Source organism: Ipomoea nil, unplaced genomic scaffold, assembly GCF_001879475.1.
Source record: "Ipomoea nil cultivar Tokyo-kokei standard unplaced genomic scaffold, Asagao_1.1 scaffold0943, whole genome shotgun sequence".
Taxonomy (NCBI): domain Eukaryota; kingdom Viridiplantae; phylum Streptophyta; class Magnoliopsida; order Solanales; family Convolvulaceae; genus Ipomoea; species Ipomoea nil.
In genome coordinates this window covers 69,629-338,909 of record NW_017617371.1, presented here as the reverse complement: position 1 = coordinate 338,909, position 269,281 = coordinate 69,629, and the positions used below count along the sequence as shown (strand labels likewise).

General features: G+C 35.8%; 27 protein-coding genes, 3 non-coding genes and 2 pseudogenes across 44 annotated transcripts; 20 read left to right on the top strand and 12 right to left on the bottom strand.

The window, feature by feature from the left end:
• The first annotated feature begins 45,944 nt into the window (after positions 1 to 45,944).
• Positions 45,945 to 47,890, top strand: LOC109179672 (gibberellin 3-beta-dioxygenase 1-like). Its single transcript, XM_019329159.1, has 2 exons — positions 45,945 to 46,527; positions 47,167 to 47,890. Exons 1-2 carry the CDS (start codon positions 46,046 to 46,048, stop codon positions 47,795 to 47,797), a joined length of 1,113 nt encoding a protein of 370 aa, XP_019184704.1. The 5' UTR covers positions 45,945 to 46,045; the 3' UTR covers positions 47,798 to 47,890.
• Positions 47,891 to 71,936: 24,046 nt separating this feature from the next.
• On the bottom strand, positions 71,937 to 74,637 carry LOC109179681 (probable 2-oxoglutarate-dependent dioxygenase AOP1). The gene is made up of 3 exons (XM_019329166.1): positions 74,233 to 74,637; positions 72,802 to 73,129; positions 71,937 to 72,501 (listed from the first exon to the last, which is right to left on the bottom strand). The coding sequence occupies exons 1-3, from the start codon at positions 74,604 to 74,606 to the stop codon at positions 72,256 to 72,258; spliced, it is 948 nt and encodes a 315-aa protein (XP_019184711.1). The 5' UTR covers positions 74,607 to 74,637; the 3' UTR covers positions 71,937 to 72,255.
• Positions 74,638 to 77,882: 3,245 nt separating this feature from the next.
• On the bottom strand, positions 77,883 to 81,698 carry LOC109179668 (pentatricopeptide repeat-containing protein At5g66631). 2 transcript variants are annotated; one of them, XM_019329154.1, is made up of 4 exons: positions 81,516 to 81,698; positions 80,302 to 80,360; positions 78,917 to 80,161; positions 77,883 to 78,883 (listed from the first exon to the last, which is right to left on the bottom strand). In XM_019329154.1, exons 3-4 carry the CDS (start codon positions 79,991 to 79,993, stop codon positions 77,993 to 77,995), a joined length of 1,968 nt encoding a protein of 655 aa, XP_019184699.1. In that variant the 5' UTR covers positions 79,994 to 80,161; positions 80,302 to 80,360; positions 81,516 to 81,698; the 3' UTR covers positions 77,883 to 77,992. The 2 variants fall into 2 exon arrangements, with proteins under 2 accessions (XP_019184699.1, XP_019184698.1); XM_019329153.1 differs by having other exon boundaries at positions 77,883 to 80,064; positions 80,101 to 80,161; positions 81,516 to 81,683.
• Positions 81,699 to 89,134: 7,436 nt separating this feature from the next.
• LOC109179682 (titin homolog) lies at positions 89,135 to 93,455 on the top strand. Of its 3 annotated transcripts, none has more exons than XM_019329168.1 (7): positions 89,135 to 89,405; positions 89,500 to 89,615; positions 89,925 to 90,043; positions 90,132 to 90,294; positions 90,381 to 90,601; positions 91,881 to 92,187; positions 92,286 to 93,455. In XM_019329168.1, exons 1-7 carry the CDS (start codon positions 89,244 to 89,246, stop codon positions 93,352 to 93,354), a joined length of 2,157 nt encoding a protein of 718 aa, XP_019184713.1. In that variant the 5' UTR covers positions 89,135 to 89,243; the 3' UTR covers positions 93,355 to 93,455. The 3 variants fall into 3 exon arrangements, with proteins under 3 accessions (XP_019184713.1, XP_019184712.1, XP_019184714.1); XM_019329167.1 differs by having other exon boundaries at positions 91,878 to 92,187; XM_019329169.1 differs by having other exon boundaries at positions 89,137 to 89,405; positions 89,508 to 89,615; positions 91,878 to 92,187.
• Positions 93,456 to 93,471: 16 nt separating this feature from the next.
• On the bottom strand, positions 93,472 to 96,504 carry LOC109179683 (plastidic ATP/ADP-transporter-like). The gene is made up of 5 exons (XM_019329170.1): positions 95,722 to 96,504; positions 94,840 to 95,094; positions 94,601 to 94,744; positions 94,141 to 94,488; positions 93,472 to 94,042 (listed from the first exon to the last, which is right to left on the bottom strand). The coding sequence occupies exons 1-5, from the start codon at positions 96,502 to 96,504 to the stop codon at positions 93,683 to 93,685; spliced, it is 1,890 nt and encodes a 629-aa protein (XP_019184715.1). The 3' UTR covers positions 93,472 to 93,682.
• An 8,722-nt stretch (positions 96,505 to 105,226) lies between these two features.
• LOC109179686 (V-type proton ATPase subunit c''1) lies at positions 105,227 to 107,739 on the top strand. The gene is made up of 4 exons (XM_019329173.1): positions 105,227 to 105,459; positions 105,557 to 105,634; positions 107,048 to 107,218; positions 107,401 to 107,739. The coding sequence occupies exons 1-4, from the start codon at positions 105,347 to 105,349 to the stop codon at positions 107,567 to 107,569; spliced, it is 531 nt and encodes a 176-aa protein (XP_019184718.1). The 5' UTR covers positions 105,227 to 105,346; the 3' UTR covers positions 107,570 to 107,739.
• LOC109179685 (caffeoylshikimate esterase-like) lies at positions 107,728 to 108,894 on the bottom strand. The gene has a single exon (XM_019329172.1). It carries the CDS (start codon positions 108,821 to 108,823, stop codon positions 107,834 to 107,836), a length of 990 nt encoding a protein of 329 aa, XP_019184717.1. The 5' UTR covers positions 108,824 to 108,894; the 3' UTR covers positions 107,728 to 107,833.
• Positions 108,895 to 113,458: 4,564 nt separating this feature from the next.
• Positions 113,459 to 115,313, top strand: LOC109179684 (U4/U6 small nuclear ribonucleoprotein Prp31 homolog). The gene has a single exon (XM_019329171.1). The coding sequence runs from the start codon at positions 113,726 to 113,728 to the stop codon at positions 115,196 to 115,198; it is 1,473 nt and encodes a 490-aa protein (XP_019184716.1). The 5' UTR covers positions 113,459 to 113,725; the 3' UTR covers positions 115,199 to 115,313.
• Positions 115,314 to 120,143: 4,830 nt separating this feature from the next.
• On the top strand, positions 120,144 to 125,472 carry LOC109179679. The gene is made up of 3 exons (XM_019329165.1): positions 120,144 to 121,074; positions 121,448 to 123,690; positions 123,820 to 125,472. The coding sequence occupies exons 1-3, from the start codon at positions 120,144 to 120,146 to the stop codon at positions 125,470 to 125,472; spliced, it is 4,827 nt and encodes a 1,608-aa protein (XP_019184710.1).
• A 4,448-nt stretch (positions 125,473 to 129,920) lies between these two features.
• On the top strand, positions 129,921 to 133,752 carry LOC109179671 (boron transporter 4). 2 transcript variants are annotated; one of them, XM_019329157.1, is made up of 13 exons: positions 129,921 to 129,966; positions 130,133 to 130,266; positions 130,421 to 130,503; positions 130,597 to 130,789; positions 130,928 to 131,066; positions 131,193 to 131,525; positions 131,621 to 131,794; positions 131,888 to 131,983; positions 132,119 to 132,235; positions 132,332 to 132,654; positions 132,770 to 133,049; positions 133,386 to 133,523; positions 133,644 to 133,752. In XM_019329157.1, exons 2-13 carry the CDS (start codon positions 130,163 to 130,165, stop codon positions 133,692 to 133,694), a joined length of 2,031 nt encoding a protein of 676 aa, XP_019184702.1. In that variant the 5' UTR covers positions 129,921 to 129,966; positions 130,133 to 130,162; the 3' UTR covers positions 133,695 to 133,752. The 2 variants fall into 2 exon arrangements, with proteins under 2 accessions (XP_019184702.1, XP_019184701.1); XM_019329156.1 differs by having other exon boundaries at positions 129,927 to 129,970; positions 130,152 to 130,266.
• Positions 133,753 to 138,444: 4,692 nt separating this feature from the next.
• Positions 138,445 to 143,665, bottom strand: LOC109179704 (cytochrome c1-2, heme protein, mitochondrial-like). 2 transcript variants are annotated; one of them, XM_019329203.1, is made up of 9 exons: positions 143,418 to 143,665; positions 143,277 to 143,309; positions 143,067 to 143,167; positions 141,819 to 142,000; positions 141,251 to 141,530; positions 141,085 to 141,156; positions 140,821 to 140,937; positions 140,667 to 140,732; positions 138,445 to 138,898 (listed from the first exon to the last, which is right to left on the bottom strand). In XM_019329203.1, the coding sequence occupies exons 1-9, from the start codon at positions 143,419 to 143,421 to the stop codon at positions 138,782 to 138,784; spliced, it is 972 nt and encodes a 323-aa protein (XP_019184748.1). In that variant the 5' UTR covers positions 143,422 to 143,665; the 3' UTR covers positions 138,445 to 138,781. The 2 variants fall into 2 exon arrangements, with proteins under 2 accessions (XP_019184748.1, XP_019184749.1); XM_019329204.1 differs by having other exon boundaries at positions 141,819 to 141,997; positions 143,418 to 143,524.
• Positions 143,666 to 146,688: 3,023 nt separating this feature from the next.
• On the top strand, positions 146,689 to 150,142 carry LOC109179702 (putative cytochrome c oxidase subunit 5b-like). Of its 2 annotated transcripts, none has more exons than XM_019329199.1 (6): positions 146,689 to 147,014; positions 147,120 to 147,205; positions 147,396 to 147,446; positions 149,110 to 149,176; positions 149,328 to 149,407; positions 149,742 to 150,142. In XM_019329199.1, exons 1-6 carry the CDS (start codon positions 146,876 to 146,878, stop codon positions 149,808 to 149,810), a joined length of 492 nt encoding a protein of 163 aa, XP_019184744.1. In that variant the 5' UTR covers positions 146,689 to 146,875; the 3' UTR covers positions 149,811 to 150,142. The 2 variants fall into 2 exon arrangements, with proteins under 2 accessions (XP_019184744.1, XP_019184745.1); XM_019329200.1 differs by having other exon boundaries at positions 146,733 to 147,014; positions 147,135 to 147,205.
• Positions 150,143 to 151,473: 1,331 nt separating this feature from the next.
• On the top strand, positions 151,474 to 155,526 carry LOC109179699 (periodic tryptophan protein 2 homolog). Its single transcript, XM_019329194.1, has 7 exons — positions 151,474 to 152,789; positions 153,226 to 153,477; positions 153,569 to 153,661; positions 153,839 to 154,210; positions 154,386 to 154,730; positions 154,836 to 155,063; positions 155,164 to 155,526. The coding sequence occupies exons 1-7, from the start codon at positions 151,569 to 151,571 to the stop codon at positions 155,332 to 155,334; spliced, it is 2,682 nt and encodes an 893-aa protein (XP_019184739.1). The 5' UTR covers positions 151,474 to 151,568; the 3' UTR covers positions 155,335 to 155,526.
• Positions 155,527 to 157,071: 1,545 nt separating this feature from the next.
• LOC109179700 (monothiol glutaredoxin-S15, mitochondrial-like) lies at positions 157,072 to 160,271 on the bottom strand. Of its 4 annotated transcripts, none has more exons than XM_019329196.1 (7): positions 160,128 to 160,271; positions 159,758 to 159,856; positions 159,371 to 159,505; positions 159,119 to 159,218; positions 158,004 to 158,070; positions 157,421 to 157,499; positions 157,072 to 157,352 (listed from the first exon to the last, which is right to left on the bottom strand). In XM_019329196.1, exons 2-7 carry the CDS (start codon positions 159,818 to 159,820, stop codon positions 157,293 to 157,295), a joined length of 504 nt encoding a protein of 167 aa, XP_019184741.1. In that variant the 5' UTR covers positions 159,821 to 159,856; positions 160,128 to 160,271; the 3' UTR covers positions 157,072 to 157,292. The 4 variants fall into 4 exon arrangements, with proteins under 4 accessions (XP_019184741.1, XP_019184742.1, XP_019184740.1 ...); XM_019329197.1 differs by having other exon boundaries at positions 159,758 to 159,864; positions 160,128 to 160,265; XM_019329195.1 differs by lacking the exon at positions 160,128 to 160,271 and adding an exon at positions 159,965 to 160,004 and having other exon boundaries at positions 159,758 to 159,864.
• Positions 160,272 to 161,906: 1,635 nt separating this feature from the next.
• Positions 161,907 to 164,360, bottom strand: LOC109179705. The gene is made up of 2 exons (XM_019329205.1): positions 164,279 to 164,360; positions 161,907 to 163,588 (listed from the first exon to the last, which is right to left on the bottom strand). Exon 2 carries the CDS (start codon positions 163,565 to 163,567, stop codon positions 162,140 to 162,142), a length of 1,428 nt encoding a protein of 475 aa, XP_019184750.1. The 5' UTR covers positions 163,568 to 163,588; positions 164,279 to 164,360; the 3' UTR covers positions 161,907 to 162,139.
• An 8,948-nt stretch (positions 164,361 to 173,308) lies between these two features.
• On the top strand, positions 173,309 to 179,498 carry LOC109179703 (lys-63-specific deubiquitinase BRCC36-like). The gene is made up of 10 exons (XM_019329201.1): positions 173,309 to 173,669; positions 174,596 to 174,721; positions 175,040 to 175,127; positions 176,682 to 176,767; positions 176,869 to 177,081; positions 177,667 to 177,833; positions 178,267 to 178,425; positions 178,520 to 178,600; positions 178,917 to 178,971; positions 179,059 to 179,498. Exons 1-10 carry the CDS (start codon positions 173,559 to 173,561, stop codon positions 179,248 to 179,250), a joined length of 1,278 nt encoding a protein of 425 aa, XP_019184746.1. The 5' UTR covers positions 173,309 to 173,558; the 3' UTR covers positions 179,251 to 179,498.
• A 1,525-nt stretch (positions 179,499 to 181,023) lies between these two features.
• LOC109179678 (biotin carboxyl carrier protein of acetyl-CoA carboxylase-like) lies at positions 181,024 to 182,864 on the top strand. Its single transcript, XM_019329164.1, has 8 exons — positions 181,024 to 181,046; positions 181,428 to 181,446; positions 181,650 to 181,709; positions 181,867 to 182,079; positions 182,174 to 182,236; positions 182,386 to 182,454; positions 182,570 to 182,615; positions 182,691 to 182,864. Exons 1-8 carry the CDS (start codon positions 181,024 to 181,026, stop codon positions 182,759 to 182,761), a joined length of 564 nt encoding a protein of 187 aa, XP_019184709.1. The 3' UTR covers positions 182,762 to 182,864.
• A 3,356-nt stretch (positions 182,865 to 186,220) lies between these two features.
• LOC109179697 (biotin carboxyl carrier protein of acetyl-CoA carboxylase-like) lies at positions 186,221 to 189,547 on the top strand. The gene is made up of 8 exons (XM_019329192.1): positions 186,221 to 186,231; positions 187,740 to 187,819; positions 188,229 to 188,288; positions 188,409 to 188,645; positions 188,764 to 188,826; positions 188,978 to 189,046; positions 189,163 to 189,208; positions 189,300 to 189,547. The coding sequence occupies exons 1-8, from the start codon at positions 186,222 to 186,224 to the stop codon at positions 189,368 to 189,370; spliced, it is 636 nt and encodes a 211-aa protein (XP_019184737.1). The 5' UTR covers position 186,221; the 3' UTR covers positions 189,371 to 189,547.
• A 1,943-nt stretch (positions 189,548 to 191,490) lies between these two features.
• On the top strand, positions 191,491 to 199,951 carry LOC109179695 (annotated as a pseudogene).
• On the top strand, positions 197,552 to 199,833 carry LOC109179696 (serpin-ZX-like). The gene is made up of 2 exons (XM_019329191.1): positions 197,552 to 198,049; positions 198,928 to 199,833. The coding sequence occupies exons 1-2, from the start codon at positions 197,657 to 197,659 to the stop codon at positions 199,702 to 199,704; spliced, it is 1,170 nt and encodes a 389-aa protein (XP_019184736.1). The 5' UTR covers positions 197,552 to 197,656; the 3' UTR covers positions 199,705 to 199,833.
• Positions 199,952 to 202,633: 2,682 nt separating the features above from the next.
• TRNAK-CUU lies at positions 202,634 to 202,706 on the bottom strand. Its single transcript has one exon. It is a non-coding gene; the product is annotated as a tRNA-Lys (tRNA).
• Positions 202,707 to 205,252: 2,546 nt separating this feature from the next.
• LOC109179698 (trafficking protein particle complex subunit 2-like) lies at positions 205,253 to 208,116 on the bottom strand. The gene is made up of 6 exons (XM_019329193.1): positions 208,006 to 208,116; positions 207,774 to 207,881; positions 206,999 to 207,084; positions 206,818 to 206,879; positions 206,268 to 206,353; positions 205,253 to 205,544 (listed from the first exon to the last, which is right to left on the bottom strand). Exons 2-6 carry the CDS (start codon positions 207,852 to 207,854, stop codon positions 205,452 to 205,454), a joined length of 408 nt encoding a protein of 135 aa, XP_019184738.1. The 5' UTR covers positions 207,855 to 207,881; positions 208,006 to 208,116; the 3' UTR covers positions 205,253 to 205,451.
• A 3,347-nt stretch (positions 208,117 to 211,463) lies between these two features.
• TRNAK-CUU lies at positions 211,464 to 211,536 on the bottom strand. The gene has a single exon. It is a non-coding gene; the product is annotated as a tRNA-Lys (tRNA).
• A 2,002-nt stretch (positions 211,537 to 213,538) lies between these two features.
• TRNAK-CUU lies at positions 213,539 to 213,611 on the bottom strand. The gene has a single exon. It is a non-coding gene; the product is annotated as a tRNA-Lys (tRNA).
• A 2,496-nt stretch (positions 213,612 to 216,107) lies between these two features.
• LOC109179677 lies at positions 216,108 to 216,895 on the top strand (annotated as a pseudogene).
• A 279-nt stretch (positions 216,896 to 217,174) lies between these two features.
• Positions 217,175 to 219,069, top strand: LOC109179694 (pentatricopeptide repeat-containing protein At1g52640, mitochondrial). The gene has a single exon (XM_019329190.1). The coding sequence runs from the start codon at positions 217,217 to 217,219 to the stop codon at positions 218,906 to 218,908; it is 1,692 nt and encodes a 563-aa protein (XP_019184735.1). The 5' UTR covers positions 217,175 to 217,216; the 3' UTR covers positions 218,909 to 219,069.
• A 706-nt stretch (positions 219,070 to 219,775) lies between these two features.
• LOC109179673 (phospholipase D alpha 1-like) lies at positions 219,776 to 223,514 on the top strand. The gene is made up of 3 exons (XM_019329160.1): positions 219,776 to 219,969; positions 220,154 to 222,050; positions 222,796 to 223,514. Exons 1-3 carry the CDS (start codon positions 219,871 to 219,873, stop codon positions 223,230 to 223,232), a joined length of 2,433 nt encoding a protein of 810 aa, XP_019184705.1. The 5' UTR covers positions 219,776 to 219,870; the 3' UTR covers positions 223,233 to 223,514.
• A 21,627-nt stretch (positions 223,515 to 245,141) lies between these two features.
• Positions 245,142 to 248,784, top strand: LOC109179693. Of its 4 annotated transcripts, none has more exons than XM_019329186.1 (7): positions 245,142 to 245,490; positions 245,597 to 245,708; positions 246,223 to 246,313; positions 247,032 to 247,290; positions 247,480 to 247,570; positions 248,300 to 248,366; positions 248,481 to 248,784. In XM_019329186.1, exons 2-7 carry the CDS (start codon positions 245,704 to 245,706, stop codon positions 248,532 to 248,534), a joined length of 567 nt encoding a protein of 188 aa, XP_019184731.1. In that variant the 5' UTR covers positions 245,142 to 245,490; positions 245,597 to 245,703; the 3' UTR covers positions 248,535 to 248,784. The 4 variants fall into 4 exon arrangements, with proteins under 4 accessions (XP_019184731.1, XP_019184732.1, XP_019184733.1 ...); XM_019329187.1 differs by having other exon boundaries at positions 245,144 to 245,490; positions 246,223 to 246,283; XM_019329188.1 differs by having other exon boundaries at positions 245,147 to 245,490; positions 246,213 to 246,313.
• Positions 248,785 to 251,514: 2,730 nt separating this feature from the next.
• On the bottom strand, positions 251,515 to 253,731 carry LOC109179676. The gene is made up of 2 exons (XM_019329163.1): positions 253,032 to 253,731; positions 251,515 to 252,941 (listed from the first exon to the last, which is right to left on the bottom strand). The coding sequence occupies exons 1-2, from the start codon at positions 253,729 to 253,731 to the stop codon at positions 251,515 to 251,517; spliced, it is 2,127 nt and encodes a 708-aa protein (XP_019184708.1).
• A 3,161-nt stretch (positions 253,732 to 256,892) lies between these two features.
• On the top strand, positions 256,893 to 259,109 carry LOC109179675. Its single transcript, XM_019329162.1, has 2 exons — positions 256,893 to 257,592; positions 257,683 to 259,109. Exons 1-2 carry the CDS (start codon positions 256,893 to 256,895, stop codon positions 259,107 to 259,109), a joined length of 2,127 nt encoding a protein of 708 aa, XP_019184707.1.
• A 2,630-nt stretch (positions 259,110 to 261,739) lies between these two features.
• LOC109179692 (methyl-CpG-binding domain-containing protein 11-like) lies at positions 261,740 to 264,032 on the top strand. Of its 3 annotated transcripts, none has more exons than XM_019329184.1 (3): positions 261,740 to 262,057; positions 263,005 to 263,329; positions 263,363 to 264,032. In XM_019329184.1, the coding sequence occupies exons 1-3, from the start codon at positions 261,959 to 261,961 to the stop codon at positions 263,725 to 263,727; spliced, it is 789 nt and encodes a 262-aa protein (XP_019184729.1). In that variant the 5' UTR covers positions 261,740 to 261,958; the 3' UTR covers positions 263,728 to 264,032. The 3 variants fall into 3 exon arrangements, with proteins under 3 accessions (XP_019184729.1, XP_019184730.1, XP_019184728.1); XM_019329185.1 differs by having other exon boundaries at positions 263,005 to 263,346; positions 263,380 to 264,032; XM_019329183.1 differs by having other exon boundaries at positions 263,005 to 264,032.
• Positions 264,033 to 264,722: 690 nt separating this feature from the next.
• LOC109179691 (glucan endo-1,3-beta-glucosidase 14-like) lies at positions 264,723 to 266,611 on the top strand. Its single transcript, XM_019329182.1, has 3 exons — positions 264,723 to 265,162; positions 265,283 to 266,322; positions 266,438 to 266,611. The coding sequence occupies exons 1-3, from the start codon at positions 264,877 to 264,879 to the stop codon at positions 266,483 to 266,485; spliced, it is 1,374 nt and encodes a 457-aa protein (XP_019184727.1). The 5' UTR covers positions 264,723 to 264,876; the 3' UTR covers positions 266,486 to 266,611.
• The last annotated feature ends 2,670 nt before the right edge of the window (positions 266,612 to 269,281 follow it).

Below are 269,281 nucleotides of genomic sequence, written 5' to 3'. Positions count from 1 at the left end.
AAGTAAAGGCGCAGGGCCCCAAATGTCTGTATAAATTAACTGAAGTACATGCGAACTAGATTGATGGACACGCGGTAAAGGAAAGCGAGAGGCCTTCCCAACCTGACAAGCAGAACATAAAGACGAACTAAGACTAGAACTAATAGACAAAGAATTCAAAATCTGACGAAGGACACGAGCATGAGGATGCCCCAGCCGATTGTGCCAGACAGTAGAGGTGACACGCGCAGCTAACGCAGCCGGTCCTGGACTCGGAACCGACCAGGAATATAGACCACTCGAGACACCACCCTTATGCAGGACCTCCTTGGTTAAAAGATCCTTCACAAAGAAACATTCGGGGTGAAACTCAAAATAGACACGGTTGTCTCTTGCGAAACGTTGAACCGACAAAAGGGAAGCAGATAAACCAGGAACGAATAAAATATCAGACAAATTTAAGACTCTAGAATTAACGGCTAACGAAGATGAACCGACATCAACAATAGGCATACCTGTGCCATCTCCAACGCGCAACTGATAAGACCCAGTATAGCTAGCAGCAGAAGACATCATAGAAGGGTCTGGAGTGGCGTGATTAGTAGCCCCCGTGTCGGGGAACCATTGTTGCGATGAAACCGAACTAACAGCATCTCCTGAGTAAGCAACATGGGCTTGCGGAGCCGGAGCTCCCGAATAACGCCGGAAGCAATTCAAGGCAGAGTGGCCAGACCCATCACAGATTTGACACCGCAATCCACCGCGGCCACCACGACCACGCCCTCGCTGCCGCCGACCACCACCACGTTGGTGCGACTGCCCGCGACCACGCTGAGCAGCCAGCGCGACATTCATCGCCGGACCAGCACCATCCTCGGCACAAATAAAATCTTGGGCGACGAGGAAGTCCGAAAGCTCGGTGAGAGTCACCGGGTCACCAGTCGTAAGGGTCGCCACCAACGGCCGATACTCTGGCCTTAATCCACGAAAAATGTATAAATTTTGATCATCTAAACTCACCGGACGCCCTGCCAATGCCAGGTCCTCAATGATGAACTGAGCACGTCCAAGATAATCCGGGATGGAAGCATCCCCCTGACGGAGAGCCTGTAGCTGACCGAGGAGACGCAACGCACGGGCACGCGTAGCCGACCCTAAGGACTGCTCCACCGAAAGCCATAATTGTCGCGACGTAGACTTCCCGACTGCCAAATGCATGACCTCCTCAGACAACGAGGAGATCAACATCGACAGTATAGCTTGATCTTGCTGAAGCCAGGCTGAACGCGCCGCCAACAATGAAGCAGAAACACCGCCATCGGAAGAGCCGGAAACAGAGACCGCCGGCAACTCAGGACACGCACACGAGCCATCAACATACCCCAAGAGCCCCTGACCACGCAGGAACGGGAGTAACGGGGTCCGTCAAAACAAAAAATTGCGAGTGGTGAGCTTGAGAGAGATAAAATGGTGCACAGACGAGAGAGAGCTAGCAACGACAGAAGCAGAAGCCGTAGCCTCAGACACCGTGCGCTCCGAAGAAACGCCAACTGAGCAGTCGTCTCTGATCGTCGCCATGGGAGAGAAAACGAAAGAGATGGATAGCACCCGGTAACTGATACCAGATGAGGAATATTGTCTGATAGATTCAATAGAACTGAAACACAAGAGATAAATAACAATAGTAGTAGAGTCCTAGTAGAGTACTACAATCACATTCCTAACACAAATTACACTAGATTAGTCGTACGCCTCAGAATCCTTGCCTAAAAGGTCCAAAATTAGGTGCGAAGAACTTTTTATGTGAAAAATACGCACAAATCTCAGCCATTAATTTCGTCCAAATCTATTGTTCTTTTTAAAAAAAAAAATTACACTTCAAATTAATAAAAACTGTGCACTTGAAAGCACCAAATTAAAACATGCACTTGAATGCCAAAATTCAGCACTCAAAGACACAAAAATGTGCATTCGAAGTAATTTATGATACCAAAAAGAGAAGTTATTTAACTTAAGTATTATTGAAGCAATTACCCTTACAAATAATTTATAAATTAAATCTCAAAAATTTCATTAGAAATCTAGTTATATGTTATTGAAAACAATGCAAAAGATGTAATAAACATTGGCCCATAATTATGCACTTGAAGACACAAAACTGTGCATTTGAAGACACATAAATTTCCACTCGAAGACCAAATTTTTGCACTAAAAAGAAAAACTATGTTCTGCGAAAAACACATGCATTCGAATAAGGAATATGTGCACTTGAAAGAAGGCATGCACTCAAAGACAAAGAATATCTAAAATTACTTACAAAAAATTACAAAAATGTCACCGCATGTTTTTTAATTCTTCTTCAATGTGAACTGTTGATTTAAACTAGATCTATGACTTAGATTTAATCATATATTTTACCTAAAACCTTACTCGCATTTCATCCGTGTGTGTGTGCGTTTATATATATATATATATATATATATATATATATATATATATATATATATATATATATATGTTGATGATACATTGCCCTATCGAATAAAGATTTTACTATATATACTCCTAAATCTTACTTTTTCAATTTTATTCAATGATGTGACAGATTTTAATAAATTATTTTTTGTATATGACTTTTAATACAAATATTTAGATTTTATGTATGAGAGTAAAAATTATGAATAAAATTAAGAGTACATGTAATATTTTCATCGAATAATAATGGTATGGGATAATGGTAGGGGAACATGATGTGAAGTGAGGAGGGAAATACGAGGTGAGTGATTTTACTGGTTTTAGACAAAAACAAATTAGCAAGAACCGTGTGGAATATATCTGACAACTTTATATTACACAACAAAATATACTTTAATTTACAACAGGAATTGATCATATAAAAGTGAGCTCAAATACTAACACCAGCTGGAAATTGCATTGTTTTCTTTCACAATTACAGAAACAGACACATTACCATAAATCAAAATATATGCCTATCACCTCTTCTATGTCTCCTATATTTTAAGTAAATTGATTGTAAGAATATATTTACTATTTAGGTTACATTTGGTTCAAGTCATTTCAAATCACTTAGCTAGGTTATATATATAACCTAAATAGTAAATATATTTGAAAGTGATGAACTATCTGATACACAATTAGGACCCCCTTGTTCCTGATGATGTGTTGCAACATTTGGGAGATGAGTGCAAGAAATTGGTTGGATTGCTAAGAAACTTGCCTCCTAATATAGACTACATAGAGTTGGACCTAGAGTACACAATCTTCCATCATTCTCCAGTAAAATCCATTTATGTGAATTGTGATGATGGATAATATTAAAGACTTGCTGATGATGGATTGACTCGATGTGTCCATAATACAAATGTTTATAATGTAAGTATTTAGTATCTTTTATAATGTCTCTATATTTATAAATGTTTGCTTATTCTTTCATTTTTATTTACTACGTTTTAGATGCATGTCTTAATTGGTTGTGCAACAAAATTGGAGTTACATCGATATGATTTGTGTGCCCAAGGCTAGCTAATTTCGAAGGATAGTGTTATTATGAATTCCAATGGATTCCAATGCAGTCAGATCATATCTTATCCATGCCATGATTCAGGAGAATGATCGAAGATTTGTTTTAGCTCCATACCATCGAGTAAGAAAAATTAAATGTATTTTTTCATTATTTATATCACTTAATTGAATTATTTATGAATAACATTTAATATTTTTATTTTTTAAATGTAAACATCATTGGATGCTGATAGTGATTTGCATTAGTTCAAAAAGGGTATATGTATAAGACCCCAAGGCATGTAACCGTGACATAGAAATTAGACCACATTGAATGTCTGTGTGTGTGTGTGCGTGCGCGCGCGTTTGTATTGAGAATTGTTAACCATTACGGAGTATTATTTATAAATTGTTTATCAACGTACATTATAAGACAGTTTTATCATCTACAAATCTACGATGGCAAAGCTAAGAGCTAGAAACACGATTAATTGAAAGAAAATTCGGGTATTGAAATTAGAGTATTAATAGTTTTAAAAAATTTTATTTGTAGTTTTTCTATTTTGTAACTTACTAATATATATACATAACAACTCATCGTCCACAACAACCTGGTGGTGTAGAGTACGAGTATTATGTTTTGAGATATAGGCAATTTATATCCTACACCACGGCGCACGTTGCACTATGCGCCCAGATGCAAAACGACGTCGTTTTAATTATTTTTTTTTTTGAAATTTCTCGCCCCAGTGAATGGCAGTAGTTTTTTCTTTTAAAAAAAAAACCCGCTGTTCAAGAATGTACATAATGTTATACTAGAATACACATAATGTTATACATGAATGTACGTAATTATATAACAAAATATACATACTCTTTTTAAAAGATAATACACATAATCTAACATAATACATAATAAACATAAACTTTTAACATAATACACATCAACTCTTAACATAATACACACAAATTTTCTGATTCGGATGTACATAATTGTATAAAAAGAATGTACATAATTGTATAAAAAAAATACGCATAACTGTATGAACCAATACACATAACGTTGTGAACAAATACACATAACGTTGTGAACAAATACACATAATCTCAACAACTTCCTACCGCGCCTCCCAACACTACCCCAAAACGACGTCGTTTTGGGAGGCGCGTGACGCACAGTGCTATGTGCGCCGTGGTGTAGGATATAACGATTGTGAGATATACAATATTATAAATATGATTCTTTAGTGGGCTACATAAACCTTAATAAAACTAAATACTTTTAAATTATATAGTTTATTAATGTTAAAACTAGTTACTTGATTATTTTAAATTTCGTAGACATCTGAGGCAAACCCATACCCAATCAACGAAGTTGATGAGATTTGTGAGCTTTGGGCAAAATGTTTTTACAAAGAGTGCGTATAATATTAATTATGTAGTTAAACATGCTAATTTAGATACTCTACAGTATTATTATATTGCGTGATGGCTAATTATGATAAAGTATTAAATGTTCATCAAATTCTTAATTAGTTAATTATAGTGATGTGTTGATACTTATATGTGTTGATAGTTATGCGTTGATTGATTAATTTAGGAAAGGTAGTTCAATTGGTTATAGAGGTGAAAATTAGAAAGAATGATTAGGGATTGAGTCTCACGAGCAGTAGTGAGGGGGGCTCCTTGTGCAGAGTGAGCAAAGGTCTAGCCTCTGTAGTTCATGTTCAGTTGAGTTACCATGATAGTAGTTTTGATACTTATATGTTTTGATATATAAAGTTTGGCGTAGCATGCATATAATGTTGAATTGATAAAGTTTGTAGTAAAGTGTCGATAGAATTGAAAGTGTTGATTATATTGGTTGGAATGTACTGGTAAATAAATTGTACTTTTATCGAATTAATAGAATTTTTTTTAAAAAAGTTAACAATAGACATCAGTTTCTTGAAAGCAACAAACGCTTTATGTGTATTAATTTTTTAAAATTACAATAGGCCTCTATTCTTACACTAGACCAAACGTTTTTGTCTATTAAAATATTTCAAAAAAATCTCTGGCATCTGTTAACAATAGACGCATAAAATACCACCCATCTGCGTCAATTATATATGTGTCTGTTGTACAACGCAAAAACTCTTTTATAATAGACGCAAGTGACTATTTTTTTTACTAGTGTTTACATCTCGTAAGTTAAGACCATAAGATTTTTTTAAAATTCTTTTGATCAGTAATGGGACATTGTAATATGTTCCCAAAAGTTGTAAATATTATGTTTATTAATATAATGAATTCTTGATAGTTACACAATAATTTAAAAATTAAATTTAAATTATTATAATCACAACTTACAAAAATTTCTAATAATAACTTTCTTCACTCATCTTGTTCCTATTAAGAGAATTGAAGAAGTTATGTATGATGATGGATATAAAACAGTCTTCCGTCAGTTGCCAAGATACACACACGGGTTGTGAATGTATTTTTTGCTCTTGACTAAGTAGATGCAGTACCTAAGAGATCAGAGAGTGGTTTCTAAGAAACAAATTTCAAGTTACTACCTTGATGAACTTTTTAGAAAAGCAATCTAAAAAGTTTGCCATTTTTCTTGTATGTCAAAAGTTCTAATTTATTTACTATTGTTGCTTGCTAAGGGAAATTAGAAACTGTTAGGATAGTGAGCCTTCTCACACCAGAAGTTTGTGATCAAGTATTGCCTATTGTCATCAAGTTCCTTTACAAGACCCATGTTCCTAACACACACGACTTTGATTTTCCCTCTTCTCCGTTTTTTTTTTTTTCTACCGTTTGGGTTTATAATCTCATATTTGAAAATCCTCTTTACGTTTTTTTTTTTTTTTTTTGTATAAATAAATTCGATCCTTTAATTTCATACCAATTTTGCAAATGAGATTATTTTTCTAAATTATAATTAAATTTCATTGTTTTCGAATTATACATACATACATGTATATGAGTGAGGAACTGTGGTATGTTTTGTCGTCATGAGCATGGTCCGGTTTCGGTTTTGAACCGGCAGTTCCCGATTCTGGAATCGGCCAAACCGGAACCTTGTATAATGGTTTTACATCCGGTTCTGGAACCGCCGTTTCGAACCTGAATTTTTTATTTTTATTTTTATTTTTTTTTTGTAATTTTAAAATTGTCCAAATTCAACAATTAATTTTTTAAAAAAAAATTTATATTCTAAATTATTTTTAAATACTTATATGAAATATTTAAACTTCAAAGTCAAATTGTATTTAAAAAAATTGTTATCATTGAACTTTAAAATGTTATTCAAAGATTAAACATTAATCAAATAATAATTACTTTAATTAAATAATAAATAATAATTACTTCTTTTAATTTATTTTTTTCCGGTTTGGAACCGCGGTTCAAAATATTGTAGAACTGGAACCAGAACCTTATGGGTTCCGGTTCTTAAGGCAAATTATATTATGCACCGCGGTGCATAATCGATTATGCACCGCGCGTCTTTTTTTTTTTTTTAAATGAAAATTAACAGTGTTTATTTTCGCCGTTTCGCACCCTTTTGCAAAAAGTAATTCTGTTATTCAGTGTCATTTTGTATACACTGCAGTTTCAGTTGAACACAACTACAGTTTCATTTTGATATAACTATAGTTTCATTCGATATTTATAGACTCAAATATGTGAAAATGTTATTTAATTTTATTTTATATACACTATAGTTTTATTAAAACACAACTACATGATCATTTTGATATAATTACAGTTTCATTGTACAATATACACTCAAATATGTGAAATGTTATTCAGTTTCAGTTTATATACACTGCAGTTTCATTTCACTATAACTACAGTATCATTTTGATATAACTGCAGTGTCGGTTTGAATATACTGTAGTGTCAGTTGGTGTTTAATACACCAAACAAACGGGCTCCGTTAACTCTAACGGCGGGCCATTTCTTTACTTAAAGAAACGGCGCCGTATATGGGCCGCGGTGCATAATCGATTATGCACCGCGGTCTATAATATAACAACTGGGTTCTTAACCAGACCGAAATGTACGGTTCCCATTTTGGTCCGGTTCCAACGTAGGTCGAGAGTACACTATCAATAATATGATTGCTTCTCCCCTAGCGCAATCCCTTAGCTTGTATCCATTTCTCATTTTTGTGGAGCACTCATGGTGAACTCAAAGTAGAATCTAGTTATTCTAAAAGTGTCGTTCTCACATATGACACTAACTAAATAATAATGTTAATTGTTATCTAGCTAGATGAAAGTGTGTACGATTCAAATATATTAAAACAAGTTAAAAGAAGCAAGCAATATTTTTTTTTGAGCATAGCAAGCAATATTATTAACCATAGATTCCTCATGTGATATGTGGAGTATCTCAACTCAGGAGTCTTCAACAATTTGGAAGCACTAGGATTACTTCAGGTTTTATGTGAAAAAATTCTCCCTCTTTAAGCGGTCTGTCTGGTTTTTATAGTGCTATACACGGATGCATGCCAAAAATCTCGCTAGTGAGGGGCATGTGGTGCTTATCTATTGGGGTATCAGATTGCTCGTGCCACGCGTCTACACTGATGTGTCTAAAGCAAATGAAATATATAGGTGAGAGGACATTTCACATGCTATTTGTCTGTTTAAGCGTATCCAGCCTCTCGACCTCACGGGTCAGAAAACACACTTTTAAGGTCAGAATAAGTAACAAATTATTATGTATGCCTCAAAGTCGACCACCATATGTATTATATATCTCTATCACCAAACAATATGCATTAAACAAGATACTGTTCAAGAGTAATAATTTGCTTGCCAGAGTTCCTTTTTCCATAATTGTTGAAGCATAAGATCTCTATGAGATTTTGCCTTCTTTCCATGTTGCTAATGCACACTGCTGCAACGGTCTTTTCAACACTAAAATAGAAATTTTCGTCCTTCCGTCTTGGAACTTCAATTGCACTACTTTCCTATTCTAAATGTTTTGTATTTTTTTTTTTTAAATCAATTTATTACGGTAAAAAAAAAAAAATACACTAACATCTTCAAAATTACGTTATGCATATTGGTTGCCATCACAAGTCAATTCTTTACAATTGGATATCCATGTCCATGATATCTTGAACGACTTCAGTCCTCTCTTGATAGCTGACTATGTTATTGTTGTGCAACTGTTTTCATATAAATTTTTTATTTTTTTCAATTAGTTTCGAAAAAATACACTAATATCTTTAAAATTATATTTGTGTGGATGACTAAATGTCATCACAAGTGAATTTTATACAACTAGGTATCTATGTCCTTGATACTCTCGAACAACTTCGATGTTGATCATTATTGATGTATCGCGACCTTAAATTCATGTTATTTTCTTGTTTTCATTCCCAAGTATATATGTTTTTTTTTTGTTTTTTTTTTTTTTTTAAGAAACTAACATGTATCTTCAAAATTCAAATGTATAAAATATAAATGTATAACAATTGGATTCATAATAATATTTTGGGCATTAATTTTTTAATTTTTACTGTCCAAGCATTTTAGGCATTAGTTAATTGGATGAAACTTAAAAAGATTCCTTGGCAGGTCTGGAAACGAGTCTGCTGTCGTTTTCTATTCTCCTTTGTTGTCCAAGCATGACACATAACTATTTATTACATAAAGAAACTACCAAATTAAAAAATATAAAATCAATAATTTTTAAAGATTTATAGAATAAAAAACTAATAAAATGAGAATACAAAAAAAATGGATTGCATGCTGGTTACAGCATTCCCATGTCAGTATGTGATCTTATGATTTCGGCTTTGAATTGAATGCCGAAATACTGGAGAATGGCTCTGCAACGCATTAAAGGGTAACAACAAATGGGCTGCATGATCAATTTAATTGGTCATATGACTGAAGTTTGAAAACAATGATCCGAGATCAAGTCTCACCAGATGTTCCGTTTGGTCGGAGCGTGAGGACCCTTGGGATTGGAGATTAACCTTTGGGAACAACAAATAGGCTTTTATGTATACACTTTTTGCTTTTAATTTTAGATCCAAAGACAGAATTTGGAACGGAAATAGCAATTCCATATGCATTTATAGATTTCATCATTACAAAACTAGTTAATAATTAAATAATTGATGCATAATGTTGTGTCGAGATTAGGAGGACAAATCCAGCATGCTATCATATGATCAAAACATGGTGCTGATGGCTAGATAAATATAATGAAATAAAGTTGAGTTTTCGGTAAACTAGTTAATAGTTGAATAATTATTGATGCATAATAGTTGAAGACATGCTATGTAGTTGAGACTGATAGTTGTTGGGAAAGAAATTGTTGGACGTACAACAAGTCCAACATCATCCACTTTTGGGGTTCTTTTTCTCGTGGAAAATATCTAGGGTGTGTTTGGTTGACAGGTTTAGAATTCAGGAATGGGTATGAAAGTTATTGTTATTGTTTGGTTGGCAGGTTTTTAGAACACTACTATGAGTTTGGAATACTCCATTAATGGAAAAAACCCATTCCCTTATTTTATAAGGGTTTCATTCCAGGTTTTTAGATCATACATAATCAAACAACAATATTGAAAATCATTCACATTCCACCCTACTACCAAATATGCAAAATATTTTCACTAAAACCCATTACCATAAATATTTGATAATCATTTCGATTATGATTCCCATGCGCGAACCAAAGACACCCCTAATATAATTGAGTTTTGAGAATTGTATGTTAGTCTTTTTTTCTTTTTTCTTTTTTTTTTTTTCTGAAATTAATTGACTGTAGTGAAAAAATCAATTTACTACGGTCATTTAAATTTATTACAAAACGTCAAAAATATTTGAAACGAAATTTAAAAATACCAAATATTCAATAGATATAAAATTACTTTGGTTAGAACTCAAACTTTTAGAAAAGCTCAAAATATCTATTCGGACAAGCCGTCATTATATTGGGACATTTAGTATATAAAATATGAAATTTAGTGCATGTGAACAATCATATATTATGAAACATATATAGATTAGTTGTACAAAGTGAAAGCTCCAAATATAGGCACCGCACGTGACAAGATTCACATTAGGACGTCGCTATGTGCTGTTGGTCATATTGTATTCTACCTGCCCTACACCAACAAAATAAGACTAAATCTACAACAAGATAAAAGTACACAATATTTGATATCTTCTTTGAGATACGCCCTTTGTATTTATTGTTATTTCAAGATAAATTTCATTTATATACAAAATTTGTGTAAAATTTTATATTCATTTTTCATTATTCATATTTTAATAGACTATTATCATCAAGTATAAATTATGACCAGCATCTCATATATAATTGACTTGATAAGATTTTTTTTAATTTATTTTTGGTGTATATATTTTACTAAAATATTTATGAAGATGATAATAAAGTTTTATATATATCAAACCATAAGGCTCAGTGTAGCTCATTATCAGTGGCATGGTGTAAGTTTGAACGTAACTTTACTAGGAACACATTGTTGAAAATCTGGTTTCGTTTAATGATAAGCGGATTTTTGTTTTTTTTTTTGTTTTTTTTTTTACAATTCTCAACTTACTGGAGCACAAAGAGGTAATAATGCCTCCACTTTAACTCGAACTCACAACTTTTCATAAAGGAGTCCAACCTGAACACCATCTGTGCACAAAATACTTGGCCATCATAACATATATAAATAATATAATAAATAAACAATTTAACAACCAGTTTAGATTTTTAGCGGAAATGTAATATATTATTATTCAAATTGATATTAGAGGTAGACACATTACACATGGCATCTCACATTTGATGGGGCGAGGTTGAACGTTGAAAAATATGTGAATTTTTCAATTCACATCCAAATTTACTCTTAAAGAGATTCTAACTTAAATATTAGATCAAAGTCTTGTTTTGATATAGTTTTTATATATTTATGTCGTAATCCATAACAGGGAAAATTTTTTGTTTTTGGTATTAGGTTATGCGCACTTCAATTTTTCAGTTTTTCTCTCTCATTGTTCTCTATGATACATATATTCTCTATTATATTCCTTTATAAAAAAATTTCATTTTCTAAAAAAAAGTTTAAAGAATTTTTTAATCAATTAGTAAATACATACGGGGTTGCTATCTTGGAAGGGGTCGAGGCTGTTACCCGTTGATGATGTACGGTATAAGAACTAATCTCAGTTTTATATTTAGAAAAATTGAACGAATTATGTATTTTTTTTTTTAAATGAAGGTATTTTTGTAATTAGCACTAATTTTACAATACAAATTTGGACACTAAAATATGTAATTCTCACACTATTCTAAGTTTGTACATTTACTATTAATATTTTACATATTTAGTATTAAAAGATTGTACTTGAAAAAATGCAAAAGTATCTGACTCATAACGATCTTCAATGGAGAAACTGTGTGCTCTAGATGAGACAACAATATTCACTAGAATAAGAAAAAATGTGGACTAGGAAGAAGGAAAAAATACACCGAAAGACAAAGAATAATAACTTACAAAAAAATTATCATAATGCCACATCATTTTTTTTTTTAAATAGCTTCATTTTGGACCTTGATCTGGATTGGATCAATGGATGAGATTAAACTCTATTCTTCACCTAGAAAGTTTTTCAGCTGATGCATGCATGTGTGTGTGTGCGTGTGTGTGTGTGGGCAAGCTCTAATGAGAACAAGCGCTTAGAAGAGAAATAAGAACCATTTACATATGTCCACGTGTTTAGATCAACGAATCAGATCTAATTTTAAAAATACGACGCAGTGGCATTTTCGTAAATAACTCAAACTTTGGTGCAACTAAATGTCTTATAAGTGCAAGTGGCTGGTGCACATTTGCAAGTAAAAAGTGCAAGTAAAATCACTTACAAGTGCACCTATTTTCACTTACAAGTGCACCTATTTTCACTTACAAGTGCAAGTAATTTACCTTGTTAACATTCATGCACCTAGGTGCAACTAATTATAACGTTAGGTACACCTAGTTATAACGTTAGGTGCACTTAGTATTGATACTCAATGTAAATTTTACTTGCAACTGTAATAGATTTTACATGCAAGTGTAATACATTTTATTGGCACTTAGGTCGGTGCACTATATGAAACTGCTACTTGCACTTATAATACATTTTACTTACACCTCGATGTTCAGTTATTTATGAAAATGTCACCATTAGATCTAGACACGTAAATGAATGTCATGCATTTTGAGTTTTCTCCCGAGCGCACCGTTCTCATTTGAACGAGATTACATATGTAATTGCATCCCAAAATAGAAAGAAGAAAAGGATGGGAGGAAGCAGACAAAAATATAATAATGTCTAAGCTAATTAATCAAATTAATGTGTTTTCTAAGGTTGCAAATGAATGTGACGGATGGTGCCCCATACCCATTCCCAAAGCGGACACGCCTCATGCATGGACTCATGAATCATTATATCATTGATCAACTCAAAGGTCTCATGAGGAACATTTATGTCTACCTAAGAGCCTACTCCCATTTTGTTCCCTTTGCCAAAAACAAAATTGTTTTAATGCCAATGTCTAATTGCATGTGTGTACATTATATTATATTATATTCTTCATCATCATCAATTCTTTCAATCTATCTATCTTTATTATTATTATTATTATTATTATTATTTGCTCTCAAATACTCTTTGCTTTTGAGTGTTGTGGTTGGATGTGGATGAAGTCAATTGACATATGCCATAGCTTATTAGCTTCTGTTACATATTGCTTGTATCCAAACCGAAGACAAACACAACATAAGTGAGAGTCCTGTAAGTTGGGAAGTAGCGCACATGACAAGACCCTCAATGTTATCAAATAATAATTTGTCCATCAGATCTTGTTCTTTATCATTTTAACAAATCAAATTTTTAATTTGTTTGGTGTAGAAGTGATATAGATGTCGGTATCTTTAATTGATTACTTCTCATGATATTATGTGGAAGAAAACTTAATGCATCCATTTATATATATGTGTGAGATTGAGATAGCGTTTATATTCTAAGGTTACGGTTATATGCTGTGTGGTATGTTAAGGCCAGGGCACACACTATATATGCAATGAAATTAGAATGAGATAAAGTTTTATAAAAAACAGATCCTTAGTACACTTGAGATTTACAAACATAGTTGGAGTAGCTCTAGTTAGGTCGAGAAGCATACTAAGGAAAAATGGTTCAAAAGTCCTCAAGGAGCTAGTGCATGATTTTTATAGTGTTGAGTTAGGGGAACACGCTGAAATTTCATTGACAAGACTTACGTGACAACTAGTTAATGGCATGCTAGGTCAATCACAAGCAATATGTGCCGACATCAATGTGACCTCTACACTGTGGAGATTTTTTAGTAGCAAGAAACTGATTAGAACGCTCATCTTCCTGTTTAGGTCAAGAGGTGACCAGAAAGGGATGGAATGGGTTGGTCACGAGTATAGTATATGCCCCATATATCCATATCAATGTGTTTATATTCTCGCTTAATTTAGACTTTTGAACTTCTTCTGAGTCATGTAATTTAAAATGTACCTCAAACATACTATTCACAATCTTATAGTCAGTTAGTCACTAAGTGTGGCAAACACTATAATGGCTATGTTCATCATGTTTCTTGTTGATGCTAAATAGAGGTGGCCACAGGCTAATTCAGGATCGAACGAGTCCCGAATCAACCTGAAAAAGAGGTGTCTATGCATTACCAGCCCATAACCGGGTCTAGGCATAGCGCCGGTTCAAGTTCTATTAAAAAAAAAAAAAATTGGGGCCTAGCTTGAAACCAACCCATGACCGAGTCTAGGCACGACCCAAACCCCTATCCGAGCCAAGTGCGGCTTAGGCCCGGATGAGTTTGAATTAATAAATAAAGTGTTTTATATTTCTTTAGATTATGCTTATCCCAATACTATATCTATAGATTTTTTACTTGCATTGTAATATCTATTACTATGTGGGTTTTGATTCTTTTAAATTATTGAGGATACACATGCATCTTAATGTTTCTAAATATTAAAAGCGCAGCAAGAGTTAATATCAATTGAGGTCTCCTCCGAGTATACTGGCATCGTCACGTTTAGTCCTACACTTTTAATTTAACCACTCGTGGTCCTTCAACTTTCAAATTTAACTAGCAATGGCCTTTCCGTTAGTTTAAGAAAGGGCAAAGTTAGGACGACCAGAGCCGGTTAAAATTTTGAAAGTTGAAGGATCATGAGTGATTAAATTGAAAGTTGAAGGGGACCATGGGTGGTGTAACTTGAAAGTGTAAGGGCCATGAGTACTAAATTGAAAGTTTAGGACTAAACGTGGTGATACCACTATACTTGGAGGACCTCAACTGGTGTTAACTCTTAAAAGTAAACTCAAATTAAAAGTCTTTTATAAATTTTTTAATTTATCAATCTAATATAATTTAGTGACTAAAAATGAAATAAACTTTTTAATACATTTTATAATGTTTATAAGTTATCAATTTTTATAATGGATTAATATATTTATAAATCTAACATAATTTAGTGATATAAAAAATCACGTTCAAATGATATTATAAATATTACAAGTATTTTATAAAAAAAAAATGGATGCTTTTGTATTTGATTTTTTTTTTTTTTGTGTGATTTTTTACATTACAAGTATTTTATAAATTGGACGCTTATAATTTTATAATAACAAAGACAACTATTACGGTCTTATATCACGTTCAAATGATATTATAAACATTACAATTATGAGTCAAGTATGATGTATTTATTGCTAAAGAGTAAATACAATATTGTGTTTACAAATTGAGGTTTAATTAAAACTCTATTTATAGACAAACAGTCAATTCCATGGGTTATTTATAGAAAATTGTAAGCGTCCAATTTTTGTCACTTGAAATTTTTTAACACCAAATACAAAAGCATTTAAATATCATTAATAACCAATCGTACCAAACCATACCTTCATGCACATTAAATTGATCTAAATGCTATGATCTATATATTCCGCAATCAATTGTTATTTCCAATTGAACTTAATTAACTGATGATCTAAGTAGGTTATTAACACCTTTGCTCCTTCCAACTTTCTCACTTAGATGTGAAATGCAATTAAGCTATTAAATTTAAAAAAGTGCAATTAGATCATTAAATATTTTAAAATCATGGAATCAGTCCCAAATAACACGTTACCACTTAAATTATAGGTAAACTCTATAGTTTGATTTTTTTTTTTTTAAAGTCATATGGATAGTCTCTAGTTGGAGACTGTCACCCTTCTGGAAGGTCGTCTTCTCCAAAGATGGAAATGAGGGCATCACCTCAATATGAGATGGAGACTATATATGGAGACAAAACCCTTTGTATCCACCTAGAGGCGAAGGGTGACAGTCTCCAATTGAGACCCCGGTCTCTGACAAGAGATTATTCATCTCCGGACGGTTGAAGGCATCCAACTAGCTGCCTTTGAGCTTTTCAATTAATTAATTTAAAAAAAATTCTAAATATAAAATTAATTTGTATTTTTAGGTGATAAGTCATTTTGGTTGATTGCATGACTTTTTAAATCTTCAATGATCTAATTACACTTTTTTTTTTTTTTTAGTTTAGTGATCTTATTACATTTTCTCGTCTAATTTGATGGCTAACTTAACCATTAATCTTGAATTTTCCAATCAATTTTTGTTTTAAGTTGAACTTAACTAACCCATGATTTGATTAATTAGGTTATGATAGAACGTGTTTTCAAAAAAAAAAAAAAAAGGTTATGATAGAACGCAAACTATTTCTCTTAGAATTCGATCATCGACATATATAATAATTAAATACATCTTATTACATATGATGATGACTCAATTAATTTTAAAATTTGCTAAATTTTACATTATCATTGGACCCTAATTATATACAATCAATATATGCAAGAATATATCCAAATAATGGCCCCCCCCCTCTAAATTCCTACCTCATCAACCACAAGTCATGCATGTACCAAACATATATACATATACATCAGATCAGAAGCTGGTTTAAAATTCAATTATTAAATATAATAGTGATATTTGATAAGCGTCAAGTCAAAGAAAAATGTGGAAGCAGCGCAATTGGATCAAATCAATCCCAAAAACCGAAAAAGAGAAGAGAAGATAAAAGAAGAAGAAAAAGGAAAAAGTGGGAAAAGAACACAACACATAATAGATTAGATCAAACCAAAACCTTATTTTAATTTGTTCAATTAATCAATGAATAAAGTTTGTCTTTCACTCTTCCCTTTTGGCGTCTCGTGGCGGTCCCCTAATTCGGTCACACGACTCTTTGGGTTTTACCGACATTTTTATTTTTTATTATTTTTAGATAATGGATGTGTAACTCCTTTTAAAAATTTAATATCAAATCATAGTGTAAATTAATTATAATACAATCTGTTAAACTATATGGTGAATATATTAGAAATGGGCTTGAGCTTAGGACAAATCGATCCGAAGAGGAGATATGATCTGGGAGGCTTGGGGCGACCTGGACCTGGGCGACCCCGACCGGGTCGACCTCGGTTGGGGTCGGCCTCAGCTCGGGGCAGCCACGACCTGGGGGGGGGGGGGGTCTATGATGAAGGGCGTCCTCGGCCTCGGGCATGTGCATGCGGACCTGGTCAAAGGAGATCCAACTGCCCACCCTATTCTCATGGGACGGTTGGATGAGGCTTTGTTATAAAAACATTCACTCTTGTCTAGTTTAGGACATTTGATTCACTTGTCCAAACATTACATCTACTTGTAATCTTCTTACAAACGCTATATTCATACAAGAATTATCTCTGCGACATATATTTCTTATCTTTTCCCAATTTACTATTTATTATTTATTATTGAGTTTAGTAATTCGTACTATTCCGGATTAATTAAATCCATCACTATAAATTTATAATAACCAATGAAAAGCTGAAATACTCGCTTTAACCTAAGTGAAACAAGCTAAGAAAAAATTGAGTTTCGATCTTTGACTTTGGGAATAAAGTAACTTTAAATTTTCATGTCAACTGACCCACTCAATAGAAGTGTCTACAATTCAACGAGAGGATTAGAGATTGTGTTCGACATTTGAAACTGTGAGTATATAGCCATTAACGTGCAATCCAACTATCAGCTTAGGCTTTTAATTGAGATGGAGCACATGCTTCAATTTGGTATCAGAGCCAGACCAAAGGTCATGGGTTCAAATCTTAAGCGACTACGGTTTACCGGTCCACGTGTTGCAACTATAAGCTTAGGCTTTTAGTTGAGATGGAGCACATGCTTCAATTGAAACCTCGACTAGACCCCAAAAAAAAAAAAAGCTAAGGAAAAATTTGAGTTAAAAAATAACATTTTCTTAAGAAAATTATATTACCTTCGTAATTTAAGGAAAAGAGAAAAGTTCATTAAGATTTACATAAACATAAGATAAGCGAAAATTGCATTTTTAGTTAATGTACTAATCATTTTAATCATTCAGTTTTTACTGTTGTAACATATCTAATCGATCTGTTATAGACTTATAGTTTGTCACGGCCTGGAGCAATAAAATATATATTTTAGTAATTTCTTCTCTTCTCCCTATATATTTTAGTAATTTCTTGTATTTACTCCTCATAGCTCTTTAATTTTAATATTTTATAGGCAAAACAGATATAGAAAATTGTCAACTTTATTTAGTTATTTATTTAAATTTCCCTCTTTAATTGTGATACATTAACCATGTTTTCTTTTATACTAACTTGTTGAAATAAAGTGTTCTATTTTACAAATAAAAAAGCGAGACTGAAAAGATTTATAATTAAAGAAGAAACATAAAACATTATTAAATTATCAATGCACTAAGTAAATACGCATAGTTTATTTATTTAAATTTTTACTTATTTACAAAAATATCATTTTTTTAAAAAATAAGTAACGACAGTAAAATAAGATTTTAAATTGACATTAATTTCATAAATATTATAAACTTTATAATATGAAATTATAAAAAGAGAGAAAAAATCTGATCCAACCATTTGATTAGATCAAAGGTTGATGGTCGATGAAAAAGGGTCTTTATATATATATATATATATATATATATATATATATATATATACGCACTTCTGTGTGAATAGGCACCCAGGAGAGAAATGCAAATGCATCCCATCCGTTAGGTGCGGCCGTGCCTACCTGTGCGGTCAGTGCGACCGCACCAATAGTTAAGCAAATATACACTATCAACGATAGGAAATGCACTAACGAAACACACACAAATTAGGTCCGCATCACCAAAAACACACAATTACGTATGACTAAAGGCTGATCACACAATGTTTGGAAATACACCATTAGTGGTAGGGAGTTATATGATGTTTTTTTTTGGATGTGTTGTGTATTTGTTTGGTGATTTTTGTATTTTATTGTTGTGTGTTACACTATTGATGTATTCTGAAAACTACTGCACAACCGCACGGGAGGGTGCCGTGGCATTTGAACTTTTTCTTTTATATATATATATATATATATATATATATATATATATATATATATATATATATATATATTCTCGTATTCACTACATTATCTTCGTAATAAACGAATTTTTTTAAACCCCATCTTTCGTTAGCATATCCTGAAGGTCCCACGTAGAATCCATTTGAGACCGAAAGAAGAAAATTATCGTCATCAATCAAAAAAGAGGTATATGCTTTTTCTGTATTGTTATATTACTGAGTTACTGTGCTGTTTTTGAGGGTATATTAAGACGCTGAACTGCTGAAGCACAAGCAGCACAGTACTGCAGTTTTCCTCGTTTTCACTCCATTATTTCCTAATTATTAACGTAACGGAAATGACACTCCTTTTGTTTATTAATATCCTCAAGGTCCCACGTTGCCCAAACAAGAAATAATGCTTATGTTTTATCCTGTCTAATTATGGAAACTTTGACGTATCGATCTTTTTTTTTTTTTTCGTGAAAGCAAAGCTGCAAATTTTCATTACTGTAAGTGTAGAATAATAGCATCAGGAGGGACATCGTCCCAATACATAGTAATATCCTGGTTAGAGACCAACGAAGCTAATGTATGAGCAATCATATTTAAACGTTTAGGAATAAAACGAAATTGACATGAATTAAACTGTGCCATAAACACTTGACACTCATGAACCACAATTCCAACATATGATCTGGGCTGCGAGCCAACTCTGGATAGATTGGATTGTAGGACCGAACAATTTGTGAATATGGTAATTTCTGTTACTTGCCGATCTTTCAACCAAGATAACGCCTCCTTACAAGCTAGAGCCTCCGCTGTGATAGCATTTTTACAAAACGGAAGCTGACCACTCGTTGCCGCCACAAAGCCTCTGCGCCCATCTAACATTACTGCCCCAAACGCTGCTGTCCATGAAAAGGGGCTCCATATATGCCGCATCTACATAGCAGACTGGTCCATTTGGCGTGACACCGTAATATTGCTGCTGAGCCGTTGGAGTTGTTCGTGACCGAGCTGCTGCCCAGGCAGTAAGGGCTGCTTTGGCGCTCAACCACAACTTCTTCGGCGTCCTCATGCTCCCCTCCCAAACTGCTGAGTTTCGCGCGATCCATAGATGATATAAGACTGCAACAATTTGAATAAGATTCTCCATTGTTAGCACAGTCATTGCATTCTGAAACCACTCAACAAAAGATCTCCCAAACATAGAAGTTATATCAAGGCAAGATTCATTCCAAACTCGACAAGCATATTGGCATTCTATTAAGCAATGCATAACATCCTCATTAAAATCAAGACACATAGGACAGGCTAGAGACACATCAACTCTTCTAATTACCAAGGCTATTGTAGTTGGCAAAATACCACTTATGGCTCTCCATAAGAAAGTTTTCCACCTTGGTGGCACATCCAATTTCCATAATGCATTCCATCTATCAAAACCAGTATTATTTTGTATTTCTCCCACAACCGACCGGTAAGCACTTTTGACAGAGTATGATCCATTCTGCTCCTTGTACCAATACCATGAATCCTCATAATCTGGACAAACAGGCACCCTGCGAATTCTATTTACATCAATGGGGTCAAAAATATCATTCAAAATATCCAGGTCCCAGGTACGAGTATCCTGATCAATCAAACCTGATACTCCCGCCTTATAGATATTATCTGGTAAATCAGTATGGATCTTATAATCCAAATCCAATAGCCAATGATCTTTACCTATCAATGTTGTTTCTCCATTTCCAATTCTCCTCCTTATCCCTCCACATACAAGGCCATGGGCAGCCATAATACTTCTCCAACAATAACTAGGGCTATTTCCCACAGTAGCATCTATAAAATTAGACTTACGGAAATACCTTGCTTTATATACTTTTGCAACCAAAGATCCTGGCTTTGTAAGGAAACTCCATGCCTGCTTCCCCAACATTGCAAGATTAAAGGCCTTTAGGTCCTTAAAACCCAGCCCTCAGCGACTTTGGGCTTACTAAGACGGTCCCAAGCTATCCAGTGAATACCTCCTCCACCTGCGCCCCCCTTCCCCCAATAGTACCTATTCATAGTCCTCTGAATCGCCACACAAAGTGAGTCCGTTAGCAAAAAGACACTCATTGAAAAGGTAGGCATAACCTGGGCTACCGTTTTCAATAGAATCTCCTTACCTGCTTGTGACAACAATTTCTTGTTCCAGGATCCCACCCTTTGCTGAATCTTTTCCTCAATATAAGCAAAAACCCGTTTCTTATTTCTACCAATAAACGACGGTAGCCCCAAATATTTCCCGAAGTCAATTGCCTGAGCACCCCCAAAACTGCGCCCGCCTTCCCCCTTATCTCTTCTGATGTATTTTTACTAAAGAAAATACTGGATTTATGATAATTTATAGACTGGCCAGACAGCTTTTCATAGAGCTCCAAACATTGCTTAATTGCACCCCCTTCCTGGGCATTTGCCTTAAAGAACAAGAGGCTATCATCTGCAAAAAAACAAATGAGAGATAGCCGGAGCCCCTCTTGCTACTCTACACCCATGGATAGCTCCTAAAGACTGTGCTTGCTGCAACATCAAGGACAATCCTTCTGCGCAAATAATAAACAGATAAGGAGACAAAGGGGACTCCTTGTCTGAGGCCCCGTGTTGGCACCACAACTCCTCCAACTGCACCATTTATAAGAATGTTGTACGAAACCGAAGTAACACACAACATAATCAAATTTACCCATCTTTCTGCAAAGCCCAGCGCTCTCATCATCTGTCTCAAAAAAGTCCACTCCATCTTATCATACGCTTTGGCCATATCCAGCTTTAGGGCCCCCCAACCAGCCTTTCCACATTGCTTCCTATTAAGATAATGTCCCACCTCAACAGCAATTAGGATATTATCTGTTATCAACCTGTCAGGAATGAAAGCACTCTGTGATTCCGAAATAATAGTATCCATAAACGGCTTCATCTGGTTCGCAATCATTTTAGCCATAATCTTATAGACCACATTGCTTAACGTAATTGGTCTCAAATCCGCAGGGCTCTCGGGGACCTTCTTTTTGGGGATTAGGACAACATTAGAATCATTTAATCCCTCCGAGAAAACACCTGTATTAAGATAATTGAGCACAAATTCTGTCACCTCAGCTCCCACAACACCCCAGAAGTGCTGATAAAAGCCTGGATTCATTCCATCCGGCCCAGGTACCTTATCCGGAAACATAGCAAATAAAGCCCCCTTCACCTCCTCCGCCACAAATGGTTTCAATAAAGACTCATTATGCAATTCAGACACACGAGGGGGCACCGTATAAAAAAAAGTACTATGGGACGGGGCATTAGATGACTTAAAAATATCAACAAAATAATCAATAACAACAGCATTCATAGCACCCTTAGTAACCCAGCTTCCATCCACCCCTTTTAATCTAGACAGAAAATTTTTCCGCTTACGAGATGAAGCATACCTATGATAGAATTTGGTGTTAGCATCTGCCCCACGTAGCCAATGCTGTTTCGCCCTTTGTCGCCAATAGATATCCTCCTGCGCCTCCAGACGGGACAATTGAGCACTGATTGTATTGTACTCAGCCAGCATTGCGGGGCCTCTGCCTCATCAGTTTGGCATGTAATAGTTTCAACTGCTTACCAAACATATGAAACCGGTTTCCACCCCAGGCCTGCAACCGGTCCTTACACAACTGTAGGTTATTCAGCAGCCCATTCCCCTGTCCATCAAGCCATGCCTGCTCCACCACTCCTCTACAACCTGAATCCAGAAGCCAAGCCATTTCAAAGCGAAATGCCCGGCGACCACCTCCACCAAATCCTATAGGATTAGAAATACTCATAAATATCGCCGAGTGATCTGATTTACGCGTGAGTATATTAACCGTCTTGGCTTCTACCAACAGCTCACGCCACTCCATAGTTGCTACTGCTCTATCAAGCTTTTCCTCAACCCAGTCCTCCGTACCCTCACCCCTTTCCCAAGTGTATGGGTATCCCTCCATAGGCAACTGTAACAAACCACATAAGTCTAGTGTCTCCCCAAAACCTCGTAGCAAATTTTTCGGGTGTGGATTATTTCCTCGCTTCTCAGACTGGAATAAAAGATCATTAAAGTCACCAATGACAACCGATGGTAGTGTGGATTGCGTTGATAATCTCTTCAATAAATCCCATGACTCCCGCCTCCTGGATCTTAGTGGAAACCCATAATAACACGTCATTCGCCACGGGGGGTGACTTTCTAACGTGACCTCCACATCCACATGGTTTTTAGAGTAACTAATCAACCTTGCAGTGTTATTATACCTCCATAATAATGCCAAACCACCACGCTGTCGTTCAGGATCCACATAAAAAACCCCTTCAAACCCTAGCTTTACACGTAATCTTTCTGCATGATCACTCTTCACCATTGTCTCAATCAGGAATACAAAATCCGGCTTCTTACTGGACACCATGTCCACCACCTCCCGAACTGTCTGTGGATTGCCCAAGCCACAATAGTTCCAACATAACGTACTCATAAACGGGCGGGACTGCGCAGCAGTACCCGCCATGAACAAGTTTTTTGACACATCGGCCATAACTATATCCTCCTCACCAGTCCGCCTTTCTCTCTCATACCCCTCCTCCCTTCTCCTCTTCGCCACCGCCTCCACCGCCGGCTCAACAACTATACCACCTCCCGAACCCACCCGCTCCCCCTCCACCCTCGACACACCCACCCGAACCCCCAACGCCGCACCCCCAACCACATCTCTCGGCCTACCACCTACAGGTACCAACCAGTTCTCCCCCACTTCCCTCGGTCCCCTACTACCCCCACCCTCATCTCCGGGCCATATGGATACTTCTGAACCGGGACCATAGAAACCCGAGCTTTCACGCAAAATTTGTAGGAATGCCCCATCAAACCACATAAAAAACAAAAAGAATGTAGTCTCTCGTACCTGAAGTTAACCCAACATATAATTTTATCACGCTTCAACAACTTCATGCACCTCCGCAACGGCTTATCAACTGGGATCGACACACGGATACGATAAAACGCTAACCATGGCGCCCCCACGAACCTCTCATCATGCTTAACAAAGGTTCCAATGAAATTACCCATTTGCTCAAGTATTGGCTGTGATGTATATCCCATTGGTACATCATGCAACTACACCCACATATCAACAGTGTTCAAGCCTACATTAACCGGCAGCACCCCATCATCTACAAGGCGACACACCAAGGTACTATTCTCAAACGCCCATGGCCCTCCATCAAGAACATAATCTACATCCGTTTTATGGAAAAAAAACAAATAGAAACAAACCCTTTTGTATCTCTGTCACCGTCACACCCATCACCGGTTGCCAAACCGAAGCCAAAACTTGTCTCATGTATTCTAGCTTAATCAATTTCGCTGTCAAGAATCTGCCTACAACACTCCATGTTTGTATCGGAGGTTCAGCACCTGCCTCCACCACTACATCGACCGGCGCAAAGCAATCTTCTTAATCTACAATAGCGATGTCCGCCCACCTCTCTGCCAAAGCCTCGACATGTTCCTCCCTGGCCTCCTTCGTATGCCATACCGAACGCTCACAGTATCCAGAAGAAATCAGCTGGTTACGTGTGCGAACCAACCAGCGCTCCTCCACGTCACAACACACAGAAACTTCGACGTATGCCAAACAGATTTACGGCGCAACACAATCAGCAAGTCTCAACGCAATCCAAAACAGAAGCTTCGACGTTAAAGAACGGATTAAAATCCGGGGAAAGTATTGAAATTGCAAAACCCTAGCCAAAACCTAGGAGAGAAAGCAAAACCCTAGCATTCTAGAGAGAGAATTTCACATAACGAAAAATATATAATATAATGCTCACTATCGATCTATTTACTTAAGTTCTAACTATTGGATCGGATGTAAATATCATTAATAATAATAAGTCAATGTAATTGTTGTCGAGGGGCACAAAGTGACTCTTTCAAATGAGAGATTATGGGTCGGTATTGACTCTTTGTGTTTCAGTAGGTTGAGAAAGTAGTTATACACTCATTAATAATATTGTTATTAGTGTAAATACCCAAAATGGTCCCTCAACTATAGCTAAATTCACAAATTGGTCCTCAACTTTCAATTTCTACCAATTAAGTCCTTAACTTTGCAATTTTAACACGATTTAGTCCTCCGTTTGTTTATCGTGATCTTTGAGGATATATATGTAATTTCATGGTCCATTGTCGCCCGGAAAATCTTCAATCCCAAATGGAAACCCTACATTCCAGACTTCAAACAAGCCTTCGAACACTTCGGCATCAACGCCGGTGGTCGCGTCGTCATCGACAATATCCAGAAGAACCTGCAACTCTCTTCGGAGCACGTGGACTTGGCAGATTGTGGTTCGAAAACACGTCGTCTTTTTCGATCTGGTACGAACTCAACTACATTGAATTCAAAGGGAGGATGAAGAAAGGCGACAGGATTTGGCATATTGCTTTCGGCAGTTGATTCAAATGTAACAGTGCGGTCTGAAAATGTAACCGGAACCTTAAAAAACTGACGATGGACCATGAAATTACATATATATCTTCAGAGATCACGGTCAACAAACGGTCAAATAGACGGAGGATCAAATCGTGTTAAAATTGCAAAATTAAAGACTTAATTGGTTGAAATTGAAAATTGATGATCAATTTGTGAATTTTGCTATTGTCGAGGGACCATTTTGAATATTTACTCTTGTTATTATGCCAAGTTTGACCCAAATCAGTAAAATATTATAAGGTGACAAACAAATCATTGGTAGCATTATTTTTATTTGTAGTTACAAGTCTTTAATTGCATCATTTTCCAATATCAGAGGTATCTAATTGCATTTTTCTGAATACTTCGTTCAATATATAATTATTTGGCCTTTTATCTTAAAATATTATATTTTCTCTCATTGCATATACTATTTGTTGTATGAATCATGCATCCTTTATCATTTACTCAATTACTTTATGGGTAAATACCTAAAATGGTCCATCGACTATAGCTAAATTCATAAATTAGTCTTTGACTTTCAATTTCAATCAATTAAGTCCTTAACTTTGTAATTTTAACACAATTTGGTCCTCTGTCTATTTGACAATTTGTTGACTGTGATTTTTGAGGATATATATGTAATTTCATGGTCCATCGTCGATTTTTTAAGGTTTTAGTTACATTTCCAAACCGCACTGTTACATTTTAATGCACTACCGAAAGCAATCTACCAAATTCGGTCGCCTTTCTTCATCCTCCCTTTGGATTCAATGTAGTTGAGTTTGTACCAGAGCGAAGAAGACGACGTGTTTCCGAACCAGTTCAACGTCATCCTGGAGTCCTCCACGTGCTCCGACGAGAGCTGAAGGTTCTTCTAGAGATCGTCGATCACAGTCAACAAACGGTCAAATAGATGAAGGACCAAATCGTGTCAAAATTACAAAGTTAAGGACTTAATTGGTTGAAATTGAAAGTCGAGGACCAATTTGTGAATTTAGCTATAGTCGAGGGACTATCAGTCAATTTTTGACTTATTTGATCACTATTAGTTGTTTGACTTGGTTAAACATGCAATCATTATGAGTGTTTGGTTAATTAGCTTTTTGTAACAATTTATTGCTCTAAAATGCTAAAATTCAAAAAGCTGCTCAAAGTAACTTTTTCGTTCAGTTTTTTAAGAAAGTCATTTTGTATGTAATCAACTAACAACTTACAACTAATTTACCAAACACTTTTCTACAATAAGCTAATGCTATCAACTAGTCAAACCCACTAACCCAATCGGCTAATAGCTATCAGCTAACATCTATGTACCAAACACACCCAAAATTTAAAAAGATGCTCAAAGTAGCTTTTTCGATCAACTTTTTGAGAAAGTCATTTTGTATGTAATCAACTAACAACTAATTTACCAAACACTTTTCTACAATAAGCTAATGTTATCAACTAGTCAAACCCAATAACTCAATCAGCTAACAGTCATTTACCAAACACCTCTTTTGAATTTTAGCATTTTAGAGCAATAAGTTGTTACAAAAAGTTAATTAATTAAATACTAATATTGATTATTTAACTAAGTTAAACAACTAATAGTGGTTAAATAAGCTAAAATTGACTGATAAACTAACTGTGGCGAAAATTATAATTTTGGTGTCATTAAAACAATAAATAAATAAATAAATAATTGATGACCACAAAATTTGCAGGGTAAAGGTAGGTAGCTGTTACGCATGCATGGGCAACACTGATGAATGTGCATTTTGGCAACACTGATGAATGTGTCAATATCATATATTATTTTCTTTACTGCCGCAAGTCTTATCAATTGGCTCCAAAAACTTTAATCTTAATCATTAGACTTAAATGGTGCTCTAAAACGTAATAAATTAAAGTATGGAATTGAAATTGATGCTAGCTCTAACCCCACCAATTCCACTTGCATATATGCATTGTAATATGGTCCAGTTAACATATGGCGTCACATTTTTATATCTAAATTTTAGTTACTTTTAATTTCTACCTTACACGTTAAGTATAAATGTGAATAGTATTTTAGGTGAATTTAATTGTGATATGATATGATAGAATCGTAATTTGATGGGACCAAAATTCTATAATAATCACTCATTGCTCATAACTATATTTACATATATACATACATGATGGGTATGCTCCCTTGGGTCCTAAATCTATGGGTCCACAGCCCCAAGGGGTAGAACTTAGCAGTTTATGGAATTGCACAAGGCTTGCCGGGAAGGGGAGGGGAGGGGTGTGTGGGTGGTGGGGAGGGGGGAGTGGGAATGATGGTAGTAGTTTCTCGATTTTGACCTTTTGCCAATGGACCCATTATTGGTCTTTGTCCAGGGTCCGACCTTAGAGCAAGCTCAATAATGATTTTTTTTTCCAGATCAAGTAGGAAGGAGAAAATATAGGAAAAGAAAAAAAGAAAATTAGTGTTTGAAAAAAAAAAAACTAAGTTTATGCGCTTAGCAGGCGCATGGAGCGCACGTGCTCAGTTGGGCGCATCTAGTGCGCACAACACACATAAGAATGCTTGTTTTTGTTTTTTTTTTTTTTTGTTTGTTGTTTTCTAGTAGACCCCACAAAAAACATTGCATTGCAGGAGTTTCTCACCATTCTATTTCCCCCACCTCCACCTTTACCTTAAAAAAATTCCAAAAAAAAAAAAAAAAAAACTTCTAATGGTGATTCTCTTAGTCTTTAATATTTGTCCATCGCCAATTGCATAAATGTCTTTAACTATTGCTAATAAGTTTAATTTTTTCACTGCTGTTTCTAAAAAGTTGAATTCTCAACTCCAAAGGTCCCGGTCCAACTTTTTCATGGCATCAATTGATATAGTCCTCAGTTAGCAACCATTACAAATTTATAGGGGTCATTATCAATATTTAATGAGGGATTTTCAACTATCCCTTAAAATAAATATCTTGTCGTTATATTAGTTATTATTCTACTATTTCGAAGGAAAGTCCTTAATATATCACCAACCATCTTTCTAAATCTCTTGAACTTTTTCATGGCAATACAAATATGCTTATTCTACATCTACGAGTTACATAATTTTACCGTTAGTTTGAGTACTATTGACTCTATATTCTATAATAAGATAATATTTGTTTTATACTTTTTATATCTGGAAAACAAAGAATCAATACCCCATCATTGGGATTCAATCGTGTAACCTTCTCTCAAGGAGAGTCACAAAGGTCCTAATTAATTTGGGGTGTGCAATATAATCTATATATGGGATATGCAATATAATCAATAGGAAATGTAATATCAGATCAATTCAAACTTTAAAAGTTGATGCATGTACAAAGTGATACGATTGTAATTGTTTCTTGTCTCCATCAACATTTTTTGCAAGACTAGCTATAAATTCCTTTTAAATCATATCGAAGAATTCTTAATCAAATCTACGGAAGATGTAATTCTGACATTCATCATCATCAACCTCCATTACATAACAAAAAAGGATATCACAGCATAGTTGACTAATTCACCCAATATTTATTTCCATCGAGCTTATGGAATAATAATGGTCCGACTGAATCCAACATATATATATATATATGTTAGGTAATCACATACTTCAAAGTTTTACCCTCCCCCCTCCCCCGCCACGAGTCGTTATGTTGTGCAACCGTGTGTACCGTTGCAAAAACGATATCGTTTTTACGTCTGACTTAAAAAAAAAAAAATCAGTTTCGATTACCGTTAATGGCGTTATGTTGTGCATAATTTGAACTATACATCCATAACTTCATAACTATACATTCAGAATTGCATAACTACAAATCCATATCTTCATAACTATACATTCAGAATTGCATAACTACACATCCATTAACTTCATAACTATACATTTAGAATTGCATATGTTGGTTTTCACAGCCTCGATGGCCGCTCGGCAGACCAACACTACCGAATAGTTGCTCTTGCGAGGTAATGAAAACGAGAGATAAAGTATTAAAGTGAGAGAGAATAATGCGATATTATTTCTCTAGGGTTTTGCCCTCAAATTGCCGATCTGATACATGGTGATCCCAGGGGGATATTTATACATGAGCTCGGGGCTCGTATATGGTAAGTAGGGTTGACGTAAGGTCAAGCCTAGAGATAGGTAGGGCTGACGTAAGGTTGACGCAGCTATCTACTCATTACCATAAACTGTCTAGACTAATTAAGGAAGCTACTTTTTTTTTGAAAACATTAAGGAAGATACTTAAATGAACAGAGACTGCTTCCGTATGATCCGCTGATGTCCGTTTCCGGGTATGCACCCAGTCAGGAATGCCTGGCTGCTATGAAGCCTCTTCGGGGGCCGTCGCCCCCAGGCGAGGATACTTCGTCTTCGTAGCCTGGTCTCAGCCGGGTTTGGGACGGCGCTTGGTCGGGGACACACCGCCCGCATAGCTTGGTCGTCCACCTAAATCCACTAGGGTATTCAGCCGGAGACACGCCGACTACTGAGGCTGGTCGCCCAACCGAGCCTCGCCCGGGAGCGCGCTGGCTGCTGAGATTTCGGTCGCTGAAGGATGAATAACTGTTGTCGTCAGACATCTTATAGGATGACCAAGAAGGATCTCGGGGATCCCCTTTACGCCAAGTATTGAGTCATGCTTCGACCCGACTGCCTTACCTGATCTTCCCGTCAAGGCGGCTAACCGGGGTATCTATTAGCATAACTACACATCTATAACTTCATAACTATACATTCAGAATTGCATAACTACACATCCATAACTTCATAACTATACATTCATAATTGCATGCATAACTACACATCCATAACTTCATAACTATACATTCAGAATTGCATAACTACACATCCATAACTTCATAACTATACATCCAGAATTGCATGCATAACTACACATCCATAACTTCATAACTATACATTTAGAATTGCATAACTACACATCCATAACTTTATAACTATACATTCAGAATGTGAAATTATAAAATTATGAACATATGTTTACGTAACTAATGGCAATCGAAAATGATTTTTTTTAAAAGTAAAACAACGTCGTTCATGGTGCACACGGTTGCACAACATAATTTGCCCCATGCCAACCACACCCACACACACATGTGTAATTTGGTTTAAATGCGACCTAGTATCCTAATGAAACGTGCAAACTAATATCATTTATCCATTTAAGACGATGACCAAGGGCTGCCTGGCTGAAAATTCGAAAAAAAAAAAACACGTGGTGGCAGTTATCAACGAATGCACTATCAAATGTCCTCAAATGTATCGTCTTAATTATGAAAATTTCACATTGTTTCTTCGTTAATTTCTACCTCTTGATTATTCTAGATGGACAAAAAAGATTAGTCTGTACATTCTAACAGGATTAGTAATTGCGTTTATATGAGAACCTTCAACCTTGCCTAAAGTGAGAACTGCATGAGTGTGCATAATCTACTACACAAATGCACCGCAACTATTTTGGGGTCTCCACCGTCATTTAGGCATGCCTGGGAATAGTAGTTTCGGTGCAATTCATGTAGTAGATTATGTGTACTCATATAATAGTTCGCAGGTTCTCACTTAAAGGGGATGCTCATTGAAGCGCATATATATATATATATATATATATATATATATATATATATATATATATATATATATATATATAGATTTTGGATCTGGTGCACACCCCCTTGGCAAATGAGCTCGTGAGCACCTTTTCTCACCCTTAATTAGTTTAGATGAATGGTCCAGATGATTTGAGCTTTTTTGCCACGTGCATCAGATTTAAGAGGACATTAGGGCTTGTTTTGTAATTTTCGCAATGGCTTTAATTATACCGTGTATTTAATTTCGCATGGGAAATCTGCGTCTCTTCTGACCCTTCTTTCAACACTTTGTCTTCTGCGTATTTCTCTTCTAGCCATAGTCCAACTCCCTCTCACTTTCTCCCTCTCCGTGAGTATTTTCGACCTCCATCACTTTCTCCCTCTCCATCACAACTCTCGCGTTCAACATGGTTGGGTCTACTGTCCGCCGATCGAAGAGGCAACGGAGGTCTAACGGTGGTTCCATTGAAGGTAATCTCAATCCCCCTAATTTATGTCAATTCGTTTTTTCTATATAGGGGGGTTTTTTTGCTACTGTTTTTTTTTTTTTCGTTTCGGGGGGTTTTGGGTGTGCGTTTTGTGGGATTTTGGTGTTTGTGGCGGTCGGTGCATGGGCGGTGTCTAGGCCGCCGGGTCTGGGAGGCGGGCTGGGAGGGGAACTGGGTAGTTAGGGTTTAGGGTTTGGGTTATGATTTAGGTTTTTTTTTTTTTTTTTTTTTTTTTTTTTTTTTTTTTTTTTTTTTTTTTTTGGGTTAATCATATGTTATTCTAACAATTGAGGGTTTTGGGGGTTTTTGTGGTTCTGTAGTCAAGTAATTCTAATGGGGATGTTAGGGGTGTGTTGAATGTGTGTGATGGTGGTGATTTACCATGGACATTTCATGGTAGTCCTAAGAAACATAAAAACATACAGACAAACAATGCAAATGATCAATAATACAAATTAAATTTCAGTCATTTTGGTTCAACATCAAATGAAATGAAATGCATATATGGGGGTGGTGGGCTACTGGTTTTGGGTGGGGTGCAGTGGTTGTTGCGTTGTAGTTGTTACTCTGTGCATGTTTGGGGTAAGGTGTGTCAGGTTTGTTACTGTTGGTTTTATTTCGGTTTTGTACGTATGTGTGTTCCACCACTTGTATTGGTTGTTTGTGTGTTTATTTTTTTGTTGTTTTTTGGGTTTTTGGGGCTTACGTAATCGGTGGCATAGGTTTGTGCGTAGCAGTATGTCCCTTTGTGCAGGTTAGAGTGTAATGTACAAGCTAATCGGCACTAGTTTTTTTAACGGGGGGTTTTCATTTTGGTTGGTGCGCGTTTGGTATTTGGTCGTTGTGTGCTTTGCAATTTATTTATTATTTCTTAGGGGTTCGGGGGGGTCGCGGCTATTGGTGGTGGTTTGTGCGTTTGTGCCTGTGACCGTGTGCAAGTTAGATTTAAAGTGTGGTTGGGGAATTGCTACTGCTTGTTTTATTGTTTTTTTTTTTCTTTTTTAGGCGGGTGCACCACTGTTTTTGGGTTGGTGCGTGTTTTTTGTTTATTGGTCGAGGTTTTTGGGGTTTGCCTTGTTAGTTGTGGTGGTTTGTGCGTAGCAGTGTCTTACCATTTGCAAGATAGGGTGTGGTTTAGTTGCTAATTGGCACTATTATTTATATTTTCCTGTCTTTTTCATTTAGGTTGGTGCGTTTCTGTTGTTGGGTCGGTGCGCCTTCATTTTACTTATTTTTTGGTGAGCCGGTAGGTGCTGCCAATGTGGTTGATCCTTTGCCTCAGGCTGAGGTTGCTGTTGTTTTTGATGAACCCGCACAACCAGCCCCGGATTTGGATGTTGTGCCGGATGAGGTTGATGAAGTTATGACATATCAGCATCATGTAGTTTTCCCCCATCCATATTGTAAAACACACATTATTTCTTTATGGCCTCACTGTGAGTCATGACTTGTTGTACAGCTTCTCTAAATTGCTTGGGTGTCAATTTCATTTTTACTTTTTAAAAAATTCAGTACGTGTTACGTGTATGATGTAAAAATGCATGTTACGAATGCTAATCACTACGCACATGTTGTATAAGCTTTCACGCATGGATGGGTCGCATGACGGTAAGCCTATATTAGTAACGGTCCTATTGGTAATATGCACATACCAATACACGACTACGCACCGTCATACACGCCCTAATAAACCCGGCAGGGTTGCACAAGCTTATATGCAATCACGCTACCGCATAAACGAAAAAATAAGCAACGGAAATGTTGGTATTACGCACATGCGAACACACGACTATGCACCGACATAGTGCCTAATCATCTATAATGCACTGACTATTGTTACTACACGCACCCGGCCCCTAAGCTCCCATTATATATACACGACGTAATATAGCCGGAAGGGTTGCAGAAGCTGGCCAAGTGGTGATACATCCATTGCACAGTATATCCCGTCACCATCTTCCTCTATTCTTGGCGCACCTTCAATATAACAACAATTTCATCACATTTACATTTGATCACAAAATACAGGCAGTTGATCAATACGAGTGGTAATATCCATTCATTTAATAATTAAAAACCAAACATTCACAACCAACTATATAGTGAACCAATGTCGAACTAGGGAACCAGTGATACGCTACCACGTACCAGTTGTTGGCTACTAACCATCCTCCTCAACTAACGCCTCGCATGGGGTGTTTTAAATCCACGTGTGTCACGCCCGTAAACTAACAAAACCAAAAAATAAACACAACCACTATCCCACCGCATAACATCAGTATAATGCACAGATGATTACTACTACACGCACCTGGCCCCTAAGCTCCCATCATATATACATGATGTCATAAACCCGGACGGGTTGCATATGCTTATATGCATCCACGCTACCACATACCAGCTGTTTCCTGAGGTTCATAGATAGCCCTAATTGATAGTCCGCTCTTCCCATCAACTAACAAATTAGTAACCGTCCTATTGGTAATATGCACATACCAATACACGACTACGCACCGTCAAGTGCATACTCAGCCATAATGAACGGACTTTTGTTACTACACGCACCCGACCCCTAAGCTCCCCCTATACATACACGCCCTAATAAACCCGACAGGGTTGCACAAGCTTATATGCAATCACGGTACCGCATAAACGAAAAAATAAGCAACGGAAATGTTGGTATTACGCACATGCGAACGCACGACTATGCACCGACATAGTGCCTAATCATCTATAATGCATTGACTATTGTTACTACACGCACCCGGCCCCTAAGCTCCCATTATATATACACGACGTAATATAGCTGGAAGGGTTGCAGAAGCTGGTATGCAGCCACGCTTCCACATAACTGCTGTTTCTAGAGGTTCACAAATACCCCTATTTCGTAGGTCCTTCGTCTCGTAAAAAAAAACAGTAAAAAACGCAAATACAGGTATTACGCACACGCCAATATGAAGTAATGCACCTACCGGTGCTTGGTCTAGCCATTACTGAAGTGCGTTTCTTGGTTCCCTGAAGATTTAACGATTCATCTCCTCAATTACCATAAATTATATTCCTAATTTAATGCTTAAGATTCCATTACTATTAATGCCATAAATAGTTCAATAACTACAATTACAATTTAATCCTTTTGATTAATATATATCCTTTCTTCTTTTAATAATCTCTAATTATCTGAACCATTGATGGAAAATTAATCAATGGATAGCATGAGGTCTCATGACCTCATTTATCAAAGGGGTGCACCGGATTCGAAGCATATATATATATATATATATATATATATATATATATATATATATATATATATAAGGGTTCCAATGAGAACACTTGTTTAGGCGAGAACGTGAGAACAAATCATGTGCATCCATCTAATTATCTAACGCGAATTAAATGTGTGCAAACACACTTAATCGCGTTTGCACACATTTAATTCACGTTTGCACACACTTAATCTAATCTAGACCATTAAAAAATATTAGATGAATGCACACGATTTGTTCTCACGTTCTCACCTAAAAAAGTATTTTCATATGATCCTAAATCTATATATATATATATATATATATATATATATATATATATATATATATATCCAATAACGTAGTCAACAGAAGAAACCCCAGGGGTAGCTACCTCACTCTCTGAATAGCAACACCCTGCTTATCAGCACAGGGAAAATTCAACATATTATCAGGCGTAGGGATGTTAACGAACCGAACAGAGGTTGTTCGTGTTCGTTTGTTAAGAATTTTGAAGTGTTCGTGTTTGTGTTCGCTTGTTAAGATTTTTGGAAATCATGTTTGTGTTCGTTTGTTAAGTGTTTGTAAATGTTCACAAACGTATTCGTTAACGTTCACAAACATGTTCGTTAACAAGCACGTTCACGAACATGTTCGTTTACATCCATTAACACGTTCGCTGACACTTAATAACCAAATGCCTGCACATGTTCGTGATCACAATTCGTTCGTGAACAAGAAATAATCTACGTTCACGAACAATAACTAAACAAACAACACAAACGGGCTTGTTCATGAACATTATTAAACGAACACTAAGCGAACTTGTTCATGAACATTATTAAACGAACTGTTCGGTCTCTGTTTGTTTATTAACTGTGCTCTTAAATTTGTTCGTTAATGTTCGTTTACCTTAATAAATGAACGATTACCAAACACGAACACGAGTAGTTTATCGAAAGCTTTGTTCGCTAACCCCTAAATTCAGGCGGTTGATCCAAAAGAAGAGTGTCCATCACTCATCTTCCCCCAAACTGGCCAAGAAGTACACATTTGTTGCAATTAATTCAAACATAGAACCTAACAAATACCCCATAGTTGAGCCTAGTAACTTTTGTTAATTCATATTAAAGCTACATGGACCTAAATCTTTTATCATGCATGGCAATAAAACTCTTTTATTCATTGGTTACGTCAAATAAAAATAATATTTTTAGTAAAAATAAGCATTGAAATTTACGTAAATAAAATAATAAATTTTCTTTCATCATTTATAAAATGTTATAATTTTTTATTTATAATAATAGTTAATGTCATAATCAAACGTACGTTTTGATGTCATATTTTTATAGTGAAGATACAATTTCATTACATTATGTTTGCGTAACAGTCGATGTCATGTTTCGATGTCATAGTGCTAGACTCAGCTCTCTAAATTTTTGCCCAACATTTAACATGTATATATTTTTATTATTTGGCATTGAAAATTTAGCATAAGATGTTAAAGCATACTCTGAATTACTTTGGAAAATGATTGCACTTCGCTTGTTGGATGGGATAATCTCACATAAAGTGACAAATTAATTGATTGAGGACGAAAACTTATTATGCCTTTTTATATTGGCCAGGCATCAAACAATAAGACAGTAGTACCACCTTAAAAACATTTTAATTTAGTCTTCTAGAATTAATTACTCCATTACTTTAGCTAGTGGTTTCTATTTGTTTTTATTCCTTTTCTTGATGGGAAGGGAATTTGTGTCATCCATGATCCTACTAATCGAGGACACTACCTAGTTTATCCTCATATCATGTTTGTTTGGATGTATATATATGTTCTTTTTTAAAATGTTAACTCATATTGTTGTCCTTTATGTTATGTATAATTAAATATACTAAAAAATATGATATTCATAATTATATTACTATAGAGACAAATATCGACAATATTCAATATCTAGTGTTCGTTGTAATTAGTTTATGAAAAAGACAAGCTCACTTGTGCAAGAAAAGGAGGAGAAAGGGTCTCATTCAATTTTGACTAGCGGAAGAGGGACTACGGAATCCGCTGCGCGTGAAGTGCCTCTAAAAGAATTTATGGAATTGGCCCTATAAAAGCCATTCTGGTTCGTTATCGATTTCTAGTAAGAACAGCAGAAACTACCAAGTTCGAAGAAAATCTTAATTTATAATGAAAAAATGATAGTAGCTCGTTGTTTTATAGGCTTTATCATAGTAGATAGGAACCGAATTGTCTCACGACGTTCTAAACCACTTCCTTGAACTGGCGAAAGGTGCTGATCTACGATCAGCCTTCATGAGACAATATATTACAAAGTAAAATATCTTCCTTTATTTTTTGGTATATCATCGAAGTAAAAGCAACAAAAGTAAAGAATTAGGACTAAAAGGTAATGACGGGAGGCAGTAGTATGGTGCATGCTTCAAGTCCCACTGGAAATGTGTATGGTAAAAAGGCCTAAGGATGATGCATGGAAGGTCTTGATTGGATCTCTTGTGTGCACATGAAGACTATTGTACGATTGATGGGGTGATTGTGTGACTCGCAGTTTATCTCCACAGTGAGTTTAGAATTAATCCGACAGAACTGAAATCATCTAAGTTAAAAAAAAAAATAAATAAATAAAAATAAAAAATAAAAAATAAAAAAGAATCTTATCCGTCAAAAATTCTATCTCGTAAGCACTCACACCAACTACTTTCCATATCTCTTTTCTAGATTTTGGATGTGGCCATAGAATTACAAGCCATAATAATATCTTGCTGCCTTAGGCTTTGCTCTGTCGATTATTGCATGGTCACAGCGCACTTGCACGTCTACGTTTATTGAGTTAATTCACTAGAGCTCTCTTGTTTTTTGTGATAATTCTAAATTTAGTCTTAAACAATCATTTTTGTCATTTAACATTCTAGACTATTTGTTTTTTGTACATTTTTAGTCCTTCTTATGAATTTTTCTATTTTTAATAAGGTCATTTTTGTGTTTTCATATTTTTCTTTTGTTATTTTTTACTTTCAACCGGTTTAATTGGTTTAGAACTTTAGGTAACCTCTGATTTTTAGTAACCATAATTTTCAACCAATTTTTAGTAAAGTCTTAAATCAATTAAACCGGTTAAAACTAGAAAAATAACAAAAGAAAAAAATGAAGAGACAAAAATGCCCTTACTAAAAATAGGAAAAGTAATTAGAAGGACTAAAAGTGTCTAAAAATAATAGTCTGGGATGTTAAATGACAAAAAACAATAGTCTAAAATAAATTTAAAATTGACACAAAAAACAAGGGACCTCAGGTGGAATTAACTCTTATTTTTATTAATCCTTCCCCTAATCTTTTAACTTTATTATATTTTAATGTAAAATTTCCATAAAAATTAAAGTAATAGCATATTTTTTGAAAAATCTACTCTCCTTTTTTTTTTTTGAAACCAATCTACTCGTTTCCTTAAAAAGTCATATTCTGCAAGTTAAATTTAGGGAAAATTGCATCTTTAATCCATGAGTTATAAACAAGTTTCAACTCAGTGCCCAAGTTATGATTGTATCCGAGTTTAGTCCCCCAATTATGAACGAAGTGGTGAATTTGGTCCCTAGCGTTAATACTCCGTCTATGGCTACCGGAAAACTTAAAGTTAATTAATTAATTTAATAATAAAAGGATAAAATATGAATTATTTCAAATTATAATTCCCTTCTTATGTTGAAACTCATTGCGCAACCGTCATTCATTTCTTCTTATCCTACAATCAAAGATCTTTTTCTTCCCCAAGCTTGAAATCTCAAATTCGTCCACTTCCAAACTGCGAAATTCACAGGTAAGTTGTATATCTATTTTATATGTTTTAATAAATAATCAATATTCTCTGTATTGATGAACTAATTTAGCCATTAATTATAAGATGTCATCTCTTAGTTGTGGTACTTCATTTTCTCTCCAATTTGGGGATAATTTACGATGTAGATGTGATGATTTATTACGCATCAAAATGTCATTGAGTTATGCTAATCGAAGGAAAAGATACCAAGCTTGTCGATGTTATATATGGAGCAAATTTTTGTATTTGTCAAAAAATTGTTATTTAAGTTGTTTGTTTTTTATAAATAGAATTGAAATATTGAAATTTGATTTTTTAGGGCTGATTACATAAGCAACTTAGGGCTTTTTTCGATTTGGGAGAAAGTATTTTGGCTAAGTTTACAAGTTTTATTAAGAAATTTACATCTTTATCCATGGAATTAACTTTGTCAACACACCACTAGCGTCAGGGACCAAACTCGACACTTTAATTTGCTCATAATTGAGGGATTAAACTTGCATACCGTCATAACTTAGGGACTGAGTCGGAACTTAGTTATAACTCAGGAACTAAAGATGCAATTTTCCCTTAAGGGTTCGTTTGGAAAGCAGGAAAATCACTTTTGGAAAATGACTTTTGGAAAATGAGTCATTTTCATGAAAACATTTTTCTAAAACTCTCATGTGTGGAAACCAGAGAACTACCTCTGGTTTCCACAGCCGGAAACCATTTCTCTGGAGACTTCCTCCGCCGTGGGTTTTTGTCTAGATCTGTTAAATTTGGAGATTTGTTGGTGGAGATTGATGTTGATGGAGGCGAGCTTCTGGCCAGAGGAGAGAACGAAGGGAAGAGGAGAGAACTTCGTCTAGATCTGTTAGATTCGGAGATTTGTTGGTGGAGTTTGGTGTTGATGGAGGCTAGCTTATGACCAGAGGAGAGAAGTGTTGATGGAGGCGAGCTTCTGGCCAGAGGGAAAGAACGGCGGAAAATGACTTCCCCAAAAAAAAAAAGGGAAGTCATTTTTCGTAAAAGTTGAGTTATTCTTCATTGACCATATGTTATTTTCCATTGACTTCTCTTTTCTTTGCCTAGCCAAACACCAGAAACCCGGAAAATGATTTCTGGAAATCATTTTCCGGGTTTCCAAACACACCCTAAATTTAGTGTTGATTAATTAATACCAAAAACTCTGATGTTTGATTTTTTATCCAAAAAATCGTATTCTGAAAGAATTTTTGTAGTATAGTAAACACATAATTAGTATTCTAAAATCACGATGTTGAAGAAACCAAAATGACATAAATGTTATGGAAAAATAAGTTCATACAAACATTTAAAATAAGAATTGACTATACGATATTAATATTTGTCTATCAATGGTGACCAATGACCAATCATATATATATATATATATATATATATATATATATTTTATACTTGAGATCAATGATTTAGATTTGGCTAACTGTGCACGGTAATTGTGCAACTGTGCACATCACTTACACAGTGTGACAGTTCGCGTTGCACAATTGACGAAATCTAAATCATTGATATCAAGCATTTAATGGCCCAGATCTGTTCAAACGAACTCATATAATAAAACGGACTCATTTGGTCACTAATATATATATATATATATATATATATATATATATATATATATATATATATATATATACTTCGAAAAAAACACATTAATAAAAACAACGGAATCTAGGGTACCTTTCAAACCTACACTAGTATATCTCCAAAAAATCAAAATCAAATAAAAGGCTTTAGTTTTTTTTTTTTTTTTTTTTAATATTATAGAAAAAAGACTATTTGAAAAAGAAAAATCTTGTACTATTTGATGTGATGAAACTAAATTTCATTTTCTTTTCAATTTATTGGTTGTTGATAATATGCCAAATGGTGAAAATTTTGGTGCCAAAGAATCAATTAGGTAACTCATGTTCTTCTTTGATACTAATTGTCAAAATCAAGCACTTATCACTATGCCAAAAATTATAATTAGTAGCGCATTGGTAACTTTATTTCCTTATACTTGTATAACAGTCCACGCCATGTTTCAATTGCAGAATGTTGAACTCAACTCTCCAACCTGTAACTTTATTTCCTTACACTTGTGTAACAATCATTTCTTAGCACCTGTCAGCGCATATCATGCTTTCAATGAGATTTGAATTCATGATCTGCTTTGATACTAATTGTTGAAATCAAATGTTTATCATTATTATGCCAAAAGTTATAAATTTTAGTAGTAAACACTTGATATGATAATAAATTATTATAAAATGAGTATAAAATTTAGTATACATATAGTATAGTGCATACATATGTATTACACATGGATTTGTATGTTTCCGGCCTAACCACGTTTGTGCCACGTGAATAGCATGTGCAGCTAAAATGACTATATTATTCGTGCATGGCATGGGGGTTATGTATCCTTTGATAGTTTACTATCACATGCCCCATCCATAATTTGTCCCAACATAAAACCCATTGTGACACCCTACCAATTCTTGTTTTCGTTCTATTCTCTAACCAATCTCTATTTTTAGACTCATTTTATTATTATTATTTTTTCTATGGTACTGATAATATCAAGTACAATCATATACATGGTGTACTTATTGTATCGAATACTACTGACACCAATACGATTAATACCTGTGTAAAAAAAATAGTATATATATGAGCGTTACTCTGTTAAACTTTTTGATACGATCACACATCGAATCAATAAAAGATTGTGGAGTGGTACTTAATTTAAAGTTAAACGTCCACTATTGAGATGAGCTATTTTTTTGTGATGGAGCTCGTGTATGTCTTCTCTTGAGCGTGATATCTTTTTTATGTGAATCATATAAATATCAATCATATATATATATATATATGTGTGTGTGTGTGTGTGTGTGTGTGTGTGTGTGTGTGTGTGTGTGTGTGTGTGTGTGTGTGTGTGTGTGAGAGATCAAAATGAATTGGGTTTAGTGGAAATTCATCTAGTGGGGACAAAAAATTAAAATAAAAGTTATATTTTGAAAAAAAACAATTAATCAAGCAAGAATATTCAAGTTCTTGACCTTTACTAAAATACACAATACTTAACCATCTAAGAACTTCACCTTTAAGCCTTTGAGTAATAGATATCTATATTATTTAGTAATATCTAAACATTTACTCTCTCTCTCTCTCTCTCTCTCTCTCTATATATATATATATATATATATATATATATATATATATATATATAGAGGGTGAATCAACGATTTGGTCCCTCACTTATTTGCGACTTGTCAATGTTGCCCCTGAATCACGTATTCATCGATTTAGTCCCCAAAAATAATTGTTTTTCGTCAAATCAGTCCCTATGGCCGTATTCCGTCAAGTCTCAGGCGAGAGCTCCGATTTGCCCTGGGCATTTTGGTATTTTCACACTTTCTTCTTCATTAACTCCGACCAAGCTACGCCGGAGAAGCTCAAGCTCGCCGGAGGGAGCTCCATCTCTTCTCTGCTTGTCGAAATTAGCTCATCCGCAGTAGTGATTCATCTTTCTTCGACGACATTCCATCGTCGTCAACGTCAGCTTCACCTCCGATTTCCAAGAAGATACGCCGCTCTTCCTCCACTTCTCCTGTTCGGTTCTCGGTTGTGCCGTAGCCGACGAGCCTATTTGATCAGCTAATTACTGATCAGAACAAAACAAGTAGCTAATTATTGGTTCCATGGCTAAACTGCGGAGTAATGACGAAATGAGTTTTTGGGGATGAAAAATTAAATTCAATACTAAGTAATTACACTGACGAATAAAGAATGGTACAAATCATAACTTCTGCATACAGTGAATTGACAGCAATGAATCAGTCCAAAACAAAGTCCAAAGATCTGTATGTATACATGTATATGTATTTCAGTGATTGCACAAAATGGTACGAACCTTGCAGTTATTACAGGATCTCTCTCCGGGCGGCGTATCCGTACTGCGATCGGCGAATATTCTGCTGCCGCTTCTTGTAAACCAGCGCGCCGAGCCCTACGACGCACACGCCTGCGATGACTCCGACAGCGATGCCTGCTTTCTTACCCCCGCTCATTCCACCGCCGGAAGATTCACCAGCCTGTAACTCGCCTGCGTGGCTAACATCGTTTGCATCATCAGCATCGGGAGCTGGAGCAGGGGACGGAGACGGAGTAGACTCCTCCGACGGCGCTGATCAAATAGGCTCGTCGGCGACGGCACAACCGAGAACCGAACCGGAGAAGTGGAGGAAGAGCGGCGTATCTCGGAAATCCTGCGAGCTTGAGCTTCTCCGGCGAAGCTTGGTCGGAGTTAATGAAGAAGAAGGTGTGAAAATACCAAAATGCCCAGGGCAAATCGGAGCTCTCGCCTGAGACTTGACGGAATACGGCCATAGGGACTGATTTGACGAAAAACAATTATTTTCGGGGACTAAATCGATGAATACGTGATTCAGGGGCAACATTGACAAGTCGCGAATAAGTGAGGGACCAAATTGTTGATTCACCCTATATATATATATATATATATATATATATATATATATATATATATATATATATATATATATATATAATAAAGTTCAAATGCGGCGGGGTCTTCCCGTGCGGCGGTGCGGCGGAATTCCAGAATACACCAACAATGTTAACAATATGCACCAACAGCGTAAGAAAAACACACCACAGTGAAATGCAATAAAACATCACAAAATACACAACAGACTCAAAAAAATACACCATATAACTCACCACCCCCAATGGTGTATTTGTGAACAGTGTATGGTGTTTTTACTCACACCTAATGGTGTGTGTTTGGTGATGCAGGGCTCTGTTTACTCTGTTTTGTGTGGTGTATTTTCCTAACGTTGATGGTGCATATTTGTTGAACTATTGGTGTTGCCGCACTGTAAGAAATCGCCGCACCATATATATATAAAAGGGTCCCCTATATATATGGGGTGAGGTGGGATGGTGGAGGGGGCAACTGCCCCAACTACTCCTATACTGACTCCGCCCATGAGCATGCACTAAGTAAAGTGTTGACCTCTCTTTAGTCAATAGGTTAAAACTAAACAACACTATTAAGAAAAGGATTTGAAATATATATATATATATATATATATATATGGTCGAGAATAAGAAAAAATTTCACAAATGTTATAATCATTTCAGTAGAAATAAGATAAAAAATAGTCATATTATTAAATATATGAAAAAAACAAAAATGACAAAATTTATATATATATATATATATATATATATATATATATATATATATATATATATATATATATTAGATTCTTTAGTTAAACAAACATATAAGTTAAAGTCAGTTAAAAGCTAGACGTGAGGATAAAAGAATTATTATGACTAAAGGTTTTTGGATTCCACGGGCAATAATATAATCCCATTCTTTTGTTTGTTTGAAGGGACAGAGGGGGATTATAATATTTTAATGGACGAAAGGTGAAATTACAGGTTAGGGCATGATAAGCTACTATTAAGAGGCAGGATTAGGGTGTAAAGATGATAATTAGAGAGCCCACTAGGGATAGACAGGACAAAAGACACAAAATCTATCTAACCACATATAATACAAAAGTCACTTTACTGCTTATCGCTAGAAATGACCAAATATGCAAAATGGATAGAAAAGCGAAAACGAAAGAAAGCTACAATTCATTTTTATTTTTTTGAGACACAAATTTTTATTTTATATATATGATTTTTAGTTTTTTTTTTTCTCGAAAGGACAAAACTACCCTTCCATTCCTCCCATGTTCCCAAAAGGATAACACCCACCATAACAAAACTAGTTATTTATTTATTTATTTATTTATTTTGTTTTGTTTTTCCTTTCGAGTCCCAAGAGTTTTGTGGACAAAAGTTCCATCACACCTAATAACTAATTGGAAAGAGATGCATGACGGCGAGGGTGGTTTTGTCATTTCGACGGCGGGATATATAGCAAAGGAGGAGGATTTGAACACTATTGTCTGTTTGCTCCAATGGATTAGGACCGAGCAGGGGCAACGATGATGTAGATGTTTTTCTACTTGAGTACACGACATAACCACATGAAGGTGAAGAGGGATAGACCCTCCTCTCATTCTTGAAATTCGATGCTCCGACTATAATTCAATAGTCAATTAATCTAAAATATAATAATACATACAGTTAACAACTAATTTAACTTTGTTTTTATTCATTATAGGATGCATGCATGATTCAATTCTTACTAATAACAGGTATAAAATCGATTATGATGTAAGCATATGTGTATATAAACGCTAATCACTGATAATACTACGATTTACCTCTTTATTTCTATCAAAACTTTAGGATAGAAACATCAAACAAGTGATCAAGAGCTATTAAGGTTAGAGGTTCGTTTCTTTTCGAATTACTGATCTCCATTTACCATGGTTGGAAAATTCACTAGACATTCCTCGAGTGTCTAGGCGGCGATTAATCGTTGCATCGACACCTATGTATTTTTTATTTTATATTTAAATTTTTTAATTTTTTAAAATTGTTTTTTATTTTTTTAAGACTTGATAATTATAAATTATTTAATACTTTAATAGTAAATACTAAAATATTAAATATTAACCTAAAAAAAAAAATCTAAAGTTTGAACAATTTAAGATTATTTCGTTCAAAACGATGTCGTTTTCAGTGCGACCGACTAGGCGACCTAATCGGTGCCTAGGAGGCCTAAGTGGTCAACGTCTAGGCGACCGACAATTATCTACTTAGACCAGACAATCAGCCACTGATTATGGTGATATGCTAGGCAGCTACGCGTCATCATTAAATAATGAAAAGGAGTTTTTAGCTGGTAAAGCACACTACTAAAACAAGATTCTATCTGAAAAGAAAAATGAGGTACCTAGCAAGCTATACCCTAAGCTAGCTAGCTAATGTAGCCATATAGCTAGGTGATTAAGTTGTGATGGAGGTGTAATTTCTACGACACTTTGGATCTGAGGACAAAAGGGTCCTTTCATCTTTTTGTTTTTTGTATTGTCCACTTGAAAAATTAACCTCTTCCTTTTCTTGTCCCCTCATCAAAACTCAAGACTATCCTCAACCATACAAACATTCACAAATTATTATTCTCTAATTATTATATATATTTTATATTTTATATAATTTAATTTCTCCCCCTTAACCCCCCCCCCACCCAACCCCACCCTCCCCCTACAACCCCCTATATAAACTCCATGTCATCACATCTCTTTCACATACAGCTTCAGCTCTCTCTAGCAACTACAAGAACAAACTTACTAATAATCAATTCATAATTATTAGCTTATTGATTAGAAAATGCCTTCAAGAGTTTCAGACGACGACTTTGAGGTCAACCGGCCTTATGTTCAACAAAAACAATACTTAGACTTGAGCGCGGCGAAGGAATTGCCGGAGTCGCATGCATGGACGACGGCGGCCGACGGCGACGTGGTGGGTGGCGGCGCGGAGGAGTCGATCCCGGTGGTGGACCTGGGGTCGAGGGGCGCGGCGGAGCAGATAGGGCGTGCATGCAAGACGTGGGGTGCGTTTCAGGTGATCAACCACGGCATTTCCGGGGAGTTGCTGTGGCGGGTGGAGTCCGCCGGAAAACGCCTCTTCTCCCTCCCCTTGCACCAGAAGCTGAGGGCCGCCCGCTCCCCCAACGGCGTCTCCGGCTACGGCGTCGCCCGGATTTCTTCCTTCTTCCCCAAACTTATGTGGTCGGAAGGATTCACCATCGTCGGCTCCCCGCTCGAACATTCCCGCCTTCTTTGGCCCCAAGACTTCAACTCCTTCTGGTACGTATAGTATACACTCACTCCTATATCCTCCTCATGCAAACACATCAATTATACAAAATATTTAATGCATTCATTCCCCACACCAATACTTCACAAAAGGTGAAATCGCCTACCCTAGACGCCCTACACCTGACCCGACAAGACCAGGGGTAAATAATGACTTAACTGATCAACAGATGATAGGTTCTTACTCATTACCTACAAGGAGTCTCCTTTAAGAGGTTGCTCCTATATTGCTACTGATGAAATTTTCTTGTGACAAATTTCACCTCTTTGACCAGTTGAAAATACTATATATATATCTGGAAAATGTTTCTTTTTTCAACAAATGATATATTTTTATTGCTACTCACATCAAAGAGCTCCTCATTAGAAAGATTACTCTTATACTGCTGCTGATAAGACTTTTATGTAACAAATTTCACCATCCTGACTAGTTGAAAATACTATACATATATGGAAAATGCTTCTTTTTTCCTTGTATGTTTTTACCTCCTAAATGCCTCAATTAAAGGTCCACTAAATAATAGAATACCGAATAGTCAAAACATTCTCATTGATAGAAAGAATGATTTAACTGAAAAGAGGACGGGTGTCTAGCATTACTCTGACCCGTATATTTTTGGGTTTATTCAGTGAGGTGGTGGAAGAATACGAGAAGGAGATGAAAAAGCTGGCGGGGAGAATGATGAAGCTAATCTTGGAGTCATTGGGGGTGGCAGAGGAAGATGCAAAATGGGGTGTGGAATCCAAAGGAAGGTGTTCTGCCCTGCAGCTCAACTCCTACCCGGCATGCCCTGATCCGGGTCGGGCCATGGGGCTAGCAGAGCACACGGATTCCACCGTCCTCACCATCCTCCACCAGAACAACACCAGCGGCCTGCAGGTCTTCCGGGAAGGCGCCGCCGGAGGCTGGGTCACCGTGCCGCCCATCCCCGGCGCGCTCGTCATAAACGCCGGCGACCTCCTCCACATACTCTCCAACGGGCTCTACCACAGCGTGCTCCACCGCGCGGTGGTCAACCGGAGCAGCCACCGCCTCTCGGTGGCGTACCTGTACGGCCCGCCGCCGGGGATCAAGATATCGCCGCTGCCGAAGCTGGTGGCGGAAGGGCAGCCGCCGCTGTTCAGGGCAATCACGTGGAGCGAGTATCTTCGCACCAAAGCCAAGCACTTCGACAAGGCGCTGTCCTCCGTCCGACTAATTTGCGCCCCTAGAAACCCATTTTCCGATACCAACGATCATAATCGGGTCCGGGTTGGCTAAGCTTAATTTGCATTATATTGTTAATTCATCTTTTATTGTATTGTAACACCCATTGAGGATAATAATTAATTAAGAAACACAATTTTTGTTTCCTTAATAAACATCACCCTTTAATTTAATTAATTAAAATTTAAGAATACTATTATATCCACTTCTTGAGAGAGCAGCGATATTGAAATAGTTAAAGCAATGACAGTGACATTGAAGCACTTACTATACGTTACTCAAATTGATTTGCTTTCACCATATTTTAATTTATCATTACAGTTAGAGCAATAGACCGCTCTAGTTGAAATATAATATAATTTATTCACACACTACACCTTTTTGAAAAGCGTTTAGAGCTAGTAAACTGATTATACATTTTATGATATAAGATTTGAATTTGAAACCGTCCGTTCAAATAATATTTTAAATGTCAACTCGACTATGCATGTATACCCCCTGAATTTCGGGCACACATACACATAGCTAGGCACATAAGGATATTGGAGGGGAAATGAGGGGGGAAAATTATGCAAGGATATTTATGGAGGTGGAGGTGGGGGGCATAAAGGCGAGAGGACATTTTAAAGGAGCAATTCAGCACAATCAAATCATGAAGGGGATCCCAACAAAAATATAAGTCTCTGTTGGGCTTTTCTGTCTCCCAGTGTATATAGAATTTTAGAGATCAGAGAGGGAAGCTAAGGCAATAAATTATTTATTATTTTTGGCCAATTTGAATATATATATATATATATATATATATATATATATATATATATATATCACTGTTTAAGTGAGTCCACCCATCCATGAGTCAGTGTGGACAGATCTGATCCATTAAAAGTTAAAGATCAATGGTCAAATCTGGTCCATTATCAACTGTGCAACTATGCTATTGTGCAGGCCCCCGTCGGCCCCCAAGCCCGCGGGTTAGGTGGGGGTGGGCTGAAAAGTTCACCAAAATACGGGCCCAAAATATTAAAGCCCGCTTGCTCTTTTCACAGGGCGGGCTAAGCCCGTTTTGACGATTCTGGGAGGGGATGGACTCATTTGATCATGAGTGTATATATATATATATATATATATATATATATATATATATATATATATATATATATATATAAGGGATCAGGTGCGGGAGGGGGCTTCCTGTGCGGTTGGACGCACATTAAGCATTAACTGATGCACTTTAAGTACATAACACAAGCACATTAAGTACACTAACAAAACACCTGCAGAACACAAACTCACGCACGTTAAGCACAAAACTCACGCATGTCAAGTACAAGCCTCACGCATGTTAAGCACAAGCCGCATGCACCTTAAGCACAGAACTCAGACACCTTTTAAGTTTTAACAACTACTCACATTAAGCACAAAACTCACGCATGTTAAGCACAAAACTCACGCACCGTAAGCACAAAACTCACGCACTTAAACACAAAACTCATCACTCACTTAAGTTTTCAACAATTCACATTAAGCACAAACTTAACGCACATTAAACACCAGACTCACGTACTTGAAGTACAAAATGGACGCACGTTAAAACCGTACAACCGCACGAGAACACTTAAATGCACGGGAACTTTTTTCTCTCTCTATATAGTGAAAAGAAGTGGCAGTAGAAAAAGACACAAGAACGGACATCTTTCAGCTTGCCCCGGATATGAAGGAAGATCCCTCTCACAATGAAACACCAACATACAATTAATAGGACACAGCCTTTAGCTAGTTTAGCTACAAGTTGAACCATCACTGGATTGGATTGGATTGGATTGAGGAACAAAACAAAATAATTTAAATCTATCATTAATTTCCATACACAAAACCAGCCCCACCCCCCTCTTGGCCTTTTCTCCATTAAAATTCCACTCAACTTTCTTTTTTCAATTACTTATCTTGTCACAATCTATAAGTTCCACTTCACCGGTGATAATAAGTGTACCAAGAAATTAATAGGTGTGCAAATTAAATGACAACAAAATTCAAAGATCTTCGATTGAGTCTTCATGTGTTTGGTTTTCTCCTAGTAATATATAACTGTTCATGATAAGAAACGACATATATAGGTGTACATATTAGATGTCAATAGAGTTCAAAGATCTTTTATTTGATCATTTGGATCTCCGGCACAATGGTGGACATCATAGGGTATGCTTCCAGATGACAACAAAGTTCAAAGATTTGATCTTCAGTTGGCTGGGTCTCCATGTCTTTGATTCTCCGAGTGGGATGTGGCAGTAACTACTATATAACTGTAAGAAAATAAAGTTGTATATTAGTTATTAGTTCTAACTTCGGGCAAAATGATACATTAGACCTAATTTGGTATATATGAGAATATGACTATTATTTCTTAGATGGGTAGCATTAATGTGACTTTGCAACATTTTAGGTAGTTTGTTTGCATTTTAATCATAAACAATAAAAATAAAATTAACCTAGCTACTTTGTTTTAATCTTTAAATGTTGTCATAGCTAAGTACCTTGGAATCTGATGACATAATTGTTGCTTTCCATACGGAAGAACCAGGAACCAGTGGAGCCAAGGATAAAAGACTAGGTACGAGCTAGGTATGAACCAGGCTACCATGATGGAACTAGAAACTGAGATCTAGGTGGAACCGAGTGGAGTCAGGAATCGGACAAGGTATGAGCTAGATATGAACTAGGGTATCATATATGGTCATGGCCGGATTTTAGGTTTGTGTGGCCCTGTTCTGGTAAATAACTGAGGCCCTCCAAAATCTGAATTTGTAAAAGTAACATATGGGAGTTTCGAACCTTTGACCTCCAAGTTAAAATACAATATATACATATTTCTACCATCTCTTCATAGAACCTTCTTAAATTAATTGTAAACTTTTAATTTTTATTTCTAAACAAGCTAGGTAAATATTAAATATTGGACCTCTAAAATTTGGAGCCCCTCTAAAATTGGAGGCCCTGTGCGGTAGCCCAGCTTACACAGCCTAAAATCCGGCCCTGTATATGGTCGAACCAGTGGAGCCGAAACTGAGGTCTAGGTGCGAGCTAGGTATGACCCAGGAACATGTCAAAACCAAAAAAATAAGGCAAACAAAACAAAACCCTAAAACCAAAAAAAAAAAAAAAAAAATGTTGCCATAGAATGGACGATCTTGATTAATGGAATTATGTAAGGTTTAATTTAATGGTCATTATTCAATATGCGTGCGATGATTATTACGCCAATTCAATCATATCATATCAATCAATATTTCTTTTCAAAATGGAAAGTATATATTATAGTCTCGGGTATTGGCTTGATGAATAAAAAGTTTCACTTAATTAACTATAAGTTTTCAAGTTCAACTTTCTATAAAAGTTGTCTATTGGTCTTTTTTGTTTGAATCGATGAACAACTTAGATTGATTAACCTCTTTGTGGTCATTTTTCGGCTAGGTTTACAAAGGAGGCTTCACCCAGAGTGCACGGGCTTTCCCAAATATCAAAGAGGTAAATCAGTTTAAGTTGCTCATAGAGTCATAGTTGAATATTCTTAGATTTGCTTTCAGTGTCAGTGTGAGGGTTCGATTTCTGCCACGAACATTAGGGGTTTAAGTTGAGCTCCTTGTCTACAGTTTGGAGTTGAATCTCAACTCAAAGTTAAATTGATTTATTACCTTCTTATGGACTTAGGGAGTGCCAGAGTGGGTTCATGAAGTCTAAAATATAATTTGATGAAGCCGAGAAATTTTAACTTACTAAAAAAAAAAAGAGTATATATTATATTATGGTACTTGGTGAATAAGATTTTAACATTTTATTATAACGGTCATTCACCACAACATGAAGAATAATTGAATAGTTGCTCTTCAACTATTCAAATCAGTGAGGCAAAGACTTATTATATTGCAAGAGGTTGATTGAGTTGAGCTGAGGACCTGAGGTTAATAAGATGATACTATTTTTATCACCTGAATATAGGAACATTTCTATATTTTATGGTTTTTTTTTCATTATCTTTTCCCCTTTTAATTATTATGAGGGGAAAACCCTTTTTTCAAACTAAAATTATTAAAATCTTAATTTTCTTATTAAAACCACTACCCCCTTCATTCTAAACCACTACCCACTTTGATTGGGTTATACGGACACTCTACTCGTCTAATAACTCGAGTGTCACTAATAATAATTACATATGCCATCATTTCACCAACTATTACATTAGTAATCACAGTTTACCGTAACCAAATTAAATTGAGTACCTAATTGGGGCATGCCACATCAATTGCGTTAGTAGCTAACCATCATTTTCAAGATTATAGGGATCATAAAGTTATGAGAAATGATAAGTGCATGTTTATAGTATAGAAGAAGGAAGATGGAGAAAGCTTTATTCATGTAGATGAATCTGGAAAATTACAAGATTGAAACTAAATCTCTTGCTATATATACAAATTAAACTCTCTTTCTGTAAAGTCTCTCTCTCTCTCTATGTAAACTCATATCCTGTGTAGTAAAACAAAGTAACAAAATCTATATATATAGACAAGTTGAGTCACAATATAATCATCTAGAATTATCTAGAAAATCCTTCTAACAAACACACTCTTATATATGTTCAAACACTTCTAGCAGACTTACTGAGCTGGCTACAGAGATATAGAATGTTCTGGAATATAACTGTTCATCCAATATGCTTGGACTGTTATCAGAGTTGAACAAAAGGCGGAAAAACACAATAATAATCCTACGGAAAATGAATATTATTTTTTCTGGAAAACTGGAAATTTCTGGGAAAAACAACAACAAGGACAAAATGGATTTCTGGGTCTGTTCTCCGTAAAACCTAATTTGCTGCCTTCCAAAGGTGCTAGGAACGTTGCAACCTAGATTTCCATGATAAAATGTACTACGATTCTAAGTTTTGAGCACTCAAACTTAGAACGCAGCGAACTAGGGCGTGGGAAGAACACAGAAGGTTGAAGAAGAAAGAAGAGCAAGGTTTTGAGGGATAAATCGTGTGATTTCAGCTTCTAAAAACCACCTGTTCAACCACAACTTTATTAGGAGAAGAGGAATTAATTACATTAAACAATGACATTAAAACTGATAATAAATCAGTCATTGTAACCTCTGTAACAGCTGACCATTAACCTGAGAATTAATTCTGTAATTTAAAATTAGAATTAATTCAAAATTAATTCCGTGACTAATGAATTAGAACCTAGAACGGTCTACCTGAATGGTACTTACGAGACGAGAGGTACCCGAGAGGTTGCGAGTGGTTAACCATTCAATCGAACCCGAGTTGACCGTATGGTACAAGTGGGCAACCATTCGGCTAAACCTGAGTTGACGAATGGTAGCAGCCCACTACTTCAACCGAGCTGAGCCACCCGAATGGTTAGCTAGCAGCCCGAGCCGAGTGGCTCTGTGTTGGGAAAAAATTGGCATAGTACACGAGTCAAACCTTTTCAGGCTCATTTTAGACCTCCCTGCGCGCGAGAAAGAGTCTATACTATACAATTCAATAAGTTTTAGAAAGGCTCTTGTATAAATAGTGTTGTAAACCCACTTCCCAAACTAATCTGGGACAAAGGCTACTTTAAAGCTTTTTCCCTTCATTTTTTTTAACTCAAATGGGTTTACTTTGAGAATCAATTTCTCATTCACCCATTATCCGTTTTGAGCGTACAATATATCAATCTCTTCGTCTCACTATAAAGAATCCGAATCCACGTTGATCTGGTCCAAATAAGAAGTGGATCCTACTAATATTTGTACCTCAAAATAACCACTTAAAATATTATTTTATGCTATTGTTTCCAACAATTAGTACTGGATTACTGTTCCTTATCCTCCAGTAATCATGGTGTTAATTCCCTGTATCTCCAATATATTTATGCCTCCCCACCAACTTGTATCTTGCAGCCAAACATTGACCTCTTCCTAAGGGTCACGAATATCCACCACACTCTTCTTCACAACCTCTACTAGATTCATCTATATACGATGTATGAGTTTGAATTTCTAACATTTTCTTTATATTTGGCCAAAAAATTGGTAATTAAATCACATAAAAAATTCATAGTCAAGGATATAATTTGATTCAATTAAAAGCTAAAGACGAATTTTAGTATTTTAAAATAGTTAAAAGACCATTTCAGATATTCATTCAGTTTTACTTTATTGAGGATGGTGACATGATTAGGAGATTGCCCTAATTATATATATATATATATATATATATATATATATATATATATATATAATATGTATGTAGATAGGATATGATCGAGAGAGAATATGGAGACGTAGTTAAAATGAGGTGAGGTAGAGGAAAATGACATAACACAAATAATAATGGGTGGCCATGTTTAATTTGTCACATTATATTGGACCTGAATTCATCTCAGCTCATTCATTGTCCCTTTCTTTCTTTCCTCACAGTCTTGATTTCTTCCCATGACAATTGAATTCAAAGTTCTCTGGGGGTATGTAGGGATAAGGCTTTTTTTGGGAATTATTGTAAAGACAGATGAGAAAGGGGAGCACGGCGGCCCTCCGATCAACACCACCCTCTCTGCCACCATGTGCTCCTAAATAACTCCGTCCTAACACATCGGATTAAGACCAAACCAAACATGCACGCATGTATTTCATAACCTTGTCGTCAATCCTCAATCATCATTCCTTGACGCCGAGTGTTCTTTTTGCCTCGATTTGAACTCTACAAATGTACTGGAGTTTGTAAACCTCTTTGTTTCCTATTTTCTCTTTTCCTGCTCTAATGATAGCTGTCCAAGTGATATGACTCAGGTCCCTTAATTGCTAGCTAGAGATTCGATCTCCATGTTGAATGGTTTTACATTGGGTGGATTTGATTTTTCCCCTAGATTGGATTTATACGGTTAAACGTATTAACACGGAAATTAGTTTTTATTCTTTCCAACATTCACTTTTATGATCAGTTGAGCTGTCCATGCGGGCACGCATTCCTTAACAATAAGAAACAATAACAATGACAGAAGATTTATGTAATTCAATAATGTTTCGATGTTTAAGGGTGCAAACCTATTTTTTTTTATTAATTGTGATGGTGATTGCTGATAATAAGACATTCGGGGTTACAAGTGTCATATTTATATGTAACACTATCCATATACAAGTAGGTCCGACCCTACTCCAGACATACTTAACAAGTGGTATCAGAGTCAAGTCACGAGTTCGAGTCTATGCAAGAGTAAATATTGTGCAGTTAAGATTGACAGATGCGGTGTTGGGAGGGAGAATTGTTGGGCAAAGGCTGGTAAAGGGCCAAGTCTAGCATCCAACCCATTGAAAATGTGGTGGTATATAGGAAAATAAAGTTGTGTCTTTGCTATGAGTTATAACTTTTGGCCTAGCAATAAAGTCAGGTCACGGGTTAAGACTGACAAGTGCTAGGATGAGGAATTATATTGTTGGGCAGAAGCCGGTGAAGGGTCAAGTCCAACAATATAATTGGTGGCTAGGAGATTGTTGAACGGAGGCCAATGAAGAGCTAAATCTAGCATCCTACATTCCTACCTCTCGAAAATGTGGTGCAATGTGATGGTGTATACAAGGAAATAAAGTTACACCTTCGGTATGAGTTATAACACCAATGTTGGGTTTGTACAGTTAAACATATTCATAGTTGAAACTAATTTTTATACTGGTTGGCAGAAAATTGGCTTGTGATGAATATGTAACCAATTTGCTTTTAGTATAGTGGTAAGTGTTTGATCCTAACAAATGGTTTCACATAGGACCATTTTGGGATTTTCACCAATGTTTGGTTTGTACCGTTAAACATATTCACAGTTGAAACTAATTTGTATACTGGTTGGTAGAAAATTGGCTTGTGATGAGTAACCAATAGATCGATGATTATATATGAGTAGATAATAAAAGTAATGTCTGGCATCCCTCATTCCCACTACTTTTCACTGCATCTTTTTACCGGTCTGAGTTGAAAAAGTGATCCTCTACTTTACACTGCATTTTTTTACCGGTCTGAGTTAAAAAAGTGATCCTTTAATTGAATAATATCACATAGGGATTCTAGTAAGAGGTAAAATCATACAGATCATGTTACAATGTAGCATCGAGTAAATGTCACTCTCACTAGAAGTCAGACCCATATATAACTTTCTATTTGGGAGAGTCACTTTGTGCCATTAGATCATAAGTCATTGCCAAAAAAAAAAAAATATTATTAAATGTTCTGTCTGAAATGAAATCCTGGTAAACCTAATTATTATTAGTATCACAAGTCCAAATTTATGTAATTTTTGCCCCCTCAAATGTTGTGGTGCTTTGAATATTGAACCTTTGGGTCATATGATTTTCACGTTCTGATTTGAGAGAGGTACGACATGTTTTTTATTTTCCTCTTTTTTTTAATATTTAATTTCTTTTTAATAGTTTTGTTTTCATTATTAAAATATTTTTTTAAAATAAATAAGGAAATTCCATTATAAGTGCTGCAATACAATACAATACAAAATGAACTGTAAACTGTATTTTTGCGAAATGTCGGGAATTTTCAGTCCTCATTATTGCTTGAATAAGTTCAACCAATGGTACAAAAAAGAAAAGAAAAGAAAAGAAAAGAAAAGAAAGAAAGAAAGAAAATATAAAAATAAAAAATAAAAGAGACAGAAGGACATGAAGGAAATGAATATTTGAATTATTAGGACGACTATTTGAGTTAAAAGAGCACTGAAGAATTTCTCGAATCTTTCACGTCTTGAAGGAAATGAATAAATGTGTTGACTTTCTTGTAAATTTAGGACAAATGAGGATTTGAGACGATACTATTATTTTGGAACAATCATTAGAAGGCATAAGGATATTCGTTCTTTAATTTAAATATTGTGACGCTATGGATGTGGTTGATTGGATTAATGGAGGTGATAATCTGCTTGGTCCAAGTGGTGCCATTATTTGTGCTTGCAAAGATTGGATTGAGAGGGATTGGGAAGTTAAGATCACCCATGTCCCTCGTGAGCAGAATACTGTGACTGATGCCTTGGTTATGGCTGCCGTAAAGAGGAGCTGTGATTGGATTGAATTCGAAAATGATAGAATGGATACTGGGAGTTTACTTAAAAGTCAATTAGGTCTCTAAATTCTTTAAAGGTGCAATTACACTTATCAACAATTCATTTAGGTGCAATGAAGCCTAAAAACAAATTAATGACTTGCTATCACAGGTCATTAGGGTTCAGGCCACCTTCTGGCAAAATTTCCGGCAAAAAAAAAAAAAAAAAGTGACCGGCGAAAATTTCGGCAAAAAAGTGACCGGCGGCGACCGTTCGTCGGTCGCCGGTCACTTTTTATTTTGCCAAAAATTTCGCCAGTCAGTCGCCGATCACATTTTTTTGCCGAAAATTTCGTTGGAAGGTGGCTTGAACCCTAATGACCTGTGATAGCAGGTCATTAACTTGTTTTTGGGCTTCATTGCATCTAAATGAATAGTTGATGGGTGTAATTGCACCTTTAAAAAGTTTAGAAGTTTAATTGACTTTTAAGTTAAAGTTCGATGGCCTATTTGACTCTTTTCCCTATATTATACTAATATTTTGATCTCTTAAGTTAAAGTCATGTACCAGGACTATGTGGTCTAATGGTATCCGGGTTGGACTTCCATCTGGAAGGTTGTGAGTTCGAGCCTTAGTGGAGGTGTTATTGGCTCTTTGTGTTTCAGTAGGTTGAGAAAGTATATGAACAGATACTACAATGTAATAGAGCTAGTAGCATTCAAAAAAGTTAAAGTCATGTATTTTGGTGAGGATAAATCTATGTTCCCTTGATTTGGAGAGGTCATATAACTCTGATTTGGTAAACTTAATTGAAAAGTTAAAAGTTGAAAAATTAAAACATATATATAAAGTTAATTGATTATGTGGTTAAAGTATGGAAAAATTGGCATATGTTCTTGTTGCTACTACTACTACTACTACTACTACTAAATGTAAAAAGGTAAAAGCAAAAACAAAAGAAAATAAAAACAAAAAACAAAAAACAAAAACAAAAAAGTCATATGTTGTTATTATTGTTATTATTATTATTGATAAAAATTGCTACATACTCTTTTTTGAGTACTACAAAAAAAAAAATCATATTATTTAGAGTAAGGATGACAATGTGGACTAAACTCACTTAGGTCAGCATGGGACTAACTCACATGGGCTGCCCACCCACGTGCTATAATGTCTGGGCTAGCACAACATGATCTTGTATATGAGGTTGTTTTGGATCACCCTCTATGTAATGTAGGTTGGGTTGAGCCGAGTTGGCCTAGACCCACATTACTTTTGTCTGTTTTTTTAAAATTCTTTTTTCATTATTACTTTTTATTTAAACTTGTAATCTTAGATTCTAAGAATGTATTTGTTTGAATTTCTTGTACATAGTAAATCTCAACACTTTTTATAAAGAGTCTCATCACATTCATATACTAGTAATAAAAATCTTTATATATTAGTTTAAATTTATTCGTTGTTGATGGGGATATTGGGTATGGGCTCAGAGTTTATTGGACTTTGGGCTTATGATGTTGGGCCGAAGCGGAACAAGCAAGAACAGGGAAGGAATGGGGCGAGGGTGGCCTGGTCAGCGACGCCGTCGGCCAGGTTGGGCGCGGCCAGCGCGCCCACCTCCGTGACCGACGCATCACTAGCATGGCCTCGTACCAGGGTTGTGCACCCTGGTCGGATAAAGGGCAACATTTACACCACTAATAATTCAGGAATGACATTGACAATTGACATATTATGGAGAGACATCAATTACAATTTTCCCTTTAAAATAAGATATAAGTTCAAAAATAAACCTTGTGGCCTTCTTCATTTGTGCTAGTAGCTATAGGCAACCTAGACTTTTTTTATTTGCTTGTATTCCTTTATCGACAAGAGTTTTAAAGTTAGGCTTACTCAGAGCACACCCTCAAGAAGTGGTTGTGGATTTCTCTCGAATTAAAAAAAAAAAATGTCAAACAAGTGTTTTGTCATTGTCATTAGGTTAAAACATTTCATTAATAATTTGCTTTCAAAAATCAAAGCATATGATGGATTTGACATTTTAGATTGATTTCTTATCTAGATAAAAGTCTTTATACTTATATTGAAATCGGAGTGAACTCACATCCACTTTATTTGAAGTGATAAAATAGACATCAAAGTCTTCTTTTCTGTTAAGCAAAACTGCCAAGGGCATTCTTGTAATTTCTCACCTTCTAACTGCTTTTGGTAGTTAATGTGTAACAGTGGATATAAGCTTTGCTTCTTCCTTCTGGGAAGAGTTGAGTTAGTTTTGGTTGTAAACTTCAGTACACAAATTCAATGCATTCAGTTTTCTCCTTTCCAGTTTACACATTCTTCATTGTCTCATTTCATACTTGAATTCTCAACATGGTATCAGAGCTCTACCGGAGTTACGCCGCAGCGGTAACGACGAACATAGCTTCCGGCGAAGGAACTTCAGCCGGAAACCCAGCCGGAGACGCGAATGCCTCATTCGCTCACCTGAATGCCACGAATTCGAACCCTAATGGTCGAAACGATGAATTCGACGACCCCCTATATCTTCACATAACCGAGAATCCGAATCTGGTCTTGGTTTCTCCTCCTCTGGCAGAACTCAATTACTCATCATGGAGCAGGTCCATGAAGATAGCTCTTGAAGTGAAGAACAAATTCGGCCTCGTTGACGGTTCAATTCCTTGTCCAAGTCATCTTGATGCCAGATATGCTGTGTGGAGAAGATGCAACAACATAGTCTGTTCATGGATTCTGAAATCCCTAAATTCCACCATTGCAGAGAGTGTACTCTATTGCGAGAAAGCTCAGGACATCTGGAATAAGCTCAAGGAGAGGTACTCACAAACAGATCCTCACAAGATAGCTGAAATCCAGAACGAGATATTCAGAAACACACAAGGTAACAAAACTATCAATGAATACTTTACCAAGTGTAATGCTCTGTGGGAACAGCTGAACGCAATGAGACCTCTACCAAATTGTGAGTGCAACCCTAGATGTTCTTGCACTCTGCTTAGTAAAATTCAGAACGAGAAAGAAGATGATCGAGTGATTAGATTCTTAGAAGGGTTGAATGATGAATTCGAGACTATAAAGTCGGGAATCCTTGTTATGGATCCCATTCCAACCATGGAGAAGGTTCTTAGCATGGCCTTGAAAATAGAGAGGAAGGTCAATGGATCTGCTAGTCACCAGAAATCTGTTGAGGTGATTCAATCCAATGCCATACAAAACAGTCAACCACAGCTTACAGAAGGGATGTCTGGAGATGGGAGCACTGTGGCTTTCTCATCTTCTAATACCAACAAGAAGAAGTCTAACAATTTTGGTGGCAAGAATGTACCTAGGTGTACCTTTTGTAACATGAATGGACACACAGTGGAAAGGTGCTATAAAAAGCATGGGTACCCCCCTGGATGGGTAGCTGGATACAAGTCCAAGAACAAACAAAGCCAAGAAACTCAGAATGCCTCCATAAATCAAGTTGGGGATATAGGGATGACTGCAGAACAGTTTCAAAGGCTGATAGCTCTTCTACATTCCCAGAATCATGAGAATCAACCTTCCACAAGTGCTGTCACAACCAATAACCAGGGATTGAAGCCAAATTCCAATGAAGGCAGGTTTATTTCCAACCTCCATACTATCAATGCTATTTCTTATTATGATACTTGGATATTAGACTCAGGAGCAACTGATCACATCACTTGCTCCCTAGACTATTTTGAGAATTGTCAAAGGGTTCATGGATTATCTGTAAAACTGCCCAATGGTGAAACTGTTAGTGTGACACATATAGGGGAAGTCAGATTACATCTTAATATGCTGCTGAGTAATGTGTTATATATCCCCTCCTTTACATTCAACATTATATCTGTTAGCAAGCTCACTAGACAAGGGCACTGTGAAGTGATTTTAAGTGCTGATTCTTGCAAGGTTCAGGCTCCCAGTGGATTGATGGTTGGTTTTGCTAAGGAAAGGAATGGCCTATATTTGCTCAGTGAACCTCCTGCAAAAGGAAAGAGCATTCAGCTTGATAAGAACATCCATTGTAATAGCTTGTCCCTAGATCTATGGCATTGTAGACTAGGACACTACCCTGTGAATAGAATTCAATTTTTGAATGGAATAAAAGATGTTCAGCTATCAAAATCTTTGAATATTCCCTGTGATACTTGTCATTTTGCAAAACACAAAAGGTCCCCTTTCCCTAACAGTACCTCTAGAGCTGAAAAGTGCTTTGATCTCTTGCATATGGATGTGTGGGGTCCCTTTCCTGTGGCATCCACAACAGGAGAACACTATTTCTTGACTATAGTGGATGACCACAGTAGGTTCACATGGCTTCATTTGATGAGAAGTAAATCTGAAGTTAAGAGCCTATTTCAAAGCTTCTATAAGCAGGTTGAGACACAATTTTCTACAAAAATTAAGGCCATAAGAACAGATAATGGTACTGAATTCCTAATGAGTAACTTTCTGAATGATAAAGGAATAGTACACCAAAAATCTTGTGTTTACACTCCCCAACAGAATGGGATTGCAGAAAGAAAGCACCAACACATTTTAAATGTGGCCAGGGCCCTAAGATTTCAAGCTGACTTGCCTATAGAATTTTGGAATTATTGTGTTATGCATGCATCTTACCTTATTAACAGGCTGCCTCCTGCAAGATCTGATGAGAAGATCCCCTATGAAGTTCTGTTTGGAAAACATGTAGACTATCAGCACCTCAGAGCCTTTGGTTGCTTATGCTTTGCATCCACCATTCCCCAAGGAAGAAATAAGATGGAACCAAGGGCCAAGAAATGCATATTTCTGGGAATTCCTGCTAACACAAAAGGATATATATTGTTTGATCTTGTTGATAGGTGCACCTTTATATCCAGGGATGTTCAGTTTTATGAACACAATTTTCCTCTAAAGGGGGGCAAAACTGAAGCTAAGGCATTGTTCAATCCTGTGTTGCCTTCAATACCAATCTCTACTGAAGTCAGTACATCACCTTTGATAGATAGGAGAGAAGTTAGTGACCAAGTTGCAGAAAGAACTGAAAGTATCAGGTCTGAAAGCTTGGGATTATTTGACACCCCAATCCATGAACCAGATGATGACACATTAAGCAATATCATTCCAGAGGGTGAATCTGATGAAGCAAGCCATCCAATACAGATAGACAGATGCCAGGTAGAACCAAGGAGATCAGAAAGAGTAAGGCAAGCACCTACAAAGCTGCAAGATTATTATTGTCAGACAATGATTCTAGACAAACAGATGTCAACCCCTCATTCACTTGACAAAGTCATATCATATGATTGCTTGCCCTTCAACTACAAACTGTGTGCATCCTCTATTCTTTCATCACAGGAACCACAGTCATATAAGGAGGCAGTCCAACATGAATCATGGAGAAATGCAATGAAAAAGGAGATGGATGCTTTGATTGAAAACAACACTTGGATTCTCACAGACTTACCCTTAGGCAAAACTCCTATTGGGTGCAAGTGGGTATACAAGGTGAAGCATAAAGCAGATGGCTCTGTGGAAAGGTACAAAGCTAGATTGGTGGCTAAAGGGTATACCCAACAACTAGGGGTGGATTACATTGAAACATTCTCCCCTGTGGCAAGGATGACTACCATTAGAACATTCCTAGCTGTGGCTATTGCAAGAGGGTGGGAAATTCAGCAGTTAGATATAAATAATGCCTTCCTACATGGGGATCTTGAAGAGGAAGTCTATATGGTTCCACCCCCTGGATATCAGACTGAGAACAAGAACAAGGTTTGCAGGTTGTTGAGGTCTCTCTATGGCCTAAAGCAGGCTAGTAGACAGTGGAATGCCAAGCTAACAACAGCCTTGCAAGACAATGGATTTAAACAATCAGCAGCTGACCCATCCTTGTTCACCAAAGTCTCAGACAAGTCTTTCATGGCTCTCTTAATCTATGTTGATGATATTCTAGTTGCAGGTTCTGATTCCCAACAGATACACAGCTTAAAAGAGTTTCTGGACAAGACTTTTAAGATAAAAGATCTTGGTCATATAAACTACTTCTTGGGGCTTGAAGCTTTCAGAACAGATAATGGTCTCAACCTATGCCAAAGAAAATACACTTTGGAAATCTTGAAAGAGAATGGTTTCCTAGGGGCCAAGCCAGTTTATACCCCCATCAGTACAGGACAAAAGCTCAACAACTTTGAAGGAAACCTCCTTGATAAATCAGAAGTTTATAGAAGACTGGTTGGTAAACTGTTATACTTAACAAACACAAGGCCAGATATCACTTATGCTGTACAACAACTGAGCCAATTTGTTGATAAGCCTAGGGACACTCATCTTATGGCTGCTCATAGGGTACTTAGATACCTAAAAGGATCCCCAGGGAAGGGACTATTCTACCCAGCTGGTTCTGCTATCAAATTACAGGGGTTCTCTGATTCAGATTGGGCCACCTGTGCAGACTCTAGAAAGTCTATAACTGGATTTTGCATTTATCTTGGGCAGTCATTGATCTCATGGAAGACTAAGAAGCAGGCTACTGTGTCAAGATCATCATCTGAAGCTGAGTATAGAGCTCTAGCATCCACAGTGTGTGAAATACAATGGCTCCTATACTTGTTAGATGATCTAAAAGTTAAGCCAAACAGTCCCACTACTCTTTTCTGTGACAGCCAATCTGCAATAGCAATAGGGGAAAATCATGTCTTCCATGAGAGGACCAAACATATTGAAATAGACTGCCATGTTGTCAAGCAAAAGGTCCATGAAAAGGTGATAAAGCTTATGTCCATATCCACACAAAAGCAGGTAGCTGATGGCTTCACAAAAGGACTACCAAGGCTGCTATTTGATGATTTCCACTCTAAGCTGGGCCTTCAAGATATTCATGCTCCAGCTTACGGGGGGGTGATAAAATATACATCAAAGTCTTCTTTTCTGTTAAGCAAAACTGCCAAGGGCATTCTTGTAATTTCTCACCTTCTAACTGCTTTTGGTAGTTAATGTGTAACAGTGGATATAAGCTTTGCTTCTTCGTTCTGGGAAGAGTTGAGTTAGTTTTGGTTGTAAACTTCAGTACACAAATTCAATGCTTCAGTTTTCTCCTTTCCAGTTTACACATTCTTCATTGTCTCATTTCATACTTGAATTCTCAACATGAAGTGATCATAAATTTCTATTTTTACAATCATATCAAATAATTTCACCGACAATATAATCTACCTTCACAAATGAAATCAGGATGACAATATTATCAATCCTATAGGCCTAAAATGTTTCATTTGGAATTACCAAAAAACTTTTTTTTTTAAGGGTTATGGACACTCTTTTGAATGCAATTGAACGGGTATAAAAGCAGTTTGAATAAAAAAGGTAATCTTCATAATTGATCTCAATCTAGCTAGCTTAGCTTTCACCTTCATGATAGTTACCTTGTCTCTTTCCACTCGTTTTTCACTCACCTATCTAGGCCGGTAACCACCTATAATTTGCATTAGGCAACAAAAGGACTTAGGAAAGTGCTACCCATCACAACAAATTAAAAAATAAAATAAAATAAAATAAACAAAAGTTACACGTTTATATGGAGCAAAATAGAATTACTGATCTTGTCACCCAAAAACAGAGCTATTGATTTCTCAATGAAATGTTTCATCTATGATCAATGTGGTTTAATTTGAGGGTGCTAGATATCCCTCTCCTTCCATTCTAGAGAATTATTTATGAAGATGGCATGAGTGTTTAAACGGAAATTTATATCATGGATCAGGATTTTTATATATAGCATTATGAATCTTGGATTGAAACGACGAGGTATATAATTCATATTTGTAAAGCACAAAATTTCATAATACTAGACACAACAACTCATAACACAAGACATATACACATGTTATATATTTTACTTATTTTTCAAATCTGATCTAGGTACATAATTTGTGTTTATAGGCGTTGAATTTTACAACACAGATAACAAAATTCATAAAATAAGACATAATTACTAATTTATTTCAGGTGCAAAATTTCATAACACAAGAGACAAAAACTCACAATATAAGACGCATGCACATGCACCAGGGTTCACGGTGCAGTATGAACACTAGTGTGTGTGTCTTTTTACACTTATCATTTTATTCAACAACTAATTTTACCAAACACTTTAATTTCAATCAGTTAGCTTATTAGCTACTAGCTTTTCAGCTTTCAACTTTCAGCTAGCTTTTCAACGAACTAGGATAGGCGTGTCAAACAGAACTTTTGTGAGTTTTATAATGAGTTACATATGGTAAAAATTATTTAATTTGATTAATTAATTTATATGAAATATATTTTGTGATTTTCATTATGAAAAATATTTGGAAAGAGTGTTAAGTAGGTCACACAACTTTTTTCTTTTATACAATTAGGTCATTGAACTTAAAAAAGTATACAATCATACCATCAAACAAGCAAATTATGTGCAATTGAGACATTTTTCTAATTTTTTTTCAGCAAGAATTCATATTGCATACATGGTATATATTGAGAGTTCCATGCTAGTTGAGACTTGAGAGTAAAGATTGAAATGTTTTTAACTCAAATTGCACTAAAAGAAATAAAAAAACAATGTTCCAATTACACATTTTGGATGACTCGATTGCACATTTTTTTTATGAATCATCTAGTTAATGTAATCTAGAAGTTTCTATTATGCGTCATCGTACTCAAATTAATTTAGAAAAATTTAAAATTGATCTAAATAAAAGAAAAAAAAAATTATAATTATCATATCTATAGAGACAATGTGCAATTTATAACATTTTTTCTATTTGAACCATTTCATCCCGAGCACACCTCTAGGTAACTGATGCTGACTTTCCGTATATTAAAAAATAAAAGTATTTTGACAATATTGAAAAACAATTTTCTCTCATAAATTATAATTCAATAATAATGTAATTTCATCTTAACTATATATAAATAAGAAATACTTTATATATTTATAAATTAACTTTATATTACTAACTCTTATTTATATATGTTATTTTCTCTCATGATCGAATTCTATCAGATTCTAGTGTTCACCTCCTTAATGGTAATAAAATTATTTATATACATTAATTGTTCATTAATTTATCGATCCTACCACAAGTTAAAAAGAAAATTTACTCAATATATAATCAAATACAAATAATATCTAATCAAATATATATATATATATATATATATATATATATATATATATATTACCACATAAGGAGATGAATATTATAAGATAAATTTAAGATGAAAGTGTAATGTTAATCATTTATTATTTGTGAAAGGGTTTTTTAAAGCTTGTGTATTGAACTTATGGTCAACAATAAATTCTATTTTTAGATTTTTAAAATAAATATTTTTTTATTATAATTTATCAACATATACCATAAAATTGTATCATCTATAAAATTGTTTGATACTATAACTATCAGATAACTATATTTTTGGAATAATAATAAATAATTATCTTATATAGATTTTAATCTAAGAAGAATACTACTTTAGCTTAACAATATGAGAATAATTTATATATTTTTAATATTTTTAATTTGCATTTTACAATATGATTTTTATATTTATTAACTTTAATTTTATTAATATTTGAAAGTAATTATGTTTTCATATAGTTCTCTAAAAGAGGTAATCATGTTCATATTAAATTAATCCATATAATTATCTAACAGAGGTAATCATAATCATATTATTTGATTTGATAGTAATATAATACCCCTAGATTTAACACTCATTTTACAAAAAAAAATTAAGAAATGACTATTTGTGGTTAAAAATGAAAGTCAATGTACATGTTTTGGTCGAATAAAAGTCAAGGACTAAAAGGAGTACTAACCTAATAGTCAGAGGACCATTTGTGGTATTAACTCTAATTATATATAATAAGTTTTTAGTTTTTAGTTTTCACTATTTATTTTCATAAAAACTACGGTGTATTTTATTTTGTAATAAATTTAATAATATATTTATTAAATGTTATTTACAAAGTTAGTAAAAAAAACTTTTACTAAATATGAGCATACATATAAATCCCCTTATATTTTGTTTCACAAATTATGCCGTGCATCCATGCATACGGATGCAAAAACGACGTCGTTTTATTAAAAACGCGTGTCTCACTTTAAAAAAAAAAAATCAGTTTCGATTCTCAGCAACAACATTATATTGTGCATAATTTGAATTATATATCCAGAACCAAATGAACTAAAATTGCAGAATCGATAAACTAAAATTCCAGAATCTATGAACTAAAATTTCAGAATCTATGAACTAAAATTTCAGAATCTATGAACTAAAAATCCATAATGAATGAACTAAATATCCAGCATGAATGAAAAAAAAAAAAAATCAGTTTCGATTCACGTCTAAAATCCATAATCAATGAACTAAAATTCCAGAATCTATGAACTAAAATTCCAGAATCGAAACTGATTTTTTTTAAGTGGGATACGCATTTTTAATAAAACGACGTCGTTTTGGCATCTGTATGCACCATGCATGGTGCATACGGCAGCATAACGATCTGTCTTAAATGACTTGGGCTATCAGGCTAGCTCATTAAATTTCGAGCTAGCTTGTTTGAACCAATGGATTTATCAATGTCGGACTTATCCGGCTAAAATTTTTTATCTTAACCCTAATTTTTTTTGTCTTACTGGATTAATTCATTGAACTAAGATTGACATTTCTATTAACTAATTACAAGTCCACCCATCCTCAAAGCTAATAATTTTTTTAAAAAAATCTTTTTAAAACTTACCAGTGAATAATATAGAGAAATTTTAGTAGGAAAAATGCTATTTTTATTATTAATAATTTAAAGATTGTATATTTATCCTGATAGGGAAAAAAGTGTAGCATTACAAATTGCTTTAAAGGAGGACAAAAAGTTTAATTAGGAATATGGAATGGGATTCACTAATTTTAGACTCCTATTAGGGCAAAAAAAAAAAAAAAGTAAAAAGTAAAAAGACACAATGACGTCATGGATCATGCGGTAAAAGACGTTGTCCATCTTTTTATGGTTGAATCCAGACTCAAAAAGTCTTTTTATTTTTAGGTCACAATCTAGAAAAGTGTTTGCACAATTATTCAATGAATTATTAGGTTTTCGTTGTATGTGCATTATTTGCACTTTTATTGAAAATTATGTGAGTTCATTATTGAATAGATACTACTTTATAATAGTGTTAATACTACTCAAAAAATATATATATAATATTGCATGTTTTTTTTAATTATGTGAATTTATTAATTATTTTGAACTTTAAATATGATTTTTCTTAACTTGTATTTGGATAAATTATGTATTTCTAAGATATTATAAGTGCATTTATATCTTATCGTCCCTTAGTTATAGAGAAATAACATTTTTCGTCCCCCATCCAATTGATTACACAATAGTTGTTAGTCCTTATGTTCTTTTTAAGGTTGAGTTTAAAAAGTCACTTTGAAGATCATTGGGGTGATTATGTTTGCAAAAAGGGGGTTTGTATACAGTGCGCGGGAGGCTGAAGTGATGGGTGCAAGGGAGGCTCTTAGTTGGCTAAAGGATAAAGGATGGCATCGGTTTGTTGTAGAGACAGATGCTCAGATTGTTACGCGAGCCGTCGCGGCAGGAAAAAGTAATACATCCTTTGGGTTCATTATTGATGAGATCCGTGAGCTGTTGCGTATTATGCCATTAGCTATTTTCCATTTTGTGCCTCGTAGTAGTAATATGGTAGCTTATGCTTTGGCTAGACATGCTCTTAGTTTTGAGGGGAAGAACAGACTTGAGTTTTTTTACACAAATGAATCAAATAAGGAACACTTAGGAAAAAATTACAAAAATGAAAAGAAAAATAATCTTAAATGCATGATGAAAATATAAGCAATTAGGCATGTACTTATCAAGTATTATATTTTCTCTCCTAATAAGTAATAATCAATAAGTTTATTCATGATTAGTGTTATACTCTTCCTTATAAGTAACCGTTCAACTCTCAAATATTACATTTTAATTTAAAAGTATTACATTTTTCCTCAACAGTATTATACCTTATATTATAAGTAATAAATAATTCATTATATTCATAATTAGTATTACATTTTCCTACATATAAGTATTACATTTTCATCTCGACCTGACTCGGTCCACAGATAAGACTAATGACTAGGCCAGGGTGTAGGCCCAGTCACTGCTGGAAATTATGGAATTTCCGACCACCTGAAAGTGATCTTAAATCAAGTCGAAAGTAAAAAGTGGTTGGAAATAGCAACAAAGATTTTTCCGGATACCAAAAGTGGTCGGAACAAGGCTTTTGACTTGATTTAAGATCACTTTCAGGTGGTCGGAAATTCCATAATTTCCAGCTGTGAGTTTGGAAGCTAGGTATGTACAAGACTTGACGCATAATAAGCACTGATCTGATCTGATGCGCCGCAAGTTTGGATTGATTAATGTTAGGAATTCCATCCTAAGAGCAGCAGAAGGAAGGAAGCAAATTAATTATAAGTGTTTTGAGAGTAAGGATATATGTATATGATGTAGAAGCAGTTGACATGTATAGGAGTAGTTTAATTAATGTTGGGAATTGATGGAGGCTGGCCTGGAGGATGGAACAGCACAATTAAGTTTGATATGGTTACGTTGTTGGTTGGTCGAATGGTTTTTGTGATGATTGAGGTTACAAGGTTACTGGAAGTCATGATGTTTTTTTGGCGTAGGCCATGTCCTCTTTCAATTCAGTCATACATCTGTTGCCAGTTGCTATGACCAACCATGTTTTCTCATAATTTTTTTGGACTGTTTTTTATTGCTCATGGCGGCCTAGCTTATATATATGTTGTACATACAATATTCTTTTTATTGGCTACCTCATTGGCTCATTACAATTATTGTTCCAATCCATCAAAAAAAAGGAAATGAAAATGACACATGCCCCATATTATTTTTTGCTACTTTAGTCAAAAACTACGTTACTTTGTATTCATTAAACATAATTGATTCTAGTTTTTCTGTTCCGACTATTGTAGTCTTTAACATTTACTTCATTGTTGTACCAATAGTTATTGCGTGAATCGTAGTCCACACAGTTGCGTGAACCACATCCAAAAACAACGTTATTTTGTGAAATTTTTCACGCGTCCCACTGCAACGTACATTTTTATAACTCAGAATATATATTATTCTAAAGCACAATATACATTATTCTAAAACATAATGTACATTATATTACCCCAGAAGTTTCGTATTCTAACACGTAAATATGTAATGTACATTATTCTAACACATAAAGTATATTATTCTAACACATAATGTACATTATTTTTACTCATAATATTCAACGACGTCGTTTTGAATCGTGATCCACACAGCTGTGTGGACCGTAATTTGCCCTGTTGGACTGGTTAGTGTATATGGGCCAAGTCCACTAGCCTGGATGAGGTACTCTAGAACTAATTAATGAGTTCCGCGCACTGCCCAAATGAGGGCAAATTTGGCAAATTATTGTGTGGACCATGGTCCACAATGTTATATGGACCATAACAAAAAGTACATTTTTAATATATTAAATTACATTATTTTTGTATCGTATGTACATTATACAATATAATGTACATTCAGTACAAAAATAATGTACATCCCCTGAATATAATGTACATTATTTTACAGTATACAAAATATGGTCCATACAATTTGTATGGACCATGGTCCATACAATAATGATTGGGCAAATTTTACTATGGACCGTGGTGCACCAATGTATGTAGCAGTGTGGTCTATGAAGTAAGTATCATTTTAATTACACTTCAGTTTCATTTGACAATATTGCTGTGTTTTCCAGTTTCATTTTTCACACATACTAGTTTCATTATAGCAATACCAAAGTATCATTTTAATTCTACTACAATTGTATTTGACAATATACATTATTGCATGAGCTCTATTTTGTAGTTTCATTTTCCACATACACTAGTTTAATTATAGTAATATGGAATAAGGTTCAAATTCGCTACTGAACGTAACCTGAATATGCAATTAGACCACTGAACGAAAAAAAAAAAAAAAAAAAAAGTGCAATTAGGCCACTGAACACCCCAAATGTATGCAATTTCACTTGATAGCAGGTTACCATCCATTTCATTAGGTTGCTTGCTTACGTGGATGGTGAGTTGGAATTTTAAATAATTTTTAATAATAAATTTTAAAAATAAAATTTATTAAAAAAAAAAAAAAAAAGACGGGTGGTCGCCGGCCATGTAAGCGCAACCTGGTGAAATGAATGGTAACCTTCTATCAGCTCTTTTTTTTGTACAATGACCAAGGTTACGCACAGTCAACAACGCCTCCACTGAGGCACAATCTCATAACCTTTCACATAGGAAAGGTCACTACATGTCATCTGAGCACAAGGTGCTTCGCATTAAAGTACTATTTTAATTACACTCTAGGTTCATTTGACAATATATGTTATTGTATGACTCTGAATTTTAGTTTCATTTTCCATACATAGTAGTTCCATACTACAGTTTCATTTGACAATATACATTGTTGAATGAGCTCTGTTTTTTAGTTTCATTTTCCACACACTAATTTCATTATAGCAACATTGAAGTACATTATCGTTTTAATTCTATTACAGTTTCATTTGACGATCATGATCTACCTAGCACTGTGGACCATGGTCCACAGTATAACTACTGCCAAATGAGAGGTCCATTCCATTCCGAAAATCAGACAAAATAACCCTACTCCAAACATATGTCAAACAAAAGCTTGGTCAACATACATAGAAACATGGTGCCAGCACATAAAAGAAAGTGGAGCAACACCAGGTTAGATCAGATTCTTTGTACCAAGCTTAGAAATAACTTTCATTAATCAAATTAAATTTCAATTAATCTAGACTCAAACTATTAATTATCATATCGGTCTTAATTAAATGACATACTCTATCACATCTATATATTATATTACATTATTAAAACTATCATTATTTGGACTCAAAATCTTATGAAATGAACCAAGCTCATCCCAAACCTATATGTGTCTGTGATTGCTATGTAAGAAAGTATATTGTTTAAATGATCAAATGTTGAGTATTGGCAAATAACATTTTATTTCATTAATAATCGGGCATACAATTAAGAAGGAACATTACAACATATACGCATATAAAATAATATCTAACGTTCTACAAAAGACACGATACAAAACATTTTTAAATAGGCCCGATTTTGGTTCCACAACCACAAGTGAAACCTAATTATTATAAGTCTAACTTATCTAAGAAATTTCAACTACACATACATGCATATTCACACATGCATGCAAAATGTTTCAATGCTTTGAAATGGACATATTTATAGATCAGACAAGAATTTTATTGTCGAGAATAACTATAATGTAGCAGGTTAAACACCGCAATAAGTTTTGAGAGCGCAAGGGAGTCGGCGATTCTCCTCTTTGCTGAAAAAGTCGAGATAATGGAGGTGATCAAACGGCTTAAACTGCAAGGGATGATCACCATCAACCAGTTCTGTGGGAGTTTGAATCATGGTTTTCTCCATGAAGGAGAACTGAGCAATAGAGTATCTTGGACCTTTCCCTTCCATCATCACTCTGTGATGGGGAGATTTTATTCTGTTGTTGCTCCATGCCTGCTCCAAATACATTTCACTTTTCTATTATTAATATATAAATTCACTTGAAAATTATGAAATTTCCGACCACCTGAAAGTGATCTTAATCAAATCGAAAACAAAAAGTGGTCGGAAATAACAACAAAAATTTTTCCGGATACCAAAAGTGGTCAGAAATAGCAACAAAAGTTTTTCTGGATACCAAAATTGGTCCGAACAAGACTTTCAACTTGATTTAATATCACTTTCAGGTGGTCGGAAATTCCATAATTTCCTATATTTTAATAAAACAAATAAGAAACATGCATGCATGCATACCATAATTGCATCACCAGCCATGACTACAATGGAAGAAGGAGAGAGGTGAACACCAAACCAATCATCACCATTTTTAGCCTTGATCTCCAAGCCATTGATATGACAATTCTGATAAATTGTGGACATGAAACTCTTGTCTGTGTGGGAGACAAACCCTAATTTGGGTTCATTCTCTTGGGCTTCTCTGTACTTCATAACCCTTGCCAGATAACATGCAGACTTAACGTGGGATTCATAATACTTCTCTACGCCATAGCTCTCAAACACCATCCTCACCACCATCTCTTCCAGCTCTGCTGCTAATTTTGAGTACACCAGCATTGCCTCACTGTACAAACACAACAATATAATGGTTGGTATAAGTTGACAATACAAAGAAAGTATATGGCCCTGATTGGTAAAATAATTAGTGTATCAGTCAATTTTGGCTTTTTTGATCATTATTAATTGTTTGACTTGTTAAAAAATCAATATAAGTATTTGGTTAATTAGCTTTTTATAGCTCCAAAATGCTAAAATTCAAAAAGCTGCTCAAAGCAACTTTTTCAATTAGCTTTTTGAGAAAAAAAATTATACCAAACAGCTATCAGCTATCAGCTAATTTACCAAACATCTTTCTACAATCAGCTAATGTTATCAACTAGTTATACTCTTTAATTAACTCAATCAGCTAATAGCTAACGTGTGGCAGATCATAAATATTTTCCAGTGGGGGGCAAAAGACTAAAACTAACGAAAGATATTTTGAAAAAAAAATGAACACTTAGAGACCAAGTCATAAATATTGTTGACTAGAGATGAAAATTCAAAATATATCAAAATTAAAAAAATCGAAAACACATTATAAATCACTCATCTCACTATTAATATTAAAAGAAGAAAAAATAAAATCAAAGAAGTCAACCGCAGAATTTGAACAAATGACCATTGCATATTATGAAAAAGCATTACCATCTAAGCCAAATCAATCTTTGTGTAAGTGTTGGTATATTTAATATATATTGGGTGGGTGAGTGGGGCAGCAGCCCCACTGTCGCTCCACCACTGCAGCTAATAGCCATTTACCACAAACAGCTTATTGGTTTAAGCTAGTCAGCTATGGACAATCTAGGCTTGTTTACCTCCTTAGTCTTTTGTCGGTTAAGGTCACAAAGCCCATTGGAGTGGCCTATTGACTTTCTTGGTCAGACTATTGACTTGATGACCACAAGGTTACAAGTTTGATCAACTCTGGTAGGAGCACAGCCTATTGACTTTCTTAATTTGAGTTGGTAAACTATGAGTAGCCAGGCTGATTTACTTCCTTGTGATCCTTTGCTAACTAGATCACAATGCAAATTCCATGTACACGTACACTTGGGTAATGATTGCGGGTTTAATTTCCCTCATCACTCAAAAAAAAAATGAATTGAATTAGCTAATAAATGATACCTGAAATCATCATTCCCTTGAGGCCACATGAGTTTTGTGAAGCTCTGAATTCCTTGAAGAGTGTTTGCATGATCAATGCCCATGCTCTCATAAAGAGGAACGATTGGGATTTGTCCCACGTAGCCATACAAGGGTTTTGTGGACTTATTCTCAACTTTAACATTCGTAGGAAGATCAAACAGCTCCACCAAACCTTTGAAAACCCTCTCATGAACTTCTGATGATACTTTATCGTACAATGCTACAAAGCAGCCATACTCTTCAAGGGCCGACACAGATTCTCGACGAGCTGCAACCCAGGAATCTGTGCCGGGTTTCATGTCTTCCTTAGTGAAATCAATCACAGGAAGTTTGAGGGGTGTTAAGGAACCCATTATATATATTTTTGATAATATTCTGAAAAGTTGGGTCTAATTTATAGGATTTGTGGGTCGAGGGAAATTAATAAGTAATTTTCATTTCATTAGTGATTCTTATTTAGAAGATGTCCAAATTGGCGTATTATCCCTTGTCACTGCATAAAACCTGTTTTTGGAGGCTTATGGATGGAATATTTTCACAATTATATCATTTCTAAGAAACGTCATATATTATTCAAAAAAAAAAGAAAAAAACGTCATATATAAATATTATATTGTATAATATTTTTGTATTTATGTCGTCATGAACAATTTTATATCATTAATTATTTCATACAAATTTCCATTTTAAAATAATTGTAGATTTATATATATATTATGGTGATGATTACCGTTCAATAACAAATATTATGACGAGTATTTAACGCTTAGCAAATACAATTATAAAACTCTAAACACAATAATGTCCCTACAGCCGAGATCAATTCAACCCCATTTATTTTTTTATTTTTTTATTTTTTTTGGGTGTAGTCCAGAGTTTTCATCTTAGGACACAGTGATTAATCACTCGCTAAATTGTAGGCACCTTTATGTTGAATCAGAGCAGCTGGCCTGAAGATTGCAGGTTGCTCCATACTCAAGGTCAATGATCAAACCATTGACCTTTGGTTAAGAATGGATCCTTTCCATTTAACTCCATTTATGGTGCACATTAATGTATGTTCAAATCTTGTACCTATTATTCTTTGGTACATTTGAATGAATTGAGGATCAAACTTATAATATTTTAATGTAAAATTCATTAATCATGACGGCAAATATGGTTACAAGATAATATTAAGAAAGTAAAGAGCCATATTGTCTTATAGTTTCAATACAAGAATTGAGCGTGTCTTCTGTAAGCTACATGTTATACTAGTGCCTCCAACGACGTCTCCCTACTCCAGTAATGGTTCCCTTAGTAATAGTAGTAATGAGGAGCCAAGCCTACATTGAGTGCGGTCTTCATCATAATTGTCTCCTGTTGAATAGGTAGGTGCTGCAATAAATGTTTACGTTGTGTGACCGTTGGTCTCTTTAGGTATCCTGTCACCAGCCTCTTACTCCCGAATTTGCGAAGGTATTTGAGTTGGTCTGGGAATAATAATAATATTGGTTGATTTAAATTATTCTAGGATTTATCAAGACTATGTTGTCTAATGGTACCCGGGTTGGACTTCCATTTGGAAGGTTACAAGTTCGAGCCACGGTGGAGGCGTTATTGGTTCTTTGTGTTTCAGTAGGTTGAAAAAGTATATGAACAGATACTACAACTTAGTGCATTAAATTGCAAATACGTCATTGCTTAGTAGAACAAGTTGTTAAAATACAATGTTACAATGACATTAAATCTCTTATATTGCCTTCCTACCTGTCCTCCCTGTATGCTCTATTCAATTCAAAAAATCTCGAAATTCTCTAGTTTACTATTAGCATATAACAACGTAACACCATACCAAGAAGTCAACACCGCATTAAATATTTGTGACATACATGTTTGTTAGTTGTTAACGTAAGTGATAATGAGATTATGAAGAATCTTTATCTTCATGTGGTAAGAAATCCAATTTTTTTTCCTTCAATATAATTCTCTTCTTACTACAAGACAGCCAGCTAGTCTGAATCTTAAACTGGACATTTGTCAAAATGTTGCTTCAACCATGATTGAGTCAACAGAAACTAAAAAGTATCTTTTTAGGTTTAAAGGCAGTAGTTAAAGAAATGGAATCTAAAATATTCATAATGAAGATTAGAGCATATATGCACATTCTATATATTAATCCACAAGTTCGATCACAAATCCTAGCTAACACAAGAAAATGCATATGACTCGATCAACATGTAGCCGAAAGAAATATACTCCGTAACATATATGCTTGAGACCAGCTTTGTAATTTTCGGCTTGGTGAAGAGGTGGAAAATAAAGTTGAAAAGAAAATAATACTCCGTAAAGTATAAAACTAAGGAAGGAAGCGGCAGTCAGATAATAGTAGTCTTCACTGCAAGCAAGTCTGCAAGTAGCAGCGGAAAACTATGGTGTTGACACATGTCCTTTTATTTTTTCTTTTAAACTATTTATTTAAAAGAAGCCAACGGCAAGGTCCTCAAAGGAAGAACTCAAAAGAAGCCAGCGGCATGGTCGTCAAAGGAAGAAAAGAAGCCAGCGGCATGGTCGTCAAAGGAAGAACTCAAAGAGCATCATCCGTGGCTGCATTTAGTTTTTCTTCTTCGACAAAAGCTACTTCAATTTCAATTTTCAAGGCCACTAGAGTAAATTGTGAACATTTAATATGTAAATTGTAAACATTCACTATATAAACTTGTATATTTTAGATTCAGGTCCACCTTGAATTGCAAGATGAACTCGATCTATGGTATAACTATTGGAAAGGGGCAAGTTCTACTTTTATGTAAGATAAAACAAGAATTCACGATAAACATGGTACATGTCCTGTCTAGAGTTTAGGTTTTTCCCTGAACAGTGAAGGATCATAGGGTTCAACAACTTCTGTGGTTGAAACAAAATTTGATACGGACAAGTACCATGTTTGGTAATATAGGTAGCTTATCAATTAATTTTAACTTATCTAATCATTATGGCTTATTTGATTAATCATCATTTTGTAATAACTTATTGCTACAAAAAACTAAAATTCAAAATGTTATTTTTCCGATTAACTTTATAAAAATATAAATTATACTCTTATACATATAATTAGCTATCAGCTAACAACTAATTTACCAAACATCTTTTTACAATCAGCTAATATTATAAGTAAATTAAATTCATTAACTTAATCAACTAACAACTATTTGTCAAACACCCCAATATCCAAGTGTCTGATGTCTGATCTTCAACTTTGAATATTCTCTTTGAAAGGTAATATCACGAATTGCTGTATCAAAGCACCACCCAATGGATTGCAGCAAACTACATCAAATTGTTCCCTTGCCTTTCACCTGATGCAACAATTTACAACCATTGATGTCCAGTAAGGAGGAGAGTAGAAATCAAACCAAGAGTAAAGTTCCATCAAAAAATAGGGATCTAGTTTTAAATTAATATGATACTGGGAAATCATTACCTGATTAGTAAACCCCCAAAACAGGACTGAAACCACCACACTTCCCCAAAGCTCAGCCATGACACAGAACAAGCAGAAACTCCAGATCCTCAAAATTGCAAATGGCCTAAGGAACCTCGGGCCAAGGCTAAACGAAACAGGAATTATAAAGTAATAACAGCAAATATCATTTTGGCCGCTTGATTGAGCATGAATCATCTCAAAGAAATGCTCAATAGGTAAGCATATTGGCTCTACCTCATGCATAAAAGAGGGTGAAATAAAGAGTTTAGCTCTTTATACTTGATCCATATATACATCCAAAGTATTCATTGTTGCAAAACTATTAGAGTATATCTCATAGACTCTTCTGAGGTCTGAAGAGTTCATGGTGAACATATGCCCAGGTAAAGCAAGTGGAAGAGCATCGTTTAGCTCCTCGCTTCGCTCTTCCACAGCAGCCGCCTCTCTGAGCTTGCCTTCTTTCCAGAGACTCTTCACGAGCAAGTCTTTGGTTGTGACATCAGGCAATTGCCCACAATTCAACATATCCTCGAAAATTCTATGTGCAAGAGAAGCCCTCTCACACTTGCAATAAGCATGGATGAGAACCTTATACATAAAACCATCAGGCTCCAACCCACCCTGCCTAACCATTCCAAAGAGTCTCTGCACTGTTTTTATATCCCCTTGAAGGGCAAAATGGTGCATCAATCCAGAATATGTTTGCCTATCTGGAGAAATCCCGAGTAGAATCATTTCTTCGAGTACTGTAATGACATCAGAATTCCTTTTGCACTTCGCTAATGTCCTCAAGAGAGATGAATACAGAACCAACTGACTGGTTTTAGAAATAGGGCCACAGATTGTTTTTACGTTGCGGAAGACCTTTAAAGCAGCATCACCATTACCAGAAATCCCATAGAAATCAATTATTAATCTAAGGGTGCTAAATGACAACCTAAAACCCTCTCTTTCCATCTTAGACAAAAGTTTATCGACTAAATGGACACAGCCATGACGAGCCAACTTGGTAATCATCCTTGACATTGTGTAACAATCATGAGTAAATCCCGGTTGATAAGCAACCCAGCAAAAGAATTGCCATGCTGTTTCTGCAGAGTTAAAGTTCTGGATCATCTTGCAGACTAACCGAGTTGTCCACACAAATTTTGCATCCTCCAATGCTGATACCTCCTCGGGTTCCCAATGCTGCAAGGCACTAGTCAAAGCAGCAGGGTCCAGCCATGGCTTCAATTGAAGTCGATCTCCAGCATCTTCAGAAACACAGTCAGAATTTTCTTCCTCCCCATCATCATTATCATCCTCATCCTCATCCTCATTAGCATCCATGGAACATGCAATACTCTTAATCCTCCCATCTGGAAGCATTTCTCTGATCAATTCATCGACACTTTCACCATAGCCTGCCTCCTGCATTCGCTGCAATGACCATTGCATAGCTCGACCAGGCAATATTCCATCAGCCCTCATTTCATCAAATAAATCTTTGACAGCATCTAACTGATCATTGCTAATGAATGCTCCCACCATGATAGAATACTGCTTCAATGTGCGCTTTATCCTCATCTGCGGCAAGACCCGGAAAACTTCCGTGGCTGAATCAAACTTCCCAGATTTGACAAGATGATCAATTATAACAGTATATGTCCTAGAATTCGGAAGCGCCCCATCATTTATCATCCTATCAAAAACCCTCACGGCATCAGAGTCCTTTCCCTTTTTAGCACAGAGGTCAATTACAATGTTGTAAGATTCTGTACACGGATGCTTCCGCAAGGTTCCCCTCCATTCATCCCAAACGTTATAAACCTCATCGAGGTCTCCAGCAGCAGCATACCAGCGCATACGGTCCATATAACTTACACGTACAACATTGGTGAACTTGCCTGTGTTAATACCATTGATCAGAGCTCTAAGCTTACCCGTCAGCCCTGATTTGGCAAGAATCTTAGCCAATGCATAAAGGGTGTTTGTAGTGTGTGAAAAATGAGGAATTGCTTTTAGAGATTCAATGAAAAACAGTGCAGAATCAGGAGACGGCGCTGAACGAAGAGCATTCGTGACTACAAAAGAGTCCAAAGCAGGGCTTCTAAGGAGGGAGGAAAGAGAGTTTGCAGAATCTGACCGAAGACTGAGTCTTATAGAATCAATGAGCCTCGCCCTCTCTAGGTACAAGGCCACCTTGTTCACATTTCTGGATCCTGAAAAATGACGAAGTTGCAAAGTTAAATAGCTCAATGAGCCACTTATCTTATAGAATCTGCCAAGAAACATATAGCCGCCACAATCGCAGACTAAACCCCGAGCAAAAGAGAGCAAAGCTAAACTTGTTGAGCGTCCTCATAAACATTCCACTGGGGACGATCCCCAATTTCAGTAAACAGCAACCACAGTCCACACAATACAGCAACCAAAACCATAAATTAAGTAGTCACAGCAAGTCTGCAACCACAACCATAAATGAAATATTATTCATATTAGGGATTGGGAATTTAGTACATATGCAAAAGAATGGGATAGGGGCTCACTCTTTCACAGAAGGAAAAAAAAAAAAAAAAAAAAGAGGAAGATGGTGGACTTACTGATGCATGACACTATTACTCCGTCGCCAGTGAAGAGCGTGAGAGCAGCCGAGCCATCGCTGCCGGCAAAAAACAGATGAGCATAGGTGTAGTGGATATAGAATACGCTTCATCTTTATTTTTTTAAATCTTCTTGTTTTTGTTTCGTTTCAATTACAAATTAAACATTTTTTAATTGCAATTTATGTACAGAGTAATATTTTCCAACCTTTTTATAAAAATATACTATTTTTCAAAAAAGCATTTAATACTTTTCAATAAAAATATACAGTAATTCTTTTCAAGTAAAATGTAGTTTTTTTTTAAATACAATACTTTTCAAAAGAAAAAAGTAGTGAAAATTTAATACTTCTAGTGAACATTTAATAATTAATACTTTTAAAAATGTAATAATTTTTGACAAACATATAATAGCTTTCCGTGAAAATGCAATATAAATCACTTTTAAACAAAAAATAATAATACTTAGAAAATAATTGATACATATTACTTTTATACCAAAAATAATATTTTTCATAAAATAAAATACTACAGAATACAAGCGCAAAAAGGGGTATAAAGTATTGCAAAGAAATACATATTGTGTTGTTGTCATAAATCAATTAAATACAATTACTGCTTTGCATAGATGGATTAGATGCACTGGCAAATACTTTTGACAGTAAATACATATTCTGTAGGGGAATAAACGCTCTAGGTTGATAGAAGTTTTCTGTATAGGAACAACTTTCATTGTAACGGGTCAAATTCAGGTCAAAACTATTTATTTTGAGATTCGTCTTACGAATACAACTATACAAGTGTTTTCCATAAAGCAGAAGATATGTTAATATTTGGCATAGGGAAAATAGTTAAATAAACTTCTTAACATCAACAAAGCAATGGCATCAATGTAGACATTATAGCTACATGCCGACATTTAATGTAATTCTCCTATTCTCTTTTCAAAATTGAAGAATTATACACGCTTTACTTCATGGACTCCACTTCTTCAATACAGAAATAATAATATGATCAAATATTATTCACCATTTCTACTTCTGACAGCACATGGATCGTCCTAAATTCCTCATCTTTTAACAGGTTTATGGTTCAAAGTTCAAATAGCACAATCAAAAACTAACTCCTAACTCACAAACATAACAAACGTGATAAAAATAAGAAATAAGAAATAAAAAATAAAAACTGGAAATTGATGGACGGCGATGGCTTACCTGCGGAGCCGTGGACGAAGGCCGGCTGGCCGGAGTGGCGGCTGCGGCCTGTGAAGTGCGGATGGCGGATGCGAAGTGAGAACACTCGAACAGAGTCTCTACTCTCTGACTCTCTGTTCGAACAGAGATGGCTGGCGGTGGCGGTCCTGGCGGATGGCTGGCGGAGTAGCGGATGCAGTTATGCGAAGTCCGAACAAATTTGCGGAAGTCAAGTGTCTAACCCTAATTTCCCTAATAATTACTCATTTTACTTACTAGTATGGTACCCATTCAATACTAGTAAATTTTAGCTGACCAAGAATTTTGAAATTATGAATTTACAGTAAAAAGTATGAATATACAATATAAAAATTATAGATATTAATTCGTGCGCATACATAACAATTGTAATCGTTATGCTATGAATCCGTGTCCAGCATGCATGTTGGACACGGTAACCGTGCTGTTAGTGGCACTGTTATCTTCTTTTTTTTTTTTAATTTCAGACCACTTTGTTATAGGAGTATATGTTCATAATTTTATCACTATATGTTCATAATTGTAAGTTCATAATGTCAGAGCTCTGTGTTCATAATTGCATAACTGTACATTCATAATTGCATAACTGTACATTCCTAATTCCGTAACTGTACATTCATAATTGCATAACTGTACATTCATAATTCCGTAAGTGTACATTCATAATTCAATAACTGTAAATTCATAATTTTCGAAACTCTATGTTCACAATTTTAGAGTTCTATGTTCACAATTTTAGAGTTCTATGTTCATAGTTTTATCAAAATGGCCCTGTTTGGTAAAATAGTTAGCATATAGGTCATTTTTAGCTTATTTGACCACTGTTAGTTGTTTGACTTGGTTTAAAAATCAATATAAGTGTTCGGTTAATTAGTTTTTTGTACTCCAAAATGCTAAAATCAAAAAGCTACTCAAAACAACTTTTTCAATTAGCTTTTTGAGAAAAGAAATTATACCAAATAGTTATCAGCTAACAGCTAATTTACCAAACACCTTTCTACAATCAGCTAATATTATCAACTAGTTATACCCTCTAATTAACCCAATCAGCTAACAACTAACAACTATCAGCTAACAGCCATTTACCAAACAGGGCCTATATGTTCATAATTGTAAGTTCATAATGTCAGAGCTCTGTGTTCATAACTCCATAACTTACATTCATAATACCATAAGTGTACATTCATAATTCCATAATTGTACATTCATAATGCCACAAACGAATAACGTCGTTAACGGCGAGACAAAATCAATTTTTTTTTAACTGGAAGGCTGCGTTTTCCCTTAAAACGACGTCGTTTTGGACTACGAGTCCACATCATAATTTGCCTAACAATTGACTACGGAGCGTGTGTGAGCTAGTCCGCGAGCTTTGGCCCATTTTAATGCTACTAGCAAATTATGTTGTGGACTCGTGTTCACCTTGTAAGGTTGATCCGAGTTATATTCACAAATTTTTTACTTTATATTCACAATTTTTGAACTCTATATCACAATTTTAAATCTCAATACACAAAATTACAGAACTCAATATTCACAATTGCATAATTCTATATTCACAATTTTTGAACTCTATATTTATAATTTTAGAACTCTATATTCACAATTTTATAACTCTATATTCACAATTTCATAACTATATATTCACAATTAAAGAACATAACATTTACTCGTTGAGTTGTTTTCAATAATTTAAAAAAAAAAAATCATTGATTGTGAATATGCAGTTCTAAAATTGTGAATATAGAGTTCAAAAATTGTGAATATAACTCAGATCCACCTTACAAGGTGGACCTCGATCCATCAAATCGGAGATGTAAATATAAATCAAAATCCAAATACATGTGATACCGGGGCATACCCCTGATTACATAAAAAGCATAAATAATAACCGCAAAACAAGAAATCTAAAACCAACATCGGCTTACTCAGATAAACTAAGCAAAATTAATTAAAAAATAAGCCAGGTTGTGTCTCTTATACGCATTCTATGCACAACAAATTCCAAAGCATAGCACTGAAGACGAAACCTGCATGCATGCAGACACGAACCCTGGCTAAACGCCCAAAGCACACCCATTCTGCCACTACACCACACTCAACCTTCGGAACGTTTGCTCACAAATAATACATGAAGTGTAGTAGTAAAATGTCTACAAACGGGAGGGAGAATTAATTAAAATCCTACGCCAGTAAAGAGTCTCGAACCCACGCCATACGGCTCACAATCGACCTCTCATCCCGTTTAGCCACAGAGTCCACCTTGCTCAAATCTTGTACTAGAAACATACTTAAACATATTTCCAAGACACGGGTTAACCCACCATTACGTGGGTCAACCCGGTCTGAGCGCATACAATCCGGCAAATTATGCTATGCGCACGGCGTCGTTTTCCGTGAAAACGACGCTGTTTTAATTATAAAAAAAAATTGTTCGAAACGCCGTTAACGGCATATTCGTTATGAAATTATAAATATACAGTTATGACATTATGAATGTACAGTTATAGAATTATGAATGTATAGTTATGGCATTATGAACTTACAATTATGAACATAGAGCTTCGAAAATTATGAATGTTCGGTATGGAATTATGAATATACAGTATGGAATTATGAATGTACAGTTATGGAATTATGAATGTACAGTTATGGAATTATGAATGTACAGTTATGGAATTATGAATGTACAGTTATGAAATTATGAACATAGAACTCTGACATTATGAACTTACAATTATGAACATAGAGCTTCGAAAATTATGAATTTACAGTTATTGAATTATGAATGTACAGTTACGGAATTATGAATGTACAGTTATAGAATTATGAATGTACAGTTATGGAATTATGAATGTACAGTTATGAAATTATGAACACAAAACTGTGAATATATGCTCCTATAACGAAGCGGTCTGAAATTAAATTTAAAAAAAAAAAAAAAAAAGGAAGATAACGGTGCCTGACGGCACCGTTATCCGTGCCCATGAAGCACGCTCGGCACGAGCCCACAGCATAACTATCCATACAATCCATGCATGTCCAGCGTGCATCTTCCTTCATCAACGACAATCAAGACGCGTTTAGCATCAAATCACCACCAAATCCGGAAGCTACCATATCCAGTCACCTCCCAAATCGGCAAAGACGCGTTACCATCTGGAGACCACCTACGGTCAACGCTGGAGAGTCCCCGGAGCTCCGCTGCCATCCACCGACAAGACACCGGCCGGCGACACGGATTCCGCCGGAAAAACTTCAAACTGCTGCGATCGACAAACAAAACCCACTCATGGCCAAAGAACACCCTTGCCGGAAACACCCATCCGCGGACGGAATCTACCCAAACTGACCGGAAAAATCATGGGACATCGGACAGATGAACGGGAGCACCCTAATCCATCTCCAACGCACTCCAACTCCAGCGCCAATTCAGATTAGAAAAATCCACAAATAAGATGAAATAACAAACAGAACACACCGGACCTTTGCTCACCCCCATTGCAACCACCCTAACACAGACGGAACCACCCCAACATGGCCGGAAAAAACGAGGACCATCGGAAACTGGGAGCATCCACACATCTCCAATGCAGTCCATACTCCAGGCACCATTTCAGAGAAGCACCATCCACATACAGGGGTCAAAAAACAGAGACGAACACGCCGGTAATATACCATTTGCCGGACAAAGCATAACCAGAAACGTACCAGGTCTCCTCCGAGAGGAAAACGCACACCTCCGGTCTCCTCAGGCCATGGAGAACATCGTAGCAGTAACTTCTCGCCGGAAACACGTCAACGAGCTTTGCCCCTAACCCACGGTAAATCAGAACAGGACGCCTGGACTGAGACCACCACTTGTAGCAGTCACCGTCTGAGGCACCATCGGGGCTGGGGTAGCCATCGCTTTCAATAAATCCACCGAAAAAGCATTATACTCCATCGCCGGAAATCCTTGGACCATCGCAAATATGTGTTGCGATTTGTCAAACACCATCGGTCAACGGCCATCTTTGTCGTTTACGAAGCAAACAGACGCAGGTCGACGATGAGCCTTGTGGTCTACGAACAATCCAAGCAGATACGGACAAAAAAGATGAAATCGCCGATGAGAGACACGCCGGCCTCTTTGTAGTCTACGTAAAAGCCAAGGAAACTTCTTGCGATCGCTGAAGGTTGACCAAAGAAGCCACCGGAAATCCTTACTCTTTCGAATAAATCAAAGCTCAATGAAAATCGAAGAAACCTTGCATAAAAAAATCGGATGAACTCACATAGAATTGGCTCTCTAGAGAGAAGTCAACTTCTCTCTAGAGAGAGAAACACTCTAGCCAAGCTACTAGTATAATTGAACCTCTAATTACAAATTGTTTATCTTCTCTGCTACTACTTATGTGCCTGGAACATGGTTTTCATGTATTTAGGTGGATCCTAAGTTTACAATTGATTTTTTAAGACAATCATAATTATTTTGTTTGTTTATGCAAACAACCGTGGTTGCTTGATATTGAAGACAACCATCAATAGTATTCTCTAAGATAGCTGACAACTACTGTATTAAAAAAATTGTAAACTTATAATTTATGTAAGTATCAAAAAATCACGCAGTAGCACTTGGATTGAATTGCACTTTTTAAAAAAACTAAGGAGACTAGATGAAGTTGTTTTTTTGTTACCTGAGACAGTGTGCACATCTATTGAGAGAACCATGAATAGATACTGGTGGGGGTCAGGGATTGAAAGGAAAATTCATTGGAAAGCTTGGGATAAGTTGTGCATCCCTAAGAAATATGGGGGTTTGGGATTTAAAGATTTACTGGCCTTTAACTTGGCTATGTTGAGAAAACAGGCATGGCGTTTTCTCATAAATCCCAATACTTTAGCAGCAAGGATCTATAAAGCCAGGTATTATCCGAATACTTCTTTTGTTGATGCTACTATAGGGAATTGCCCAAGTTTTTGCTGGAGAAGTATAATGCTTGCGCATGGAATGGTTTGTTCCGGGGTGAGAAGGCGGATAGGGAATGGTGCAAAAACTTTAATATGGGGTCACCCCTGGTTACCGGATAATCCCAGTCCGTTAGTCCAGACAGAAATGCCGGAGGAGTTGCGACATACCCAGGTGGCAGGATTAATTGATCAGCAAACTAGTACCTGGGACTCGCATATTTTGGCTGATCTATTTATTCCCGAGGATGTGGCACGAATTTCTATGATTCCTGTCAGCCCTGACTATGAGGACACATGGTATTGGAAGGGGGAGATGAGTGGAATATATTCGGTTAAAAATGCCTATAGACAGATTCAAGGGAATTATGAGCATAACCCAGGTGATTTTGATAAATGGGTTACTTTGTGGAAATTAAGGATACCACCCAAATGGAAGACCTTTTTGTGGAGAGCAGTTTCTGATATCCTCCCTACTACCGATAATCTAATAAGGAGGCGAGTTGAGATTGAGCCGAATTGCCCAATGTGCCGTGCGACGCAAGAAAACGCCATGCACGCATTAATACTGTGTGATTATTCTAGATTAGTATGGGAATTGTCGGGATTGCCTGTTACTAATATTCTTACTAATTCATTATCAACATGGCTTATGGGGATTTTTAATGTCTTGTCAGAGGAGCAGTGTGGTCTAGCTACGGCTATTCTATACAATATTTGGAGTGCCCGAAATACTGCGGTATGGGATCATGCCCTCCCGAGACCAAATCAGACTTGGCACCGATCGGTGGCAGCCGTCCACGCCTATCGCCAATCACGGCCCACGGTCTCACCTCACTGCCCGCCACGGCAGCCGAAGTCGGAGCTGGCAGCGCTCCACGGTGTTACGTCGATGCGGGGTACAGATCACATACCGGGGAGGCGACTTATGGAGCAGTACTCATCTCACACCATGGCGTGTTTATTGCAGCAGCAAGTGGAAAGATCTCCGGAGCTCTCTCAGCTACTATGGCCGAAGCGCTCGCTTGTAAGGAGGTATTATCTTGGCTTAAAAATCGGGATATTACGGAGGTGGACATATTAACGGATTGCTTGGAGTTTCGGAATTATCTACACTCAAGCCGTGCGGCTAACTACTCTTACCTTGGGATCATCATCGACCAATGTAGGACCGCTATATCGCTATTTGCAAAATGTTCTTTGAGTTATGTTTCTAAAAATTTAAATTTACATGCCCATACCTTAGCTTCGTTAGCATTTGATCAGGAGCATTCTATGTACTGGGACTCTGTCCCTCCTGACTCTATTATTCAGTTTATTCATTAATATACAGCAGTATAAACCTTCAAAAAAAAAAAGATGAAGTTGTTTTTTTAAGTTAGAAAAAGACTCAGTTAATTCATACTTAAGAGATCTTTATTAATGTGAGACGATTCAGATTTAACGGAGACGGCACCCACAAAATTTAATTTTTACTACAGAGCATAAAGAAAAATCCGCAATTTTGATTACTCAATTGTTGTCGATTTGTAAATGTGGTCCATGTCTTTCGACGGTCAATTATTCAAAAGATTATAACATTTATTTCAATCGATTACAAATAATCGACGATTTGCTCGCCAATAATCGAGTACACATCTAAAATTATATATTTGACATAAATCACATAATATTTAAAATTTGAATATCTGCTAGTGAAGCCATGAAGGGATGGAGTAATTATGTCCCAACCAAACAACATAATTGTTATCCATAAAGGAGCTTTTACTAGATTTTGTCAACACTCACAAATGTTTGATTTGAGAACAAGTACAGATGTAATATCCCAACGGCTCAAACCTGGGTTAATGAGGAGTCAAAAGGCATCAACTTCACTTTACTAAAACACCCTCAAGTCTTCACAATTACTCCCTATATTCCTTAATTGAATGTCTCATTTATTTTTTGCACGAGTTTTAATACAACATAACAAATGTTACTAACTTTTCAATTTTGTCTCTCAAAAGTAGGTGTTATTTGTACAAAGTACAATTGTTGTACTTAATAGTACTAATTCCCGCATACGTAGGATGTATGTAAATGTATGAACAAAGAACAAGAAGAGATATAGCAAATGAGCCTCTTTTATTAATGTTATTGTATGTGTTTAGAGAGAATGGAGAGCTACAAGCTAGATAGAGGGAAGAACCCTCTAACTTGGAGGGCTAAGGCCCTATTTATAGGGTCAAGGGTTGGCGGGTTGACCTTGACGCGTGGATCGGGACCCAAACCGTTTGACCCCGACCCAAGCACGAGCACGGAGCGTATGGGGAGCCTGAATCCGGGGTATATTCCCCATCAGTACTTACCTCTAGAAATTTGAAAAGTCAAAATAGTAAATTGGAAAATATAGAGAGATAATTATGTTCAATTTTGAAAAGATGACATTATTTTGGAACAAACTAAAAAAAAGAAAAGTAAAACAGGTAAAATGCGATGGAGGGAATAATAATTACCAGTAGGCTCCCATTGGGCCCAGTAAGGGTAGTTTCGTCCTTTCACGTGCATAAGTCTTTTATCCTACTGGCAACGTTAGGTAAGGTGATCTAGCCGTTGCATGTTGTTTTGAACTTTTTGAAACAGAGAATAAAAACACCCAAAAAAAAACAAAATTAAAATTAAAAAGACACTCGACCGTTAGTCTTCTCTTCCATATCATCAAAACCAGTACCACTGCTTGTTCTGTGTCAGAAATTCTGTGAACTCTAGCTACTGACAACAATGGCGGCCGGAGATTTCGTTTTTACGGCGGATGAGATGGCGGTCGACGACAACCTCGGCTACCCGAAAGCGTTTGCTTTGCTGTGTAAAGACAGAAGCTTTAGCCCTTACAGCCGCGCCCCTCCTTTCACTTTCATTCCTTACGCCCTGCCTCCCCAAGAGGTAATCAAAACACTTCTCCGCTAGCTTTCTGCAGTTTCTATGATTCTATTAGCTGCCATGGTTATGAAATCTTGATCATTTCGGATTTTCCCAGGTTTTGAGATCAAAGGAATTGGATGAGATGTTTCCCATCATTGATCCGAATGCCAAACCCACAGCAAAGGCTAAGATTTTTGTCAGTCTCCTGTGGAAGCAACTCAACCATCTTGGGTATGCAAAGATTTAAATTTTACCCGTCCTTAGGCAATGACTGCGATTTTTCTCATCATCCAACAAAAAAAATTGAATTTTTTACTCAATGCACGTCCTCACTATGAATTTCTCTCATCACCCAAAAAAAAGATTAAATTTTTACTAAGGGCACGCCCTCGGGCAGTGGCTCGGGTTTCTCTCGTCACCCGGAAAAAAAAAAAAAAAAAAAAAAAAAAAAAAGATTGAATTTTTACTCCCTGTTTTTCATGTTTGGAGTTTTCAGATGAAGTTTGATCAATGGGTTTTTTTCTTACTGTAAAATTGCAGGAATGCAGGCTTTGATCCTGAAAAATTTCGGGTAGATCCATATGGAAATGTTGTGTACTATCATGCTGATTCAGCTTCACCCCTGGCATGGCATATTGATCATTGGTTTCCTTGTTCAAGTAAGCTACACTGCTTTTTGGGTTCTATGTTTGAGTCTGAAGTTAGAACATTCTGTGATTTCATGGCTGTTTTGTGGGTAATATGCAGGAGGGGGTTTAACTGTTCCAAGTAATCTAAGAATTTTACAGTGGCAAGTTTGCAAGAAAAAGCATAACCAGCTAGAATTTCTCATACCATGGTGGGATCTTCAAGTTGGCTTATCCATAAACCAGTTTTTATCCATCTTTGCCTCGACGAATTCGGATTTCAGGTGAGCTGTTTGTTCTGCTCATGTTTTCTGAAGCAAATGCATGGAGAAGAAGATGGTTTTGATGAGAGGCTTTTGTTGTTGTTCAGGCACAGGGGATTTTCATGGCTGTTTCCAGAAGGGGAAAATGAAGAGTTGAATGAATCTCAGACAGTAGATTCCCATGTTTTCCCTCAACATTATATGGAATCGAAAAAGAAGATAGGCCTTGCTCCAGCTGCTGTTGTTCTCAGCAGGAGGGAATCTTATGATTCAGCTCTCAAGTCTTTGGACATCAACAGAAGGCCAAGATCAAGCACCCCTATAATAGGTTAGTTTCAAATTGTTGGGTAGAGGTCGGTGAAGGGGCAAGTTCAATACTAGGTGACTAGAGAATTGTTGGGCGGAGACCTAAACGGGCATGTCTAGCACCATGCTTCTTGAAAATATGACAGTATAAGAAAATAAAGTTGTGTATTCGTCACTGGCATAATTTTAAACACTTGATCCTAACAAGTTCAATACTAGGTGACTAGAGAATTGTTGGGCGGAGGCCTAAACGGGCATGTCTAGCACCATGCTTCTTGAAAATATGACAGTATAAGAAAATAAAGTTGTGTATTCGTCACTGGCGTAATTTTAAACACTTGATCCTAACAAGTGGAAGATGTCAGGTGTAGGGGCATATTGTTGGGCAGAGGCCGGTGAAGGGTCAAGTCCACTAGGGGTGGCTAAGGGATTGCCTGGCAGAGGCCTAAAGGCTAAGTCCAACACCATGCCAATGTAATAGTATAAGAAAATAAAGTTACGTCTTCGCTACTCACTATATAGCTTTTGACATAGTGGTAAGTGCGAATTGTTGGACAAAGGCCAGTGGAAGGTCAAGTCCAATGTTAGATGGCTAGGGAATTGTTGGGCGATTCCAGGAGAGGCCTGAAAGGCAAAAATGTAGCGGTATAAGGAAATAAAGTTGTGCATTTGCTACTGTTGGGCAGAGGCCGGTGAAGGGTCAAGTCCAACACTAGGTGGCTAAGGGATTGTCTGGCAGAGGCCTAAAGGCTAAGTCCAACACCATGCCAATGTAACGGTATAAGAAAATAAAGTTACGTCTTCGCTACTCACTATATAGCTTTTGACATAGTGGTAAGCGCGAATTGTTGGACAAAGGCCAACGAAAGGTCAAGTCTAACGTTAGGTGGCTAGGGGATTGTTGAGTGATTCCAGGAGAGGCCTGAAAGGCAATTCCAGCATCCTGCTTCTCGAAAATGTAGCGGGGTAAGGGAATAAAGTTGTGCATTTGCTACTAACTATATAGCTTTTGGCGTAGTGGTAAGCGCTCACTACTAGTTATTTAGCTGTTGGGCAGAGACCTAAAATGCTAAGTCCAGCACCCTGCCTCTCGAAAATGTGACGGTATAAGGGAATAAAGTTGCGCATTTATTACTAACTATATAGCTTTTGGCGTAGTACTAATTAATAAACGCTCACTACTAGTTATATAGTTTTTATAGCTTTTGACGTAGTGGTAGACACTTCTTCGAAAGCAAAGCTTATGATTGAGCTGAATATAATGCTTATGTGCTTAGCAATGACTCTTTGTGTGGCAGCAGCTTCCAAGAAACTGAAAGAAAATGAAGATCCTGACATGGTAAGCAATCCATACCAGGCCATTGTGATTGCCCGAAATTCTTTGAAACAGCGCGAAGAAGCAGCAAAGATGCAGGGAGAAATACAGAAATTAGACGATGAAGTGAGTGATCTGAAGCAGAAAGCCGAGGAGGAGAAAGTGAGCATCCAAGATTTGGAGTCGATTCTGATCAAGAAAAGGCGGCGTGCTGAGAAGTGTCGCAAGCTAGCCGAGGCACAGTCCTCACATAGAGCAATGCTGGAGAAGATGATTCGAGACGCCATGCATCAGTAAGATCCATTGTTAAACTCGTAAAGATATAAAATAATTTCTCGTGATGGATCGAAGGAATTTATTGGAATTTCTGCGATTGTTTCTCTGTTTGCAGGAGTGTTGTGTATAAAGAACAAGTGAGATTGAATCTGGCTGCAAGTAATGCACTTATGGCAAGGCTTGAAGCTCAAAGAGCAATCTGTGATTCTGCAGAGAAAGAATTGTACCAGAAATATAAGCAGAGAGACGAGCTAGAGCTACAAGTTAAACCGGAATTTGAGCAGAGAAGAAAAAGATCAAGAATGGATCTCCTAGTTGAAGATAATGATAATAATACTTCTCTGGATTCGCAAGAAAAAGATGGAAAGCTGGTGTTATATTTACCAGACAGAGACTCGAGCGACCAAATTCATAAGCAATTGAGAGTGTTCTTGGAGGAAGAACAGAAAGCATCAGAAGCAGAACTATCAGCCATCGAAGAAGAGCAAGAGCAAGAACCCGTGAATGAAATTATCCCGGAACAACTTGAGAAACACGGAACAAATGCAGTGGATGTAGAGAATGAAAACCAGGAGGGCGAGAAAAAACTTCTGGAGGGGATATCTGTCAACCTCGAGTTCCCAGTTTTTCATGAACCGGAAATAGAGGAGGAGGATGAAGAGAGTAGAAAGCAACGTGGGAAAGGAAACATTGAAAAATGGCTTCATTTGCTGTTGGAAAGCTCGGATGATGTAGAAGAAGCTGTGAAAGACTTGCAGGAGGCAAAGAACCAGGTAGTCTCAGACAAAGAGAACGAAAAAAACGAAGAGAAACAGGAAGAAACAGCTATGGTGGTGAAAGCCAAGAACACTCCCACCCGGAATCCTCCTCCATACAGACTGCAGCCCAGAAAAAGCGTGGATGCCACCTGCAAAACAGTTAGACATTCGGATAGTTTTGACACAAGTGAAAAAACGGTGAAGGAAAGAAAACTGACCAGGTCGGAAAGTGCAAGGGGATTTAGGCGCATTCCATCTTCTCCATCTCTGATCTTCAGTGGCATGAAGAAGAGAGTCGATTGCATGGGGAAGAAGCCATTGGTGACCGGAGACTATGATGATACAGAAGATGAAGAGGGAGTAGCAGCCAAGAAAAGCTTCATCAAATCATCCTTCAAAACAATTGTCAAAGCAATGAAGATATAAACCAAATTCATCTATCTATACATACATTCTTTTTGGCTTGATTTTTGTGTTGTATTGTTTCATAATGTGTGATGCAATAACAGCTTGTTGTGAGTGGACCAATAATGCAGCAAGAAGGGGAAAACAACTTTGACTTAAAATATATATTAGAGAAAAATTTAATCAGTGCAAAGCCTGATTTTATACTACAGATTATTTCTACTGATCATAATAACAAATTCCTATGACAAAACAACATTCAATAACTTCTCCAAATTGTTGCACCTAACAACTTCCGATTATTCGGGAAGATATGTAAGAGCCTAAGGGGTATCGGTATCAATCATCATCACACGTTCCGGGGGCGGGGGTAGGGTTCAGCAGAAGCGCCGCCTTCGATGCCGCCTTCGATGGGGTTCACTGATGACGCTGAACCATTTCCACCTTCAGACACGACGGGGATTTTCAGGGCGGCTGCCCTCTCCATCTCCTTCTCGAGCTCTTCTTCTCGTCGCAAAGCAGTGAACTGAACATCCAAAGACTTAGCCGCTGACAACCATGCGAGAACGATAACCAAGAGAACGCCTCCGAGGTAAGGAGTCGAGTTGGCAAGCGAACCAAATGTTAATATCATGAATTGCTGTATCAAAGCTCCACCGGACTTCCCCAATGGATTGCAAACTACATCAATCGCGGCTTTGCCTTTCACCTGATGACACAACAATTTACAAACATTGAGAAAACATTTCGAAAAATGATATAAAGAAACTATATCATAGGTTCAAATTTGGGTGGGGGGTGTCGAACCTTGGTGTCCTCATCTAAGGGAATGTATGCCATTTCCTTGCATGGATCAAATAAGCTGTATTTTGCACTCTTACTGAAAATGTTCTGCATCGCGCCCACATAAACTGCCGCTAGAAGAGGAGTCATCCCGAACGTTGCAAGAGTAGGTGCGAGGGGGGCACCGAACAAAATAAGGGAAAAGAAGCCAACTCCAGTAAGGAGCAAGACGGTTGGCGTTATCTTTGCTGCTACTCCCCAACCATACTTGTCAAACACCCATTGGCTTAGCAACATCATTGTAAAAGTTGCAATTCCGGTGGCAGTTGAGAAATCGCCCATGAAAGATGAATACTCATTCGGGCTTGGGAACTGCAAAAATATGTGCACGAATGAGAAAACTAGTTCAAAAATGGGACGGGGAATAAAGTAATAAACAAAACAACATCAAAACACAAGGTCTTTCTAGTTTCTAAACAGTTACCTGAGCTTTGAGCTTCGATTTCCATGTAACCTCAACAAGGTTGATGCTTATACCATATGCCACCACCAATGTGGCAAGATTCCTAATATATTTTGAAGACGCCAAGAACTTCAAGCTCTCCATTGTTCCCATATTAGGCTTCTCCTGCAAAAGAGTTAAAATAGTCAGTAGAGTAGTAAAAACACCTAAAAATCATTTTTAAAAAAATGATCCTAAGCAGAACAGTTTCGATTGGTTACCTTCTTCTTTTGACTACGGGTAGGGAGAGAAACATTATGATTCACCCACCAATAAATAGAGCAAATAGCAAGCCCCATAAGAACCACAATAGTCATCATTCCTTTCAAGGATATGGCCCAACCATCAACTCCAGGACCCAAACTTTTTCTCAAATTCGAGAAGTACTTCACTGTACGGCCAGAGAAAATAAGAGCAACATTCGCACCAAGTCCAAACAAAGGATAGAATTTTTTAGCCTCATCAACCGTGGTTATCTGTAACAAAGTGATCAAAACAGTCAAGGGTCAATTGTACAAAAGTCGGAGGCATGGTCATAGAATACATAGAGGAACAAGCGGCCTATTAGATCAATGAAAGTTTCATGCTTAAAACATGAACCGAAAAGATATAATGCATCACGTAACCCAGTTTACTAAGCAGTTTGAAACAACCAAAATTTCACAAGCAATCAAGCAAAGCACTACTGGAAATTATGGAATTTCCAACCACCTGAAAGTGATTTTAAATCAAGTTGAAAGCAAAAAGTGGTCGGAAATAGCAACAAAGGTTTTTCAGAATACCAAAACTGGTCGAAACAAGGCTTTCGACTTGATTTAAGATCACTTTCAGGTGAAAGTTACATATTAGATCAATGAATGGCTGCAGAATCCACTACACCACTATGTTGTCATAATAAACATCAAAATCTAACAAGATAAATCACTTCTACAGCATAACATTTGATCACCCCAGATAAATCAAGAATCATATAAACAAAGAATTGAGCTATACCCTATTTATGCTTCCTAGTATAGGACTAGGAGAAGAATTTATATATATTAAAGCATACATGCATCTATAGATTAAAACCCATAACTAATAAGATACTGGGAAAGCATTACCTGATTAGCAAACCCCCAAAACAGGACTGAAACCACCACACTTCCCCAAAGCTCAGCCATGACATAGAACAAGCAGAAACTCCAGATCCTCAGAATTGCAATTGGGCCAAGGAACCTCGGACCCAGGATGTTTAGAAGCTTATCAGCAAGAGCTGTGGGGTGGAAATAGTTGCTGAGGGGGTACAAAACGAACCCAAAAGCCCCAAAGAAAGCGATGAAGGGCAGAATAACAGTATAGAAAAGAGCCTCCTTGGACAACACATTAGCTAATTTTGTGTATAAAATCATGAACCCTATTGCCATGGGCAAATTCACCCAAGTTTTCAAGAAAGGAATAATCTCGGCGCTCGACCCTTTAGCCGTGACCACCAACACATCTTTGGTGTCTCTCAGGATTGTATAATTGAACAAGATACAAAAGAACATGAGCCCGAGGGGGATGATTTTCTTCAGGGTGGCAACATCGACGCCCATAAACTTAGGCGACTCCGACGCCGCTTCTCCCCCTAACAACGGCTGCCCATCCTCCGCCGCCGCCGCCTCGGCCCTGCAGACGGGGAAACATCTCCCCCTTTGAGCAACCAACGAAGGCTTTCCAACAAAAGCTTCCAATTTCGGCAACCCACCGGCCGAAAGAGACAACCCATCAAACGGTTTTGCTTTCAAACCATTCGCACCATTAAATCTGTGCCTTAGTCCCCCCTGAGGCACTGGATAGGAAGCTCTGATTCTGGGCTTCGAAGGCAAAGATAGAAGCCCTCTAGTTTGTAAGATGGTATCCATTTCTTCACAAGCTCTCTCTGTATTTCCCGCTCCCTCTCTCTTTCCCTCCCTGTCTCGATAACACACCAAGAAATCCCCAAGATTTGACCTTTACTTCACGAGACGGAAGATGAGAGAAAGCGGATGAAACGGAGAAGGAGAGGGAGGGATAAGGCTGCGGATCCGGGAGGTTGAGGTCTTGTGAATACGGTATACAAAATCAATATATACTCCTCCTCGCTACCAAACCCTGCTCTGGAATAACGGGGGAGGCACAACGGGACAAAAGTAGACTGACAAAAATAACAATTAACCAAAAATCAAATAAAATATCTATTCTATATTTCTACTCCATATAATTTACTGCCTTGTTGCTAAAATTTAAAATCATTATTATTTTTTAATTAGTAACTAAGTAATGTTATTACTTACAAACATACCTATATACATCATTATTATTATATATAATATACACAATACACGTGTTACTTTCCTAAAGTCAAATATTAAGAATATGATTTGAGTTAAGAACAAGTTTGTAATTAAGTAATTATTACATAATTACTTGAATATGTGTAAGTAAAATTTGTTTTGTGACTTAGCTAATAAAATTTGTTTTTTTATTAAATAATTAATAATTTATTTTTTTTTGAGTGGAGATAAATAGAATTATTTATTTATTTATTTAATAAGACTATTTATCAATTCAAAATATTTTATGAAATAGGAAATTTATTAAAGTATACAACGATGCCTGTATTTGTCAAATAAAATATATGACTGTACGGTGGATAGCCTCCGTCCTGGTATCGTATCAAATTCATTATTGGGGACAGAATCACATAATAGAATTATATAAGGGAAAATGGCACTTTTTCCCCTGAGTTATATACTTATAGCACTTTTTCCCCCTCAATTATTTAGGTAAGCACATTAACCCCTTAAATTATTCTAAAAGTGGTTGTTTTTCCCCCTAATATATTAAATTGACATTTATACCCTTAAAATAAACATTTTATTTATTTTATTTCTCCAACAAATTATTGCGTATACGTAAGGATGACTACGATTCGGTTCGAAGTGAATCGGACACTATAGCAATCAAATTAAAAGTTTCTGGTTATGATTCAGATCTAGAACCCAATATTTGGATTTCAATTTATTAAAATTATGAATAAAAAAAATTGGATCCTGAACCGTGAACTGGCGGTTCCGGACCCGATTCGCGATTTTGAACCGTTTTTATTTTAAAATTTTATTTTTATTTTAAAAATAGTCTAAATTCAACAATAAATGTATTTTATTTTTTCAGTTCGGAACATGAACCGTCCGTTCCGGGGTTTTAATAAACTCTAAATATCAAGTTTCGATTCTAAATTGTAATTGAAATATTTCGGTTTGGTTGCTATAGTGTTTATTTGGTTTAAACCAAATTATGGTCATAATTTGTTGGAGAAGAAAAATAAATAAAATATTTATTTTAAGGGTAAATATGTCCATTTAACATTTTAGGGGGGAAAACAGCCACTTAAATAATTAAGGGGGGAAAAGTGCTATAAGTATATAACTCAGGGGGAAAAAGTGCCATTTTCCCATTATATAATTATAAATCTGAAACCTACCAATAAATTGAATTTTTTATTCTTCGACCAAAATAAGAGTAGGTGTGGGCGCGTTTGGTAGCCAAAATTTATTATTTGAATGCATTCTAGTATCTGTTCAAATATATTTTTTCAATATAATGAAGCATAAAGAGTCAACAAAGCTTTCATTAAGACTCGATCTCAAAATTACTACATATCATCTGAATATAAAGTATTTGGCCAAAATTTATTAATATTTATTTATTTTTTGCCATCGAAATGACGAAAAGATAGAGTATCATTAATTAAGTTTTTTTTTTGTTTTATTTTGTTATTATTATTTTTTAACTTAGGTGATTATAGTTTTGTTGGACTAATTTTAAATTCATAGGACCTCACCCCTAGAGCTATTGCGGAGATAAATCGCAAGCTGTGTAATCAGCGCACTGATCAAATTCTAATCTTCATGTTTGCACAACGCAAATTATGCTGTGCAACCGAATGCACCTTGCAAGGTGCATACGGTTGCAAAACGGCGCCGTTTGGGTTAAAAAAACGCGCGTCCCACTTAAAGAATAAATCAGGTTCGATTCCCGGCAATAGCATTTTTATATATCCAGAAATTCATAACTATATAACCACAATTTCATAACTATATATCCACAATTTCATAACTATATATCCACAGTGAATGAATGAAGTAAAAATCCACAATGAATGAATGAATGAAGTAAAAATCCACAATGAATGAACTAAATATCCACAATATATGATTGAACTAAATATCCACAATGAATGAACTAAATATCCATAAATTCATAACTATATAATCACAATTTCATAACTATATATCCACAATTTCATAACTATATATCCACAATTTCATAACTATATATCCACAATTTCATAACTATATATCCACAATAATGCCATTGCTGAGAGTCGAACCTGATTTTTTTTTTTAAGTGGGACGCGCGTTTTTAATCAAAACGACGTCGTTTTGAACCGTATGCACCATGCGCATGGTACATTCGGTTGCACAGCATAACTATTGGTTTGCACAATGGTCCAATCCAGACCTTCCATAATTATTGGGCCGTTATCCAATATATATTTCAAAGTAAGATTCAAACCCCAAATTACGGTTTTCAGTCATTACCTTTAAGTCAAACGATGAACCAATTACACTAAACTCGGTGAATATTTTGTTGGATTTTTGTTTTGCAAGTTAGAAGAGGAAAAAAAAAAAAGCGTGTTGTGTGCACCAATAACGCCCAACTTTTATCAGATATACGTTGCCATTGTTGACTTGAAATGAAGCAAACTACACATCTCATAAGCTTCCATGAACGTGCTGCCATGCACCATTTTTTTTCTCACAAACACACACAAATCTTCATTAACGGTATCAGATCATCTATGAAATATTTATCAATCAATCAATCATATGTAAAATATACTTACTTTAATCATACATTAATTGAATAAAATTGAAGTTTTGCCAAAACTATCATTTCTCTTTATCGCAAAATATCATACTTTATTTTGGGCCAGTGGGGCAAGAGGCTCCAAAATATCTTTAACCGCCATGGCACATGCTCAAGAGAAATTTGTATCGTTGGTTTGCTGAACACGAGCAGCATAGTGTGTATTGGAATTGGTCCCCCACGACATGGACGCCTTTCCGAGGACCTGCGAAAACCACGTGAATCCGCCTACCACCACCGCAACCCAACCTATCGCTCTCGCATCCACTTTACTATCTCATTCATATACCTTTTTTTTTTTAGTAACACATATTTTCTTCTTCTTTTTTTTCTTTTTTTTTTTTTTTTTTGAAGAGTAACACATATTTTCTAACTTCGATAAATTATACTCGTACCATGTGCCCCATAAAATTCATGAACTAACTCACCTTAGATTCATAACGAAATAAAATGGAGTAAATCTAGTTTCAACATTCAACACCAAATTATACATTTTATGAATACGAAAAGTTTAATTTAAACCTAAATCTTTAATATTTATGGCATGACTTGAGACATCACCTTATTAGTTATACTCGTACCATGTGCCCCATAAAATTCATGAACTCACCTTAGGGAAAATGGCATTTTTTCCCCCTGTGTTATATACTTATAGCACTTTTCTCCCCTGAGTTATTCATGCATTCACATTTGTCCCCTCAATTATTATAGAAGTGGCGGGTTTTCCCCCTGATAATATTTGGGTTCACGATTTTGAATCCAATTTGAACGGTTGGTTCAAACTTTCTTTTAAAATTTTATTTTTTTATTTTTAAAATATTCTAAATTCAACACTTAATGTATTTTATTTTTTCAAATCGTGGTTATAACTTGTTGGAGAAGAAAAATAAATGAAATATTTATTTTAAGGGTAAATATGTCCATTTAATATATCAGGGGGGGGAAACGACCACTTAAATAATTTAGGGGGAAAAAAATGCTATAAGTATATAACAAATGGAGAAAAAGTGCAATTTTCCCTAGATTTATTATGACGAAATAAAATGGAGTAAATCTAGTTTCAACATTCAATACCAAATTATATATTTCTAAATACAAGAAGTTTAATTTAAACTTAAATCTCTAATATTCGTAGCATAACTTGAGACATTACCTTATTACTGGTCTACTGGAAGTAAATTTGAAGTGACAACGTTTCTCACTAGACCAATGTCTTGAGCCAATTTTTACTCTCGTGGCTTTTACAACTTGTATGGTTCACATAATGAATTTTGAAAGAAAATAAATTCTATTCTATCGAAAATAAAATAGATCAGGAATAGATTTAAAAAATGCATTCGAGCGCTTGGTTGGATTAATTAAAGAATATCAATGCAATAAACATTCAAAAGACAAAATTACCATTTACATTGATATATGTAACAACAACAACAATAATAATAATTGGTTCGGTTCGATTTAGAAATCTCAATTCTCAACATGTAATAGTGTTATACCATAAATAATTAATTAGTTATCTATTTTGCCTACTAATTGAGGATCAAAATTCATGCTACATCCATTGAATTCAATCAAGCTCATTTAATGATATTATAATATTTTTTAAAAAATATTATTTGGAGAACCCAAGTGGGCGAAGTCAGAGTACTTTTATAGGTTATTTATATAGTATAACATTTTTTTTTGTTCATATCCAAATCAGTTAGCAAAATCAGAAATAACTGAAATAGAATGAAAAATGAAATCACCAAAATGAGTAGCACATTATCATAACCATAAACAACAATGTTCTACTCTATATGTAATATTTTCACTTCAAGTGTCATAGAGTCACACTTCACATACATACACCAAAAAAATAAGTTCCAATCTTTTTGAATGCATTAATTATGTTGAACGCCTAAATTTAACTTAGAGGGAAATGTCCATATACATATGCAAGCATATAAACTTAGGCGAGGCAACATGTGAGACTTGTTCGATTGTAGATTTACATGCGAGATATAGTGCCAGAGTGGACAAGCAGTGTTCGTATGCGATTAGGAATTAGGAATTAGGGATATATATTTACTTTATTATTATTATTAAAAAGAAAAAATCGAGTGATATTCAGTTCAGTTCGATTTTTTTATTGAACCATTAGGTTCAATTCGGTATACAAGAACTCATTACCATTTGATTGTTTGGTATATTACCGAACCAAAGTTCGATTCAGTTTAAAAAAATTGATCCATATTGTCACCCCTACTTAGCACAACTGTTATACCCTGCACCACGGTGCACATAGCACTGTGCGCCCCGCGCCTCCCAAAACGACGTCGTTTTGTTAAGTTGTATGGGGAGTCGACGCAACAGAGTGTATGTGTATTATGTTATATAATTATGTACATTATGTTATACAATTATGTACATTCTGGTATAAAATTATGTACATTATTTTATACAATTATGTATATTTTTTTTATACAATTATGTACATTTGAACACGTGATTTTTTTTAACAGTTAAAAGTTTATGTGTATTCTGTTATACAATTATGTACATTCTCATATACAATTATGTACATTTTCAAAACATGATTTTTTTAACAAGTTAACAACAAACACGGAAAATCAGAATTTTCAAAAAACAAAAAAAAAAAAAAAAAAAAAAAAAAAGTGCGTCGTTTTGCACCAGGGCACACAATGCAATGTGCACCCTGGTGCACGATATAAATTGCCTACTTAGCATTATGCGGAGTACATTTTGGCTATGTTTGGCAAACCTAGATGAAAAGGTAGCTGAAAGCTGAAAAATTATAAGCTAGGAGCTGAAAACTGAAGAGCTGTTATGCTTGAAAGTGTTTGGTAAAATTAGCTTTTTGATAAGCTAATAAATGTAAAAAGACAAAAAATGACATCTTCATAAAATTTAAATTATTTTGTTTACATATTAAAATTTAACATTTTGTCTTTAAAAAAATTTAACATTTTAAAATAAAATTATTATTATAATCATGATCTAGCATCCCATAATGAAGTAACAATATTGTTGCGAATCTCCTTCATCTCATAATAATAATAATAATAATAATAATAATAATAATAATAATTGCGGTGAAAGTTGATAAGGAGAAGATAAATTTTTTAATTGAGAATGATAATTGATGTCATTTCTTTAAAATAATAAGGACAAATATGAAGAAAAAAAAAAAGTTAGGAAGCTACTAGCTTATTTTGAAACGCTACCTAGGGCTCTGTTTGGCAGGGCTTATTTAAGAACTTATAGCTTATTTTAAGCTACTAATAAGATATAAGTTCTGTTTGGTAATGTTCCCCAAAATAAGCTCTTAACTTAAAATAAGAGCTTATTTTGGAACGCTACTTTAGGTAGCATTTCAAAATAAGCTCCTAGCTTCTTAACTTTTTTTTCCATCCTTATCCTTATTATTTTAAAGAAATGACATAATTTACCCTTCCCAATTAAAACTATTTTATCTTCTCTTTTATCCGCAACTTTCACCGCAATTATTATTATTATTATTATTATTATTATTATTATTATTATTATTATTATTATTATTATTAGGAGATTTGCAACAATATTGGTTCTTCATTATGAGATGCTAAATCATGATTATGTTAATAGTTTTATTTCAAAATGTTAATTTTTTTTAAAGACAAAATGTTAAATTATAATATGTAAACAAACTAATTTAAATTTTATGATGATGTCCTTTTTAGTCTTTTTACATGTATCAGCTTATCAAAAAGCTAATTTTACCAAACACTTTCAATCATAATGGCTAGTTTAACAGCTCTTCAGTTTTCAGCTCCGAGCTTATAGCTTTTCAACTTTCAGCTCATTTTTAGCTTTCAGCTCCTATCTTATAGCTTTTCAGCTAGGTTTGCCAAACAGAGCCCTAATGTAGCATTCCAAAATAAGATCTTATTTTAAGTTACGAGCTTATTTTGAAAACATTACCAAACAGAGCTTATAGCTTATAATAGTTTAAAATAAGCTATAAGCTATAAGCTCCTAAATAATGAATGATTTGGTCTCTCAATTATTAGGGAACTGTCAATGTAGTCCCCCAATTGCTTATTCATCGATTTGGTCCCCAAAAATAATTATTTTTAGTCGATTTAGTTACTTTGGCCGTCTTTTGTCGACGGCCGGAGGGACTAAATCGACTAAAAATAATTATTTTCGGGGACCAAATCGACGGTCGGAGGGACTAAATTGACTAAAAATAATCGTTTTCAGGGACCAAATCGATAAATAAGCAATTAAGGGACTACATTGACAGTTCACTAATAATTGAGGGACCAAATCACTGATTAACTCTAAGTTCTGCCAAACAGAGCATTTAACTAAATATAAATAAAAGGGAAAATGACACTTTTTCCCCCTGAGTTATATACTTATAGCACTTTTTCCCCATGAGTTATTTATGTAAGCACATTAGCCCCCTCAATTATTCTAAAAGTGACAATTTTCCCCCCTGATATATTAAATTGACATTCCTACCCTTAAAGTAAACATTTTATTTATTTTTCTTCTCCAACAAATTATTGTTTATACGTAGGGATGACCACGGTTCGGTTCGAACTGAACCGGACACTATAGCAATCGAATTGAAAGTTTCCGATTATGATTTAGATCCAGAACCCAATATTTAGATTTCAGTTTATTAAAATTATGAATAAAAAAATTTTGTTTCTGAACCGTGAACCAGCGGTTCCGGATCCGGATCGCGATTTTGAATCTTCTTTATTTTAACATTTTATTTTTATTTTTAAAATAGTCCAAATTCAACAATAAATGTATTTTATTTTATTTTCAGTTCAGAACATGAACTGACCGTTTCGGTTCGCGATTTTAATAAAATATAAATATCAAGTTTCGATTCTAAATTGTAATTGGAATATTTCAGTTTAGTTGCTATAGTTGCTATAGTGTCTGTTCGGTTTGAACCGAATCATGGTCATAATTTGTTGTAGAAGAAAAATAAATAAAATATTTATTTTAAGGGTAAATATGTCCATTTAACATTTTAGGGGAAAAAATAGCCACTTGAATAACTGAGGGGGAAAAAATGCTATAAGTATATAACACAGGGGGAAAAAATGCCATTTTCCCTAAATAAAAATATTGAATATGAGAGGCCAACAGTGAACAGCCCAACAACAATCGTTATACAGTGCCTTGCGCCTCCCAAAACGACGTCGTTTTGTATTCTGTTATAAAATTATATGTTTTTCAGGTATAAAATTCTGTACATTCGAAACAGATGATTTTTGTGTTTTTAAAAAAGATTATGTATTTTCAGGTATAAAATTATGTATTTTCAAGTATAAAATTATGTGTTTTCTATTATACAATTCTGTACATTCAAAACATGGGAATGTTTAGTTATAAAAATTATGTGTTTTCATATATAAAATTCTGTGTTTCTATTATACAATTCTGTACATTCGAAATGTGATATTTTTTATTTTTTTTAACATCAAATACGCGAAAAATTCAAAATGACGTCGTTTTAGGCCAGGGCGCCCAATGCATTGTGCGCCCTGGTGCACGGCATAATTTGCCGCCCAACAATAATTGGGCTAATTCGTGCCCTCCACAAACAGAAATTCATATTTGGACCTTCAGCCCAATTTTATTAACAACCTAAATATAATCAAGTCGAAGGGTTAAGCGTCACTTCGCTCCGGCCCAAAGTTCTCTCTCCATCTTCATCCTTCCCCATTCCCCTATCTACCGATCTCTGAAATCTGAATCCATACTTGGCGAACTTCCGATCTCACGATGGGTGGCGATTCAAGCTCATGGTCGCGAGCGCTGACGCAGATCTCTCCCTACACCTTCTCCGCCATCGGAATTGCCATCTCAATCGGCGTTTCAGTTCTCGGTGCTGCCTGGTAAATATCCTCTTCTATTTTCGCCTCTATTGATTCAATTTCCTGACGTTTTTCCTGTTTCCAACACCTTAACTCACTTATAATTTTTGCTATTTAGGGGGATCTATATAACAGGAAGTAGTTTGATTGGCGCTGCGATCAAAGCCCCTCGCATTACCTCCAAAAATCTCATCAGGTACTTTTGTTTCGGTTTCTATTTCGTTTTTTGGATTTTTTTTTATCCCCCAGTATACCATTCGTTTTGAAAGTATTAGATTTTTCTTTTTGGAGAACGCATTAAACTTAATGTATTGGAGACTGAACTTACAAGCTTATTCTAATTTTTATTGGTATAATTAATCACATATTAATTCTTAATTTGATGGGAATCTGTTCAGGAGGAATGAACAGTATTCATGTGTAGCCCTTTTCACTAAGATAGTCACTCATATGGAACAACTTTTGCTCTAATTGTTAACACTACTATTTTGATTAATTTATCTTTAGAGTGTACAGAAAACTGCAAATCAACAGAAAAGAATATTGTCACTGATAGCAATGGAATAAAAATCACAATGCTGAATACTTCTTTCTCTAGGAAGTATGATGTAGGTAAAATAGTGGAAATTGTGTTGTTCTGTAAGAATTCTAGATAGAAGGCTCTCTATAGTCATCATCAATTCCAAAGGTCAAGGGTTCGATCCTTGGTTTTGGGTATAGAGCAGCCTTAAATCTCTAGGTTCCCACCCAATAGAGGTGTCTACAATTCATTGAGGCGATTAATCATTGTGTGACTGTGTCCGACGGTGGAAACCCTGGGCTACACCCCAAAAAAAAGCCCATATACATTAGTAGACTTACAGATTGGAGACAAGAACCACAAATTGTATAATTCAACTGAAAGAAACTGAAATGGCTCAATTTTCATTCTTGTTTTAGTTCTTTGTTCAATCTAATCCTAGTTTCTGCCGTTTCATTTTGGTCATTTGTGCTTGGATTCAAATCCTTGATTCCTTGTTAATATTTTAATGAGTAATACCAATTCTAAGCCACTGCTATAGCTGCACATCATATCTCCACCTTTCTTCATGAACCAGTCTTATATGTTACTTTTATGAGTCATAATGCTATATACCCCTCCTATTTTTCTCCTCCCAATTCATCCCTCATGACGTGTCAATAATCTAATTGGTGAGTAAGTTCTCTTTTTAATTAGTGGTGGGTCAGCCCATTCATGGAAGCCACATCAAGAGATAAATTATTGGAGGGGAAATTTAGGAGGGGAATAAAGAATTTTCCTACTTCTATTTCAAATGCAACCCCAAATATTTCTCATCCCAGAAGTTGTTTGAAATTTCACTTTTAAAGTGTAATTTAACTATAAAACTATTATATGAAGTGCCGGCAATGGCTAAAACTGTTTTCCAAACCTAGATTGATTAGTTGAATTTGACTAAAGATTTTCAACCGTGGAAACATTTTTAGAAGGGAGTATAATTTAAAGATTTCCAACACGGTGGAAATACCAGAAAAGGGAGTGTAGTTTGTAATATTTCCAATGCCACTGCATAGCTTTATAGCTTATGTGCTTATGCTCCACTTTTTTCAGTGTAATTTTTTGCGAGGCAGTTGCGATATATGGTGTCATTGTGGCTATCATTCTCCAAACGAAGCTTGAGACTGTTCCTTCCTCCCAGATGCATGCACACGAGTCCCTCACAGCTGGCTATGCAATTTTTGCCTCAGGGATAATTGTTGGCTTTGCCAATCTTGTATGCGGGTAGGCTAAAAATGTTTCTCCTTTTTCATGATATACTATCCCATTACATTTTAGTTATAGTCGCAAAATATTTTTGCTATTTCATCATATACCATCCCATTACATTTTAGTTATAGACTTATAGTCATAACCTCTGCATTATTCCAAGGTTTCTGATTATTTTTCCTCTTCTTCTAACAAAGGCTGTGCGTTGGAGTGATCGGTAGCAGCTGTGCTTTATCTGATGCACAAAACTCCACACTTTTTGTCAAAATTCTGGTGATTGAGATTTTTGGTAGCGCACTGGGGCTGTTTGGTGTCATTGTGGGAATAATCATGTCAGCTCAAGCATCTTGGCCATCCAAGGCTTAGTGAGTTATGTAGGGTATTTTGTGCAGTGTAATAACAGTCTTTTACTCCCATCTCTCTTCTTGTGTGTTCTATATTATTTGCATCTGCGCACGTATTTCGGAATCAATAATCTGTGTTATTTGAAGTTTACAATAATAAGCTATTGTGCTATTTTTGGCTAACTTGAAAAAGCTTTATTGTATTTGATTTCAAAATACATAGGATATAGTTCTTGTTGTTCTAAAGGAAACAGCTGATACAACTGATTCTTTGTCACCCTTAGCATTATGCATTATGTTTTGGTCCATATTTGGCTGCTCTTTCATCAATCCATTCCTTGACATCAGCCAAAACTCGATTGGCATCCTCATCGGGCTCGCCTTGGATCAAGGAGTGATACAGTCCTTCGTACAGCTTCAGGGTCTTGTCCTCACTCCTTGCCTTCTCGTACAGCATTTCTGCTCCGGCAGGAGATGCCACCCCGTCGGCTGTACCATGTGCAACCAGAAACGGTACGGTGATCTTGTCGAAGTTTTTCTGAATGTACTCGGTTTTATTGGCTATTTCCCTCATGGTTCCGACCCTCGGCTTTCCTACGTACTTCCTTGGATTTCTAGCCATGATTTTAAGCTTCTCAAGGTCTCTAATGGAGTTCCCGACAGCTTCCTCGTTTGGCATTGCTGCCCATGTATCGGCCTGCCCGAACAGCAGGCCGTACATGAACAGGAGCACCTTCGAGGGCTTCCTGTTCTCAGGGATGACGAGAAGTGGAGACGATAAGATGAGGCCGGTCCAGGTTCCGGGCTCTGACTGGAGGTACATGAGCGTGGTGATCAGCCCGCCCATGGACTCCCCGAACAAGAAGGCCGGCAAGTGCTTGTACTCTTCACTATACCTCACGCTCTCGAAGAAGCACAGCGACGTGGCTGCCACTTTGTCCATGTCCCCGATGTACCCGCGGATGCCTCCGGAGCGGCCGTGGCCGAGGAGGTCGGCGGCAAAGACGTGGTACCCCCACGTTGCAACACTTATGCATATCCTCTGGAAAAGCCAGCCGGAGTCAGTGCCGTAGCCGTGGGTCATGAAAACAGTGGCCTTCGCCGGTTGGCTGTCGTCCAGGGGACGAAACGACTGCGTGAAGATGGTTCCGTTAGGGGTGTCGAAATATGAGTGGGTGTGGCGCACACCTTGGGAGGCGTAGTACTCCTCCTCCGGCATGTCGCCCCAGAAGTTGGGGGGCGCCGGCGCCGGCGGTTGGGTCGCTTCCGATTGCATTTTGGATGGTGGTGATTACTACCATTGCAGAATGGGAGATGATAAGGACTCAATAGTGGAGTGGGTTAAACGGAGGGTGACACGTGCACTGTTATACCAACAAAGACAAACAATGCAAGAGTCAGCACAGACACTTGTCAACAACTACCGAAGAAAGGTGATGTTGAAATTTGGCAGTGCTTGTCTATCTAGTTGCGTATTAACAATAACAATAACATGTTTTTGGTTGGGTAATCTCACTAAATTGGTCAGGATAATTACAAAATTATAAGTTCAATTTTTAATGGAAGCTATCTCTTAACTTTATAATATGAGATGATTTTAATTAAATTAGTCAAATTATTGATTTAGTAATCACTTTACATCTTAGACACAACTCCAAATAATTACAAGGTTATAAATTTGACTCTTACTTTTTAATTTGAGCGACTCTTAACAAGAACGGTTTATTAACATTTTTAATTTGAGTGAGTAAGTTAATTATATATAACTTAGATTACTTTATCTCTTTAATTTAGATTAATTTACTTGACCCTTTGTTACTTAAGATCAGAACATAAGAATTATCGTACACAGTACACACTATCACTACCGAGTAGTGATTAATTAAGAGTTTTTTGTCACTCAAAAAAGTATATATTGTAGTTGTCATACACACTACACTTGCACTTACTCGTAACTAGATTTTAATGCTAGCCCAAGTTCCAACATTTTTATACTTTGGATCAGGTCCAATCAAGATCTTATGTGATAGCATAAACTCAATCGTTATGCTATGGACACAAGTAACACTATCGTTAGGCAGTTATCCCCCTTTTTTTTTTTTTTTTTTTTTTTTTTGTAATTTTAGACCGTTTCGTTATAAGAGTATATGTTCATAATTTTATTACTATATGTTAATAACTGTACATTCATAACTCCATAACTGTACGTTCATAACTCTATAATTGTACATTCATAACTCTATAATTGTACATTCATAACTCCATAAATGTACATTCATAATTTTCGAAGCTCTATGTTCACAATTTTAGAGCTCTATGTTCATAATTTTAAGTTCATAATGTTAGAGCTCTATGTTCGTAATTTTATCACTATATGTTCATAATTTTAAGTTCATAATGTTAGAGCTCTTTGTTCATAATTCGATCAATAACTGTACATTCATAATTCTATAACTGTAGATTCATAATCTCATAACTGTAGATTCATAACTCCATAACTGTAAATTCATAACTCCATAACTGTACATTCATAACTCCATAATTGTACATTCATAATCTTCGAAATAATTTTAAAGCTCCATGGTCATAATTTTATCACTATATGTTCATAATTGTAAGTTCATAATGTTAGAGCTCTGTGTTCATAATTGCATAACTGTACATTCATAATCCAAAAAAAGATAACGTCGTTAACGGCAAAACACGCGCAAATTTTTTTAAAAAAACTAAATGACGCGTTTTTTTTTTAAAAACGACATCGTTTTGGGCCCGTGTCCACATTCATTGTGGACACGGGTCCAGGGCATAATTTGCCGCATAAACTTAAAATGGGAAGTAGAGGTTTAGAGTTATATTACGAGATAAGAGTAGAGGAGGTGGAAATGCATTAATTAACGACAGTCTGATGAGGATTAGAGTTGTCAGAGTGATTGTTGCAAGAATAAAAGTACAATATTGGGAATGAAACAACATTATATTCATTATTAGCTAAGTACAATTGATATAGCTTATATTTTAGGAAGATGTTTACATTCCTCCTGGATATTAGGTCCTTTCTATTTGGTTAATAATAGTGCGCCTTATCAATAAATGACGGCACTTTTGGTCTATCTAGCCAAGTACATTTATTTATAAATAATAATTAAGTGTTGCCTTGACTTGAGAATACCTACTATCAGGACGGAGTCAGAAATTTAGTTGAGGGGGGACGAAATAGTACAGACGGATTCAGAAATTTTTTTCAGTAAAAGCGAAACATTAAAACAAAAGAGAATATAGTTGTAAATATTATTGGATATGGACGAAAAATAAAACACATCGAAACTTTATAAAAATATTCATAACAAAATATGAAACATAATTAATGAATTGTAAAACTATGTTAATACCAATATTTGAAACCTTGACATCACTAATGCCAAATATGTGGTCTACCACCTAATCTAAATCACTCTTATTCACATTTTATAGTTTTTTATACTAATACTAAAACTTGTACTATATATACATATATACATACAAAGACTATATATGGGGTGGGGGTGGGGTGAGGGGGGGGGGGGGGGAGGGGCAGCTACCCCTGCCCCCTGGCCCCGTCTCTGCCTACTATTATCTTCAAGTATTGCAAAAATCTTGTCTAGACACTGATTAATCGGCACTTAACGTATCATCATAATCGGTGGTCTAGGCGGCTAGGCGTCGACTAGACTAGGCCGCCTAAGCATCGACTAGGTTGTCTAGTCGGCCGATTAGTTTTTTTTTTCTTTTCTTTTTTTTCTAATAGGTTATTTCACTCAAAATGACATTGTTTTAAGCGAAATAACCCTAAATAGTTCAAATTCTATATGTTTTTTAGGTTAATAGTTAATATTTTAGTATTAATTATTAAAACATTAAATAGTTTATAATTATTAAGTTTTAAAGAATTTAAAAATTTTAAACAAATTTTTTAAAAAATAAAAAATACATGGACACCTAGGAGCGTCTAGTAATTATATTTTTTCAACCATGATTTCAAGTAAAAAAGAATAGCTATATTTTGCAAATAAAATTTGATTCGCATTATGCCCATAGAGTTTGACTTTTACTCGGAGAAAGACGATATAGCTAACCTAAATATTTTAATATTTTTACTAATGTAAAACTAATTTGAATTCGACTTAGGGTCCGTTTGGAAACCTAAAAAATGACTTCTGAAAAATATTTTCTGAAAAATAAGTCATTTTTTAAAAAATATTTTCCTTTCTAGTGTTCGGCTGCGCAACGGAAAACTGTCTTTGTGTGTTTGGTTCATTTTCTAGAAAATAAGCAGGAAAATGAATAGAATTGTATACTTCAACATTTTAATTGTTTGGTACTTTTGATAAAATTCTTCTATAAATAACACTAAGCCTTTAGGATTATATATATATATATATATATATATATATATATATATATATATACACTATGAAAGGAGAAGTAAAGAAAGTTATGTGAGGAGGAAGAGGCTAGAGGAAGAAGAGTTGGAAAATGACTTCCTAAAAAAAGGGAAGTCATTTTTCTCCCAAAACATACGTATTTTCCTTTGACTAATGAATCATTTTTCATTGACCTCATTTTTCCTCCTCTTGCCAAACACTGAAAATTCAGAAAACATTTTCCGTAAGTCATTTTCTGGGTTTTTAAATGCATCCTTAATTAAGGATCCGTTTGGAAAGCAGGAAAATGACTTCTGGAAAATGTTTTTCGAAAAATGGGTCATTTTTCGAAAAATATTTTCCTTTCCGGTGTTTGGCTGCATAACAGAAAATTGTCTTTGTGTGTTTGGTTCATTTTCCAGAAAATGAGTGAAAAATGACAAAACACAAAAGCAAATAATATTCATTAAACACTAAAATAATAAGTAATCCATTACAATTATAAACATAATTTTTTACAACTTTATCCAAAAATAAAATAAAATTTTAAAATGTTTCTTAAAAAAAAAAAATTGACAACTGTCCACCAGCTTCATCTCCCCAGAAATTGATTTCCAGTGTAGATACAACAACCTCCATCTCTCTTTGACCAGCAACCTCCGTCTCTCTCTCTTTATTCTCCCAGCGCCTTAACAGCAGATCCCACAGCCTCCATCTCCCTGTATCTTTTTTCTAAACCAGCAGCGATGGTGGTTAGCGGCGATGACCGGAAGCGGTGGCTTGTTTAGGGGTTTAAATAGATTTAGGAGTTAATATAGATATAGGAAATTAGATGGTCTTTTTGTTAATTAAAAATTTAAAATTAAAGAATTCTTAATTATAAATATAATAATTTAGAAATTTATTTTTAGATATCAATTAGAATTCTTAATTATAATAGTTTGAGTAAAGAACCTGTTAATTAACATTATTGTTCATTAGAATTCTTTTACAGGTTAATTCACATTAATGGATTAATCCAGTAATTAAATAATGAATTAATCCAATAATTAACTAATAAATTAATATGTGATGCATAATGTTAATTAACGTGCAGGTTATTAATCTTTCACTAATAATAATCAGATAATTTGATATATATAATAATTAAGTAATAAATATGTTTAAGAAAGTATATATATTTTTGTTAATTAGAAATAAAAAGAGTTTCCTAAAAAATACAAATCTTAAATATTTTGTAAGAAAGTACTCAATTAATATCAATTTTATTTTTTTAATGATGTGTCATCTCTGCATTTTCTGCCGGTGTATAGCATCTAATATTAATCCTTTATTTATTAGGACTCTATTATCTATATTAGACTAGGAATATATTATTCGTGTTAGAATAGGATTATATCTAGCATCTCTATATATTCTTTCATGTACTCTCAAACATTAATATTGAATACTGAAAATATATTCTAGAAGGCAGGGAATTTAGGGTTTAAAAAGCGGAAGGGAAGGGAGGATTTACGATCTCCGCCCCCGTCTCTCTCCCCTGCGATTTTCGCTCTCCGTCCCGGCGACAACGCCGAGTAGAGCTTTGAACTCCGCCTCCCCTGCTTCCGGTCTCCGACGAAGTTAGGTGTTTGAGTGTTTCTGCTTCCAGTCTCCGCCTCTTCGGCTGGAAATCGAAGATTTGAAATTCAGAGTCAAATTACTTCCCCAACATTGTTCTCCAGTCTTCAAAAAACGTATTCGAGATCGAGAAGCCATTAAAGGTGAGACCTAAAATCATGGCTGATTCTTTCTTAGCAGATTTGGATGAATTATCTATGGCGGATTCTTTCTTAGCAGATTTGGATGAATTATCTGACAATGAAGCTGATATTCTCGATGCTGAGCACATGGAGGAAGATGTTGATGGTGAGCTTAACTATGATGATCTGGATAGTGTCTCTAAATTGCAGAGGACCCAGCGTTACATCAATATTATGCAGAAAGTAGAAGAAGCCCTAGAAAAGGGTTGTGAAAACTCAGAAACAGTGATGGTTCTAGAAGATGATGATCCGGTGTACCAGCTGATTGTAGATTGTAATGCATTGTCAGTTGATATTGAGAATGAAATTATTATAATTCATAATTTCATACGTGATAAGTACCGCTCAAAATTCCCAGAGTTGGAGTCTATTGTTCACCAACCAATTGACTATGCCCGGGTGGTTAAGAAAATTGGGAATGAGATGGACCTCACCCTTGTTGATCTGAAAGGAATTTTGCCTCCACCTGATATCATGATTGTTTCGGTTACAGCATCAACTACAAATGGCAACCCACTGCCTGAAGATGTGTTGCAGAAGACAATTGAAGCTTCTTGTGATGCATTTGCTCTTGATTCAGCAAAGAAGAAACTCCTAGATTTCGTTAAGAGTCAAATGGGGTATATTGCTCCAAACCTCTCAGCTATGGTAGGAAGTGGTGTTGCTGCAAAACTTATGGGGATTGCTGGTGGTCTTTCCTCATTGGCAAAGATGCCTGCTTGTAATGTGCAGCTTCTTGGCTCTAAAAAGAGCAACCTTGCTGGGTTCTCTACACCAAAATTTCGCATTGGATTCCTTGAGGAGACAGAAATATTTCAGAGCACACCTCCTTCTTTAAGGACGCGTGCCTGTCGACCCTTAGCTGCAAAGGCTACTCTTGCTGCACGTGTTGATTCAACAAGGGGAGACCCAACGGGGAAAACTGGGCGGTCTCTCCTAGAAGAGTTTCGTAAGAAGATAAAGAAATGGAAAGAGCTACCTCCTGCCAAACGGCCTAGACCACTTCCTGTTCCATATTCTGAACCTAAAAGAAAGAGGGGTGGATGTAGACGGAGGAAGATGAAAGAAAGGTATGCCACTACAGACATGCAGAAGCTGGCTAACAGAATGCAGTTTGGAGTAGCTGAAGAGAGCTCATTGGGGGATGGTTTGGGTGAGGGATATGGAATGCTTGGTCAGGCTGGAAGTGGCAAATTACGTGTATCTGTTGGGCAGAGCAAGCTTGGTGCCAAAGTAGCTAAGAAATTTAAGAAGAATTACGGAAGCAGATCAGGACTGAGTTCAAGTTTAGGCTTCACTCCTGTGCAGGGGATTGAACTGTGGAACCCAGAAGCATATGTAAATCAACTTGGGTCAGGAACCCAGAGCACATACTTTTCAGAAACCGGGACATTTTCCAAGATCAAGAGAACAAAACGCTACTTTCAGAAGAAACAATTTGAACAATGAATCGTCTTCGTGTTTATTCTTCTTGATTGCACAAGTAGCTTAGCAGCTAACAATTTTCTTATCCATTCGTAGAAACAAATTCTTTCTTTCTGTTTAGTAAACACAATTTCCTCCTTGGGCCGTGGAAATATTCCAATACTATTACTGCTGTCACAATTGCCCCCTTAATGGAATAAATTAAACATAAATAATACAACAACCAATTTGTAATTTATTGCTTACATGCGGCCAATGATATATTGAAGATTAAAAATATTTTTCTTAAAAAGTTTAGACAGATGAAATGTTTTAATAACTTTTCATATAATTTAATTGGTATGCAATTATATTTTCATAGTAACACTACACATTAACCACACCAAACAACTTCTTAGAAAGCTTAACAGTTCTTGACTACGAAACGTCTCTAAACTCAATTATATTGCAAAGTTACTGTGAAATGGCATGTGGGAGTCCCACTAGGCTCTGCCAACTACTCCAATTTTTTTATGTGTAGCTAACTCAATTGATTGGACTTATTACTATAAAATCTTGCTTTAATGTTAGTGTAGGAGTTCGAATCCCACTGAAAGTCTAGAGGGTCATTGTGAAACCTTGACCAAATAGATGTGATGAAAATTTCTTGTGCTCAGAGGCAAGAGGTGAGAACTTGGGAATTCACTAAGCGACTCGCAATTTACCTCCCCTAGTAACTCTTGGGCAAGAATTTTGAGAATTTAGAATTAGTATAACGTAAGTTGAGAAACTATATGTATCAATCGTTATATCGTGGACCACTAAGATACATGTTGTTTTTTGTATATTGCAAGTTTATTTTTAATATGTTCATTATATTTTGATACATGTTCATTGATAGTGTATTACCTAAAAATAAACTTATAGTACAATAAACATGTAGTACACTAAAAATGAACCTACAGTATATTAAAAATAAACTTATATAAGTAGTCCATCTTAGACCATCTCCAAAGAAGATTGCAAAACAAGAAATTGGTAGAAAAAAAAGGCGGATTTCGCCTCCAACGTAGACGCAAAAAGAGCAAATTAAAGTTTTTGTCAATATAATGGTGAATAGTGTTACGCCAAATATGGCGCAAAGTTTTATTCCTACCTCCCCCCCTCCCCTTTTTTTGGTTAAATAATTATACATAAATTTTATATTATTAAACATAAATTATATTATTTGAAAGATCTCATTAAGACAATTAAAACAAGACTCATATTGAATATAGATTCACGGTTGAAAAATCAGCGTTTTCCAAATTCATTTCCGACCACTGCACCCAAAAATTGGTCACAAAAAGTGACTTTTTTATTTTTTTTTATGAAAGGTTATAGTGGTCGGAATCCGACTACTTTTCCTAAGTGGTCGGAAATGCCGACCACTATTTACATAGTGGTCGGAAAGGTTTTGCCAAATTCAATTTTTTAAATTTAAAATGTTTTTCTGAGCATCTTGAAGAGTGGTAGGAAATACCGACCACCGTATAAAGGTGGCTGGAAATCCTCATTATTTATTATTATTATTATTTTTTATTGTTGTGGTTTTAAATGCAGAAGGCTACATGATTTATTTTTTTATTATTGATTATTTCACTCATACTTTTTTTTTTTTTTCGATTTCAATCACAAGGATGTAGAGAGTTTACTAATAGATACCATCTCACCATTCATGCTATATAAAAAATAAGACTGTGCCCTTTCCATGTAGATACATGAAATCATTTTCTAACTTCAACTCTTTAAAATCTTTATTCTTGTTAGGACGTATTCTACAATCCTAGTTCTATTGAGTTTCATAATCCTACATAATGTATATATTATCGTGTAGTGTACTGTGTACTGTGTATTATTCTTATCACAAAATACAAACATTCATATGGTATCAGTAGTCTAGGTTTTCTCATGGCATCCATACTTAATTGATGGCTTTGTCGCTCTTTAGTCTGAGCGAACCATCTCTGACGCTGCTACAGTGTCTCCTGCGCCGGTGGCCATGATTACCCTTTCAACGGCACATCACTTTGTTCTATAAAACTGGCGTAATGGATTGTATATCGTCATGTATTTTACTATATATTATTTTTACCCCATAATACAAACATTCATCATTATAACAATTATATATATAAAATTTGAAGAAAACCCAGTAATTGATAATATTAGTATATAATTATAATAACATTTTTCTTGATAAAAATTATAGGAAATACACATTTATAAATACTTAAAATTTGAAAAAATGTAAAGGCACTAAGCACATATGATATATAGACATATAATATTATCTTCAACATCTTAAAAATCGTTGTTTATGTGCATTTTTTTTAATAAAGACAACGATTTTATGTAACCGTTGTTGTTGGTGTGTTGTTTTTAAGCACATTTAATACACAATACTACAAAGACAACGGTTTTTTAAAAGCGTTGTCTTTGCGCGCCCTTTTTTTAAGACAACGGTTTCTGTATGCCACAAATGATCGAAAAAGTGATCGGAACACCAAAAAATTGTGATTTTCAACCACTTTTCGGTGGTCAAAAATCTGAAGATTTCCAGCCGTGATTAGTTAAAAATTAAACTAAATAAAATATAATTTTAACAAAATTAAAATTACATCAAAAATTAAATGGTACTAAAATATTATTATTTACATCACAAATTATATTTTATATTAAATTAATTAAATTAATTAAATTCAAACTAATAAACTTTTAAACTTTAAGAAACTAAATTCTTTTAGTTTAGAATAACATTTAGCGTAAAAATTTAGTGTCATTGGGAGGAAACGAATAAAATTTAACGTAAAAATATTCTTTTGATGTAACATATAATAAAGATTTTTTTGTGTTTTTGTGTAAATTTAGTTGCAGTAGACCATGATGATAACATAGTAGCCTTTCCAACTTGGCCGAAAATCTTCCACAGGGATGGAGAGTTTGTGGCACAAGCATTCAATCCCAAGGTCCTCATGGTTTTCAACTACGATACAAAACAACATAGTACAAATAACACATCAATATCTGGGATGGTCCCAATGTTTATTCTCCGTGCAACTCTCAGCTTCAACGGCGTTACTTGCGTTGCAAATTTGCAACCATCAGCTGTAGCTGTGGCGCCAAACTCATGGAATTTGTGCGTGTATATATATATATATATATGTGTGTGTGTGTGTGTGTGTGTGTTTGGTTCATTGATTTATACATAAGGAATGTGAATTAAAATCATAGTTAATGTTTGGTTTATAACTTTTTGAAAGACAAATATGAAATTTGTTGTTTAATTAAAAATCATATTCCTTTAATTAGAACGGGTATTTTTCTATCTTATTTATAATCTCAATCGCTTCAATAACCGATAAAATTATAGACTGGGAATAGTCATATAAAGTAAGAATAAAATTTAAGTATATTCAAATCTTGCCAACCGCACAAAGTACAGGTATCATAAGATCAAGTACTCCAGTTGGACAATTATATTGAAGGAGACGTATCAAATTGGAAAAATATAATTATTCCCGCTTATACTTATAGTGATGCTATACATATTTATTATTCAATTTATATTATATTTAGGAATAATGTTCAAATTGGCCACTGAACGTAACCTGAAAATGCAATTAGGCCACTGAACGAAAAAAAAAAGTGCAATTAGACCATTGAACACTCAAAAAATGTGCAATTAGGCCACTGAACTTTCCAAACGTATGCAATTTTACCAGATAGCAGGTTACCATCAATTTTAGCAGGTGACATGCTTACGTGGCAGCTTAGTTGACATTTTTAATAATTTGTAAATAATTTTTAATAATTAATTTTAATAATAAATTTTATAAAAAAATTGGAAAAATTAAATAAAAAATAAAATAAAGTCATTTTTATTTTTTTAAAAAATAAAATTTAATAAAAAGTTATTATTAAAATTTATTAAAAATTAATTAAAATTTATTAAAAATGGCAACTCAGCTGCCACGTAAGCAGATAACCTGCTAAAATTGAGGGTAATCTGCTATCAGGTGAAATTGCACATTTTTGGAGTGTTCAGTGGCCTAATTGCATTTTTTTTTCGTTCAGTGGCCTAATTGCATTTTCAGGTTACGTTCAGTGGCCAATTTGAACCTTATTCCTTATATTTAATATGTTAAGCAGGTGCGTTGTTATAACACTTAAGGTGTGTTGTTCTAATACTTAAGATGCGTTATGTTTCTTCTTCGCGCACCATTCTCTGTGAGTCACAGGTAGTTCAGACCATCAAGAAGAACAAAACTTTTGAACTGAGAGGTGATTCAAACCCTCAAGAACAAAACTTTTGAATAAAACTTAATGTGCATCATTTTAACACTTAAGGTGAGTTGTTATAACACTTAAGGTGCGCTGTTCTAATACTTAAGGTGCATGTTTCTATTACTTAATGTGCGCCATTTTTAGCTCATTTCTTTCAGACACGCGTTTTTTTTTTCTTTTTTTTTTTTTAAAAAAAATTTTCATTGATTTGAGCCATCAACCATATGACCGTATGGGAAGCTTTTACTGCACTTGAACCTTTCTCTATATTAGCATTTCTTTAAATAAACAAATTAATTGTTTCATATCAGTTTTTTTTTTTTTTTTATATCAATCAATGATCTAATATGCTCTTTTTTCTTTCTTTTTTTTTTTTTTTTTTTTTTTTTTTGTAATTTCTCGTTCTAAATAGAAATTTTAAAATGTAATTGACATTCTTTAATGCAAACGACATATGAATTGAAATTAAAGGGCTTATAGATTAAAAACTCGCTCCAATCTATTGACATTGAAATAACAACGTATTTTTTATCTAATCTTCTAGAGAATAATAATTTGCTCCCTGCGATTTAGGGTTCCGGCGTTGGCTCTCCCTGTGTTCTAGGGTTCCGGCGTTCCTAGGGTTTAGACTTTCGTTTTCCGACTGAACATCATTCGTGCGAGGATGAATCTACGAGAGCTTGTTGCATCAACGGCAGACATGAATTTGGAGGATGATGCGGATGGAGTGCGGTTTGAGGAGGAGATGTTCGAAGGTCCGGCGCAGCCCCCTATGCGGACAACGTGGACGTTGATCGGGAAGTTCTTGACCGATCGAATTCTCAAGGTTGAGGTGATGAAGAGGGTCATGGCAGCAGCTTGGCGGCCTCTCATGGGAATAGAGATAACAGATGTGCTCCCGAATCTGTATCTCTTTACGTTTTTTGACGAAGCCGATATGCGCCGGGTGTTGGAGGAGGGGCCATGGGCGTTCGAAAACACAACACTTATTTGTCAAATTCTCGAGGATGGAGTCGATCCAACGCAAGTGGTGTTGAACACTGTGGATTTCTGGATACAGGTCTACGATATTCCGTTGGGTTATCAAACGGTGAAGGTGTTAGAACGGATTGGTGATTTTGCGGGGGTGTTTAAACGGTATGATGAGCGGAACTTTGAGAGGTCATGGACCTCGTTTTACCGGATACGCATAACGCATGATGTGACGGCTCCGTTAAAACGACGTATGAAGATGATTATGCGAGATGGGACATGGACTTGGATAAATTTCAAGTACGAGCGCCTGCATATGTTCTGTTTCTTCTGTGGAATAATGGGACACACTGATAAGTTTTGTTTAGCGGCTCGACGTTCTTTGTTAACCCCGGATCAGTACATGTTTGCTGCGACATTGAGGGCGGGGGGTAATAGTCCAGCCAAGCACATAGGGGATAAATGGTTCAAACTAGGACAAGAAAGGAGAAAAGAAATTGGCTTTGGGATGGGGGGTTACGGGCAGAATGGTGGGGCAGTAGGGAGGGAGGAGTTGACCGGGTTAGGGGGCCGGGCCGTGGAAGTTGGGGTGACGGGAAAGGGTGGGATGGGGCAGTCGAAAAGTGCAAGGGAGAGGGGGTGAGGGTGGATCCAAAAAGACGGAGAACGGATGGTGAGGCTGGGAGGGGAGTTGTCGTGGGTGTGGGTGTGGAATCGGATGGTCCGAGCTCGGTACCATCGGATGATGCGGGATGTGGGGTAGGCCGAGGAGGTGAGGGAGTTGTGGAGGAGGATATAACGATGACAGACGTACAAAAAAACTTGCGAATGGCGGGTGCTGCAGTGCAGACCCGCCCATCCCAATGAGCACTCTGAGCTGGAACTGCCGTGGCTTGGGTAATCCACGGACAGTTCGGGAAATTGAGGACATGGTGTCCCGTAAGAAACCCGACTTTGTATTTTTGATTGAGACTAAGGTTAACCGGGATCATGCAGAACGACTTCGGGTAAAACTTGGTTTTGATGGTCTTTTGAATGTGGATAATTCTGGATTGAGTGGTGGCTTGGCATTATTATGGAGGGCGAATGATACAGCAACTGTGATAGGTTATTCTGATAATCATATTGACGTGGAAGTGAGTATGCCGGGATTTGATAAATGGAGGATGACTGGGTTCTATGGCTTCTCAAAACGACCACAGAGAAGGGAGTCATGGGATCTTATTCATTCGTTGGCAGGAAAGTCGGATCTGCCATGGGTAATCATTGGAGATTTTAATGATCTCTTATACCAGTGTGAGAAACGAGGAGGGAATCCTCATCCGGACAGCTTGTTGAGGGGTTTTGGAGAGGCAATTGAGGAGTGTGGCTTGACACAATTACCGATGTCTGGGTATCCCTTTACTTGGGAAAAAGGGAAGGGAACTCCAAACTGGATCGAGGAAAGGTTGGATAAGGTTTTGGCCACGCAAGATTGGAGAGAGCTGGTAACCGATGCAAGTGTGCAGAATATTTTAACCAGAAAGTCAGATCACTCGGCTCTTTTCCTTGGGATTCTGAATCTTCGGGAAAGGAGGGGGGGTCTGAGAAGAGGTTTTAGATTTGAGATGGCATGGTTACATGATGAAGGATGTCGAGCGGTGGTAGAAAAATCGTGGGACGAAGGAAGAGGTAGGGGATTGCAGGAATGTGTCACATTGTGTGGTAACCGGTTAACGCGCTGGGGTGGAGACCGATTCCACAAGTTTGGTGAAAAAATATTGTGCTTACGGAAGGAACAGTTACGCCTCAAAGGATGTACAGATCCAGTATCCCTAGCTGAATTCCAGAGATTAGAAGAGTGTTTGACACGTGTTGAGTTGCAGGAGGATACTTATTGGAGGCAGAGGGCCAAGCAGCACTGGCTCAAGGATGCGGATGCAAACACCAGGTTTTATCACAGGTATGCTTCTAATCGAAAGAAAAAGAATTCTATTGCTAAAATAATGAATGATAGTGGGGATTGGATTGAGGGAGATGCCATGATAAATATCATCTTGGATTACTATCGAGGCATTTTTAAATCGAGCTCTCCTACAATTAATGATGAATTCTTTGCGACTATACAACCGCGTGTAACGCCAGTACAGAATGAGGGGTTATTGCGCCCTTTTGAAGTAAGTGAGGTAAAATCTGCATTATTCTCAATGTATCCTGATAAAGCACCAGGACCGGACGGGATGAATCCGGGATTCTATCAGCATTTCTGGGATGTGGTGGGAACTGATGTCTCTTCGTATATTATGAATTGCTTGAATACTGGCTCATTTCCGAGTAAGCTGAATGAGACGAATATTATTTTAATCCCGAAGAAGAAAAACCCGGAGATGGTTTCTGATTATAGGCCAATTGCTTTAAGCAATGTGATCTACAGGATTATGGCTAAAGTTATTACTGCCAGAATGAAACCATTAATGGAGAATATCATATCTGAATCCCAAAGTGCGTTTATCTCTGAGAGATTAATTACGGATAACATACTGATAGCTGCGGAGGTGGGACATTACCTAAACAGGAAACAATGTGGTTTAGCAGGTTGGGGGGCTCTAAAACTCGACATGGCGAAAGCCTATGACCGTATGGAATGGCCCTTTCTGGAAAGCATGTTAATGGCGCTGGGATTTGATGACAGATGGGTGAGACTACTGATGATGTGTGTGACCACTGTGTCTTATAACGTATTAATTAATGGTTCACAGACTGAACAAATTACTCCGACTCGGGGTTTACGACAAGGTGATCCCCTATCGCCCTATTTGTTTATTATTTGTGCTGAAGGGCTTTCACTATTACTACAACAAGCGCAGGCGAAGGGGGAGATACATAGATGTAGAGTTGCTAGAGGGGCACCTTCTATTACCCATCTATTTTTTGCTGATGATAGCTTGCTTTATTTCAAAGCAAATGCCCAAGAAGCAGGTGTGATTAAAAGTTGTCTGAAAAAATATGAAAAAATGTCTGGTCAAGCTGTCAACTATCACAAATCGAGTATTTGTTATAGTAAGAACACAAGAGATGAAACGCGGGATGAGGTGGCCAATATATTGGGGGTGGTGCAGGCACAGAATTTTGGAAAGTACTTAGGGCTCCCATCATTTGTGGGCAGAAACAGAAGGGCATCTTTTGCTTATATTGAGGATAAGATAAGACAGCGGATTAGTTCGTGGAATAAAAAACTCTTGTCACAAGCAGGGAAAGAAGTCCTATTGAAAAGTGTGGCTCAATCTATGCCTACCTTCTCAATGAGTGTCTTTTTGCTACCGACCTCTCTTTGCGCTGCCATTGAGCGAACCATGAATCGATATTGGTGGAGGTCGAATAATGATCAGGGTATTCACTGGAAAGCTTGGGATAAGTTATGTATTCCAAAGAAATATGGAGGATTGGGGTTTAAAGAATTGAGAGCGTTTAACCTGGCTATGCTTGGAAAACAAGGATGGCGTTTCCTGACACAGCCACAATCATTAGTTTCAAGAGTTTATAAAGCCAGGTATTATCCCACTAATTCTTTCTATGATGCATGTGTGGGAAATAACCCGAGCTTTTGTTGGAGGAGTATTTTGGCAGCACAGGAATTGATTTGTGGGGGAGTTAGGAGGAGAATTGGAAATGGCCAATCAACATTGATATGGGATCATCCATGGTTGCATGATGGGTTACAACCGAAGATATTAACAGAAAAACCACCCCAATTGGCACAGGCGAAAGTAGTGGGTCTGATGGATCAACAGACACGAACCTGGGATAAAGATATTCTAACAGATATTTTCATACCTGAGGATATTGAGCGAATTCTGAAAATACCTGTGTCACCAGATTATGAGGATTTGTGGTACTGGTATGGGGATCCAAGAGGTGAATATTCTGTTAAGAATGGATACAGAACAGTAGTTGGAGAATATAGCCAACAGGTTGTGACATTTGATAAATGGCAAAAGTTATGGAAGCTTAAAATCCCACCCAGGTGGAAAACATTTTTATGGAGAGCTCTAAATGATATTTTGCCCACTACAAAGAACCTACTTATAAAGAGGGTTGATATTGACCCAACATGTGCTATGTGTGGAATTGAACATGAAGATGTTGTGCACTCCTTGATCAAATGTACCTACACGGCAGCCATTTGGACACAATCCCACCTTCCAATCCCCAATAATGTTATAAATATTTTTGGAGATTGGTTTAATGATTTGATGAATGTTTTAGATGATGACGGGATTATTTATGCAGTGGCAATACTCTATTATATTTGGCGCACAAGGAATGGAGCTGTGTGGGATGCGTACTTACCCAGGCCTCGGAAAGTGGTTGTGATGGCGGCATCAGCTCTCAATGCTTGGAAGGCGGTTCACCACCGAACACCAACTCAGCCGATCCATGCTACCACGGTAGACCACACCATAGCAGTAACAACCGGTGCGGACGTGCCTATAGCCACGGCGTTACATACGGCTGCCACGCCCATCGTCACAGTACACCGACCGCAACTCTCTACGACATACACCGCGCGCAATGCTGTTCACGGCATGAGGGGAAAATGCTACTTCGATGCGGCTTACGATCCACAGACGAACAGGACAAGAATGGGAGCAATTATCCTAGACGGCCAAGGGAGTTATATTGCGGCCATGGCTACTACAGTGATAGATTGTTTTTCACCCCTAATGGCGGAGGCTGTTGCATGCAAGGAAGTATTGTCATGGTTGAGGAGTCGCGAAATAAACTCTATCGAGCTATACACGGATTGTTTGGTGCTTCAACAATGCCTGTCTTCTACGACACACTCGTCACGGGATTACTTGGGCTATGCCATTGATAGTTGCAGGACTAGTTTATCGACATTTGATTACTGTTTACTTCATTACATTCCTAGAGTAGATAATTATTTAGCTCATACATTAGCATCTACTACATTTACTGACTCGAATCCTATATACTGGGATTCTGCTCCTCCAGCTTCTATTTCTGCATACTTCGAATAAAATGCCGTAAAAGGCTCTTTTAAAAAAAACCAGTAATATTTAGGGTGTGTTTGGTTCATGGGTTTAGCTATCAGGAATGAAATCAAGGTCATTGTTATTGTTTGGTTGACAGGTTTTAGAACACTACTATGAGATTTTATTACCCCCTTAATTAGAAAACTCATTCCCTAATAAAATAAGGGTTTCATTCTATTATTCCCCTCCTAATTGGTAATTTGATTTTTAAGTTTAAATTAGTGTTTTTAGATTTTTTTAATTTTTTTTTTTTCATATTGGTGCTTTGGGTGTCTTTATATTATAATAAATTATCTTGATTTTTTCGTTCTTGTATTTAAAAATATTTATTCACATTATAGGATCATATATAACCAAACAACAATATTGGTAATCATTCGAATTCCACTCTATTACCAAACATGCAAAATACTTCCACTAAAAACCCTACCATTACCAAGTATTTGATTCTGATTCTCATGTACAAACCAAACACACTCTTAATAAATTTGAAAATTAAAACAATTTTAAAGTTTAGCTACAGTCCAATGACAAAAAATTAGTATGCCAACTTTAATAATGGTTAATTAATAGAAAATAATATAAATGAAAAATGAATAAGATATCTTTCAATAATTTGAAATTTTAAAATGTATTATTAATATTAAAAAATTGAAAAATTTAAAGTGCATTATTAATATTAAAAGAATTTGTTAATGATGAATTAAAATTGTCTTCTAGCAATGTGTGCCTTTAAACACTTGACAATTATTTGTCATTTGTGTTTCTAGGTCCGATTATGATCCATCAAAAATCTATACTATATATAAAAATAAAATCCTGAAATTTTAACTTCCCGCTCAATTCCTAAAAAATCTCTCTTCCTAATAAAATATATTGATTTCTACTTTCCCATTCGTACAATAATTCTGCGTTAAAATTCTATTCTCATATTATTATAAAATACTGTAATATAATCTATACTATATATAAAAACAAAATCCTAAAATTTTAACTTCCCGCCCAATTCCTAAAAAATCTCTCCTCCTAATAAAATATATTGATTTCTACTTTCCCATTCGTACAATAATTCTGCTTTAAAATTCTATTCTCATATTATTATAAAATACTGTAATACAATTTATACTATATATACAAACAAAATCCTGAAATTTTAACTTGCCGCCTAATTCCTAAAAAATCTCTCCTCCTAATAACTTTTGACTTTTGACACTAAGTTGTAAATTGTCAAAAGTTCGGCAAGGCATAACTTTTGACTTCGTTGTCCGTTTTAGACAAATGTTTTTTTGAAATCGCATATTTTTTCGAGATCTATCCACCGCAAACTGTCGTAGGCGGTTTGGCCCACCAATTTCTAAAATAAAAAATAAAAATACTTTATTAAGAAAAAATTATGAGAACCTTATGTTTTATTAATGAATTTTTAAAATTTTTAATTAAACAATTGTCCCATGCATTATTTAATAATCTTTCTTTATAATTGGTCAAATTATTTAATTATGGTAAATTTGGGAATAATTAATGATGGTAATAGAAATCCTAGAAGAATATAGAATTGAATAATATTTAATTATTTTTATATTATTATTGTGACTCACGGAATACAAGAGTTAATGCCATTTTTGGTCCTAGACTTATTGGGGCATTGACACTTTTCATCCTCCATAATAAAATTCTATTCTCATATTATTATAAAATACTGTAATACAATCTATACTATATATAAAAACAAAATCCTGAAATTTTAACTTCCCGCCCAATTCCTAAAAAATCTCTCTTCCCAATAAAATATATTGATTTCTACTTTCCCATTCGTACAATAATTCTGGGTAAAAATTCTATTCTAAAATTATAAAATAGTGTAATACAATTCTCTTTGCACATCTAATCTATACTATATATAAAAACAAAATCCTGAAATTTTAAGCGACCTCTGGTGAAATTAACTCTTAAATAATTATATATCGATTTAAATATTCTTAGTATATTACAACAATTCCATTCCGTGCATCGCACGGGTGAAAATACTAGTTTGTGTAAAACTCCTAAGTTTGAAAATCAATTCATAATTTTTAATAAAGTGGATATGAGATTGTATCTGATTTTTTAGGGAGAGAATACATAATAACATTTTTTAAATTGTAATTTTATTTAAACTAGAGGCTAGAGAGAGGGCCAATATCCATCTAGATTGTACTTGCTTTCCGACCATGAACTTGTTGTGAATGTCAGCTTATGATGGGGGTACAATTATTAGAAATATTACCTGGCTTATTAATGATGTTGTAGGGCACATGCACATGATTTCTGGTCAAACTCCCAACAAATAAAACCAATTTAATTTATTCCTCATAAACAACAAATTGAATAATACAAGAAAACCTTAATAAATCCAAGATTCGGTGACCAAACAAAATAAATATTATCCTCTGTAATTTTATTTTTTTTGTTTGAGTATAATAATATAATAATGATGATACGCATTTTGTAACTACCACGGAACTTTAGGGTTTATTAAGAACCTCATAAAATAACTTTTACAAATTATTTTATTAGATTTTTTAGTGTTTAACTATCAATCAAAAATGAAATTAATATAAAATACTTATTTTAGTCAAAAGAAAAATGGTTCATTTTGACAAAAATATATTTGTAAATATAACTCTTTTCCTTTTTGGTTATTATCTTTATCATCATTCTCTTATAATTCTTAAAATTATTCCTTAACAGGGCGTTTGGTTGGAGGGGGGAATTATGTGGGAAAAGAATTATAATTCCATGGGAGTTGAATTACTGGGAATAAAGTGGGAATTTAAATTCCAGTGTTTGGTTGATAGGAATAGAATTACTGGGAATTTCAATTCCAATGTTTGGTATACATGGGAATTGAAAGGGAATAAGTAGTATAAAGTCAAAAATGTTCATTATTGTTGTTAGACATTAATTTTAGGTTAAAAAAGGAAGGGGTAATTTTGACTCATCACTATCTTTTTTTCCCAGGAATTAAAATACCAGGGGGCATGGGATTTTAATTCCATGAAAATGGGGGAATTGCAATTCCATGGAATTGCAATTCCCTCCAACCAAACTACGGAATTTAATGGCCTTTGGAATTAGGTGGGAATTAAGTGGGAAGGGAATTTAAAATCCCTCAAACCAAACGCCCTGTAAGAGTTGAATATAACATATTCATTTATTTAAATAACTCATTAGTCCCAACTCTCAAGCGTGAAATATTATAAGCAATTACTAGTAAATTACACGTGCAATATACGGATAAAAATTCTTTTATTATATATTTAGATTTAGATAATACAAAATTAAAGTTCCAAACCATATCGAAATGTTGTTTGTTGAGAATCTCCTTCTCTTCCAAAATTGCCTTTGGTTTGATTCTTCCATTTATACTGTGCCATGTATGTATCAAAAATCTATGTGCAAATTGAACTGTAAGGTCAAAATTAGTGGGGATGGTTTATCCCTTATATACTGTGCATATACAACTATGCATATGCATTATCGTCCACAAAACAATTGGTGAGTAGTAGATGAAAACCTCTTCACTTTGCAATATATCTTAATCATCTATGCATATGCAGTTTGATTATTAAAATCATTCAGATTGAGTATATTTTTAAATTACTGTGCTATGTAGCATAACCAACTCTACACATGCATTTTGAGTGTACAAAGTTTTACAGTGAATTCAAAAAATATCCCTAAAAACATGTAAAATGTCATTAAATAATATTTTACCTATTTTAGATGCACTAAAGAATTACGAAACGACTCTTCGTAATATAATTGAAAAATAATTTTTTTTAAAGCTATAAAATCCTAACCATAAGTAATTCCAAGATCCATGGATGTAGATTGTCCACCCTCACCTGAACAGTGACATATATATATATATATATATATATATATATATATATATATATAATTGTAATCATATGAGAACTACTCCTCAGATGAAAACTTGTGGACCAATCATTATTGCATTGACCATAGTCCACACAATTGTGTGTACCATAAATAAAAAGTACATTTTTAATATATTAAGGGTACATCATTTATGTATGTAAAGTACATTTTTTGAAAGTACATTTTTAATAATGTACAAAAATAATATACTTTTAATATATAAAATGTACTTGATATTCATGGTCCACACAATAATTTTTTCTTGTGGACAAGTCCTAACAATTAATCTGCAAGATGATGATAAATCAAGTTAAAAGTGAGCTGGTATATATATATATATATATATATATATATATATATATATATATATATATATATAAATTTATATAGATGTGTGGTGGTACGAGTATGCCCTCGAGTGGCCAGTGATTTTCAAGTCTGCCATTTGGCCGTTGCCCATGCACGTTATATAACTGACCAAACGTCTCTGCGCTTTGGAACATACAACACTTGAAAAGGAACACAACTCAGACGCTGCAAAATATTTCCATTTTCCAGGGTATTGCGCTTTGGATTCTTCCTAGCTAGTCCTTTACTTTTCAAACAAAATATGAATGCACAGAGCGTATAATAATATAAGATTTTGATTCTTTTAAGGACACTGGACACCCACTAAAAAGATTATGTTTTCTTGATTTATATGATATACGGAGTATATATATACTGTACTGTATGTTCAGGGTTTCCAGCCATGCAGAATCTCAGGACTCCATTCAGAGGTATTGCAGAGGATGTTAGGGGAAGAATAGCCTGCTATAAGCAAGATTGGGTTGCTGGAATCCGGTCCGGAATAGGGTATACATACATTTCCTTCTCTGTATATATTCCACACCCGAAAAAAGAAAAAAAAAAAAAAGTTCTGAGTATTTCATGTTCATGTGGCTAAGAAAATAAAGTTTAGTTTTTGGCATAGTGGTAAGCGTTTGATTCTAACAGTTATGTTTTTCAGGATACTTGCTCCAACAGCATATATCTTTTTTGCTTCTGCTCTTCCTGTGATTGCCTTTGGAGAGCAACTGAGCAGGGACACAGGTCTGTCTGTTTGTCTACTGTTTCATTAATTTTCGCGAATCGAATCAGTTTTTGGGTTTACCTTAATCTGAGATTTTGTTTGTTGGAAAATAGATGGCAGCTTGAGCGCTGTGGAAACCTTGTCCTCCACTGCTATTTGTGGTATCATGCACTCCATTCTTGGCGGGCAGCCTCTTCTGATACTGGGAGTTGCAGAGCCCACCATTATCATGTACACTTATCTCTACAAGTTTGCTAAAGATAGGAAAGATTTGGGACAAGAACTCTATTTGGCTTGGACCGGATGGTAGGTACTAGGAATTAATTTCTCTTCATCTGTTTGGTTTCTTGAAAAGTTTATGGTCCTCTGATCTAGTCCAAAACTTTTGACTTCTTTTACTCCAAAATCTAACTATTGATAGACCCTTTTGATGTAATGTTGCAGGGTTTGTGTGTGGACAGCTCTGATGTTGTTTCTTCTGGCGATATTCAACGCTGGTCGGGTGATAAACCGGTTCACAAGGATTGCAGGGGAAACATTTGGCATGCTAATCGCGGTTTTGTTTATTCAAGAGGCAATTAAGGTACTCTGATCTGTTTGGCACGCTTAGCTGAAAAGCTAGTAGCTGATAAGCTAACTGATTGAAATTAAAGTGTTTGGTAAACGCCTTTTGGTCTCTAAAACTTGTTCAAATGTTCTAACTTCTCAGGGAAAGGTGAGTGAGTTTAATGTTCAAAAAGATGAAGATCCAAAGTCAGATAAAAACCAGTTTCAGTGGCTTTACACCAATGGGCTGCTAGGGGTCATATTTTCTCTTGGCCTTCTCTACACTGCCTTGAAAAGCAGAAAGGCAAGGTCATGGTGGTATGGCACAGGCTGGTTCAGAAGCTTCATTGCTGATTATGGAGTTCCTTTGATGGTTCTGGTTTGGTCAGTACTTTCATACGGCATACCGGGCAAAGTTCCATCTGGTGTTCCCAGAAGGCTCTATAGTCCCCTTGCTTGGGATTCTGGAGCAACACATCACTGGACTGTTATCCAGGTACATCTTTAATTTCTTGGCTCTATATACAGAACACATGTTTCAATTTGGTATCAGAGCCGAGCAGAAGTAATTAAGTAAAGTTAAAAGTGCAGGATATGGGAAGGGTTCCTGCTGCATACATCTTTGCGGCCTTGATTCCAGCCATGATGATTGCGGGGCTTTATTTCTTCGACCACAGCGTAGCTTCCCAGCTCGCGCAACAAAAGGAGTTTAATCTGAAGAACCCTTCAGCATACCATTATGACATCTTCCTCTTGGGATTTATGGTCTAACTAACTGAGATTCTTCCCATTTTCATTTTGACAATTTGATCTCATCTTCTTCAAGGCAGTTGATTCAGATTGGTTTTTGTTTTTCAGACTTTGCTTTGCGGTTTACTTGGACTGCCTCCTTCAAATGGTGTCCTGCCACAATCCCCTATGCACACTAAAAGCTTGGTTGTTCTTAAAAGACAGGTGTGGATACTATAATGCACATGGGTCAAACCACACTAAATTAATATACTGAATCTAATAAATTAGCAAGTCTAACTCATGGCCTTATAAACTCATATATTTTTCAATGTGGGACTCTTAACACCTGCCAAGCAGCTGATGAAGAAGAAGATGGTAGAAACAGCAAAGGAAAGTATAAGGCAAAAGGAGAGCAAACAAGGAATATATGGCAAGATGCAAGCAGTGTTCATAGAGATAGACAGTTCATCCATTGTATGTCTCTCTATTCTTTCCAATTTTCTCATGCTAAAAGCGCGAAACCATGAAGGTGTGGTTATGAACAATGGTTGTTTTGTTTTGCTATTGAAGTCTGCAGTGGATAAGGAACTAGAAGACTTGAAGGAGGCTGTAATGAAGATTGGAAATGAAGGAGAAAAGGGGAATAATGACACATTCGATCCCGAGAAACACATTGATGATTACCTGCCTGTTCGGGTTAACGAGCAGAGAGTGAGCAATCTGTTGCAGTCCGTGCTGGTTGCAGCATCAGTATGTGCAGTGCCGGTGATGAAGAAGATCCCGACCTCGGTCCTTTGGGGATATTTCGCCTACATGGCCATGGATAGCCTTCCAGGCAACCAACTCTGGGAAAGAATCCTGCTCCTGTTCATCACACCAGCAAGAAGATTCAAGTATGTGAACTAAAAGTCTAAGCTGATAGTTGGATTGCACGTTTATGTTTATATATTATATGCTCAACAGAAATGCAGAACGAGACTAATTAAGAGTGGGAAATTAATCTTGCAGGGTTCTAGAGGGAGCTCATGCATCATTTGTGGAGACTGTACCATTCAGACACATAGTGATATTCACAGTGTTCCAATTTGTATACTTGCTGCTCTGCTATGGAGTCACCTTGATCCCCATAGCCGGCATTCTCTTCCCCGTGCCGTTCTTTCTGCTGATAACCATAAGACAACATCTCCTACCTAAGCTGCTGCCTCCTCGGTTCTTGCAAGAACTTGATGCAGCTGAGTACGAGGAAATTGCCGGTGCCCTTCAGCCTTCCCTCAGCTTCTCCTTCAGGGTAAGCTAAAAGAGCTCATTACAACACTACTGGAAATTATGAAATTTCCGACCACCTGAAAGTGATCTTAAATCAAGTCGAAAGCCTTGTTCCGACCACTTTTGGTATCCGGAAAAACTTTTGTTGCTATTTCCGGCCACTTTTTACTTTCGACTTGATTTAAGATTACTTTCGGGTAGTCAGAAATTTAATAATTTCCAGGGGTGCAATTTATATGCAACCTTAAACATGTTGATGTAGTACTGTACCGTGTGGGCCCAACCCACCCTATTTCATTCAGCACATATATATATGAGACAAACTCAACAGAAATGTAATATAAGTGTGTGTTATCAGGAGATGGAAGTACACAATATTCCTGGAAGTGAGGAAGGTGAAGCGGGAATGAACGACGCGGAGCTGTTGGATGAACTAACAACAAGCAGAGGAGAGTTAAAGCTTAGGACTATCAGCTTTGAAGATAAACGCCCTCAGGTAAAGCTCATTTAATAAACGCATTATAAATTTGAATTAAGTGAGTTGGATTAATCAGTAATTTTTCAAATGATGATTTGAGTGTGAAAGATTGATAGAGTGGAGGGATTTTATTTGCAGATTTATCCAACGGATCACTCTACAGACTCTGAAATAGAGGAGTCGCATTGATCTGAAGCAAATTGAAGACATGAAGTTAATGTATGGTTTAAATTACTGTACTGTATACAAATACAGATGACTCAACTGTTAATTGAATCAAACCAGTTTGGTTGACATGTGCGGCAATTACTTTTATCTTTTAAAAGAAATTTAGAGTTCAAAACTTCTAGACAAATCAATATGACCAAGCGATTAGCACTTTATTCATTAATTATATTAAACCGGATCGATACGAACGAAAATTAGTTAGACTAGTAGTTAGGCCGGAGCCTAGGCTTCATATGTTAGCAAATATTGATGTAAAGAATATCCTTAGTAAGAGCAATTTTATTTGTTGGTTTTTTTGCTAATCATATAGGAAAGAGAAGAAAGAGAGGAGTAGAAAAAAGATTTATTAAAAAAAAAAAAAACAAACAAATTCTAACGCCAAAAGAAAAAAAAATAAAAGTTGTCCAGCTAATGCGAGTAGTGCACACACCAACTGGGCACGATAGTACACCCCACGCATAGCTTTGATCTGTACTAATTCTTTTTTCTTTACGGCAACCACAATAATGGTTTTTGGATAGGTTTTTGAAATTGTTAATCTTATGTGGAAGAGAGAGAAAGATGAGACAAGAAGAAAAAAGAGTGTTGCAGTAGTGCTGGTTTTTGTCTCCTATTGTGGGCTCTATCCCAAAAAAAAAAAAATAAAAAAATTATAGCTGGTGCGCGTTAAGCACACCCACAGTGCCCGCTGGGCACGTCGTTGAGGGTGGCGACCGCCCTCATTTAATTATTTTCTTTTGATTATTCTTTTTTTTTCCCCCACACTCTTCTCTCCTAGTTGACACTTAAAAATCTGTGTAAAAACTAAACTAATAGAGATGCTCTTACACAGTGGGTCCCACAAAAATACAACCCTCGGAGGAGCAAAAACCATTCAAAACCCCAACTTCCCATTGTAACACACGTGCACTCCTGTATTTTAAAAAAAAAAAAAAAAAAAATTCTGACAAAAACCTTTTTTTTTTTTTTTTTGCAAGAAAACCCAAGCACCAAAAACCTCCACTCGACATTAGTTAAAAACCTATCCTTCTAATTTTTACTGTTTGAGAAACCAAGAACTTACACCCAAATTTGTACTTTGCAAAAACCTCTCCAAAATCCACAAATTTGCACACATTTAATTCGCGTTCGCACACAATTAATCTAATCTAGACCATTAAAAAATATTAGATGGATGCACATGATTTGTTCTCACGTTCTCATCTAATCAAGTGTTCTCATTGGAACCCTACTATATATATATATATATATATATATATATATATATATAAAATCTTAGAGTCCTTACAAAACACCCATCAGAACTAAACTTAGTTTGGATTCTTATGACTGAATTTCAACTAAAGTTTCCAGACGAGCGAGGAGGATTTGTTTTTTGAGTGACGAAGAAAATTCGTCACAATCACTATGTGAAAGTGTATATTAGATAAATAATTTTGTATTATGATCTTAGCCAACACAAGACAATTAAAAGATAAATTAGCATAAGTTGTTTATAATTGATCGGCTCAAATCAAGAAAATCAATAAACTACTCCCTTTACGTATAAAACTTATAATCTTGTACTTATTAAGTTAAAACTTTGCATGAGGAGGGTTTGTTTTGTGCCACAAGAATGCATGCATTCATCGGTGGTCATGCTTTTCATTCATCTATTAGCAGGATACACATGAAACATCAATATCTATCTACTATCTAGTATGGTCCCAACACTTGTGCGTTGCAAATTTCCACCCATCAGTTGTAATTGTGGCGGAAAAATCCTAGAATTTCTCTATAGTTATAATATTATATTTATATAGCCTCAATGACTTGTGAAGTTAACAAAAGATTTTAGAATAGGACCATAAATAAATAAATAAATAAATAAATAAATAAATAAGAGATAATATCATATGAGATCCTTTGTGTATGGTAATTTTATCAAATTTAGTCATAAATTTTTAAATTAATTATCCATGGTCTTACGACTTTCAAATTGTTACTATATGTTGTCCAAGTTAATCACACATAGTCTTTCAACTTTCAAAATTTAACCAGTCGCGGTCTTCCTGAAAGAACCATGAATGGTTAAAATTTGATAGTTGAAGGACTATGAGTACGGTAGTTAACTTGCACCACAAATATTAACAATTTAAAAATTGAAAGATCCTAGATGATCAATTTAAAAGTGTATGACTAAACATAACAAAATCACTATATTTGAGTAACTTCAAAACTCTAAATAAGAGCTTGGTGTTTGAAGTTTATCAATATAATAATTATAATTCTCTTTTACTTTTGATTTTGAAATTCAGTATAGACACTTGTCAATAGGAGAGAACGGAACTATACATTTATATATTATAGGGTGGTCAAAGTTATAATTAAAGGTACAAATACACTCTACACTATCAAATAAATGTTTATTACTCCTCTTCTCCCAATGTTTATTACTCCGTAATTTAGAATAATGGTGGAAATTCACAACATATTAATAATAGGAATTGATAGGATATATGTTTTCTGTTCTAATTTTTTTTTTTTTAAATTCATAATTTGGTTGAAATTAATTATTTTTCCACGGAGAGGAATTGCAGTTCCAAGCTCCCCTCAAGAATTGCAACTGGATCCATGGAATATGGGAATGAAAGATGGACATATAATACAAAATTAAATAAATAAGAAATAAACTCCGGGAGGGTGACTAAGTGATGAGTAAAATATGATTATCATATTGAGATGATAATGAGTTTGATTCTTACTAACACACTTTCAGTCAAACTCGTCACATAAGATCTTTCTAGTGCGCTTTATTTTTTTGAAAAAATGACACTTTTTCTCCTAAATTATATGCTTATAGCACCTTTGCTTCATGTATTCATGTATTCACATTTGTCCCCTCAGTTATGTTAAAAGTGACGATTTTTCCTTTTTATGTTAGATGGACATTTTTACCCTTAAAAATAAGTATTTCATTTTTTTTTAACAAATTATTGCATATATGTGGAATGAGTACAGTTCGATTCGAACCTAACCGAAAATTGAACCGAAATAGTACGGACGGATTTGGTTACGATTTAGAACCGAAATAAAATAAAATAAAATAATTGTTAAATTTAGACTATTTTAAAAATAAGAAATAGAATTTAAAATAAATAAATAAAATTTGAATCAGCGGTTCAAAATTGAAACTGGAACCAAACCGAACCGATTTATCATTACCAATAGTGTTTGATCATTTTTACATTTATTTTAATTCCACATATAAGTAGATATGATTTCGATTCGGTTCCGGTTCACAATTATGGGAAATGATAAATCGTATCGGAAAGCTTTTAGGAAGGTTCTAGTTTTGGTTTGAACTGCCAGTTTTACCACCACTATATTATATACTAATAATAAGTGTGAATGAAGGTTATACCCTTCATTTATATCCATTTAAGTTTTTTAATACATTATGCTATAAAAGTTGTACTATACAATATTTTTGACAAACATGCCCCTACCGTTATAACTTCCGTTATCTTTTCCATTATTGTTACTATGCACGTGCACCCACCAAATATTTTCTTTTCTTCAATAATAATAAGGAAAAATGGTCAAATAGATCCTCAAACTTTAGCTAAAAAGTCAATTAGCCCCTTCAACTTTTTAAAGATGCAATTAAACCATGAACAATGCATTTTGATGCAATGAAGCCCAAATACAGGTAAACGACTTGCTATCATAGGTCATTGAAGATCCGACGATATTTTCAGGCAAAAAAGTGATCGACAACCGACGAACGGTCGCCGATCACGGAGAAGGCAACTGCACTGGGTCGCCAGTCACTTTTTTACCTGAAATTAACGTCGGAAGGTGGCCGAATCTCCAATGATATGTGATAGCAGGGCATTCACTTGTATTTGGGCTTCATTGCATCAAAATGCATTGTTCATGGGTGTAATTGCACCTTTAAAAAATTGAAGGGACTAATTGACTTTTTAGCTAAAGTTTGAGAGCCTATTTAACCATTTTCCCTAATAATAATATATACATATTATATATTGGAGTTATATGTTAGTTAGTTCTTAAAATATAAATATCAAACTTAAAAAAAAAAATGTTTATTATTATTTACAATAATTTAAATATTTAAAATCTAAATAAATTTAAAATTTTAATATAAAGTACTAATATTGAACACCTATTTTTTGCGCATCGCGCATAAAAAATACTAGTATTACTAATATATTACAACCATGTTCCTAATGAGATTTGGATACTTGTGTCAGCATGTTTGTAATTATTTATTTTGGATATATTAATCTAATATATTAGTGATAAAAAAATTAATTTTAAATATTTATAAATTAATATATGAGTTGTAATATAAATATCATTGTGGCAACAATGATGTCAGCGCCATTTAAGCTATATTATGGTAACATTAACACCGTTAACTATTGCTCTTGATTTCACCACTTTTTTAAGTAGATAGACTAAATTGAACATAATAAAAGTACAAGAACTAAATTGAATAAAACATTTATAATGCATGGACTTTATAGGTACTTTGGCCATTGATCTTCCTTCTTTTTTTTGTTTCGTTTAGCATAAATCTAACTCTAGTACCAAATTAAAAGTACATTTGTATTTATATATTATATATATACTTAACAATAATAAATTATGCATCACAAATAATATATAAGATTAAATAATTCAAACTAAATTACTCTCGTAGAACTCAGCCAACAAACCAAAACCATCATTGACACCTCGTTTTTATTCTTAACCACAAATATGGAGTTTGAAATACAATGATGATGGAAACCTGAAATGAATCAAGTTACAGAGTAACATAGAAATGACAGTTAAATATGGCATCAAAATTTTGTGTATCTGAGTTTAACAACAACTCAAGAATACTTGTAATAGAGACTCCATTCTTGTCTCTTCTCCTATCTATGCTCACTATTCCGTATAAAACTCACGGAACCCAATCGTCAATCAAAGTGATCATTATTATTATTATTTCTTGTCCTCTCACATTGATACAGTATTCAGGCAAAGGTGCTGCAGAATCAGTTGACAGCATCGATAACCAGCTTACGGGACTTGAGGACTGACCATCTCAACCGGCGATAGTAACCTGCTTGGAGAAGTGCAAGTGACAACACAAATATCCATTTGAAACCCATCTGCATACATTCGAAAGCCAGAAGGATTAGATAATCCATTTTTCTCAGCACATCTGAGAGGAGAACAGAAGAGAAAATGCCTATGAAGAATAAATGCATGCTCCATCTGATTTTATGCCCACCATCTGTCTTTTGACTAATGGCGTGTTTGGTTCATGGAATAGGTCGGGAATGGAATACCGTTCCCGGGAATACACCTATTCCATTGCTTGTTTTGTCATTTTATTCAAGGGAATAGCGTCCCGGGAATGAGCTATTCCCTTTGCAGGGGGAATAGCCATTCCTAGGGGACCCCCTGGTATTAGCTATTCTCAAGTATTTGGGAATAGCTTTAGTACTATAATACCGAAAATACCCAACCACCGCCGCGGTCACCACCACCACCCCACCACCCCACCACCCCGCCACCGCCACCGCCACCGCCACTGTCGCCACCACCCCCACCCCCACTGTCGCCACCACCCCCACCACCAACACCAACACCAACACATACTTTTATAAGGGTATTTATGTCTTTTGAAACATATTTTATTCTATTCCTTAAACCAACCAAACATTGTAATATAATTTCTAAAGTCTATTCCTTCCGCGAACCAAACAATAGAATACAATTCCTATTCTATTCTTTGCCTATTCCATTCCTTATGGAATAGCATTCCTATTACCTCAAATTCATTCTGTGAACCAAACGTGCTGTAAACATTGCATTTCAAATATTCATCATGCTTCTGAGTAATAAATTCATTGAGGCTCACTAAGCTTAGCTGGGGTTGATAGTATACCATTGATGATTTTGCGTTAGGATATCTATCTTAGTGTTTGGAACACATTATCTAATTTTTTATTTTTTTAAAGACCATTGAAAACTTTGGCTATTGTTAGTTGGTGAAGCTAAAAATTAGAGCAACTAGGCGTCTAGGCCCCTATCCCGCTATCCATATCCAAATTGTATACATCCACTGTTTCATGCACCTTCCAGCATGATAAAGGTCCTCTAAAACCAAGGTTTGGGTGCATTAATTTTAAAAGGAGAATAGACAATAAGATGAGTAACAAAATTGAAGAAAGATGACCTAAAAAGTCTTCAGCCCTAAAGTTTAAGCTTCTTTACTCCCACATTAAACTATTACTTGATGTTGATGTGCCAAATACAGGCTAAGTCATCAAATTATAGAGGATCTAATCACTTTCTTGTACTTAAGAGGTTTTTTTAAAACTTCATGAAAAATTGACTCAGAAAAAGGCTGCATTCATCAACAAATATGCTCCTGGAGAAATAAGCATTCAAGAATGTGTGTGTGTGTGTGTGTGTGTATATATATATATATATATATATATATATATATATATTGGATTCAACATGTAATGCCACCTTCCCTGTGAGAACTGTGGACAAATATGGGTTGTCCATCTAGTAGATCTAATGGTTCAAAATAAGGTAAAAAAAAGGGGTGAGGTCAGTTTCATAAATATTATAATATTTATGAAACTGACCCCATTTTTTTAATTTTGTTTTCATTTTTCAACCGTCAGATCTACTAAATGGACAACCATATTTGTCCACAGTTCTCACAGGGAGGGTGGTTCTCATGAGCCGGGACCTTATATATATATATATATATATATATATATATATATATATATATTCCTCAATTAAATTTTTTTTTTGCCCATGTTGGATTCAACATGTGATGCCAAAGCTTGCATTGCAGACAATTCAAACTGAAACATACAGAAAGAAGTGAGGGAAGAAGTCAATGCAACTTACCAGTTTTCTCTCTTCCATTTCAGGCTCAGCAGCCCATGACAAGAATGTTACAACATCTTTGCCCATCTGTACATAAAACAGAGTATGATTTTCATAAGAATATATCAGGGAAAGACAAAACACAGAATAGCAGAAATGAAGACAAAAAATATACCTGTGCTTCTGTTGCAGGGACACCATCTTCATATTCAACAGCACCATCATTGAGCATTTTAGGCATAGCAATTGCACCACCAGGGAAGTAAGGATTATAGTGAAGCCCTTCTCGGATCTGCATTGGGAGACCAGATAACTAATTGTGACAACTATTCAAACATAAATTTCACAGAAGGTGACTATGAATGTCACAGTATCAAGACCCAAAAATCTAGCATTTGATTTTCTAAAAAGCAGCAACAGCTTGAGGGGCAGAACTTACAGAGACACCAGCAGGAGGATCTCGGTAGCCAGTTAGAAGGGCAAAAACATAGTTCTGACCATTATGTCGGGCCTGAAAGCCAGGGTTGGAAGGGGGTTATTACATTACAGACAAATAAATGTATATCAAAATCCATCTACAAATCTTAAGATGCCAAAGAGCATACCTTTGTGATAAGACTTAGATCAGGAGGATAAGCTCCTCCATTTGCAAACCTTGCAGCTGCTTCATTTGCATAAGGCTGTGGAAAGCGGTCACTCAGCTTCCCAGGGCGTGTGAACATCTCACCTTCATCATTAGGGCCATCAACAACTTCAATCTCTGCAGCCATTGCCTTAGTTTCTTCCTCAGTGTATGCCACACCAACAAGATCACGATAAGAAACTAGAGACATAGAGTGGCAAGATGCACACACTTCCTGATAAACCTGGTGACCTCGGCGAATTCTGTTTGATAAATTAAGTAGATGAAGCCAGAAATTAATGCTCACTCTACCATAGGATAGCTAAAATAAACATTCAAAACCCAAACAAAACTAACTGCATCTTGCTTAGGTCACATAAGGGAATAAACTTATGAATATGCAGCCGAAACAATGACAAACAAATTTCGACATTATAAGCAATGAAGCTTTAAATTTAAAACTTTCTAAACAGAAGATTACCCATAATCCCTAGTGACATTCTTCTTGAAAACATTTCAACAATTATGAGACAGAAAAATAATCTACTTACGAAGAATGGTCATATGAACTGAGAATGCCCTTGTGAGGCCATGGATAGCTCGGACATTCTAGGCCATGCTCTGCCTCATCTGAGAACACAATAGTTGCACTACCAAGAAGCCCAGAGACTCCAGCACCAATAAGTGCAAGTACTCTAAAAGACTTCAAACCAGCAGATCCAAGCCCATCCTGCTAAAATTTTGAAACAAATACTTCAATTAGTATTTTCACATGCAATGTGATGAGTGCTGACTCATAAAGTACATATTCTTGATGCAGGGTTGGATTAGTTGTCTCTTACCATCCAACTAAAAATATTGACCTAAAACAACTAATCAAGTGCTCTAAGCTATAAATACAAAAACTAAATCAGGTACAAAATGAAAACCGCACTTGAATAAATAAAACTGAAAAAGTTATAAAGGCTCCAAATGCATGACTTTCTACTGCTTTGGTAAGAACACTATGATGGTCACTGAAACTAAATGTTTTACTTAGTGTATGACCATAGTTATCCAGTGGGATCCTCTCTAGGCAGCAAGCTGTCATTGTCAATTCTGACCTCCAGTATTTTTTGCACATATTAAAGCATATTTTGCAATTAGAGTAGGTCTCCCCCATTATGCCACTGAAGAGTAAAAGATAAGCTCATCCAAGTGGAAAATATAGGATCATGATTTCCTTCTAAACAAATCAAGAGTGTATCCAATAGAATTGGTGCCAACAACTTTCTAGTTTTGAGATTCAAAAAATGGTTCTCATTCATTAAATAAGGCCAACCCCACCTCCAAGCCTGGAAATTGTAGTTTGCTTATGTATCAATTAGACAAAAGCTCTAATTGTGGACAAATTATTAATTTGCTACAGCATGGAGGCAACCATGGGAAATTTGCTACTTTGCTAGACAATCTACATTCCAAAGATTAAGCATAATGTATAGTGAGAAGTACAGAGCAACCCAGTTAAGAGTGACAATAATGCAATTTAACAAGTATCCCAAGAAGTTGAATGGTATTAAATTTCCTAATTACATATCCTATAAAATTGGAACACTTTATGTGATCCTATTAACTTGTGTCTTCGCACCTCAATTAAGCAATGATTTAATATTTGCAACAAAATACTATATAGCAGCAGCCAAAGAGCATCAATAAAAAAATAAAATAAAATAAAATAAAATAAAAACTAGTTTTAGAGCTCAATGGCTCATTTATGAAGCAAAACTGCATTCTACGTCCCATAGTTCATACAATCATACCTGAAAACTAGCCGCTTTTAGTGAATCAATGGCACTCGGAAGCTTAGAATGGCCTCCTTGTCGCGTAACTCTGCCTAAAAACCAATTGATTTTTCCAAATCCTGATGTAAAAATTCACAAAGTTTCAAGCATAAGCGGAAATGATTAACAAGGTAATTAAAGTACTAATTAAGACCGAATCTTAATTAACATCGTTAGCTATGTTGATACCTTCAGCTCCGATCCTGAACTTCTTCGCCAAACCTGTAAATTAATAAATCAAAACAATTAGCTCATTTTGCTTCCCCCAAAATAAAAAATAAAAAAAAACACCTGGAGAGAATAAGAATTGAACAAGGAGAGAAAGATTACCCATGATGAATATCAGATGCGAAGGAACAGCAGCTTTGACGATGACTCTATTTTGTCAGACGACAGAAAGAGAATTGGCGATGGCGTAGGTGATTTCAGGGCATGTTGATTGTTGAATCATTGATCGAGTCATCGGGTCGGACCTAGATCCGATACAAATTCGGGTTGGTCACTCGAAGTGCGCCTCGGCGAGTGAAGTCGGATCCGGGTAAAAGTGTAAAACAGTTGGTCAACTAACGCCTAACGGGCTCATTCAGCCACGTTTCCGGTAAATCAGATGTTATGCCATGGAACCGTGTTCACCATTCATGGTGAACACGGTTCTAACGGTGTTAGTACACCGTTATCTTTTTTTTTTTTTTTTTTAAATTAATTGTGTGACTTTTCTTCTTTATTTTCACATTTTGCGATTTCACTTTAATTTGAGGTGAACAAAGATTTCGGACATTCATAAATTATGAATTCATGCCTGCACATTCACTTTGGAACCATGCCTACACATTCCCGCCCGAAATCACGGATTATGAATTTTCTGTTATGAGATTATGAATTTTTTGTTATGCGATTATGAATTTTCTGTTATGCGATTATGAATTTTCTATTATGAGATTATGAATTTTCATTACATTCATAATTTCGGACATTCATAAATTATGAATTCATGCCTGCACATTCACTTTGGAACCATGCCTACACATTCACTTTGGAACCATGAGATTATGAATTTTCTGTTATAAGATTATGAATTTTCTGTTATGAGATTATGAATTTTCAGTTGTGAGATTATGAATTTTCTGTTGTGAGATTATGAATTTTCTGTTATGCGATTATGAATTTTCTGTTATGAGATTATGAATTTTCATAAAATTCATAATCTCATAACAGAAAATTCATAATTTGATCAAACGCGTGCCGTTAACTCCACATCCGCGAAATTTATTTTTTTTTGCCTAAAAACGACGTCGTTTTGCCTTGTGTTCACCATTCTCGGTGAACACGATTCCATGGCATAATTTGCGCCGGTAAAATTCATCCTGCTGCTTCATAAAAAGTTAATTAAACCCAATTAAATGAACTTAATTTTGGGTGATATGCTTGAATTGGGTTGAGTTCTTTTAAGTGATATTTAAGTCAAACTCAATATAATATTTAATATTGAAACTCAATTTAGATTTAAAATATGTAACAATTTAATTCAATTTCAAATTGAAATTTAAGTAAATTTTGTAACGTAAAAAATATAAGAATATTGATTGATTACTTTAAAAATTAATAGTAGTATTTTTGTGAATAGTGAACATTAAATTATTTTCTTATGAACAATGATACATGTACATTCTCCACTTAATTTTACCTTTCAATATTCAATTTTTACATAATAATATTTGATTTATTAAATAATTAGTAAGTAAATTCATTTTTTTAACATGAAATAAAGTCAGTCAATTCACAAATAGTCAATAAATATAAATATTTTATTATCATATAAAAACTGAACATTAAAATGTAAAGTTACAAAAAAATAGTATTTTGTAAATTTATTTATAAAAATATCATTATCTTTTTTTTTTTTAATAATTGATAGTCTTACTATTTGATGTTAGAAGTTCCCATAATAAGTATAATGATTTAGACGTACACTTGTGTCCATTGTACAATGCAAGTTAAAGTTTACGTGAAAACGTAGTTAAAAAGTTAATTGTATAAAATAATTAAATTATTATTATTATTATACACCGGTATCTAACAAGCATTTGAGTGATTTAAAAGACATGGGCTTTATGAATGAGAAAAGATCAGCATTGTCACTTGTTGGAGGCAATTCAAAGCTTATTGAGTCGCGAATGAGCTTACACGATTCAACACATGCATAGAGAAGCAAATCGATGTGCTGACTGAATAACGTATAATATTTATACGACTTAGCTTGAGCTTCATGTTTCTTAGACACCCACCAAGAGATTTGCGAACTCTATTGTTTAATAATTTTTTTAAAGTAATTTTGTCACGATTTAAGTAATATTTTTGCTTAATATATTGTTTGATGTATTACTAAAAAAAAAAAAAAAAAAAAAAAAAAACATGCTTCCATACGAATATGTATGAAATTAAGAATTACAATTCTCATAATTAATGAATATAGGACAATGTAACCTTAATTTCTAATCATTCTTGCTTTCTCTCATCTCTGGTATTCTGCACGTCGCCGCCTCCGTCAAGCAAACAGATCGGAGGCGGCGTCCAATTGTCTTTCCCTGCTTCCATATCCATCGCAGACAACGTCCGTCTTCATTGTCTTCTCTGCCTTTACCGTTTTCTTCTCCATTTACATCGCTATCGGTCGTTACTCCATTATTTTTACATCGTTGTTTCCCTTTGCTTTGTTTTACAAGTTTTAATTTTGATTGCAGTTGATGTGTTTTTCCTCTCGTTGTTTTGATGAGTTTCTTCATCTCGTTTATTTGGTGAGTTTTTTAAAGTGTGAAACGATAAAACTGATCATGTCGTGTGTGAATCTCATCATGGTTAACAAACATGACAATGAAAAATAGACTCCTCTGAACTATGATATGCAATTTAGTTTGATGGAGATATTGTCAATTGATAGAATAATGGGAATAGATACTCAGGTGGTGTGCAAGACTATTCAACCACTGTTAGTCTTGCCTATGTTTGACCAAATCATTAAAGAAGCTTTCCTCCAAAGAATTCAGCTTCAAATGTGTGAAACAGTATGCGAATCAAGTTTTCACTAGCATTGCTAGGGAAGTTGTTTTTATGTCTGACCGTAAGGAATGTTTGACCATTCCATCGATCTTTATTGTAAACGTTTTAGCATATGATTATTGAATTAATTTCTTTATTTAAAAAAAATCAATATAGGACAAAAGTAAATTAATTCGATAAATGACAAAATAAATCCAATAAATTTTAACTAAAAAAAATAAAAATTAAAAAGGTAATATTTGAAATAATTAATAATGATTTTGATCCCTGACCATATCGTAATTATCAAATTGGTCATCGACTATCAATTTTGACCAATTAAATTCTCAATTATTGATTTCGTAATTGATTTGATCCTCCGTAATTGTCAAAGTATTCAACGATCAATTTAACAAAGAACCAAATTAATTTTGAAATTAATAATTAAAGATTTAATTTATCAAAATTGATAGTAATTAATTCAATTCAACATATCAAAATCAAAATTAGTATTATGTTATTAGCACAACAGGCATTTGTTGGGGCTAAGAATGTAAATCCGTACACTCCCGAGAATTATTCGCATGGCATGATCGAGTCAACTCCTGCGGGCTTTCCTAAATGCTAATTGTCATTTCGCTTCCAAAACCAGAGAAAAAGCGCAAACAAAAAGGGAATCGATCTAACTCAAAGGGGCGGACCTGAGATCACATTACAGTTGTTAACCCTAAGAGGCTTCCAGCATCGCCACCATGTGGAGAAGACTCTCTATCCAGCTGCTCCGATCCACTCCTACGCTCTCCAGATTCGCAGCCGCTTCTTCATCTCCGTCCACAGCGGTCCTCCGACCGTCCGTCGCTCTCCTGTCTCGTTACTTCAACGCCGTCGCTGGTAAGCCCCGGTATCTTTCAGATTTCAAACAATTAACGAATACATTTGCACGATTCTTTCCGGATACGAGAATTGAATAATTTGTCTCAACTCTTTGCGGAGTAGAAAATGTTGTTTCGAAGAAGCGAGTCGAAAATGTAATGCCTATTGCGACCGGTCACGAACGGGAAGAGCTCCAAGCTGAGCTTGAAGTGAGTTTTCTGACATCCTTTAATATTCTCCCACTTTATTTACTGTGTGTGTGTTTTTTTTTTAATGGCTAACACGGAGTATCATTTGTATATTTAGGTGTATCTTCAATTATGTGCATTATATGCATATAGGATTGATTAATGTATAATTTTCTCATGTGTTTGTTTTCTATTGTTTTGTTATGAGCAGGGAAGACAAATCCTAGACATCGACTTTCCTGAAGGTCCTTTTGGTACTAAGGTTAGCTGTGAATTCTTGTGAATTCTTTTCATAATGCATGAGCTTTGCAGCATTGGATATTATTTGTTGCTATTGCCATCAATACTACATTTCTACAATTAGATTATTACGGAGTTTAATTACATATAAAGAATCCACTGTCATTAGATTGTTATTGAGGATTGTGTAATGACTGTATTACAATTTGTGGCTGCTATGTGATGTATATTGCCATCTCCTATGTTTGTTTAAAATTTCCAGTTGGATGGTACAAATATTTGTTCCACTTTGGTCACCTATTTCTAACCTTTCAATTGATGAAAGGTTATGCTGCTACTTGGGGCATGTGATGTGAAAACAATATGGATATGTGCATCAGTGCATCCCAACAACAAAAGTTTGTTTATTCAAATGGTGTTATGGTGTTAGCGGTTAGTGGGACTTTAAATTAGAACAACTAAACAAGAAATGAAAAACCATCTTGAATTCGTAAGACTTGGGCTTCGTTTATTTATTAATTAATCATGTGAAAATGACATAATTTAAGTCCATTTATGTTCTACAGGCCAAGACTTTTTGGGATGTAATGCAGTTTTGTGTATTATCTCCTGCCAAGTATCCATCAATATCATGCCCTGATATTTTTTTTTAAAAAAAAAATATTTGATGCCCAATTTGCCTTGTCACATTGGATTTTGTGAATGCTCTCATTTTTTGTTTCTAATAATAGGTTGTGTGCTTGTGCAGTCTGCCAGTCTTTAGTCTTTACCCACATTGCTGTTGATATATGTTTAAGCTTTATGATTCCTTTTAAACATACTTGAATGCACTTCCTATGCTGAGAATACATAAGCATTAAGCCATCTAATGGTACAGATAAACACATACATAAAGGGGAACATTGTGGAGAGGATGTCTGAATAGTTGAAGTGAACACCTTCTTGTCATTGTCTGTATTTTGTTGCACTATATATAATATGGTTACTCTACTATTTATATCAAGTTTAAGGATGTTGAGCAAGCAGAAAAATGGAGAATAAGAAGAGATCTGTTTTAGCATTTTTTGTTAAAATGACATATTCATGATTTCATCAACGAAACTGGGAATCTGACAGCCACCACCTCATGTTAGCCTGTTTGCAATGTTGTGAATAATGATATTTTCTAATTTTTAGTACTGGTGGGTTGGAGGTATATTACTATTACAGTATTACCTCCACCTGTATATACTTTTCAGTCTCATACTTAGTGATTAATAATTGCATGTGGTGTTTAATTAAGTGAAACTTTGCGTTATGAGTCCGTTCTGCCTTCAATTCATTGAGGTAATTTCACCTTTTGGTCCTTAAGGATGGTGGAAATTCCAATTCTAGTCTATAACTTCCTTTTTTGACATATAATCCTCTACTTTCAGAATTGTTCCACATTGTGCCATTACATGCAAAAGGATGGAGTGTGGTGAAATGTCAACAAAGTGATGGTATATTTGACATTTTGGACTGAATTTGAAACAATTCTAAAAGCAAATGTGTCAAAATTAAAGGTCAACGATTAGATTTGGAATTGCCACTATATTCAAGGGACCAAGGGTGGAATCAACTCACTTTATGCTTTAATGAATTCTGAGTTGCTTTATATAAGGTGTCTGTTGTCAAGGATTGTATGTTTCTACACTTGTTTGCAGGAAGCACCTGCTATTGTCAAATCCTACTATGACAAAAGAATTGTCGGGTGCCCTGGAGGGGAAGGCGGTATGTCTCATTCACCATCTGTGTGGTAGCTTTGTATCCTGATAACAGATTCTTGTGTTTTCTGCTGTACCGGTATTTAACTTTATTTATTGTTTGGTTGAAAATATTTTTATTGTTCTCACTTCTCAAACATTTCTGTCCTATGTTACAGAGGATGAGCATGATGTCGTTTGGTTCTGGTTGGAGAAAGGCAAGCCACATGAATGCCCTGTGTGCACGCAGTACTTTGCTGTAAGTATAACATGAACCATTAAGTTTGTAATTTACGTATTGGGCTTAATATCATCAAAATATACAGATGTAAATTATTGTGGGTTAGTAGTCCTACTTTAAATTAGAATTAACTTGTGCTTATCAAAAAAAAAAAAAAAAAAAAAAGCACGGACTTACATGGGCAAGAATTAGTGCATAAGGTAATAGGGCACTAAAATGCTGCTATCTTTAAAGGCTTTGAGGCTTATCTTAGTTTTTCATTTTGAACTTGCAAATATAACTCGAGTTCAATGACCATCACTTCTTCCTTTTGTTACAACACAAGGGTGCTGATTATTTCCCTATTTTGCAGTTGGATGTGGTTGGCCCTGGAGGACCACCCGACGGTCATGGTGACCATGACGACGATCATCATCACTGAAACTGCAATTCTTCTACCAGAATAAATCTGGTTTAGATTTTGACAGATTAGTTGTTCTGCAAAATCAGGATTCAAAAGCTGTGTTTTGTTTGCTTTTGCTGGATCTAGCATTCTTATTGTTGCAATTGCAACAACAGATAAGCACGACACACTGATACAGTGACTCTCTAATAATTAAAGTTATTGGAAGACAAAACTTCAGTCAATAGCAATTTAAAAGAGTGTTTTTTGCTGCATAAATGTTGGATCAAGTCTAGTGCCAATATTTACACTATTCGCTAAAGTTATGCTCTATTGTACTTTATTATCGGAATCACCTCAAATTTTAATTTAGTTAATTAAATTCCAAGAAATAAATTTCATTTCATTTGTATTTTGGTTTGCTAACAACTAAGGGTAGCTTAAATGCATGTGTTAGAAATGCATTCGATTCTTATCTCCTTGATTAATATGGAGTATAGATTGCCTAATACACAGTATTCTAATAATTTCAGGAAAGTGAAAAATTAATTGTTTTTCGTATAAAAAATATTGTGGGTAGTGACATTGGTATTGAGTAAGTAGCACAAACTGGGGAAAATGGAACAGAGCTAACAACCCTAAAACATACACCCTAAAACATACGGAGTACATTTTATGGAGTTTTCATGTTTTTTTTTTGGAAGAATTTAATATGAATTCACTAAAGTTTGTTGTGAGAATATTTGTGAGGTTGATTGTTGTCTCTGCCAAGATCATTAGCTAGGAGTATATTAGTAAATGGAGTATATATGTAGCGGGGTGAGGATACATAGATATAGGGTAATAGAAGACATATGGTGAATACAAATTTGAGAAATCAAGGATTGAACTCATGTGTATGCAACAACACTCTTGAGAGAAATGTCCTTGAATGGAGCTTAATTAACACTTGACTAAATTAATCACGCCCTAACTTAACGAGGCTTAATTGAATTAGCCTAAAAATTAGCCTCACATTGTGAAGAATACAAATGCAAATTGTAATGTGAACCATGAATAAATATTCGTTTTTAATGTACTAAAGATTATTTTTTAGGTAATATTCTAAAAATAAACTTATAGCATAAATGAACATTCAAAAAACAAAAAAAAACATATAATACTCTAAAAATAAACTTATATATCAGTGGTCCATGTTGTTATGTGAGGCAAATTATGCTGTGCAACCGTGTGCACCATGCATGGTGCACACAAAATTGAATTCATAATTTCTATACCTTAGATTCATAATTTCTATACCTTAGATTCATAATTATTGAACTCTATATTCACAATTATAAAACTTTGTGTTCATATTTCCAATTGTTGAACTCTGTTTCACAAATCACTGAACTATATGTTCACAATTTGATAACTATACAGTTTAAGAATTATGAATCTATAGTATAGAAATTATGGATCTATACTATAGAAATTATGAATCTACAGTTTATAATTTATGAATCTACAATATAAAAATTATGAATCTATAGTATAAAAATTATGAATATATAGTATAGAAATTATGGATCCAATTTCGCTCCCTTTATATCAATCACATATTAACAAGTTTTTAATTTGTTTTAATAAATTTAAACTTTTGTAATAGCGATCAATTAAAAATTGTCAAAAAAAAAAAAAAAACATGAAAAAGGAAAAAGATTTAAATTTCCCTCACTAGGGTTTAAGGAAAAGCTGCTCAATCCTCCGAGGTTTAGCAGCCCCCTGTGTCTTCCTCCTCTTTCTCTTTCAATCGCCATGAATTACAGGTTTCATAACCTCCTCGGAGCTCCATACAGAGGGGGAAACGCCGTCGTAGTCAACAACAGTCTCTTAATTTCACCCGTCGGTAACCGGGTCTCCGTCACCGATCTCGTCAAATCCGAAACCGTAACTTTACCATGCCAGTCCTCCTCTAACCTTCGCCGCATCGCCGCCTCTCCCGACGGCGTCTTCCTCCTCGCTATCGACGAAAACAACCGCTGCCTCTTCATTAACCTCCGCCGCCGTGCCGTCCTCCACCGCATCACCTTCAAGCACCCCGTTGCCACCGCCAAGTTTAGCCCCGACGGTAGCTTCATCGCTGTCGCCGCCGGCAAGCTCCTGCAGATTTGGCGCTCTCCTGGCTTCAGGAAAGAGTTCTTTCCTTTTGAGTTGATCCGTACTTTCGCTGATTGCAACGATAGGATTACGTCGCTGGATTGGAGCCCAAACTCTGATTACATTCTTGCTGGATCGAAGGACTTGACTGTGAGGTTGTTTTGCTTTAGTAAGTCGAATAAGTTCAATAAACCGTTTTTATTTTTAGGCCACAGGGAAGCAATAGTTGGTTGTTTCTTCGGAGTTGATAAGAAAACAAATAAGGTTTCCAGAGTTTACACTGTATCGCGTGATGGAGCCATTTTTAGCTGGGGTTACAGTGAAACTGATGAGAAATTTGATGAAATGGATTGTGATGTTTCTGAACCAGAATCCCCAGGTACACCAGAACAAAGGCAAGCACAGAATGAGGAAGTAGATTATAAATCTAATGCCAAAAAAAGGAAGAATTTTGATGGGAAAGGCAAAAACTTGGATGAGGAAAAAGGCCCTTGGTTGCATAGGCTGAAATGGGAGTTGTTAAAGAAGGATTATTTCATGCAAACACCAGCAAAGTTAACTGCTTGTGATTACCACAGAGGCCTTGATATGGTGGTAGTTGGTTTCTCCAATGGTGTGTTTGGACTTTATCAGATGCCCGATTTCATGTGCATCCATCTGTTGTCCATATCGAGAGAGAAGATCACAACGTCAGTTTTTAATGATCTTGGAAATTGGTTGACATTCGGATGTGCAAAGCTTGGACAGTTACTTGTATGGGAGTGGAAATCAGAAAGCTACATTTTGAAACAACAGGGGCATTACTTTGATGTAAATTGCCTTGCCTATTCACCGGATTCACAACTCTTGGCTACAGGAGCTGATGATAATAAGATTAAGGCAAGTACAGAATTGCAATTATGTTTGATTTCATCTTTACTTTAGTGTATGCAAGCTCAATATGTTGTACCTTAAATTGCCTGCCCAATTATCTTGTACAAAAACAGATTACATGCATTTATTGTAGAATGGACATTTTCTTTTGCAAGATTTGGATAAATATTGGTGTCCAAGTTATAAACAATTGTTAATTTTAATGAACAAAATGCTTCCATTGGTATATGGATTCACAGCACCTGTAACATGTTCTCCCTCTATACCTTTTCATGGAGTAAAAGTTGTTGATTTTGATAGACTCCATATCTTTGTGTAATGCCATCTGACTGGACTCTTTTTTATTTCTGGGACTCTTAACCCAAGGTGCTTCTAGAAAGATAAGATGCACCAATTTAGCTGCAGACCCTGATCCCAAAATTTTATTGTTTATGCCTAACAGGTGTGGACTGTTTCATCGGGTTTCTGTTTTGTCACATTCTCTGAGCACAGCAATGCAGTTACTGCTTTACATTTCATGCCAAACAATCACTGTCTCTTAAGTGCATCTCTTGATGGGACTGTTCGTGCATGGGATTTGTTCCGATATCGAAATTTCAGAACATTTACGACCCCTACATCCAAGCAGTTTGTTTCTTTAGCATCAGATCAGAGTGGTGAAGTTATATGTGCAGGAACCCTTGATTCATTTGAGGTTACAACTGATTTTTTGTCAAATTTTGATATTACCTTCCACTGTCATTCATAGTTATTGACAAGATTATTATCTCGTGTATTGCTGCTAGATATATGTATGGTCAATGAAGACTGGAAGATTGTTGGATGTTCTCAGTGGGCATGAGGGCCCTGTACATGGATTGATGTTTTCTCCAACAAATGTATGTTCCATACTTCATGTGCTCATTTCTTATATGTGATTCATACATGTTTGTGCCATCCTGTTCGTGAGTACTCAGTCTGAATCAAAATATAAATTATACTTTTAAGTGTAAATAAAATTGACACTTATCCTCTACTTTTCAAGAGCTTAGTCCAGTGTTCCTGGTTTTCTGCAGGCTATTTTGGCTTCCTCCTCCTGGGACAAAACAGTTCGCTTGTGGGATGTTTTTGATGGAAAAGGAGCAGTAGAAACTTTCCCCCATACACATGATGTCCTCACAGTTGTTTATCGTCCAGATGGAAAGCAATTAGCAAGCAGCACATTAGATGGGCAGATCCATTTTTGGGATCCTATTGAAGGTTTGTTGATGTACACGATTGAAGGCCGTAGAGACATTGCAGGTGGGCGCTTAATGACCGATCGTAGATCGGCCGCTAATTCCACTTCGGGCAAGTGCTTCACAACCTTAAACTACTCTGCTGATGGAAGCTATATATTGGCTGGTGGAAACAGTAAATATATCTGTATGTATGACATTGCTGATCAGGTTTGTGCCATAAAATTAAAGTTCTATAACCTGTTCTTTTTTCACCTCATGATTCCCTTAATGTGCTTGCTATATGCTATGTATGTTATATCCTACTTTACAACTGTGTTTTAAAAGGAAATCCATTCCAATTCTCCATGATACTTTGTGCCATAATACTATTTGAACATTGAAGGTTTTGCTGCGAAGATTTCAAATTACACATAACCTCTCCTTAGATGGGGTACTGGACATCTTGAACTCAAAGAATATGACAGAAGCTGGTCCATTGGATTTAATTGATGATGATAATAGTGATACTGAGGAAGGCGTGGATCGGCAATCCAGGAAGAAATTGGCTTATGATTTACCTGGATCAATGCCTAATCATGGAAGACCGATTATCCGTACAAAATGCCTGAGGATTGCCCCAACTGGCAGGAGTTGGGCAGCAGCGACCACAGAAGGAGTTTTAATTTATTCTATGGATGAGTCTTTCATCTTTGACCCCACTGATCTGGACATAGATGTTACCCCAGATGTAAGTCTTAGCATTTCTTTGTTTCCTTTATTAACAATTCATTAACAATTCTTTAGCTTGTGTGAACCATTATGTATAATATTTATTCTCTACCTCATTCCACAGGCTGTCAATGTTGCCCTCTCTGAAGGGCAAACGAAAAGGGCACTGATCCTTAGTCTACGTCTAAACGAAGATAGTTTAATCAAGAAGTGCATTGTTGCTGTCAGCCCAGCTGATATACCTGCTGCAGCTTCATCAATACCATTCAAGTACTTGCAGAGATTAGTCACGGCTTTCGCGGATCTTCTGGAGAACTGTCCACATTTGGAGTTCATTCTTCGATGGTGTCAGGTTATACCAAAAATATAATCACTATAATTCTTTCCCGCATTTTTTCCCCATCATTGTTACATGTTGGCTTGTTCTGAGAGGATTGGGTTTTTGTTGGTAGGAGCTCTGCAAGGCCCATGGCCAGTCGATCCAGCAAAATTCAAGAAATTTGCTTCCGGCCCTGAAATCATTGCAGAAAGCAATTACCAGACTGCATCAGGATTTGGCTGATACTTGTTCTTCAAATGAATATCTGCTCCGATATCTGTGCTCGGCAAGCAACAATAGGTGACCAGTTTCTATTTTGGTGTGTTCATGGTGATTGGTCTAATTTAATGGTTCCAGAGTTTACAATGTCAGTGATGTAATCCACATTTGGTAGTCCTTTAGGATGATGTATAAACCATATTTGCTCATTCAAGTTTTGAGAAATCAGTTTTGTATTGATTATATTTTGCAAAATCCACAAGCTATTAATTCCTTAGTCTTTTTTTGTATTCATTAAGGAAAAGTTTTCAGTCAATGCTCTCACTCCTTAAGTTTTTTGAATTTGTTCCTTAGTGATAAGATTTGTGTTTGAAAAAATAGTAATAAGTTTGAAATGTTAATATTAATCGAGGACATTATCAAAATATAGCAAAAATTACATTTTGAGTTTTTTGCACTTTTAGTCCCACGACTATAGTGGCACTGGCAGAATTGATCTACGACTTTTGAACCTTGCAATTTTAGTCCACGACTATTGATTTTTTGCAAAAATGGTCCTTCCGGCCACTTTTCCGTCAAAATTTCACCGGAAAAAAAAAAATTCTCCATTTTTAGCCGGGTTAAAATTGACATTTTACTTATCTTAAAAAATTAAAAGAAAAAATTGATATTTGACTACATACAATATTACTGGGCTACATACTACTACCCTAGGCGGCGGAGTACATGTACCACTCCAATGTTGCTGTCGGATAACCCAACTAGTCCGGGGAACGCCACGGCCGCTCCGCCGCTTACTGACAGCCCTGCCTGCTCCAGGAACGTAACTCCGCCGCCTGGGGCAGTAGTATGTAGCTCAGTAATATTGTATGTAGTCAAATATCAATTTTTTTCTTTTAATTTTTTGAGATAAGTAAAATGTCAATTTTAACCCGGCTAAAAATAGAGAATTTTTTTTTTCCGGTGAAATTTTGACAGAAAAGTGGCCGGAAGGACCATTTTTGCAAAAAAATCAATAATCGTGGACTAAAATTGCAAGGTTCAAAAGTCGTGGATCAATTCTGTCAGTGTCACTATAGTCGTGGGACTAAAAGTGCAAAAAACTTTTACATTTTTGGTCTTCCAATTATACTTGTGGTACATACTTAATTTTTAAGGTATATATGTGTAGTCATCTTTAACTCTTAAGTTATGCATTGAGTGGTGATTGTAGTCCTTGAAGGATCAAATTAGTCATTTTATTAAATGACAAATTGATGGTAAAACTAGTCGCATAAGACGGTCACGCATATAACTCATGGACTAAATTTATACCGCGAGTATAACTGAATGACCAAAAGTGTAATTTCTCTCTTAAAATATATAAACAATGATTTGTTTTATTAATAAATTTATTTTTATTTAACAAATTTTAATAAATTTGTATTTTTATTATTACTTTTAATAAAAAGTTATTTGTGACATTATTTTATTAATATATTCAATTGAATTAAAAATTGAAAAAAAATAAAACCAAGGGGAAGAGGGCAATTTATGTCAACGGTATTACATTTCTTCCAAAATAAAGAAAAGTGAATATATAGATTAAATCTTATTCCATGGAAAAGTTGGATAACTTAAATCAAACAAAAGAATATTATATAACCGACCAAATATAACGGCTCGTTAATGGTGAAAATGAATTTTGGTGATTGGGGTGGTGAAATTGGCATATTTCTCCATTTGAATTGCCATGTTATGTTGCCAAACAGCCCTTACACCCTCCTAAATAGAACCTAATTCTAATGTTATCTTGATTATTATATGATTTAATCAAGACAAGTCATAAAAAAGAAGCATGTTAAATAATAAATTAGGACATTCATTACACAAGTTGATAGAAACAGGGATGGATGGGTATGTTTACATTATTCAAAACTTGTCTATCATTCGGAAATCTGCAATATCCCTCCCTCCCACCTAATACTACTACTCAAATCTCTCATAGTAGTAGTATTATTCAACTGAAACAATGTCTATGTTGTATCCTCCTGCAATTATGTTTCACTCCCTTTTCCCTTCTTCCTTGACAATGTCTTTCAGCTTTTCCTTGAGTTCCCCACTCTGCAAAACACAGATTCTCAGCATCTTAATCGAGCAAGAAGCAAAAGCGATGATGATGATCAACATACCTGGTGCATACTAAGGATGATGTCTGATCCACCAATGAATTCTCCATTGATGAATATCTGTGGGAATGTGGGCCAGTGGCTGCATTACATTTACACCAATCAAACAAACCTCCCACGCTAAGTAATTTCATAATATACAAAACACAATTCATCTTCTGGCAATGGGAAGCACATATTTGAAGTAAAAATATACAGTCAAAGTTTGACAGTGAAGAAGGGAAAACAATTCAAATAATACAAAAGAAATCTATTTCAAAACTCCCTTACAAAACAGTTAACTGTTCTGGACCACATTGGGCCGAGTCAACACTTGCCCAATTTATAACAATATACTCAATTCTACATTTGTATATTCCACAACTTTAAAGTAGACAGTTTAGAAGAGCTCATACGTGTATATTCCACCACCATGGCAATAACCATTTATTTATTTTTGAAAGGACAGTAGGGAAAAAAAAAATTGGTCACAAGTGTTTGCTTTAATGCATCTTCAACTATACTCAATTACCGGTTGATTTACATCTAAAACCAATGTTTTGCTCATTGAGAAATATCCAAGTTGTAGTACAAAGCATTGACTTACCTGAAGGATTTTACAGCATCCTTTAGCTCATAACTATCCAATATGTTTCTGGCACTTATAGGAACATCTGCAGACACCAAATCAATTTTTAAGCACACCAAAAAATCAAGGTCACAACTCTACCAGAAAGGAAGAATCTCACAGAAGCAATATGCAAAAACCAATTGTATCAATGAAAATGTCTTTTCCACTAGCTTTATGTAAAAGACAAAGTCAACAATAAAAGGCAAAGAGACTGCAATTAAAAGATTCCCATATTAATTTACCTCCAAATTAGGCATTCCATTTCACTCAATGGAAGTACAATTCATCAATTCTATATTTTTCTCAATTTCAATCAATGATTACTTCACCACCATGTCAAGAAAATAAAGAAAGAAATAAACAAATAATAGTCATCCATTTGAACACTATTTTTTTCATCATCATTGCTAAGCGGTACAGACTTTTTGTTCTCTTGCATGTTACTCCGTACTTTATAGACCTGTTTCTGGTTCCACTTGACTACATGAACCAGTACTTGTAGTTCACCTGATTCAGATCACATGTGCTTAAGATCTCATCTTAAGGTTAATTATGTCACTTTAAATTGTTTTCCAACATATTAATTGTTGGGGGATGAAGAATCAAAAGGCTGCAAAGCAAATTAAAATGGTAAAAATAACATTACAAAGCTCACACATCACGTGAAATGTGTAAAGTACAAGCAATTATCTAAGCCCATATAGTTAATTACACCTGGAAAACATCTACGTACTGAAGTGCAAGAGAGCCAAAAGTGCACATAGTGGCATGCAAAATCCCTATAATTTGTAAAGTTAAGGTCATGTAAAACTGCAGTAGGAAGAAAGCAGTCAGACTAATATAGGGCAACCTTTTAAACAGAGCTAAAAGTAAAAGCACTTTTAAAGATGCATTTGCTTATAAATACTCAAAGTGCAATAGCAACAAATAGAATAAAAACACATTAAATTAGAGAATCATAACACCAGACCTTTATCAGTAAACAATCCTTTTACTTCACCAAAAACAAGCAAATATGGTGTTTTATTTTCACTTTTTTTTTCAGATTGTCTATATGCAGATGGGCATAAACTTAACAGCAGTATTCTTACTATATTCTTGTAAAACCCTCACTGCTAATGAGCTGAATCCACATCGAGGAAGATCAGGCACCCCTTTCATGTAAAGCATCACGGGGTTGTCTTTGACATCCTACAGATAGATTGCTACCACAAGTAACACATCTGTGCTTTACTTTAAAAGCTTAAAGAACAATTTATAACTGAAATAGCATAAAACCAGTCAATATATACAAACAAGAGCAGCATAATGTTTTTTCACGGAGAATATATTGAAATACAAACCTGCTCAACGGTGTCCTTCAATGAAATACCGGAACTCTCAACTTTACTAGTAGGTCGAAAATCTTCGTGTGTGTCTGGGTCATTAGGCGCAGAGCTTAAGTACCGATTTCCAGCTTGGTACAAGGATCTGGATCCCTGTTACATATATATTTGTAATTATAAAGCAGCAGTTAATGCACAAGGCCAATAAATATAATCCCATGTATTTAATATTTATACACTCCTGAAAATCCAGGCTTTTCCAACCAAATAAAAGTCACAAGATATAAGTGTTTCATACAGTTTGCATCTTTACCAAATGCAATTTAGTAAACAGGTATCATCTAAAACTGGGCATCTAGAGTAACAAACAAATTTACAAGATTGAAACAAGGAATTGAATCTTACAAGGGCAGATGTTCGGTAGCCGGCAAGGCCTTTAAGCAGCATGTTAGATAACGACCTCGCCATAATCTTGGAGCTTCTATCCACCTCAAACTCGTAAAGCTGCAATGCTGGTGCATTAATTTACTTATCAATTAAAAGAAAATGTACGAGTTTATTCAATTTCTCTATAGGGCTAACAAACAAGCACTTCCCAAATTAAAACCGTACCCGGCAGAAGAAATACAGAAAACATAAGTTGGAATGTGATAACTATAATTAACAGAGCAAACTCATTGAAGCAATTCGTCGAACAACTGTTAGATCCACTGAGGCTATTGATAAAGAAGTAGAAAAAAAAAATTTAAAAAGGTGAAATGAAAAGGAGGATTACCAGCGGAGAAGATCAACGGTAGAGCAGGGGCGTTGTATAAACAAACAGTAAGAGGCTAAGAGCTTCGTTCTTCTTCCGTTCCGTTCAGCTTTCTAGTTTCGTCTGCTGTGGAAAGACGACGAATCCCTTCGATTTTCCTTTCTTGCCCTTGGAAAGAAAAGCAAAATCCGAAAATGTATGACTATATTTTGTTTTTAAAAAAACCTTGGGATGTTTATGAGATTATATTTTATATTTTTATTTTAATTAATTATTTATTTTATTCTAATTCCTATTTATTACCCAACAAAGTGACTTCTTATACTTAAATCCAGAATTTTTTGCGATTTTGATTCCATGACTATACTGTCACTAACAACTTTGATCCAGGACTTTTAAAACTTGCAGAATTAGTCCACGACTATTACTTTTTTAGCAAAAATAGTCCTTCCGACGAACTCTCCGTCAATTGTTCACCGATTTTTTTTTTATCCTTTTTCACAAGGGTATAATGGTCTTTTCATTTACCTAAACTAATGACCTAAATAATAATAATAATAATAATAATAATAATAATAATAATAATAATAATAATATAATGATAAACTTAATCTGAGCATAATGAGGGTGAAAGTATACTATGTGCGTAATCTGAGCAGATTAAGTTTTATTATTATTATTATTATTATTATTATTATTATTATTATTATTATTATTATTATTATTATTAGTTTAGGTAAATGAAAAGACCATTATACTCTTGTGAGAAAAAAAAAAATTTCAGTGAACAATTGACGGAGAGTTCACCGGAAGGACTATTTTTGCTAAGAAAGTAATAGTCGTAGACCAATTCTACAAGTTTTAAAAGTCGTGGATCAAAGTTGTTAGTGACACTATAGTCGTCGGACCAAAACTACAAAAAACTCCTTAAATACATTATCATTACCAAGTATTTGATTTCCATTACCATTTCGATTCCAATATTTGAAACAAACACACCCTAAGTATGCCTATTAAAAACAAAATAGGAATGTGAATTTTTTGACGTAATAGACGATGTGAATTAAGATACACTACATAAAATTTTACGTGGTCTAGACGATTTCAGTGGCGAGTAACTAAAAAGTAGTTCTCGGATATAATCTCATGTAAACTAACAAAAAAAGTTACACCTTTACTTTTATTTATTTTTTTTAATACTACACCTTTATTTTTTAATTTCTCCTATTTTGTCAAAGATTTAATTCAGTCTATAATAAATTTATCCCAAACACATATACATTTGGTAAAAAAAACTGAGTGAAAGACTTATTCTTCTTCTTCTTCCTTTTAAAAAAAAAAAAATAATAATAATAATAATAATCTTGAATTATGCTGTGGAAATGGTGTTTATAGCAAAATTATAACGATGAAAAAAATTGAACAAAAAAAGAAAAAAAAAAAAAAAAAAAAAAGGAAAGCATAAATTTTATAGAGGATGCATATTTATACATTTTTCATTTTCCTTAATTCTCATTTGTTAGTTGTGATTTTTTCCGGTTTTCCCAATTTAAGATTAGTCTAAAATAAAGGGGGAACGATACAATTACATTAATATTTTTTGTCGTTTAAGTAATATTAACAATGGTTAAAATACATAATGGAATAATATTTTGTGAAAACTAATGTCACAGTTTTGTGAAAAACACAACAATAATATGGAAGCATAGAGCCGAGAACGGACCAGATTGCTATTTCTGCAAATTTGACATTCAAGACAATTAAGATCATATGTAAAAGGACTAAAGGAGTGTAAAATTGTTCAGTAAACGGAGAGTGATTACACATCACACGAGCCATTCCGCTAAGTTCTCAAGTTCTACTAATTTTATTTCTGTACTACTGAAATGCAACAGTTTTAATTAAATTGGGAGCTTTAACCAGAAAATATAAATGATAATTTTATGTATGAGAACATGAATTATCAAGGAGCACTAGTCCATAATAAAAGCAAACATAAGGCCGAAAACCCCTACAATCTTTCAGTTTCATAATCATCGATGCCATCGCTGTGACCTAGATCTGCTGCTGTTGCGGCGCCTTGATGATCGATCCGTGCTCTGTCTGGAGGCAAAACCATCGCTATGGTAATTCCTAGACCTACTGTCAAGCAGTCTGTCTGTGCTTCGTCTAGAGCTGGAACCATCCCTGTAAGAAGTTGAAGTCGCTAATGATCTTCTCGACCTTGGTCCAGGTGGACTTGCAATAGTCCTACTATCAGCATCTGAACCTTGTCTGTAAAAATTTGAAGTCGCTAATGATCTTCTCGATCTTGTTTCAGGTTGTCTAGCAGTAAACCTTTCACCTTCCCTGTGAAAATTTGAAGTCGGTAATGATCTTCTCGATCTTGCTTCAGGTGGACTAGGACTAGCAATAGTCCTTTGACTATCAGCAGCATCCAAGCCTTCGCTGTAATAATTTGAAGTCGCTGTTGATCTTCTCGATCTTGTTTCAGGTGGACTAGCAATAATAATCCTTTCAGTATCAGCATCCAAACCTTCCCTGGAATAATTTGAAGTCGCTGTTGATCTTCTAGACCTTGTTTCAATTGGTCTAGCAACAATAAATTCACGAACAGGATCCAACCACCCCATAGAATCATATCCAGCATCACCCAGAAAAGAAAAGGAGAATTCAACTTCAAAATCCATTGTGAAATCATTGTCATCACTCCATTCATCTTCAGCCTGTGAGTGGACTCCATCAAGGACATCGAATACACCCCCATCAAGGGGGAAATCAGTTAGAATGTCTGCTTCACCCAAGTCATCGCCAAACTGTGTTTGATATGCACTAAGAGTATCCCCAAAGTCCCTTTGGACCTGCAACCTCCTCCACTCAGACTCTCGCCTAGGGTCAGCCACCGATGGACGGAAAGAGGGGTGTTCGTTTCTAGCATGCTTTCTCAGTTCAATATATGTACCAGTGAAATCGCACGTCTCCAGTGAACAACTCCTTGGCTTTGAATCCATAACTGCCCGAGCAGACTCCACAACAACACATCCTTCAATCTGGCCCCGGCAAAGAGGGCAAACAAGTTGTTTCCCCCCTAGAGACCTGAACTGTGCATACTTTCTACCTCTATGAAAAGCTGTCCCCGATGTGGTATTCGCTACTGGGATAGGTATTGATTGTTCCGCAGCAGATGACTTACAAAATTGGTCGAGACAATTTGAATGGCGGTAGCTTGTGTCGCAGATGTAAGGCCTACAACCCTTTTCAAGAGAGGAACAGAGTAATAAGACAGCATTGTGTGGGTGCTCCATACATATTGGGCACCTAGCTTCCTCCCACTCTTTCTCATCCCCTACATTTGGCAAAGAGCTTTCAGCCTTGGAGCCAGTATCTCTTAAGCTGCATGGATAAGGAGATGCCCTAGCCCGGTTGATTGACAATGAATTCACCCTCTGATCTTTCGGCATCTTCAAACACCAAGGTTGCTTCTGAAACATTAATAAGTTCATTAGTATGAAACTAAGCAAAAAGAAAAAACTATATATGTAGACAGACTGCAATACTAAGTTACTAACAGAATGAATCATGTTAAGCAGCAAATATACATTTGAAAGTGTATGAATATCACGAGGTTCTATCGACACCACATACCCAACCATGGATAATGATAACAATAAACTCATGATTTATATTCCTCACTTTAAACTCCCTTCTTCCTCAATTACCAACAGCATAAACATTTAGTCCATTTTTGCAAGATTTAAGAACAATACACAGAAAACAGAAACAAAGTATAGCCCTATCTTCAATTTTATCCCTATTGGACAAAAAATTGGAAGTACTAATTTTCATTTTCATTTTATAACACCAACAACCCTAACCACCACCTCCAAGTCGACCGGCCAACCGGCCAACCACAGTAGATATTCCCTCAAAATTAACAAGTAAAATCCGTACTTCACATTAGACGCCATTGAAGAACAGGCTCAAATTTTCCAAAACACTTTCACAACAACAGATTCCTTAAACGGAAAAGCCGATTAAAATTCTTCAATTAAAAAAAAAAAAATTACAGGCTAATTAATTTCCGCGAATTTGAAAAAAAAAATGGATCGATAAATCTCGAGCGGTTTAATCGGAAATCACAAACCAAGGAATAAGGTTTTGCGAGTACGTACCAGAGATTCGAAGGGATGAAGCGCGAGATTCGAAGGGATGAAGCGCGGCGAAGATTCCAGAGGCTGAAGATTTTCAAGAGCGGTGAGTGGTCCTGTAAAGCATCCGCTGAAGCGGACGCAGAATATTTATAAGGTGGTAGGAAGTGAATGACTAAAATATCCTTCCGTATCTTTGGTCTCCAGAAGGGGGCGTAGGCCGGGCCAAGCGGCCTTCGGTGGTATTCGACTATTCATATTACTATTCAAATTAGAATATATTAGGGAAAATTGTCAAATTGGCCCCCTAAGTCGACTTGATAGTGCAATTAGGTCCCCTAACTAAAATAAACTTCATTTAAATTCTCTAAACTTGTAAAATTGTTCAATTAAGTCCAAAGTGACTTGTTTAACAGGTTATTGACACGTGTCATTTTAAAATATTTTTAATTTTTGTTTTGTTTTTTATTTTATTTTATTTATTTGTTTATTAAAATATATATTATATATAAATAATAATAATTTAAAAAAATACAAAGCTATTTTTTTTAAAACGCACAAAGTTGTTTAGGTGGCTGTGTTTTTTATTTTATTATATTTTTTATATATAATATATTTTTTAATAATAAATAAATAAAATTAAAAAAATAATTTAAAATGACATGTGTCAACAATGTGAAGATTTAACCTGTTAAACAAGTCATTTTGGACTTAATTGAACAATTTTACAGGTTTAGAGGGTCTGAATAGAACTTTTTTTTAGTTAAAAGACTCAATTGCACTATCCGATCGACTTAGGGGACCAATTTAACACTTTTCTCAATATATTATATACTCATTTGAAAAGATTATACTTATTTTTTTTTTTAACACGAAAAGATTATACTTTAGTTATAAATAAATTAAATAATAAAAAAGTTAATCCGTTTGTTATTAGGAAAAAGGTATATATAATAATTACTTCCTTTGTCCAATGCTATGTATCGAGTTTGGTTAACGAGGCTTTACTGTACTTATTTACAATTTAATTTTTTATAATATTAAGTTTAGAATTAATATGTTTGTTTTTTATATATTTATAAACTACATTAAAAGTACTATTAAACACAAAAAATCAAATTAAAAAATTAAAAGAAAATGCTAATAAAAATAAACAAAGAAGAAAGAGTTGATTTGACCAATGAATAGTAAGTAAGACATATAAAATGGGAGAGAGTATCATTTTCATTAGCAAGCAACCTAGTTGACATACTATGGCTATGTTTGGCAAACCTAGCTCAAAGCTGAAAAGCTATAAGCTAGGAGCTGAAAATTGAAGAGCTTTTAAGCTAGATGCAATGCTTGAACGTGTTTGTTAAAATTAGCTTTTTGATAAGCTGATAAATGTAAAAAGACAAAAAAAAACATTTTATAAAATTTAAATTAGTTTGTTTACATATTAAAATATAACATTTTGAAATAAAATTATTAGCATAATAATGATCTAGCATCCCATAATGAAGTAGCAATAGTGTTGCGAATCTACTTCATCTCATAATAATAATAATAATAATAATAATAATAATAATAATAATAATAATATTCATGTCAACCAAACACCCCTATGGTTCATGTTCAGTTGAGTCACTATGATTTACATCCTTCCAAATGCTCTGTCGAGCCGGGGTGTGGGGGCCCTTAGGGGGCAAATTATGTTGTGCATCCGATGGTGCATACGGATGCAAAAACAACGTCGTTTTATTAAAAACGTGCATCTCCATTTAAAAAAAAAAAAATCAGGTTCGATTCCCAGCAACAACATATGAACTAAAATTCCATAATCGATGAACTATAATTCCATAATCTAATCTATGAACTAAAAATTCCAGAATGAATGAACTAAAAATTCCAGAATGAATGAACTAAAATTCCAGAATCTATGAACTAACATTTCAGAATCGATGAACTATATTAGAGAATAATATTATATTTATGAACTTAGTCTAATATTGTTTCCTAGTCTTGTTAGTGGTTTCTATAATTTCTCTTTGCCTAGCTATTTCCTACTTTTGTGATATAATTGTGTATATATACTTGTTCCTTATTAATGAAATATACAAGCTGTTTATATCTCATAACATGGTATCAAGAGCTTGATCCTATTGGGTAATTTTTTTTTTTATCTTCTTCATGGCTTTGGAAAACCCATCTTCCCCTCCAACTACAACTACAGATGATCCTCCTGCTATCATTCCCACCACACAAGATCCTCAAAATCCTCTTCTTATAATTAATTTCTCAAATATAACCAAGTTAACAGACACAAACTACCTCACTTCAGATCACATCCCTTCTTGAAGGATATGATCTTCATCACCACCTTGATGACACTCATATTTCCCCTACAACCACCATCACCACTGATGGTGTTACATCACCAAATCCTGCTTATACAAAATGGAAACGTCAAGATCGTCTCATTTTTAGTGCTCTTCTTGGTGCTATATCCACTCCTTTACAACCACTAGTTGCCCGTGCCACCACCTCCCTCACAGCATGGCAACTTCTTGCTAATACCTTTGCAAAACCCTCTCGTGGTCACATAAGACAATTAAAGGAGCAATTGAAACGGCTAACGAAGGGCACAAAATCTGTTAGTGCATACATGCAGGCTATTAAAACCCGAAGTGATGAACTTGCTTTGCTAGGTAAACCCATTGATGATGAAGACCTCATTGATCATGTTCTTGACGGACTTGGTACTGAGTACAAATCTGTAGTTGATGCCATTAATGCCCGTGATACTACAATTTCCTTTGCTGAGCTTCATGAAAAACTCTTAAATAAAGAAGTGTTTCTTCAAACTGTTGAGTCTAGTTCACAGATACTTCCAGCAACAGCTAATCCAACCGCCTTCCGGAACAACAATAATTCCAATCGTTCAAATCGGCGTCCGTCCAACAACAATTCCTTCCAACAAAATTCTGCCACTACATTTTCTCCTCATGACCAGCGTCAACCCAAACCTTATTTGGGTCGTTGCCAAGTATGTGGTACTCAAGGACACACTGCTAAGCGATGTCCAATGTATCGACTTGTTACTAATCAGCAGTCTCAGTTAGCTCGTCCTCAAAGGACCCAGGGGTATCGGCCTTCAACACCTTGGCAACCACGAGCAAATCATACAACACTTAGCCATGACACAACTCCTACGTGGCTTTTGGACAGTGGGGCATCCCACCATGTTACTTCTGATTTGAGTAATCTCTCACTACATAGCCCGTATCCAGGATCTAATGATATCATGATAGGAGATGGATCATCTCTCTCTATAACACATACTGGTTCCACTTCAATATCCACTCCTTATCGCTTATTTTCTTTACAAAATGTTCTTTGTGTTCCCTCCATGAAAAAGAATTTGATTTCAATTATGTACCAATAATGATGTTTCTGTTGAATTTTCTCCCTCTACTTTTCAGGTGAAGGATCTAAACACGGGGGCAACTCTATTGACGGGTAAGCCTAAGGATGGTGTATATGAGTGGCCAACTTCACCGTCCTCTAGTCCATCTTCACCTTTACTTGCTTTTTCCACTACTAAAACTACCTCATCTGAGTGGCACTCCAGATTAGGTCATCCATCCTTACCTATCATGAGAAATATTGTTTCTAAATTTTCCTTGCCGTTGTCTAGTTCATTATTGTCTCATGTACATTGTAATGCATGCTCCAAAAATAAAAGTCATAAACTCCCTTTCTTAGCTTCTACCTTACAATCATCAAACCCTCTAGAAATAATATTTTCTGATGTTTGGACCTCTCCTATTTATTCTGTTGATGGTTACAAATATTATGTTATTTTTGTTGACCATTATACACGATACATTTGGTTTTATCCACTTAAAAGAAAATCCCATGTGCATGATGTCTTTGTGTGTTTCAAAGCACTAGTTGAAAACCGATTTAAACACAAAATTGTTACTTTATATTCTGATAATGGTGGTGAATACCGTTCACTTGAAAATTTTCTTTCAACAAATGGTATATCTCATCTTACCACGCCGCCTCACACACCAGAACACAATGGTTTCTCTGAACGGAGACACCGCCATATTGTTGAAACCGGTTTGTTCATTCTCACTCATTCATCAATGTGTTTATCTTATTGGACATATGCATTTTCTACAGCAGTGTATCTCATTAACCGTATGCCTACACCAACATTACATCTTTCGTCTCCATTTCAAAAACTCTTCCAATCATCACCCAATTACTCCAAACTTAAGGTGTTTGGATGTTTATGTTATCCGTGCCTACGTCCTTACTCACAACACAAGCTTGACATGCGATCTATTCCATGTGTTTTTTTGGGATATTCTTTAACACAAAGTACATATATTTGTTTTGATATGTCTACATCTAAAACATTTATTTCTCGTCATGTTAAGTTTGTGGAAAGAATTTTTCCCTTTAAAAGTCAACAAAGTCATCTCCATCAACCTAGCATAGAAGCCATCTCCAAATGGTTTCCTCCAGTTCAAGTGCTACCCGTTTCTAGTGGCTCACTCAATACATCTCCTCAAAGGGTTCCCTCGTGTCAACATCCATCACCAATTGTTCACACAATTCATCATATGGAAAATAACCCAACTACCCCACAAAATGACTCACCGGGTAATTCTTTCACATTACTTGAAAATCCGCCCAGTTCATCAGATACATCGACTACATCACCCGAACACCATCTTGTCTCACAAAATGGCCTGACCACATCACTAGGCACACAGTCCGTATCACTTGGACAACAACCTGCCTCACAACAAGACTCTCCTATGCCATCATCAAGCACTCACTCCTTGTTGAATGCTTGTTCTCCCACTGAGTCACCCAATCATAATCCTCTTCCTACATTACCTAAAAAGAAACAAATCCCTCAACATGATCATCACATGGTGACTAGATCCAAAAATAACATCCGCAAGCCCCTTGTCAAAATGAATCTCACTGCTGTCCTATCCAAACCTCTTGACATTGAGCCCACTACCGTTTCTCAGGCACTGAAAGATCCCAAGTGGAGACGGGCTATGAATGATGAGTTTGAAGCTTTAATCAGAAATGGAACATGGCAGCTTGTTCCATCTTCCCCTTTGCAAAATATTGTTGGTTGCAAGTGGGTTTTTCGCATCAAACGCCTCCCAAATGGCTCGATTGATAAATATAAAGTCAGGTTAGTTGCTAAAGGGTTTCATCAACGACCTGGTGTGGATTATCATGATACCTTTAGTCCAGTTGTTAAGCCTACGACAATTAGGCTTGTTTTAAGCCTAGCAGTCAGTAGAGGTTGGAAGTTGCGGCAGTTAGATGTCAATAATGCATTCCTTCAAGGTCACCTTCATGAAGATGTTTACATGGCCCAACCTCATGGATTTGTTGATACAGATAATCCAACCTATGTTTGCAAACTCAGAAAGGCTATATATGGGCTCAAGCAAGCTCCCCGAGCTTGGTATCTTGAACTTCGCACGTTTCTTGTTGAATCAGGATTCATAAACTCACATGCCGACACTTCTCTATTTACTTTTCACTCCAGTGACCTTGTCATATATATCCTTGTTTATGTGGACGATATTATTATCACGGGAACCAATTCCACGGTTGTTTAACAATTCATTGATATTCTGGCACACAAGTTTTCACTCAAAGATCTTGGTACTTTGTTTTACTTCCTTGGGGTTGAGGTTGCCACTACACCATCTGGCATTTTTCTTGCTCAAAAACGTTATGTTTCTGATTTGCTTGCTCGAGCAAAAATATCTACAGCCAAGCCAGTATCCACACCGGTTGATACAAATGGTAACTTAACCCTTGCTTCAGGTACTGCTCTAACTGATGCCACTGCATACAGGACTATCATAGGTGGTCTCCAATATTTGTGCCTCACTCGCCCAGATATTGCTTATGCTGTTAACAAGCTTTTGCAGTTTATGCATCGACCAACTACTGACCATTGGGCTGCTGTAAAACGATTGCTTCGATACCTATGTGGTACCTTAAACCATGTGATATTTCTTCATAAGGACAATCCTATTTCTTTACATGCATACTCTGATGCAGATTGGGCTGGTAACAAAGATGACTACACCTCGACGAGTGCTTATATTGTTTACCTTGGTCGTCATCCTGTCTCTTGGTTATCCAAGAAGCAACGGACAGTTGCTCACTCGTCTACAGAAGCAGAATACCGATCCGTTGCTACTGCTGCTTCAGAGGTTAATTGGGTTTGCTCTCTTCTTACAGAACTTGGTGTCTCTCTGCCTACTCCACCTGTAATCTATTGTGACAATGTTGGTGCTACATATCTTTGCTCTAATCCAGTCTTTCATTCTCGTATGAAACATGTGGCAATTGATTATCATTTTATTCGGGACCAAGTGCAATCAGGTGCTCTACGTGTTACTCATGTTTCTTCTGCAGATCAACTTGCTGATGCTCTAACCAAACCACTGCCACGCGGCCGTTTTTTGGACTTAAAGGTCAAGATTGGCGTCTCCTACGGAACTTCATCTTGAGGGGGCATATTAGAGAATAATATTATATTTATGAACTTAGTCTAATATTGTTTCCTAGTCTTGTATAGTGGTTTCTATAATTTCTCTTTACCTAGCTATTTCCTACTTTTGTGATATAATTGTGTATATATACTTGTTCCTTATTAATGAAACTAGTTTTTTTACGCGCATTGCGCGATTGGGATAATGCCCAATGCTTTTTTTTTTTAAATAAGTACTTTAAAGTATATTAAGGCAAAATTATATTGAAATTGTTCATGCATAGATAATTGAAGGTTGAATTTGCGTATTTAAATAGGTAATTCTTCTCCCAAAGGTTGAGTCCCCAACCCCAAGGGCACCCCACACTCCGACCTGACAGAGCATTGTGGGAAGTTATAAATCACGGTGACTCAATGGTTCAGCAGACAGGGCCAAATGCTGATACGCACAAGGAATTTGCCCACTTTGGACATAATTCCCGCATTGCCGCTGCCGAGGTTCAAACCTTGGTCTCTTCTCCCAAATACTACCCACTAAACCATTGAGCTAAGCCCGTGCGGGTTAAATAGGTAATTCTAAGTTTACAAATGCAATATAATATAGTCAATATTGATTATAATTGTCAATAAAATAATTGTATAGGTATAGTTGAAACCAAATACGGGACATAAGGGAGAACATATAAAAATTAGGGCATAAAATATTAAATATATACTAATATTGTTTGAGGAGATTCCGACATTAGGATTTGTGGTTAAGTTCTATTAAGACTTTAATATTAGAATTAGATTAATGGTGTAGTTATAATTCTATATTAGACTTTAATATTAGAATTAGACTAACGGTGAATTAACGGAAAAGTTAAATGGATAATCATATAATTAAGGATAAATTAGAAAATCTTAAAAGAAAAAAATTAAAACCTGAACAATATGAACCATTCATTTGATTTAATAATTTGGCGGTCATTTTTTCTACCCAATGTTAATAATTAAATAAATTCGCTCGTCAAATCCGCTAGTATAATCCGCTAACGCTAACCGCTAACTGCTGATTGTCAAACAAGGACATTGCGAGGTAGTTCTCACTTCAATTTGTTGTGTGATTTTAATACTCTCTTTGTCACAAAATCTCTCAAGTAGTTAATATGGTTGGCTTTATTAATTATATTTTTTAATTTTTTCATGGTATTAATAAAATACTTGGTAAATAAATATATAGCATTATTTTATGTTATAACTTTGATATTTAATTAGAAAAATAGTGCACAAAAAAAGATAATAGATAATGTAGTGAATATAATCAATTGATGAATTTGAATGTAAAAATTTTTACATTTGAGAAAAATAAAGACAATATAACTAATGAAAATATTTATTTTAATTAATTTATTGATAATTAATAATTTGTTTTTCACTGAATAAAGAAATTGTAAAGACAATGTAGCGAATATAATCAATTAATAATTTGAATATAAAGAATTTTTATATTGAAGAAAAATAAAAACAATATAACTAATAAAATTATTTATCTTATTTAATTTATTGATAATGAATATTTTTTTTTTGAATAAAGACATTGTGGACACATAATTCTAAATTAAAAAATGCATATGTATTATTTTTTGTTGTAACTACTAAATTATTATTTATATAATTTAATAAGAGTAAAATAGAGTACTAATTATGCCAACTTTGATTGGGATGATGTTCGAACCTAATACCTTTTTTTTTTTTTTATTGAAATCAATGAGTAAGTTAACGGTGAACTAACGGCAATTCTTAAAATTTTAACGGAATTAGTAACGATGTGTGGGTATTTTAGAAAATTTTAGTGTAAAATTTAAATCTAATCAATCTGAGCCATTCATTTGATTAAAATCTGTGACCGCCATTTTTTCTACCCATTATAGGCCTAACTCTCTTGGGCTCTTATTAGTATAGTAGATTATTGAAATCAATGAGTAAGTTAACGGTGAACTAACGGCAATTCTTAAAATTTTAACGGAATTAGTAACGGTGTGTGGGTATTTTAGGAAATTTTAGTGTAAAATTTAAATCTAATCAATCTTTTAATCAATCTGAGCCATTCATTTGATTAAAATCTGTGACCGCCATTTTTTCTACCCATTATAGGCCTAACTCTCTTGGGCTCTTATTAGTATAGTAGATATACAAGCTGTTTATATCTCATAACAAACTACAATTCCATAATTGATGAACTATAATTCCAGAATCAATGAACTAAAATTCCATAATCTATGACTAAAATTTCAGAATGAATGAACAACATAATGCTGTTGCTGGGAATCGAACCTGAATTTTTTTTTAAGAAAAGACGCGCGTTTTTAATAAAACGACGTTATTTTTGCATCTGTATGCACCATACAACATGATTAAATTTCACAAGCCAACGATCCAATAAAAAATCAGGTATCTGGTTTATGTGCAGTTGTGCACCCTAGATTCATAGGTAACCAATAAAAAATCAGGTTTATTCCAAGCTTTTTCACTGCGAATTTTTGATAGGTTCAAAGGACGGGTTGTAGCATCCAAAAAAAAACCATCGAGCGTAGCAGATTGGTGGTGTTTCCGAGATCCATTTCACAGAGCTCCCCCCGATCCATCACTTGCTCACTCTCTTCTTCCCCTCCGCCGTGGAAGCCGATTCCGGCATAGGAAAGCACTCACGACTTGCCCATATATATATATAATAATACAGACAGATAGATATCTAGAGAGAGAGAGAGAGAGAGAGATTACGGGGGAAGGATGTCTCTAACGAGTGTGAAGATGACGGAGGAAGTTTGGCTAACTTGCCTTACGCATGCATTGTCCACAGAGACTGAAGAGATCATGGGCCTTCTTCTTGGAGACATTCAGGTTCGCCATTTTTGCCCTCCCCCTTTCCAAACTATCGGGTCTTTTGAGGGTTTTAGCTGCCGAAACCCTATACCTCTTCTTGCCAAATCTTTATTCTTTTAAAGCTTGAAAGTTATTCTCCGAAGTGACCTGAAATTCATCGACTTATTTCCTTTCCTGAGCTGCGGAGGAATTTGTGGCATTTCGAATTGGTGCTTCAAAATATTGATTGATGAACTTCTTTGCATGTTGATTTGATTATTTAATTCGATCATTAGTGTCTACAATGTTTTGATGAACTTGCTTAGTTGAGCTGTCTTTTAAAAATCCCCAGGGTCTGCAATGTTATCTTGGGGACTGCAGACAAAGTGATAGTCTAATACTAAACTCTTGGTGTTGTCATTATTCAGCTTTGTTTTAATTTGTGGGTTGTAAGAAATCTTTGTTGGATGAGAATGAGGCCACAAAATGCTTGAAGTTGTGCACTTATGATCAATAAATTGGTTGTGGCATTATAATTACTACCAGACTATGTTTGCACACACATGTATATATGTTTATGCTCTTGAAACTTGTCCTTGTAAAGCTACCTTGAAGATAAGAATCATCAATGTGAATACAAAAGTATCCATTCAAAAATTGTGAAAGTATATTTACTATAATGTTTGACATGCATTGCCTAAATGACCTAGGTTGGAATTTTAACAGTCTTAATGTATGTGACACCTGCACATGACAACCGCCCATGGAAAGCTTATGTTTATAGGACAGCATCTGATGTTATAGGATTATGGGTTTAGGTTGATTGCAGAATCACCAGTTTGTGGATTTTATTGTTTCCCCCCGGCCCCCACTTATCTTTCATGCTCCATATTAGTTAATTTTGAACTGAAGCATTACAATTTAATGTTTATCATGCATCTGTGTTACTACTGTTGCCTTTTCAGCACTCAAAAAATGGTAGTGTGACAGCACTTATATGGGGAGCATTGCCACAACCACGCTCTGATCGCCGGAAGGACAGGGTAGAGACTAACCCTGAACAGTTGACTGCTGCATCTGTTCAAGCTGAGATATCCTTCCTGTTTTATGCACAAGTGCTGAAATCTTTCTGGGTTCCCCTATCTCTCCCTCTATTTCTTCTAGTGTTTTTATTGTTGTAGAGTGGTTTCATGTGATAAGGGCACCCCTTTACTGTTTTACTGCCTATCACATATGACTTTCAGTGCTTAAATGACCTTATTTGGCTCATTTTCCACTAATAAAAAAAAATTAAATGAGTGGCTCCATTCTGTAGTTAATTATGTGATGTCATCCAAATGTTGGATATGAATTTTGTTGTTTAATGCCCACAGTTGTTTTGTCCATTTGTTTAATTAACTCTATAGCACAGAATGACTGTGGCAACAGGAAGAACAACAAGAGTGATTGGGTGGTACCACTCACATCCTCATATCACGGTCCTTCCTTCTCATGTTGGTATGCTTTTAAGTAACACATCAGCTTTTGCTTTAATTTGTCTTGGAGAAACATTTTTGTCAATACTTCATGTAATTTGGTGAATTTCATCATAGGCTTCTCTTTTCATTTTACTTAATGCTTCTCTGGAAGTAAATTTTTTTTAGTTTTTACATTATTAGAATTTTGTATTGGCCCATTTTTTTGATAATAGTGTTAGAAAGAATTAGTCTTTAACATCAATTATTTCTGTGCTTGCCTCAAATTCAAATAATTTAGTTTTACTATACTGGGAGAAAATGTTACCGTTCAGAAACATGCATTTGAAATGATCATCTACGTGTTGTCTCTACTCTCAAATGTGAGGCATATAACTATGTCTGAGTATTCAGAACTACAGGCTTTTGTATATCCTGTTTATGCATGAGAAGCTTCATTGACTTAGATGATTTTGTGCTTAGTACTGAAGGTGTTCATGATTGGGGAGATGTAGACTTAGGAATCCAACTTCTTTGATTGGTGCAAAGCTTGGCACCTTGCAGGTTTGCATAAAGCTCTTAAAACATATAATGATGGCTTTTATTTGATATAATAATCTTGATATAAAGACCTCTATTATGTGATGTATAGAGTTTATAGTATACCATGACCTTGTTTGGTAATTAGCAGTTAGCGTATTGTTTTAGCAGTTTATAGATAGATGTTTGGTAAAATTAGCTGTTTATGATTAACAGTTAACATGTAAAAAGATATATAAGGACATGCTTATATTTTATAAAAACAATTCATTAATTATATAATAATTATTAATCATAAAATAATTGTTAATTATTAATTATATAATATTTTAAAATAATAATTTACTATTAATGTTTATCAATTTATTAGTATAATATAATTATAAAAAGTAAAAAAGAAAGAAAAAGTAAAGAAAATGGTGTGATGTGGCATCCCACATTGCCTGATTTCAAATTGTGCTGCAGTATTTTATATTGTGCTTAATCAGCACAGCAGACCAGCAGTTATTGCCTGGTCTCAGTTGCTGAAATTTGCAGTGTTTTCAAAATTGGCATTTTGCCTCCAAAATGCCAAATGAAAAAGCCAGTTATCAAACACTTCTTTTAGCTTTTTGACCAAGTCGAACAGCTAAAAGTTAACCCAAAAAGTTGTTTATCAAACAAGGCCTATATCTCCATATCTTAAGTACCCACTTCCCACTTTCAGAAATAGAAAGGTGGAATATGCATACCTCTTGAGTCTTGCCAGCATCATGGCATCATCTGAATTTGTTTAGCAATTTGAAAAACCAAAAAATTGTTGGTCATCCACACTATTGAGTTCCTATCTAGGTATGGCCATAAGAATATGGATGATTGGGCTATGTGGCAGGTGGGGGTTATCTGTGTTTGCTGTGCATGAAATAAGGAAAATTTTATACTCTGCAGTTGTATACTTTTATAGTGTGGATACTACCGTTCTGATCACAATGCCCTTTCTATTATGCTCTCTTTCCAAAAACTAGTTGATATGCATATTAATCTCCTTATCCTTTCCTTTTTGACACAACTCATGAAGATGTCCGGACACAAGCAATGTATCAACTTCTGGATTCTGGATTTATCGGATTGATATTTTCATGTTTTAGTGAAGATGCACACAAGGTTTGTGTAGTGTGTTCATACATGGCATGTAGAAAGCATTTTAAACAAAAGCATGCAATTGCTGAGTGAGTTTATTGCTTTTCCTTTCAATTCTTTTTTAGGTTGGAAGAATTCAGGTTATTGCATTTCAGTCCTTGGATGGAAAACAGAATCATGTTTTGAAATCTGTTCCTCTTTCCCCTGTACATAAAAGTTCTGTAATAGATCTAGAATCATCTCTAAGTTCATCAGAGACATCAGGAAGAGCTTCTGCCAGAGGAGATATTCTTGAACAAGACACTGGTGATTCAAGGGCAATTACCTTACCTTCTAAGGTAACTTTGTTGATTATGAACAATTGCTCATTCTTGTTAGCAGGCTTCTGATGTTACGTTCTCTTCCCTGATAAAGTAGTCAAAATTATAGTCTCTCTTCTCCTGGAATGGGCATTTTGCAATTTGTTTATTCATTTATATGGTGGGTGTTTGGGAAGTGAATAAAGTAAATTTAGCTCCATAAATTTTCTTTTGTTTGCAGTCTTGTGGCTGTACCCTGGACCTTGTTTCCTTCCATTTCTTTTTTAATTCCTCTTTCAAAGGTGGGTTGGGTTTGACAATGTTTTTTAAATTCATTTCTGTATTTGGACCACCCACTATTTTCACTGCAAAAGATGGAAGGATAGCAATAGTACCCATGTTTTTGTTTTGTTTTGTTTTGTTTTGTTTTTTTTTTCTAATTTTTAAAATTTTATTTCTAATTGACTTATTGATGTGCTGCCTGAGGTATTGTTGTTGCTACTGCTATTGTTATTGTTCTTGTACCCCTTTATGAATTTGAATAACAGATATGCTTCTGTAATATTCAAATGGTATCACTCTTTTCACTCCATTAATGAATTCGGTCCATATCCATTTGGCTAGGCTGTGGGAAGACCCTCAGACTTGGGGGGTTTCTTTGCTAATATTGATGCCAAGACCGGAGAAAACTTGCATACCAACACTGTCAGTAATGCAGCTATTGAGATAGATCACATGGATATGTCGGAAAGTATGCAAGAAGCAATGCACCTGTCAAATATGGAGATGAGGTACATTTGGAGTAGTACTTCAACACTTCATATAATCATATCATCTCTTTATGTACTGGTACTTGCATTTTGATGTTTGTGACCATTTCAGATCATAGCCAAAGCATTATTTGAACCCCCTTGTCTGGAGCTTTGTTTTCTCTCATTGAAAGTATGAACAGTTTGCAATTTAATGTTAAGAGGTTCTGAATTCACAGTTATTTTTGTTGTGTGGTACTATACTGCAATTCTAATTGTAACCCCTTGTCTCTCGTTATTTATTTTTAATTTTTATTTGTATATTGTATTGTATCCATGCCATGCTTCTTTTCTATTCTCATCTGCTTCCTCTTACATTTTTGTTTGTTAAATTTTGGCACATATGAAGCCCAATGAAAGTAGGATTCATAAAAATTAGTTGTTTGTTAATCATTTTTTGCTTTTCTCCTGGCAGTGGTGCAGAGTATGTCAGGAAGGAAATCCCTCTTCTTGTTATGCCATCGTCATCACTTCTTAATCTCGATACACCTTTGAATTCATTTACTGATCTGCAACGCGTACTATATGAAGAGGAGCGGACTGCATTTAATCAAGCAGTTACACAAAACATGAGGTGGCACATCCAATATATTGTTATTTCTCTTTTGCTTTGCGTGACGCTATGTGCTGCTTTTGATTCTTGTCATCGTTGACATCATCTTTTTTAGGGATGGGAAAGTGCACCCTCTAACTTTTATCCATCACACATCCACATATCAGGCTTCCATGTGCAAACTGATGGAATATTGGTAAAAACAGTTTACGCTTCTGACTTCTTTTTTTTTTTTTGAATAACGAGGGAAACCCCAAAACTCTTTCGAGTGTGAGTAAACCTCACCTTGTGACCCTAGCCGGCAAAGGACCACAAGGAGGTAAACCAGCCTAGGTTACCCATAGCTAACCGGCTCAAACCAAGAAGGCAAGGATTCGAACTCGTGACCTTGTGGTTACAAGTGTGGATCACTTGTCATCTTGGCTGGGGTTACCCCCAGGCTTCTGACTTCTTGTTACTATGCTATGTGTGTTATTGATTTATTGTTACTGACTGCTTTTCATATGAAACAGCTTGAGCCCTGCCATTATTGCTCTCCAGGACCGCTTGCGAGAAAATGAAATTCAGGTGTGAATCATCTTCTTTTGCGTCATACTTTCTTGTATTATTTCTCCCAAGTGGCTGATCAATTACTTAATCTACTTCTCGAGACAGCTAAAGATGCTAGCTGATGAAGCAAAGGTTTTGGAATCGGAGACTAAACGAGCAGAGACAACTTCTACAGTTTCTCCTCGTAGAGGTAGCCCTTCCAATTCACCAGGCCACAAAGACTTGTATCCTCCTGGTGAATTAAGCAACACAAGAACTTTTGGTAGTTCTGGTAGCCGGAGCAGAAAAGGATCCTAAACCCTAATATAAAGATACTAGGATCCTTACTCTAAGCAAGTGTATTATATGTAGTAGTTGGGGGTATTTCTCCCTCTTTTTTGTGCTTCCTTTGAACTGTAATTTTTGGATATGTTGAGAAAGTTCATTTTGTTAATACCTATAATTCAACTGCTCTTTCTCTCAGCTGAATGGTAATTGAAATGCAACATAACACTTGCAAAAGCTGGTTGGGTCCTACATTCAATCTAAGTGGGTTTCTGCCCTAATGTTCTTGAATGAATATGAATTGTGATATGCATGTGCTAACACTTGCAAAAGCCAATAGTTTTTTTTATATTTTTATTTTTATTTTTTTTATGGTTACGGTTACTAAGTTAACAACTTGACTAACTTGATTGGGGTTGTCCCTGCTTCTCCACTATTGCTACCAACAAAATTGGTTTGGTGAAGTTAGCAAAGTTTGCACAATACTATCCAATCTAAGCATGCCACTTACATGTTCAATGATAACTAATTATCTACATGTTTTGCACATGCTAAAGTAGCTTAACTACACTCAACATGCTTTGAAATATATTTCATGTTAAGTGCCTTAGTTTGCATGCTTAGTAATATCATTTTGCTATACTAAGAAGTAAGAGCCATTCCCACAACTTAATACATGGAATATGCTAATTTAGTTTTAAATTTAACCAACACGTTGACATCAAATGTGGGCTAACTCTATGAAAATATAAAGTTAGAAGAGACCTAATTCAAGTTGTTATCTTTATCTTTATTAAAAAATAAAGTTAGATCTTTATTAAAATATAAATATAAATTAAAGTGATAAGAGACCTAATACAAGTTGATAAAGTTGGAAGAGAGAAAAAAAGAAACCATTTATGTGAGTCTATCCTATGTTGACATCTCTTTTCTAGATAATAATAATATCTTTATATAAAACACTACTCTACCTCTCTACTAAAAAAAAATATAAAACACTACTCTACACCACCTCGTTCACATCATTTACAAGCAAAGCTTCAAACTTTTTCCGTAGAGTTGCTTTTCCGAAGGAGATTTTCACCATCTTTATGGCTGCATGTAACTTTTCACTTCTCTTTTCTCTATATTGACACTTCAACTATCTCTATATAGATATATTACATACCAATTTTCACTAGTCTCCAGCTTTTCTCCAATTTTTAATCAAACAAAACTTCTTATTTGATTTGAATAGAATGCTGATGAATTGCGTTTGAATTACTCTCTTTCCATCACTTTAATTATTTTCTTGGTTTCAGGTTTTGTTTTCGAATTTGTTTTATAATTTGCTGATCGGCTAGCTGGTTCTGAGTTTTTTTTTTTTTTTTTTTTTTTTTTTTTTGGGTTCTAACAGTGAAGCTAGAGGCTTCTACTCTAACAATAACAAGCCTGAATTTGGGTTCCCCGAGACCCAAATTGACTACATTTGGTGCTGTCAAAATTCAGTCTTTGGTTAAGTATAATGGTCTGCTAATATCCTCCAAGCCAAAGAAACCATTGATGGGGTGTCGAGCTTCCACTTCTGAAACTCAATGTCGGTTTGTATTTTTAGTTTTGCCCTCTTCATTCACTTGCATGTGGTTTTGGTTTTCTTTATCTGATGAAGTTTTGGTTTCTTAAGGTTTTAATGTGCTCTATATAATTATTCTTGTTTGTACTTGATTTTTTTTTTTTTTGGTGAAACTTGTTTGTACTTGATGCTTATGGAGTTATGGTGCTAGTGCTTCAACATTAATGTGAAACCTTTTCAAATTCTGAGCACATATGGTAATAATTGGTGGGTTTTGGTATGTAATTATATTCAAACATGTTAAATTAGTGTTTTTTTTGGCCTATCTAATTAAGCTGGTTGAAACAAACAATTAAGACAGTTGCTAGGATATGATGGAGTTGTATTATTATATATGGATTTCAGTATTAATCTGGCAAGAATGGAATTGGCAGGTGAATACTGCTCCTCCTGCCTATTGCATACATCAGATCGAATCCTTTAGAAATGTATACTTTCAATGATTATAACAGTTGCCAATTGAGTTTTATGCTCTTGGAAATTATTCGTGTGTGTGTGAAGTAACACTTTGCTGTTTCTGGAAAACGCTTTGTAAAAATGCATGCAGCTAAGAAAAGTTCAGATGGAAATCGTAAGGAGGTTTTCTCTTCACCTGCAGTTTTCCTTACTCAAGAGAGGTGAGCATCCATCTCGTCTTTGCATTGTAATTACTTGTCTGATAGGATGGGATGAAAATTTCTCTCTGCCCTTTAAAAGTGGCATGATCAGGAGGATTAGAGGGGACAAAAAAGGAATAGAACGCAAAGGAAAAAGATGCTTGCTTCTCGTTTTGTTACCACGCTTGTATACATGATGGCATTTTGTTGTCTTGCTTTTATAGATACAGAATCTACTCACAGAATTCTCTGATTCAGAATCAATTGCAGAGTTTCAGTTAAAAGTAAGCAATATTTAATTCTTTTCCTATTATGGCATCCTTAGCTTGATGAGTAATTTTCTGCTACTTTTGTATGTTCATCTATCATCTACTTTTAATCTTTCTTTTCTTTATCAGCAGATATATTTTCAACTCACCTTCTTCGTTTGTTTTGTTTTAGCTGGGTGATTTTGAGTTACATGTGATGAGGAACTTGAATGGGAAAAGCACGCCACCTCCTCCAATAACTGCACCTGCTGTCACTGTCACTATCTCTACAGCTGCTGAAACAACATCCTTAGCCCTCGGTAAACCATTAGTGACCCCTTCTCAAAAAGATGCATTGCTTGCTAGAGCTGCAGAGGAAGGTTTTGTTGTAATTCAGTCCCCTCGGGTAAGAATATATATATATTTGTGATTAATATGATATATATACAAGCTGTACTTGTGTGTCTCCAGCAGTCCAGCACTAAGTTTTCGTGTTGCAGGTTGGCTTTTTTAGGAGATCTCGTACTCTTAAAGGAAAGTGCGGTCCACCATCTTGTAAAGAGGTCGGATCAGAACCACCTTTTTTGCTAAAATCGACATTTATGCACAATTTTAAATCTCTTTGTGTTTCTGGTTCAAGACCGCGTTGTATGATCTCTCATCCGATTCTGGTCCAACTACTGACTGAATGTTTATTTGGTACTCTTAACAGAATCAAGTAGTCCATGAGGGCCAAGTTCTCTGCTACGTTGATCAGCTTGGTGGGGAGATGCCTGTTGAGGTTTAATTTAGACCTTGATTTCGACGTAATAATTTCTTAATGACTAGAACTACATTCAATGGTCCACAACTGATCGTTTTTCCCTATGTGTTTCGGGTTGAAACTTTTGCTGCAGGCTGATGTATCGGGAGAAGTTGTCAGCATATTGCTCGAAGATGGAGGTATGTATGTTTCTTGGAGTGTGATACGATAATTTATATATGTAGCGTATGGCTTGATATTCTGGTGTTTTGCAGCTCCTGTTGGATATGGCGATCGCTTGATTGTCATTCTGCCTTCTTTCCCTGGCGTTAAAGAGTTTCCGTAGATTATAGGTTGTAGCCTAAACCTTAATATGTACCTTATTATGCTCATTTTCAATTTTGAAGAAAGTAGATAGATTGTACAGGGAATTGGTCAGAATGTAGATCCATCCTGCAACTATTTAGTCTCTCTGATCTCTGTTGTGTTGTTTTTCTTTACAAATTACAACTCAGTGAAATTTGACAAGGAGTTGCTCAATATAATGAAGGTTATTATCGTTATTATTAAAGTATAAAGTTGAATCTCTATGAAAATATAAATTAAAGTCGGAGAAGTCCTAACTCCTAACAGATGTAATTGTTCTTACTAAAGTATAAAGTTGGACAAGCGGAAAAAAGAAATAACTCATATGAGTCTATCTTACATAGCTATCTCTTCCCAAGTCCTACACGTACAACTAGCGGCAATACCATGCATTATGTAAAGCACAAACAAAGCTTCAAATTAAACTTTTGCAACAAAGTTGTTTTGCCTTGGAATTTTTGCTCTCTTCATGATTCTATGTAATTTTTCGCTTCTCTTTTCTCTATATTACTTCAACTATCTTTGTATAGATATTTTAGGCTATCCTTATTCCAGCAATTTCTCACTTTTTAAAATAGGTTCCACTTCCACATCATCAAATTTACAAATTATCTACTATTTGTTCTACATCCTTGCAATATTCTCTCACTTTCTAAAATGGTCACACTTTCATATTATTCCCACTTTCACATCATCAAATTTACAAATTATCTACTATTTGTTCTACATCGCTCAATATTCTCTCACTTTCTAAAATGGTCACACTATCATATTATATTATAAATATAATAATAAAATAACAAAAAGTAAAAAGAGAAGTCAAAAGGCTGCTAAAGCTTGCTATTCTTGCAAGCTTTCATGCCATGTAGGATTAAAAATTAAAGCAAAATAAAAATAAAAACTCCACATCATCTGACATATCATTTTGCAATTGATCCACTTTCTGAGATAAGGACAGTCTTACATGTCAATTTTTCCTGACAAGCTAGTAACAACATTGTTATATAAATGTTTTTTTTTTTTTTTTATGCCACTTTGTTTACATCGCCTGCTAGCAAAGCTTCAGACTTTTGTTGCAAAATTCTTTTACAGGGTGGTTTTGCTCTCAAGAATAACTACATATAACTTTAATTTCCACTTCTCTTTTTTTCATATTCACACTTTAACTATCTTACTATAGAGATATCTTACATACCAATTCTTGTTCGATCATCTTTAGCTTCTTCTTCCATTTAATCAAACAAAACTTTTTTTTATATGATTTGAATATATAGAATGCTGATGAACTGCATGTGAATAGTCTCTTTTTGCATTACTTGAATGATACTCTGGACCTATCTTTATTTTATGGGTTTGAGTTTTTCTTTTTTAATTTGTTTTATAATCTCAATAATTTGCTGATGTGCTTATAATAAATAATACCAAATACTTTTTGTTTTTTTTTTTTTTTTTTTTTACAAATTGCTTATATTACCGGGGAGTCAAAATAACTAATACAATAAGCTATTTGTTAATAGCTAATTACTGAATACCACATTATATATTTTTACCAATTATATATTTTAAATTTAATTAATGATATATAATATCCATTACATAAAATATAATATATGTTCATATGAAAATTATTACAATAAAAAATAATATATATATATATATATATATATATATATATATTGCACCCAATACAATTCAAGCCAAATTAAATAGAGGTTGACTCGATATAATCCATATTGTATTTATTTAAATATAAAGGTAGAAGAGACCTACCTCAGCTTTCTATCCTTATTTTAAAGTATAAAGTTGAATCCTTGTCAAAATATAAATTAAAGTTGGAGGAGTCCTTACACAATTAACTATCCTCATCAGGGTATAAAGTTAAAAAAGAAAGAAAAAAAAATCGTCCATATGAGTCTATCCTACGCTGACATCTTCTTTTTCTGAGTGTGATGTAAGTCTTATGCAACTAGTGACAACACCACTATTTACAACTTTTATACCACCTTGTTTACATCATTGTCTATGAGCAAAGCTTCAGAATTTTGTAGCAAATTAAAGTTCTTCTCTGAGGTAGTTTTGCTATCATTTATGGCTTGCATGTAACTCTCTAATTCTCCTTTTTTTTTTTTTTTTTTTTTTTTTTTTTTTTGTATATTAACACTTTAACTATCTTTGTATTGATATCTCATATACCAATTTTGACTGATCATTAGCTTGTTCTCCAATTTAAGCAAACAACTTTTTCATTTGATTTGAATAAAATGCTAATGAATTGCATGTGAATTACTCTCATTCCGCATTAGAGCATCCTCAATAGTGTGGATGTTGGTGTGGTTTTTGTAGGTGTGATTAGAAAAAAGAAGAAAAAAATTTAAGCAAATGTTGATTTCTAAAAATAAATAAATAAATAAATAAGGTTAAGCACTGCCATTAGGGCGCGTGCAGTGCACACGACGCCTACTAGGCAGCATTTCTAAAAAAAACCCCTTCCTTGCAGGAGCATGTCTACCCTTTTCTCTCTCCTATCTCTCTCCTTCACCTCATCAGAAATCTCTCAAAATTTAGTCCAAACTTGTACAAAACCTCCCTTTTAGGGATGCTCTTACTCTAATTGATATTCTGGACTCTATTTTCTTGGTTTGAGTTTTTTCTTTTTGAATTTGTTTTATAATCTTGAGAATTTGTTGATTTAGATTTTTTTTTATTTTTTTTATTTTTTTTTAGATTGTAACAGTGAAGCTAGAGGCTTCTACTTTGGAGATAACAAGCCTGAATTTGGGTTCCGCTAGACCCAAATTGCTACATGCACATCAAACTTCAACAACTCATTCTTTCCCTAACTCTTAATTAATGCTTCACAACCTCCCATGCTATTCAAATCAACTTCACTTCTTTGTAAAAAAAAAAAAATAGAAGATTACCTAACACAATTTATATCCCTGACTTTAATTATCATGTTGATTCAAGTATTGTAACATGGAAGTTGGACCTGGACGGCCCTTGTAAACTTATCTCTATCAAAATATAAAATTAGAGGAGACCTAATTCAAGTTGTTATCTTTATTAATGTATAAAGTTGAATTTTTATTAAAATATAAATTAAAGTGATAAGAGACCTAACCCAAGTTGATAAAGTTAGAAGAGAGAGAAAAAAAAAAAACTGTTCATGTGAGCATATCTTACATTACGTAAAGCTGCTCTATACCACCTCGTTCACGTCGTCTACAAGCAAAGCTACAAACTTTTTCGGTTGATGTTCTGAGGGAGATTCTAACTTTTTTCGTTGCTTTTTTGAAGGAGATTCTATACCACCTGGTTCACATCGTCTACAAGTAAAGCTGAAAACTTTTTCCGTTGCTTTACTGAAGGAGATTCTAACTTTTTCCCGTTGCTTTTCTGAAAGAGATTCTATACCACCTCGTGAGATTTTCACCATCTTTATGGCTGCATGTAACTTTTCCACTTCTCTTTTCTCTATATTGACACTTCAACTATCTATGTATAAATATATTACATACCAATTTTCACTAATCTCCAACTTTTCTCCCATTTTTAATCAAACAAAACTTCTTATTTGATTTGAATAGAATGCTGAATTGCGTTTGAATTCCTCTCTTTCCCCATCACTTCAATCGAAACTCCGGATGTACCTCTATTTTCTTGGTTCCAGTTTTTTTATTTTTTTTTTTATTATTTTTATTTTTTTTATCGAATTTGTTTTATAATCTCGATAATTTGCTGATCGGCTAGCTGGTTCTGAGTTTTTTTTTTTTTTTTTGGGGTTCTAACAGTGAATACTCTGACGATAACAAGCCTGAATTTGGGTTCCGCGAGACCCAAATTGACTACATTTGGTGGTGTCAAAATTCAGTCTTTGGTTAAGTATAATGGTCTGCTAATATCCTCCAAGCCAGAGAAACCATTGGTGGGGTGTCGAGCTTCCACTTCTGAAACTCAATGTGGGTTTGTATTTTTAGTTTTGTCCTCTTCATTCACTTAATTGCATGTAGGTTTGGTTTTCTTTCTGATGTTTTGGTTTCTTAAGGTTTTAATGTTTGATTATTGTTCTTAGCTTGTTTGTACGGTGCTAGTGCTTGAACATGAATGTGAAACATTTTCAAATTCTGAGCACATATGGTAATAATTGATGGGTTTTGGTATGTAATTATATTCAAACATGTTAAATTAGTGTTTTTTTTTTTGGCCTATCTAATAAAGCTGATTGAAACAAACAATTAAGACACTTAGCTTGCTAGGATGTCATATTCCATTACTTCACTATTAATCTGGCAAGAATGGAATTGGCAGGTAAATACTTATACTGCCCCTCCTGCCTATTGCATACATCAGATCGAATCCTTTAGAAATTTATACTTTCAATGATTATAACACTTGCCAAGAGTTAGTTTTATGCTCTTGGAAATTATTCGTGTGTGTGTGTCTGGCTGTTTCTGGAAAACATTTGAGTGTTTGGTAAATAACTATTAACTGATTAGGTTAGTGGGTTGACTAGTTGATAACATTAGTTGATTGTAGAAAAGTGTTTGGTACATCAGCTGTTAGCTTATAGCTAATTACATGCAAAATGATTTTTTTTTAAAAATTGATTGAAAAAGCTGCTTTGAGCAACTTTTTTGAATTTTAGCATTTTGGAACAATAAGTTTGTTACAAAAAGCTAATTAATCAAACATTCATATTGGTTGTTTAACCAAGTCAAACAACTAATAGTGGTCAAATAAGCTAAAATTGGCTAATAAGCTAACTATGTTATAACCAAACATGGCCATTTTGCTTCTGCTCATTGTTAACTGCTGCTTTCCATTTAATGAGTTACGTTATGCTCCTTAGTCCTTCCTATGTAACTGCTGCCTCTCCACCTTATTTCTATTTTTACTTTTTTTTTTTTTTTTTTTTTTTTTTTTTTTTTTTTTGCTTTGTAAAAACGCATGCAATGCAGCTAAGAAAAGTTCAGATGGATATCATAAGGAGGTTTTCTCTTCACCTGCAGTTAGCCAACTCATTCCTTACTTAAGAGAGGTGAGCATCCATCTCGTCTTTGCATTGTAATTACTTGTCTGATGGCATGAAAATTCTTTCTTCTGCCCTTTAAAAGTGGCATGATCGGGAGGATTAGAGGGGACAAAAAAGGAATAGAACGCAAAGGAAAAAGTTTTTTGTCAAATGCTTGAGATGTGTCTTAGCCATACCATCATATACCCAAATCCCTTTCAATTATTCTTATTTTTTATCCTCAAAGCAGAACGAACCTTTTGACAATGCCTGTCCATTATTTTGCATTCTTATTTTTATAAAGTTGGGGTCTTTGATAAGTGATAACTACAAGGATATACCATGACCTTATTCAACATTCAATCTTCTCGTTTTGTTACCAAGCTTGTATACATGATGTCATTTTGTTTAACTCCTGTATGTCTTGCTTTTATAGATACAGAATCTACTCACAGAATTCTCTGATTCAGAATCAATTGCAGAGTTTCAGTTAAAAGTAAGCAATATTATTTCCTTCTTTTCCAAGTATTTCCTATTACGGCATCCTTGATGAGTAGTTTTCTGCTCCTTTTAATCAGCAATATATTTTTAACTCACCTTCTTTGTTTTGTTTTAGCTCGGTGAATTTGAGTTACATGTGATGAGGAACTTGAATGGGAAAAGCACGCCACCTCCTCCAGTAACTGCACCTGTCACTGTCACCGTCTCTCCAGTTGCTGAAGCACCTAACTCATACACTTCAATTTCAACAACATCCTTAGCCCTTGGTAAACCATTAGTGACCCCTCGTGAAAAAGATGCATTGCTTGCTAGAGCTGCAGAGGAAGGTTTTGTTGTAATTCAGTCCCCTCGAGTAAGAGTATATATATATATATTAATATATATTTGTGATCGATTAAATATGATATAAATACAAGATGTACGTGTGTGTCTCCAGCAGTCCAGCACTAAGTTTTCGTGTTACGTTGCAGGTTGGCTTTTTTAGGAGATCTCGTACTCTTAAAGGAAAGAGAGGTCCACCATCTTGTAAAGAGGTAGGATCGTCAGAACCACCTTTTTGCTAAAATCGACATTTATGCACAATTTTAAATCTCTTTGTGTTTCTGGTCCATGACCGCGTTCTATGATCTCTCATCCAGTTCTCGTCCAACTACTAACTGAATGTTTATTTGGTACTCTTAACAGAATCAAGTAGTCAATGAGGGCCAAGTTCTCTGCTACGTTGATCAGCTTGGTGGGGAGATGCCTGTTGAGGTTAATTTAATTTGGACATTGATTTCGACATAATAATTTCTTAATGAGTTGAACTACATTCAATGGTCCACAACTGATCATTTTTCCCTGTGTGTTTCGGGTTGAAACTTTTGCAGGCTGATGTATCGGGAGAAGTTGTCAGCATATTGCTGGAAGATGGAGGTATGTATGTATGTATGTATATATGTTTCTTGGAGTGTGATATGATAATTTATATATGTAGCGTATGGCTTGATATTCTGGTGTTGTGCAGCTCCTATTGGATATGGCGATCCCTTGATTGTCATTTTGCCTTCTTTCCATGGCGTTGAAGAGCTTCCATAGATTATCTGTTGTAGCCTAAACCTTAGTATGTACCATACCTTATTATGCTTATTTTTTATTTTGAAGAAAGTAGATAGATTGTAAAGGGAATTGGTCAGAATATAATGTAGATCCATCCTGCAACTAATTTAGTCTCTCTCTTGTATTGTTTTTCTTTACAAATTATAACTCAGTGAAATTTGACGAGTTACTCAATATAATGAAGGTTGCTATATTTATTAAAGTATAAAGTTGAATCTTTATGAAAATATAAATTAAAGTTGGAGGAGTCCTAATAACTCCTAATTATAGACGTGACTGTTCTTATTAAAGTATAAAGTTGGACAATAGGGAAAAAGAAATAACTCATATGGGTCTATTTTATATAGCTATCTCTTTCCAAGTCCTACATGGCTCAAAGTTGCTTTGTCTTGGGATTTTTTGCTCTGTTCATAGTTTCATGTAACTTTCCACTTCTCTTTTCTTTATATTCAGTATATTAATTGATACTTCAACTATCTTTGTATAGATATTTTACATGTCAATTTTTCATTGACAAGCAGTGACAATATCGTCATATAAAGTGTTTTTTTTTTCTTTTTTTTTTCTTTTCTTTTTGTGCCACCTTGTTTACATCGTCTCTAAGCAAAGCTTCAGACTTTTACCGTAAAATTCTTTGACAGGGTGGTTTTGCTCTCATTTATAACTACATATGGTGGTTTTGCTCTCATTTATAACTACATATAACTTATAATTTCCATCTTTTTTTTTTTTTTTTTTTTTTTTTTTTTTCATATTGACACTTTAACTATCTTTGCATAGAGATATCTTACATATCAATTCTTATTCGATCATCTTTAATTTAGCTTCTTCTTCAGGCCAATTTAATCAAACAAAACTTTTTTTTATATGATTTGAAATATATAGAATGCTGATGAATTGCATGTGAATTACTCTCTTTTTGCATTACTTGAAATGATACTCTGGACTGTCTTTATTTTATTGGTTGAGTTTTTCTTTTTAAATTTGTTTTATAATCTCAATAATTTGCTGATGTGCTTGTTCTGAGTTTTATTTGGCTTCTAACAGTCAAGCTAGAGGCTTTAACAGCACTTTATGTACTTTAAAGTCATTTTATATATTACTTTCATATAATAAATAATATCAAATACTTTTTTTTTTTTTTTTTTTACAAATTGCTAATATTACCAACAAATTAAAATATATAACTAATACAATCAACTATCCTCTAATAGTTAATTGTTGAACACCCCATTATATACTTTACCAATTATATATTTTTAAATTTAATTAATGATATATAATATCCATTACATAAAATTAAGTATTGCTATAATAATATATGTTCATATGAAATTATTACAATAAATAAAAAAAAAAGTAATTTGAGATTGCACCGATTGTATGCAAACCTCTCCTTCACATTTAGTTACATTTATTTATGCACAATTTTAAATCTCTTTGCATTTATGGACCATGACTGATTGTATGCAAACCTCTCCTTCAACTACTAACTAATGTTTTTGTATAATAGAATCAAGTAGTTGATGAGGACCAAGTTCTTTGCTACATAGATCAGTTTGGTTGGGAGATGCCTGTTGAAGTTTGGACCTTGATATTTTAGTGTTGTGATTTTTGTATATGTTGTGTAATGTAACTCCTGTTCCTGTTATGATCATTTTGCATTCTTCCCCTGGCGTTAAAGAATTTTCATAGATTATTTGTTACGTTGTAGCCCAAACCTTAGCATGTACCTTATTACGCTTGATAATCAAAGATGAAATTCTCATTGTCTTTAACGCCGAATAAATAACCAACATTACTGCAACTAGAATTGTCACGATCCTCCCGACTCTAAATGTTTTTTAATCAGAGTAAGGGTCAAATAAATCTTTGAACTATTCATAAAAGTATAATTAAGCCCTCAGAACAAAAACAAAAATACAAAAATAAAAAAACTCCAATTAGATACATGAACTTAAAAAAAAAAAAAAAGTACAATTAATTCAATTTGACCTGTTATTGCCACATTAATATGTTTTGATGACTTGATGCACAAATCATAATAGGATTGGTATGTATGTATATAGTCGATCGGGCAAAGGACACGTGTAGTGACCGGCGTAATACCAGCTTTCAACGTTGTTGCTTGCTTTTTTTTTACTACTAGCTCTATTACATTGTAGTATCTGTTCATATACTTTCTCTCAACCTACTGAAACACAAAGAGCTAATAACGCCTCCACGGAGGCTCGAACTCACAACCTTCCAAGTGAAAGTCCAACCCGGGTACCATTGGACCACATAGTCCTGGTTGTTGCTTGCTTCTTAAGTTCTTACTATCAACTTTCTTCTTTCCTCTTTCATTTCCTTAGCATTAATCCAAATACTGTAAACATGGACCTCCGTGAATCCATCAAGAATCAGGTACATGTTTCCTTAACCCTAGCCAAGCACATCTTCTCTACAGAAGACAGAGCAGATTCCAACCTAGTTTTTTCTCCTCTCTCCATTAATATCATCTTGGGTCTGATTGCCGCCGGCTCCAAAGGCCCCACTCTCGACCAGCTACTCGGTTTCCTCAAGTCTAAGTCCACCGACGATCTCAACGCATTTTCTTCTCAGATCGTCACCGTTATCTTCTCGGACGGCAGCCTCATCGGCGGCCCACGCTTGTCGGTGGCAAACGGTGCGTGGATCGACCAGACTTGGTCTTTCAAGCCTTCCTTCAAACACGTGGTGGACAGTGTTTACAATGCCGTTTCTGAATCAGTTGATTTTCAGCACAAGGTTAGTTTTTTTTTTTTTTAATCTCCCATTGGGTTCTTACAAAGTTTAATTTGCTTCTCTTTTAGATAGTGATACTATCCAATCCAAACTATGAACTTGGTTTCTCTTGTCTGCTTTGATTGCTTTTTCATAAGAAAGATTTTCAGAGCATATTATTTGAAAGTTGAAACCTTTTTGGATCATTAATGTTATTCTGCAATGGATGTGTTTTTGGGATTGGATTGGATTGCCCTAACTTTGGTCGGAACTGTGAAGAATAGACAAATAGGGAGTAAATGATTTGGGGGATAATTGAATTATGTGGTGTTTACAGTGCTCTTTGTTGTTAGTTGCTTTAGTAGTCATGACAAATGGCAATCCCTCTGTCACTTCCCAAAGTTTTTTCTTTTCCAGTCTAAATGCTTTTAAGTAGTCCAATTTTAGTTTGTAGTTTATGTTTTGAATTTTTGTTTTTTAAGGTCTTTTACTCTGCCTTTTCCATGGCAATTCAATGTTTTCAGTGTACAAAAATGGGGAAGAATGACATTGTTGATTTATTTGATTTGGCAGGCGAGTGAAGTGGCTAACCAAGTGAATTTGTGGGCAGAGAAGGAAACTGGTGGTCTGATCAAAGAGATACTTCCCGGGGGTGCAGTTAACAATAACACAAGGCTGGTTTTTGCAAATGCTTTGTATTTTAAAGGAGCCTGGACCGAGAAATTCAATGCATCTGATACAACAGATCAGGAGTTCCACCTCCTTAACGGGAGCTCTGTCCAAGTTCCCTTCATGAGCAGCAAGAAGAAGCAGTGCGTGAAAGCGTTTGAAGGCTTCAAAGTCTTGGGGCTACCTTATGAACAAGGCGAAGATAAGCGCCATTTCTCCATGTACTTCTTTTTGCCAGATGCCCGGGATGGACTGCCATCTTTGATGGATAAGGTCACTTCTGAATCCGGATTCTTGGAGCGCCACCTCCCCGGTCATGCTGTTTCGGTGGGCGAGTTTCGTATCCCAAAATTCAAAATATCCTTCGGCTTTGAAGCTTCAAGGGTTCTTAAGGAGCTCGGTGTGGTGTCACCTTTCGCTGGCGAGGGTCTCACTGAAATGGTGGACTCCCCGTGGGAAATGGCCTCTACGTTTCGCGAATTTTCCACAAGACCTTTGTTGAGGTTAATGAGGAAGGTACAGCAGCTGCAGCTGCTACTGATGTTATGCTGGAGAGCCTATGCTGGGTAGTGGAAGAGAATGTAGACTTCGTGGCCGACCATCCGTTCATCTTTTTCATTCGAGAAGATTTGACTGGAGTCGTCGTCTTCATCGGGACTCTACTTAATCCTCTTAATTAATCAAGGTATCAAACTGCAACTAATTTGTTAACTTGAAGCAAAATGTATATCAAAGCAGCTCCTGTTGGATATGGCTGATCCCTTGATTGTTATTCTGCCTTCTTTCCATGGCGTTGAAGAGCTTCCGTAGATTATCTGTTGTAGCCTGAACCTTAGTTTGTACCGTATCTTATTATGCTCATTTTTTATTTTGAAGAAAGTAGATAGATTTTAAAGGGAATTGGTCAGGATATACTGTAGATCCATCCTGCAACTAATTTAGTCTCTCTCTTGTGTTGTTTTACTTTACAAATTACAACTCAGTGAAATATAATGAAGGTTGCTATATTTATTAAAGTATAAAGGGGAATCTTTATGAAAATATAAATTAAAGTTGGAGTTCTAACTCCTAATTACAGACGTGATTGTTCTTATTAAAGTATAAAGTTGGACAAGAAGGAAAAAGAAATAATTCATATGAGTCTATTTTACATAGCTTTGTCTTTTCAAGTTCTACATGGCTAACAGCAATACCACACATTATGTAAAGCGCTTCAAATTAAACTTTTGCAGCAAAGTTGCTTTGCCTTGGGATTTTTTGCTCTCTTCATGATTCCATGTAACTTTCTCTCTTTTCTCTATATTGACACTTCAATTATCTTTGTATAGATATTCTATATGTCAATTTTTCCTTGACAAACTAGTGTCAATATCGTTATATATATATATATATATATATATATATATATATATATATATATATATATATATTTTGCCACCTTGTTTACATCGTCTGTGAGCAAAGCTTCGGACTTTTGCCGCAAAATTCTTTTACGGGGTGGTTTTACTCTCATTCATGATTATATATAATTTTTTTTTTTTTCATATTGACACTTTAACTATTTTTGTATAGAGATATCTTACATAAATTTTTTTTTTATATGATTTGAATATTTAGAATGTTGATGAATCTGGCTTTGATAGGCAAGCAAGCATGGAGATTAATAAAAAATTCTATATCTTTGGTGTTTCTCGAATCTACAAAGCCCGCTATTATCCAAACGGCTCCTATTTTGATGCACAAGCAGGAAGTAACCCATCCTTTATTTGGAGGGGTTTACTAGAGATTCAGAATGTCCTACGAGAAGGCTGTAGGCGGAGTATTGGCAATGACATAGATACGGTAATAGGAGGGGATGCTTGGCTGCCCTCGGTTGATGAGCCCTATATCGAAACTCCAGTGTGCCAAGCAGTTCCTGAATCGTGTGTAGCCACGCTGTTTAATGAAAATGGAACAGGTTGGATGAGGATCGAGTTCGGAATATTTTTGATGCCGGGATGCCAACTTAATTATGAACATTCCAATTTCTGTTTGAAAGCCGCAAGATTCGTGGTACTGGGTGTGGGAACCGAAAGGAGACTATACTGTTAAATCATGTTATCGTCGTCTGAAAGGTGAGATTCACGATACCCGACCATGGATACGAATATGTGTGCCCTCGAAAGTCAAGCATTTTTGTTGGCAAACTAGCTTCTTCCTTTCTGCCAACTAGAGATGCTCTCCAATCAAAAAATATTCATTGCAATTTAATTTGTCACATGTGCAGGAAGGAGTAGAGTGCTTACCACCTTTTTGTCCAATGTACAGAAGTTGCTAATGTTTGGAGACAGATTGGACTGCCAGCGATGGGAGTGGCTTATGGTAATGTCATTGACTGGTTTTTTGCATTCGTTACTTCTTTGAGTAGGGAAGTCTTACACAAGTTTATTATGGCATGTGGGGGTTGTGACAAAGTCGAAATGATAGCGTTTGGAAGGTGGTAAATTTTGATGTTAATATAATGTTTTGTCGTGCCATTAATTTCTGGCGTAACTGGACCTCTGTTAATATACTGGGTTGTGTGTAGAGCCGTCAAAATGGGCTTAGCCCGCCGGGCTTTCCCGCGCGGGCGGGGCGGGCTCATGGTTTTGAAGCCCGTATTAAAAACGGGCTTTTTTGCCCGCCCCGCCTAGCCCGCGGGCTTGGCGGGTAGCCCGCCAGCCCGCCTAGCCCGCGGGCTTGGCGGGTAGCCCGCCAGCCCGCCTTTTTTTTTTTTTTTTTTTTAGTTTTTTTAGTTTTTAAGTTTATATATATATATATATATATATATATATATATATATATATATATATATATATATATACAGATTTACAGGCGGGCTTTGGCGGGGCCCGCGGGCCTAAGGCGGGGCGGGGCGGGCTGCCCCTACCTAGGCCCGTATTATTGGCGGGCTTTTTAGCCCGCCCCGCCAAAAGGCGGGCTTTGGCGGGCTTTGGCCCGCCAGCCCGCTTTGACAGCTCTAGTTGTGTGAGCAATGGAAGCCGCCAACTTAGGGACGAAAAATGCACTTTTCCCTACATTTTATTTATGCATAATTTTAAATCTCTTTGCATTTCTGGACCATGACCGATTGTATGCAGACCTTTTCTTCAACTACTAACTAATGTTTCTGGCACGCATAACAGAATCAAGTAGTTGATGAGGATCGGACCAAGTTCTTTGCTACATAGATCAGTTTGGTTGGGAGATGTTTGTTGAAGTTTGGACCTTGATTTTGATGTAATCTCTTAATTAGTTGGACTATATTCAATGACCTAAAACTAATCATTTTTCCCTATATGTTTTGGGTTGAAACTTTTGGAGGCTGATGTGTGTGGAGAGGTTGTGAGCATATTGTTGGAAGATGGAGGTATGTATGTATGTTTGTTGGAGAGTGATATGATCATTTCTTGATTTTTTAGTGTTGTGATTTTTGTATTTGTTGTGCAACTCCGGTTGGATATGGTGATCCTGTTATGATCATTTTGCCTTCTTCCCTTGACTTTAAAAAATTTCCATAGATTATCTGTTACGTTGTAGCCTAAACCTTAGTATGTACCTTATTATGCTCAATCATCGGAGATGAAATTCTCATTGTTTTAATGCTGAATAAATAATCAACATTACTGCAATTAGAATTGTCACGATCCTCCCAACCCTGAATGTTTTTCAGTCGGGGTAAGGGTTAAATAATAAACCATTGAACTATTCATGAAAGTACAATTAAGCTTTCAGAACTAGAAAAAACTCCAATTAGACACATGAACTTAAAAAAAAGGTGCAATTAATCCAATTTAACTTGTTATTGTAGGTAACCTTCAAGTTAAAGGTAATTGGAATGCCACATTAATATGTTTTGATGACTTGATGCACTATGATTGCTGTTTGTTGGAAAATTTGGGAGGCTCGGAATGAAAAATTTTGGAACCATAAAATCCTATCTGTTTCTACTATCTGTAATGGTGCCACCACCTTCTTACAAGAATGGACAGCAATTGCTAATGACCCTCTTGTTTCTTCTCCAAACAGTGGGGTTACTCTTCCCTGGCTAAACCACCACCTGGCTTCCTTAAGGTGAATGTTGATGCGGCCATTGATCAAACAAATAAGAGGATGGGTTTGGGCTTCGTTATTAGAGACTGCTTGGGTTCCTTCATTGCTGCCGGAATGCATCCACTCTCCAGCCTCCACAAACCTAGTGAAGTTGAAGCAGTAGGAGTTCGAGAAGCGCTTAAATGGCTGAAAAACCTCCAACATGACAATATTTAAGTTGAAACAGATTGCCTTCAAGTTGCCAAGAATATTCACTCTCAAAGCTTATCCTCATCTTCAAGAAGCGCTTAAATGGCTGAAAAACCTCCAACATGACAATATTTAAGTTGAAACAGATTGCCTTCAAGTTGTCAAGAATATTCACTCTCAAAGCTTATCCTCATCTTTTGATCTCATTTTACAGGATATTAGAGAAATAGCTACATCTTTTACTATGTTAGCTTTTTATTTACAAAATGGTTTGCGAACACAGTTGTCCACTTACTTATTAGGGAAGTTTTGTCCAAGTCTGACTGTATGAATTATTTTTATGTCGCTTTCTCTTTCATTTTCGATGTACTACTTTCGGATCTTTCTTAATATAGTTATCTCTTTTTTCTTCAAAATAATAATAATAATAATAATAATATAAGGATAGGTATGTATGTATATAGTCGGTCGGGCAAAGGACAAGTGTACTGAGTGACGTAATACTAGCTTTCAACGTTGTTGCTTGCTTCTTACTATCAACTTTCTGCTTTCCTCTTTCATTTCCTTAGCGTTAATCCAAATACTGTAAACATGGACCTCCGTGAATCCATCAAGAATCAGGTAGATGTTTCCTTAACCCTAGCGAAGCACGTCTTCTCTACAGAAGTCAAACCAGATTCCAACCTAGTTTTTTCTCCTCTCTCGATTAATATCATCTTGGGTCTGATTGCCGCCGGCTCCAAAGGTCCCACTCTCGACCAGCTACTCGGTTTCCTCAAGTCTAAGTCCACCGACGATCTCAACGCCTTCTCTTCTCAGATCGTCACCGTTATCTTCTCGGACGGCAGCCCCATCGGCGGCCCACGCTTGTCGGTGGCAAACGGTGCGTGGATCGACCAGACTTTGTCTTTCAAGCCTTCCTTCAAACACGTGGTGGACAGTGTTTACAAGGCCGTTTCTGAATCAGTTGATTTTCAGCACAAGGTTAAGTTTTTTTTTTTTTAATCTCCCATTGGGTTCTTACAAAGTTTAATTTGCTTCTCTTTTAGATGGTGATGCTATCCAATCCGAACTATGAACTTGGCTTCTCTGGTCTGCAATTGATATATTAGTTCTTGAAATGTTGGATTGCTTTTCCCTAATAAAGATTTTCAGAGCATATTATTTGAAAGTTGAAACCTTTTTGCATCATTAATGTTATTCTGCAATGGATATGTTTTTATGTAAGCTTTAATAGTAAGTTAAGGCTATGGGATTGGATTGGATTGCCCTAACTTTGGCCAGAACTGTGAAGAATAGACAAATAGGGAGTAAATGATTTGGGGGATAATTGAATTATGTGGTGTTTACAGTGCTCTTTGTTGTTAGTTGCTTTAGTAGTCATGACAAATGGACGAGTTATACTCCTCGTTATGGGCCTATGAGAGACAGAGTTTGAACGATCGGTTCTGAGAAGAGAGAGTTGGGGAGAAGTTGGAGGAAGAAAATTCCTTTGATTTTATTCAATTTCCAACTTACTAAGACAATCTAATATTCTCCCTATATATATAGGAGTTAAAAGGTTAAGACGTAAGGAAACAATATTCTAAAATATGGTTACTTAAAGTAAAAAGGCAACTACTAATTTACTAGGAAATAAGATAACTAAATTGATTTTAGCTAGATTGGCAGCCCAGGATCTGTATTGTATCACTTTAGTAGTCATGACAAATGGCATTCCCTCTGTCACTTCCCAAATTTTTTTCTTTTCCAGTCTAAATGCTTTTAAGTAGTCCAGTTTTAGTTTGTAGTTTATGTTTTGAATTTTTATTAAGGTCTTTTGGCCTGAGGAGAGTGACATTGTTGATCTATTTGATTGGCAGGCGAGTGAAGTGGCTAGCCAAGTGAATTTGTGGGCAGAGAAGGAAACTGATGGTCTGATCAAAGAGATACTTCCCGCGGGTTCAGTTGACAATACAACAAGGCTGGTTTTCGCAAATGCTTTGTATTTTAAAGGAGCCTGGACTGAGAAATTCAATGCGTCTGATACAACAGATCAGGAGTTCCACCTCCTTAACGGGAGCTCTGTCCAAGTTCCCTTCATGAGCAGCAAGAAGAAGCAGTACGTGGAAGCGTTTGAAGGCTTCAAAGTCTTGGGGCTACCTTATAAACAAGGCGAAGACAAGCGCCATTTCTCCATGTACTTGTTTTTGCCAGATGCCCGGGATGGACTGCCATCTTTGATGGATAAGGTCACTTCTGAATCCGGATTCTTGGAGCGCCACCTCCCCGGTCATGCTGTTTCGGTGGGCGAGTTTCGTATCCCAAAATTCAAAATATCCTTCGGCTTTGAAGCTTCAAGGGTTCTTAAGGAGCTCGGTGTGGTGTCACCTTTCGCTGGCGGGGGTCTCACTGAAATGGTGGACTCCCCCGTGGGAGGTAACCTCTATGTTTCGCAAATTTTCCACAAGACCTTTCTTGAGGTTAACGAGGAAGGTACAGAAGCTGCAGCTGCTACTGCTGTTACACTGAAGCTCCGATGCTTGCTAGTGGAAAAGAAGGTAGACTTCGTGGCTGACCATCCGTTCATCTTTTGCATTCGAGAAGATTTGACTGGAGTCGTCGTCTTCATCGGGACTCTACTTAATCCTCTTAATTAATCAAGGTATCAAACTGAATCTTCTGTATCATGGTTGCTCTTATTTAATGTACCAACAATACTAAATCCGAGCTCAATCTAGCATATATATATATATAGTTCATGTATAAGTAGAAGCAGAGTTTGTGTTTTTGGGGTGGTGCATTGTTAGAAGTCTAAGATCAAGGTTTTGTGTCACTTGATGAAATGATAATAAGTATGTCTTCCCTTCTTGACAAGGGTCTTCATAGAGTATTGCTTGAATTCGACTTTTGCGTGGTCTGCCAACTACTTAATAAGGGTTTTCCCCATTTTTCTTATGTTGGATGTGTCTTAAATTATTATTGTATGCTTATTAGATCTTTTGAGCCTTTTACGATTCGACACATTAGTGAATCTTGTTACTCATACGCAGTGTTGTAAAAATCCCGCCTAGGCATCAATTAATCGGCGTCTAGGCACTAGGCGTTGGCCAGACGCCTAGCATTTCACCATAATCAGTGGTCTAGGTTGCTGGCCAACTAGGCAGTCGACTAGGCCGCCTAAGAACTGCCTAGGCGCTAACCGCCTTGGCCTCCTATGCACCGACTAGGTCGTCAAGTATGCTGGTTAGCTATTGTTTGCTTTTTTTTTTTTTTTTTTTTTTTTTTTTTAATGGGTTACTTCACTCAAAACGATTCGTTTTGAGCGAAATAACTTATTGTTCACTCTAGATTTTTTTTTTTTAAGTTAATATATAATATTTTAGTATTAACTATTAAATTATTAAATACTTTAATTATCAAGTCTTAAAAAATTAAAAATATTTATATAAATTTTTAAAAAATAAAAAAAAATAAAAAGAAAAAAATACACTAATCGCCGATTAATCCCCGTCTAGATGTTCTAGCCGTCGATTAATCCCCGCCTAGATGCCCTAGGCGTTCCCGAGCGCCTAGCAATTTTTTCAACTATGTTCATACGTCAACTAGAGTGTGATAGCTTCTCATACTGCTCAACTAGAAGCTCAACAAATCTGAGATTTGGTTATTCTGAACTTTAGTATTTGATCTTAATGATACCCTTTACTTTCAAAAAAGAAAAAAGATAGATGTAAAAATTTTGTCTCAAATAAATGAATGTAATATGACTTATTTGAAATTCAAAACTTAAATATTTATTCATTACCAATTAATTCTTCATATTAGAAAGTCATAAATTTGAAAGATATTATTGCATTAACAACCAATATAATAATTTTTTTTAATGTATATTCAAAGTTTCCACCGTAGAACATAGTGATAATCCCCCCGCTGAATTGTAGGCACCTCTATTAAGTAGGACAACTTGCTTGAAGATTTAAGCCTGTTCCATTTCCAAAGCAAAGGTCGAACGCTTAACAAACAATATAATATTACAAAAGTGAGTTGTCTCACTTTTTAACTTTCATATGACTTTCAATCATTATATTAATCACCACTCGCAACATATTAATTTGACTCCTTACCTTTTGTTTGGAAATGTCAATTGTTTTGTTTGGATGAAACTTTCGTTTTAAATTTATTTTTGAAGTCTAGAAAAGTTCTGAAAATTTTAAAATCTTTTACATGTTCTTTATATCAAAATCCTCCCTATCACACACTATTATAGGAAAAAATGTCAAATTGACTCCCTAAGTCAAGTGGATAGTGCAATTAGATCCACTAAGTGAAAAAAGTTACATTCAAGTCTCCTAAATCGGTAAAATTGTTCAATTAAGTTGAATTTGACTTGTTTATCAAGTTAAATTGATATGGTGTTGATACGTGTCCTTTAACAAAATGTTTCTTATTTTTTAAAAATTAAAAATAATTATATCTTATAAATAAATAAACTAAACAATTAAAAAAAATAAGGAGAACAGCCACCGGCTGTCCGCGCTGGACAGTCGGTGGCTGTCTTCTTCATGGACAGCCGTGGCTGTCCGGCAGGACGGCCACGACTGTCTAAGGAAGACGGCCATGGCCGACGAAGGAAGATGACCATGGTCGTCTTCTAGATCTGGAACGAGGGCTTTGGCCATGGCCGTCGCCCTCGTTCCAGACGGATGCGAATTTTGATAATCTTGATATTACTATGGAGGCTACGAGTATTGGAAATTAATTAACAAGTTATATGATTGAATGGGAGATAGCTTAATGAATAATAAATTGATAAAAAAAAAAAAAAAGTACACTTGCAAGCGATTTGGTAATTTGAAGTCAAAGCACAGTATCCATTATAGTAGGTCTGAAGTCAAAGCACAATATCCTTTATAGTAGGTCTGAAGTCAAAGCACGGTATCCCCCAATCCCGAAACTCAACCACAAGGAAGTATCCGGAACTCAACCACAAGGAAGTAGACAATGAAACTTAGCCCAATGCCGAAATTCATCCGAACCATAAGGAAGTATCGAAACTTAGCCCAATGCCGAAATTCATCCGAACCACAAGGAAGTATCCTTTAGCCCAATTTCGGAACTCAACCACAAGGAAGTAGACAATGAAACTTAGCCCAATGCCGAAATTCATCCGCTAAAGCCAACTACGCAACTATCTATCTTTGGTAATAGGGTCAAGGAAGATAACCTACTCTGTCATGAAACTTAGCCCTACGCAACTATCTATCTTTGGTAATAGGGTCAAGGAAGATAACCTACTTTGTCATGAAACTTAGCCCAATGCCGAAATTCATCCGCTAAAGCCAATTACGCAACTATCTATCTTTGGTAATAGGGTCAAGGAAGCCAATTACGCAACTATCTATCTTTGGTAATAGGGTCAAGGAAGCCAATTACGCAACTATCTATCTTTGGTAATAGGGTCAAGGAAGCCAATTACGCAACTATCTATCTTTGGTAATAGGGTCAACTGGTCAAGGAAGCCAATTACGCAACTATCTATCTACTCTGTCCGACTTGCCATCGAAATGGAGAGGTTAAAAATCATGCATTCGCCCACCCTGGGGCTTGAACCCAAGACCACAAGGTTAAGAGCCTTGCGCTCTACCAACTGAGCTAGACGGGCAAGTGTTTATGTATAGTTAATCTTGATATTACTATGGAGGCTACGAGTATTGAAAATTAATTAACAAGTTACACGATTGAATGAGAGATAGCTTAATGAATAATAAAATTTCAAGATCTAGAAGACGGCCGTGGCCATCTTCCTTCGTCGGAAGTAGACAATGAAACTTAGCCCAATGTCGAAATTCATCCGCCGCTAAGGCTGTCCTTACCCCTGCCAATATCATATTGGCAAGATGAGTTGGACAATGCCATGTATGTTTTTTTTTTTTTTTTTTTTTTTTTTTTTTTAAATAGTGAGGTGGGTTGCAAGTTTGCTCTGCATGCAAACTTGCAACCGTACAAAAAGCTGCCGCAATGTACTTTTTTTTTTTTTAGTTTTTTTTTTTTAGTTTTTTATTTAGTTTATTTAATTTTGTTTTCTTTCTTTTATTTTATTTGTATTTTGTTTTGTATTTTGCGTTATTAATTTTTTTATATTTAATGTGTAATATTTTTTTAAAATTACGTGTCTAAAATTTATGTTGATAAAGATACATTTTTTTTTTGTAAGATTGATATACATACATTCATTACTATACATAAATTAATTCATTAATACATACATTTAGTTTTTCCATTAATACATACGTAATTAGTTATTTTCACATTTGTTATATTTAATATTTAAATATAAGTTATATATTGATATAAATAAATAATGTTGAAGACAAAATAATATTTATTAAGAAAAAAAATATTAATTTTTTAAAGTGATGTGAAATTGGGGCCCACTTTTGAAAGTTGATTGGATTTGAAGGGATGTAGTGTGAATAGTAGATAATTTGCAAATGGGATGATGTGGAAGTGGGACCCATTTTTGAGAGTGGGAGATGTTTGCAGGGGTAAGGACAGCCTAAAACCATCAGAACTCATCTAAAGTGGAATATTGGAAATCATGGGAGAAGCACATTTAAGGAGGATAACCTACTCTGTCCGACTTGCCATCAGAATGGAGAGGTAAATAATCATGCATTCGCCCACCCTGGGGCTAAGGTTAAGAGCCTTACGCTCTACCAACTGAGCTAGACGGGCAAGTGCTTATGTATAGTTAATCTTGATATTACTATGGAGGCTACGAGTATTGAAAATTAATTAACAAGTTACACGATTGAATGTGAGATAGCTTAATGAATAATAAATTTTCAAGATCTAGCTAGAAGACGGCCATGGCCTTCTTCCTTCGTCGGCCGTGGCCGTCTTCCTTAGACGGCCATGGTCGTCCTGCCGGACAACCACGGCTGTCCGTGAAGAAGACAGCCACCGACTGTCCGGCCGGCTGCCGGACAGCCATGGGCTGTTCTCTTCTTTTATTTTTTATTTATTTTTTATTTTTTTAATTATTTAGTTTATTTATTTATTTATAATAAATAATAAATAATTATTTTTAATTTTTAATAATAACAAATAAAAAACATTTTGTTTTAAAGAATAAAATTAAAAGGACACGTGTCAACACCACATCGATTTAACATGATAAACAAGTCAAATTGGACTTAATTGAACAATTATACCGGTTTAGGAGACTTGAAGTCTTGAACAAAACTTTTTTCAGTTAGGGGACCCAATTGCACTGTCCACTCGACTTAGGAAGCCAATTTGACACTTTTTCCCACTATTATATTATATATTAGGTTAAGAGAGAAATAATGAAGAGTGATGGGTAGAAAATGACTTTGCAACCAATTATCTTATAATTTACTAGCATGGAAAATGATATGATCAGTTGATAACATTGGTTTAATAATCGTTTTTGGTTAATTGTTTTTATTATGTATTTGTTACATTTGGAGCAAAAAAGACTTCCATTATACTACTACTGCAACAATTCATTCAACTCCCAAGCAAGGTAGCTTGTGAATTAATTTGTTTTTCATTTAATACAAAGGAACCTTTTTTAACATTAGGAATTACAAGAGTTACTAGTTTATTTCTTATTGTCACTCCATTCACATTTGACAATTGGTTTGCTATTCTCTCTCTTGCTCAAAACAGCCAGTTTATTCAACTTACAATGAACAATGCTACACCTATGTTCCATTTTATTACTAAAACATTTTTACATTTATAGAAAAACCTATAATTTATGTTACATTTTGGTTTTGGAAGCATATTAGGCGAGTTTGATCTAATTCATCTATGTTCAAAGTTCAAATAAATTGCCAAACAAGATTGGCTCTTTAACCAAGTCGAACAATTAAAGTAGATCAAAAAATTAAAAACTAACCCAAAAAACCGTATACCATAGTACCATACAAGGTCATATTCATATACATTATAGGTTTCTAAGTTTTTATTTTTTGGCTTAGACAATTGGAATCTACCACTCTAATGCATAGTTGACACTTATAATCAATCCAGAATTTCATGGTACAAAACAAGGAAGAATAATGTTAGTTGTACCTAACCCTTTGCCTTAGTTTTATATTATTTCAAACTTATGTAACTTCATCCTTGTAGCATCGATTAATTAGCGAATAATCAATAAATATAAATAGCAATGGCACATACCATACACACACGTATAATCACTATAATGAAAAAGTATATACTATATTCTTTTAAAATGACCAGATAATAACCTTCAAAAAAATTTGATAGATACAGCAAAGAGAGCTCTTGGTGTAGATTTTCTTGGTACAAATGAGAAACATATATGATGCTGCTGTAGATTGGAGCCTCAGGCAGAGTCTCAGTTTTTTGTGCTTCAGAGGTACTTTCTGGCGAGAGCTCTAACCTTTGTATCAAAATGAGATGATGTAATTCGAGATCCAGGTAAGTAGAGGGGATTAAGCAGAGTCTGCAAATTCCAATTTAAAGATCAGTCAGTGCAGTAGCGAGAACTGTTCACGTAAATGAGTGTTACTAACATTCAGATAAACTGTTCAAACCTTGTTAGTGTTGCTGACATGTATCGTTATTGTCAATAGAGTTTAATAATTTTGTAGTTCCTCCTTGTACATAGACATGCTTTACAATTTTGTCCATATAAAAGAAAGATTTGACTGATTGATAATGAGAACTAGGGTGCGGAATGAGGATCTATAGGAGAAATGAAAATCAGAGTGTTTTCTCGGGCCTTTTATATGTATCATCCTATGCTGGCAAAGTCATCTCTAACAACATTTCAAATTTTTTATTTATCATCATAATATTCAAAAATATTCCTTTATAGAGGACGGAAATTGTCATGAATAGAAATAAAGTTTTCAACGCGTTTTGAAGATAATTCATTCCTCCTAAATGAATGAAGGAATAACTACTCCAGTCCGTGTACCTCATCAGAGTTACTGTGTGCCCAAGTCACGATTGTAGAATTCAGAATTTTAGTAAAACGGGAGAGTCCAGAGTCAATGGTACATGTTAGGAGTAGTTGAGTAGGACTTAGGTTTTAACTTTTGTGTTTCAAATTTTCACCATCACCCAAGAAATCTATATTTTAAAATCTAATTATAAGTATTTAACCAGGAAAGAAAAACATGGAAGAGAAGAAAATCCTTCTTGAGAAGCAGAAAGAACATACCTTTATATAAAGCTCATGAACTTCTTGGAAGAAGCTTTTGATCCCATCATCATTGCGAGAATCGTGAAGCAGCATCAGTCGTGTATGTATACTTGATTAGTCAAAGAAAACATGAAATATTTTCCAAGAAGCTTATAAGATATAAATTAAGGCACTAACAGCAAACAGAAAGTGATGTCCAAGGATAAAGCCATATTATTGCACATATGCTTTATTTATAGCAAATGTGATTAGAGAATAAAATGTACTCTGTTGACAGGACAGGAATTAGATTGGTGTGACTATCAGCACAGGTAGGAACAAAGAAAATTAAACTAAAAAAAGATGTTTGGCTTAAGGACAAAAAGAATTCTTACTAGTGAACTTTACCAGACACTAGAAGCTATAATGTTTAGATAAAAAGTTTACTGGCTTTTACCCAAATATCTACATGTTTAATGAAGATAATAAATTTTGCACTACAAAACCACCTTGCTTATGTGATACTGTACATAAGTTCAAAATTCAATATTTTGCATCCATCCAATTAATTGGATGATATGTAGGATATGACCTGCAGTGACATATACTGAAACTGCCAAATCATTGAACCGGTCAATTGCCTTCAGGAACCTGGATGAAAAAGGTAGAGAAGAGTGTTTTCAGATAATGACAGGGAGGCATAAGAAAAACTCTAAAATGACATAACGCATATACAACATATACAGAGGTTCTGGGGATTGGAATCTCACATTGCACTGGTAGTCCATGCCAGATCCTGCACAATGTCTAATGCTGCATGTAATATGAACTGGTGCTGATGAGCAGCATCCTCTTTCTGACACGTAATTGTATAGTAAATAAGGTAACAAAATACTTCCTCAGGGACGAGTACATGTCTATGATAGATAGGGACCCTTACTAATGCGAACGACGCCCAAACACAGACAGTAAAGAAAAAACCGAAAACAATACTATCAAATACAGGGATAGAATCCAATCAAAGATATGACTTCAACTTGAAGCAAAATGTATATCAGAGCATGTGTACCCTCACTTTTATCTCATACTACAAGAGAATAGTGTTATTGTCAAAATCAAAACTTAAACCCAGTGCCATTTTAGATCAAATGTACTCCACTACTTACCCCCTAAACCCCAACTAATTATTTTTTTCTTTCATAACAAATTAATAATAAAGATCAAACTTGATCTAAAACGAATATCTTTACTTTGCAGTAATTTTCATAGCCAATTTGATTCTAAACCACATTACCAACTACAGTGAGCACGTAATTGCCAAGGAATTTTAAGTGTTCCTTTTTGTGTGTGTGTGTGTGCAGATCATAGAGCATTTTTAACCCAAAAAAAAAAAAAATCATATATTTCTCAAACCGCTTAGGGTTATATAAAAATGATTCAGAACTTTACAAGCAAACACAAAGCATCATAGCATTAAATTTCGAATTAAAACCTAGGAAAATAAAATGCGAAATCCTGCATAGGAAAAAAAAAAAAAGTGCATACTTTAGGTGCAGTTCCAACTTCGGCTTCGTAGATGGGAATGTCGTTCCTGCTTACGATCATAAAACACGCCGTACTCGCCATCCCTTTCGTCTCCTCGAATCCCCAAACCTTAAAAGATAAAAATAAATTAAAAAAGAGGGGAGGAAGAATCGGTAATTGAGTAATCGTGATGGTGAACTTTGACAGTAAGTTGCAATGCAGAAAATGAGAGAATCTGCAGAGAGATCCGAACCTGCAACTCAACAACTGCCCGTTTACCAATTACCAGGATACAAACTTTCGTCCCTCTCTCCGTCTTGTTGATGCCAATATCTCTTAGAAATCAGACTCAGTGAAAACGACGCCGTATAGATGCTGGCAGTTTGCTAGGATTTATTTTGGAAATAATACTTAATTTTAATCCATGAATAAGCTATTAACTCTATTTGATAAAATCTATGAATAAGCTATTAACTCTATTTGATAAAGAAACATACTAAAACGCAATTACAATTGTCACTCACATCAAATTACTCAATGATATGACAAATGTCATATCAAAAGGATTTCATGGAGCTACTAGGTTGAGGCGTGTTAGTGTGGAAAGACACTGATCTCTTGGATTTCTTCGGTCCATTTATTGTATCTGGTTCGATTAACGCAGCTTAACTGTAATAATTTTTTATAATATTAAATGTAATATTAACATACAAAATTTATATATTTCGAAATTACATTAAAATGTATTATTACACAAAAGAAAATTTAAAAACAAACTAAAGAATAAGTTTTATTTCTTCTGGCTTCGCCACCTTGGGGCGAGAATCCAAAACCGCAAGATTAAGAGCCTTGCACTCTACCAACTGAGCTAGACGGGCAAATAGTTATGTATAGTTAATCTTGATATTACTATAGAGGTTACGTGTATTGAAAATTAATTAACAAGTTACACAATTGAATGAGAGATAGCTTAATGAATAATAAATTGATTAAATTTGTTAAAAAAAAACAAGTGTTTTAAAATTATACAATATTTATAAAATACAAAAAAACATCTTTTTTTTTTGAATGCTACTAGCACAAAAAGACATCTTAAACTATTGTAAAATGAATAATTTTAGGGAAAATGGTCAAATAGGCCCTCAAACATTTGTTAAAGAGTCAATTAGCCTCTCTAACTTTTTAAAGGTGCAATTACACCCATAAACAATGCATTTTGATGGAATGAAGCTCAAATACAGGTAAATGACCTGTTATCATAGGTCATTGAAGATCCGACAATTTTTTGACATATTTTCAGGCAAAAAAGTCGGACTCCGGTGACCACTGTGGTCACCGGAATCCGTGACCGGCGACCGTTCGACGGTCGACGGTCACTTTTTTGCCTGAAAATACACCGGAAAATACGTCAGAAAATGGTTGGATCTTCAATGACCTATGATAGCAGGTCAATTACCTGTATTTGGGCTTCATTGCATCAAAATGCGTTGTTTATAGGTGTAATTGCACATTTAAAAAGTTGGAGGGGCTAATTGACTATTTAGCAAATGTTTGAGGGCTTATGTGACCTTTTTCCCATAATTTTATTATTGAAAATAATTTATATTGAGTATTTAAATTTCTATGCACTTCTTAAAAGATAATACTTGAATAACTTATTGACCTACTAAATTCTAAATGCTTATATTGTGGGTCATGGATCATGGTTCACATAGTAAAATATACTATTTATATAAGTTTGTTTTTAGTATGTTATAGGTTCATATTCATATGAAATGCATTAAGAATGAACTTGATAGACCATTTATATATGTTTGTTTTTAGTATGTTATAGGTTCATATCAATATGAAGTGCAATACATTAAAAATAATGTCTACAGATACCAAGACCACGATATCCGTGTTATATTTTTAGTAGGGTGCCCAGCTTGCCATCAAAATGGAAAGGTTAAAAGCCAACTAGGCTAGACAAGCAAGTGCTTATGTATAGTTAATCTTGATAATAATTGATTAATTTTTTAAAAAATGATGTCTACTGGTATTGAGACGAGGAAGTGGCTGGGGGTAGAACTCACTAAGACCAGTAGCCCAATGGGCCCTTTATAGTAGGAACTAGGAGGTACGGTGTCCTTTATGGAAGGAATGATAGGGTCAAGAAGGAAACCTACTCTGTCCGGCTTGCTATCAGAATGGAGAGGTTAAAAATCATGTATTTGCCTGGAGTTCAAACTCAGAACCACAAGGTTAAGGGCCTTAGGCTCTACCAACTGAACTAAACGAACAAGTGACTATGTATAATTAATCTTGATATTACTATGGAGGCTACGAGTAATGAAAATTAATTAACAAATTACACTGTTGAATGAGAGATAGCTTAATGAATAATAAATTGATTAAATTTGTTAAAAAACAAGTGTTTTAAAATTATAATACAAAAAGACACTTTAAATTTCGTAAAATGAATAATTTTATTAATGAAAACAATTTATATTGGGTATTTAAATTCTTATAATAGTTGAATAACTTATTGACCTACTAAATTCTAAATGTTTATATTACGGAGTCATAGAACACGGTTCACATAGTAAGATAGACCATTTATATAAGTTTGTTAATAGTATGCAATTGGTTCATATTCATATGAAAACAACCACAACGCCTTAACCCAATGTCACAAGTCATCCGCTAATTTGAAGATTTAAGACTTACAGCACATTTGGTTCACGGAATGAATTTTGCGGTAATAGGAATGCTATTCCATAAGGAATGGAATAGGCAAGGAATAGAATAGGAATTGTATTCTATTGTTTGGTTCGCGAAAGGAATAGACTTTATGAATTATATTACTGTGTTTGGTTGGTTTAAGGAATAGAAATTAAATATGTTTTAAAAGACATAAATACCCTTATAAAAATATGTGGTGGTGTCGATGGTGGCGGTGTTGCTGGTGGTGGTAGTGGCGGCAGCGACGACGGCGGTGGTGGTAGCGGCAGTGGTGGTGGTGGTAGCGGTGCTGGTGCTGGTGTTGGTGGTGTTGGTGGTGCTGGTGGCGGTGGTGGTGGCTGCGGCGGCGGCGGTGGTGGCGGTGGTAGCAACGGTGGTGGCGATGCTGGTGGTGTTGGTGGGCTGGTGGTGCTGGTGGCGGTAGTGTTGGTGGGGTGGTGGTGCTGGTGGCGACGGCAATGCTGGTAGCGATGGTGGTGGTGGTGGTGGTGGTGGTGGTGACGGGGGGTAAAATAGGAAGTAGAAATTTTAGGCTATTCTTGAAAGGCCGTGGTAATAGCTATTACCTTATCTAGAGGAATAGGGTATTACCGGGAATACTATTCCCGGTAATAGAAACGGTTACCAAACACATGAATATGCCTATTACTAGGAATGCTATGCCATTCCCGGTGAAAAGCTATTACCTTATCTAGAGGAATAGGGTATTACCGGGAATACTATTCCCGGTAATAGAAACGGTTACCAAACACATGAATATGCCTATTACTAGGAATGCTATGCCATTCCATTCCCGGTGAAAGGCCCTGGTAATAGCTATTACCTTATCTGGAGGAATAGGGTATTACCGGGAATAGAAACGGTTACCAAACACATGAATATGCCTATTACTAGGAATGCTATGCCATTCCCGGCCTATTCCGTGAACCAAACGGACCATTAGTATCCGACTTGCCACCGAAATGGAGAGGTTAAAAATCATCCATTCGCCCACCCTGGGGCTCAAACCCAGGACCACAAGGTTAAGAGCCTTGCGCTCTACCAACTGAGCTAGACAGGCAAGTCACTTTGTATAATTAATCTTGATATTACTATGAAGGGTACAAGTATTGAAAATTAATTAACAAGTTCCACGATTGAATGAGAGATAGCTTAATGAATAATAAATTGATTAAATTTGTTGAAAAACAATTGTTTTAAAATTATACAATATTTTTAAAATACAAAAAGACACTTTAAAATATCGTAAAATGAATAATTTTATTTGACCTACTAAATTCTAAATGTTTATATTGCTGAGTCATGGAACACGGTTCACATAGTAAGATAGACTATTTATATAAGTCTGTTTTTAGTATGCTATTGGTTCATATTCATATGAAATGCACTAAAAATGAACTTGTGGTGCGAGAATAACACCCACAACGACTTAACCCAATGTCAGAAATCATCCGCTAATTTGAAGATTTAAGACTTAGTGTCGTGCATTCAGCCACCCTGGGGCTCGAACCCAAGACCACAAGGTTAAGAGCCTTGCGCCCTACCAACTGAGCTAGACGAGCAAGTCACTTTGTATAATTAATCTTGATATTACTATGAAGGGTATGAGTATCGAAAATTAATTAACATGTTCCACGATTGAATGAAAGATAGCTTAATGAATAATAAATTGATTAAATTTGTTGGAAAACAAGTGTTTTAAAATTATACAATATTTTTAAAATATAAAAAGACACTTTAAAATATTGTAAAATGAATAATTTTATTAATGAAAACAATTTATATTGAGTATTTAAATTTTTATAATAGTTGAATAACTTATTGACCTACTTAATTCTAAATGCTTATATTGCGGAGTCATGGAACACGGTTCACATAGTAAGATAGACCATTTATATAAGTTTGTTTTTAGTATGCAATTGGTTCATATTCATATGAAAACAACCACAACGACTTAACCCAATGTCGAAAGTCATCCGCTAATTTGAAGATTTAAGACTTAGTGTCCGGCTTGCCATCAAAATGGAGAGGTTAAAAAATCATCAATTCACCCACCTTAGGGCTCAAACCCAGGACCACAAGGTTAAGAGCCTTGCGCTCTACCAACTGAGCTAGACAGGCAAGTCACTTTGTATAATTAATCTTGATATTACTATGAAGGGTACAAGTATTGAAAATTAATTAACAAGTTCCACGATTGAATGAGAGATAGCTTAATGAATAATAAATTGATTAAATTTGTTGAAAAACAAGTGTTTTAAAATTATACAATATTTTTAAAATACAAAAAGACACTTTAAAATATCGTAAAATGAATAATTTTATTTGACCTACTAAATTATAAATGTTTATATTGCGGAGTCATGGAACACGATTCACATAGTAAGATAGACCATTTATATAAGTAAATGAACTTGTGGTGCGAGAATAACAACCACAACGACTTAACCCAATGTCGAAATCATCCGCTAATTTGGAGATTTAAGACTTAGTGTCGTGCATTCACCCACCCTAGGGCTCGAACCCAGGACCACAAGGTTAAGAGCCTTGTGTTCTACCAACTAAGCTAGACGGGCAAGTCACTTTGTATAATTAATCTTGATATTACTATGAAGGGTATGAGTATCGAAAATTAATTAACAAGTTCCACGATTGAATGAAAGATAGCTTAATGAATAATAAATTGATTAAATTTGTTGCAAAACAAGTGTTTTAAAATTATACAATATTTTTAAAATATAAAAAGACACTTTAAAATATTGTAAAATGAATAATTTTATTAATGAAAACAATTTATATTGAGTATTTAAATTTTTATAATAGTTGAATAACTTATTGACCTACTTAATTCTAAATGCTTATATTGCGGAGTCATGGAACACGGTTCACATAGTAAGATAGACCATTTATATAAGTTTGTTTTTAGTATGCAATTGGTTCATATTCATATGAAAACAACCACAACGACTTAACCCAATGTCGAAAGTCATCCGCTAATTTGAAGATTTAAGACTTAGTGTCCGGCTTGCCATCAAAATGGAGAGGTTAAAAAATCATCCATTCGCCCACCCTGGGGCTCAAACCCAGTACCACAAGGTTAAGAGCCTTGCGCTCTACCAACTGAGCTAGACAGGCAAGTCACTTTGTATAATTAATCTTGATATTACTATGAAGGGTACAAGTATTGAAAATTAATTAACAAGTTCCACGATTGAATAAGAGATAGCTTAACGAATAATAAATTGATTAAATTTTTTGAAAAATAAGTGTTTTAAAATTATACAATATTTTTAAAATACAAGAAGACACTTTAAAATATCGTAAAATGAATAATTTTATTTGACCTACTAAATTCTAAATGTTTATATCGGAGGGGTGTAGTAGTAGTAGTAGTAGTAGTAGTAGTGGTGATAATGGAGGGGTGTTTTTTTTTTTTTTTTTTTTGAGACAGAAATAAAACATTACCTTTTGGGCAATCTGGGATCGCTTGTGAACTTCACGAGCCTCCTTCTTGCGTTTGCGATTGAAGTGATCATGGCGGTAGCCATTTCTCTTCCTGTGCAGCTTTATGTAATCTCCTTGCGGCATGTTTGTCGACGACCAAAATCCAGGAACTTTTCATATTTAACATCCATTTTAACAGCTACTACTACTACTATTATTATTATTATTAGTAGTAGTAGTAGTAGAAGAAGAAGATAATGGAGGGGTCTTTTTTTTTTTTTTTTTTTTTTTTTTTTTTTTTTGAGACAGAAATAGAACATTACCTTTTGGGCAATCTGGGATCGCTTGTGAACTTCACTAGCCTCCTTCTTGCGTTTGCGATTGAAGTGATCATGGCGGTAGCCATTTCTCTTCCTGTGCAGCTTTATGTAATCTCCCTGCGGCATGTTTGTCGACGACCAAAATCCAGGAACTTTTCATATTTAACATCCATTTTAACAGCTACTACTACTATTATTATTATTATTATTATTATTATTAGTAGTAGTAGATAATGGAGGGGTCTTTTTTTTTTTTTTTTTTTTTTTTTTGAGACAAAAATAGAACATTACCTTTTGGGCAATCTGGGATCGCTTGTGAACTTCACGAGCCTCCTTCTTGCGTTTGCGTTTGAAGTGATCATGGCGGTAGCCATTTCTCTTCCTGTGCAGCTTTATGTAATCTCCCTGCGACATGTTTGTCGACGACCAAAATCCAGGAACTTTTCATATTTAACATCCATTTTAACAACTACTACTAGTATTATTATTATTATTATTATTATTATTATTATTATTATTATTATTATTATTATTATTATATCATCAATAATAATAATAATAAGTGAAATGACATTTATACCCTCATATTTAATAGTCTTAACACTTATTTAACGGAGAGGGGAGAAAATAGCCACTTAAAAAACAATTGAGGGGGATAAAGTGGTTACATAAACAACACAGGGATAAAATATGCTATAAGTAAACAACGCAGAGAGGAAAAAGTGCCATTTTCCCTGTATAAATAATATATTTAAGTGATAATTATTAATTTATGCTAGTTCTAAAAAATTTTATGGACGTTTAAAAAAAAAAAAAAAAATTTATGGACTTGAATTCATAATCTAACATGTACTTTATAATTTGCCAACCGAATGGAGCTTTGGCTACTTGGGTATACAAAGTGACCAACATGGGGTAACTCCCATCATTATTGTGTGGACTATAGTCTATACAAATTATGTAGATCATATTTTTTATATTATAAAATAATGTACATTTAATACAAAAGTAATGTACATTTCGTATATTAAAAATGTACATTATTTGAGTACTGAAAGTACATTATTTTGTATAATATACATTCAGTACATAAATAATGTACATTTAATATATTAAAAATGTATTTTTTGTTATGGTCCACACAACATTGTGTAGACCATAGTCCATACAATAATTTATCGGGTAACTCCGATTCAGACAATGCAATATGCGTCCAGGTGCACGATATAAATTGCCCTATATTCGTTAAAATTTGACCAATATTGGATTGGTAAATTATTGTGTGGACGACTGTCCAAAACAACGTCGTTGAATTTTATGAGTTAGAATAATGTACATTATGAATTAAAATAATTTATTTTATGTGTTAGAATAATGAAACTCCTGAGATAAGACAATATACTGTATGAGTTAGAATAAGAGTAAATACCCAAAATGGTCCCTCAACTATAGCTAAATCACAAATTAGTCATCGACTTTCAATTTCAACCAATTAAGTCCTTAAATTTGCAATTTTGACACGATTTGGTCCTCCATCTATTTGACAGTTTGTTGACCGTGATCTTTGAGGATATATATGTAATTTCACGTGCAAAGCTCAAGAGAACGCTCTTGGAGGTGACAACGTTGTTTCGAAGGGCGAAGTGCTTCTCTGCTTGCTGCATGGGGATCACGAGCCGCCGGTTCAGCTTAGAGAACGCTCTTGGAGGTGACAGCGCCGTTTCGGAGGGGGAAGTGCTTCTCCGCTTGCTACTTGGGGATCACGAGCCGGTTCAGCTTGCCAACATCACTTGGAGTCACAACTTTCTCGAAGAGCCGCTCTAGGGACTTCGGCGATCTATCTATCAAAAGCTATAATCTCTCCGGCATGGGGTGTAACGCCGGCTTGATCTCGATTGATCTCACACGTGACCTCCTGTACGTGCACCCCAACTCTAACGCCCTGGTGGTTAGCACGGAGGTTATTACGCGCAACTATTACAAAGGATCGGAGAGAGCTATGCTCCTCCCTAATTGCCACTTCAGAATGGGCGCCGCCGCGATTCTCATGTCCAACAAGAAGCGTGATTCTCATGTCCAACAAGAAGCGCGATTCGGATCTGGCCAAGTATCGACTCATGCACGTGGTCCACACGCACAAGGGCGCCAACGACAAAGCCTACCGCTACGTTTACGAGCAGAAAGATCCGCAAGGGAAAGTTGGAATCAACATCTCAAAAGGCCGCCAACAAAGCCCTCAAATCCAACATAACCACAATCTGCTTGCTCGTTCTCCCGGTGTTGGAGCAGCTCCTCTTCCTCTTCACCCTAATCGGCCGGAAAATCTTCAATCCCATATGGAAACCCTATATTCCCGACTTCAAACAGGCCTTCGAACACTCTTGCATCAACGCTGGCGGCCGCGCCGTCATCGACGATCTCCATAATAACCTGCAGCTCTCGCCGGAGCACGTAGAGGCCTCTAGGATGACATTGCACCGGTTTGGAAACACATCGTCTTCTTCGCTCTGGTACGAACTCAACTACATTGCATCCAAAGGGAGGATGAAGAAAGGCGACCGAGTTTGGTAGATTGCTTTCGGCGGTGGATTCAAATGTAATAGTGCGGTCTGGAAATGCAATCGGAACCTTAAAAGACCGACAATGGACTATGAAATTACATATATATCCTCAAAAATCACAGTCAACAAACGGTCAAATAGACAGAGGACCAAATTGTGTTAATATTACAAAGTTAAGGACTTAATTGGTTGAAATTGAAAGTTGAGGACCAATTTGTGAATTTAACTATAGTCAAGGTATCATTTTGGATATTTACTCTTAAAATAATGTACATTATGAGTTATAAAATGTATAAGGCAGCGGATCACGCGTAAAAAATATATTCAAAATGAGGTCGTTTTTAGTCATGGTCCCCACATCATAACTTTAAATTGCCGGAGTTTCAAATTTGCAGCACTTTTAGTGTCGACGATCATGTCGACCAGAACTCTAACCCTTGGCACGAGAAGCACTCTCCGTCTGCGATTCTGCAAATTATTCTCCAATTGTTTTCATTTTCAGCACAATTATCCCAGAAATCCTCAAAGCTTACTCTCATCTCCACCACCCACCACCGCGCCCCGCCGCGGCAACCACCGTTGTCGATCTTTTACATCTACCTCTCATTTGTTTCAACTCCAAATCCAATCGCAGCTTCAAAGCTCGGATCCATCTTCTCCTCACCTCGTGAACGAGCTCTCCCGGGTACTCAGCGACTTCAGAAGTCCGCACCATGATATCGAGGCGGCCCTCAGTCCATTCCACTCCCAAATATCCGTCAATGTGGTTGAACAAGTGCTCAAGCGGTGCAGGAATCTGGGGTTTTCCGCTCACAGATTCTTCCTCTGGGCTCAAAGGCTACCGGGCTTTCGACATAGTGAAGAGAGCTATCGCATTCTTGTTGACATCTTAGGAAGTAGCAAGCAGTTCCCACTGTTGTGGGATTTTCTCTTGGAAATGAGAGACGCTAAATCTTGTGAAATCACTCCGCATATGTTCTCGATTGTGTTCAGGGCTTATTGCAGGGCTAATCTTCCTGACGATGCCATACGGGCTTTTAGCAAGATGGGCGATTTTGGGATTGAACCGAATGTAGATGATCTTGGTCACCTTCTGTATGCGTTGTGCAAAAGAAAGCATACTTCGCATGCTCAAAAATTCTTTGACAGAGTTAAGGAAAGTTACCCACCTTGCACAAAATGTTATAGCATTTTGATTAGAGGTTGGGGAGAAATGGGAGAATTTTCACAGGCACAGAAGCTGTTTGATGAAATGCTTCAGAGGGGATGTTCAGTTCATTTGCCTGCATATAATTGTCTCTTGGAGTCTTTATGCAAGGGAGGGAAGATGGATGAAGCTTATAAAATGTTCAGAAAGATGTGGTCTATGGAGCTTAAACCAGATGCTTTTACGTACTCTATATTCATTCATTCTTATTGCCAGGCAAATGATATTCATTCAGCTTTCAAGGTTCTTGATAGGATGAAAAGGCATGATCTTGTCCCTAATGTGTTTACTTACAATTGCATGATCAAGAAACTTTGTAAGATTAGTAAGGTGGAAGATGCCTACCAACTGTTGGCTGAAATGGTTGATAGAGGAGCAGTTCCAGACTCTTGGAGTTATAATACGATTTTAGCTTTCCATTGTGATCACAATGAAGTTAACCAAGCATTTAGGCTGATTTCAAGAATGGATCAGTCCGGTTGCCAACCAGACCGGCATACATATAACATGGTGCTTAAAATGCTTATTCGGGTGGGAAGATTTGATAGAGTCGAGGAAGTTTGGGATGGCATGGAAGAACGGGGATACTATCCTTCTGTCTCGACGTATGCTGTGATGGTGCATGGTCTCTGTCAGAAGAGAGGCAAACTTGAGGAAGCATGTAAATATTTCGAAACGATGATTGATGAAGGAATACCGCCTTATACCTCGACGTGTGAACTATTGAGGAATAAACTTATTGGTTTAGGATTTGCAGACCAGACCGATATACTTGCAGAGAAGATGGAGAGAAGCACTTCTTGTTCAATTCAGGAGCTAGCGGGTTTGATGAGAGGTAATAGGCGTTGTGTCAAACGCGGAGATGAAGGCGAATACTCAGATGATAGCGATTCACAATAGCCTTCATGGATGAACGATTAAAGCTTCGTTTCAAGCTGATCGATCTCTTGTTCTTCATTCATGTGCTCGAATTTTTCATTTACTATTATTGCCAATAAAAGTGACAACTTGAGCATCTCCAAAACAGAAGCTATCTAGACTAATTGTCAAACAATTGTTCATATTCGTGCTAGGATCAATTGCCATTTTTTTATTTTTGTATTTTTAAAACCTTTATTTATCATACATAACCTAACATTGATAATCATTCCAATTCCACCCTACTAGAAACATACAAAATACTTACACAAAAATTCACACAATTACCAAGTATTTGATTCTCATTCTGATTCTCATGGATGCGGAACCAAAAAGTAATTGCGCATTCAATCAAACTCAATGCGAAACTCAGAAACCCTCGAATCGAATAAAAACCAGCAGAACCAAGAGAGAATGTGTTAAGTATATAACCATTAATGATGGGGTGACGCGGAGATTTGAACACATGACCTTTGACATGGCTCTGATATCAAATTGAAGCTGTACTCAATGTTTATATATGTTATATGCTCAACACAATTCGTATATATATATGAAATTCGTATATATATATATATGAACAATAAAGAGGTTATAGTTTGATCTTAATGTCGTTGGCAGTTGGCACGAGGCGCGGGTCTATAACTAAAATTTGAACGGTACTACATCACCTTTCAAATCTATTCTCTTAAACCAACAGCTTTTCGCGGATCATCATTACCGTTTTTTCTGTTTCTTCACTCCCTAAGATCGGATCATATTCTCCATCTATCACTCTTGTATTTTCTTCAATTACCTAGATTTCACATCTCCCTTTTTAATTTGTTCTTCCAAATGCACTGTTTTTGACAGAGTTCCTCATCGATCTCGATCACCTCTTTCACATTAATTGGCTTTCCAACTGCTACTCGATCTCTTTCTTAGCTTAATTTCTTGGGAGGAAAATGGCTCGGAATTTGCTTCATGGGACCCTACATGTGACGATCTACGAGGTTGATCATATTAGCGGCGGAGGTGAAGGTGAAAGACACTTTTTCCGTAAGGTATATTATAGGAGTGATCTTCAATTCGTTCTCTCTGAGCTGATTTGGTTCATACTATACGGCATTATATTATATTGTAGTTAGAATTTTTGATTTCATTTGCTATCTGTTAGATTCATGGAATGGAAAATCTATCCTAGTGTTGTTTTTAACTGATAGATCGAAATCTCTATTATAATTGCAGGTTATGGAGCAAGTTGAGGAGACGGTTGGTATTGGAAAAGGAACTCCAAAGCTGTATGCTACTATAGATCTGGAAAAAGCTAGGGTTGGGAGAACCAGAACGGTTGATGATCCCGGAAACCCTAAGTGGGATGAATCTTTTCACATTTATTGTGCCCATTCAGCCAGTAATATCATATTCACTGTCAAGGACAACAATCCTATTGGCGCGACCTTAATTGGGAGAGCTTATGTGCCTGTTAGTGAGGTTTTGGATGGGGATGAAGTAGACAAGTGGGCTGAGATTCTGGGTGAAGATAGGAATCCTGTTGACGGAGGTTCCAAAATCCATGTGAAGCTGCAGTATTTTGATGTTTCTCGAGACCGAAACTGGGGGATGGGAATCAGAAGTCCCAAGTATCCTGGAGTTCCTTACACCTTCTTTGGACAGAGAAAAGGGTGTAAGGTTACGTTGTATCAAGATGCACATATCCCAGATAAATTTATACCCAAAATCCCTCTGTCTGGGGGAAACTTTTATGAAGGTCATAGGTGTTGGGAAGATGTGTTTGATGCCATTACTAATGCAAAGCACTTGATTTACATTACAGGATGGTCAGTGTATACTGAGATTACCCTAGTGAGGGACTCGAGGAGGCCAAAGCCGGGGGGAGACACCAAGCTCGGGGAGCTGCTTAAGAAGAGGGCAAGTGAGGGTGTGAGAGTTTGTATACTGGTTTGGGATGACAGAACCTCTGTAGGCCAAATGAAGAAGGATGGTTTGATGGCTACTCATGATGAAGAAACTCAGAAGTACTTCAATGATACTGATGTGCATTGTATCTTATGCCCCAGGAATCCTGATAATGGTGGAAGCATCATTCAGGGCTTACAGATATCTACAATGTTTACTCATCACCAAAAGATTGTGGTGGTGGACCACGAAATGCCCAATGGAGGATCAGGGCAGAGGAGAATTGTGAGCTTTGTTGGCGGTATTGATCTCTGCGATGGTCGATACGACTCGCCTTTCCATTCACTTTTCAGGACACTGGACACGGTCCATCACGACGATTTCCACCAGCCAAACTACACTGGTGCTGCAATCACAGCAGGCGGACCGAGAGAGCCTTGGCACGACATTCACTCCAAGCTGGAAGGACCTGTGGCCTGGGATGTTCTGTATAACTTTGAGCAGAGATGGAAGAAGCAGGGAGGGAAGGATGTTATTATTGATCTGAGAGAGCTTGATCAGATTATAATCCCACCATCACCAGTGATGCTCCCAGATGATAAGGAGTCATGGAATGTTCAGGTGTTCAGATCTATTGATGGCGGGGCGGCTTTTGGCTTCCCGGATTCACCAGAGGAGGCTGCCAAGTCGGGTCTTGTAAGTGGGAAGGATAACATTATTGACAGAAGCATCCAAGATGCTTATATCAATGCCATTCGCCGAGCAAAGAATTTTATATACATTGAGAACCAATATTTCCTTGGAAGCTGTTTTGGGTGGGAGTCAGATGACATCAATACTGCAGAGATTGGTGCCTTGCACCTAATTCCAAAGGAGCTTTCTTTGAAGATTGCAAAAAAGATTGAAGATGGGGAGAGGTTTGCAGTGTACATTTTGGTTCCAATGTGGCCAGAAGGGATCCCAGAGAGCTCATCAGTTCAAGCAATATTAGATTGGCAGAGGAGGACAATTCAGATGATGTATAAAGATGTAATTCAAGCTATGAAAGCCAAAGGCATTGAGGATGACCCCAGGAATTATCTCACATTCTTCTGCGTTGGAAACCGGGAGGTGAAGAAGAGTGGCGAGTATGAACCTTCAGAAAGTCCTGAACCTGATTCAGGCTATGCCAGCGCTCAGGCGAATCGGCGCTTCATGATCTACGTCCATTCCAAGATGATGATAGGTGAGTATGCAATGCCTTTGAATAGAATCCAACTAATTACTTAATTAGCCAACATGGGTAGTTTAGTTGGGTAATTATACAGAATCGAGCCTGAAAATCACACTGTGGGCCTAGTCTATGTGATGGACTCTAGACACTGGTCGTCCGCCACCTAATAGACACTGAATCATAGCATGCAATTTACTACTTTCACAAACACAGCTGCAGAATGCGAGTTACATTCAATGTAGTGGGCCCTTTCTGGGCACTAGATATTGACCCTCTTGTTGTTGATCTGAGTCGTTGACTCGTTAACTCGTTGTAATTTAACACCTTTACAAATCCTATCGGACTGAGGTGTGAGCCCTGGGGGCTAGGAATTTTACCTTTTTGCGGTCAAGAATCCAACCAATATAATGGGCTCTTAAAGGTCTAGTCTTTGTGGTTCATGTTCAGTTGAGTCACCATGATTTACCTCATCCCAGATGCTCTGTCCGGCCAGAGTATGGAGCCCTTAGGGTTGGAGTCCAACCTTTTAGAAGAATATAATGAGCTCTTTGTGAGCACCTGACATTGACATTTTCTCAAATAGGCTGTTGACTGTTGACTGTTGAGTCACTGTAATTTAATACATACATTACCACCTCTACAAATCCTGTTGGATAAAATATGGTTTCGCTTTTTGTGGGCAAGAATCTGACGAATTACCTAGCCACATTGCCATTATTATAACAAAATGCATTGAATGTTGGTGGTGTGTTTGCAGTTGATGATGAGTACATCATAGTTGGATCTGCGAACATCAACCAGAGATCAATGGACGGGTCAAGAGACTCGGAGATAGCCATGGGATCCTACCAACCTCACCATTTGACGACCAGCAGCCAATCCCCGAGGGGACAGGTCCACGGCTTCCGAATGGCGCTGTGGTACGAGCACATGGGCATGCTGGACGACTGCTTCCTCCGCCCACAAAGCGAGGAGTGTATCCGGAAGGTGAACAACATGGTTGACAAGTACTGGGAACTCTACTCCGACGAAAACTTGGAAAAAGACCTGCCGGGCCACCTGCTCCGTTACCCCATCGGAATCAGCAGCGATGGCACTGTATCAGAGCTACCAGGGTTTGAGTGCTTCCCGGACACCAAGGCTCGTATTCTGGGCGCTAAAGCTGATTTCCTTCCTCCTATCCTCACCACTTAAGCTACCATGTGTTTATAACGTTTTTTCTGTTTGTCAGTAGAAATAAAGTGGCGTCGTCTAGTCTTATAGTTGACAGTTTTTTTGCTGAATAACACTCCATGTTTTTCTGTTTGATGTATTATGTACGTCGTACCCCTTTTAGTGGAAATGGGTTCGTGCCTGATACCCAAATATTATTTATGTAATTTTTATGTTTTTTTTTTTTTCCCTAAAGGTTAAATCCCAATCCCAAGGGCCCATGCTCTGACCAGACAGAGTATTTAGGAGAATATAAATAATTTAACTCAGTTGAATACAGATGTTAGACCTTTGTTTACTGCGCAGAAAGTGTCTCCTCAGTTATTTTCACACTGTCGCTGGTGAGATTTAATTTCAGATCATTGTTTCCAAATTTCATCTCTGTAACCAACTGAGCTGCGTTGTCCATGCTGACATGTAATTTCTATGTTGTTAGACGGAGTTGATGATGACAATGTTGTGCCATTTCATCCATGTTTGTAGCAGGTGATGATGCTACAAGGAGTGAGTAAAACATAAAACTAATAAGCAAAAATGGCATTTTTGAATCTTAGCCTTTAATATTAAAAAGATACTTAGTCCTTAAATTATACATTCACAATACGAACTAGTGCAGCCTATATAAATATGTAATATGTAATATATAATTAAATTAGAACTAATGCTTCGAAAGTGTAACCAACTTTTTTATTATTATGTGGTACTAGTTTAATCATTTCGCCAGATCTATAACTGGGCACTATGAAGGAATTAGGAGGAAAAGAAATTGTAATTCGGTATAAAAATAATAAGGTGAGAATAAAGTAAGAATTCAAATCACGTTGTTTGAGAAGGAAAGAAGTGATATAAAGACTAAAATACTCTTCTTTAATAATAATAGTAATAATAACCCAGAGTAGTAGTGTCATTTCATCTATTTTTTCTTTTTCAAATCTATTGAATTGCAATTCAACAAAAAGATGGAATTGTAATTCCGTGGAATTGCAATCACCCCAACCAAACTACATAGTTGAAGCCTTTATTGAATTCCAATACCACTGAACCAAACAGGCACTAAGCGTCTGCATGTGCATGAATTTTCTTTAAAATATGTACGTACTTTTGAAAATTTTAATTTTCCAAAGTCAACTAGACATGCAAGTAGTAGTATGTTTAATCGCTGCCATTTTGCAAGTTCAACAACCCAAACCTAAGGAATACTGCGTTTAGTTGTTCCCCTTTAACTTCATTCTTTCCATTCCCCTTTAACTTCATGATTGTAGGTTGTGGTGAGTAAGAATCCGTCAAGTACACAGAATCCTCTTCTATTCAATCTGTACTCGTGTAAAATGGATGGGATGTGAATCCATTGAGTATAAATCCTTTACTAGTTGATTGGGATGCGAATATGACTTCTCAAAATGTGCTATATTCAATCCGCTCGACTAATTCACTACTAAAATGACATAGTTACACACACACATGTAAGCCTAGTAGCCAACTACCGACAGTCCTACAGCAAGGACGAGTATGATAGGGTCAAATGCCGGTGCGCACAAGGAATTTGCCCACTTTGGACATAATTCTCACACTGTGGCTACCGAGGTTTGAACCTTGGTCTCTTACCCTAAATACTGCCACTAAACCATTGAGCTAAGCCCGGGTAAGTTTGTTACGTTCTTCTTTATGATGTCGCAACCACAAGCTCAATAAACAATGCTTCAAGTCAAATTTAAAATCCACATCCAATCCGCTGAATCCTCTATTAGTGGATCAGATTTGATTGGATCTGCACTCCTAGTGGATGCAGATGCAAATGGAATTTTTAAATCCACCTTTAGCGGTTTGGATGCAGATTCTTTCCAAATTCGCTCCAATCCTTTTAAAAAATCTTACAAAATAATCTCACATTGTGGTTACCGACTGTGGCTATCGAGTTCCAAACATTGATCGATCTTGCCCTAAATATTATCTATTGAACCAATGAGTTAAGCTCACAACGACAATGTGCGATCATCAATCAACTTCTAGTAATTACGGAAGGATGAGTGGATGACAATGGCAGAAATTAGATTGGATGTATCTATATTCATCACTCAACCTAGGGGTGTTAAAGTGGATTGAAGTTCGTTCGCTAGCTCTAAATTAAACTGCCTCACGATGAGATGAATTGGGTCCTAAAATTTTTGGTCCGCAAAAATGCAGGTCTTGTGGGCTTGACTCGTACGATTAACGAGCTATGCGGGTTAACCATATATATATATATATATATATATATATATATATATATATATATATATATATATATATAGAGAGAGAGAGAGAGAGAGAGAGAGAGAGAAGGGTTCAGGTGCGGGTATAGCTTCCCGTGCGGTTAGATCTGAGCCGTTGATCAAATCTAGATCAACGGCTCAAATCAATGAAAATTTAAAAAAAAAAAAAACGCGTGTCTGGAAGTAAGAAGCATAAGCTAAAAATGGCGCACCTTAAGTGTTAGATCTTAAGCACAAACTCACGCACATTAAGTACAAAACCCACGCACATTAAGCACAACCTCACGCACATTAAGCACAAAATCTACGCACTTTAAGTATTTACTCACAAACCTTAAGTTTCAACAACTAATGACATTAAGCACAACTCACGCACATTAAGTACAAAATCCACGCACATTAAGCACAACCTCACACACATTAAGCACAAAACCCACGTACTTTAAATATTAACTCACAAACCTTAAGTTTCAACAAATACTGATGTTAATCACTAACCTCACACACATTAAGCACAAACCCTACGCACATTAAGCACAAACTCCACTCACATTAAGAACAAATCTCACGCACCTTAAGCACAAAAGCCCACACTTTAAGTTTTAACAACTACTCACATTAAGTACAACCCCACGCACATTAAGCACAAAACTCAACCACCTGACACACAAGACTCACGCATCTTATATACAAAACTCACGCACATTAATCATAGAACCGCTCACCTTAATTTTGACCTAGATGCAAAAATTACAAAATTGCCACCACATTTTTTTAAAAAATTTTGGTAATCCTGGACGTTGATTTAAGCGAGATGAATGGCCCAGATTAAATCGCACAACCGCACCTGGACACCCTAACCGCACCAGAACCTAATTTATATATATATATATATATATATATATATATATATATATATATATATTTCTAATCAACTGAGAATTAGGTGTTAGATGAAAACTGTGTGGTCTTTTGTTGGCCCTTGATTGTGGGTGATCTAAAGGTTGTCATTTGCTGTGCAATATGGTTGTCATTTACTTTGCAATACGTTTAGTATTTTGCACTGCATTAATGGTGGGGGCATTTTGGATATTTGGTTGGTAGTTGCTTTATTTGTGTTGATTTAATATAGGATAGTTCTGTTTTTTAAGGACTGTAACGCATGTTTTCCACTCTCCCTTCTCGTTGCTGCCGGCGTTACTACTGTAGTTTGACCATTGTCCCCTGCGTTCTCCTCCGCTCTTTGTCTCCGATTCGGTATTTTGTTTGACAATTACAGAGGTGCATTAGGGCGTTAGTTTCTGGTAACTGCTACACTTATAGTTAAAGTTTCCCATTCTGTTGTGTTCTACTATTCACGTTATTACGAGTCCTAAACCAATGTGTTGTTCTTTGTTGTGTAATATAATGATACTAAGTAGCAATGTTAATTGTGGTGGTAGACGTTTCATGTGGTGCTGCAATATTGATGGGCCAGGTTTAAATTTTTGCATTTTCTAATTAGAGTTCAAATTCCCTGTAGATACACTGCATTAGTTTAGTGGTTGAAATGCAACCAAGCAGTGCAACCTTTCCATTTTCTTCTGCACAACTTCCTGTTGGGTAATAAGGTGGAAAATCCCAAAATAATAATAATCCTACGGAAAGATTAAAATTATATGGGAAAAAAGAAAAATTGGGAAGGAAAAGGTTGAGTGTTTGGATATAGGTTTAGCACGAGTTCGAACACGAAGTTCTTTTCCTTAAAACCTTATTTGCTACCTCCCACAAGTGCTAGGAGCGTTGTAGCCTATGTTTCCCAAGATAAAACGTGCTACGATTCCTTGTTTAAGCACCTAAACAAGGAACCCGGCAAACAAAGCAAAGCAGTGAACACTAGTTGGTAAAGAAGAGAGTAGAAGCAGAGTTTTGAGAAGCTGAAAGCTACTGGAATTCCTTTCGTTTTCTGTACTGTATAAAATGATTCTGCCCTACCTCTCTTTATATAGGGCTGTTGGAAGGGATAGCATTCAACATGGCCTTTAATTGGTATTAAACCAATTGTGTAACACCTGTAACGGTCACCCACTAAGTAGGATTAAACTCAGAATTTAAAATTGAAATTAAAACAATATTAATTCCGCAACAGATGAGTTTAATCTGTACAACAGGCTGAACTTTCGGGTTTCAGACCGTTGGGGTGCAGGTTCACACGAGAGCACACGGACCAGGCAACACGAGAGTACATCTCTCGTGCGCGCTGTGGTGCAACCCGAGAGTGCACTACTCTCGTGGTCACAGATGCACGAGAGTTGTGCTCTCGGTGCACCACAACCTCTCTTGCTCTCGATTCGGTTCCGGCCGAACCAAAGTTTGGCATAACTTAGCCCGCAAGGCCAGCCAATTTTCGGACGACATTCGTGCCCGCAGGTGCCGGCGCACGCGAGCTCGGGCTTGAATCAAGCCTTTTCGATCTCCTCTAGTTGGATTTTGATGCGCACCACCCCCCCCCCCCCGCGCGCGCGCGCGCGCGTGAGAGAGCCTCTATGCTATACAATTCTACAAGCTTCAAAAGAGCTCATGTATATAAGGGGGGCAAATCTTGTTTCCAAACCAATGTGGGACAAAGTCCACTATTTTCCCTTCATTTCCCAACTCAAATGGGTCTACTTTGAGAGTCAATATCTCATTCACCCATTATCCGTTTTGAGCGTACAATATATCAATCTCTTCGTCTTACTACGAAGAATCCGAATCCACTTTGACCCGACCCAAATCAGAAGTGGACCCCACTGATAATTGTACCACAAAATATCCACTTAATATGACATTTTAAGCTAGTTTTCTAACACTTCCTTCAATTCTACATTGTTCCCGTGTAAGTGTGAAACGGTGGTGCATAGCCATATTTGCACCGCGGTTATGACATGTGGTGCAATCACCCACGGCAAGCCGTGCATTACTGAAGACAATGGTGTGCACTCATAGTAATGCCTTTTTCACGCCCATGTACATCCACATGTTTATAGCAGTTCACCCAAATATTACCAGCTGTGCAACCCCAAACCAAAAATCCATTACACACCCAAACGGAACAAATAAAAACACTTATCTCCCAGGAGTAAACCACACAAAGCTTACCTTGGACGATTGCACCGCCGGAGCTTCTGCTCGTCGGAGTCTGCTTCCGTGTACCGCTAGACATCTCGTCGTATTGCGTTCTTCCGCAACGCATTCGGTGACTGCATTTGTGGACGACCGGAACAAGAATAACGGGTGGACTGTGCAACTATGAGAATCGTAACGAGTATTGAATGTTTTAACGTAACTGGCGCCGCACTCCAATAGAATAGATTACGATTTTGCCACTGCATATTCACTTACCAAATAAAATTCAACAAATCCCACAAAATAATGAAACCCAATGAGCTGATCCTAGCCGTGCATAATCAAGTATTTAATGGCGTGGATTTGACCACACAACCACACCTAACACCTTGTTCTCACCGGAATAAAAACCTATATCGCACACACGTAATCTAGACCATTAAATAATATTAGATGGATGCATACGATTTGTTCTCACTTTCTCACATAAGCAAGTGTTCTCATATGATCCTAAATCTATATATATATATATATATATATATATATATATATATATATATATATATATATTAAGATCATATGAGAACACTTGCTTAGGTGAGAACGTGAGAACAAATCGTGTGCATCCATCTAATATTTTTTTAATGGTCTAGATTATATTAAGTGTGTGTGAACGCGAATTAAATGTGTGCAAACGCAATTAAGTGTATCCAGAAGGTGAGCAACATGGTTGACAAGTACTAGGAACTGTACTCCGACGAAAACTTGGAACGAGACCTGCCGCCTACCGGGCCACCTGCTTCGTTACCCCATCGGAATCAGCAGTGATGGCACTGTATCAGAGCTACCAGGATTTGAGTGCTTCCCGGACACCAAGGCTCGTATTCTTGGCGCTAGGGATGAATTAACCTGCTATACAGGTAAATTTGGACTCAATTGAACTATTTTACAAGTTTAGGGGACCTGAATGGAGCTTTTTTATTTAGGGGACCTAATTGCACTATCTGAATGACTTAGGGGACCAATTTGACACTTTTCTCTCAAAAAAAAAACATCACTTTCTCCGGTGAGAAGACCAGGGGTTGCCTTCTCACCGGAGAAGGGCGGTTTTTTTTTTTATTTTTATTTTTTTATTTTTTTTTAATGCCTTGATGCCTAATTTTGTTTTGTTTTTTTATTTTTGTTTTTTTTGTGCAATTAAGTTTGGATTTGGAGACATCATTGCTTTGTATCGACCGAGTCATTTAGTCACAAGACATATCAATCAAATCAAGTCTTGAACAAAGCAAAATTGTCATTCGACATTGGTTCAACACTTCACATTTTCAAGAATTGTGTGGATTTGTGTCCATTCATGCACTCAATCTCATTTTTAATGAGTTTGAGAGGTCAAAAGCTGGCGAGTTTATTTTTGAAAATTGGGGATGTCGATTGCGTACAAGTTGTGGGTTTTCATGTGCACACGAGCAGGTAACATATTTTAACAATGATCATCATATCCCACTTGATTCGATTGATATTTAGGAGAAAGCTCGACTTATCATCTTCCATCTCTCTAAACAATGAGGATTTTGATTTTGAGCATGAGCTTCATATGTTTAAGGATCAGTTCAAGAAACAATCAAGAACTGGTAAATTCAGTATATTGAGAAAGTTGAGAGAGATGATTGCGCCATCTACAACTTTGATCCGCGAGCCAGCAGCGCAAATAAATATTCGTGGGCGTCCCACTTCAAAGAACAAATCTCTCAGAAAAACTCAAACCGAGCAAAATGTCTTTCAGTTTCAAGAACCAGCTCGAAATAGTTGTTCAGCTGCATCAACTTCAGGTGATAGACATTTTTATCATCCATATATTCATTAATTTCCGGTTATATTCCATCCTTTCATCATGCAAGTGCAAGATCTGAGATCTGACGGAAATTATGGATTTCGAGCGGGAGCTCTCTGTCTTGGTTTTCCGGAGGAATAATGGTTCAAAATTCGATCTAATTTTAACACGTTAATTTTTTTTGCACAAGATCGGTGTGCACCCGTTGAGCACTGGATGACTCTGCCGGAGATGGGTGTACTAATTGCTTCCCGATACAATGTGATACTACATGTTTTGAATATGCCCGGCAGTACGACATATTTACCGCTCCGATCTAGCCCACCACCTTGGTGCGAGCATGTAGCAATTGCCCTTTGTTATGTTAATAATAATCATTATGTTAAGGTAACATTGACATGAGGGTACTCAATGCCTACTATTGCTCCACAATAGGCTTATTTTAAACATGACTGTGCAAATGCATGGATTACTCCATATGTGAATCGGATCAATAGTTACAATGAGCATGTACGCTCTAATTGTACTCGGGAGAATGTTATATTAGATTGAAATTGAATAAAAAAATTTATTATTATTTTATTGTGATGTTAATGTGTTTTTACATGCAATTTTGAGGTAGGTATGTACTAATTAGTACGAGTCAAGTTGCAAGAATGAAAGCTTAGATTTTCACAACTTATTAATTGACACCCACATACAACAAGGGATTTGATTTGCACCCTCTCCCCCTCTATTGATAAGAGAGAACCTCAGTACTATACAATTCAGTAAACTTAAGAAAGACTCTTGTATACATAGTGGTTCAAACCCACTTCCCAAACCAGTGTGGGACAAATGCTACTTTAAAGCATTTTTCTTTCATTTTTCCAACTCAAATGGATTTACTTTGAGAATCAATTTTTCATTCACCCACTATCCGTTTTGAGCTTACAATATATCAATCTCTTCGTCTAACTACGAATAACCCGAATCACTTTGACCCGACCCAAATCAGAAGTGGACCACACTAATATTTTTACCACAAAATAACCACTTAAAATGTCACTTTATGCTACATACTTTTCCACATATCTAGTATGGATTGTAGGAACCTAATGCGTTCATTTGTTTTATGTCCCATTAGTTTCATTCCTCGTTCTTCAAATGTTTTAGCTCATTCTTTAACTTATGTAGCCTATTCTAAGACTAACATTTTGTATTTGAACTCTGTTCCCATGACTTTGTCTTAGTTCTTTTGCAGTACTTTGAATCTTTGCCTTCAAAAAAATTAGAATTAATGCTTCTAAAGTCTAACCAACTTTATTTATTATGTGGTGGTACTAGTTTAATCACTTTGCCAGATCTATAAGCGTATGCATGTCCATGAATTTTCTTTAAAATACGTACTTCGAAAAGTTTAATTTTCCAAAGTCAACTAGACATGCAAGTAGTAGTATGTTTAATCGCTGCCATTTTACAAGTTCAACAACCCAAACCTAAGGAATACTGCGTTTAGTTGTTCCCCTTTAACTTCATGGTTGTATGTTTAGTTGTTCCCCTTTGAAAATGAATATTTACAACTTTGTAAAATTGATAGTCTAAATACTTGAATTGGTCTAAAAACGATAGTCTAAATAAATATAATTTTTGGTTTGATTTTTTCTAAGTATTTTTAATTCTCTTTTGACACTGTTGGAAATCAGAAATTTCCGACCACCTGAAAGTGATCTTAAATCAAGTCGTTAGCCCTTATTCCGACCACTTTTCATATCCGGAAAAACCTTTAATTTGTTACTATTTTCGATCGCCGGAAATGTGGTCAGAAATAACATCTAATTTTGTAAAGTGGTCGAAAAATCAACTACTAGAAAGATTGGCGGAAATTCCCAACTCCCTTTAAATTTGTTGAACTGCCGAAATTTTTTTCGACCACCTTTACTTTGTGGTTAGTATTTCCGACGACAAAGTAAAGTTGGTCGGAAATTCCGACCTATTTTCCCACTATAATCCTTCGATAAAAAATTAAAAAGATGTCACTTTTTGACCATTTTTTAAGTGGTCAGAAAATCAAAGATTTCCAGCAGTGTGAGTAACATTGTCATTATATTCATCTTCAGTATTTGTCATCTTCCTTTTTGTTGATAGTGTGTTATTTGCAATTGGTTATTGTTGGTAGCGTAGATGACAACGTCATGCAATGAGATTATGGTGTAGTAAGCTGTGGATTTTCCTTAGCTTGTTGTGTATATGACTGAGATATTAGTTGTACTATGAACTCTTGACCTTGCAAGTGCATGTTGATATTTTGAAGTGGTAGTTTGTTCACATTTACATGTTTCATGTGGAAATATTGAATAAAATATTAGGAGTGATATTTATTATATTTGTATAAGGTTAATGAGTAGTACCTCTTGTTCAATTTTCATTTATAACTTGTTTACTTGATAGTAACAACGTAACAATAAATCTGCAGGTAGTTCATTTTCAAATAGTTTCCATATCCATTTTGCACATGTTCATTTTCAAGTTCATATTTTTAGAATTAGTATGAATGAGTGTAGTATTATATATATTTGATTTTGTGTGTATGTGTGTGTGTTCTTTTAATTTTTTTTTATTGAATTGATATTAACCTTCGAGTTAAACTGTTTCTACTTTGTGCATAAGTTTTTTTTTTTTTTAATAGTGACTACATCTTATATACCAAGTATTTTTGTTGTGAAGGTTGATGTTGATTTTGCATGTAGTCTAAGCAGGTTGAGTCTAGAAGATAAAATGGTTATTTATAACAAGAGCAAATTTCGCTGTCTCATTGTTTGTCCATCAACGGATGGGCAAGCTTAATTTTTAAATTGGAGCCTTTAGGCTCCTTTTATAGGTATTAGGACTCTATTATTATTAGTATTCGTTACCTATTGTTACTAGTATTAGTCTTGTATTAGGTTTGCTATTCGCTACTATATATATTCCTGTACAGACTTATTATCTGATTCATTCAGAAATATTATATCCTCATCTGGTATCAGCAGGTTTTTTTTTTTTCTCTCTCTATGGCGCACCTCGGTTCTGATGGCGGTTCTGTTGGAAGTTCTGAACGGACTGTTTCTGAGGCTGCGCTTGTGGCACCCCTGCAGTCCGGGGTGTCGTTTTCTTCGGCTCATCACTTCGTTTCCATCAAATTGACATCCCGTAATTTTTTGTTTTGGCGCACTCAGCTTCTTCCGTTCCTGGATGGCCAAGGATTATTGGGTTTTGTCGATGGAACGTCTGTGTGTCCCCCGTTTACTGCGATTACGGTACCTTCTGCCGAGGAGGCTGCTGCTGCCGTGTCTTCGTCGGCCGTATCGTCCGCCGCTCGGAGTGCATGGCTTCGTCAAGATAAGGTCGTGCTCTCCTTGTTGATCTCGTCCTTGTCCGACGAGATGATTCATCTTGCCATCGGTAAAACCTCCTCTCGGCATTTGTGGGTGGCGATCGAACAGGTTCTTGGTTCGACGACTCGGGCCCGTGCTCTTCGGTTGGTGGGCGAGCTGCAAGGATTGCGGCAGGGGGATGCTTCGATCCCGGATTATCTTGGGCGTGCTCAAGTGCTTATTGAGGATTTGGCACTTGCCGGCCGTCCGGTGACACTAGAAGATCAGAATATGTATATATTCCGGGGCTTGCGGTCCGAATATCGCCCATTGGTGGCGTCGCTGACGAGGGGTGCTCCGGTGTCTTTACCCGAGTTATCCGATTTTCTTGTTTCGCAGGCCTTTATATGTGCTGATGATGGTGGTGACGCTGCTGCTGCTCCGGTCGCCATGGCGGCTCAGCGAGGTGGAGGTCGCTCGGGCGGGCAGCAGCGTGGCGGCGGCAATCGAGGCCGAGGTCGTGGCAAGGGCCGAGGCCGCGGTCGAGGTGGCGCCGGGGCTGTCCAGTGCCAGATCTGCTCCGGCGAAGGCCACTCGGCCGCTTCGTGCTATCGTCGTTATGATGGCGCTCCGGGGCCGCGGGCACATGTTGCATATTCTGTTGATGATTCGGCTTCGGTTAATCCTCAGCAGTGGTTTCCTGACACTGGTGCGTCGAATCATGCCACTCCGGATCCGTCTTTAATGTCCTCGGCGGTTCCTTATAGTGGTCTGGATCATCTTCGTGTTGGTGACGGTAAGTGTTTACCTATTGTTAGTACTGGTTCATCTTCGTTAGCCGCATCTAAAACACTGTTTCGATTGTCTGATGTTCTTCATGTTCCTGGGCTTTCTGCGTCTTTATTGTCTGTGCAACGGTTTGCTCGTGATAATAATGTCTTTTTTGAGTTTCACCCTGATTGTTTCTTTGTGAAGGATCGTTCAACCAGGGAAGTTCTATATAAAGGGCCGGCTTCGGGGGGTCTCTATTCTTGGCCTGTCTCTCGTTCAAGTCCCGCTGCGTTTGTGGCCTCTCGAGTCTCCTCTGACGTGTGGCATAGCCGGTTGGGTCATCCTCACCCGCGTGTCTTGCGGCAGATTTTAAATTCATGTTCTATTCAGTCTAGTTTTAGTGATACTTCGGAATTGTGTCGTGCTTGTATGCTTGGGAAATCCTCACGGTTTCCCTTGCCTCGTGTCAATACTACTACGTCTCATGTTTTAGAACTTATATATACTGATATTTGGGGCCCAGCGCCTTTTCTTTCCGTCAATGGCTATCGTTATTTTGTTTTGTTTGTTGATGACTATACGCGCTATGTATGGTTTTATCCTATGCGTTTGAAAACTGATGTGTATGCTATCTTCGAGCAGTTTCGGTCACTAGTTGAGCGTTCATATGGTCGTAAGATTGTCTCTATTCAATCTGATTTAGGGGGAGAGTATAAACGGTTGCACCGTACTTTTGTCTCTTTGGGTATTAATCATAGGCAGTCTTGTGCCTATACCCATGAGCAGAATGGTAGAGTTGAGCGTCGGCATCGTCACGTTGTGGAAACGGGTTTGGCTCTCTTGGCCCAGGCTTCGGTTCCACAACGATATTGGGATTATGCCTTTGAGACTGCGGTCTATCTCATCAATAAGATGCCGACTCGGGTTTTGGATAATGATAGTCCTCATTCTCGGTTGCATCGTTCTAGTCCTTCTTACTCTTTCTTGCGTGTGTTTGGCTGTCTCTGTTATCCTCTGTTACGCCCGTATAATCGTAACAAGTTGCAGTATCGGTCTTCTCCGTGTGTGTTTCTTGGTTATCCGTCTTCGTTTCGTGGCTATCGTTGTTTTGATCCTGCTACTAACAAGGTATTCATTTGCCGTCATGTGCGGTTTGATGAAACCATATTTCCATTTGCTTCTTCTGTCCCCTCTCAGGTCTCTAGCTCTCGCCCGATTGAGCCGTGGGGTGTTGGCGCCGTTCAGGTTGGCGCGAGCTCCGGTGTTTGTTCTGCTGGGCCGGATCCTCGTCCAGAGATGGACACGGATTCCGGGGCTGCTGGTGCTGCTTCTGATTCCCGCACCGAGACTGCCGTGGCTCCAGATGTGGCAGTCTTGGGTGCTCCTAAGGCGCCCAAGCGAGGTCGGCGCGCGGTAAAACCGGTTCCACCTCGGTCTCATGTTATGGCGACTCGTTCTTTGGGGCCGACGCAGCATGTGGCTCTTATGACTGTTTCTGAGCCGACCTGTTATTCTCAAGCAGTTCGGTATCCGGAATGGCGTGAGGCCATGGATCTTGAGTTTAATGCCTTGCTCCAGAATCACACTTGGCGTCTGGTTAGTCGCACACCTGGTATGAATGTTGTAGGCTGCAAATGGGTGTTCAGGACGAAGCGCAAGGCTGATGGCACGATTGAGCGGCACAAGGCTCGGTTGGTGGCTAAGGGGTTCAATCAAGTCGCAGGACAGGACTTTTTTGAGACCTTCAGTCCTGTTGTAAAACCCACAACCGTGCGGCTTCTTCTCTCCTTGGCTGTCTCTCGCGGTTGGGTAATTCGGCAGTTGGATGTTCACAACGCCTTTCTGAATGGTAATCTTGCAGAGACAGTCTACATGCGACAGCCGCCTGGCTATGAGGACTCGTCACGACCGGATGATGTATGCTTATTACAGAGGTCACTCTATGGTCTTAAGCAGACTCCTCGCGCATGGTTTAACAGGTTACATGCTTTCTTGGTGTCGGTTGGTTTTTCACCTTCAAAGACTGATGTCTCTTTATTCATATACACTCGTGACTCTGTATCTTTATATGTGCTTGTTTATGTGGATGATATCCTTGTTATGGGATCTGATGCTTCGCGTGTTACTCGGCTTCTGACTGACTTAGCCTCGGAGTTCAAGATTCGTGACATGGGTGCTCCGTCTTTTTTTCTGGGCATTGAGACGGTCTCTCATGGTGATGGTTTGTTTCTTTCTCAGCAGCGATACATGCGAGATATCTTGAGCCGTGCAGGTATGGTGGACTGCAAGCCGTTGGCTACTCCGGTGCCTGTGACTCAACCCGTTTATGAATCTGTGGTTCCTTATGCTGATCCCACGCAGTATCGCAGTCTTGCTGGGGCTCTGCAGTATCTTACTGTCACTCGCCCGGATTTATCTTTTGCTGTGAATCGGGTCTGTCAGCATATGCACTCCCCGACCACTGAGCATTGGGCAATGCTCAAACGTGTTCTGCGGTACGTTAAAGGCACTTTGCATTTTGGTCTGTTTATTCGCCCATCCTCCTCTGTTGCAGTGCATGCTTTTTCGGATTCGGACTGGGCTGGGGACCCCGTTGACAGAAAGTCTACTAGCGGCTTTGCGGTTTTTCTTGGTGACAATCTGATCTCTTGGTCTTGCCGGAAGCAACGTACGGTTGCTCGTTCGTCTACAGAGGCCGAGTACAAGGCACTAGCTGACGCGTCTGCTGAGGTCACCTGGTTGGTTTCTCTATTGCATGAACTTCGGTTGCCGTTGGCAGCTCCTCCCACTCTCTGGTGTGATAATCTGGGTGCAACTTATCTCTGTTCCAACCCGGTGTTCCATGCTCGTACGAAACATGTGGAAATTGACTATCACTTTGTTCGTGACAAAGTGGCAAAGAAAGAGTTGCAGGTTAGCTTCATTTCTACTAAGGATCAGCTGGTTGACGTGTTCACTAAAGCTCTCCCTGGTCCGCGTTTCTCTACTCTGTGTGGCAAGCTCAATGTTGTAGCTAGTCCACCTTGTGCTTGAGGGGGAGTATTAGGACTCTATTATTATTAGTATTCGTTACCTATTGTTACTAGTATTAGTCTTGTATTAGGTTTGCTATTCGCTACTATATATATTCCTGTACAGACTTATTATCTTATTCATTCAGAAATATTATATCCTCATCATAGGAGCCTCAAGACTCCCATGCCACTTTTCTCACCGATGTGAAAAAAGTAGCAAAACTAAGGGGAGCCAAACGTTCGGCTCCGCATATGTTTTATTTTATTTTATTTTATTTTTAATTTCATTTCTTTTATTAAATTATTATTATTTTTTATTTTTTAAAAGCAATTATTATTATTATTATTATTATTATTATTATTATTATTATTATTATTATTATTATTATTATTACTACTACTACTACTACGTATACCCTTAGGTCATTTTACATGTTAATCTAAACATCTAATTTTTTCAAATATCTTTTTACCCATCGTTGATATAATTCGCTGGTCAAATCCGCTAACTGCTGATTGTCAAACAAGGACATTGCGAAGTAGTTTTTCGGCCACTTCAATTTGTTGTGTGATTTGAATTAAATACTCTCATTGTCAACAAATCACTCAAGTAGTTAATATGATTGGCTTTATTAATTATATATATTTTTAAATTTTTTCACGGTATTAATAAAATACTTGGTAAATAAATATATAGCATTATTTTGTATTATAACTTTGATATTTAATTAAAAAATAGTGCACAAAAAAAAGATAATAGACAATGTAGTGAATATAATCAATTGATGAATTTGAATGTAAAGAATTTTTACATTGGAGAAAAATAAAGACAATATAACTAATGAAATTATTTCTCTTAATTAATTTATTGATAATGAATAATTTTTTTTTTTTGAATAAAGACATTGTAGGGACAATGTAGCGAATATAATCAATTGATGATTTTGAATGTAAAGAATTTTTATATTAGAGAAAAATAAAGACAATATAACTAATAAAATTATTTCTCTTATTTAATTTATTGATAATGAATTTTTTTTTGAATAAAGGCATTATAGACACATAATTCTAAATTAAAGAAATGCATATGTATTATTTTTTGCAGTGTTGTAAAAATCGCGCCTAGGCGCTAGGCAGTCGGCCTCCTAGGCGCTCTAGGCGGTCCCCAGGCGCCTACCGATTTTTTCAACAATGATTTTTTTGTTGTAGCTACTAAATTATTATTTAATTTAATAAGAGTAAAATAGAGTATTAATTATGCCAACTTTGATTGGGATGGGGTTCGAACCTAAGACCTTTCTTATTGAAATCAATGATTAAGTTAACGGTAAACTAACAGAAATTAATGGAAAAGATCATATTTAACGCCAAAATTAACGGATAATCATATAATTAAGGATAAATTAGGAAATTTCAAGGAAAAATTAAAACCTGATCAATCTAAGTCATTCATTTGATTAAAAAATTTGACCGTCATTTTTTTTTACCCATTATAGGCCTAACTCTCTTTGGCACTTATTAGTATACTAGTTTTTTACGCGCATTGCGCGATTGGGATAATGCCCAATGCTTTTTTTTTTTTTTTTAAATAAGTACTTTAAAGTATATTAATGCAGGATTATATTGAAATTGTTCATGCATAGATAATTGAAGGTTGAATTTGCGTATTTAAATAGGTAATTCTTCTCCCAAAGGTTGAGTTCCCAACCCCAAGGGACCCCCCCCCCCCCCACACTCCGACCCGACAAAGCATTGTGGGAAGTTGTAAATCACGGTGACTCAATGGTTCAGCAGACAAGGCCAAATGCTGATACACACAAGGAATCTGCACACTTTGGACATAATTCCTGCACTGCCGCCGCCGAAGTTCAAACCTTGGTCTCTTCTCCCAAATACTACCCACTAAACCATTGAGCTAAGCCCGTGCGGGTTAAATAGGTAATTCTAAATTTACAAATGCAAGATAATATAGTCAAGATTGATTATAATTGTCAATAAAATAATTGTATAGGTATGGTTGAAACCAAATACGGGACATAAGGGAGAACAAATAAAAATTAGGGCATAAAATATTAAATATATACTAATATTGTTTGAGGAGATTCCGACATTAGGATTTGTGGTTAAGTTCTATTAAGACTTTAATATTAGAATTAGATTAATGATGTAGTTATAATTCTATATTAGACTTTAATATTAGAATTAGACTAACGGTGAATTAACGGAAAAGTTAAATGGATAATCATATAATTAAGGAATAAATTAGAAAATCTTAAAAGAAAAAAATTAAAACCTGAACAATATGAACCATTCATTTGATTTAATAATTTGGCGGTCATTTTTTCTACCCAATGTTAATAATTAAATAAATTCGCTGGTCAAATCCGCTGGTATAATCCGCTAACGCTAACCGCTAACTGCTGATTGTCAAACAAGGACATTGCGAGGTAGTTCTCACTTCAATTTGTTGTGTGATTTGAATACTCTCTTTGTCACAAAATCTCTCAAGTAGTTAATATGGTTGGCTTTATTAATTATATTTTTTTAATTTTTTCATGGTATTAATAAAATACTTGGTAAATAAATATATAGCATTATTTTGTATTATAACTTTGATATTTAATTAGAAAAATAGTGCACAAAAAAGATAATAGATAATGTAGTGAATATAATCAATTGATGAATTTGAATGTAAAAATTTTTACATTTGAGAAAAATAAAGACAATATAACTAATGAAAATATTTCTTTTAATTAATTTATTGATAATTAATAATTTTTTTTTTACTGAATAAAGACATTGTAAGGATAATGTAACGAATATAATCAATTAATAAATTTGAATATAAAGAATTTTTATATTGAAGAAAAATAAAGACAATATAACTAATAAAATTATTTCTCTTATTTAATTTATTGATAATGAATATTTTTTTTTTGAATAAAGGCATTGTGGACACATAATTCTAAATTAAAGAAATGCATATGTATTATTTTTTGTTGTAACTACTAAATTATTATTTATATAATTTAATAAGAGTAAAATAGAGTACTAATTATGCCAACTTTGATTTGGATGAGGTTCGAACCTAAAACCCTTTTTTTTTTTATTGAAATCAATGAGTAAGTTAACTGTGAACTAACGGCAATTCTTAAAATTTTAACGGAATTAGTAACGGTGTGTGGGTATTTTAGGAAATTTTAGTGTAAAATTTAAATCTGATCAATCTTTTAATCAATCTGAGCCATTCATTTGATTAAAATCTGTGACCGCCATTTTTTCTACCCATTATAGGCCTAACTCTCTTGGGCTCTTATTAGTATAGTAGATATATAATTTATACTAGTTCTTTTACGCGCTTTGCGCGAATGGAATAATGCCTAATGATTATTTTTAAATAAGTATTTCAAAGTATATCAATGCAATATTATATCGGAGATGTTTATGCATAGGTAAATAAATATTGAATTTGTTTATTTAAATCATAATTTAAAGTATATAAATGCAAAATAATATATGAGAGATTGATTATATTGTCACTAAAATAAATGTTTGCAACTTTGTAATAACGGTAGTCTAAATACTTTGTCTAAAAACGATAGTCTAAATAAATACTACTTTTCATTTAAATTTTTCTAATTCTTCTTAATTCTCTTTTGGGTAGCATTGTCATTGTCTTCATCTTCAGTACATTTTTTTTTTATTGATAGTATGTCATGTGCAATTGGGTTACTGGTGGTAGCATAGATGGATATGTGTAGGAAGCTTTAGATTTGTCTTGTTGTGTATATGATGAGATCTTAGTTGTACTATTAACTCTTTATCTTACAAGCACCTATTGATATTTGGTAGTGGTAGTTTTTCCCCTACATGTTTCATGCGTTGTAAGATGTGTGTCGTAGGAGATTATAGTTATATCGAAAGGTATGGCGTTGTACTCTAAGGATCAAACACACCAGGTCCTAGATTATCCGAGCGGCCAATTTCCTGCCTTGAGTTCATTGGAGATTTCAAAACTAAATAAACATTTCACAGCATCAGAAATCAAGAGCGCAGTGTTTGATATGGAACCTTGCAAAGCTCCAGGACCGGATGGCTTCAATGCATCCTTCTACCAAAACGCGTGGAATATAGTAGGAGGATCTGTAACCAGATATGCACTGGATTTTTTTGAAAAAGGCATTCTTCCTGAACATAGCAATGATACGCTAATCACGCTCATCCCAAAGACCATTTCTCCAGAAACTGTGAAGCAATTTCGTCCCATCGGGCTATGTAATGTATCCTACAAATTGTTGACCAAAGCAATGACAACCAGACTCAAGGACATCTCCAAAAATTTGATTGGAATTCACCAATCAAGTTTTGTACCAGAACGACAGATTGTGGATAATATCCTGGTCTACCAGGAGATCCTCAACTCTATGAGGTGCAAGAAAGGAGCTTCAGGATGGATGATTATGAAGATTGACTTGGAAAAAGCGTATGATAGGTTGAGTTGGAGCTTTATTGAATACACTCTCAAGGATATCGGACTCAACGGAGATTGGATTAGAAATATTATGACTTGCGTGTCCACCTCAAGGCTGGCAACCATTTGGAATGGCCAGCAATCTGAGTGGTTCAAACCGGAACGGGGAATCAGACAAGGAGACCCCATTTCACCCCTTCTCTTCGCCTTGTGCATAGAGAGACTAAGTCACTTGATAAAAATATCAGTGGCAGCAGGTAAATGGAAAGGCTTTAAGATTAACAATTTTAGCTCTAATATTTCCCATCTGTTTTTGCAGACGATATGGTTCTAATAGGGGAAGCAACTGCCAATCAAGCTACAGAAATGAAGACCTGCCTTGACAAGTTCTGCAAATACTCTGGCCAACGAGTCAACCTGCTGAAATCTTCCATTTTCTTCTCCAAAAACGTTCCAAATGAAATTCAACTGGAGATTGAGAGGATTGGTGGCATCCCGAAAGTTTCTAGCATGGGAAAATATCTTGGAGTTCCTTCTATCCATGGGAGATTGAAGACCGACTCCTTTACAGACATGATTGAAAAAGTTAAATCGAAGCTGTCAGGATGGAGATCGCGTACACTTTCTCTCGCTGGTAGATACACACTTGCAAAATCTGTTTTGGCATCGATGCCTTATTATACGATGCAATCAATACTGTTACCTGCTGGAGTCACAGCTTCCATAGAGAAATTAATCCGAAGCTTTCGGTGGGATGGTACTGATGATTCAAGAGGCCTACATCTAATCAATTGGGACACTGTAACAAGGATGAAATTCGATGGTGGGCTGGGCATTCGAAGACTCGACCTTATGAACACTGCCTTTATGGCTAAACTCGGCTGGAGATTGGCTCAGAATGAGGATAGTCTTTGGGTACAGCTTTACAAAGCCAAATACACAGCTTCAAATCCCCAGTTTTCAGAATGGACGGCCAAAGCAAATATGTCGAGCACTTGGAGGGGAATTCTCAAAGCCACCCCACTGCTTGTTAAAGGAACCAAATTCTTCGTTAGGAATGGAAGAATCACACGGTTTTGGCTTGACAAGTGGATTGATGACGATCCTCTATTTCAGTCTGCTTTGACCCATATTCCAGAAAATGATATCCTCAGACCAGTGGCCTATTATTGGAACCCCCTTGAGGGATGGGAATGGAGCAAAATAGATAGATTTCTGCCAGAGGACATTTTAGCTAAAATTGCCGCATTCATGATTGATGATGACCCGAACCAAAGTGACTATATTGGTTGGGCAAAAGAAGCCAGTGGCAAGTTTTCGGTATGCTCAGCTTACGAGTTAGCAACAGAGCAGGGGCCGCCTTTACAAGCAGCTAAATGGAACAACATCTGGAAATTAAAGGTTCCCAATCGTATTTGTTTATTCTTATGGCTAGTCAAACATGAAAGGATAATGACTAATGCAAATAGGATAAAACGGGGCTTTACAAGTTGCGATAAGTGTTGGTATTGTCAAAATGAAATCGAGGACACCAATCACGTCCTAAGGAAATGTCCACTGGCACAAGAAGTCTGGGAATTGATCTCCCCCGATCACCATAGCGCAACAGCTCTCAAGCCATTCTCAGACTGGTTGGATCTAGGAGTCAAAGGTACGCTTAGTAGAAGCCCTTCAAGTAGTAGCACTCTATTCGCTTTAAAATGTTGGTGGCTGTGGAAATGGCGCAACGAAGCTATCTTCAATGGCGTTGAATTCTCCCTAAACTCCAAGATTTCTTGGATTAAAGGCCAGTTCGAAAACATAACTACAGCATTTGCCAAGACCAGAGGCGATAAGTCTCACCTAAGTAATCAATCCTGGGGACTCAAAAAGTGGATCAAACCATTGGAAGACCGAGTTAAGATCAACATAGACGGATCGGTCGACCTGAACATAGGCAGGGCAGGAGGAGGAGGCGTCATAAGGGACTGGAATGGAGCATGGAAAAGTGGCTTCACTTTGGGGATTGGCATATGCTCACCACTAGTAGCTGAAGCTTGGGCCCTTTTAAAAGGAATCCAGCTGGGACTATCAAAAGGCTTAGCTTATCTAGACATTGAAAGCGACTGCAAGGAGCTGGTAACAGGCATTACAAATGGCAAAATTGACAATGTGATTGCACAGAACATAATCAATGCTTGCAGAAAGGAGTTAAGTAAGGTCGAAGAATGGAAAGTCTCCCTAATCTTCCGCGAGCAGAATGGCGTAGCGGACAAACTCGCTGCCATCTCCAGAAATCTCCCAAGGGGCATCCAAGTTCTCGATACCCCGTTACAAGATGTAAAGGCACTGCTACAAGATGATAGCTACGGTATCCCAGCATGGCGACTAGCCTCAGATAGTTGTATGTAAACTTTGTTTTCCTTGGGTCTACCCCTTCCATCTTATATAAAAAATATGTGAAAATGTTATTTAATTTTATTTTATATACACTATAGTTTTATTAAAACACAACTACATGATCATTTTGATATAATTACAGCTTCATTGTACAATATACACTCAAATATGTGAAATGTTATTCAGTTTCAGTTTATATACACTGCAGTTTCACTATAACTACAGTATCGTTTTGATATAACTGCAGTGTCGGTTTGGATATACTGTAGTGTCAGTTGGTGTTTAATACACCAAACAAACGGACTCCGTTAACTCTAACGGCGGGCCGTTTCTTTAAGTGTAAAGAAACGGCGCCGTATATGGGCCGCGGTGCATAATCGATTATGCACCGCGGTCTATAATATAACAACTGGTTATGTGTCTTCACACTGCGGGTCTAAAATGAATTAACTATAAACACAATTTTTTGATTAGAGTTCAGTTGTTATACCATGGACCAGGATTCATCTTTCAAGATGGACCCTGATCTTAAATTGTGTACTTTTAGTATTGAAATTGTGAACATCTACAAAATAAATTATGTTTTTAAGTTTTGTAAATTTGTGAATACAATACATTATTATCACAAATTGTAAATTTTTAAAAAATAAATTTTGAACATTAAATATGTAAATTATGTATCTTTACTCTTCTTTAAACTCGGATCCACAAAATAATATGGCTTAATAATGCAATATGGTCCATGACTCCATGGTATTACAATTTACAATTGTTGTGTTTCTGAATCGGTTCAAGAGTGGTTGGATGTTGAACCGACTGGACTGGTAACAGAAATACAGTTCATAATGATGGGCATGGCAGTGTTGAATGATGATAACCACACGTGCATTCTAAACATCAGGACCTTTTCGGGAGATACGCGATGCCAATGTTTTTGAGCTGCCTCTTCTTCTTCTTCCTCTTCCTTTTAGTAACCACTGAGAGAACCAGAAAAGCCGTATGAACCTATTACTTTAATCCTCTTGCAGAACGCGATCGATTTCGGGAAGGGCCTCGCACTGACACAGAGGGAGAAAGATCGCCACACCTTTCTCTCTCAGGTCAGGTCTCTCCTACTAATCTCCGCTGCCTAAATCGCGCGTTTGCATAGGTATGTATAATCGTGTGATTGAATTGACTGTTTGTGGTGTTTCTGTAATGACGCAGGCATTTGTGAAAGACGTGTGAGATCTTCCTGGAATCGGCGTTTATTGTGGCAACGTTACTCTCTGTTGGATCTCTTGCGGTTGGGGCTTCTCCAAATCCTCGCCGCCATGGGGTACGTGTGTGTGTGTTTTCCGCTTTTTATTGTTTTTAATTTTTTCGGATTCGTTTAGAATTCGACTCCTTCACGGAATCAATCTTTTGTTTTTTTTTTTTTTTTTTTTTTTTTTTTTTTTTTTTTTTTTTTTTTTTTTTTTTTAATCCTTAATCCTTAATCGTAATAAATTGTGCTAAGTTTGCATAAAGCTCAGTGGCTCAGAACTAACAATATAGCGACGCATTCGTAGACAGATGTCTTGAGAAACAATAATTCTGGAATCTATAGATATTGAGTATTGCTACCGGTTCTCGATACGAAACTATTGAGTAATTGCATTTTTTTTTCTCTTTCCTTTGACGCTGTGTTTTTTTTTTTGGATTCTGTAAATTTTGTTTCGGGTAAGAACTTTCAACAATAATTAGAATAGTTGAGCCGTTGATCATGTCCTAAGGTTTCTATACCTTGGTTATTGATTGATTGTGTAGTTGGAAGTACCTTTACTATCTCTGGTCTTGTCAGATAATTGCAGGAAAAGCAGAATTTGTTTTTACTTAGAGTGGCAGATTGACAGGAAACATTGTTGTAAAAAGGTTGGAGTAATGGTTTCAAAAAAAAAAAAGGTTGGAGTAATCTGTTTTTCTTTGATCCCTGTTTGTTAAAGCATGTGCAAACTATGATGAATGAACCTATTGGAAATTCTGGTAACCCTGATTTCTTAAAGGGAAATAGTGTACTGCTGGTTTAGGTTTTTGTGGAAGGAAAGGGCTATAACTGAGGGTGTGACACAGTTTTCCTATATCTGCACTCTGATGCTAAAGGGTGATCTTCATGTAGGGTGATAAATGGTGACTACCAGTTAGTTTTAGTATGGCATGCTGTCATATATGAGCCATTTGAGTAAAAGGAGAAAATTGAATTGTCTCAGTCATCCAAACTAGTTGGGCAGAGAGGTCTAGAGTTAGTTTGTCACAACGGTTTTCTATTTTATTTTGATCAATAATTTGTAAGTTCACTTCTGTTTGCACTGGGTATGTTGTTCTGGTTCTTAGTCATTTGTGACAAGGATAACTCTGTTCAAAAACTTAAGTAGGCACTTAACTAGTTACTTTCCCACAAAAGTTGTAGGATAGCAACATGCACATGCTTGTGTACACTGTACAGTATGTTCCTCACTCCAACCATTTTTGATATAAGTGATAGAGCAGATATGTATTCTGTGTGTACTGTATTTTGTGAAAGTTATATAAGGCTGTTATCTTAACAGAGGCATTGATATTGTTATCAATGCAATGTTTGTGTAAAACTGATTCTTACAGAAACTAATCCCATTCGTAACAGAGCAGTGGTTGTCTTGGATGCGATAATAAGGCAAAATTGACTTTATCCTTGAACAAGTCAGCAAGAAGGCAGAAAATAAAGGATAGCAAGGCTCCAGTACGTAGCACATCAGAAGATTTCTGGACTACTAGCACACGGGACATGGATAACAATGTTGTTCAGTCTCGAGGAAGCATATCATCAATTAGTACGTCAGCCCAGGCACATGATGCCCACAGCAGTGGAAGTACAAACACCCCTTCTGAATTTGTAAATCATGGTAAATCTTGTTGCTCAAGGATTTAACTCTCCATATAAATGCCTACTTGCCTGCCTACCCCCACAACTATTTCAATGTTGCTTTTCATTTGTTTCCAGGCCCTAATAAATTACCCCATTAGATGTGCTTTTTCTTGCTTATATCATGTGATACAGTCAAGTTACTGTATGGTGACTTTCTTGCTCTCAGGACTTATTCAATGGACCCAAATTCGACAGCAGTGGGTGGGAAGTAAAAAGTCTGAAAATCAGTCACAGCAGCTGCTTGAGCCCAGATTAAGGTAAGATGTTTGTCTTTACAAAAAACTTGTGCAGTAAGCATTAAAACTTTTCCTTGAATACTATTATTTACTAATTCTTTTATCTGGTTGAATAAATTTGCATTTGGTACTAATTTGCATGTGTGACAGTGTGTAATAGTTGTTTTTTATGTTTATATAACTGCAGGGAGAAAAAATCTTGAAACATTTGAGAAGTTGTTATATATTCCTGCATGTTAATCTTGTACCATGCACTTAAAATGCATTATAAGCTATTAGCTTAGCCTTTATGATTTGAAGAGACTAGGATCTCTGCCCTTCCAACTGTCTTGTCTAGTTGCCTTAGAATCCAATATGTTGGATATAATTACATCGAATCTTTTGTGTTTTTTATCTGGTGGCAAGCTAATGCCTTGTTAAGATATAGATTTTCTATGACTACCTTGCTAAAGAGAAGCTAGCTTGTGAATTATGATCATAATGTTGATATCATTTTGTTATGTCTTTAAAGATAGCAGTATAGCACTTTTGACAGAGATTAGAATAGGTAGATATATTTTAATCCCTGACCCTGTGGTGCTTCATATTTCTTCAGCCCCTTCATTTCTATTTAGTACCATTTTGTGAACCAAATTATTGTTAGCATATTTATAATATACTGTACATGGTCAGAAAACTTGAAAAGGTGGAGAAAAGCAGAGGTTGTCATGAGTGGAATGCTAAAATCTTGTACATGTTATGTCCTTGCAGTTGGAATGCTACATATGATAGTTTACTTGGTAGCAACAAACAATTCGCTAAGCCTATACCCCTTCCTGTAAGTCCACCAATCCGCGGAGGCTTTTTGTTATGTTTTTTGGAATATATAAACAAACTAAAGCTGCTTCTGGGAATATGTTATGATGAACATTTTGTTGTTTGAAACTGGCAGGAAATGATAGATTTTCTTGTGGATGTTTGGGAGCAGGATGGTTGGGATGTATGATGACTGAACCTGGTGTAACATTAGTTAGTTGGACAGAATTGATGAATGTACTTTTAGTTTGGTTTATTTATGGCAGATAGGTAATTTAAAGTAAAAGTGCATTTTGCCTTCTGACAAATTCAGACAGACACAGATTCTGGTACTGGAATGATCTTTTATAGTATAGACTACTACAAAAACACAAATTCGGTGGTTCTATCTGTGTACGTTGCTGACTTTGTTTCAAATGAATAAGTTATTTCTTGTTATACTTCTGAGTTGAAATCATGTACTATGCCGCATTCTTACGATTCTTATACCATGGACTAGAGTCCTTTACATTGTAAACTCTAATTTAATAATTATGTGTTTGTAGTTAACATATTGTATATCTTCTGTTAATATATTATGTGCTTATAATAAATTGAAGGTACATAATATACAATTGTATATTATGTGTCTACAATTAACATATTATGTGTTTTCAATTTATTTACACTACAAGTACATAATATGTTATTATAGACATAATTTGAATATAATTTTACACCAAGGTTTTATATTAATTATAAATATATAATTGAACAAATTGCACTTTTGGTCCTGTGAGTAGTATGGTACTGGCAATTTGAGTACGTGATTTTCAAAATTCCCAATTTAAACCTTTAACTATGCAAAAATTGGCAGATTTGGTCCTCCGGACCAAATTGCCGGCCAATTTTGGCCGGAAAAACATAAATTGGTTCGAATTTATTTATGTTGAGGGCAAAATCGTCATTTCACTCCCTTCTTCTTCATTCTCCCTTTCTTCTTCATTCTTCTTCTTCTTTCTTCGCTTCTGATACTGCAACAGATACGAGTCTGAGTGCGTTGGCCCAGCACAAAAGGCATGGCGGGTCATTGGTGTTAATGGGCGTAGGCATGGCGGGTCACGCGGTTTCTCTGGATGCATTCCTCCGCCACCACCAAACCCCCTGTCATGATGATCATCTTAACCAACAAGCTGATGAAGAAGAAGAAGAAGAAGAAAAAGAAGATGAATTTTGGAGTGTAAACAACCACCAAACCCGATATCTCTGGATGCATTCCTCCGCCACCATCAAACCCCCTGTCATGATGATCATCTTAACCAACAAGCTGATGAAGAAGAAGAAGAAGAAGAAAAAGAAGATGAATTTTGGAGTGTAAACAACCACCAAACGCGCCATGCCTACGCCCATGAGGATTTGCAGTATCAGAAGCGAAGAAAGAAGAAGAAGAATGAAGAAGAAAGGGAGAATGAAGAAGAAGGGAGTGAAATGACGATTTTGCCCTCAACACAAATAAATTCGAACCAATTTATGTTTTTCCGGCCAAAATTGGCCGGCAATTTGGCCCGGAGGACCAAATCTGCCAATTTTTGCATAGTTAAAGGTTTAAATTGGGAGTTTTGAAAGTCACGTATTCAAATTGCCAGTACCATACTACTCACAGGACCAAAAGTGCAATTTGTTCTATATAATTTGAATATCATTTTAGTATATGGTACATTTCTTAATATGAGCGTGAAAATTAGGGATGTCAATTGCCCCACGCCCGATCCCCGATCTCTGCTCCAACAAGAACGAGAATGGAAAAAAAATTTGAAGAACGAAGACGAAAAATGTATGAAATTCCCCGTAAGGGACAAAGACAGGACCAGGAATAGCCCTTTCCGTCATGTCCCGTTCTCGAATAATTATTATAATTGAAAAAATAATTAAAAAACAATTCAATATATAATTTATTAAAACCTTAGATTTTAAAATTAACACTTACATTAATTTAAGATTTTGACTAAGAGTTGATTGAGGATGGAAAATTCATTTGAAGGCGGAGATATGAACTATTTTCAATTCTCCACCAAGAATAGAAACGGAGATTCGATCTCATAACCTCTCATATGACAAAGTCACTACATGTCATCTGAGTACAATGATCTCATAACCTTTCATATGAAAAAGTCACTACATGTCATCTGAGTACAATGAGACTTCTAGTTAAAGTTGAAAGAGCCCTGAACTCAGTTATCTTCTCATGAGTAATTTCTGTACATTTTAAAGAATAGATTTGGGTTAAAATAAGAGAGTAGATGACCGCATGGCATGGGCATGGCTCAGTTAAATACTCCGTAGTTAATACTAGTTTGAAGAACCTTATCCACAGACTTTGGACGCTTCCCATGATTCCTTGGAATCCTGAGTATTCCGATCAACGAGTTTCATCACACGATCCCCCTATCAACGGCCACAATCCTAAGAGTCTTCTACACGTTCCCTCCAGCGCGTGGCGTCGGGGACCACCTTAAACGCACACCACTTAAATGGGATATAAATAGAGCTATGATCCAATACACTGCGAATCTATCACAAAATCCGTGACTAAAGCACCGCCTGCCGTTTTACATGGCGAAGTTCTATTTGCACCACCCTATTTACTATTTGCACCCACCTATTTAATAGGTCAAATAGATGGTGCAAATACCAAAGTAGGTGGTGCAAATAAATGTAGTCAAAGTAGGTGGTAACATTTATTATTTATTATTTTTAACAATAAACATTAAAAAAAAAATAAAAAAAATGATCGCCTTCTCCGGTGAGAAGGACTGCCTTCTCACCGGAGAAGGCGATGATTTATTCTTTTTTTTTTTTTTTTTTTTTTTAATTATTTGTGTAATTATTTTTAAAATTTTTATTTTCAATACATATGTTTTTAAATTTTATTTTCAATACTTGTTTTTTTTGTTCAATATAATTTTTTTAACTTTCTATTTTCAATACTTGTTTTTGTTTATGGTTTAATTTTTAAATTCAAAATAATGATTAATTTTGTTATTTTAATATTTTTTATAACTTAAATTTGTTGTATTCATTATTTTATCTTTTTTTATAGAGATATAATAAATAAAATTTGAATCGCTAAAAATTGTAAAAATATATTAACTTCACAATAAAAATAAAATAAAAAATAAATTCATTCAATTTCAATCTAATATAACATTTTTCCGAGTACAATTAGAGCGTACATGCTCATTGTAACTTTCAATCCTATTCATATATGGAGTCATCCATGCATTTGCACAATCATATCTAAAATAAGCCCATTGTGGAGCAATTGTAGGGATTGGGTACCCTCCTGTCAATGTTACCTTGACATAATGGTTATTATTAACATAACCAAGGGTTATTGCTACATGCTCGTACCAAGGTGGTGGGCTAGATCGAAGTGGTAAATATGTTGTACTGCCGGCCATACTCAAAACATGTAGTATCACATTGTATCGGGAAGCAATTAGTACACCCATCTCCGGCATAGTCATCCAGTGCTCAACTGGTGCACACCGATCTTGTGCAAAAAAATTCAACATGTTATAGGCATTATACCATCCTTGAGTTCCAAACATATCGGTATATTCCATTGTGTGAGACTCTAGTTCTTCGATTAAATTGGATCGAATTTTGAACCATTCGTCCTCCTTAAAACCGAGACAGGGAGCTACGGCTCGAAATCCACAGTTTCCGTCAGATTTCACATCTTGCACTTGCATGATAAAAGGATGGAATATAACCGGAAGTTGAAGCATATATGGATGGTAAAAGTGTCTATCACCTGAAGTTGGTGCAGCTGAACAACTATTCCGAGCTTGTTCTTGAAATTGAATATTATTTGGCTCGGCTTTAGTTTTTCTGAGAGATAGAGTTCTTATGAGAGATTTGTTTTTTGAAGTGGGACGCCCACGAACATTTATTTGCACGGGTGGCTCACGGATCGAAGTTGTAGATGGCGCGATCAACTCCCTCAACTTTCTCAATATGTTGAATTTACCGGTTCTTGATTGTTTCTTGAACTGATCCTTAAACATATGAAGCTCATGCTCAACACCAAAATCTTCATTGGTTAGAGAGATGGAAGATGATAAGTCGAGCTTCCTCCAAAAGATATCAATCGAATCAAGTGGGATAGGCTTACCACAGTTAAAATATGTTACCTGCTCGTGTGCACATGGAAGCCCGCAACTTGTTCGCAATCGACATCCACAATTTTCAAAAGTAATCCCGCCAGCCCGTGACCTCTCAAACTCATTAAAAATGAGATTCAGTGCATGAATAGACACAAATCCTCGCAATTCTTGAAAATGTGACGTGTTGAACCGATGTCGAATCAAAATTTTGCTTTGTTCAAGACTTGCTTTGATGGATGTGTCCTGTGACTGAATGACTCTGTCGATATAAACCAATGATGTCTCCAAATCTGACTGCGATGACTCCAAGTATTTTTTTAACTTGGCATGCTGACTCTCAACTCTGTTCGTGGTGTGATTTCCAAAATTGAGATATCGATCAGTCCAAACAGATACAAACATTTCTTTATACGGTTGCAGCCAATTATCATCAATATAACCAAAAACACCTGAAAATGTGAATAATTGAAGAAATAATTACAGTAGTTGAACAAATATGCCTTGTTAAAAAAAATATTAAAATATACATCGAATAATACCTGGAAAGTCAACCAAAACTGCTTGTATTTGAGCTAAATGGAACATATATGATTCATGAGTCTGAGACTCAACTAATGCGTTCCATGATTTGTAGAATAAATCCCAATGATGGTTTGAGGGGATCGATGCCCTGCACTTTCTCAAAATACTTCTATAGATGTGCCATCTACAAAGTAATCCTTTAGCATCCGGATACACATTTTTACATGCTTTCATCAATGCCAACTCTCGATCCGTGACGATAACACGCGGGGTAATGCATCCCTCAATTGTGGCTTTGAGACAATTTAATGCCCAAGTATAATTGGACTCATTCTCTTTGTGCATGAAGGCGAACGCTATGCAAAATGTCATGTTGGTCGAAGTTACACCAACCATTTCGACGAGAGGCATCGAGTACCTATTTGTTTTATAGGTTGCATCTATCAACAGGACATGTGGAAATGCACGCCACTTCTCCATAGATTTAGGATGAACGAAGAATAAATCTTCTAACTCATCTGTTGCATTATTAGTTCGACTCTCATGCACATAACCATTGTTATGTAAAAAAGACATAACAACTTGCATTTGAGTTTTACCTGCATTATCCATCATCCGGAATTTTTGGCGTGCATTGTATATGGTTTTTGTGATGGAAACATTATCCGGATTTTGCATCTTCACCGACGTTAAAATATCTCGTGGTTTCACATGCATCGCTGACAAATTTTCCACCAATTCGACTTCATTTCCTGATAATCGCCTTGCATAAGGGTGACCTTCAAGGTGCAATGCAGGATCATGATTATGGACTCCGCATATTACCCTAACCCTCCAGCAACCATCAACACGTATGTATTTCCCCTCCAATTGGAATGGACAATCAATTTTTCTTGTACCCGTGTTTTTAGATGAGATTTTTTTTTGGCACGTAAGTACCACCACGGTCACACTGAAATATAACTGTAGGACTTTTATTCCGGGACCTTTTAATCACAATAACATAACCGAGATCCCGACCTCTACTTTGAACCCATTCAATTAAATCTTCGCGAGACATGAATGCCTAATAAAAAAATTATTTGTATCAATAATAAAAATATCTAATTAATTAATTATAATCATAAGTATACGTACTAATTAATAATCATAATAATAATTACATGCATGTATACCAACAAATTAAAAAAAAACAAACAAACAAAAACAAAAACAGAAATTAAGTATACGTACTAATTAATAATAATAATAATAATAATAATAATAATAATAATAATAATAATATTAATAATTACATGCTTACAATAATAATAAGTATGCGTATGAATTTTGTTTACCGTTTCTGTAGACAATTCGCATGCAACCTCGAGATTTAGGTTCACTTGATCATCATCTTTAGTTCTATTGTCATCATAAATTTCGATTGCATTTTCGTTCTAAACAAACAAACAAATAACAACTCTTAATATATAAAGACAAAATAATATATTCAATATTGATATATTAAAGCAATGAATTTCTAATCAAAAATAAATATACATATCTAAATTTCTAAATAATATATAAAAGCAATGAATATATAAATAATACGTAATATTCAATTTACTAAGTTCACACACACACACATATATATCTATATATATATATATATATATATATATATATATATATATGAAATTAATGAACATATATGAAAGCAATGAACTTAAATTTCTAAATAATATATGAAAGCAATGAACTTAAATTTTTAAATAATATATAAAAGCAATGAACAAATATACATAAGTTCAATTGTAACATTTCAGTAACAATTCAAATAAAAAAAAAATTAAAATACCTCGTAATGTTGTTGATTTTGATTTGGACCATTGTAACTAAGAAATTGGCTTTGATTTTGATCGTTGTAGCTAAACAAATTATCTATCCAACCGTCCATCACACACACACGAATTTTGATTTTGATTTTGATTGTATGACATGTACATCACACACACACACCACATATATATAGAGCCATTTAAGTCTTTTGGATTCCTTGCCATTCATTCTACACGTAATTTCATTTCACTAACAACAATATTGAATAAAAAATATGAATTGAAATTGTAAATTTACAAAATATATGTATTAATATTATCAAGTTCAAAAAACTATCTATTGAAATCATAAATTTAAAATAAACATATATCGAAAAACAAAAAAAATGGACCAGGAAGGCAAGGAGGCAGAAAAAAAAAAAAAAAAAAAGAAAAAAAAAAAAAGGAGCAGCCATCTATTTGCACCACGGGTGTTGCTATTTGACCTCAGGCAAGGAGGCAGAAAAAAGAAAAAACGATGGCTGCTCCTTTTTTTTTTTTTTTTTTTTTTTTTTCTGCCTCCTTGCCTTCCTGGTCCATTTTTTTTGTTTTTCGATATATGTTTATTTTAAATTTATGATTTCAATAGATAGTTTTTTGAACTTGATAATATTAATACATATATTTTGTAAATTTACAATTTCAATTCATATTTTTTATTCAATATTGTTGTTAGTGAAATGAAATTACGTGTAGAATGAATGGCAAGGAATCCAAAAGACTTAAATGGCTCTATATATATGTGGTGTGTGTGTGTGATGTACATGTCATACAATCAAAATCAAAATCAAAATTCGTGTGTGTGTGATGGACGGTTGGATAGATAATTTGTTTAGCTACAACGATCAAAATCAAAGCCAATTTCTTAGTTACAATGGTCCAAATCAAAATCAACAACATTACGAGGTATTTTAATTTTTTTTTATTTGAATTGTTACTGAAATGTTACAATTGAACTTATGTATATTTGTTCATTGCTTTTATATATTATTTAAAAATTTAAGTTCATTGCTTTCATATATTATTTAGAAATTTAAGTTCATTGCTTTCATATATGTTCATTAATTTCATATATATATATATATATATATATATATATATATATATAGATATATATGTGTGTGTGTGTGAACTTAGTAAATTGAATATTACGTATTATTTATATATTCATTGCTTTTATATATTATTTAGAAATTTAGATATGTATATTTATTTTTGATTAGAAATTCATTGCTTTAATATATCAATATTGAATATATTATTTTGTCTTTATATATTAAGAGTTGTTATTTGTTTGTTTGTTTAGAACGAAAATGCAATCGAAATTTATGATGACAATAGAACTAAAGATGATGATCAAGTGAACCTAAATCTCGAGGTTGCATGCGAATTGTCTACAGAAACGGTAAACAAAATTCATACGCATACTTATTATTATTGTAAGCATGTAATTATTAATATTATTATTATTATTATTATTATTATTATTATTATTATTATTAATTAGTACGTATACTTAATTTCTGTTTTTGTTTTTGTTTGTTTGTTTTTTTTTAATTTGTTGGTATACATGCATGTAATTATTATTATGATTATTAATTAGTACGTATACTTATGATTATAATTAATTAATTAGATATTTTTATTATTGATACAAATAATTTTTTTATTAGGCATTCATGTCTCGCGAAGATTTAATTGAATGGGTTCAAAGTAGAGGTCGGGATCTCGGTTATGTTATTGTGATTAAAAGGTCCCGGAATAAAAGTCCTACAGTTATATTTCAGTGTGACCGTGGTGGTACTTACGTGCCAAAAAAAAATCTCATCTAAAAACACGGGTACAAGAAAAATTGATTGTCCATTCCAATTGGAGGGGAAATACATACGTGTTGATGGTTGCTGGAGGGTTAGGGTAATATGCGGAGTCCATAATCATGATCCTGCATTGCACCTTGAAGGTCACCCTTATGCAAGGCGATTATCAGGAAATGAAGTCGAATTGGTGGAAAATTTGTCAGCGATGCATGTGAAACCACGAGATATTTTAACGTCGGTGAAGATGCAAAATCCGGATAATGTTTCCATCACAAAAACCATATACAATGCACGCCAAAAATTCCGGATGATGGATAATGCAGGTAAAACTCAAATGCAAGTTGTTATGTCTTTTTTACATAACAATGGTTATGTGCATGAGAGTCGAACTAATAATGCAACAGATGAGTTAGAAGATTTATTCTTCGTTCATCCTAAATCTATGGAGAAGTGGCGTGCATTTCCACATGTCCTGTTGATAGATGCAACCTATAAAACAAATAGGTACTCGATGCCTCTCGTCGAAATGGTTGGTGTAACTTCGACCAACATGACATTTTGCATAGCGTTCGCCTTCATGCACAAAGAGAATGAGTCCAATTATACTTGGGCATTAAATTGTCTCAAAGCCACAATTGAGGGATGCATTACCCCGCGTGTTATCGTCACGGATCGAGAGTTGGCATTGATGAAAGCATGTAAAAATGTGTATCCGGATGCTAAAGGATTACTTTGTAGATGGCACATCTATAGAAGTATTTTGAGAAAGTGCAGGGCATCGATCCCCTCAAACCATCATTGGGATTTATTCTACAAATCATGGAACGCATTAGTTGAGTCTCAGACTCATGAATCATATATGTTCCATTTAGCTCAAATACAAGCAGTTTTGGTTGACTTTCCAGGTATTATTCGATGTATATTTTAATATTTTTTTTAACAAGGCATATTTGTTCAACTACTGTAATTATTTCTTCAATTATTCACATTTTCAGGTGTTTTTGGTTATATTGATGATAATTGGCTGCAACCGTATAAAGAAATGTTTGTATCTGTTTGGACTGATCGATATCTCAATTTTGGAAATCACACCACGAACAGAGTTGAGAGTCAGCATGCCAAGTTAAAAAAATACTTGGAGTCATCGCAGTCAGATTTGGAGACATCATTGGTTTATATCGACAGAGTCATTCAGTCACAGGACACATCCATCAAAGCAAGTCTTGAACAAAGCAAAATTTTGATTCGACATCGGTTCAACACGTCACATTTTCAAGAATTGCGAGGATTTGTGTCTATTCATGCACTGAATCTCATTTTTAATGAGTTTGAGAGGTCACGGGCTGGCGGGATTACTTTTGAAAATTGTGGATGTCGATTGCGAACAAGTTGCGGGCTTCCATGTGCACACGAGCAGGTAACATATTTTAACTGTGGTAAGCCTATCCCACTTGATTCGATTGATATCTTTTGGAGGAAGCTCGACTTATCATCTTCCATCTCTCTAACCAATGAAGATTTTGGTGTTGAGCATGAGCTTCATATGTTTAAGGATCAGTTCAAGAAACAATCAAGAACCGGTAAATTCAACATATTGAGAAAGTTGAGGGAGTTGATCGCGCCATCTACAACTTCGATCCGTGAGCCACCCGTGCAAATAAATGTTCGTGGGCGTCCCACTTCAAAAAACAAATCTCTCATAAGAACTCTATCTCTCAGAAAAACTAAAGACGAGCCAAATAATATTCAATTTCAAGAACAAGCTCGGAATAATTGTTCAGTTGCACCAACTTCAGGTGATAGACACTTTTACCATCCATATATGCTTCAACTTCCGGTTATATTCCATCCTTTTATCATGCAAGTGCAAGATGTGAAATCTGACGGAAACTGTGGATTTCGAGCCGTAGCTCTCTGTCTCGGTTTTAAGGAGGACGAATGGTTCAAAATTCGATCCAATTTAATCGAAGAACTAGAGTCTCACACAATGGAATATACCGATATGTTTGGAACTCAAGGATGGTATAATGCCTATAACATGTTGAATTTTTTTGCACAAGATCGGTGTGCACCAGTTGAGCACTGGATGACTATGCCGGAGATGGGTGTACTAATTGCTTCCCGATACAATGTGATACTACATGTTTTGAGTATGGCCGGCAGTACAACATATTTACCACTTCGATCTAGCCCACCACCTTGGTACGAGCATGTAGCAATAACCTTTGGTTATGTTAATAATAACCATTATGTCAAGGTAACATTGACAGGAGGGTACCCAATCCCTACAATTGCTCCACAATGGGCTTATTTTAGATATGATTGTGCAAATGCATGGATGACTCCATATATGAATAGGATTGAAAGTTACAATGAGCATGTACGCTCTAATTGTACTCGGGAAAATGTTATATTAGATTGAAATTGAATGAATTTATTTTTTATTTTATTTTTATTGTGAAGTTAATATATTTTTACAATTTTTAGCGATTCAAATTTTATTTATTATATCTCTATAAAAAAAGATAAAATAATGAATACAACAAATTTAAGTTATAAAAAATATTAAAATAACAAAATTAATCATTATTTTGAATTTAAAAATTAAACCATAAACAAAAACAAGTATTGAAAATAGAAAGTTAAAAAAATTATATTGAACAAAAAAAACAAGTATTGAAAATAAAATTTAAAAACATATGTATTGAAAATAAAAATTTTAAAAATAATTACACAAATAATTAAAAAAAAAAAAAAAAAAAGAATAAATCATCGCCTTCTCCGGTGAGAAGGACTGCCTTCTCACCGGAGAAGGCAACTGGGCTGCCTTCTCCGGCGAGAAGGCAGCCCAGTGGGTCGCCTTCTCGCCGGAGAAGGCAGCCCACTGAGTGGGTTGCCTTCTCCGGCGAGAAGGCAACCCACTGTGTGGGCTGCCTTCTCGCCGGAGAAGGCAGCCCAGTTGCCTTCTCCGGTGAGAAGGCAGTCCTTCTCACCGGAGAAGGCGATCATTTTTTTTTTTTTTTTTAATGTTTATTGTTAAAAATAATAAATAATAAATGTTACCACCTACTTTGACTACATTTATTTGCACCACCTACTTTGGTATTTGCACCATCTATTTGACCTATTAAATAGGTGGGTGCAAATAGTAAATAGGGTGGTGCAAATAGAACTTCCCTTGCACCACCCATATTTACTACCTTTTTACATTTTCAAAGTGCTTTATACCTCATTTTAGTCAATGGGTGGTGCAAATAGCAACACCCTTTACATGGGATCTTGTTTTCTCAGTTCGCCACTTGTTACTCTACTATAGAGTTGACGGTCTTGATTTTCCCAAAAGTAAAATATTTAAAAAATCCTAGTACTAGGAATTCCAAAATTTAAAGGAAAATAAATATTGGCTGACGTGTTGACAGGAAATTTCACCATTAATTAAAGCTAAATATTTAATTGGTGCATATCATGTCATATTTTACTTTGTTTACATATTTTTATTATTCCAAAAGGCTGAAACACAACCCCGACAGAGCATTTTGGGAGGATGTAAATCTTGGTGACTCAACTGAACATGAACCATATGCTCACTGCGCACAAAGAGTCCCCCTCACTTTGAGAGGTTGCTCCCACACTGCCGCTGGTGAGACTTGATCCCTGGTCATTATTCCAAAGTTTCACCTCTATGACCAGTTGAGCTACCCATGCATGCACATATTTTTATTAATTTTAATAGAGAGAGTGAGAGAAACAAAAACCCATGATTCCCTTCTCTTTAGATTAAAATATATTCATCAATCTCTCAATCGTATTATAATTGATTGAAAATCTCTCAATCGTATTATAATTGATTGAAAATACTATTTATAGCAAAATATTGGTTGGTCAAAAGGGATTGAAAAATGAAGAAACAACAAAAGCTTCATAAAGCTTTTTTATTGGCTCAATTTTATATTTTGTATTTTTGTAATTTATAATGACAAGGTATTTCTAAAAAGAAATTTTCAATCACATAGTTTACATCATATTTTTTTTAATGAATCATATCAATATGAAATAAAAAATGAATTATGTAATTTATTTTTCAATGTATAATTTATATAATTAAAGTATTTGTTCCATCTCAACTAAAAGTTTAAGTTAATAGTTTGATTACACATTAATAATTATATATACTCAACACATCGATTAGTTGTAAGCTGATAATAATTAGATTTTACATTAATAATTATATGCTCAACATACATATTATTATGAGTGTGATTTATCTAATACTTTATCCCATAATGACTTCAAGTTCTTCTTTCTCTCCTTTTCCTCTCATTCATATGTGTAATTGTGCAAACCCACTTGCAATGAAAATTTACTTATTGGGATGCTCATAAAGAAAATGAGTTAATACCCAAAATCGTCATCGACTATAGTGGTTTTTCTCAATTTCGTCCTAAACGACTTTGGTGACCTAATATCGTCCCAGACTTTTGTGTTTCGCTCAATTTAGTCCTCCATTTGTTATTCCGTCAAATTGGTGTTAAATTTAGGGACAATTCAGTAATGTCAATATTGATCTCTCTTTACTTTCAACTTGTGAAGTGCGAAATTCCTCTTTCTTGTACGAATTACACCCAGAATTACTCGCGAACCTGCAAATTAAATTTTATATTCGCAATTTTAGGAGTAATTCTGTGACTAATTCGTAAAAAAAAAAAAGGATTTTGCAGTTCACATGTCTATGAGTAAAGAGATGCCAATATTAAAATTACTTAATTGTCTATTTATTTAACACTAAATGGATAGAATAACAAATGAGGGACTAAATTGAGCAAAAACACAAAAGTATGGGACGAAATTGAGCGAAACATAAAAGTTTGGGACGATATTAGGTCACCAAAGTCGTTTAGGACGAAATTGAGAAAAACCACTATAGTCGAGGACGATTTTGGGTATTAACTCTAAAGAAAATTAAGACATAAATGACTAAAATAATGAAATAAAAAAAGAATAAAGAGGAGGAATATCTTTTTGTACCTGTTAGAGGTGACGTGAGGGAAGGATAACTGATAAGGCTTCTGGAAATTGGATTCGTGGATTGTATGGTCCATTGGTGTCGTGTGTGTGTGAGTGGAGCTTTCGTGCAGTCTTTCTGGCAATTATTTCGGTTTCAACAAAACATAAAAATATCTAATCTTCAGACTTTAGATAGAGAAACACAGAGCCGCAGAGGCACTATTTGGGCGTTTTCTTGACTTTCTGAGAGCTTAAGGTTGATGAAAGATGGCCAGTTCTGAGGAAAAAGTGGTTCAAATTCAGTCCGAGGGACAGGATGAGTTGGTCTCTGTCGAGCTTTCTGCACCCCCTTCTTGGAAGAAACTGGTATTTCCATTATTTCCCCTTTTTTGGGGGTCTTCTTGTTCTTCCTTTATTTGATAATTTGAAGTTTTATTTCCTTATGATTTGTTTTCCCCGAGGTTGTTTGTGTTTGGAAAACGTTCGATTTTCTGTTGATGAAACCCTGTACTCTTACTTGCTAACTTTGGGAACTGTGAATTTAAGGAAAGCTTGCTTCCTGCAACTATGGAAATTAAAGGAGAGAGAGTGTCTGGTTGAGACTTGAGACTGTAATTTTTTATTTTTTAAAAAAATTTCTGGAAAATATTTTGGGTCTTTTACAGGAAACATCCCCTTTGATGCTAGCTAGGTTGTTTTTGTACAATTAGATGAGAAGATTAAGAAAGGGAGCTGAGGGTTGGGCTATCCCTGCTATACCCAGTGGTTGTTACTTGTTAAAGACTGATTTTTTATTAGTTTACTGGTGAAAATTAGCATATAAACTTTGGGTATTAGTGAGGTAATACTGGTATGTCCCTCTTTTAGGGAATTCTGGAAAGAACACTGAGAGATCTTTGGACATATGAGAGCTTATTGTGTTGACAAGTAATATTCCCAATAATATTAGGAGAAAACTGCCTTGCTTCTGTCAAGCATATCTATATCCACCTCTAGTTTTTGGTCAAGTGGTGATGGGGATCGAGCTTATACTTCAATATGCTGTCTAGATTGTGTATCGTTTGGAACGTAGTTCAGTTATGTTAAGAGTCCTACATTGAAAATATAAGAGAGAACATATGAGTTTATAAGGCCATGAGTTAAACTAGCTAATTGATTGGATTCAATGTTTTAGTGTGGTTTGGCATCTGTGCATTATAGCCCAGTTGAGTGACCTTTGTAGCTGTTTAATGTTGTCTTCCAAAAGGGAAATGACATCCTTTTTAGCTGTTTAAGGGTTTTAACCATCCTTTGTTTTCTGTGTTGGTATGCAGTACATGCCGACTGAAGGAGGTAGGGTTGTATTCGTTGCTCCTACGGGGGAGGAGATCAATAATAAGAGACAGTTAAGCCAGTATCTAAAATCCCACCCTGGTAACCCTGCATCGTCGGAGTTTGATTGGGGTACTGGGGAGACTCCAAGAAGATCATCGAGGATCAGCGAAAAGAGCAAGGCCAGGCCGTTGACTTCTGAGATCGAGACACACAAGAAGCGGCGCAGGACGTCATCTGGGAGGAAGAAGGACAGCAAGGAAGCCGAAGAAGCAGAGGGGGGCAAGGAGGAGAAAGATAAAGAAGAAGCTGCAAAAGAAACCGAGGGTGAGGAAAAGAAAGTGGTGGAAACTGCTAAAGAAGAGGAAAAGAAAGAGGTGGAAACTGCTAAAGAAGAGACGGAGGACAAGAAAGAAGGTGAAATTCCAAAGGAAGAATCCACCGAGCCTAAAGATGAAGATACCGGTAAAGATGATAAAGTCCTCGATGACTCCAAGGATGGAGCTGCTGAGGTTACGAACGCTGACAAGGCTGAAACAGAATCAAAGAGCACTCAATTAACGTCGAGCGTGGAGGGAACAGATGAAATTAAGGAATCCCCGAAGTTGCAAGAAGAGGAGATTGAAGATAATAAGAAAGGACCCGTAATAGAAAATGGCGTAGGTAGCCAGGCCGGGTTCACAAACACGCCAAATAATCCCTCGCCCGCACCTATTAGCTGCTGAACATGTTACTTTCGTTCGTGTTCAGGTATCCGTGTCTTCTTCTGCTGCAAAACTTGGTGTATTATTCAACATTTTAGATGACTGTAATGTCTGTATGTGGTAGATTTAGTTTTCAGGACTTATTCTACAGATGCTTCTGTGATGACTTTGCAGTAATTAGATTGTGATCTGCTAACCTGTTATTGACATTTATTTCCTTTTGTACTGTAGAATTTGATTTGTATTTGTGGTTGTACTATATGGATGTAATAAGTGTAACCAACTCCTCTTTTGCTAGTTTAATTTCCACTGGCTTATATTTTTTGTTTTCATATTGACCAAGTCTATGGTCATGGAAGCACAAACAAGGAACATTTTTGCACTGGTATTACCTACCCTTGGTGGTCGGAAATTAAGGTAACACGCCAATAATTTAACTGACTAAACTTTTTTTGTCAGATCTTAATCTTCATAAGCGCAAAAGGAATACATGCTTCCAGTAGGGTTCGAACCTTACACTGTTGCCTCCAGTTATGACCTTTAAATCAGGCAATGAATCAACTACACTAAGCTTCAAGGGTCAATCGACTAAAATTTTTGACCACTTTGGAGGGTGGTGGTTGGCAGTACAGAAAAACATTTTTTCGGGTGGGCAAGAAATGGTGTTTCTAGCCCGTACGGGTTTAACTCAATGGTTTAATATGCAGTATTTGGGAGAAGAGATTAAGGTTCGAACCTCGGCGGTCACAGTGTGGGGATTATGCAAAGTGGCAGATCCCTTGTGCGCACCGGCATTTGGTCATGTCTGATTTATTGAAAAATCGTGATTTACATCCTCCAAAATGCTCTGTCGGGCAAGGGTTGGAGATTCAACCTTTTTGGAGAAAAAATGGTGTTTCAAACTAAAAACCCTGGATTCCTGATCAGTTGGAAATAATCATGGGATTTGCAGCAGTGTGTTAAGTTGTGCTGATTTTCCTGGAGTGAAGGTTGTGTTTTTGGTTAATCTTAGGAAAAGAGTATTGTTAAAAGGAAATTTCATTTTGGGGTTTGAAGATACTAAAGAAAACATGAAAAGAAGGGCAATATAATTTAGAAAAGGTATACTTTTGAATTAGAAAAAGAATAAAGACATTTATAAGGTTGGAATCTATTATTAACTTCTGTCACATGAATTTTGTTCTGCACTTGGTCTCTGGACAAAGGTTAAGAATCTCTCCTGGTTTGGTCTATGGCATGCCCAAAGAGAAAGAATTGCATCCTAACTGTTCCTGTTCCTGTTCCCCAGGTTGCCAATCAAGAAACCCCTTAACACTCCGTACTTCTAACTCATCTTTTAAGTACCCTTTCTGCAATGGATTGCCCTTTTGGATTTGTTTCACCTTTCAACACAAAATGTGCTCCTTTCCTCTCATTCTCTCCACCATTCTCCTCCTCACTGTTTCCTCCTCAAATGGTATTTGCACTTTAATTTGCTCTCATCTATCTTTGCATGCATTCTTGAAGCTGCTGACTCTATTACATTGTAGTATCTGTTCAAGAAAGCTAATCTATCTACTTAATTGTGTTTTTGCAGTTTTTGTTGTGCATGCATTTGTGGGCACATATGGAGTGAACTATGGAAGAATAGCAGACAACATCCCGTCGCCTGAGAGCGTTGTGACACTCCTGAGGGCGAACAAGATAAAGAACATCAGGATCTACGACGCTGACCATTCGGTCTTGACAGCGTTTAAAGGCTCTGGAGTGGAGATCATCGTTGGGCTTCCGAACGAGTACCTGAAAGGCATAAGCGCGAGCCAGGACAGCGCGGATGATTGGGTGAAACAGAATGTGGAGGCCTTCCTCCCTGGCACCAAAATTGTTGGAATTGCAGTGGGAAATGAGATTCTTGGAGGGGGTGATGCCCAGCTCTGGGAGGTTTTAGTCCCAGCTGTGAAGAATGTTTATAATGCTCTTGAAACCCTCCATCTCTCCAAGAAGATTGAAGTCTCAAGCCCACATTCAGAAGCTGTGTTTGAGAGCACTTATCCCCCATCAGCAGGAGCCTTCAAGCAAAGCCTTCTGCCATATTTGAGACCACTTCTTCAATTCTTTCACCGCACTGGCTCCCCTTTCTACATCAATGCATACCCCTTTCTGGCATACAAGAATGACCCTTCCCACATTAACCTTCAATACGCGCTTTTCGAGTCGAATGCTGGCATCAATGATGACACCACGAAGCTGCACTACGACAACATGTTCGATGCAATGCTGGATGCATCCTATGTTGCTCTCGAGAAGCTCGGGTTCCCCAAGATGGAGGTCATTGTCTCCGAAACGGGGTGGGCTTCCAAGGGAGACGGGAATGAAGCCGGGGCGAATGTGAAGAATGCTTTGACATACAACAATAATCTGCGAAAACGCCTGATGAAGAAGAAGGGCACTCCTTACAGGCCAAAGGCTGTGGTGAGGGCCTATATTTTTGCTTTGTTCAATGAAAACTTGAAGCCTGGGCCGACTTCTGAGAGGCACTTTGGTCTGTTCAAACATAATGGAGGACTTGCATATAAGAATGGGTTCAAGGGACTCGGTTCGACTTCGGCTGCTGCTGAATCCTTTCTCTCCTACAAGGTACCTCTTTCTCTCAATCTCTCCTGCATATATAAATTCTGGGTTAGTTTAAGTGTTTAACCTTCTCTCTCACATAGAATAATTGATTTGTTTATATGTTGTGTATATGTATCAGGTAAGCTTAATCTGTGCAGCAATGGTGATTCTGCTTTTAGGATCATGATGATTTGCCACAAGGCAATAGAGTCTTGTTTCCAGTTCGGTTATACTTATACACAGATCAGAGTACAAGTTTTTAATTGCTGTTGATTCATGTACTCATTTTATATTGCATTGGATTATGTATGTTCATGGTCTTTGCCATATATATATATATATATATATATATATATATATATATATATATGTATGTATGTATGTCTGTGAGAATTCCATTATGAACCTATCCAAAAGTATTGGGTTGTGATTTCTGATACCACTTGTTAGGATCAAGCACTTATCATTATGTCAAAAACAACGCAACTTTATATAATATTTAGTCCTTACATTACACGGATATCATACTAGTTCTCATATTTGAGACGAAACCACCTTGTTTATGATAAAAAAAAATCAAGAAAAGCATTGTCTCACTCGAATATGAAGTAGCTCCATTTCACCTGGAGACAGAGCAACTACACTCCAATTCACCACACAACAGAAAAGGAAAGAAATTGGAAATAAACTGAAGACCGATAGATACCACAAAAGTGCAGATTTGATGTTGATTACATACAGAGAGATCCCTGTACTGTACGTAAATGATTCCCAATCACCAGTCAGTTTCTATATTAAAGATTTGAGGCCAATCCTGCCCAGTTTTACTCCTGTATCTTTGCTTCAACAGAGGGCAGCCATTGATAGTGAATTTGGTTGAAGAGCTAAGGAGTTGCATTCCTTGTGGCAAAGATGTCAATTTTGGGCAGTTTTTGATCTCAAATTCTATGACTGAAGGCGCCACTTTGGAGGCTTCATCATCATCATCACCCTCCTTCCCCCAGTGCCTCAGGTTTGTGCAATCATGCACCCACACAGATTCCAGAGAAGGGAATAACTCAATCTCCATGTATTCCAAATCACCTACTTCTGAAATCCACAGTTCCTTGAGATACTTGAGAGAAGAGCAGGCTTTTATGGTGTGTTTCAAAGGGTTTACGCTGCCAGTTACAATAAAAAGCTTCTCAGAGACGGTGGGGAAGATTGGGATCCACTTTATATTGGGGGATCGCCGTAGATCGACCACAGAGATACAAGGGAACGGAGGGAGAAGCTCTTCTTCTATGGCATTATCATCCTTCTTCTTCCACCATCCTTTCAGATTTGGACAGTCCCAAATCCAAAGCACTTTGAGACTGAGGAAGAAGAGTTGTGATCTTGAAGGGCTATTGATATTCTCATCCTCATAATAATCAGTAGTATCTATGTAGTCAACCATGATAGACTCAAAGGATAAATCTTCAAGAAAAGGCAAATGATGGAACTGGGGAAGCTGTAACCCAGGCGGACATTTCTTGATATGGATAGTGGTCATGTATGTAGATGCAAATTTCCACCTTCCAATATCTTCTGATGGTGCATTTTGCTTTTGAAAACGCATTCTTTTATCCTTGTTCTTGAGAATCCCATCCAGCCTCTCGTTAATGCTCTTAACCTTCCGGCCTGTTTCGTCCATGATATCCTTGAGCTTTTCCAGCCAATTTTTAGTTTGGTTGTCGTGTTCTTCCTCCTCAGCCTCTATCTGGGAAACCAAGTCTCCCAGTTTGGTAAGCTCTTCGTTTAGACCCCATAACAGTTTGATCTGATCATCGGCAAACGGTGCAATCTTCTGCAGAATTGGCTCTGAAGCATTGATGGCTGTGCTAATTGCTTCTGCCATTCCTCCTCTTCCTCCTCCTCCTTAATCTTTAATGTCTTTTATTAGTGTGCAGACTTGGTCTGTTGATGCATATCCCTTTATATTTATTATATTACCCCCACCAGGCCACAATCATTGTCGGATGAACCATGATCCACACAACTATGTAAATCATATTATCAAATAATATACACTAAGTATATAAATAATGTACATTTAATAGATTAAAAATATACATTATTTGAATATTAAAAGTATATTATTTTGTATAATATACATTCAATACACAAATAACGTACTTTTAATATATTAAAAATATACTTTTTGTTATGATCCACATAACACTGAAGGATAATCCACACAATAATTTGCTACGGGTCACCAATCCTATTATTATTATTATTATTATTATTATTATTATTATTATTATTATTATGGCAAATTATTATTATTATTATTATTATTATTATGGCAAATTATTATTTTAGTATTATTCTTATATTAAATAATAACAAATTATTCTTATTATTAGTATTATTATAATTATAATTACAATTTAATGACAATAATAATATTATTATTTACTTACAATTATGAATATCTCTGGACCTACTAATTGGCCGATACTAGAATTTCAGCTGAGGCATCGATACGTATTTATTTGGAATAACTTTAATTTTGATGTCTGACTTAGGATATTTAAATATGACGGTCAAATGTATATTGATGAACCTCGAGAGGCCCGGATGATTGCCTCATGTGTTTTTAAAAATTGACATACACCTTATCGATAACCTTGTTCATGATCACCACAGAGGTTATGTCCAATGCGCAACTTTGCTAGACTGAGTTGTACTATTATGATACGATCCCACATCGACTCCACAAGAGATTGTGGAATGATACTTAAGTTGGAGTCAAACCTCCACTCATGAGCTAGCTTTATTTGTGGTGGAGTTAGGGTCTTAGCTTGAGTACTGTATCAAAGAAAAGAGACCCCTGGAAGAGGACTACCCATGAGTTGGGACCAAACCTCAACCTCTACTCGAGTACATTCTTACTATTTGCGCATGTTTTAGATGAATGGACTCCGCCGTATTTCATTGACTTCGAGTACCACTTTTA

What these genes read in the sequence shown, in the direction of transcription:
- LOC109179683 (XM_019329170.1), bottom strand. Translation starts at nt 96,504, where the DNA reads ATGGATACCATCTTACAAACTAGAGGGCTTCTATCTTTGCCTTCGAAG. An exon ending in CCCGTAGTCAAAAGAAGAAG is followed by an intron (nt 94,745 to 94,839) that starts GTAACCAATCGA and finishes ACTCTTTTGCAG; the next exon opens with GAGAAGCCTAATATGGGAAC. An exon ending in AATCGAAGCTCAAAGCTCAG is followed by an intron (nt 94,489 to 94,600) that starts GTAACTGTTTAG and finishes ATATTTTTGCAG; the next exon opens with TTCCCAAGCCCGAATGAGTA.
- LOC109179686 (XM_019329173.1), top strand. Translation starts at nt 105,347, where the DNA reads ATGGGTGGCGATTCAAGCTCATGGTCGCGAGCGCTGACGCAGATCTCT. An exon ending in TCAGTTCTCGGTGCTGCCTG is followed by an intron (nt 105,460 to 105,556) that starts GTAAATATCCTC and finishes TTTGCTATTTAG; the next exon opens with GGGGATCTATATAACAGGAA. An exon ending in TTTGCCAATCTTGTATGCGG is followed by an intron (nt 107,219 to 107,400) that starts GTAGGCTAAAAA and finishes CTTCTAACAAAG; the next exon opens with GCTGTGCGTTGGAGTGATCG.
- LOC109179679 (XM_019329165.1), top strand. Translation starts at nt 120,144, where the DNA reads ATGAATCTACGAGAGCTTGTTGCATCAACGGCAGACATGAATTTGGAG. An exon ending in TGGGATGGGGCAGTCGAAAA is followed by an intron (nt 121,075 to 121,447) that starts GTGCAAGGGAGA and finishes GGGATCATGCAG; the next exon opens with AACGACTTCGGGTAAAACTT. An exon ending in TGTCACAAGCAGGGAAAGAA is followed by an intron (nt 123,691 to 123,819) that starts GTCCTATTGAAA and finishes AATAATGATCAG; the next exon opens with GGTATTCACTGGAAAGCTTG.
- LOC109179694 (XM_019329190.1), top strand. Translation starts at nt 217,217, where the DNA reads ATGTCGACCAGAACTCTAACCCTTGGCACGAGAAGCACTCTCCGTCTG.
- LOC109179698 (XM_019329193.1), bottom strand. Translation starts at nt 207,854, where the DNA reads ATGGCGAGTACGGCGTGTTTTATGATCGTAAGCAGGAACGACATTCCC. An exon ending in AAGTTGGAACTGCACCTAAA is followed by an intron (nt 207,085 to 207,773) that starts GTATGCACTTTT and finishes ATTACGTGTCAG; the next exon opens with AAAGAGGATGCTGCTCATCA. An exon ending in AGTATATGTCACTGCAGGTC is followed by an intron (nt 206,354 to 206,817) that starts ATATCCTACATA and finishes AATCAAGTATAC; the next exon opens with ATACACGACTGATGCTGCTT.
- LOC109179681 (XM_019329166.1), bottom strand. Translation starts at nt 74,606, where the DNA reads ATGGGTTCCTTAACACCCCTCAAACTTCCTGTGATTGATTTCACTAAG. An exon ending in CAAGGGAATGATGATTTCAG is followed by an intron (nt 73,130 to 74,232) that starts GTATCATTTATT and finishes GTGTTTGTACAG; the next exon opens with TGAGGCAATGCTGGTGTACT. An exon ending in TGGCTGGTGATGCAATTATG is followed by an intron (nt 72,502 to 72,801) that starts GTATGCATGCAT and finishes TATTTGGAGCAG; the next exon opens with GCATGGAGCAACAACAGAAT.
- LOC109179692 (XM_019329183.1), top strand. Translation starts at nt 261,959, where the DNA reads ATGGCCAGTTCTGAGGAAAAAGTGGTTCAAATTCAGTCCGAGGGACAG. An exon ending in CCCCTTCTTGGAAGAAACTG is followed by an intron (nt 262,058 to 263,004) that starts GTATTTCCATTA and finishes GTTGGTATGCAG; the next exon opens with TACATGCCGACTGAAGGAGG.
- LOC109179678 (XM_019329164.1), top strand. Translation starts at nt 181,024, where the DNA reads ATGGTAATAATTGGTGGGTTTTG. An exon ending in TTGCAGAGTTTCAGTTAAAA is followed by an intron (nt 181,710 to 181,866) that starts GTAAGCAATATT and finishes GTTTTGTTTTAG; the next exon opens with CTGGGTGATTTTGAGTTACA. An exon ending in CATATTGCTCGAAGATGGAG is followed by an intron (nt 182,616 to 182,690) that starts GTATGTATGTTT and finishes GGTGTTTTGCAG; the next exon opens with CTCCTGTTGGATATGGCGAT.
- LOC109179668 (XM_019329153.1), bottom strand. Translation starts at nt 79,993, where the DNA reads ATGTTTCTTGGCAGATTCTATAAGATAAGTGGCTCATTGAGCTATTTA.
- LOC109179705 (XM_019329205.1), bottom strand. Translation starts at nt 163,567, where the DNA reads ATGCCGAAAGATCAGAGGGTGAATTCATTGTCAATCAACCGGGCTAGG.
- LOC109179691 (XM_019329182.1), top strand. Translation starts at nt 264,877, where the DNA reads ATGAATTTTGTTCTGCACTTGGTCTCTGGACAAAGGTTAAGAATCTCT. An exon ending in CACTGTTTCCTCCTCAAATG is followed by an intron (nt 265,163 to 265,282) that starts GTATTTGCACTT and finishes GTGTTTTTGCAG; the next exon opens with TTTTTGTTGTGCATGCATTT. An exon ending in AATCCTTTCTCTCCTACAAG is followed by an intron (nt 266,323 to 266,437) that starts GTACCTCTTTCT and finishes TATATGTATCAG; the next exon opens with GTAAGCTTAATCTGTGCAGC.
- LOC109179697 (XM_019329192.1), top strand. An exon ending in TTGCAGAGTTTCAGTTAAAA is followed by an intron (nt 188,289 to 188,408) that starts GTAAGCAATATT and finishes GTTTTGTTTTAG; the next exon opens with CTCGGTGAATTTGAGTTACA. An exon ending in CATATTGCTGGAAGATGGAG is followed by an intron (nt 189,209 to 189,299) that starts GTATGTATGTAT and finishes GGTGTTGTGCAG; the next exon opens with CTCCTATTGGATATGGCGAT.
- LOC109179671 (XM_019329157.1), top strand. Translation starts at nt 130,163, where the DNA reads ATGCAGAATCTCAGGACTCCATTCAGAGGTATTGCAGAGGATGTTAGG. An exon ending in ACACCAGCAAGAAGATTCAA is followed by an intron (nt 132,655 to 132,769) that starts GTATGTGAACTA and finishes TTAATCTTGCAG; the next exon opens with GGTTCTAGAGGGAGCTCATG. An exon ending in CCCTCAGCTTCTCCTTCAGG is followed by an intron (nt 133,050 to 133,385) that starts GTAAGCTAAAAG and finishes GTGTGTTATCAG; the next exon opens with GAGATGGAAGTACACAATAT.
- LOC109179700 (XM_019329195.1), bottom strand. Translation starts at nt 159,989, where the DNA reads ATGTTTTCTGTATTTCTTCTGCCGG. An exon ending in GCTACCGAACATCTGCCCTT is followed by an intron (nt 159,506 to 159,757) that starts GTAAGATTCAAT and finishes TATATGTAACAG; the next exon opens with GGATCCAGATCCTTGTACCA. An exon ending in TGAAGGACACCGTTGAGCAG is followed by an intron (nt 159,219 to 159,370) that starts GTTTGTATTTCA and finishes ATCTATCTGTAG; the next exon opens with GATGTCAAAGACAACCCCGT.
- LOC109179702 (XM_019329199.1), top strand. Translation starts at nt 146,876, where the DNA reads ATGTGGAGAAGACTCTCTATCCAGCTGCTCCGATCCACTCCTACGCTC. An exon ending in AAGGTCCTTTTGGTACTAAG is followed by an intron (nt 147,447 to 149,109) that starts GTTAGCTGTGAA and finishes ACTTGTTTGCAG; the next exon opens with GAAGCACCTGCTATTGTCAA. An exon ending in GTGCCCTGGAGGGGAAGGCG is followed by an intron (nt 149,177 to 149,327) that starts GTATGTCTCATT and finishes CCTATGTTACAG; the next exon opens with AGGATGAGCATGATGTCGTT.
- LOC109179673 (XM_019329160.1), top strand. Translation starts at nt 219,871, where the DNA reads ATGGCTCGGAATTTGCTTCATGGGACCCTACATGTGACGATCTACGAG. An exon ending in AAAGACACTTTTTCCGTAAG is followed by an intron (nt 219,970 to 220,153) that starts GTATATTATAGG and finishes TTATAATTGCAG; the next exon opens with GTTATGGAGCAAGTTGAGGA. An exon ending in CCATTCCAAGATGATGATAG is followed by an intron (nt 222,051 to 222,795) that starts GTGAGTATGCAA and finishes GTGTGTTTGCAG; the next exon opens with TTGATGATGAGTACATCATA.
- LOC109179682 (XM_019329167.1), top strand. Translation starts at nt 89,244, where the DNA reads ATGGCGGCCGGAGATTTCGTTTTTACGGCGGATGAGATGGCGGTCGAC. An exon ending in TCGACGAATTCGGATTTCAG is followed by an intron (nt 90,295 to 90,380) that starts GTGAGCTGTTTG and finishes GTTGTTGTTCAG; the next exon opens with GCACAGGGGATTTTCATGGC. An exon ending in ATTCGAGACGCCATGCATCA is followed by an intron (nt 92,188 to 92,285) that starts GTAAGATCCATT and finishes CTCTGTTTGCAG; the next exon opens with GAGTGTTGTGTATAAAGAAC.
- LOC109179685 (XM_019329172.1), bottom strand. Translation starts at nt 108,823, where the DNA reads ATGCAATCGGAAGCGACCCAACCGCCGGCGCCGGCGCCCCCCAACTTC.
- LOC109179684 (XM_019329171.1), top strand. Translation starts at nt 113,726, where the DNA reads ATGGCTGATTCTTTCTTAGCAGATTTGGATGAATTATCTATGGCGGAT.
- LOC109179675 (XM_019329162.1), top strand. Translation starts at nt 256,893, where the DNA reads ATGCATGTGAAACCACGAGATATTTTAACGTCGGTGAAGATGCAAAAT. An exon ending in AGTTTTGGTTGACTTTCCAG is followed by an intron (nt 257,593 to 257,682) that starts GTATTATTCGAT and finishes TCACATTTTCAG; the next exon opens with GTGTTTTTGGTTATATTGAT.
- LOC109179672 (XM_019329159.1), top strand. Translation starts at nt 46,046, where the DNA reads ATGCCTTCAAGAGTTTCAGACGACGACTTTGAGGTCAACCGGCCTTAT. An exon ending in CAAGACTTCAACTCCTTCTG is followed by an intron (nt 46,528 to 47,166) that starts GTACGTATAGTA and finishes GGGTTTATTCAG; the next exon opens with TGAGGTGGTGGAAGAATACG.
- LOC109179693 (XM_019329186.1), top strand. An exon ending in TTCTGAATTTGTAAATCATG is followed by an intron (nt 247,291 to 247,479) that starts GTAAATCTTGTT and finishes TCTTGCTCTCAG; the next exon opens with GACTTATTCAATGGACCCAA. An exon ending in CTAAGCCTATACCCCTTCCT is followed by an intron (nt 248,367 to 248,480) that starts GTAAGTCCACCA and finishes TGAAACTGGCAG; the next exon opens with GAAATGATAGATTTTCTTGT.
- LOC109179703 (XM_019329201.1), top strand. Translation starts at nt 173,559, where the DNA reads ATGTCTCTAACGAGTGTGAAGATGACGGAGGAAGTTTGGCTAACTTGC. An exon ending in TTCTTCTTGGAGACATTCAG is followed by an intron (nt 173,670 to 174,595) that starts GTTCGCCATTTT and finishes TTGCCTTTTCAG; the next exon opens with CACTCAAAAAATGGTAGTGT. An exon ending in CTGCATCTGTTCAAGCTGAG is followed by an intron (nt 174,722 to 175,039) that starts ATATCCTTCCTG and finishes ACTCTATAGCAC; the next exon opens with AGAATGACTGTGGCAACAGG.
- LOC109179676 (XM_019329163.1), bottom strand. Translation starts at nt 253,731, where the DNA reads ATGCATGTGAAACCACGAGATATTTTAACGTCGGTGAAGATGCAAAAT. An exon ending in AGTTTTGGTTGACTTTCCAG is followed by an intron (nt 252,942 to 253,031) that starts GTATTATTCGAT and finishes TCACATTTTCAG; the next exon opens with GTGTTTTTGGTTATATTGAT.
- LOC109179696 (XM_019329191.1), top strand. Translation starts at nt 197,657, where the DNA reads ATGGACCTCCGTGAATCCATCAAGAATCAGGTAGATGTTTCCTTAACC. An exon ending in CAGTTGATTTTCAGCACAAG is followed by an intron (nt 198,050 to 198,927) that starts GTTAAGTTTTTT and finishes TTTGATTGGCAG; the next exon opens with GCGAGTGAAGTGGCTAGCCA.
- LOC109179704 (XM_019329203.1), bottom strand. An exon ending in ATCCTCCTGCTGGTGTCTCT is followed by an intron (nt 140,938 to 141,084) that starts GTAAGTTCTGCC and finishes CTCCCAATGCAG; the next exon opens with ATCCGAGAAGGGCTTCACTA. An exon ending in TCCCTGCAACAGAAGCACAG is followed by an intron (nt 140,733 to 140,820) that starts GTATATTTTTTG and finishes TTTTATGTACAG; the next exon opens with ATGGGCAAAGATGTTGTAAC.
- LOC109179699 (XM_019329194.1), top strand. Translation starts at nt 151,569, where the DNA reads ATGAATTACAGGTTTCATAACCTCCTCGGAGCTCCATACAGAGGGGGA. An exon ending in CTGATGATAATAAGATTAAG is followed by an intron (nt 152,790 to 153,225) that starts GCAAGTACAGAA and finishes TATGCCTAACAG; the next exon opens with GTGTGGACTGTTTCATCGGG. An exon ending in TGATGTTTTCTCCAACAAAT is followed by an intron (nt 153,662 to 153,838) that starts GTATGTTCCATA and finishes GGTTTTCTGCAG; the next exon opens with GCTATTTTGGCTTCCTCCTC.